The sequence below is a fragment of the Sphaeramia orbicularis genome, chromosome 15 (assembly GCF_902148855.1).
Source record: "Sphaeramia orbicularis chromosome 15, fSphaOr1.1, whole genome shotgun sequence".
NCBI lineage: Eukaryota > Metazoa > Chordata > Actinopteri > Kurtiformes > Apogonidae > Sphaeramia > Sphaeramia orbicularis.
This window is the reverse complement of record NC_043971.1, coordinates 47,232,922-47,501,830: the sequence shown is the minus strand read 5'-3', so window position 1 is coordinate 47,501,830 and position 268,909 is coordinate 47,232,922. Positions and strand designations below refer to the sequence as shown.

Sequence of the window (268,909 nt, the reverse complement as noted above, 5' to 3'; positions counted from 1 at the left end):
AAAGGGTTGATATGGACTCTTCAGACCACATCACCTTTCTCCATTGCTCCCATATTTATGCATATTTATAATTTAGAAAAGCCACTGTGTCTCTGCAAGGGTTATGCAATACTTTACCATAATAAATAAATGAAATATTAATATAATAATGAAATAATTTAATATATAATATAATATAATATAATTTAATATAATATAGTTTTTTTTTTTCTTTTTTTTTTCTTTTTTTTGCCAGGCTGTGTAATTCAACATTCTAATAGTACATATATTTTTATGAAGGATTTTTTTTCTTGTCTTCTAACTACATGAGGAATGTCCACACAATGACTAAAATTAATGTTTGAATTCTGTATTTCCAGAGTCTGAGAAAAATGTCCATCATCACAACACATCTACAGTACCAGTGAGTAGTGTCGTCTGATCTTTTGTTGAGACTTGTGAAAGAATTTGGAGTTTTGTTAAACTGTGGAGATACTCAGAGTTTGTGTGTTTGTGTCTCTCAGGCAAGAGGCCATCCAGAAGAAGTAAGTCCAAACATGAGTATGTGGATTCAGCAGAGGGAGCTGAATGTCTCCACACTCAGCCATAACACACAGTGATTATGCCTCACTTCCTTTTCCAGTGTGGAACACTCGAAAAATCTGCAAGACCAGCTGACACACCTGCTGAAATGAAACGACGCAGAATCAGAGATGTCAGGAGTGGGTGTGTTTTGGTCCGAGCTGAGCTGGAATGGGTACCGCAAATTCTGCTATTATCGATGTGGTACTCAGACAGCACTTTGAACTATGAGCTAAGGAGCCAGACTGTGCATTTCTGCATCTGCATTGGGCTTTTTGTTCGGTTTTGTGACCATTTGCTGGTGTTACATCTGAATGTCTCTACACAGAAATTGAGCTGATGAGAAAAAATTGCAACACAACTTTTATGCCACAGTAATAAATATTCATGTTTCTTACTGTTTGTTATTGGTTTTCTCCAGTAATGTTAAGATCAGAGGTCAGAGCTGCTCCTTCACAAAGAACCATCGTACATTTTTTAAAAATTTATTTACAGAAAACGCTTTGATGTGTCATGTTGTAATAAATTATACTGTAAGTGTCACTCTATGCTTATATTCTATAATGCAGGGGGATATAGCATCAGCATATCTGTAGCATTTGTTTCAGAATGGAATTGGAAAACTTCAACATTTTCTTCACTTTGTCAGTTATTTGCTGATGACTCTTGCTCTTCTGTGCTTTCATTTGGCTTCAGCTGTCATGGCAATACAGCTTTCTATGTTTTGACTGTTTAAGGCACAGGTGTCAAACTCCGGTCCTCGAGGGCCGGTATCCTGCATGTTTTAGATATTTCCCTCTTCCAGCACACCTGGTTCAATTAATGATCAGCTCATCATTATGCTCTGCAGAAGCCTGATAATGATGCAATGGCTGCCAGGTGTGATGGAAGAGGGAAATATCTAAAACATGCAGGATAGCGGCCCTCGAGGACCGGAGTTTGACACCCCTGGTTTAAGGTGTCATTTTCTGAACCTGCCGTCAGTTGTCTAGGTCTTTGAAATTAAGCCAACATTTGCAATGAGTAAGATTAGCTGGTACCATGTTACAATAAGAGTTCCCTTATAAAGGCTCAAATGGATTATTATTAAGACAAATCATTAAGTAATGCCTGTAAAACAAGTTTTCTTACTTAGTTGCTAAATTCAGTTTAACCTATCCCCTTATTTTGTCAAACTCTTAACATCATTAACAAATTTTTTCCATACCTGTTAGTAATGAGAACCTTATTGTAAAGTGTAAAATACAGCATTTATTAATCTAAGGTGCCTGTTAGTGTTGAGTTGTAGAAAAAGCCATGAATCTGTTACTGTTTTCACAACCGCCACAAAAGCAGCAACATCAGACACCATCCATACATGAAACACTCTTCACTCACAATGCATTTTTTGGCATGTGCTGTAATATGCTAACTAATAGCAATTGTGCAAGCAAAACTTTTATCAAAAAACAAATTATTTTATTTTTGTAGGGAGACATATACTGTCCAGGACATAACATGACATTGGAAATTTAGTCATTTACCCAACAACAACGCACACACATAAACATATTTATTTGTTTTGTGTATTTATGTATATTATTACATAATTATTTATTAACCCTCTGGTATCCCCCATAAAGGCCCTTCTTAACCACCAAAAGTGTTTGATCTGCATGATGCTATAGTAATGTAAAAAAAAAAAAAAATTTGTTTGTTTTGAACTTTTTTTTTTTTTTTACACTTTTTTGTATTTTGTCATCTTGAGCTATAAACAAAAATATCTCATACTAATGACATGACAAACTATGTTTTTTGATGCCAAATTTTTTTTTGAATATACTACATAAAAATTGGATTCAGTTTTTTTTTTTTTTTTTGCTGCCTGGCATATGTCAATGATTAACACCAACACTGGTTAATATGCATTATTATTTTTGTGCTTGTTCAGATGTTCTAAAATGTGTCAATGTGCATTTTTTACTCACTTTGGAGAAGAGTGCTAGTGTAGTTATTTTCTATTGTTTACAACGTGATTATTTTAGTGGCTGGGTCATAATTTTAAAGATCATGCGAAAATTAACTTTTGAATTCTGACCTAATACTAATTGTGAAAAATTATAGGCTCTTTTATAACATGTGCAAAGTGTGCATAATATGCTCACCTGGATACCAGAAGATGAATAATAATCAGTTGAAATAGCTTGTCATTTATATGTGGGTGGTTTAAATTCTGAATGGATCATTATAATTTCTAACTAGAAGCACTCGGAGAGCACAGACCTCCACCAAGGCTGATCAGTGCCCCCCCCCCCCCCCCCCCCCCCCGTGGACCCCCCCACGCCAAGGAGGTTATGTTTTTGCCAGGGTTTGTTTGTCTGTCTGTCTGTCTGTCCGTTAGTGTGCAACATAACTCAAAAAGTTATGGACAGATTTTGATGAAATTTTCTGGTCTGCGCCCCCCCCCCCCCGTGGGGCCCCCCCCCCCCCGATCACCACCAAAATTTAATCATTTCTTCCTTATCCCATTTCCAACAAACCCTGAAAATTTCATCAAAATCTGTCCATAACTTTTTGAGTTATGTTGCACACTAACGGACAGACAAACAAACAAACCCTGACAAAAACATAACCTCCTTGGCGGAGGTAATCAATTAGTGAAGACAAATGTACACTTCAACTTGTGGCCTGTTCTTGATGGCAACGTGAATGCAGGCATTGGAATCATCAATTTAGACACATGTCAAGAAGCAGAGAACAGACTTATCAGCAGACTGAAGGTTTAGCAGCTGCCAGACCTTGACACAAGCCCAGAGACTCATATACAATACAACACTAATGTGACGGTACGGTGAGCTATGTGTCATTAAAACTGACTGTCAGCTAGAAACAGAGGGTTCTTATCTGCAAAGATATAAAAATATAAACCACATTTACATATAAAGTATGAATTCAAACCATTGAAAAGACCTTTCAGATCAGCTTTGGAAACAATCGTTTTATGTATGTAGCACATTTACATGATAACTGACAACAAAGAAAAAAGGTCCATGTTCAGGCTACAGTTCAGTTTCAAAACAGTTAAAAATGGAGTTAATCTAACAAGAAAAGACTGTGCTGAACCTTCAGAGCGATTAATCTTTTTTCATTCCTAAGAAACCTATGTGGTTCTTTACATTGAGTTGATTATAGGCGAAAATAAATCAAAATTTATTTCAGCCTGTGGTCAATACAATGCAGTCACTATTTCAGACAGTGCAGAAAGTACTCTGATGCTTGGAAATGTATTTATAGAATTATAAGGCTTATTTTTTGGCACATGGCTGGTATTGAACTGAGACACAAATAGATTATGATCAAGTGAGAAGCATTAGTAAACAAGTCAGTGAATCTAAAGCAGAGAAATAAAACCATATTTTCTGATTGTTTCACAGCATTTATACTCTAGTACACAATGATCACACCTTGACACCGAGGTCAGCTGCCACTAGAGGTAAACCACACTAGTTGTGTGTTCGTATGAAAATTAAAAATTGCTTGAGAAAGTCTGAATCCTCTGCTTTAGGGTTTTAGGTTTTACAGAATTGTGTTGAAAGCCAAACATCAGGTCGATTCTTGGAAGTCCACCTGTAACTCCAAGAGATGGTCCACACGTTTTGTCTTCTAGAGCACAAAACAGACTGTGGTTAAAGATATACTTATTCAACTTTGCAAAGCGGAGGCTCTGAAAACTCAAAATATGTAACGTCATTAAAACATAGACTATTAAACTACTCTCACTTAAAAGCTAATAAAGAATAGACTGAAAATAATAACCATTAATGTAACTCCAAAGCCCAATTAGTTTTCAGTATCAGCAATAGAACACAAAACATTATTATCCTGTAATGGTTCTCACTGACGCTAACAGCTGTCTCATTTCTCAGATTTACTGTCTTTACTTGCTTTTCCCTCTGAAATCTGTGACCCTGAGAGTATCTCCCCCCACAGAGTCACGTTTGACCTCATCTGACCCTGTCTCTTCAACCTTGAGTTAAAATGATATGCTTTTTTATACGACAGTGTCTTGTCTTATCACAGAGCCTTGGTCTGTGGGGGTCCAGGGACGATGGCCCCTCATGTCTCAGACCAAGACAGCACCACTTCAAGACAAAACACTGACATGGTGCTGATCCCAGCATGGATTGCACCTGTTTTATTCCTCACAGCAAATCCATGACCGAAACAATTCACAACAGCACAGCTGCTGTTTCATGGTCATATAATACTTATGCTGCTGAAGTAGCATTTGATCATGTTCATTAAAGATCAAAGGTCCTTTGTAAAACACAGAACCAGAGGAGATTAAACACTGGTAAAACAAGCTGAACAGGCCCAAAACTCCAGTGCCTGTCACATTTGGAGCATCATCTGCTTTATATTCATATGCATCTCACTCAAAGCCACTGAGAAACCCACTGAAAAGGATCCAATCGCATAAGGACAAGAAAATAAACACTATTATGATTTGCCAGTTGGTCTGTTGGTCAGATGAATGTGAACATGCAGACCACAGGGTGATGTTAGCATGTAAATCTTAATTTACTTTTCAATAGCTTTTCTTGCGAGGTTCATGTTATGAGCACCAACATGCTTATACGGCATTCAAAAAAATTATTAGCTGTATTTACTTAATGTTTTGTCAAGTGGTTCCACGAAACTTTAAGTAAATGTTAATTGACAACTTTTTGTTCAATTTACTTAATGAAGTATACTGTAAAAGAATACATTAAGTAACTTCAAGTTAAAAAAGTAACTTAATTTTTATGTATTTAGCCTACATTACACAAATGTGATATGGTTGAGTATAACAGATTAATTCCAACACATAAAAGCACTGCAAAAATATTAAGGGAAAGTAATTTCATGCCATTAAGTTTATTTTAAATAACTGAGCTTAGTTTGTCTAATTTCAAATTCCTAATGATGTTAAGTAGAAAAATAAAAAAATAAAATAAAATTCAGAATTCAACAATTTTAGAGTTCAACTTCAGTGTTTAGAAACATTCAAAAATGTATTGTAAACACAGTCATTAACTACTTAACTAACATAACAATGTAATAGTACTGCTGCTCCAAATGCAACCTGCTAAGCAAAGTAGTACTTAAGGCACCTGTTTTTAATACACTCTGGAGGATAAACAAAAGAAATCAGTGAAATTGTTTATCGCCATCGTGGACATATTGTCATGACGGAGTAAATGACTGGACTCAAATGCTTGGCACTGAAGGGAGTAAAGGTGTTTTATTAACAGCAAAGAATCATGAACATAGGTAACAAAAATCCTGAGGATGGACGATAAGGTCCACAGCATGGCAAGATTAGGCGGATAATGAATCTTCGTGTTATGACAGTGAGGATGGAAATCAGAGTCTGAGGCTATTGAGAAGTGGTAAAAATGGCAGATGCAGCAGAGCAGAATGTTCCAGCACCACACCTGAGCAAAGGAATCACTTAAATAGACTCCTAATGGAGATCTGACTCAGGTATGGTGCTAGCAGGTGAAGACAATTGGTTTGAGGGAGGGGTCTGTGACAACACAGGATAGCACCATGACACATATTAGTTTCAACCACAGTAAGGGCATACATGCTGAGTATTTGCCTTAGCCTTTAACACCATGAGTCTTAAACTTAACTTTTGCGGTTAAACAGAAAAGAAGTTCCAGAGAACAAATGAGCAGCTGTCAAAACCACAGCCTATTAGAACAGTTGAAATAAGTCACACAAAGAATAAACCAACACAGGCAGCCTGCTGGTCACACTGGAGGCACCTGAATACAGACTGATCAGGAGTTCTTGTATAGGGGTGTGTATTGGCAAGAATCTGGCGATCTGATATAAATCATAATACTAGGATCATGATATGATATATCCCGATATATCATGATACTATTAAAAAGAAGATTTTTTGTTTCTTTTTTTAAAATGATTATTTCCTGGAAGAATTGAATTACACCTGAAATATGCACAAATACTAAACACTTTTTTATTTGATCAGAACAGGATCTAACGCTATATCACAAAATGTTCCTGTGTTAAAACTTAAATTATGTTTTACAGACATTACAGTTTAAGATCCTGTTCAAATGTTCATATTCTATATGTTCATAATTAACATCATAACATTATTTTTGTGCAATCCCAACAAAGGAACTAACATCTGCCTCTCTCAGACAGTAAAATGTGCTTTTAGGAAGCCTCAGATAACCATTATTTAATAAAACAGTGTTAAATGATAATAAATATAAACAATAAAGAAAAACAAAAAACTAAAATGAACCTCCGCCATATCTGCATTTGAATAAATACCTAAAAATATTGATACAGTACTTTTTAATATCGATACAGCATTGTGAAATGAAATATTGCAACACTGATATTTTCTAACACCCCTATTCTTGTATTTATTCCAGCAGTTTGTTTTTGAGGACCTGGATTTTGTTTGGCAGGTCCTTTGGATCAAGTTCCATCAGAATCTTTTGCATGAACTCAAAAGTGTACTTCAGGTCCGATGGATAGCTCAAGTTCAAGTCATCGATGATGCCAAAAAAGAGAGCACAGGCATTACCAGCTTCTTGGAGGTCTTGGAACACTGCTACTCCTTCTGCTATGATTCTACCAGAGTTCAAGTTTTGAAATCTGCATGAGATCTAAGGAGGCGTGGAGTCTCCAAAGCGATTCCAAAGGGACAAACCCTTTTTTCTCTAGAGCAGGGATCAGCAACCCTGGTCCTCGAGAGCCACCATCCTGCATGTTTTAGGGTGTATTCACACCTGCCTTGTTTGGTCAGTTTAAAACGGACCAGAGTTCGTTTGCTCCCTTGGTTTGGACCTTTTGGGCTGGTGTGAATAAAAACCACCAAACTCTGTTCCGGACCAAACAAGCGAACCGAGACCTAGTTGAAGAGGTGGTCTCGGTGCGGTTCCATACGAACCCTGGTGCGGTTCGTTTGAGGTGTGAAAGCAGACCGGACCTGATCCGACACAGTTGGGTTTTTTGTACCTAACGAGCTCCTGTCGTGCGTCGAGCATTATGGACAATAGAGTTTTACCAGAGAAGCGCTCAGAGTGAGGATAAGCTACGAAGCTGAAAATTAGCCCTGGTCAAACTTGGAGCTTGGAAGGGACACGCTGCCTTTTAGACATCTGGGCAGATGTGCATATAACACAGCTGCTAGAAAGGACACATAAAAACTCCGACGTTTTCAGCTTGTTCAGCGAGAGAATGATTAGGATGACGGTTAGATTTGTCTATTGTGCTTGAAATAAAAAATAATAAACGACTTCATCAGCCCCAGCAAACTTTGCCTGCGTTGAGGAATTCTGTCCCTGGCTAAACTCAAAGGTGATATAGGATAGATACGCATAGGTAAGCAGTACGGAGCACTAATGCTTTTGGAGAACAGTGTTTTCATATACTAGCAGAATTCACACTTCAGACCTGTTCTGTCTTGCGTGAATCAGACCAACAGTCACAACATGATGTGCACACATGAGCGCTGTCCTCCATAGCCATCTTGCCCTGTGTCTTCGTCATTGAGAAATGAATTCTACAATACTGTAAACCTGACGTTGCATCAAACGCTCTTGCTGCTCAAACACTTGTGCAGACGTCTGCATCTGTAAAAACCACTATGACGATAACAAAAACAGCACGCAAAATGTCCATGATTCTGTCCTTTCACTTTGGACTGAGCGCTTTAATGGACACTGCTCATTTCTGTCCAATGGATGAACGACCTCAGCACATGTGGTTTTGTTTACAGATTTTGGTCCACTTACAAAAATGTACAGTGTGAATACGAACCGCACCAAATTAAAAAAAAAAAAATTGGTCCGGACCAAAGCAAGTGAACTATCGGACTTTCCTGGTGTGAATACACCCTTAGATGTATCCCTCTTCCAACACACCTGATTCAAATGATAAGCATATCACCAAGCTCTGCAGAAGCCTGATAACGACAGTTAGGTGAGCTGGAAGAGGGATACATCTAAAACATGCAGGATAGTGGCTCTCGAGGACCAGGGTTGCTGACCCCTGCTCTAGGGCTATCCATCGTAGGTAGGACAGCTGTGCAAACAAAACTTAGAATCCCCATGTACATTTGACTTTGCAGGTTTTCACCTTCAGACAATGCAAGAGACTTGATTTAATATGAATTAATACTTGACTTTTTCAGTAATTTAAATGTGATACTCCTGATTACAGTCAACAACAGTGACATTTCATTTTTTGTGTGTGTGGTTTGTGCCCTGATAAATCACTGCATCTGAAATATTCTCACACAGGATGTTCTTGTGGTTTGGGCACTTTTCCAGGCTTCAGGAAACACCTAAACAAAAAATATGCAGTTGACTCTAACAATGCATATCAAACAAAGCTCTATTAGTTTGATAGTTATCACAGATGATACTTTTCTGCAATCTAGTGGCCATATATAGAAACTACATGCAGAGATGCATACACTGAGTGGCTAACACTGATGTATTTCATTATTCTAATGTAATAAAATAAATGTAATGATTTCACTGTGCTTTGTTGTTTTACATGATTACTATATTATTTTCAATTCTTGTCTAAATGGTTTCAATGAGTCAATATATTTGTACTGTTAGAGTAGAGCTGTAAATGCAGCCTCAAGGGTGGCACAAGCCAGTGTAATCACTGAGCTGGTCCCAAGCCCAGATAAATGCAGAGGGTTGTGTCAGGAAGTGCATCCAACATAAAACTTTTGCCAAAACCATGCAAATCACAACAAAGAACATCATATCGGAACGGTCGAGGCCCAGTGTAACAGGCCAGAGTATAACCCCAGGCTAGAAAATATCCAGGTCTAAAGTGGTCTAGGCCAGAATATACCCCTCCAGGCCAAAATATGACCCTTCAGGTCAGAATATATCCCCCAAGGCCAGAATATGACCCTTCAGGCCAGAATATACCCCTCCCTTCTCAGAGATAAAGTTATCCACCACATGAACTCTGACTTGACAAAAAACATCAACAGAACTACTTAATGAACATGTAAACACCTTTGATATCTCTTGTGATGGAGTTTGGACAACTGATGCAGGATCAAAGCCACAGCGAATCTGCTGAGTTACAATTGTCATTCACAAAAAAGTCTGTGACTTTTGTGTGACTTTTGTGTGAATGGATTGGTCGACATGTCCCTCAATCAGCAAACAACAGTACATCCACTTTATCTTGGGGTATATTCTGGCCTGGAGGGTCATATTCTGGCCTGGAGGGGTGTACTCTGAGATTTATATTCTGGCCTGGGCTATTTTACATCCCAGGGTATAGTTTGGCCAAGGACAGTTTATTCTCTGGGGTGTACTCCTCCTGGGTCAGACTGTCAACAGTATTTCATTACACTCCCACCTGAGTGCATGACCTTGAAAACAAGCATGATCGTTTTGATCTTAGTTTGTTATATGATGCAGAGATTGGATGACACTTTTAATTTAATGACTTCTATTCTATTCTATTCTATTCTATTCTATTCTATTCTGTGTTGTTATCAGTTTAACTTTGAACATTTAAGATAAGATAAGATAAGATAAGATAAGATAAGATAAGATAAGATAAGATAAGATAAGATAAGATAAGATAAGATAAGCTTTTATTAGTCCAACAAGAGGAAATTCCAATTTATATTTGTAGGGAGGACTTGCTGGTCTTAGAACTTGAAGTTTCAGGATGTTATATCTTTTATTATATAATGCAGTGGTTCTCAAATGGGGGATATACTCGCATACCCCTGGGGGTACGTGAAGGCACTCCAGGGGGTACGTGAGGTTTTAAAATATATTTAAAAAGTAGCATCCATACAAAAATCCTTAAAAAAAAAAATTTAAATTAATTAAATATTTCAGGAAAATATATAAGTTCATAAAATGATTTTTTTTATTCAATAGACTGTTCAGTTTCATCACCCTAAAAACCCAGAGTCTCCCCCATACCAGAATGGTTCGACCCAACCTGTCATATGCCACCTAGCATCACCTGTTTATCACTTGAAAACTCAAACAATGGAGTTGTGGTTAAAGCGTAATTCTTTTGAGAACACAGAGGGACAAGTGGCAAACAAGGCCAAACCAGAGCTGGCAAAATTCCGGCTGTATCTTGAAGATTATTATGTTATGTTATGTTTTTGAGAACAGATCTTTGCTATGATCCCAAGGAGGACACTTTATGTTGATAATTAGGGGCTCAGCCTGAACATCACCATGGCAACGACAGGTTATTAAGGGTCATTGGAGTCACATTACATTGGTGCAGGGGTGGAGGTAGAATTTAAGAAGGGGGGGGGGGGGGGGCAAGCTGTAAATACTGACAGAATGAACGGTAACTCTGTCATTTTTGGTCCAATCAGCACCAAACTTGACCTGGCTGATGTTAGCCAAGCATTGAATGAAATGATACTAAATTAGACTGATACTGCCAACTAGTGGTCCCCTATGGTAACTCTGTCATTTTTTATCCGATCTCCACCAAACTTGACCTGGTTGATGTTAGTCCAGCCTTGAATGAAATGATACTAAATCAGGCTCATACTGCCACCTAGTGTTCCCGCACGGTAACTCAGTCATTTTGGTCTGATCTCCACCAGACTTGACCTGGTTGATGTTACTACTTCCCTGAATGAAATAATACTAAATCTGGCTGAGCATTGCCACCTAGTGGTCCTGCATGGTAACTCGGTCATTTTTTGTCCGATCAGCACCAAACTTGATGTGGTTAATGTTGCTCCCACTCTGAACAAAATGCTGAATCTGGCCCACAGTACCACCTAGTGGTCCCACACGGTAACTCAGTAATTTTTGGTCCGATCAGCACCAAGCTTGACCTGGTTGATGTTGTTCTTGCCTCAAACAAAATGACACAGCGATATTGAATCCGATTCATAGCGCCATCTAGTGGTCCCGGAAATTTTCCTCGGCTGTGTGCCGCTTGGGCCTGGATGTGGATGCGACCTTGCGATCGTGAGCGGGACCTGTTGTCATGAACGACCTCAGAATAGAACCGATGGCGTGCCCCCCCACCCCCCCAAGCCCCTCTCATGATTTCTGCGTGTGGAAATTGTCTAGTTATTTTTATGTGCACAAATCTTTATTTATAATTAAGTTAATTATTTCTTTCTTTTTTTTAGTTATATCTTTTTATTTCCAAATAGTTCAAGAGAGACCACAACAAATGGAGTTCCAAAGTTTAATAAATCAGGCACTGATGGCACAGCACTCTGTTCTAAGTCATTTTTTTTTTAACCAAAAATACTTTTCGCTGGTTAGGGGGTACTTGGCTGAAAAAATATTTCACAGGGGGTACATCACTGAAAAAAGGTTGAGACCACTGATATAATGAACAGTCAAATTAATCGAACATTATTTTCCAATTGCATTATAATGTTTTGTTTTTAATGTGGTTTTGTTTTAATGTGTAAACACTACTGAGAAGTTGTGGTAGTAACCTTTAATCTTTGCTGAAGTTTAATATTTTTTACTGATTAAGGTTTTTCTGGTTGAAGTTATAAAAGTCATTTAAAGTTCTATGATTTACGTCAATTGGCTTTCTCACTTAACCCTCTATGGTACCATGTTGCCCTCTGGCAACAGAGCCTTTTTTGGCCTGTCATATCTCAACAATGCATCCCAGTAAATGATACAATACTTTAAAAAGAGGAAAAACAATAAGGAAACAATAAAAATGGTTTAATTCATCAAATGACCTCCGGGAGGCCAGTTTGAAACCTTTTTTCACATGATTTTTCTAAGGAAACAGCTCTGCTATCTTGCTGCAAAAAATGGCTTTCAAAATGTTTTTCCCTGGCCCTTTTCCACCTGGAAAAAAATATATTCACACTAATAGGTGAGTAAACTTAATGTTTTGATAGTTTCATGCAATTTATTTGCTAATTAAATATTGACAATGTGTTAAAATGCAGCTGTTGCCCCAAGGCAACAACATACCATCATAGTAAATTGCACATGTTGCCTAACCATTATGGAATCATCACAGCAATATTGCGTCAGCATCTGTCTGTCAGGTCAACACTGACCATTGGCCTATTTGGGTGGAGAAAAAAGGGCAAGTGCAAATACCCTTGATGTAAGGGTATAGGGAAAGTGCAGTGCACAAAATGTGTCACCTACCTGTGACAAATGCACTGAGCAGCATCAGCACAAGTGATGGCAACATATGTCAGGAAAGACACAGGGGACTGAGAAAACATGCGCTGAAATGAAGCAGTGATGATCAAACACTGGAATTTGACATTTGTTTCTTATTTTTCAAATGGTTATAATCTTTGTTGAGATAAGTAGTTTAAAGTTAGTTAGACTTAGTTACACTTTACACGTTTATTTAAATGGGTTGTTCCTAAATGATACAATGTTACCTACAGGCAACATTTACCCAAGAAACCTTTTAAGAGTTTATTTTATGTTTTTGAATTTAAAATTCCATGAATTGTGACTTCTGGATGTTATTGAAGATTTTTGCATCTGTTTATTAAATAAACAATGTTCAAACTGGAAAAAAAAACAAAAAAAAAACCATTCTTTTTCACTTTATCCATCATTATATGGTGCAATGTTGCCTACAGGCAACAAACCCCAAAAACTTCCAAAAATAAAAATAAAAAATAAATTTCTTCAGATTATGTTTATTTAGTCAATTTTGAGACAGAAAAACACTCCAAACATTTTTTTTCCCTCACTGGGATCATAATGTGTGTAACCGGTGGTGTCGGACTCTGCGTTGTGTTCTTTTAATGATGACGCACATGCGTCTTTGGAGGCAGTCTCTGTTTATTGTTCTGACAAAAATGATAAAACATAAAGACCTCCAGTCAGCGACCCATGTAAAACACACTCCTCTCTCACAGAAATCCGAAACAAAAGGGCCATACATTAAATCATTAAAACAAAAAACAACATACCTGACAAAAATGATAAAACATAAAGACCCCCGTAAAACACACTCCTGCACAAACCAAATGATAAAGAAATGTGTTTAAGTACATTATAAGCGTCTGATACAGCCTAAACTAGCCGGTTCATGTAAAAAAAATTTAATTAACAGAGGTTAAAATAAAAATTTTCAAGAACTTTACGGCTGCTTAGCTCTCCTACAGAAATCCAAAAAAAAGGGAAGAGGCAAAGGCACTCCGGTCATATTGCGCAGTGTCACACTGTAAATTGTTCGCTGGGGAACAGACCAAAACCAAAAGTTCCACACACTGACCCGAAGGCCCACAATGTCAGGTACCAACCAAAAGAAATTAAAATAAAATGAACAGATTTTGTGTAATTATAACAATACACAATATAATATACATACCCACATTGCTGCTAAATAACTGACCCTGTTACATGTGTACCATAGAAGGTTTTAACTTGGCATCAGGAGTTCAGGACTTAACTTAGCTTCAGGACTGTTTTATGAGCACTGAATGGAGTCTATTTGAAAACCCTGACATTGATCGATACACACAGACTGTGCTCTCCAACATCATATTCTGTGCTGGAAATGTTACTGCCGCAAGATATATCCAGATGTTTCCGAATGAGAAACCCTGGCTGACGAATGAAGTCCAACACCATCAGAGAATGCAACATTGCCTTTAAGTCAGGTGACAGGACACAGTACTGCATGGCCAGAGGGAACCTAAGGAGGGGGATAAGAGCTGCTAAGGAGCTGTACAGGAGGAAAATAAAGGGTCATATCACTGACAACAATTTGTGACAGGTATGGCATGGAATACAGCACATTTCCAACTTTAGGGGGCATAGCACAACATTGGTTCAAGGTTATAAAAGTTTTGGATATTTCATTATAGTTTAGTTTTATTTAGTTTTGACTCTTTATCCTCTAATTCAGTTAGTTTTAATTCATTTTTAGAGCAGGTTTGCTGTTTTTATTAGTTTTCATTTTTTTTCTAAATGCTTAGTTTTTGTTTAGTTTTAGTATTAATTTTAGTTTTGTCATATCTTTAATCTTCTTCTCCGTCGTATTCACATAAATCCCATACAGGACTCCCAACTTTAGTCTCTATGTTTCCAGGTAGAGTGGGGACAAGAAGATGACTCTAAACAACAAGTGATGAGAAGTGACGGACCGTGAAGTACCATATGGTGCCGCTAGGTAAAATTGCTACAGCGAAATAAATCACTTTCATATCAGTCCGACATTGACAAAGATGAAAACAAAGGGAATTTAATCCATAATTTTTATGTTTTCATTAGTTTTGTAAGCACACAATACAGTTTCAGTTAGTTATCGTTTTTTTCTTTTAATTATAGCTTTTATTTATTTCAGTTAATGAAAATGTTTTTTCAATTCTAGTTTTTGTCATTTCATTAGTTTTTGTTAACGTTAATGACCTTGCATCAGTCATCGCAAATGCTCCAATGGCAGAGTATCTAAAGTGTTTCTTTGCCTGTTTTGAGGTGCGCAGGCAAATAATGCTCCCTGCAGCCTACACCAGCACTGCACTCACCCTCCAGCAACTTCATATGAGAGCTGACCTCAGGACTGTAAACCCAAGGAAGGCGGCTGGACCAGACAGACTACCAGGGAAAGGGCTCAGAGGGTTTGCAGATCAGCTATCAGGAATACTGACTAAGATCTTCAACCTCTCTCTGTCCCTTGCCTCCATCCCAAGCCTGCCTAAAATAAACTGTTATAATCCCTGTCCCCAAAACAGCAACCAACACCAGCCTAAACAACTACAGGCCAATTGCTCTGACCTCGTTGATCAATGCTTCCAAAGACTGGTCTCTCAACACATCAAGGCCTGTCTTTCTCCATCACTCAGTCCTCACCAATTTGATTATAGGGCTAACCATTCCACTGAGGATGCCATCGCAATCACACTCCACACTGCTCTGAGCACCTCGAACATCCTGGGAACTATGTTAGAATGCTGTTCATAGATTACAGTTCAGCCTTCAATACTATCATCCCTGACATCCTAATCAATAAACTCTTGGACCTTCTCCCCCCACCCTCACCCCACTCACGCTTGGATTAAGGACTTTCTTATAAACAGACCACAATTCGTGATACTTGGCCCCAGTCTCTCCTCCTCTCTCACCCTCAGCACTGGCTCTCCTCAAGGCTGTGTGCTAAACCTACTCCTATATGCACTTTACACATATGACTGTACCCCATCCCACCCCTCAAACTGCATCATAAAATTTGCAGGTGACACCACTGCTGTCGGGCTCATCTTCGGGGGAAGAAACGAGGTCCAGTGGCTCTCTGTAGGGATGCACCGATACCACTTTTTTCCAGACCGAGTACGAGTACTTACATTTGAGTTCTTGCTGATACCGAGTACCGATATGAGTACTTAATAATCCCATTCCAGTTCTTAGTTCCTTTTGTAAATGTGCTTTATTGTTGTTGTCATTAGTCTGACTGTAGCAAGGTGCTGCTACTGACATTGAATGTGTTGGAATAAGCCTTTCTCAATTAATCCACCAGGGGGCGCCGCTCTGATTTAACCATCCTGGACAAATACCACGAAGAAGAGTAAAGTTTTTTGAGAAGAAGAAAGTCAGTAATAACAAACATGGAGACGGCAAAGGCAACACTAATGTGATACTAATATTGCAGCGTTTTCACTAGTAAGGTTTAAAAGCGAAGCATCAGCAGGTAGGGAAAAGATAAATGAGCGTTAAGTTTCATTTTCACTTCCACTGGCGGAGGTCAGTACCGCTTTGTACCCCTGGCCCAGCCCTGGGTAGTTGTCATAAATCTGTCAGTAGTTTTTCTCTAACTCACACAGTCGCTCTTTGAACAGATCCTCTACCTCCACGGTTCCCAGTGGTATTCTCCATCTGGGTACACATCTAGAAAACCTAGAAAACAGATGGAATGTACATAGAGGATGGACAGAATGCTCCGTCGGTATCTGTCTGTCTTTAACGTTAACTTGCAGTCAGCATTACTTTTATCATCGTTTTATTTTTATTTATTTTGAAAAATCTCCACACTCTTCACACATTCCACACATTATTCCACTGCTGCATACCACAGTGAATGTCACACAGCCGTAAGTGGTATCGGTGCATTTGTATCGGATTACTTTTACGAGTACGAATACGAGTATACACACTGAGTATCGGAGCCCGATACTGGTATCGGATCAGTGCATCCCTAGTTGTCTGTATGGTGTTCAAGCAACAATCTCATATTTATTTAAATTAATTCATATAAACTCAAAATGGATAGTAACTGATTCAAATACATTATTACAAATATTTAATTATTTAACTTGTATTACGGCTGCCACTGCCACAATAACACTAGTAAATTAGGCTACTGCTATTATTATTATTATTATTATTATTATATTTTTATATTATTACAACAATTATTATTTCCCCCCCCTCACTCCCCCCTCTCTCTTTTTCACTTTCATTCACGCTCCCCTCTTCCCATTTTCCCTATCACCCCTAACCAAGCTATATTGGTTATATACTCCTGTGTTGGCTTCGCTACACTGGCTCCCTGTAAAAGTTAGGATAGACTTTAAAATACTCCTCCTCACTTACAAAGCCCTTAATGGCCAGGCACCTACTTTTCTGAAAGAGCTTTTAGTTCCATACAATCCATCTAGAGCACTACGCTCTCAACGTGCAGGCTTACTGGTGGTCCCTAGAATCTCCAAAAGTAGGACGGGGGCCAGAGCCTTCAGTTACCAAGCTCCACGATTGTGGAACCACCTCCCTCCCTCGGTCCAGGAGCTCTATGTTTAAGAGTAGGTTAAAAACATTCCTTTTTGATGAATCTGATAGTTAGGGCAGCTCAGGCTGCTCTTAGTTATGCTGCTGCTGGGAGACTCATCTGGATACACTGATCTCTTCTCTGCTCCTCCTCCTCTCTGACCTCCTCTCAGCTCCTCTTTCTCCCTGACCTTTTCTCTCCTAATTTTCTCTTCTATTTACACCCCAGTGAATTCATGTTACTGACTTGATTTCTTCCCTGGCGTCTCTGTGCTTTTTTGCCTCACAGGTTTTCTCAGGATCATCTCTGGACCTGCTGCTGTGGTCCTGCCTTCATTGTCATCACTCACTTATTCATATAGATATGATAGTGTTTATTATATTGTTCCATAGATGTTCTAGTTCTGTTATCTGTGCATCATCTGCATCAATGTGTCTCCCTCTACTTCCCCCCTTCTCCCTCAATCTCTCTCTATCTCTATCGCTCTCTTTTTTTCTCCTCCTTTACTCTCTCTCTTTAACCCCAACTGGTCAAGGCAGATGGCCATCCTCCAGGAGTCTAGGTCTGCTCCAGGTTTCTGTTGTTAAAGGGAAGTTTTTCCTCGCCACTGTCACCAGTTACAAGTGTTTGTTCCTGGAGGATTCTGTTGGGTTTCTGTAAATTGGCTTAGAGTCTGGTTTTGACCAACTTTATATGTAAAGTGTCATGAGATAACTTTTGTTATGATTTGGCGCTATATAAATAAAATTTGATTTGATTTATTTTGTTTAGTTGCTCTTTACATTTATGATCTTTTTCATTGTAATATGATGTTGTCGTTGTTGTTTGTCAATACTCTGTCATTGTTGTTGTTTGTGGTTTGTTCATTTCAAGGTCAAAGTTACTTTATTTGTACCCGTAGGTAGATTTGTTTTGCAGTCTAGGTGATTGCTTTGGTATTACAACAATACATACGTTGAACATGTAGGACAGGTACTTGATCACGCTTACAGACAGGACAAAAAGACAGGACAAAAAGTGCTCAGTGTTCCACCATTCATCAGTATAGCAGCATGGATAAGTAAAAGAATAAAATAAATAAAAAATAAGGTCAAATAAATAAAAACAAGATGCAATAGAACACAATAAAAACCAGAAGAGATAAAAACAATCCGGGATAAAAACCAGGATAAGAACATAAAATTTAAAAATTAAAAAAAATTGAAGTCACATTAATAATAAATAGAGCAAAGAAATGGAATAAATAACTGAAATAAGTTAGTAAAGTGCAATGTTACTATTTTTTATTGAGCTCAGTGACGGCGACAGGAACAAAGCTGTTTTTATAACACTGTGTCCTACCTTGGGACTAAAAACCTCCGTCCAGAGGAAAGGAGCTGAAATTCACCTCGTAAAGGATGGGAGTCATTATTAAGAATTGATGAAGCCATCCTCTGTACCTGTTTAGTGTACAGGGAGGCGGGACAAGACTGGGACTCACCAATCAGGCCACTGGACCATCTGACTATTTGATTCAATGAGTTTCTCTCTGCAACTGAGGTCTGACCAAACCACGCCACCAGGCAAAAAGATAAAACAGACTCAATAAAGGAACAATAAAACAAAGTTAAAATGGTTTGATCAATGTGGAAGTGTGCCAGTTTCCTAAGGCAGTGGAGGCGCTGATGGCCCTTTTTACACACAGATCTGCAGTTTTCAGTAAAACTCAGTTTTTCATCAATTATCACCCCAAGGTATTTGTATGATTGCACTTGCTCTATAATCTGGCCTTTAATTACAGTGACTCCATGCCTGTCCTGTTGTTTTCTAAAATCAATGATCATATCTTTTGTTTTAGATATGTTCAGGTGAAGGTAGGACTCCTCACACCACTGGACAAAGTCGTTAATGACAGGGCCGTGACGGGTCTCCCCCTCTTTGAGCAGGCTGACAATGACTGAGTCATCAGCATACTTAATGATGGTCCTGTTTTCATATGCACTCTGACACATATTTGTGTAGAGAATGTATAATAGCGGAGACAGGACACAGCCTTGAGGAGAACCAGTGGAGGAGAACACTGGGTTGGACAGAACCCCATTCATCCTCACTCTTTGTGACCTGTCTGTTAAAAAATCTAAAATCCAGCCCATCAGATTTTTCTAAAAGCCTTTTAATTAGAATGTGGGGCTGGATTGTATTAAAAGCGGAGGAGAAGTCTATAAATAAAAGCCTTGCAGATGCCCCTTTACCCTCCACATGTTTAAAAATCATGTTTTAAAGAGTCAGTGTGGTGTCTTCCACTCCTCTGTTGGGCCTGTATGCAAACTGCATTGGATCCAGCTCATGTTCAGTCTCCTTTAAAATCACAGTCTTAACCAGTTTCTCAAAGACTTTCATAACTACTAAGGTGAGCGCAACAGGCCTAAAGTCATTCAAAGTTTTTGGACGGCTGGATTTAGTAACAGGGACCATGACAGCATCCTTCCAGAGAGAGGGCACATGCTGTGTCTGCAAGGACTTATTAAAAATAAACTGAAATACAGGACTGAGTTCATTAGCACAGGATTTAATAAGACGACCACCGATGTTGTCAGGATGTGGCTCTTGTTCATCTTCACGGTACTAAAAGCCTTTCTGACATCGCTCAGTTCAATGGTAAAGTGCTGACTGTCCTTCAGGTCCCGTTCCAGCTCTAAAATGTCCTTACTAAAATCAAAAGAATTAAAACGAACATAAAAACTGTTAAGAGCATTTGCAAAATCTCTGTCTGAATTAAAAACCATCTAAAATGGTCTGCCTGCTGCTCTGGGGATTTTGAAGGCCTGCAATGGTTTTCATACATGTCCACGCAGAACCAAAATTGTTTGCAGCCATCTGTCATGCGTCGACGGTTATGTTGAGTTAGTTTAGGGGTTTTGTTTTGGTCTCTTCCTGTTTTATTTTGGTGATGGTGGTCGCTTTCCTGTTTTTTGTCTGCACGCTGTCAGTCTTTTCTCTGTCTTGCCTAATCCCATCATTGCCTGCACCTTGGTGTTCCTCATGTAATTGCCCACACGTGTTTGTGATCCCTGCCTTCCCTATATATTCTTCCCCTCTCCCTTTGTCTGTTGTCAGTGCATTGTTTCTGTGATCTTGAGAAGACCTACTAACGTTAAGTATCTTGAATCTTGAACCTCATGTTATCTACCTCAGGCTTTTTAGTTTGTATAGAGTACGTTGTACTTTTCTTTTAGTTATTAGGGTATTTAGAGCACGTTGTGCTTTCTCTTTTAGTTTATCCATTTTTGCACTTTGTGAACTTTTCACAATAAATCACAATAAATCCCTTTTGACCGCTGATATAAGTGTCTCGTTGCATTTGGGTCCACACCAAGTGTCGTGCCTTAACACCATCTTATTTTCAAGAGCGGTTTTATAGTGTTGTTTTGCTTTCAAAATCTCAATTTTCAAGTTTTTGGTGGCTGACTGAAGGTCAAAGACAGCTCTTTTTTTGGAAAGCCAATTTCTTGTTCTTCAGACAGGTTTTAACATTTTTTGTGACCCATGGCTTGTTGTTAGAGTACACTTTAACACACTTATGGTGTATAATCATGTCTTTACAGAAAGCAGCATAAGAGCTGGTGACATCCACCAGAGCATCCAGATCACCCCCACAAGACTGAATAAAAACGTCCCAATCTGTACATTTAAAACATTCCTGCAGGGAGAGCACAGATTCCTCTGACCACATCTCAATGTCCTTGGTCCTTATTTTCTCTCGTTTTAAAACGGTCTTATAGGTGGGCAGGAGATGCACACAGTTGTGGTCAGCAGATCCCAAAGGAGGAAGAGGGAGGGATTTATAAGCATCCCTCACCGACCCATAACAAAGGTCCAATATTTGTTTGATTTTCCCTTTGTATATGTGTTGTTGTTGTTTTTCTGTCCACAATGTCTTGTTAACTAATTTAAAAAAAAAAAAACAAAAAAAAAACAATCTGCAACTTAACTGGGGCTGCAGCTGTTGATTCTTTTTGAAGTCGAGTATTCTACCAAAAATTTCAGCGATTATTTGAGTGATCGGCTTTATTTATTTATTGCATTCGTAAACAACTATACTATTGTGTTCATGCACGTGCATGGTGTGTACATTATGACTTTGTGCCTTTATAAATGACCATTAAGCTTTCAAAGTGTACTGTTGTTCAGTCACTCCATTTCATGTGAAGAGTTTTTTTTTTTTTTTTTTTTACAAAAGATCAAAATCCCTCTTATTATTGTGAAACACACGTTGCACAAGCCTGCAGAGAGCCCCATACACACAAATATTATACAACACTGAGGTACAAGAATGGGGGTCATTGACCAGCACTGGAAAGACACATGAACATAAGCAAAAACCTGAAGGTGTTTACAAAGGTTGATCTGAAGAGGGGCAGTTGAGAAAAGATGGACTTTTCTTACTTAGCATCACTCCCCGACACGATGGAGTGAGATTTCAGCACTGCTACGCTCGGTCTAGGGGTTTCCAAGACGCAACATGACATGAGACTCCCCTCCCTCCATGTCCCTTAACAAACAGGGCAAATTATCAAAAATGACCAGCAAAAAAGAAAAATTAAATCAGGTAAGGGAATCAAAATGTTCTACAAAAACAAACGAAGGAAACCAAAATACATCCATCTTACCAAACAAAACTTAAAGAAAAAGATTCCCTCCTTGTATCACTGGTTTTACAAAGGTCTAACAAAAATTACAAAAGGCTGGTCTGCACAGAGGGGGAGATGAAATGAGAGGAGTCTCTTCTGAAGGAATGAAGATCTGGCATTTAAATTTCCCAGTTCTTCTGTGAGGCACCAATCAGAAGTAGCCAGCACACCAATACCACTCCTGCAGCTCATCTTCGATCAGCTGCTATCTGTTGGAGGGAAAAAAAAAAAAAACAGAACACACCCACACATAAGGAAGAGAACAGAAGAACTACAAAAATACAACAGAACAAATGACACAGCCCATTGCAGAATCAAAAAAAAAAAATACTAACCCTTAACACCTCTCACCCCAAGAATTTAACACTCCCCTACTCTGTTAAATTCCTATTCTGTATGGGATGGTGGGTTTAACAATCTAGTTCAACATAGATCTGGTCAACGCATCTGCCATAACATTATCGGCTCCTTTCTTATGACAGATGTGTAAACTAAAGTCTTGAAGAAGTAAAGACCAGCGCATTAGCCTTTGATTTGTATTGCGCATGCGTGACAGGAATACTAAGGGGTTGTGGTCTGTAAATACCTGAACCGGTTGAGAACTAGAACCAAGATATACTTCAAACTGTTGTAATGCAAGTAGTAGTGCCAGGGCCTCTTTTTCGATTGTGCTGTAATTTAATTGATGTTTATTAAATTTCTTTGAGAAATAACAGATAGGATGTTCTACACCGCGGTGATCCTCTTGAAATAGGACAGCACCTGCCCTATGCGCACTGGCGTCCACCTCTAATTTAAAAGGGCGCTCATAGTTTGGAGCCGCCAGTACAGGCGCACTACTTAGTAATGCCTTTGCTGCATCAAACACAGCCTGACAGGCCGGAGACCAGATGAATTTTTTGAGAGGGCTAACAAGACTAGTAAGAGGAGCCACGACGTCGGAGAAATTTCAGCAGAATTCTCTGTAATAGCCACACATTCCAAGGTAGCGACGCAGCACGCGCCTTGACTGAGGAATTGGAAAATCTACCACGGCCTGAACTTTAGCTGCGACAGGACGCACCTGTCCCTGACCCACCTCCTTGCCTAGGTAGGTAACAGTAGCTTTACCGAACTCGCATTTGGTGAGATTTAATGTCAAATTAGCATCACGGAAACAACTTAAAATGATTGACAAAGTTTTCAAATGTTCAGCCCAGGTTTTTGAATAAACCACTACATCATCTAAATACGCCTCGCAACCTTCCACGCCATTCAACACTTTTTTCATTAAGCGTTGGAAAGTTGCGGGTGCATTCCTAAGTCCAAAAGGCATCACAGTATATTACAAAAATTGGTCTGGTGTAACGAAGGCAGATATCTCTGACGCACGTGCTGTTAGTGGCACTTGCCAGTAACCCTTTAGAAGATCTAACTTTGTCACAAATTTAGCAGCTCCTACCCTATCGACACAATCTTCCATTCTTGGAAGTGGATAAGAATCGGGTTTTGTAACCGAATTTACTTTCCTGTAATCATTACAGAATCGAGCAGTGGTGTCCGGTTTTGGAACTAAGACACACGGGGAACTCCATGGACCATTACTTGGAACAGCCAACCCATGCTCCAGTAAATAATTTGTCTCTTGTTGCATAAGTTTTCTTTTAGTTGGGTTTACCCTGTAAGCATGTTGTTTTATTGGACAGTGACCTTCAACATCAATATCATGATATGGCACTGAAGTTTGTTTTGGATGATCGGAAGAGAGCACTAAATTTTCATTGATTAAACAGATGATGTCGTTACGGGTGGGTTCGGAAAGATAGGACAGAAACGAGTTTAAATCATTTAAGATTTCAGAATTCTGTAACCGAATACCCGGTAAAGAACTGTTAGCTCTCAGCCCGTCATCAGACAGCTGGTAAGGGTTAACGCAGGTGACAGTCATGACTGATGCACCTTGAGGTGGTGGTGGAACCACATCTTTTCTGGAGACGTAACGCTTTAACATATTTATGTGACAAACACGGGTTTTTCGTGTTCTATCGAGAGTGCGCACCACATAATCTGTTTCACTAATTTTGCGCTCTATAACATATGGACCTGAAAATTGAGCTTGCAGACTAGACCCAGGAATAGGAAGCAACACCAATACTTTATCACCTGGCTGAAAACTGCACTGTACCGTCTTTTTATCAAAGTTATGTTTCATTTTAGTTTGGGCCTGAGCAAGATTTTGTTTTGCTAGGTCCTGTACATAACGAAGTCACTCACGAAAACCGCTGACATAATCCAGCACATTACGCTCAGCATGAGGTTCTGAAGATAACCATGCGTCACGGAGCAGCCGAAGAGGACCGCGCACGGTGTGGCCAAAGACCAGATCAGCAGGACTAAATCTAAGGGATTCTTGAGGGGATTCCCTAACCACGAGAAGAAGGAGTGGTAGTCCTTCATCCCACTCTCTACCAGATTCAAGGCAAAATTTACGCAGCATTGATTTTAAAGTCTGATGGAACCGTTCGACTGCACCTTGGGGCTCAGGATGGTAAGGGCTAGATGTTACATGCTTAATTTTTAGTTCAGCCAAGACTTGAGAAAAAGTCTTTGACATAAAATTTGTGCCTTGATCAGTTTGAACAATTTTAGGTAGGCCAAAAGTCGAAAAAAACTTAATTAGGGCTTTCACCACTGTTTTGGTTTTTAGAGTGTGAAGGGGAATAGCTTCTGGATAATGAGTGGCTGCACACATTATAGTCAGAAGATACTGCTGTCCAGATTTGGATTTTGGCAGAGGGCCAATGCAGTCCAACAGAATGCGCTCAAATGGCTCCGCCATAACAGGTATTGGCTGTAGAGGAGCTGGAGGTATCGGCTGGTTTGGCTTTCCCACTAATTGACATGCGTGACAGGACCTACAATGTTTTACCACATCGGATTTAAGACCAGGCCAAAAGAAATTACGCAAGATCTTATATGTTTTTTTAACACCCAGATGACCACCAGTAACAGAGTCATGCGCCAATTTCAAAACCTGTGGTCTGTACTCTACCGGCACTACTACTTGAGTCACAACGTTCCACTCAGTGGAATCAGGAGCCCATTTCCTCATCAGAACACCATTTTCAAAGAAAAAACACACAGAGTAAAACTGTTTATCTGTCAAACCTGCCACCAGACGATAGTCTGGTTTTGTCTGTCTTTCATGTTGTCTGTTATTTCCTGTTTTATTTTGTTAAGTTTCCCTCGTGTGTCTTGTCTGGTGTCTTTACTTCCTTTCCCTGATTGTGTCCACCTGCTCCTGATTACCTGACTCCGCCCTAATTTGTTCCTCCTGTGTCTCGTTGTCTTCCCTCCCTTTTGTGTATTTAAGTCCTGTCTTTTCCCCTGGTCAGTCGCCAGTTCGTATTTTCCTCGTGAAGTACTTACCAGCGTTTTGATCCTGTCTGTCTGTCTGCCTACCTGTTTTTTGACCCGGTTTGCCATCTCGTTTTTTTGCCTGTCTGCCTTATCCCTGTCGGTTTTGTCTGCCTCAGTCTGACCTCCTGATTTTTGATCTCCTCGCCTGACTTTATACAGTACATGAGCTAGCCTGATCCCTATGTCCTGTTGCCTGTCTGACTGCTTTCCCGTGTATGACCTGTTTCCGCCACTGACCTCCCTCTGCTTCTCCCTAGTCGGGGTACCGACGCATACTACCGAACCGGACGGAGGGTTCTCATCCCCAGTCCGGAGTCCTAACCAAGAGAAGAACACAGCGTCCATTGTTTTCAAGATTTTGTTCAGTATCATATTCTTTGATCTGTCAGTGTGTTCAGTGGTCAATAAACACTGTGAACTTTTACATCTGTCTCTGGGTTCTGCATGTGGGTTCAGTTATCGTACACAGACCATTACATTATCACCAGAAACAGCAGAAGACCGACACTGCGCTAGGGTTACGTCACTCTGTTGAGCCTTAATTAACATTTCTCTTTCCACTTTGAAATCAATCTCAGATTAAACAGGCAACAAAGTCACATTTTTTTTCACATTTTTCTTTCACAGACACATTATCAGACAGTTTATTCACAACATTAGAAGCCATGAAAGTGTCAGAAAGATCCACAATTTCACCCATTTTGCGGCTCTGAGCATGCGTAATTACGCATGCAGGAAACACAGAAGAAAACGAAGGACAAGGGGCTGAATCGGATGAATTACAAGTGGGTTCATCAACGACCTCCGGCGCGGGAAACACCTGACCACCAGCCAAATCGTTACCGAGAATAAAGGACACACCCTTAACTGGCAATTGAGGACGCACAGCTACACGTATCTGCCCACTGAGAAATGAGGGCTGAAGATGCACCTTATGGAGTGGGGCTTTTACCACGCTCATTTTAATTCCCCAAACCAAGAGATCTGATTTGCATGATGATTCATCTGGAAGTGGTAACACATTATCAAGCATGAAGGAATGATCCGCACCAGTATCTCTGAGAATGGTAACTTTACCAGTATCTCTGAGAATGGGAAGGATAATGATAATTATCAGTGAGAGACACAAACCCTTTGGAAATAAAAGGCTGATAACGCGGATCAACCTCAGTTTCAGAGTCGGACACAGCGCAATTTTCCAATTGGGGTGCGGCTTTAATGAGACCGACGCCCACTCCTATTGCCTCAATTATTAATCTTTCAATTTCATCTGGTCACTTTCCAAAGGCCTGGAAATCTGCTATTATTACCCCTGTCTTTAAATCCGGTGACTTGACTTCTCTGCATAACTATCGACCAATAAGTATTCTTCCGGCCATCTCCAAAATAGCAGAAAAATGGGTGGCAGAGCAGATTGTCCATCACTTAAACAGCAGCTCTCCCTCTCTCCACGCCATGCAGTTTGGTTTCAGATCCAAGCATTCCACTGAAATGGCTACATGCCTTTTCATTGAGAAAATAAAATCTTTTCTCGATAAGGGTGGAGTTGTAGGGGCGGTGTTTTTGGACCTCAGGAAAGCATTCGATACAGTAAATCACTCTGTTCTTCTTACCAAGCTTTCTAAATTTAACTTCTCGCACAACGCTGTGAGCTGGATTGAATCTTATCTGCATGATCTAACACAATCTGTATCAGTTAATAACTACAGATCTGATTCTCTTAGGCTAACCTCTGGAGTTCCTCAGGGATCTATATTAGGCCCCCTTTTATTTAATCTTTATATCAATGACTTGCCTACTGTTTGTCCTGATGCTGAATGCTTAATGTATGCAGACGACACAGTTTTCTTTGTTCCTGGTCGTTCCAAAGACACTGTTGCTGCTATACTCAGTAAAACAATGTCCCGTGTTACAACTTGGCTGCAGGAGTGCTGTCTACAGTTAAACGTTTCTAAAACTGTAGGCATGTATTTCACTAAAATAAATAGAGCATCACCTGACCCCGACATACATGTCAATGGAGGGAAAATACAAATTGTCAGCCAATATAAATATCTTGGGTTAGTAATAGATTCACAGCTTTCCTTTAAAGCCCATATTGCCAAATTGTGTAAAAAAATCAAGTTAAATCTCACAAATTTTCCTGCAATTCAAAATGAAATGTCAGCTGAAGCAGCAAAAATGTACTTACATTCAATGATTTTCAGTCACTTCAACTATTGCCTAACCAGCTGGTCCCAGGCTGGTCAGAGTACAAAACAACCACTGGAAGTTTTGTACAAACAAGTAGTTAAAGTTATGCATAAAAAACCTAGGCACTATCTTCATTGTGCAATTTTTAAAAAATACAGTCTTTTAAACTGGGACAGTCTCTTCACACTTGCAGATTTAAGTCTGGTCTATAAAGTATTGCATGATTTGGCTCCAGATCCTCTGGCAGAGTTCATCAGACGGAGAAACAGCTCTGAGCGTGTCACTCGAGGATCTGTCAGAGGTGACTGTGTCATTCCTCTGCGTAGGAGCACTTTCAGTAAGTCTGCCTGGTCAGTGAGGAGTGCTAGTGAGTGGAACTCAGTACCTGAGGAGGTTAAACTGCTCACAACATACAAGGCCTTCACAAAAAAATTGAAAATGTGGCTTATTAACACCTATAGCTGCCAACACTAAAAGACAAGCCTGTTGTGATGTTTTGATGTTGTGATATGTTGTGATGTTTTATTCTTTTTTAATTGTATAGTAAGTGTTTGAATATGTATCTTATACAGGTATTGTGTGTTTTGTGCTCCTTTAACAGTCTGTTATGTATATGTTATTTGTTACGCTATCAAGTGTCTAACCATGTCTTTCTCCTGTAAATGTTTTTTTACTGCCTTTTTAAAACTTGGCCAGGGGACTACAGATGAAAACTAGCCTTCTGGCTAATTCTGGCTTTTTTTAACCATGTGTAACCATGTGTTTTATGAAATTGCATTGTCCCCTTTCAAATAAACTAAACTAGGTGCATTTTTCGTTTTAGGACCGGACAGACAGCAATTAAATGCCCTGCCTCGCGACAATAAAAACACTCGCAGCTTTCACTGGACGCAACAGATGGACTTTTACGCACTGGTTTTGGAGACCTGATTTTTTTGTCTACCCCATAATTAGCACTGCGAGACCCCGACATAACGAATGCCCCTTTGTGAGTTAGATTATATTCATCTGCCTGAACTGCTGCATTATCCAAACTTGTAACTTTTTGTTCATTTAAATAAACCACAATTCGCTCTGGTAGGCACTTTTTAAATTCTTCAAGCAGGATAAGTTCTCTAAGTTTTTCATAAGTGTCAGCCTTACTCGCCTGACACCATTTATCAACTTGCAAACTTTTCCCTCGGGCAAATTCCACATAAGTCTGGTTGGCAGTTTTGTCACTGTTTCGAAATTTTTGTCTGTATGCCTCAGGCACTAATTCATAAGCTCACAACACAGTACTTTTAACCACATCATAATCTAAACTTTGTTCTACGGACAGACTAGAACACACTTCCTGAGTTTTACCCACAAGCTTACAGTGTAACAGAAGAGACCAAAACTCCTTAGGCCAATTAAGAACGGCCGCGATGCGTTCAAATGCACTAAAATATGAATCAATTTCAGACTCATGAAAGAGTGGAACTAAAGCTATGTGCTTACTTATGTCAAAAGCAGTCAGACTTGGGCTGGGGACAAGTGAGAGAGGGGATGGTGTGGTTGGAGACATTTTTTCTAACTCAAGGTCTCGCACGCGAACGTGCATTGCTTGCAACTCTAGCTCTTTTTGTCGCATCTCCACCTCCTTAATTCGGAGGGTTAAACGGAGGTTCTCCATTGACATACCTGCAGGAGAGACCATTACCGGTTCTCCACTAGAGGCAGCAACCCCTGAAGCCTTCTCCACCGTTTCAGTCTCCTCCTCCTTTTCCTCCTCCTCCTTGGCGGAATCCTCCTCTGGGAAGGACAGCACACCTTTTTCCACCAGCTTGTCACATAGCGCTTTCCGTAGCTCCGCCTTTCGGGCTTGATAGGAGACTTGAATATTATAGCAATTAGCCACAATCAAAAGATCTGCTTTTTTACAAGTGTTAATTTTATCCCAAGCGGGATTGGTCACAAAGTCATCTAATGAGAATTCCATCATTCCCCACACACAAAAGACAAAACTGCCAAGAAGAAAAGAGACGACGAAAACTACTTATCAAAAATCCAAAAATGGAAAAAACAACCGGACGAGCCCCCAGTTCATGTTACGCTCGGTCTAGGGGTTGCCGAGACGCAACATGACATGAGACTCCCCTCCCTCCATGTCCCTTAACAAACAGGGCAAATTATCAAAAATGACCAGCAACCACAGCACTGCAGGATGAGATATTTATTTACAAAAAAAGAAAAATTAAATCAGGTAAGGGAATCAAAATGTTCCACAAAAACAAACGAAGGAAACCAAATACATCCATCTTACCAAACAAAACTTAAAGAAAAAGATTCCCTCCTTGTATCACTGGTTTTACAAAGGTCTAACAAAAAAATTACAAAAGGCTGGTCTGCACAGAGGGGGAGATGAAATGAGAGGAGTCTCTTCTGAAGGAATGAAGATCTGGCCTTTAAATTTCCCAGTTCTTCTGTGAGGCACCAATCAGAAGCAGCCAGCACACCAATACCACTCCTGCAGCTCATCTTCAATCAGCTGCTATCTGTTGGAGGGAAAAAAAAAAACAGAACACACCCACACATAAGGAAGAGAACAGAAGAACTACAAATATACAACAGAACAAATGACACAGCCCATTACAGAATCAAAAAAAAATACTAACCCTTAACAAGCACAGAGGAGGTTCCTACGGGGAATGGATCTCCAGGAACGGGGAGATGCCATGCGCTCGCTTCACCGTGGTGAATGCAGGACCCACCTTATATACTGTGGCTCCGATCAGGAGCCTGGAGGATGTTTTCAACTTCTGTCTCAGTGAGCAGATAGTCCAGATGACTGTGGACTATACCAATCTCTAGGGAAGAAGCGCCATCTGGGACTGGAATGATACTGACCTCACATATGAGCGTGAATTTGGGCCTCCTGCCAGCGGGGGTATACCACCCCCGCAACCAGGAAACCCACTGTATGTGGGACAAACAGATCTACCATGCCCTAAAGTGATTCTAACCTATCAACGCCACAATCCGGTTCAGGGTTGGGGTTAGGCTCAGGACGGTGCAGGTGTGGACAGGGTGACTCCCCGGATATTCAACCTCAGCCATGACACCTGTGTAGACGAATAGCTGGTTCCTCACCGGGGCCTCTGCTCATTCCTCAGATTCACCTGGAGGATCCAGGGGAGGAACATGGCCATATTGGGCACCAAGTACCAGGACCCAGCGGTGAACAACGGTCTAAGACAGAGCTGCTGAATGAAATTAGTAATTAAACAAATACTCAAGGCTAAAAAAATTATTAGACAATTTTTTGTACTCGGATTACTTGAGTACTCATTGCAGCTCTAAACTTAACATATCAAAGACCAAAGAGCTCATAATTGAATTTAGGAGGAACAGCATGCCCTACGCCCCTCTCTACATTAATGGGGACTGTTGTGCCTTCCTTTAAATTCTCGGGTGTGCAGAAGAGCTCTCCTGGTCAACTCACACCACAGCTGTAACCAACAAGGCCCAGCAACGGCTTCATTTCCTGAGGATCCTCAGGATGAATATGCTCAGTCAGAAGCTGCTGGTGTCCTTCTATCAATCAGTAATAGAAAGTGTCCTTACATACTGTGGCATTGTCCCGGATAACCCTGGCTGCTCTGTCCCTGCACAACTACCTGTGAATACAGGCCACAGACACTTACATTCCCCATGCTCTGGTAGACATCCTTGGAAGCTGGCATACTGACACCATCCCTCAGCCAGTGCCTGCTGGCAGAGACCAAAATGCCACCACATCTGCAAAGGAGTAGCTTGACAAACTCAGAGACTACTTTTCCTCCCCACCAGGTTCTGTGACAAGAAAACATGCTCTAATTTATCAGAAAATGTTAATGATCTTATGTGTAAATATGTAACATTAACACACTAGGGCTTTAAACTAAAGTGAGACTAAATGAAAGCATTTCATCAGATAAAAGTAAAAACCACTATGAGATAGATCTAGTAGATATTCTACTCTGATATAGAGGAAGAGAGTAGATTTTTGTGTTTTGTTCTATGCTTCATCGAAATGCAATGTCATTTACAATAACCTCCTAGATAGTTGGGTTAAAATTGGTATTACCGTACTTTCCGGACTATAAGCCAGTACTGTTTTTTTCACGCTTTGAACCGTGCGGCTTATATCACGATGCGGCTCAAGTATAGATTTTTATGGGCTAATGGCCTCCAGGGGGTGCTCAGGCAGGAAGCACAAAAGTGAGACAGATAGCTGGAAGAGGTGGTACTGCAAAGAGAAGTTTGAAGCTTAACTTTTAACAATCATTTTGCATGTCATGCACAAACCCTCATCATGGAAAACACACAAAGAAATGCATATGATGCAGCTTTTAAGTTAAAAGCAATTGATGTGTTTGTAAAGAAGGAAATAGAGCTGCCACACATGAATGCCATTGAGAGCAACAATGAAAGAGAGACTGACAAGGTGTGTGATGGAGCCTTCTGAGGATGTTCAACTCCGACACTGAAGAAGACAACTTCAGTGGTTTCAATGCGCAGAAGGAAGATGAAGATAGCGATCAATGACTTTTCTGGGTTTTTGAACCAGCTGTGTTACTGACGTTTTACTGCCATGTTACAGGCACTGTTTGGAAAAAAGCAGTTAAGGTATGTTCATAAATATTTAAATAATCTTTCTGTTTACCATCTTTCTGTGTAAATATATCATGTTACAATGTGGACACCAGCTGCTTATAGTCAGGTGTGGCTTATATATGTACAAATACTTTTTTCTTTACAATTTGGAGGGTGCGGCTTATTTTCAGGTGGGGCTTATATTCAAGTGCGGATTAAATTCAGGTGTGCTCTATGGTCCGGAAAATACGGTACTTTATTTTGTTAAACCACACATGAATAGTACTCTGAAGCTGCATTACAACAATTTTTTTTTTTTTTGTACAAAGATTCGGCCAGCCAAGAGGTTTAAAGAATGCCAGAGATATTTGGTTGCTTGAAAAGTTTTTTTATTACACATCTTGAACAAAACATTGTAATACTACTTGTTCTACAGTTAAATAAAACAATGTGCAAACAATGCTAATTGCAGCTGTGATACCTATACTTATATCTCAAAATAAAGTGTCAAAGTGGTATATTCTGCTACCTGAACAGCAATTATGATCAAAATTTTGCAATTATGAACATGCAATAAAACATTTTAAGAAGTAGTACCAGTTGCACACAAGGCTGTGGGAAGTAGGGGTGCACAGGGTGCTGCAGCACCCCCCTCTGGATCACAGGACAAAACATTCCAAATGTATAAATTATATAATTAAATAAAGTAATTGATAAATCAATAAAGAGCTATTATCTAATTATTGTTTGTTGCTTAGTATTCTAATGTCAATTTAATTTGGGCTGAGGTTTTTTATTTTAGATGTAAGATTTCCACAACCAGATGAACCCTGGACCCATCAATGCCCGGCAACAACCATATAAAGAGCCAAGGACACAAAATTCACTGGTTGATAAATGCATTTAATGTAGTATTAATGTCTGTGAGAACGTTAATAAGTCGGTCCAGGTGCTCATTGATGCTGCCGATTGCCCTCTCAATGTCCTCTTGTGACTCAGGTGAGCACAGGTAAGGGCACAGCCGAGGACAGGCATCAGCAACTGACTGCTGGCTGATCACTGTGTTCAGACATTATGCTACATTAAGCTTTTTTTTGTTTGTTTTTTTTTGTTTTTTATATTTACAAGTGTTTTAGACTTCCCCGCTGGGACTGCGTGTCACTGTCTTCTGCCTCATTGTCTGTTGGAAAATAATAAATTGAGTAATTAAACATGAGTCAAAGTCTTTGATTTCCTTTTTGATATCCTGGCATGATTACGCATGAACCATTATCTTGTTTGGCTATGATCAGACTATTGTATGACCTGTAGAATGAACAAATGTGTGACTTACTCAAAATATGTATTACCTTGGGGATGATCCGAGTCACCCCTGTGAGAGTAGTGTCACCCACAATAGCGGTGACTCTGTGCTCAAACGAGCTGAGTTCATTCTCTTCTCTCCTTCTGCCTGTTCTGGCCTCTGCTTCACGTCCACCTTGACGTCATCTGATCATGCAGAGTGTGGAATCCCAGAGGGAATCCCACCTGCAGGCCCTGTTTATACTAATTTGCATATTTAAATGGGGACGTGGAGAGGGAGGAGTCTGGTACTTGAACATATCCAGTCAATTCCAAGTTTATTGGGATGTACAAAGGAAATGTACTTGGATTCGGGCATACGCTCAGTTTTGTTCATCTGGATTTTTTTGTGCATACAGAGTTTTCTGGATTTGAGCGTATGCCAGGTTTCAGTATGAAATCCATGCAAGTCTTTGTACATGAGGCCCCTGGTTCCTCAGTATCCATTTCTATCCCAGGGTCACTTCTTTTGTCCCACTTCCACTCGGTCAAGGATGCAACAGGTTCCCATACTGAATTGCGCAAGGACGCTGCACGAATAATTACTTCTCCAACTGTATAGCACAACATAGAGGGTCATATTATTGAATAACCTAAACTAAGTGCTGTGGCCAAACACACACACACACACAGCAGTGTGTGTATGTGTGTCTGTGTTTGCTGGCTGCTAATGTTAGATTACTAACCTGGGAGGTGCAGTTCCGCTACTATATCTTTCCATGCTGTCCTTTGTGTAGTTGTGGTATGAGCTGCAGGAGACACCAAAAAGGCAAAGCTTCTGCCGCCACAACTCTATTAATCTGTCTTGTTTCTCTACATCCTGCATACCGGCACTTTTCTCGACGCATTTTGCCATTGTTTGAGTTCAGCGGCAGTGTCATGTTGATCAGTGCGTCATTTCATACTACATTTCTATTGTTCAGTTAACAGACATAGGTCGCAGCAGCAGTCACACTGTGAGATGATCAGCCCAAGTTTCTGACTGTGAAAATTTTATCGCAGGCTGTCTTTGGTCGCAAGACCATGCCAATGGCTGTCCTTGAACCTGTCTCATAGTGCAACGTAGGACCACCGATTTAGGGCCAAAACCAAAGATATTACCACAATTCTCTCACGATTGCCATCTTTCGTATGAGACGGCCGAAAACCGCACAGTATGTGGGAGCCTTAAGGGAAAATAACAAGAACAAGGATCATCCTTAGCGACTAAAGAGAGCCTTCATTTGCGTGTACTGAATAATAATAATGTTGACAGATCTGACAGGGCCTTCACACCACTCGAGTCAAGCGGTCAAATGGTATATGTTTTTGTTCAAATGCCACTGAGCGGTATGTTTAGGTTGACCTTTAGAGACCTTTACAAGGTGGCACCGTGTCTTCACTGAGGACAAGGTTTCTGTTTTCATTGACAGTGGCTTTTACTTAATTCTGTGTACCAACACAGTCATCAACTCAAACTGAAAACAAACTGGAATTAAACCAGAGATGTTATTTTGTTTTTGTTTTCAGTCTAGTTTGTCTAGACCAAAAACAAAAAAAACAAAAAAAAAAAACCTGACAAGCTGAGTAAGATGACTTATTATCATTTAAAGGAGCCAAAAAAGGTAGAATGAAGAAAAAAAAATTAGTGACATCAAATCTGACTGACAAACTATATAATGGTTAATTGGTCCAATATTATGTATAAACATTTTATCTTTATTTATTCCTAGATTAAGAACAGTTTTATGTTATTCATTGTTCAGTTTACAACACCAACACAAGAACTGTCAGCACATGATGTAAAAAGGAACTAAAAACAGACTGCAATGATTTGTAAATCACATTAACCCATTTTGTCATTTACAATAGAACCTACAAAACACAGCAACCATTAAAATGCATAATTTAAAGAAATGGTGGTGATTTTTGAATTTGATGGCAGTAACTCTTCTCATCTTACCACTGTGTAGCATCTTCTCTCGTTTTAACAACCGTCGTACTAAGAACTGAGGAGATCCGTTGATGGAGTTTTGGGAGAGGAATGTTTTCCCTTTCTTTTCTGACCTAGGATTCTAACTGCTCACCAGTTCCTACATTACATGACAAAGCAAATGTTTTCAGTTGGTTAAAGGTCTGGATGATAGGCAGGTCACTTGTGCACCCAGACTCTTCTACTATGAAGTCCTGCTGGTGTAATAGATGCAGTAAATGGTTTAGCATTGTCCTGCTAAATTAGATTAGATTAGATTAGATTAGATTAGATTAGATTAGATTAGAAAGAACTTCACTGATCCCTTGGGCAGAGCCCACTAGTAATTCAGCTTCCAGTAGCAGCACAACACTGAATATATACATATAAGAAATATTACATGAAAATAGTGATATCAATTACTATAAAAACTGTAATGAAAAAAGGGCACTTGCACATTAGAAAGCACTAATATAAACTGTGACAACCTGGAAGTTGCCCCAAACACACACACACACACCCTGTAACATGCATGTTGGCATCCAGATCCACGCCGGAAATTGTCACCACAGCATCGACACCTGATTCGCCCGAAGTTGGCGGCAGTTTTTAAATACCCCCCCCCCCCCCCCATATCCGCATTCGGAGAGTGCGGCGGTGCGTTCGAGTCGGCACGACACGGAAGCGTCGGAGCAACAGCTCGTTAGTAGAGACAAAAAAGTACGGCAGTTAATCCCGTTTACAACTCTGTTCATCTCCGTCCGTTTTCTCCCTCTGGTGCATCACATCCAATCCATCTCACTGCAGCAAGACAGTCTCCCTCACGTACCAGCAAACCAGCAGCAATAACCCGGAATGGATTACAGACTGACTGGACTGGACTGACTGACGGACTGACTGACTGCGACCATTGGAGTGTGTGAGTAAGTTTTTTCCTGCTTTCTCGTTTTTTTTTAAAAAAGCCTTGACCTGAACTGTGCGCTTGTTTTTTTGTTTTTTTTTTCTTACAAACGAACTGAAATGAACTGAATTATTTTTTTTTCTCTCTTTGGAAAAACTGGAAAACCCGGAATGGAATTTTTTGTTTAAATGGACTGAACTGTTTTTTTTTGTGTTACTTTCTTCTTTCCAAAGACTGTTTAAATTGTGGAAGATTTAAGTTTGAATTTTTGCTTGGTTGGTGGATTTTGTTGAGTTTGGACTTTGGGTTTTCTGTGGGTTGGGTTTTCAACTGTGGGTTTGAATTTGTGTGAATTTTTTTTTATAATCATTGTTTAATACATGATTTTGAATTTTACATGGTTTGAATGTGTGTTCTTTTCTTTGTCATTTAATGTGTGGGGTGTGAGTTTAATTAAAACTCACATCCTTTGTGTGGTTTGAGACTCAAGCTAAAGACTGACTTACACTGACTAACCTAACATCTTATATGTCAGGAGAGAGACCTGGCTGGCACCCCTGAAAAATCAATATAATAAAATAATATAAAATAAATAAATTAAAGCATCAAACTCAAACTGTCACAAAACAGTACATGATAAAGTAGTAATAATACTAAAAAACAAACAATACTAAATAAGTAATTCTGTTATAATATTATAATAATCATTATATAGTTTAATAATCACGGTATAATAATTATAATATAGCAATAATCCTAAAAGCAGTCGTAACAACCATATACAAGTAATATCAGTATGTAAGTAGTAGTAGTAGTAATAATAATAATGAAAAGAAGAAGAGGAAGAAGACGAGGAAAACTAAATTAACAACAAAAAAGCATAGCACACTGGCAACAAGAAATAAATATAGTTAGTTTCTTTATCTTTCCTAATCTGCTTATGAATATTATTTATTTATTTATTTATTTATTGTTAACTATGTGTATTATTTGTGTTTTAGCTGTGTAATCTTGTAACTGTGTTTTGTATTTGCAGCAGTCTATCTTGGCCAGGACCCTCTCATAAAAGAGGTTCTTAAACTCAATGGAATTTTTGGGATATTATTTTATTATTATTATATAATTTGCATTGGGTCAGAATTCAAACATGGTTTATTTTTGCATGATTGTTTTAAATTCTCACCCATCCACTAAAATCAGCAAATTGGATGAAAATGAAAAATTACTACACTACCACCCTTCTCCCAAGTGAGTAAAAAATGTACATTGGCACATTTTTAATCATTTGACCAAGCACAAAAAATAATAATGTATATTAACCAGTGTTGCTGTTGGTCATTTGACATATACCAGGCTGCAAAAAAAAAAGTCCCACATATTTACACAAAATACAGTCCATGAAGGGGGTTAATCCAATATTTTAGTGATAACTTTGTGTTTTTGTATGCTCCTGTTTCATTTTTTGTGATTAATATTTGTCTGTGAGAAAAACCATGATTCTGATTAAAAAGAGCCTGAAAATGTCATGATCAGCACTGACGTTTAAAAAAAATGTGAGTGAGAAATAATATATAATTTTAGTGGCAGGTTTTCACTCACATTTTTTTCACCCATAAGAAACAGAAGTCAGGGTCACTGCTATAATGGGATTTCAGTGCTGTTTTCAAATTTATTACATAAATATTTTCCGGGGGTGACATGTTGGTGCAGCGTTGTCGCCTCACAGCAAGAAGGTCTTGGGTTCAACACCTCGCAGGGTCCTTTTTGTGTGGAGTTTGCATGTTCTCCACATGTTTGCGTGGGTTCTCTCCGGGTACTCCGGCTTCCTCCCACTGTCCAAAGACATGCACTAATACGCTGGTCAAGATAAATTGCCCCATGTTGGGTGAGGGCACTGGTGCGTATCTTTGCAAGGCTCCATCACAGTCTTCTCCATTTTGTATCACTACAGCAACTCTTAATTTTTTCCCTACCAATTGTCAGAACTGTCGTGAGATCCAACTGGCTGGATTTCCAACCATGGGACCCAAGAAGTACGAAGCACATGGCCAAAAATCACCTTGGATAGCACCAGCAACAAGGCTATATTGGCCGCCGTCAACAAGCATGGTGCTGAGCTAGCAAAAGTTTCAAAGCAGATGGATGAGATGCAAAACTCTGTGGATGGTCGCCTGAACATTTGTCTACTCTGCAGAGTGGGTACAGCCAAACCAAACAATGCTTGGAAGGCATGGATGGGGCACTCTCCGAGGCAGACGTCCACATCACAGCACTGAAAGCTATCTGCCGTGAACTACAGGCAGAAAATGGCCACGCAACGCCCACGCAACCTAAATCTGGATTTAGGCTGTGGTTGCGTGGGCATCACACATCCCTACCTATGCCATCACTTTGGACAGTGACAGGCTGGCCTGCACAGCTTTGACGTGCACCTCTTCCAGATTGTAACTATGTGGCACAGCGATGCAGAGACACCCCCTCCTGGTTGGCCAGTTTATGATCATGTGATGCCAGGACAGCAACAAATGTTGTGGAGTTTTGCCGAAAATAGTTTATTTGTTTTCTTTCATTGTTTATTTCACTTTTGTTCTTGTCTGTAAGTTTTTGCTCCTAAAAAACCTGTGTGGTTATGCGCATTAATAAACCTACATAATTTAACAAAATTGTACCTTCATTTGATTAGTATAATCAATAATTATTAGATTTTGGTATTCTGCTGCTGGTTAACCTATTTGCGTTCAGTGGTCGCATGGCCCATCTTCTACATTGCTTCCTTCTCCATCACTTGAGCTTTAATACTTTTAAAAGAACAATGATATCTTTGTTGACTTTGAGCTTGCAAAGACACTGCTCCATGTCGGCTGCTATTGCTGTTCTAACCAGGAAATGCTTACCAGAAGAATATTGAAAACATGGGAACAACTCAACAAGAACAACAGTGAAGTTTCATCTTTAAAACTAGCCAATACCAACACTAGTGCCACCTTCCGAATTGGCAGAGAAACTACAACATTTTCTCAAAACAACACCGCTACAGTACGCTCTCTTCAGATATGGTGTACCTATGTGACGCAGAGCTACATGCGACCATAAATCCAGTTTTAGACCCAAGCCTCTAGACAACATGCATATGCGGATCATCATTGCCAAAGTCCACAACAACTGTGCTATATCCACCATCCTCAGACTTAGCAGACAGCTGGCTCCACTTCACTACCATGGCAGCAAAGTGTCCATATTCCTGCATTACACAGTGGAGGTCTCATCTCAGCAACAGGCCTTCAACAACATCAAGAAGAACCTGACCAAAGCCTGTTGCAATTGTGATCCTTATGGTTTCTAGCCAAACTTCAAGTGGTTCACAACAATGAGGTTATAGTTTACACCAGCAGAAACTGAGAGGTTTGCCAGTTCCCTAATTGACAATGCCTAACTGGTAAATTGTACATTGCTTTAAATCTGAATTTTTTGGTGATGTGGCATTGATTTCTCTTGCATTTTAGTCTCCTAAGGGCCAGGAAATGTCAGCAAATTACAAGCTTTTTCGGTTTTTAATTAAATAAGTGCCTATATTGGAAAAATCATGATGCAAGAGTTTTTTCAGATGCAGTTTTTAACATTTTTATGGAATGTCCTTTGTGGTGGACAGTTTTCTTTTTTTTTTGTATAAAGTTGTGAAACTCTTGTCTACACATGTGGACAGAAAACCCATAGCTGGGTCTAAGGAGGTTAATAATTTAATGTTTAATATATTCTATCTCACCCATATTATAGGGCACCTTGAGGTCAAGTCAAATTGTTGCTTTATATTTGGTTATTATATACAGGGTGTCCCAAAAAAAATGTATACACACTTTAAATAATTGTAAAGTAGGTGTTCATTAAAATTCATGTAATTTTCAAAATGTAATAGAATGTACTAACATAATTTTATTGTTTTGTCACCACCTGTTCTCAAACTGACGTCTGTTCTGGTCCAGATACTGCTGACAACGCGACGCGATGGAATCGCACACATCACAAAACCCTTGGTATTTGTGTGTATTCATGTTCAATGGCTGCTCTCAATCCAGTGACTGTTGTAGGTCTCATAGCATAGAATTTGTTTTTAGGTATCCCCATAGAAAAAAAGTCTAGTGGTGTGAGGTCTGATGAATTTACCAAACAGGTGGATTGGATGGAGGTGTTTCGTTGAATACCCTCCGTGTTCACCAGAGAGATTTGGGCTGCCATGGCATCTGCTGGTGTTGGTCCACTGTGTTTTCTGAAGTCCACAGTCAACACAGCCATCTACCAGGAAATTTTAGAACACTTCATGCTTCCTTCTGCTGACAAGCTTTATGGAGATGCTGATTTCATTTTCCAGCAGGACTTGGCACCTGCCCACACTGTCAAAGGTACCAAAAGCTGGTTCAATGACCATGGTGTTACTGTGCTTGACTGACCAGAAAACTGGCCTAACCTGAACCCCATAGAGAATCTATGGAGTATTGTCAAGAGAAAGATGAGAGACACCAGATCCAACAAATGCAGATGACCTGAAGGACACCATCAGAGCAACCTGGGCTTCCATTCCACCTGAGCAGCGCCACAGGCTGATCACCTCCATGCCCCCCACATTGATGCAGTAATTCATGTAAAAGGAGGCCCAACCAAGTATTGAGTACATAGAAATGAACATACTTTTCAGAAGCCTGATATTTCTGTTTAAAATATCCTTTTTTATTGATTTTATGTAATCTAATTTTCTGAGACACTGAATTTTGGGTTTTTGTTATCTGTAAGCCATAATCATCAAAATTTCAAGAAATAAGGCTTGAAATATTTCACTCTATGTCTAATGAGTCGATATAATATACTCAGTGCCAATGAAAACTCAACACTTGAATGTGTTTTATTGTTCCTGAGCTGCATCAATATGTTTAAGTTTCACCTGTATAAGATAATCCCAGACAATTTCTTAACAGCCTGAGACGGGTTGAGCTATTGTCTTGCTTGAATGAACTTGTCTGCATTCAAGACTTGTTTTTGTCATTGCTCAGCAATGAATTGCTCAACTTAAGGAATTGTGGTCAGTTAAGGAGTGGTCATGTTCTGTATGTGTAAAGGCAAGCTGAAAAGCATGAAAATCATTTGCAATAACTCAGCGATGCCCAGACTGACACATGACCAAAGATGCCATGCTATGGGGCTCCTGGAGGCCGGAATCTCTGCTCAGCAGGTGGCGCGCTGTTTTGGATGCAATGTGTCCACCATAGTCAGGATGCAACAGAGGCATGAAGAAACTGGCTCAACAGCAGACAGACCTCGCCCTGGACGAGCACATGTGACCACGCCACAGCAGGATCGCTACATTGAGCTGCAGCACCTCTGGGACCACTTTGTGACTTTTGGTTTTGGGGGTCCTTGAGTTTCTTTCTTTATCCTTATTTTTTCTTCAAAAAAATTTGGATGTGATTTTTTATTTTTACCGTATAGAAATGGCCTATGATTAATTCCAAAGAGCTTATGGACTAAAAATTCTCATCGATGTAAAAAAATACAAGAACCGTCAAGTGTTGCGTTTTCATTGGCACTGAGTATATATTGGTTTCACTTTCTGAAATGAGTGACAAAAAATATTGAACTTTTTCATAATATTCTTATTTTTTGAGATGTACCTGTATGTGTGTTTACCTTGGCACTGGCAGTGCTTGTGTGTTATTGTTTGTAATTTTCAATGAAAATGTGAATTAATTAATTAAATAAATAGATAAAAATAAATGGCCCATTGCTGTCAGTAAGAGAGTGATTGGTTGTTCGTCTATGTCAGCCCTGTGATAAACTAATGACATGTCTGGGGTAAACCCTGCCTTCGGCCATAGGTAGCTGGGATAGGCTTCAGCACCCTTGTGACCCTCACAAGAATAAAACAGTTCAGAAGATGAATGAATAATATTTTACAGAAAAATCTGTTTATTTCAATTGGTTCCATGTTGTGTGATTGATAACTTTATGTTGTTTATTGGAGAAATTAGACCTCTGCATTTTACTCATTGTAATTCAAACGCAGTACCTAGCATCAGGAGTAGCATCAGGACATAGCACACATCAGAAGCAGTGAGCTACCATTGAAGGTGTCAGGTATGTACCAGATGTGAATTGCAGGGGAAACTGAAGGACCTGGAGGAAAACTGGGTGGTTTGGAAAGAACATTTAGGGTGTATTCACACCTGCCTTGTTTAGTCTGTTTAAAACGGACCAGAGTTCGTTTGCTCCCTTGGTTTGGACCTTTTGGGCTGGTGTGAATAAAAACCACCAAACTCTGTTCCAGACAGTTCGTTTGAGGTGTGAAAGCAGCCCGGACCCGATCCGACACAGTTGGGTTTTTTTGTACCTAACGAGCTCCCGTCGTGTGTCGAGCATTATGGACAACAGAGTTTTACCAGAGACCAGAGAACCACTCAGAGTGAGAATAGGCTACGTAGCTGAAAATGAGCCGTGGTCAAACTTGGAGCTCAGAAGAGACACGCTGCCTTTTAGACATCTGGGCAGATGTCCATATAACACAACTGCTAGAAAGGACACATAAAAACTCCAACATTTTAGCTTGTTCAGCGAGAGAATGATTAGGATGACAGTTAGATTTGTCCGTTGTGCTTGAAAAGAAAAAATAATAAACTACTTCATCACCCCCAGCAAACTTTACCTGCGTTAAGGAATTCTGTCCCTGGCTAAAATGAACGGTGATATAGGATAGATACACATAGGTAAGCTGTACGTAGCACTAATGCTTTTTGATAAGTCTTTCCATTTACTAGCAAAATTCCAACTTCATACCTGTTACATCTTGCGTAAATAAGACCAACAGTCAACATGATGTACTGACATGAGCGCTGTCCTCCGTAGCCGTCTTGCCCTGTGTCTTCGTCATTGAGAAATGAATTCTACAATATTGTAAACCTGACGTTGCATCAAATGCTCTTGCTGCTCAAACACTTGTGCAAACGCCTGCATCCGTAAAAACCGCTATGATGATAACAAAAACAGCACGTAAAATTTCCATGATTCTCTCCTTTCACTTTGGACTTAGCGCTTTAATCGATACTGCTCATTTCTGTCCAATGGATGAACGACCTCAGCACACGTGGTTTTGTTTACAGATTTTGGTCCACTTACAAAAATGTAGTGTGAATGAGAACCACACCAAATTAAAAAAAAAAAATAAAAAATTTGGTCCGGACCAAAGCAAGTGAACTATCGGACTTTCCGGGTGTGAAAACACCATTAAACTCAATACAGAAAGGCTCTGATCCAACTGAAAGTTGAACCTTCTTGCTGTGAGGTGGAAGAGCTAACAATTAGGCCACTGCATTGCCTGGTGATAATAAATCTTTTAGACAAAGAAGTGTGTGATGTACAAGGGCAACATGATGGAGTCTGTGATCCACTCCCTCTGTAGGTTTCAAAAACATATAAAAGCATAAGTCTGAATATTGTATTTCATTTCTGTAAAATTAGATCCCACTAATCCTGAATCTGACTGAATCTTTAACAATTAGGAATTTTAGGGAATTTGTGCTTACCATGACCTTAGACCTTGAGCAGTCAAAATATAATCATATGTATTAAGAACTTTCTCTCTCTCTCTCTCTCCCTCTCTCTCTCTCTCTCTCTCTCACACACACACACTCACACACACACACGCACACACACACACACACACACAAAAGTATTTGTTTTGTCTCTTTAGAAAGAGTATTAGCAACTCCTAGAGGATAATCAGAGTAATTACCAGGATCTGCCAAGTTGTTAATTTCTTGAACGTTCTTAAAAATACACAATATACAAACATAATATTGGTGAACATAAATTCAATTAAGAAACTATTTAATTCTTAGATCACTGATGATGTACTACCAATGAATCCTCATTTAATCCTGTGAGCGAACTAACCATGAGCAGCCCCAGTTCATGATGGTGCACTGCTTAGCTACTCATCATTATCATAAATATTGTTATCTTTGTTCTTTATATTTAATGTTGAAAATGACTTCAATATGAAGCCAATGCATTAGTATTTCAAGGTTGTAATACCACGGACAGACACTGGGATTAGATTCAAAAAGCATTGGCTCTCATGGATTTCTATAGACTTTACTGTAAAAATGCTAAGCTTTTTTACAGGATGCATTTTGTTTTCTGTTTTATTTGGACCCTCTAATACGTGATATGCTTCATCTAAAAATTATTCCTCCATTAGTCAGGTCTCAGGTCAAATAGAAGCCACAGTACTTACGGTTAATAGTTGCTTCTATTGTGTAAGAATCCTTTGTTGTTGTTTGATGAAGTATACTGTTTAACCAGGTAACTAAACTAGCACTTAGCATTACCTCACTTTTGACCTTTTCAATTCAGTTCAATTCAGTTTTATTTGTATAGCCCAATATCACAACAAGGTTATCTCAAAGGGCTTTACAGAGTCAGTTGGATGTAAACAACAGTCAAATAAACAGCAAGAAGATGAGTAGCGTCCTGGGCATCCCCTGTCCTTAGACCCTCCTTCTCGGCAAGGAAAAACTCAAAACCCAGTGGGAAAAGGGAGAAACCTCGGGGAGAACCACAGTGAAGGACAGATCCACTCCCATGGACAGACAGGCTAGAGATGCACCAGGGCTGATGGACGTCCATTTGCAGATGTAGTTCTAGTCTGCAAGGATGCAGTAGGGTGGACACATGGGGGTCCATCCTGCTGGATGAGACAGGCAGGGGCGAGGAGGCCCATCCACAGTGGTGAGGCCGAGGACGTCCATCCAGACAGGTGGGGGAGGGGGACACAGGACAGGGCAGGACACAGATGGGTCAGTGCAGATCCTGTCGTCATTGGCTCCCAAGCGGTTACAACTGAAAAAGTAGCCACTCCCCCGGAGGGGAGTGGGGAAAGGGGACACCGGGTGAATAGCACTGCACAGACTAAGTTGTCTAAATATTAAAAATATAAGTGCAGACAAGAATGGTACGTAGAACCAGAAACAAGAGATAGGACTCAGTGCCTGTACTTCCCCCAGCATTACTGCTCCTAGGGCAGCTAAGACTGAACTGTGGGATCACTCTGGAGCCAGTGTACAGGAGCCCAAAAGGGCTCCTGTACACCTGCCCGTTTTGTCCAAATATGGTCAGTTCTGGCTTCAAAAAGTAAACATAGCAACAGCCAAATCAGCAATTACTGGCGTCAAACTGGTGTTCAGAAACCAATGAGGAAGCCACAGGTGACATGAACGCATGATGCATCTTGTTGTATCTTTTAAGATGTTTATTCTTCATATTAAATCTTGTAGCAACTGGCAAAACGTAATGCCTGCCAGTAATATAACACTGGGTTACAAAAAAATGTTTTTTGCAAGTTATCTAGGTTTTTCTGATGAATTAGGACCATTTTGCACCGCTAAATCCAAAAATGACATCTGTTTTTCTCAATCAGGTCAGGTTTTTTTGTTAATTTGATTTTGAAAAATTTGATCTTCTCACAAAATTGATTACATTTTTGTGACTTTATCAGTTGATTTTTTATATAGTTCTCACCCAAAATAGGTTTTAAGAGAAAAAAAAAAAAAATTTCTAACAGGATTCCTGTTAGGTACAATGGTGTATTCACCGCAGATGTAGCAGAATACGTCAGGCTTATTTTTGCAAGATCTTCTAGTCTAAGCCATTTCATTCACCCGTAAAACCATTAATCATAAATTGGCAAAAGTAAAATCTTCACAACTCATTTATTGCAAGAAATATGAAAGAATTTTGTATCATATGATGTGAAAATGCCCATAAATGTAAGCAAAAATGTTAAAAAGCCAATATGTAGCATAGTTCAGAAAGTTGACCTGATTGAGCAAAATTAATGTGATTTTTGGATTCAGCACACCAAAATTATCCTAAATCAGCTCAAAAAACTTAAACAATAAATTTGTTGTTGACCAGTGTAATAACTGTGGCCATTTTAAAGGCAATAAAGCAAATAACGTAGTAACATTTTACCAATAATGCAATAAATAATTATGTTTTTGGCTTAGCATAAAAACAAATTCCTTTGAAAAGGCAATAATTGCTGCCAGTAACAAAAAGGACTGCATTTCTGGAAATAAACATTTATTTTGTGTGCATTTTTTGAAGTTTGCTCATCAAAAATAGTGGATAATGGATGTCATAGTTGTCACATTCATTCATGAAGGATACATCCCATGAAGCTTTCTCTCTCCTTAATTATGGTTGTAAGAGCCAGTTTAAGCTTTAGCTTATTTGTTTTGCAAAAAAATCTCTATTTAAAATATTGTTTATTTGCTCAGATGTGTAATTTTGTAATTTCATGTATGGAGGAATTTTTTTTTTTTCTTAGATTTAATTCTTAGATCATATACATGATTTTTATCTGATTTGTTTTCAGTCATCTTGTTATGTCTTGTTACATCTTTTTTTGTCTTTTTCATCTTTGTTTATGATTGTTTATGTTGTTTTGTAATAGTATAAGGAGTACAATATAGAGATATTGGTATTAAATTGAACTGTGTAACAGTAATGGATGCCTGAAAACTTTACAAAAGTGCAGTAATGAAGTATTTGTTCTTCATCCTGTCAACCTCAGACCATCAATGTAGGTTAGTTCAGACTGAGTTTGAGACAATAAGAGCTGCAGTTGAATTTTTTTTTTTGTGCAGTGAGGCAGCAGGATGTGCAGTCGGTGTTTTTGTTTAGATAGACATTTTTAGAAGCTCACAGAGACAAAACAATGTGGACAACGTCATTGGATGGCTGTATGGGATGGGTCAGCCCTTGCACACAAACACAACAACCACACAAAAATGCACACGTGATAAAATCCATCATGCTTTCGTAGAACATCAGAATTCCTAACAACTAATGTCACATTTGTAGGAGTAAGTATCAGTGGATATTTGTTAGGAGGAATTATTGTGAATGTTTGCTGGAATTTGCATCAGGAAGACCCACCGAAACAAACACAATTGTGCGCACAACCATGTTGTGATCTATTTCCTGCTTGGTTCTTTTCCACTTTACCTTGTGTGGGCTCTATATTTAGCTCAGGTCAGGGAAACTGAGCGACACAGGCAGGAAAACTAAGTAGGGAAAGAATTGGAGGAAGTCTACGGGCCATTTAGCCAAACAACTGGCACAGTGGGATCAACTGAATGTGTAACAGCACTGTACAAGACAGACAAAGGGTCTCAGAATGAGAGAGGGTCAGCAGACGCTTTAGTCCAGATCGGAGGATTAAAGTGGATCCTGGTTTGGAACTGACAAAAGGTGGATGTGTACTTTTAAAGATGGATCCATGTGTTCTGCTGAGAAATCAGGGATAATTCCTGATCTCTGATGAGGTGAGGAGCCCCTATGGTTTTTTTTAAACATATGTATGAGTTGGAACATAGTTGGACTTGGATCACATGGTGGAGTATTTCAGTCTGTCAATCCTAATGTGGTCCAAAAGCAGTGTCTCCTCTGTGTTAGGGTTTAACTGATTTATCAGTTAAGGTAGAACATAATCATTTGACTTTGCATCTTTTCTGATTCAAGGTGTTCATGTGAATGTCAATGTGCATGATGCGAGATCCACTTTCTGCTGAGTGACCACTTTTTGGCATCAAATTGAGCTCAACTTTAATGAAAAAAGAGTCTACTGGTCACCATGAGAAACATAATTGATTTTTATGTAAATCAGGTAAACTGGATCCATATGTAAAAGTAGAATTTCCTGAGCACATCAAGATTTTGAGTTATACACAAGCTGATATAGACCCATCCACTTCCATATAATACCAGCATTTTAGTTCTCTAAACTCCTAAGTGATCATAATTCAGATGGAGAATTCAATTGAGGGGAATTTGAGGAGAATATCTCAATTCCCCTCAAAGCTCTGCTCTCTACATTTAATTTCATTTGTGCGAGTAGCACAAAAAGCGAAATACGTTTCTTCCATTCACATGTTGATTTTTTTTTAACCCAGTTTGAGTGATATAAGTGATGAGCAGGTGAGCAATTTTATACAGATATTTTTGGAAAGAAAACCAGGTACTGAGCTTCAAATCAAACATGATGGCAGTGGCGAATCCAGAAAAAATGGAAGGGGGGTCTTTGTCTGTCTTGTACAGCGCTGTTACACATTCAGCAGATCCCACTGTGCCAGTTTGCTTGCTTTACACAACATACTATGCATTACGGTCATATTGCATGACACAATATACACTTGTATCTTAACTAGATACATCTGCTGGCAAATTCACTCTTTTTGGAAACTTTTGATTGACATACAACTAAAACTAATAACTAACCTGGAGGCTTAGCATAAATTTTTTCTACCTCGTACTACATCTACTTGTAGTTCATACACAAAAATATGTGTGCATGTAACATGTTTGATGATCTGTCAAGCAGAACACTGTAGCGATTCACAAGATGCTGAAACATGTCTGATAGCCAGTAAATGCCCCAAAATGTATCTACACACACAATCACTAGCTGTGTTCTGTGGCAAATGCCATGCAGTAATATAGTTCCGACTGTATAATAATACATTACATACCTTCTGTGGCTGCCCGTTTGTTATTCTGGCGTGCAGACCCAAATGTTGCTTGGATAGTCAGTTGTCTCTTCATGATTATTAGACTTTAGTGTAGTTCAGATTTAACCCCCTTTACCATATAAGCACTAGTTATAAATGCCCCCCCCCCCCCCCCCCCCCCCCCAAAAAAAAAAAAAAAACAAACAAAAAAACATTGTAGAATTTGTGCAGTTAGTTTAATGTCCCACTCCAGATTTATTGATTATTCTCAGCTTAATGTTAATATTACTTTGACTGAGTCTCTAATGAAATTCATTTTTGACACTGGTTATGTCAGCTTATTAACTCATAAAGACACAAACATCCACCACCAACTAAAACCATTTACTGATATAAGATGTTGATCCTTTAATGCTATCAATTCATGTAAATAATTAGTGTAAATTATTTGTTTGTCATCTTTTCACGGTCATCAGATATCACCCATTTGGATGTTCAGAGGCTCTGTAGTGAATGTGGAAACATCGTCATCTTCTACAACATTGATTCACCAGTAAAACCAATGTAGTTTGATCAATGACAGTGGATGGACATATTTGTTTTTATGTTTAGTCAATGGTATATTTTGCTTTAAAAGTCACATTTTCTTAAATTTTCTCTTTTTTGATATACAAATCTTTGAATTTACTCTGAGCTTTTATGAACATGTACCAGTGACATGTGGTCAGGGGAGGCAGAGCCTCACTTGTCATTATGAAAAGAAAAAAAACAAACAAATAAGGATGAAATAAAATAAATGTTGATATTTGTCTGCTGATCTGTATTATAAACTTATTTTCCATGTGATTCCAATAATTATTTTTCAATTCAAAATTCTGCATTTCCCATTCAAATACAGGGAAGAGACATGTGGTGCAGCGGCAGCGAGCTGAGCCTCACTTTGGGTTGCGTAATCCCTCACAAACTGTGCTGGCATCCCATGAAATTAGAATGTTTTGCTGTCTCTGTATAGTGCCAATGAAATAATTTCAAACACTTTGATCATATGCCCTGACTTTCCATAGTGTGGACAATATATAAAATGTATGTGTGCAACTTGTTCAATCTAGCAGATCAATCACAAAACCGCATAAAAAGGCACTTGATGAGGCACGCAGTACTACTGCCTCATGGCAGAGGGCACTTGTGAGCCCAGAGGTTGTCCTTGCTACTCGTCGGTCAAGTGCAGCAATTTGTTTATTTTTCCTTCTCACCCCACCTTAAAGCTGCGTATGACTTTCATCACTTTTGTGGAGTACACTTTGAAATTGTTCACTGTGAGGGAAGAGATTCTGAGGCGTAATCACAGAAAGGCTCACGGATTTGTGATACTTAGGCTATGACTCGGGTTTTACACATCTGATGAAAAATTGGTGACGAAAGTCATACGCAGCTTAAATCTCAAAATGGAAGATTATCCAACACAATATCCAACACAATTTGATTGAAAATCTAATTTTGACCTTAAATGAAAATGCGCAGCACCAGGGGCGTAGAATTGCGTAGGGATGCTAGGGACACGTCTCTACCAACATACAGCCACTACTGTGTAGTCACAATCAATACAACAGCTGTCCATAGTGTTTAGACAATGATTATGGCACACAAAGGGTTAACAGTCGGTCTCTGCTAGAAGTCCCGCCTCTAACGTAAATATCACTCTCCAACTGGCTCTTTGGTTTTGCTGATGTACATGTGATTGGCTGTCCCAACTGTCACTCAATCTACTTGTAAAAGGAACCTGCTAGTTGGACTAAGTTGTCAATATGTTTGGCATTTGTTCTGCCTGAGTCACGTTAGCTAGATGGATTTGAATATCAGTGGTGTCCTTTACATGTACATTTGTACATGTGTTTGTGTGCTTGAGCGCCCATGCATGTGTGCTTGGTAATTAGGATTTGAAGGATGTCAAAGAAAAGAAAACTACTCAGAAGACACTTCTTTAGGAGTCAATGTGTAAGTTAGCTCAAGGGTATAGAACTGTAGAGGCTTAACAACACAGATCCTGAATAAAAGACAATATTAAACACCAAACAGATACACTTTTTGAAAGTTATTTTACTTATTATTTTCATATATTTCTATGGAAGAGACCAACTGTTTAAAAAACACAAATAAAGAAAATTTGTGGGGAAAGTACAATAAAACCTCAGATTGTAAATGTGATTCTAGATGTGATTTTATCCATATTTTTGGGGAATAAATTACATGTAATAATTGCAAGTAAAAGCCTTTTTTGCTCAAGTAATAACTGTACCATCAAACTCTATGATCATTGTATCCCTAATCTGTTCATATGTCAATCATCAACATATTTATGTCAGGTGACAGACAGTAGAGAGGCAGGAGGAGGTAGAGGAGGAGAGGCTAGAAATTCACAGGTGAGGTTAAATAATAATGGATATGTTAGTCATGAGAATAACTTTGCAGAATGCATTAAATTCTTGTATTGTCTTTATATATTCAGATATGCATTATAAACATGTCAATTATTAATTTTTTTTTTTCTGACTATGATTGTTTGCTCGTTTGATCAGCTTTACATGACGTGAAATTATGATTGCAAATGCAAAAAAACATCAACTTTCGGGAATACTGCCTTTGAGCACTTTTGTGTCCCCACTAATGTCCAAATCAAACCTACTCCCTTTGCGTAGCACGTATGTACAGTATTTGCAAAGAATGCTGATATGAGATTTGAAACTTAACCTATTAACTGTTGCCAGTCAAATCAAGAATAAGATTTTGGGTTCACATATCTATCGATCTGACTCATGAACCTCACTGCATGTCACTGACATCAATATGATCAGCAAATGAAATATAGAAAAATACCTTATTTACACTGAAAAATGCAAAATGCAGAGGATAGTATTATTAGAAATAGTGATGATTCACTTAGGAATGACAAAAAAAAAGGAACAATAAAACAGTTGTGGGTCTTTAAGGCTTAATCAACTCAAAGACCATAATTCTAACATCTGCCTGTAAAAATGGGTTTGGGGTCAATGGGTTTTACCAGTGAATCAATGTTGTAGAAGATCATGGTGTTTTCATATTCACTACAGAGCCTCTGAATGTCATATCTGATGATCATGAAAAGATTACAAACTATATTTTGCACCAATTATTTACATGTATTGAAAGGATTAGTGGATCAACAGGTATTAAACAGTTTACATCAGTCGATGGTTTTGGTCATTGGCAGTTGTTTAGGTCTGTATGAGTTAAACAGAAATTAATGGCTCAATAAATCTGGAAACAAACATCTGAATTAATTTTTTTTTTAGCAATTTTAGATGTGATCTAAATTTTTACTTTCTCTCAAGGTCCGTGATCCTGGTTGAGAAACCTGATATTAAGCATCGGTTACAGTTAGATCCAATATGCACATACTGACAGACTGTATAATGGCCTGTTAGTGTTGATTAATTATCTATAACTATAACTCAGAATTATCATTATGCAGTGCCTACTTTTTTCTTTTGTGACTGCAATGCTCCAGCAGCAGCTCATCAAAAGACAGCGGTAGGGCACCATCCCACCTGTCTCACATGAAGAAGAAGATGATAGGAATCACCTAAAATATTTTTTGAAAAAACGTTCATATTTATCTAAACGAGCAATGCATGATACAGGCTGTGAGTACCATGTATAATCTGCATACAACTAGTAGTTTAAAAAGTTTTTGGTCATTTAGTGAGTAGTGAATTGATGTGTTTCCTGTTTGGTGTGCAAAAATCTGCACCCTCTTGCTATAATAGACTTTCATTTTAAATGGCACTTGTGCAGTAGACTCCACCTCCAATACAAGAGACAGGAGAGGCTTGGGGCACAAACAGTTCCACCCAAGCCCCACCCATAGAAGTAAACGTCACATCCCGAAAGGAATCAAGAGCGTCCTCAGAAATGCAATCAGCACATAGGTCCATTGGTAATACTACTGGGCTATGTAAAAGTGGTAGGATAGTTCAGTGGGTGATACTATGGCTTCGATGTGGGTGACTGGGGTTTGAATCCTGGCATGGGTGGTATCAATGTTGATTTTCTGCTTTTTTCGATGCCATGTGATCTACTTGCACAACCTGCGCCCCTGGTCTAAATGCATAGGCCATATTATCAGTGGAAAAGACACTTGCCAGGGACATGCCTGACTTTAACAATATAGAGTCATTGAAAAATTTGCATGCTTGATGGAAAGACAGGTGCTATAAAAACAAAAACTAAGTGACTGAAAACACATACTGTGTATTTTTATTTTAATTTAAATTAATATTTTAAAATAGTGGTGCATCTATTTTGCTATATCCTAGTGGTGATGACTGACTTGGATCCTTACCCCCACGAAAAAATAATTTCACCAGCTGCCACTGCAATGCACTTATGAAATTTTCAAAGTAAGAAAAAAATCTGACAAATACAGATGATTGTTATCTCTGCCTTTAAAATGAACCTAAATGCTGGACTATGGAACAACATGTGACTACTATTTTGCATAATTCATCTCACTGTCTTGTCTTGAGGCAGTGCTTTAACCCACTGTGATGTTCACAGATCAAGAGTTAGTGGCAACACATTTTTTCCCATAACTGTTTTGTCAGTTGAAGTTGTAGTATATACATTCATAATGCGCAGCATCACCAGCTAAAGGTGCATCAACAACTCTGCATAATTCCGTCATTTCTTTTCATCTAAGCAGCTGCTCAGAATAGAGGGTTGGTAATCAGACTCTGCTCTTGTGAATGTATGAAATAGTTTATCCATTTACATCCATTGCAGTTTGTCCTAAACAGGCTATCGTCAGCACCCGTTTAATGAATATCTCTAGTACTGTACAGGGAGATGATTCTCATGCTCATATATCTGTCATTACAAGGTAAAACCCTCACAGCATTTTAGACTTCAGTCAAACTGCACAGAGTCTGAGTGTCTCCTCCACAATTATTTGGACAGATGGTTTGTGTGTAATAACATTTAATCCACTTCTTCTCAACCTTTTAAAAATAGAAATGATGTTAACAGGATGATGTTTTGAGTGTGGGGTTGTACATCTCGTTCTCAGGTTTTGATGAGCAAATATTTATAGTGTCACAGGGTCACATTTTTGACAGATGAGAAACAAGATAAAAAAAAAAAAAAAAGGAGAAAAAAAAAAGGTTAACATTCAACATGCTCCTTTTTGTAGGAGGATTGTAAATGTAATTTTTTTTAATATTAGGACTTGAATACATGACTTTTTCTCATTGGGTATCCTTTTTGACATTATGCTCATTCTCAAAATATCATAACTTTTTTTTTGTTTGTTTGTTTGTTTTTTTTTTACATGTATTGTATATAGAGGGTATGCACATACATCACTTCCCCCCGGGCCACGCCCCTCTAAGTCAGACTGAGTGGCAAAAACCAACCTGCTCAACATGACGGAGTATAGCAGTAAACACAGCGAGACCGGGAAAATGTGGAATATGAAATTAAATGAAGGACAGTTGGACTCGACATGGATCCGTACGAGCTACCAAAGAACAAGTGGTCCATGAACATTGACATGTGGACAGAAATGGAGTATCCTGACATCCAGGGTATAGGGGATCATCGCTATTTTTACCTGAAACAAATATACATGGTTTCATCATTACTGACAACCAGGGTCCAAAACTAGGGCCCAGAACCAGCTGATCCTAAGTGCATTTACAGTAGACCGTGTACTGACCCCAGTGAATATATGCATGATCTACTGGTACTGAGGAGATTTATGTCTAGTTCAGATCAAGTACTTTATACAGCACAGATGCTACTGCTGTGGACCAGCAGGGGACCACTGGATTCTGGGAAATTAGGAGATGTTTTCCCACCTGTTTTAAATTATGACATTATTCTGGTAATATTATGGCTTTATTGCCAGAATATGACGACTTTAATCTCATTAACGAATGACATTTTTGTTAAATTATGATTTTTTTTTTCATAACTATGACTTTATTCTCATAACATTGTGATTCTTTTTGTATTTGACTTTATTATCATAAAATTACGGGTCTTATATTGATATTTTATGACTTTATTCTCAATGTGACAAGTGTTTATATTTTCCTATGTGGCTCTAATACTCCGTTGTAGCTTTATTCTCCAGTTCCCCCGTATTCGAAAAACTGGGTTAACCTCAGTTTAAGTTAGTTTACTAATCATGTAGGAGCACAAGGTTCATAATCACAAAATGAAGACAAAAACCATGAAAGATCTGATCATGAAACCAAGAGCTTTACTAAGAAGTAATGTTAGCCAAAACAATACATCATTTAAGGTCTGATTTGACCCAAAAATACAGCATAAATTAATGTTAGCTGACACCAAACAGGATCCACAGATCTAGGTTTGGTTTCCTGGATTTGTGGATCCATCTACTTCTCTTTTCTTTGTCTTTCGGTGTCTGTAAAACGATCGTTCTGACTGCTTTTCAAACCTGTTTGTACAATCAATCGCACAGCAGCTCTTTCCCACTTTTTATTAAATATTGTTCTTCAGTTTAGACAGTATTGAAGCCAACGCTGTCACTCGTCTCCCCCTTTCTGCCACTCAGTGGGCGGAACCGCGGTGACTTCCACTAGCGGTGACGTCACGTGCATGCCCTCTATATAGAGTACAGTACAGTAAACTACTCTGAACTAGGGCATTAACTGAAAGTTGGTTTGTTGACATGTCGACGTCTGTGGCACAAGTCAACGTTACTTTGGAAGAGTCGACTAGTCGTGTGTTTTATTCTCTCTCCCTTCCATCAACCGACAGTGCGCGAGCCGTCATTCAGCGCATGTCAATACTCTCATCTTTCTACATGAAAACATGGAGCGCAGGGGGAAGTAGTGATCCGCAGATCAGTGGACCCGGCTCAGGTTGGTGCGGGTCCAAAAAATTTTACTTTATTTGCGGGGCGGGTCAAAAAAATTCCACAAAGTGGCTTAAAAAAAAAAAAAAAACGACCCGCACATCACTAGCGCAAGGCCAAGACTGAAGGAAGACGATAACTTAGAGTAGGATTACTAAACTGACTGTGATCTAGAAAAACTACGGTCTCAGTAATGTTCTGTGAACCATGTACACCACCGATATTGAATAATAATTTAGACAGCCAGTGTGTTTGGATTATTCTGTTCATTTATTTCATGAAGACAATGCGCTCTTTTCTCTAACATGCTGTGCGTCTTTTCTGCCGCTGTGTTAACTTTTTCCCACTTTATGTTGTTCACTTAAATTTTAAAAAAAATTCAAAGTGTTAGCCTATGTTTTGTTTTGGTTAAATGTCTGAGAAGGACTGTTGATGCTTGTGTCTTAGTTTTTTTTATTCTGCTCTTTACTGTACATTGTTAATGTTACAGTAAACGTTTGTACAAGTTGCTCATTGTTGAACGGCTGTGTGTCTGTGTTAATTAAGACTGATTCAGTAAATGATTTAAACATCTTACATTAGCTTCATGTCTTAAGTACCTGCTGTTGTATTTAGTAAATGTTGCTTTTATTGATTTATTATATATTAATTACAGCAATTCAGTCTCACTTTTTGCCCTCAATGAAAATGCAAGTAATAATCGTAAAGAAACCAAACCATAAAAATAGTGTAATAGTTAGAATATATAAATATATTTCTTCATCCTGAAATAAAAACCGTGAGGGAATTAAAAAATACGTGTTTGGTAATAGTGTGCGCAAGGTTGATGCCAACAAATTAAGGCCCATCCCCAAAATACAGATGATAACAATATGGACGCATTTTTCTTCAACACAGTTAAACACAATATTAACACAGGCTTACATATTAATATGGATAACTCTAATACAAAGGTTTTTTTTTTGGTTTTTTTTTGTTTTTTTTAAAGGCCTGATATGTCCTAAAGGCCCCACTCTCTATTAGAGGAAATACTGTATACACCAATTAGCCATAATGTTATGACCTCCAGAAATGACGTACTAATAATATTGATTGTTTGTTTAGTGGGTGGGATATACAGGGTGGGGAAGCAAAATTTACAATGAACATTTAGTTGTTTTTTCTCAGCAGGCACTACATCAGTTGTTTTGAAACCAAACACATATTGATGTCATAATCATACCTAACACTATTATCCATACCTTTTCAGAAACTTTTGCCCATATGAGTAATCAGGAAAGCAAACGTCAAAGAGTGTGTGATTTGCTGAATGCACTTGTCACACCAAAGGAGATTTCAAAAATCATTGGAGTGTCCATAAAGACTGTTTAGAATGGAAAGAAGAGAATGACTATGAGCAAAACTATTACAAGAAAGTCTGGAAGATACTATTAAAGAAGAATGGGAGAAGTTGTCACCCGAATATTTGAAGAACACTTGTGCAAGTTTCAGGAAGCGTGTGAAGGCAGTTATTGAGAAAGAAGGAGGACACATAGAATAAAAACATTTTCTATTATGTAAATTTTCTTGTGGCAAATAAATTCTCATGACTTTCAATAAACTAATTGGTCATACACTGTCTTTCAATCCCTGCCTCAAAATATTGTAAATTTTGCTTCCTCACCCTGTATTAGGCATTAAGTGAACATTCCTCAAAGTTGATGAGTTGGAAGCAGTAAAATAAGTGACGTAAGGATCTGTGTGACTTTGACAAGGGAGAAATTGTGATGGGCAAATGACTGGGTCAAAGCGTCTTGTTGGATCCCGGTCTGCAATGGATAGACCCTTTTAAAGCTGGCCTAAGAATGGAATGACAACTACATCACAAATCCATCATGCATTTGCAAATCCATAGACTCCTCAGGCCAGAACTGTTTTTATTGACAAAACACAACTTTAGAAGAGTAGCAATAATGTTATGTATCCATAAACCAGGGGTAGGCATTTGGTGGGTCATGGGCCCTTTTCCAGTGGTTCCATGTGGCTTTGTCAAAAAAAAACAAAAAATAGAAATCAATACTTTCTTTCTTTCTTTCTTTCTTTCTTGCTTTCTTTCTTTCTTGCTTTCTTTCTTTCTTTCTTTCTTTCTTTCTTTCTTTCTTGCTTTCTTGCTTTCTTGCTTTCTTTCTTTCAGTAACAGTGGTAGTCCCGTCCAGGTAGTCAAATTCACATTTGAAAAGCCAAGTGGCAGCCCACAAGTAATGTTTATGTTGTCATTTTATGTTTTGGTCTGATGCTCCACCCATCACCTATCTCCCAGTCATGAAGTCAGTAGCATTTCAGCATCCAGGTCACTGAGCTGCAGCTTGGAATATTTCTGATCATAAATGTTTAACCTTACTAAACCTAAAAGGCCTCTTATGATTCCTAAATATGTTGTGACAAAGTCAGAAACAAAACACGGATATGTATAGGAGAAGCTTTTGAAAGATGGAGACAGCTGAAAGCAGAGAACAATTTGAAGACCGACTCCGGCTCTCACCGAGCCTGGCTCTCCCATGGCCTGAGTGAGACCAGGGCCTGGTAAGAGCTCGGACGGTATTTATACCGGTGCAGGACTCGTCACATGCCATGGTAGCTCCTTGCAGTAGAGGCTCATGCTGGATCTAGTAAACTCTAGACTGGGGGGAGGCGGAGGGGATCCCAAGCTCTGCAATATTTTGAATGTGACTGCAGTACCAGTTTTGGCCACAAACCTGCATATGACTCCTTTAAGTGAACACGTTGAAACGATTCAGAAATGGAACTGAATTAAGTAACACTTTGCTAATATAACTATTAATTATCCCATAAACTAGTCGGATTCACTCAATAAGTATTAAAGCCAGCAGAAGTGCTGTGTGATGCCCTGTGCAGCTGGTAGTTTCTATGGCAAGATCTCCAATTGTAATGCAAGAGTAATTGCTGTCGACGGACAGACCAAGCTGAGGTAGCGAGTGAGTCAGGCTGAGTTGCTGAATCAATTTGCTACCTCAGCTCGGTCCCTCTGTCAACGACAACTACTCTCACAATACAATATGTGAACCACTAACTCACTGTCTCACTGAATTGCTCAGTGAACCGTTGCCTCGCTGAACTGATTCAGTGAACCACCAACTCACTGACCCGCTGAATCATTCAGTGAACTGCTAACTTTCTGAATCAATTCAGTGAACCACTAACTTTCTGAATCTACTGAACTGCTGAATGAAACTAGATACCCCTACTGTAAGACAGAAGCCATATTAGTCATGAACGAACAGCAAAGCTAATTTAAATTTAATTTAGCTGCAAGACAACACACAAATAAAAGATAGATAGATAGATAGATAGATAGATAGATAGATAGATAGATAGATAGATAGATAGATAGATAGATAGATAGATAGATAGATAGATAGATAGATAGATAGATAGATAGATAGATAAAAATTGATAATTTTATTTTATTATTCTTATTGTAATTACATAAAGTGTTCTTTATGCTGCTTAAAGCATCTTTGTGTTAAGTTATTTTTTCTTTGTGTTTTTTCATTACTGCTTTGTGTACAGTACTACATTGATATAACAGTGGAAAATCTCAATTAAGTTTTAAAATTTGCAAACTAGCTCATAGATGCAAGAAACGGAAAAGAGACTGAATATTTCACTATCGAGTATGAGACCAGCAGGTCAGCAGATAGATCAAACAGTTCACTAAGTTAAGCAACGGCTCTGTAAACCTGATGATGTGAGTTTGAGCCTTGGCTTTGTTGATTTTATTTATTCATTTATTTATTTATTTTTCAATTGGTGAATCAATTGAATTGGTTTGGAATCGATTCGCTGTCAGATGAACCAAAAGAATCGAGTTAGTTAAAACAATTGGACTACCCATCACTAAGTGCCATTAGTAAAAGTACACTACATTTTATTTTATGTTACTGGGGGTATTCATCTGTATACTCTATTGCAAAGAAAGCCTTCACATACCATTTTTGCTGCACAACACAATAATGACAAATGTCACTGTTTTCTTTAGTGTAGTTTGTTAATTTCTTTGTAGTTCTGTAAATGCACCAAAACTTTGATTTAATCTCCATATAATCCATACAAACCAATCCTAAAGAGCTTCTTAAACAGTCACCACTTTGAGGTAAATATATGAGTATATTTGTTGGTTCCAGACAGTTTTTTTTTCTGTTTCTGTCCTATAACAGCTTTTTAGGTAGCAAAGGTTGTCAACCTGTGCCATAGATGCTCAACTGAGCTGAGACCCAGTTATCCTTTCTTAGATCACTTTTGGTAGAGCGAACCCACTGCAAACCAGGAATACCCAAGAAGACCTGCAGTTGGGGAGATTTTCTGACCTAGTCATTTAGAAAACCACTATTTGGCCCATATCAAAGTTGTTCAGTTCCTTTCAGTTGTCCAATTTGCTGCTTTCAACACATAAACTTCATGGACAAAATTTTCACTTGTTTCCTAAAATTTCCCACCACCTGAAAAGTGCCATTGTAATGAAATAATCCACATTATTACCACTTCTGTCAGTGGTCAGAATGTTGAGGCTGATTACTGTATCTATGAATGTGTATATGGTTGTGTATTTTATCACAGTGTGAGTGTAATTAAAGCCTTTCCTATTTTTGTGTTTTACATTTTGCTCAAGGACATCTCAGTGTGCACACCCAAGAATCACAATGTGCTGTGTTTTTCTGTGGGACTTGGAGATGACACATTAGCTGTAGTTCACTGTTTCAGGACTGATTTATCACTGTGCAGCACACAATGTATCACACGCTCATACACTGTCAAAAATAATGACTTCTGCCCACAAGCCTGGTCATACAATGTACACACACAAAAACAACTACATATACAAAGACAAACAGGAGTGAAAAGCCAGCACAGTGGTACAATTCATGGCTGGAATTACTTGCCCTTTTGTTAAATGCTGATTTTTTTTTTTAAATTCACATTTTCAGTCTAATTTTGTTTTCCTATAAATGCTTTTAAATATACATAGTTTACGCATAAGGTATTCAAAGATTCAAATGTTTTTTATTGTCAATTCAGTAGATTCACAGGACATAGAGAATTGAGATACTGTTTCTCTCTCACCTTGTCAAATGGTATGCATGCTATGCAAAAAAAAAAAAAAAAAAAAGCCAGAAGAGGTTTAAAAAAAAAGAATAAGAATAATCATCATCAGCATCATCTTCATTTCCAGACTCAGAAGTCCATTTAAAAACAAGCAACAAATAAAATAAATTAAAACACACACACACACACACACAAACAGGGTATAAACACAGACAAAACATCACCAATATTATAAAAGACAACCGTACCAGTGTCGCCACAAGGATGGTTGGTATCGCACCAAACTATGACTGGGATTTGTCAACAGCATAATGATGGAATTCTGAGAATCCTTCAATCTACAGATAAATTTGTACATTAAGTTTCTCTTAAGAGCCTGAAAAGTGTTAACTCCTGCATTACAAAATAACTCACTTGCACTAGTCCACTGAGGTTTATAAAACAGTATTCTCATGGAATCATTTATATGGAACTTTGAGCTTTTGTATGCTAACCTTTTTAAACCTGGCCCACAAGGGGGCAGTATAAAGAGGGGTACAATATGCTTCGAAGAGATTTTTTTTTTAAACATTTTCTGTACACATTGAGAATTTTCTTGCCAACATGTTATGTTATGGCCTGGGCATATACACTCAACAAAAATATAAATGCACCACTTTTGTTTTTGCTCCCATCTTTTCATGAGCTGAACTCAAAGATCTAAAACTTTTTCTATGTACACAAAAGGCCTATTTCTGTCAAATATTGTTCATAAATTTGTCTAAATCTGTGTTAGTGAGCACTTCTCCTTTGTCCTTTGCTGAGATAATCCATCCACCTCACAGGTGTGGCATATCAAGATGCTGATTAGACAGCAGGATTATTGCACAGGTGTGACTTAGGCTGGCCACAATAAAAGGCCACTCTAAAATGTGCAGTTTTACTGTATTGGGTGGTCCAGGGGGGTCAGAAAACCAGTCAGTATTTGGTGTGACCATCATTTTCCTCGCACAGTCTTCTTCATGAATTTTCTGAAACAGCTTTGGAGATGGCTTATGGTAGAGAAATGAACATTCAATTCACAGGCAAAAGCTCTGGTGGAGATTCCTGAAGTCAGCATGCCAATTGCACATTCCCTCAAAATTTGTGACATCTGTGGTATTGTGCTGTGTGATAAAACTGCACATTTTGGATTGGCCTTTTATTGTGGCCAGCCTAAGGCACACCTGTGCAAAAATCATGCTGTCTAATCAGCATCTTGATATGCCACACCTGTGAGGTAGATGGATTATCTCAGCAAAGAAGAAGTGTTCACTAACACAAATTTAGACAGATTTGTGAACAATATTTGAGAGAAATAAACCTTGTGTGTACACAGAAAAAGTTTTAGATCTTTGAGTTCAGCTCATGACAAATGGGAGCAAAAACAAAAGTGGTGCGTTTATATTTTTGTTGAGTGTAACATCTGACATTGCCTGTACATATCCTCATCACAGGACATTTGATCCATAATAAAGTGACCAAAATACTTTATTTTGGTGCTCACATGCAGCACGTGTCCTGACAGGTAAAAATTAGGAAAGTTTAGGTCCTTGTCCCCTTTAGTGCTGCATATCAATACTGTATTCTTTGTAGCATTGTATCGCACATCATATGTTAGACCATAATCAGAACATATATTCAGCAGCTGCTAAGGGGAAAAAAATGGCCAAATCATCAACATACATGAGGTGATTGATTATACCGTTACCAAACACACCGTTTTGCAACCATTCAGTTGTTTAGATAGATTGACGATGTACGTGTTAAAGCAGTCGTTTACAACCTTTTTTGGCTCGTGACCCCATCTTAACATCACAAATTTCTGGTGACCACAGACATTCAAAATGAAGACTTTTTTGGGGGGGGGCTAAAATTAATTTGTTTCTGATCGTGTAATAGTTTGCTACACTATATTGCAAATAAATGTTAGTTTTAGACAACATCTATATATATAATGTATATAATGACTATATAATGTATATTATTATGGACAGAGGCAGAAAAGCCAGGTGTAGATTACTGCACAAAGTGAAAATTTTATTTTCCTAGGTCAGGATATGTACAGTCAGTCCGGTTTTTATTTACAAGGCTACAAATTAATACTGAACAAAAAATAACTCAAACTATGAATTATGAAAGAGCTGCATCTGAAATCGGCCACAGTGAGCATTTGAAAGATAAACAGTACCACAGTGCTTCAGTTTCAGCTTCACAGTTTGTCATGTCTTATATTGTCTCTCTCAACTCACCATACATTTTTTATTAGTAATTTTTTATTTTTATCAATTACTAGATTTTTCAGGCGACCCCAGTGGAATTCCAGGCAACCCCACATGGGGTCCCGACCCCAAGGTTGAAAAACACTGCGTTAAAGAGTGCAGGAGAAAGCAGCCCCCCCGCCACACACCATGCTCACTCCAAAGGGGAGGACATTTTATCTCCCCATTTGACTCGCATACTCTGGTTTGCATACCAGTACACTAGAAGCCTTAATATATAATTAGGAACCCCCTTTTCACTTAGTTTCATAAACAACTCTCGATGATTGTTTGTAAAAACTGAGGCACTCAGAGTAGGGCTGAAATTAAAAAGCCTTTATTGAAGCATGACCAGACAAATAAAAGAAGTCCGCCCATATGGATCCTCCTATATGGGCAGCCTTCTTTTATCAGCCCTGATGAAGGCCTATAGGCCGCAACGCGTCGGCTCAGTTTTTATTTGTCTGGCCATGCTTCAATAAAGGCTTTTTAATTTCAGCCCTACTCTGAGTGCCTCAGTTTTTACAAACAACTAGTATTTGGATCCCAACACTGATGAGTACCAGAAGCTAGGAAAGAAGACTAATGATACCCACGCAGCACTCCAGGCTTGTGTTTTTTTGATCTAACTCTCGATGATTGACATAATCAAAGGCCTGAGAGCATCAACAAATCCTATTACGACTGAGGGGTTTTTCCTCCTATATACCTCAACAGCCTCTGTCAAGGCATAAATACAAAGATCAGTACCATGCTTAGATTTAAAGCCGAAGTGGTTATCTGTGGCACCAATATATTTAGATATCTGCCCTAAAAGAATACTCTCAAGGACCTTTGACGCCACAATTGCTAAAGCAATAGGACGGTAATTATCTAGGCTCCCAACCTTGCTAGCTTTGTCCTTGATAATAGGCACCAAAGTGACGGACAGCATGGAGTCTGGTAGCAGGCCATAAGACATTAGACTGATAAAACAAATAGCAAGAAGAATAGCAACCTTTGGGGTAGCAAACTTGAGGTGATTTGATCTGAGCCACTTGCCTTATTTTTTGCAAGCTGCAATATTCCTTGATAGACCTTAGTGGCTGTTAAACCCTCAATATCACTACTAGCAAAGTTTCCCAAATTAAATGGGTCCCCCTTCACACAATTACATAAGTCATAGAAATGTTGCCTCCATATCTCAACAATGTTATCTGATCCAGAGACTCCCTCTGTTTTTGGTAGCACAGCTGCTCCCTTATTTAGCGCTCTTATATCTTTCCAAAAATCCATGACTTTGTTGCAGAGCAGTTTTTGAGCCAATGAGTGTGTTCTCATCACCTGCTCATTTTTACACACAACACAGACAGCATATTTAAATGTAGCATTAGTGAGGTTTTTGTGATCCAGTAAAGGTCCCTGTCTGGGTCAGCCGGCCTGATTCCAAGCCTTGAAAGCCTCCTTTACTACTGTATGATGCATAGCCACAGGTTTATTCCAGTCTGGTTTGATGTTGGATGCCTTCTTAGAGCAAGTGAGGTATGGTCTACTGGCCTCAAGCATAGCTCCCGTAATTCCACCATACAAGGAACAGAGGGATTTCCCACGAGATATATCATTGCAGTTCATATTTGAACAATAGCATCTTTGGATAAAAAATAGATCACTCAAGGGAAAATCAGTTTTCCCATAATATGAATACCTGATTTTCACTTTTACACGGTTTAGTAATTTTTCTTTACCCTGAAGATTTTACTCTTGTTTTTTCTGTCGTATGTTAAAGGTGAGTATGTTTAAAGAATATTTTGGTAGAGACAGTGAAACTGAGCTCAACACTAGTTCTGATCTCATACATCTAAGGCTACGTTCAGACTAGGCAAATATGGCCCAAATCAGATTTTTTGCCCATATGTGACCTGTATCCGACCCAGGCCACTTTCATATGTGGTCCTAAATCCGATGTGTATCTGATATTTCACAAAGCGACTTCAGTATGAACGGCCAGGTCACATTTATCCGACCTTTACATCATTGAAATGTGACAAACACCACATTTCTGCATCCCAGGAGGAGGAGTGGCAGGAAAAAACATATTTACTTCTGTAAACACAGTGCATGCCTGCATGGTCATGTATTACATCAGGACCTCTTATGCACATGTGGGTCACTTCAGGGTTACATTTATTCATTCATTCATTTTCTGAACCCACTTTATCCTCACAAGGGTCTCAGGGGTCGCTTAGAGCCTATCCCAGCTACATAGGGGCAAAGGCAGGGTACACCCTGGACAAGTCGCCAGTTCATCACAGGGCTGACATATAGAGACAAACAATCACTGTCATATTCACACCTATGGGCAATTTAGATTTATCAATTAACCTATCAGTGCATGTCTTTGGATGGTGGGAGGAAGCCGGAGTACCCGGAGAGAACCCTCACAGACACGGGGAGAACATGCAAACTCCACACAGAAAGGTCATCCATCAACTGGTGTTGGAATTGAACCCAGGACCTTCTTGCTGTGAGGCACGAGTGCTAATCATTGCACCACTGTGTTGCCTGGAGGGGGGGTTACATTTAGTTCATACTCAAAACAGGTAGAAAATGCATTTAATGTGGAATATGAACAAGCACACAAAAAAATTGGATTTCCCCAGAAATTCAAATTGTGCATTAAGACCTGCTGTTTGAACGTCGCCTAAGATCCTCTGATCACAAGTGCTTCGTGTACTTCTTTCAATTACTAGGAACCTACAGTAAGTGACAGAATTTTAGATAACTTACTGAGCCACTTTCATCTTTGTTTGATGCCCACATTCTGTTCAGCTGTTTCTGAGATATTGCATTTTAATTATAATGGAGATTGACTGACCAACAACTGAAAAATGGGGATTACATATTATCAGCTAATAAAACTTGGATTACGTTTTTCAGTCCCTCAACATTTTCATCCATTCAAATCTAACATAATATAAATAGCTATTTAGAACAACTTGAAAGTTGACCAGCCTTATCATATCAGACTGTAACTCATTTGCAAATCTACTGGGACACGTTTCATGGTTGATTTCACCCACATTAAACACACTGCATTATAACACCCATGATCAGACCTTTCTCTTCCTCCCAATGTTGTGTGATGTATTGGTTTTTTCATCTATTTAACTGACCATTGATTATTTATTGATATATATACCTTTTGGTCCTGGTTATGGAAAAAATACTTAAGAATTTTTATTCATGGAATTCATGGAAATACACTGTTGTCCATAAAGTTGGGATAATGTTGTTTTTTCAGACACATTTCAGAAATATCTATCCAAAAACATCTTAATTTCAGAAGAATGTCTTAAAAAAGATAATCTAATAAATGTCTAAAAACCCCTGTAAAATATGTAATATTTTGATTATATATTTATGTATTTAATCATATGTATATATGTAAAATAATGTATCTTTTTTTTATATATATCTGGCATGTGATGTACCTTCTATTTATTTTACTCAGTGTTAGTATTTGTTTCATGGGAGTCATCATTAATAATTCCTTGCCTCAGGTCTGAGGCAGAAACATGTTGCCTTAACAGCAGCCTTTAAATATTCATAACACGTACTGGAATATGTATACATCCAAGGTTAAAGCATTATGATGAGCTTATATAATGACTGTCTCTTGAGACTCAACATGTTTATCCCAATAGATAGACCGTACATTTGTTATGTTAAAGGGAGTGCACTGTACTTTGTTAAACCTTCTCCCCCAGGGCTTGATGATAATGTGAGTGACTGTTAGTTCTTAATAACAGTACACAACTGTTTCATTAAAGAAAGTCCCTCTACAGGGACTACAGGAAATATTTTGAATGTTGGTAAAAGTTGACAGCAACTGTTGATAATCTAATCTTTTTTTTGAGGAGTACAGTGGTATCTTTTGGTTTGTGTAAAAGCAGTGTTGTCTGCAACCGTACACTCTTTGTTAAGACCATTGACTGCATAAATCTTGATTATCTAGAAGTAGAGGGGAAAATACATACATGTTTTACTTAAGTGAACATAGCACCACAACAGTGTAAAAATGGAACAAAGTTAAAGTTGTGTTTTCAGAAGCCAACCTTAAGTTAAAAAAGTATCACCATTAGAATATGCATATGGGTGCTTCTATGAAATTGGTCCTTAAACACAGGACATGGAGACTAAAAATTCATACCAATGTTATGAAGCAAGTTTGGAAGCACGTAAAAGAGAGATACATATTTTTTTCTATTATTTCACATTATATTTAATACAAAAATCTGCATGTAACATGGTAAAAAGGACACGAAAATTACCCGCAATATCTCTTTATTCTCTCACAGGTACATTTAGGGAAATGAACTAATTATGCAAGGCAGAGTGTTTGACAAAAATGACCACTGCTGCAAAATCATTTGCGATTTATATGCATTTAACTGGGCAGGTTCTGCATGTAATGCAAGTGGACATGATGGGTTACACACAAAACCTAGAATGAGACTGTCGATTCATGAAAAACCTGCATGTCTGGATTAGAAAAACCACTAGGATCATCAAATTTAACACAGTGTCTTTATTTATAGTGCAATATAAGACCATTTCAAGCCATGAGGTTCAGATCAAATGCACTGACACCTACGTAGCTTTTCATGTCCCAGTTTTAGTTCTATTTTTGGCCCCAATATTTTATTAAAAAAATCATTAATTTTGGGATGGCTCATAGCAAGAGTGTATTTTTTTTTTTTTTTGCATTTATCTGAGGTCATCACATTCTGGGGGGAATACATCTACATTTCTCTTTTATTATTGGGTCTAAAAAAAACTGGCAAAGTGCCAGGTACCAAAATGGACCCAGTTTCATAGATGCACCCATATTTACAATGTCAGAAATGAAGGGACACATATTTCCCATATATGTGATTACAGTTACAGATGTTTGCTCTCATGTTTTAACATTACAGCTAGTAATGGTGGGGCTCGCTCAAGTACTGTATATACCGTTGGTAGTTGAACCCATAATGTACATTATCATGTATTAGTTGATTTGTATTTCTCATTTTTTGTATTAACTGGTATACTGGTTTTAATTACCTTTAAGTTGTAGAGGGTTAGGTCATAATATTTCACATAGTGTCACACACAGCAATTTATTTCTGGCAATCAGGGATGTGCAGGTAATGTTTTACAATTTCATTCACAACACTTGCACTCATACTGGTCTTCATCTGCTTGTCTGGGTCCGGGTCGTGGGGGCAGCAGCCGCAGCACAGAAGCCTAGATAGCCCTCTCCCCAGCCACTTCCACCAGCTCTTTCAGGGTAATCCCGAGACCTACCCAGGCCAGCTGAGAGATATAATCCCTCCAGCGTGTCCTGGATCGGCCCCGAGGTCGTCTCCCAGATGGACATGCCCGAAACATCTCCCCAGGGAGGTGTCCGGGAGGCATCCTCACGAGATGCCCGAACCACCTTAACTGGTTCCTCTCAACATCATCAATGATGAAATGTGCTTGTATATATATATATATATATATATATATATATATATATATACACACACACAAACATATATATATATATATATATATATATATATATATATATATATACACACAAACATATATATGTGTGTATATATATATATATATATATATATATATATATATATATATATATACCACCTCGTCTAACTCCTCCAAAGGGATCCTGAGGCATTCCCAGGCCAGCCGAGAGACACAGTCTCTCCAGTGTGACCTACTTCTTCCCCAAGGCCTCCTTCTGGCAGAGGTGTCCAGGAGGCATCTGAAATAGATGCCCGAGCCACATCAGCTGGCCCCTCTCAATGTGCAGAAGCAGCGGCTCTACTCTGAGCTCCTCCCTGGTGACTGAGCTCCTCACCCTATCTCTAAGGGTGTGCCCAGCCACCCTACGGGGGAAACTCAACTGCTTGTATCAAGGATCTTCGCTCATGACCATAGGTAAGAGTAGGAACGTAGATTGAGCAGTAAATCGAGAGCACTGCCTTTTGTCTAGGCTCCTACTTTACTATGACAGACTGATACAATGTCTGCATCACTGCAGACGCTGCACTGATCTGTCTGTCAATCTCATGTTCCATTCTTCCCTCACTCGTGAACAAGGCAAGGCCTCTCCACTGACCTGGAGAGGGCAAGCCAGCTTTTTCCGATCAAGAACCATGGCCTCAGATTTGAAGGTGCTGATCCTCATCCCACTTGCTTTGCACTTGGCTGCAAACCACCCCAGTGGATGCTGAAGGTCCAGGTTTGATGAGGTCAAAAGGACATCATCCACAAAAAGCAGAGATGAAATCCTGTGGTCCCAAACCGGACCCCCTCCAGCCCCTGGCTGGGCCTAGAAATTCTGTCCATAAAAATTATGAACAGAACCTGCTGAAGTCCAAAATGCACCTGGAACAGGTCTAACTTATTGCTGGCAATGCAAACCAAGATCCTACTTTGGTCATACAGGGACCAGACAGCCCTTAGCAGAGGTACTCAGACCCCATACTCCCGCAGCACCCCCCACAAGATACCACAAGGGACACAATCAAACGCCTTCTCCAAACCCACAAAACACATGTGGACTGGTTGGGCGAACTCCCATGAGCCCTCAAGTACTCAGTGGAGAGTGTAGAGCTGGTCCAGTCTTCTGCGACTTGGACGAAAACCGCATTGTTCCTCCTGCATCCGAGGTTCAACTATTGGTCGAATCCTCCTCTTCAGTACCCTGGAACAGACTTTCCCTGGGTCGCTGAGGAATGTGATCCCCCTGTAGTTGGAGCACACTCTCCGGTCACCCTTCTTGAAAAGGGGTCTGGACTGAAAAGGGGGACCACCACCCCAGTCTTCCAGTCCAGAGGCACTGTCCCCGACTGCCACACAGTGTTACAGAGATGTGTCAATCAAGACAGTCCCTGCACATCCTGGAACTTAAGGTACTCAGGGCGAATCTCATCCACCCCTGGTGCCCTGCCACTGTGGAGCTTGGACAAGTCCACCTCTGAAACCTCAGCCTCTGCTTCCTCCACAGAAGATGTGGCGGTGGGATTGAGGAGATCCTTGAAGTATTCCTTCCACCACCCGACAACATCCCCAGTCGAGGTCAGCAGCTCCCCACTTCCACTGTAAACAGTGTTGGTGGTGCACTGCTTTCCCCTCCTGAGGTGCCGGACAGTTTGCCAGAATTTCCTCGACGTCAACTGATTGTCCTCCTCCACGGCCTCCCGGAACTCCTCCCTGACCCAAGTTTTGGCCTCCACAATGCGCTGTAGCATGCCTGGCCTCCCTGTACTCATCAGCTGCTTCAGGAGTCCCACAAGCCAACAAGGCTTGATTGCTGCCGCGACAGGTACCGGAGACCTTGTGACCACAGCTCCGTGCAGCTGCTTCAACAATGGAAGTGGAGAACATGGTACACTTGGACTCAGTGTCCCCAGCCTCCCCCAGGATCTGGGAGAAGCTCTCCCAGAGGTGGGAGTTGAAGACTGTGCTGACATCGGGCTCTGCCAGGCATTCCCAACAGACCCTCACAACACATTTGGGCCTGCTGAGTCTGTCCGGCTTCCTCCTCTGCCAGTGAATCCAAATCACCACCAGGTGGTGATCATTTCATAGCTCTGCCCTGCTCTTCACCTGAGTGTCCGAGACACGTGGCTGTAAGTCTGATGATACGATGACATAGTCAATCATTGACCTCCAGCCGAGGGTATACTGGTGCCACGTGCACTTATGGACATCCCTGTGCTCAAACATGGTTTTTGTTATGGACAAATTGTGAATAACACAGAAGTCCAATAACAGAACACCACTCGGGTCTGGAACAGGTCTAACGGGGAGGCCGTTCATCCCAGTCACCCCCCTCCAGGTCTCACTGTCACTGCCCACATGGGTGTTGAAGTCCCCCAGGAGGACAATGGAGTCCCCAGTCAGAGCACTGACCAGCACCCCTCCCGGGGACTCCAAGAAGGCCGGGTACTCTGCACTGCTGTTCGGTCCATAGGCCAAAACAACAGTGAGGCAACTGTCCCCAACCTGAAGGCGCAAGGACACGAACCTCTCATTCAATGGGGTAAACTCCAACACATGGTGGCTGAGCTGTGGGGCTATGAGCAAGCCCACACCAGCCCGCCGCCTCTAACTACAGGCAACTCCAGAGAAGTGAAGAGTCCAGCCCCTCTTGAGGGGTTGGGTTCCAGAGCCCAACCCGTGCGTGGAGGTGAGCCTGACTATATGTAGTTGGTACCTCTTGACCTCCCTCACAAGCTCTGGGTGATGGGATGAGAACCATTCCAGTTTTTCTCAATTGTTTACACAAAAATACTGGTACTTGACGCACAATGACCACAACATGTAATTCATGCACCAACCCCCTGAATCAATTCTGCTAAACTACAAGCACAATTCCTGCTTTACGCTTTTTTCAAAACACTACACACAGTTATCTGCATTTGGCACAATTTCCATGGAGAAAATATCTCGTTTTCACAAGGAACACACTGTTATTCAACATTCTATAGTAAATTGCCCTACTATGCACATTGACTTATCACATTGGTAAACACCTGTCACACAGTTTTACAATTAGCAATCAGAGCTTTAGCATAAAAGGGCAACAGGTTAGCTCTACTGTTTTGTATGTAGACCACTGTATGTGCAACTTTGTGTTGGTTGGGATGTATACTGTGTACATTGTTTTTGTCTTTTGTTTTTGTGGGAAAAATAAAATATTGCAGAAATTGTTACCATGTATCTGTGTGTTCTGAGTATAAAACCAATATTCTAAAATATTTTACAACACATTTATGTATGTACTGTCTGTAGTAAATGTAACACTGAATAAAAAAGGCCTAAGTCATTATGATGAATGGAGAAGATGTGTTTTCCATTCATCATAGTGTTTTACATTGAGCACATCAGTGTTCAACTGGTTCTTATAAATGTTTATTCATAAGGTTTGTGTGTCATTTGAAAACAAAATACCATTTTGAAAAGAAATAACATTTTTTTAGAATGCAAAGTTTCATTTTGCAGGAGAATTGAGGGGTTTTGCCCATTGTGTGTGTGTGTTTTTTGATTTGTGTGTAGAGTTCTGAGAGTATGAGGCATGCTTTCAGAAAATGTGTGTAAACAATCGAGAAAAACTGTAATTCCTTTAATATCACAATGGATTGCTTCTGTAAAGTCTGCAATGCATTGTGATGTTACATGAATTAGTGGTTCTCATCCCATCTGTAATATAACAGGTTAATTTCTATTGCTATGTGCAAGTTAGAATGGTAACTGGATGTATCAACTAATGGGATGTAAAATGATTTTTCTGTTTTTCTGTTTTAGTCCCTACCCAATCTGGTAATGTTAACTTCTTTCTCTAAACTGTGTCTATGTATGGGTGTGTGTGGAGGGGGTGAGGTCACATGGCAGGACCGCTGCCGCTCCAGGCTGCTGTGTTTACCAACAAGAGGAGGAGGAAGAGGAGGAGGAAGAGGAGGTCATAGCGTAGTATTCTCTCCATGAGAGTCTCTGTGCTTGACAGCAGCAGCAGCAGCCTGCAGGGTCTGGCAGGATCAGCAGCTGTCAGAGTGAGAGTGGTGGATGTTTAGTCTGGATATTTCCTCATGGTGACGCCGCTGTTTGGGGGTAAGATTGTGTTGTGTGTTTGTGCACTTCTTTAGCAGCTACAACAACACGTAAAGGCTGACTATCCTGTTGTAGAGTACTAGATTCATGAAAGAATTGGATTTTAGCCTCTCTTAATCTGCAGTGTCCATTGTTTAAAAGCCATATGCTACCTCAGTGTGTGTGTGTGTGTGTGTGTGTGTGTGTGTGTGTGTGTGTGTGTGTGTGTGTGTGTGTGTGTGAGGGTGTGTGTGTGTGCGTGCGCGTGATAGACTTTTTGTCTGATTGCACACTTGTGAACAGTACTGGACTAAAGCACACATGGACACATCAGCACAACCACAGGCAGACACACAGTGACCCATTGTAGAGGTAGAAAAGCACAAGTCATGCTAAAGGGCACAGCTGACTACAACATGCAGAGATGAGCTGTGAAATCAAAGGGAATAAAGCAAGAATATGTCAATTGACACATTAACATGTTAATATTTGGCAAAGCATGAAAGCAGCATGATGTCCATGCCAACCAAAGTGAAAGGGAACTCTTGAAAATTACAGAATAGCCCGTTTGTTGTGCATGAACCATTTCTGTGTCTGGCTTGAGAGAAGCATAAGACATTGGACATTTGCTATCATTTACTCCAGTTAATGCATTTGTTATATTTTATTGTATAGCTATGTAGCTATGTGTATGTATTTGACTTGCTGCATTTCATCTCAGAGGCCTCTTCAGTTACAGTGAGTGCAGCTGACAATAAGTTAAGGTCAAGACTGAGAATATGGAGTACCCTCCAAGCAATAGGCTTATGTACATTATACTGTATACATGTCAGTGGTGTTGTTGTTCAGCTGTATGTTGTTGCATCAGTGCAAGGCATCTCTCTAGGGTCCACCTGTCGACCCGTCTATACCACAGAGCAGAAATGTCCATAGTGAGCAGTCATAGATGACTTGGATGACCAATTTTAACTTCTATACTACAACTGAGGGAGTGTAAATGTTGTGATGATGTGAAAACATAAAAAAGCATATCTGTAATGATGACGTGAAAACATAAAAAAGCATATCTGTAATGGAAGAGATTTTGCTAAGCTTGTTTGAAGACTCAAATATCCACCACCGACCAAAATCGTCTTCTGATCGAAAATGTTTTATACCTGTTGATTCACTAATCTTATCAATACATAAATACATAAATGATTGGTGTAAAAGGCATTTTGTCATCTTTTCATGGTCATCAGATATGACCCATTTGGACGTTCAGAGGCTCAGTAGTTAACATGGAAACACTGTCATCTTCTACAACATTGATTCACCAGTAAAATCCATGGAGTTGGATCAATGACAGTGGATGGACACACTGGGTTTATGTTCAGTTAATGATGTATTTTGTTGAAAAGCTCACTTTTTCGTCATTTTTGTCTGATTTAAACTAAACCTTTGAATTTACTCTGAGCTTTTATGAACATCTACATGATCAGTTTATTATCTCTAAGAAAATATCTGATTTACTTTGAAAAAAAATGCAAAATGCAGAGGATAATATAATAAATAATAATGAATCACTTGGGATAGACAAAAAAAATCCATTTGAAGTTGTGACAAAAAATAGTTAATAGAATAACTAACATTCTGAGTCTACCTTTTTCTGACACATTCTATGAAGTTTTTACTTTAACTACCCAAAAAGCCATTTAACGACTAGAATGAATAACAAATGAAAATGATCATAATACATTTTTATATTGTGTTATTTATCATTACCACTAGGGATGCACTGATACCACTTTTTTCCAGACCGAGTACAAGTACAAGTACTTACATTTGAGTACTTGCTGATACTTGCTGATATGAGTATTTAATAATACCATTCCAGTTCTTAGTTACTTTTGAAAATGTGTTTTATTGTCATTGTCATTAGTCTGACTGGAACAAAGTGCTGCTACTGACATTTAATGCGCATTTCTCACATTGAATGAGCATTTCTCAAGCAATCCACCCGAGGGCACCACTCTTAATTAACCATACTGGACAAATACCACGAAGAAAAGTAAAGTTTTTTAAGAAGAAGAAGACGAAAGTCAGGAATAATAAACATGGAGACGACAGAAGTAACACTGGATGCTAATGTTGATATTATGTTGATATTGATGAGGGAGGTTGTCATAAATCTGTCAGTAGTTTTTCACTAACGCACACAGTCGCTCTTTGAAAAGATCCGCTACCACCACAGTTCCTGGTGGTATTCTCCGTCTGGGTACGCATCTGCGAGCACCTGGAAAACGGATGCAGAGTACGCAGAGGACGGACAGAACGCTCTGTCCGTATCCGTCTGTGTCTTTAACGTTACTTGCAGTCAGCGATACTTTGGTCACTGTCATCTATTTTGAAAAATCTCCACACTTCTGACATTACTCCTCCGCCGCATACCTGCTGCACTTCACTGCAAGTGTCACGCTGCGGTAAGTGGTATTGGTGCGGTTGTATCAGAGTACTTTTACAAGTACAAGTACACACGCTGAGTATTGGACCCTATACTGGTGTCAGTATCGGTGCATCCCTAATTACCACCATATCTCTTTTTATCTTTTTTGTGTAGGGTTTATTTAATCTATGTTGTTGGGTAAAGCAGATAATTGTTGTGACATTTGGTTAAAATCCATTTGGTCAGACAAAATTTATTTGCAGTTTTGATCATTTGACAGAAATCTGTCCTTGTTCATTGTGGGAGTCGAACAAGTCACCAGTGGTCTGGTTGTTTTCAGTTGCAGTTAGCAAACTGCACACTGTTCAACACAGCACAGATCATGTGAGGTTACGGGTGGTCCTGTGCAGCAGACGACATGACAGGGTGCAAATTAAGAAAGGCAAAAAAGTCACAGTGTGTGAAAGTGAAAACCCTTACAGCCAATCATCATCAAGTCTTCAGTGTGATTGGTTCGCTGACTCAGTCAAACATATCATCAGGACACATCAGCTGTTGTTGTCAGCAAACAGAGAAGAGAAAGACTGACCAGTGTAACAGTAATGTTATGTCATGAACAGAGCTGTGTGCTGGTTTTTGACTTTTTAAAGAAGCTTAATGTTGTTTATGTCAACACTGGTGTGACTGAGTCCATCCAATGTGAAACTACGGTGGCCCAGAGGTGCAACAGGCCAAAAAATTATCCACTAGATGAAAAAAATTATCTACTACAAGAAAAAAAAAGAGAACAGCCTAAAAAAATTATCCACTAGATGAAAAAAATTATCTACTACAAGAAAAAAAAGAGAACAGCCCAAAAAAATTATCCAGTATAAGAAAAAAAAAGAGAACAGCCTAAAAAAATTATCCACTAGATGAAAAAAATTATCTACTACAAGAAAAAAAAGAGAACAGCCCAAAAAAATTATCCACTATAAGAAAAAAAAGAGAACAGCCTAAAAAAATTATCCACTAGATGAAAAAAATTATCTACTACAAGAAAAAAAAGAGAACAGCCTAAAAAAAATTATCCACTAGATGAAAAAAATTACCCACTATAAGAAAAAAAAGATAACAGCCTAAAAAAATTATCCACCAGATGAAAAAAATTATCTACTACAAGAAAAAAAAGAGAACAGCCCCAAAAAATTATCCAGTATAAGAAAAAAAAGAGAACAGCCTAAAAAAATTATCCACTAGATGAAAAAAATTATCTACTACAAGAAAAAAAGAGAACAGCCTAAAAAAATTATCCACTAGATGAAAAAAATTATCTACTACAAGAAAAAAAGAGAACAGCCTAAAAAAATTATCCACTAGATGAAAAAAATTATCTACTTCAAGAAAAAAAGAGAACAGCCTAAAAAAATTACCCACTATAAGAAAAAAAAGAGAACAGCCTAAAAAAATTATCCACCAGATGAAAAAAATTATCTACTACAAGAAAAAAAAGAGAACAGCCCCCAAAAAATTATCCACTGTAAGAAAAAAAAGAGAACAGCCTAAAATAAATTATCCACTAGATGAAAAAAAATCCCCTATAAGAAAAAAAAGAGACCAGCCAAAAAAATTATCCACTATAAGAAAAAAAAAGAGAACAGCCTAAAAAAATTATCCACTAGATGAAAAAAATTATCTACTACAAGAAAAAAAAGAGAACAGCCCAAAAAAATTATCCACTATAAGGAAAAAAAAAAGAGAGAACAGCCTAAAAAAATTATCCACTAGACAAAAAAATTATCTACTGCAAGAAAAAAAGAGAACAGCCCAAAAAAATTATCCACTACAAGAAAAAAAAGAGAACAGCCTAAAAAAATTATCCACTAGATGAAAAAAATTATCTACTACAAGAAAAAAAAGAGAACAGCCTAAAAAAATTATCCACTAGATGAAAAAAATTATCTACTTCAAGAAAAAAAAGAGAACAGCCTAAAAAAATTACCCACTATAAGAAAAAAAAGATAACAGCCTAAAAAAATTATCCACCAGATGAAAAAAATTATCTACTACAAGAAAAAAAAGAGAACAGCCCCAAAAAATTATCCACTATAAGAAAAAAAAAGAGAACAGCCTAAAAAAATTATCCACTAGATGAAAAAAATTATCTACTACAAGGAAAAAAAGAGAACAGCCCCAAAAAATTATCCACTATAAGAAAAAAAAGAGAACAGCCTAAAAAAATTATCCACTAGATGAAAAAAATTATCTACTACAAGAAAAAAAGAGAACAGCCCAAAAAAATTATCCACTAGATGAAAAAAATTATCTACTACAAGAAAAAAAGAGAACAGCCTAAAAAATTATCCACTAGATGAAAAAAATTATCTACTTCAAGAAAAAAAAGAGAACAGCCTAAAAAAATTACCCACTATAAGAAAAAAAAGAGAACAGCCTAAAAAAATTATCCACCAGATGAAAAAAATTATCTACTACAAGAAAAAAAAAGGGAACAGCCCCAAAAAAATTATCCACTGTAAGAAAAAAAAGAGAACAGCCTAAAATAAATTATCCACTAGATGAAAAAAAATCCCCTATAAGAAAAAAAAAGAGACCAGCCAAAAAAATTATCCACTATAAGAAAAAAAAGAGAACAGCCTAAAAAAATTATCCACTAGATGAAAAAAATTATCTACTACAAGAAAAAAAAGAGAACAGCCCAAAAAAATTATCCACTATAAGGAAAAAAAAGAGAGAACAGCCTAAAAAAATTATCCACTAGACAAAAAAATTATCTACTGCAAGAAAAAAAGAGAACAGCCCAAAAAAATTATCCACTATAAGAAAAAAAGAGAACAGCCTAAAAAAATTATCCACTAGATGAAAAAAATTATCTACTACAAGAAAAAAAAAGAGAACAGCCTAAAAAAATTATCCACTAGATGAAAAAAATTATCTACTTCAAGAAAAAAAAGAGAACAGCCTAAAAAAATTACCCACTATAAGAAAAAAAAGATAACAGCCTAAAAAAATTATCCACCAGATGAAAAAAATTATCTACTACAAGAAAAAAAAAGAGAACAGCCCCAAAAAATTATCCACTATAAGAAAAAAAAAGAGAACAGCCTAAAAAAATTATCCACTAGATGAAAAAAATTATCTACTACAAGAAAAAAAGAGAACAGCCTAAAAAAATTATCCACTAGATGAAAAAAATTATCTACTACAAGAAAAAAAGAGAACAGCCTAAAAAAATTATCCACTAGATGAAAAAAAATTATCTACTTCAAGAAAAAAGAGAACAGGCAAAAAAAATTACCCACTATAAGAAAAAAAAGAGAACAGCCTAAAAAAATTATCCACCAGATGAAAAAAATTATCTACTACAAGAAAAAAAAAGAGAACAGCCCCCAAAAAATTATCCACTGTAAGAAAAAAAAGAGAACAGCCTAAAATAAATTATCCACTAGATGAAAAAAAATCCCCTATAAGAAAAAAAAGAGACCAGCCAAAAAAAATTATCCACTATAAGAAAAAAAAAGAGAACAGCCTAAAAAAATTATCCACTAGATGAAAAAAATTATCTACTACAAGAAAAAAAAAGAGAACAGCCCAAAAAAAATTATCCACTGTAAGAAAAAAAAAAAAGAGAACAGCCTAAAATAAATTATCCACTAGATGAAAAAAAAAATCCCCTATAAGAAAAAAAAGAGACCAGCCAAAAAAATTATCCACTAAAAGAAAAAAAAGAGAACAGGCAAAAAAAATTATCTACTAGCCCAAAAAATTATTCACTATAAGAAAAAAAAAGAACAAATGAAAAAATGTATCTACTATGAGAAAAAAAAGAGAGCAGCCCAAAAAAATATCCACTATAAGAAAAAAAAAAACATCATCCACCTTTTCAATTACGGGGGCGCTGTTTACCCGAAAGGTGTCTTGCTTTAAAATTAAGACCACCACAAAAAATAAAAGGATAGGCTGAAAAATTTTAAGGCTTTCGGCTAAAGTGGCTAATGCTAAGGAAGTACCCCACCGGAAGTGGAGGTCGTGCGCTAAAAAATAAAGTTATTTTAAAATATAGATATTTACATTAACATAGTTTGCAAAGCAGTTAAATGATTAAATACGGTTCCAGTGTCTGCTAAAGGTTAGGCATGGGCGTTAAATGGTTAAGGTTAGGGTATGGTTGGGGTTAGTTTTCAGTGGTAAATGGCCCTTGTGTGCACTGTGTGAAGGTTCGTTGCTAAGCTAATGCTAACGCGAAAAGTTGACGGCAACTTTGTGTTATTTTATTTTGAGAGGAGGAGAAGAGGAGCTTCCTGTGGAGCTCCACTATCATGGCATTGCCCATTTGTTTGCAGGTAGACCTCTCCTCCTCAACTCAAACGGAGTGTCTTCACTAACACTAGATCAAGAAGGACATTTTCTGGAGATAAAGATGTGTGCTGTGGTACCGCAGTGCCTCGGCATCTGGCAACGAGCTGAACTGTGGTACCGAGCCATGGTACGCGGTGCCGTGCTGGGGTACCTAGCACCGAGCCGTGGTACCGCGGTACGTCGCGGCACCAGCCGAGGTGCCACGGTACCTCGCGGCACCAGCCGAGGTGCCACGGCACCAGGTGTCGGTGCCGCAATATGCACTCGCTGTCTCTCAACAAATGGGCGATGCCATGATAGTGGAGCTCCACAGGAAGCTCCTCTTCTCCTCCTCTCAAAATAAAATAATTTTAGAACTTCTTGTCGCGAATATTCATCAAAAATGATATTGAATGTCAGGCAGTTGAACAATTCAACACCGTAATCACACAATTGTTTACTCGCACTGGTAGTTCACAAAGTTGCCGTCACCTTTTCGCGTTAGCATTAGCTTAGCAATGAACCTTCACACAGTGCACACAAGGGCCATTTACCACTGAAAACTAACCCCAACCATACCCTAACCCTAACCTTAACCATTTAACGCCCATGCCTAACCTTGAGCAGACACTGGAACCGTATTTAATCATTTAACTGCTTTGCAAACTATATTAATGTAAATATCTATATTTTAAAATAACTTTATTTTTTAGCGCACGACCTCCACTTCCGGTGGGGTACTTCCTTAGCATTAGCCACATTAGCCGAAAGCCTTAAAATTTTTCAGCCTATCCTTTTATTTTTTGTGGTGGCCTTAATTTTAAAGCAAGGCACCTTTCGGGTAAACAGCGCCCCGTAATTGAAAAGGTGGATGATGGTTTTTTTTCTTATAGTGGATATTTTTTGGGCTGCTCTCTTTTTTTTCTCATAGTAGATAATTTTTTTCACCTGTTCTTTTTTTTTTTTCTTATAGTGAATAATGTTTTGGGCTAGTAGATAATTTTTTTTGCCTGTTCTCTTTTTTTTTCTTTTAATGGATAATTTTTTTGGCTGGTCTCTTTTCTTTCTTATAGGGGATTTTTTTTTTTTCATCTAGTGGATAATTTTTTTTAGGTTCTCTTTTTTTTCTTATAGTGGATAATTTTTTTAGGCTGTTCTCTTTTTTTCTTGCAGTAGATAATTTTTTTGTCTAGTGGATAATTTTTTTAGGCTGTTCTCTCTTTTTTTTTCCTTATAGTGGATAATTTTTTTGGGCTGTTTTTCTCTTTTTTTTTTCTTGTAGTAGATAATTTTTTTCATCTCGTGGATAATTTTTTTAGGCTGTTCTCTTTTTTTTTTCTTGTAGTAGATAATTTTTTTCATCTCGTGGATAATTTTTTTAGGCTGTTCTCTTTTTTTTCTTGTAGTAGATAATTTTTTTCATCTAGTGGATAATTTTTTTAGGCTGTTCTCTTTTTTTTTCTTGTAGTAGATAATTTTTTTCGTCTAGTGGATAATTTTTTGGCCTGTTGCACCTCTGGGCCACCGTATGAAACACTAGGGGGTCTTTGAGGTCTTGCCCACACTTATGCAGATACATTTCAAATACTTCAAGATCCAAAGTCGGATCCGTTTATGACAGACAGACAGACAGACAGACAGATAGACAGATAGCTAGCTAGCTAGCTAGCTAGATAGATAGATAGATAGATAGACAGACAGACAGACAGACAGACAGACAGATGGGCAGGCGGAAGGACGGACAGACAGACATGCAGTTTTCTCATGACATCCCTGAATCCAACTGAATGTTGGTGCCAAATTAAAAACACATTTTTCAAGATTTACCTGGAAGACCTTGATCTATGACCTTGGCCATCAAAATCTTTTGAATTCATCCTCTCATGCCACAGCACATTTGTACACTTTGTTCAGATGTGCAGTTTGCATCTTTCTGTCAAACCATTCCTGATATATTGCCTTTTAAATCATAATGAGGACTGACTGATGGGCACATGTTCTTATAGGAATGTCAAGATTTATACCAACGCTGTGGTGTAAGTCTTATAATAGGAGGAAGAAAATACATTTATTGGTGGCTAAAACACATACAATGAATCAAACAAGAAAATTAAAAAAAAAACTCAACCTTAATGGTGCTAGATCTCAAAGGAATTCATTGCAAAACTAGAACTCCCTCCCACCTTCTATCCGACACTGCTCCGACCCCAACACCTTTAAATCCCTTTTAAAAACTCATTTAAGATTGCTTTTAATGTTTAATCTTAGTGTTTAATATTTAACTGTTTTATATTCGTATGCCTGCCTTTTGCACCTGCTTTTAATCTGTTTTTTATATGTCTGGTTTTTGTTTTTATCTGCTGCATGTAAAGTGTCTTAGAGTTCCATGAAAAGCCCTATACAAATAAAATCTATTATTATTATTATTATTATTATTATTATTATTATTATTATTATAGAATGACAGGAAGAGCTACAGTCCACTGTTGGTAAACAATGTGTAAATAATAATCAAATGTATTGTTTCTATTTTTGTGTAGATGATTGGAAACAATTATCATGATTATGAAAAATTATCACAATTATTTCAAATAATTGCAATGATATGAATGGTACAATTATGTACAATTTGAGACAGGACTAGATGCATCTGCCAGTAACACCCATTGCTGATGATGCAAACAAAACTTCCTAAGGGCCCTTTAAATTGAACTGTGGACAATATTGCAAGTGCAAGTATTTGCTGAGTTATTAAAGACAACAATTTATTACTTACATGTCTTTCATTGTTCCCACTCTGCTCAGTCCAATTGCAATTATCTATGAAATGAGACCAGAAAGTTCAATAAGTCTTTTCCCCTAACTCCTTCCAGTCACATGCAAATCAACAATTCTTAATTGAAGGTCCTTGCAAATGTCTTTTTTGTGAGGCACAGTTCACATGATGCTTCTTGTGAACAGCAAACTCAAGACGTTTGAGTGTTTTTTTTATAAGTCAAAGTGACTCCATGTACGACACAAACGTCATTTTGTTGACAAGAAATCAGTTTAGGAAATTCCTGACTCTAATGATCTCTTTTTGGAGTAATTAGAGATTAGATTGGAGTAATATTCACTGACTTTTTCCAGCAGCACTGTGAGTATTTAACAGTAGTGTTCAAAAAGTGACGAAATATTATAATTGTTTGTGTTGTATCGCGTTAAGCACATTGTGTTTGTCTGTACTTGTGACTTCGATGTAGATCAGATCACATTTTATGGTCAATTCATGCAGAAAACTGGGAAATTAACAAAGGTTTCACATACTGTTTCTTACCACTGTAAATTCTTTCAAGACAGCAAGAAGAAAAGTCCAAAAGGAAAACCTCATATGTGTGTGCACATGACACAGTGCAGTGTATTTGCCTGTTTTCCAAGTTGTCATAGATCTTTATTGTTGGAAGCAAGGGAGTAGGTTTGATTTTGACATTGGTGGGGACACAAAAGTGCTAAAAGGCAGTATTCCTGAAAGTTGAGGTTTTTTTTCCCATTTGCAATCATAATTTCACGTCATGTAGAGCTGATCAAATGAGCAAACAATCATAGTCAGAAAAAAAAATTCAGTAATTGACATGTTTATAATGCATATCTGAATATCTAAAGACAATACAAGATTTTAATGCTATGTTGTTCTCATGATTAACATATCCACTATTATTTAACCTCACCCGTGAATTTCCAGCCTCTCCTCTACCTCTTCTTGCCTCTTTACTGTTTGTCACCTGACATAAATATGTTGATGATTGACATATGAACAGATTGGGGATACAAGTGATCATAGACGGTACATAGACGGTACAGTTATTGCCTGAGCAAAAAAGGCTTTTAGTTTCAATTATTACATGTAATTTATTCCCCAAAAATATGGATAAAATCACATCTAGAATCATATTTACAATCTGAGCTTTTATTGTATTTTCCCCACAAATTTTCTTTATTTATGTTTTTTTTTTTTTTTTTTTAAACAATTGCTCTCTTCCATAGAAATACATGAAAATAATAAGTAAAATAACTTTTAAAAAGTGTTTCTGTTTGGCTTTAAATAATTTATTTTATTCAATATCTCTGTTGAGCCTCCACAATTCTATACCCTTGAACTAACTTACACTTTGACTCCTAATGAAGTGTCTTCTGTCCAGTTTTCTTTTCTTTGACATTTCTCAAATCCTATTTACCAACTACACACACGGGTGCACACTTGCACACAAACACATGTACAAATGTACATGTAAATGACACCACTGATATTCAAATCCATCTAGCTGACATGACCCAGGCAGAACAAACGCCAAATATATTGAAAACTTACGTTAGCGGTCCAACTAGCAGGTTCCTTTTACAAGTAGATGGAGTTGTCATTGGCAGGGACGGCCAATCACATGTACGTTAGCAAAACCAAAGAGCCAATCGGAGAGTAGTATTTACGTTAGAGGTGGGACTTCCAGCAGAGACCAACTGTTAACCCTTTGTTTGCCATAATCATTGACTAAACACTACGGACAGCAGTTGAATTGATAGGGACTACACAGTAGTGGCTGGATATTGGTCCCTTGCATCCCTACGCAATTCTACACCCCTGGTTGGACGTGCAATTAATATTTGATTTGTTTCTTACAAACTGAGGATTGAGGATTAAAACAAAACCAGCTCATGAACACTTTGTCAGTAGAGCACAGATATGACCAGGTGCATAGTGGAGCTCATTTGAAGCTCTCTCATTTACTCATCAGATACCTACTGTCAGGGATCAGTGCCTTCATTCATGTGTCTGCACAGACACAGACACACACACAAATTGCTCATGTTGACAAAAACATCATAAAATAATTTAGATGCCAGTGACGCCTTTCCTGCTTCACCAATCTCCCCAAGGTGATAGTAGCTGATTACATATGGAGCCAAGCACCAGCTCTCATTAACTCCTAATTCCCACAATGCACTGCTACTTCTTATTTGGCAACTGGTAAATCGACAAGTTGAAAAGATTATGTGACGTCAGGGTGAACTGAACTGTGAGTTTAGATACTTTATGAATGAGTCAGTGAGTTTGTGGCATGTTTGTGAAACAAGTCTGATATGAAATGTTTGCTGTATATGAAACACTACATTCGTCGTGTATTTTCTGTACAGCTGTTGTTTTGTCTGGATGGATCTCTCATCCTTTAGGCCACTTTATGTTGTCTTTTACTTTCACCTGTTCCAAAAGACTACTGCATTTTGTTTCTATGGTCAGCACGGGTTGTCAGTAGCTGCAATCCACAGGCAATATTTATTCAGCCTGCTAGAATTCATTATGATTAAAGATTCCAACTGAACTGTTAATAATGCAGTGGTTCCCAACATTTTTTGGCTCGTGACCCCATTTTAACATCACAAATATCTGGCGACCCCAGACATTCAAAACAGAGAGGTTTTTTTTTTTTGCTAAACTTAATTTGTTTTTGATCATGTAATAGTTTGCTATACTGTGTTGCAAATAAACATTAATTTTAGATGACATTTAGGGTATATAATGTATATTATTCTGGACGGAGGCAGAAAAGCAAGGTGTAGATTACTGCACAAAGTGAGAATTTTATTTTCCTTGGTCAGGATATGTACAGTCAGTCCAGCTTGTATTTACAAGGCTGACAATCAATACTGAACAAACAATAACTCAAACTATGAATTATGAAAGAGCTGCAGCATCTGAAACTGACCACAATGAACATTTGAAAGATAAACAGTACCACAGTGCTTCAGTGTCATCTTCACAGTTTGTCATGTCTTTTATGTATTATGATATATTTGTTATTGGTAAATTTTTATTTTTAGCAAATACTTAAAGTTTGAAGCAACCCCATTTGAATTCCAGATGACTCCATGTGGGGTCCCAACCCCCAAGGTTGAAAAGCACTGTAATAAAGCAACCCGATATGATTTGCATTTACATGCCCCAAAGCCTTTAATCAGGACACAACTTGCAATTGTGAAGAGTCCAAACTGCCAGAAATGTAACAGAAAAAGAGGTTTTTTGATCTGGTCGATGGTTTGATACCTATTAATACAACTATTACTAGTTGTTTGTTTTGCACAACCTTGATAATTCTGTGTATTCAGCAGTATAATGACTATTTTATAATGAAAGATAAAAGAGATAATGTATTTCAGCATTGTATCCACATCATTTCCCACCATCCAGATCCTGTATATTTTATTACCAAGTTTTGTATATTTAAGTTACGTCAATTTTTGTTTTCAAAGCCTAAAAGGCAAAAATAAATGTATCTTTATTCATGTAACCCTTTGATCAATTCCAATAAATGCCTCTTCATTTTATTATCCTGTACTTGCATAAGTAAACTACTGTTAGCCTACAGTAGTGGCATAAAATGAACAGAATAAGACAATTAAATCATGAATTGCAAATATTTGTTAAGTAGAATTTCACTATTATGTATAACTGAAAATTACTTCTCATCACACTTGTAATCTCATCCCTCTGGTGAGTGAGGCTTTTACATGGTGATTGAAACAAACCATTATAGCATTACACTGGTCTACAAGTAAAATGCCTGCAGGATAAATGTAGTGAAACTTTACTAAGTTTCAGTCACTAATAAAGAAAAATTAAGTTTAAAAAAAATGCTGTTTAGCTATGATGTTTCCAATATACAGTCTTGAATCAAAATGTGAAATTGTGAGAATTAATGAGAGAATGTGTTTTACTCAAAAGGAATATAGTCTCAGAGCTCAGAGCTACTTCAAAAGACTGTCTGCACATTACAATACATTCACTTCACAGGTTCTTTCTAGTGGAAGACTTATAAATCTATTATATAAATGTACATAAACTAATATACGTTTTGTCATGTACACTGAAAACATCAGCTAACCAACACATTTTTTTTCCACTTCATCATATTAAAGTACATAGCATTTAGTGCATTTAATTACTGAGGCAGATAATTTCTTAAAGCAGTGTATGACTTTCCTCACAATTTTTTTTCTCAAATTTGTAAAATCCAAGTGATAGCCTAATTATCACTATTCTATTAGTCTTTCAATGCTTATGCACCTGAATAACTTCCCTCACGGTGAACATCTTGGAAGATGACTCCTTCATAAACACAGTTCGCTTGTTTACATAACACACTGAAACATCACTTGGGCCTTTTTGTAAATTTTGTCACGAAGTGCATTATGGAAATGGGAATTCCACACAGTGACCAAGCGAAAGTGGTTTCTCGCAGATTCGGCAAGCAAACAAGCCAGATAGCTACAACATAATATTATACAGTCCACCAAGGTTGTTGTAAAGAATGAGTGTACTTGGTGGATGGAGGTAGAGGTGACATTTGGGTTCAGTGCTCACAAAGAGACAGCAAAATTCCTGCTGCGTGAAATTCGTATTCCCTCAATGCACTTCATGACAAAATTTCCGAAAAAGCCCAGAGTGACGCATGTACTGTGTTTATGATGGAGAAGCGGCACGCAGCTGGTTGGATCAAACAACCCCTTGAATCTGCAATGAGGATCGAGGAAAACCCCATGTTTCTCTTTGTATGGATACTGTATACTTCCTTACGAGTATCAGGATAAGTTCTGGTCAGTTTTGTTACTGGCTCAGTGGTAGCTAGAGCAGTATGGCAGTACTGCCAGAAATGTTCCAATTAGTCAATTATCACTATAAATGTCAAATCCTTTTTTTTCTTTTTACAATTTGAAAGTTCATTTTAGTCTTGAGTGAAAGATGAAAAAATCTGACCCTTATTTGTGGTTTTAAATTATTTTAAATGAATAAAAGACACAGCGGGACTATGTATGAAAATGACATAAAAGATGAACAGGGATGAAAACAAACCTGTAGTCTCTGAATTTATGATAAAGATTTCCAATCCAATCCAATCCAGTCCAATTCAACTTTATTTGTAAAGCACTTTAAAACAACTGCAGTGGACCAAAGTGCTGTACAGAAAAAAAATTAAAACCAAAATAGAAGTATAAAATACAGAATAGATTTAAAGACATAGAAACTGTACAAAAACAAACAAAAAAAGTGCTATACAGAAGAATAACTAAAACCCTAATAAAAAGAATCAAATACAAGAATAGACTAAAAGCCATACAATAAAAAACAACAATATAAATAAAATAAAATAAATAAATGAATAGAACAGATAAATAAGAACAACAAACCACTACCAAATAAAAAATATAGAATAAAGATAATACCTTCAAACATCTCACATGGTTTCAAAAGCCAAGGAGAAAAAATAGGTTTTAAAGAAGGGATTTAAAAACAGACAGAGAGGAGGCCTATCTGATATGGAGAGGCAGATCGTTCCATAGTTTAGGAGCTGCTGCAGCAAAGGCACAGTCACCCCTGAACTTGTGCGTAGTTTTTGGTACACTCAGGAGCAGTTGGTCAGCTGACCTGAGAGAGCGGGGGGGTATATAAAGCTGCAGCAGCTCAGAGAGGTAGGGTGGGGCATTTAGGGATTTAAAAGTAAATAAAAGAATTTTAAAACGGATCCTAAAATGTATGGGCAGCCAGTGGAGTGAGGCTAAAGTGGGGGAAATGTGCTCTTGTTTACATATGCCAGTTAAAAGACATGCAGCAGCATTTTGCACCATCTGAAGACGGGCAATGGAGGTACCACTAGCCCCCATACAGAGACCATTACAATAATCGAGCCTAGTGTTCACAAAAGCATGAATAACTATTTCAAAGTGCTGCCTAGAAAGAATTGGTTTAATTTTGGCCAGCTGCTTCAGCTGGAAAAAACTGGATTTAACGACTGAACTGATTTGACAGTCAAACTTGAGATCAGCATCCACTTTAATGCCAAGGTTTGTGATGGTTGGCCTAATATACTGGGCTAAGGGACCCAGATTTGCAAGGAGGGGGGGGGGGGGGGGGGCAGTGGTGCCACCAAAAACTATCACCTCTGTCTTTTTCTCATTGAATTTTAAGAAGTCTGTAGCCATCCAGGCCTTTATATTGTCAAGACACCTTAGCAGAGGTTTGACAGCAGATTCATTTTTCTTTTTGAGAGGGACATATTTCTGACTGTCATCTGCATAGCAGTGGAAAGCAATGCCATGCTTCCTAAGTATGGACCCAAGTCGAAGCAGGTAAAGGGAGAAAAAAAGAGGGCCTAAGATTGAGCCCTGTGGGACCCCACATGAGAGGTGGGCAGAGGAGGACACCGAGTCGCCAAGGCTGACACAGAAGGTTTGATCAGCCAAGTAGGACCTGAACCACTCCAGTGCTGCACCCCTGATACCCACCCATTGTTTTAAACGAGAGATTAAAAGTTCATGGTCCACTGTGTCAAAAGCAGCAGTTAGATCAAAAAGCACAAGAACAACACAGTCACCAGAGTCAGTGGCTAAAAAGATGTCATTAAAAACTCTTAAAAGAGTTGATTCAGTGCTGTGGAGGGGTTTAAAACCAGATTGGAAGACCTCGAGAATTTTGTGCTTTTCCAAAAAAAAGTCATTAACTGTGTGCAAACTATTTTCTCAAGGATTTTTGAAATAAAAGGCAGTTTAGAAATAGGTCTGTAATTGGCAGGGACTGCAGTATTTAGTCCTGGTTTTTTAATCAAAGGTTGCACTACTGCATGTTTGAAGTTTTTAGGGACTACATCTGAGGACAAACTGCTATTGATAATACTCAGAATAGAGAACCCTATGGTGGGGAGAACCTCTTTAAATAGTCGAGGAGGGACCACATCATTTGGAGAGCCTGAGGGCTTCACCTGGCCAATTGTCTTCTGTAGCAAAGACAGAGTCACAGGTTCAAGCCTGTCAAAGACAGCAGAGCAGGGCACAGACACTGAAGTGTCATGTGCAGAGGGTGAGATTAAAGCCCTGGTGGATGCAACCTTATCAATGAAAAAATGAAGAAACTGTTCACACATAGCAGGGGAGGACTCCATACAGACAGTCTGTGGGGCATTAAGAACAGTGTCAATGGTCGTAAACAAAACCCGAGGCTTATGACAGTTGGACAGAATAATATCAGAAAAATATTTCCTTTTAGCGTCTTTCACAGTTTTCTGATAATGACGCCAGCAGTTCCTTAAAGTTTGAAATGACACCTGCAGTTTGTCCCTTTTCCACTTCCGCTCAGCTATTCGGCACTCATGTCTGACAGCATGAGTAGTGTCGTTCGGCCAGGGCTCAGATTTAGTCTGCCTGGTTTTTAATGGAGCCACAGTGTCCAAAACAGATCGGCAGGTGGAATGAAACCATGAGCTAAATGCCTCTGTATCTTTGACCATAGACTCAGTGAAACAGTTACAAGTCTGACTGTAAACCTGTGAGAACTGAGCAGCAGTGGAGGGGTTAACAATGCGTCAGCTAAGATTTGTTCAAATAAACTAAATAAAATGCTACCTGGGGAGGGGAGGGGGTGATTTCTGTGAGACAAAGGTCCAACTGCATAAAAGACATTTGTAAAAAGTATAAAAGGGCTTGAATACAGCAGAAAATACACTGGGATGTTAATAACATTATTGACCTTCTGCTATTAAGACGGCTCTTTGTGCAAACAGAACAACTCTGAAGAGTTAGAAACAAGCAAATAGACTTGGTGTGGATGGAAACATCATCAGTGTGAATTCAACAAACACGTGTCCAATGTGCAGACTTCAGAAAAGATGTAGACAAGTGTTGTCCTGTCCTCATGAAAGGGCCTTTTCAATGTCTTACAATCTAAGTCGTAAATGTGTTCTCAGTGTTGCACTGGAAGATGGAGTTAAGAGTTGTATCAAGATGTGGTTTCATATGTGTTAGTTAACATAAATATCTATTTGGTGTTAGGTATTTTTTTTAGTTTTAGATGCGGATTCATGGGATGGAAACATAAAAATGAATAAAATGAAGCATTTAACACGTATGACGATGATGTGTGACTGATCTTCTCATCAGTCTAGTTTCAGAAAAAATTTAATGTGAAGTAACTGGGGAATGTGCTCACATTGTGTTTGACACTATGGCTCTGCAATTTCACGATTTTCAATGTCTTTAAAAAAAATTGAATAAAATAAAATACACTGCCCTCTAAACTATACATCTTGACAAACATTCATTTTAAATGGCCTGAGTGACAGCGTAGTTACTGTATGCAGTGTGTTGTATTATCAGATGTTTGAAGCACTGAAGTCTTGTCTGTCACCACTAAAAGTTATCAGTTGCTCCACTGTAGCCTCCAGCATTCATTAACATATCGCTTTGCTACTGCTGAAGTACTGACAAGAAAGCATCCAGAAAGCACATACCTCAGCCAGTATGTATAATGTTAATATATAATATATTTACACCTTTAAAGGTGCAGGAGGCAAAATCAGGGGCAAAAAACAAGACTTGGAAAATATGTACCTTCCCTCTGCAGTTCTCTCCTCTCAGTTTAAAAGACTAAAAATAAAGATAGATGAAGCTGATGCTTTTACATTCTGCTCAGGAAAAGAAAAGCCACATTTTTAAGTAGAAGCAGAGTCATATCTGAGCAAATCTTTACACTTACATGTAATCACAACACCTATATGTCTGAAGACATGCAAACAGCCAAAGTCGGTGTCAGCAGATACAGACTTTGGCCAAACTAAAGGCCAAATCCACAGAAGTAAGGTAATTGTGGAACTTTTTTGTACTTTGTTGCCAAAAAACTGTTAACACCACAGCTTTTATCAGTCAGAAATGGCTGCAGTTGTGATTTGGTTCATTAAAAATAGAACTGAAGTGAATTACATGGCTGTTTATTCTCGGTGAGGGTGTTCTTCATTTACCTCTTAGATAAACCCTGACTGGTCCAGAACAGTGAACTGGAAGTGTCATCGCATCATGGGATCATCCACACTGGGAAAGGCAGCATCTCTGGATGCTCTCTTACATGAGTGCATCCATGCATTTGGTGAGTTGCACAAAACACATGAGACAGCCACTGATTTTTCTTTTTGTTTTATAACCCTTTTTGGTGAACTTTACAGTCAATGAGGAATGAATTACATTCCATGTATATGAAATTACTTACAGTCATATAATCACAAAGGAACTAAAAGAACAAAAAGAGGCTTTGATGGCTGAGTTATAACAGTTCCGTTTTTCATGGCAAACATCAAATTTCGGCGCCCCGCCCTGAGTGCGTCGAAGGCCACTCACCCAATCTATATGCAACTTTTCATCTACAACCTCTTAAGACTTAACTGACCAAGTTTGAAGTCAACTGAGTTAAATCCCTAGGAGGAGATGGCCAAAAATGGCAGACTTCCTGTTGATCTGACATCATGGACCCAATTTACTTTTTTGTAAACCTCATTGAGACACATACAGTATATGTATGAAATTTGGTGCAGATTGGTGAAAGTGGGAGGGAGCAGCAGGCTTTAGGGGGCACTATTGAGTGACTTTCACTTGTCAATATGCCACGCCCATTTTGTTGTGTTGAAGGTGGGACTCTCCGTCTTCATGTGAAATTTGATGCAGATTGGATGAGGCACAGCTGAGTTATAACAATTTGTCCACTTATGGCAAAACACCAGAACTTGTGGTGCTGCCATGATGACATTGTGCCATGTAAGGTCACCAAGTTTTTCCATATATCTTCATCAACTTATTAAGACTGGTCTAACTGAATTTCAGCTGAATATGTTCAACCTGTTAGGAAGAGTATCTCAAAATGTTAAAAGAGGCAATTTCCTGTTTCCACTAGCGCTATATTGTGTAATTTTGTTCAGGGTGGGACTATTATCAAACACATTAAGTTTGGTGCTGATCGGGCAAAAATGACTGATATAAAACAGTTTTGTTTTTCATTGAGAAACATCAAAGATTGGGCTTGTGTCAATAGTCACAAGCCCAATCTTTCCATAACTTTTCATTTACAACCTGTTAAAACTTAACTGATCAAGTTTGAAGTGAACTGAGTTAAATCCCTAGGAGGAATTCGATCAAATACACTGTGAGGAAATCACCAAAAATGGCTGCAAAATAAAAATGGCAGACTTCCTGTTGGTGTGGTGTCATCTGCCCCACTGAATTTTTTTGTAGATCTCACTGATATATATATATATATATATATATATATATATATATATATATATATATATATATATATATATATATATATATATGTGTGTGTGTGTGTGTACCAAATTTTGTTCCGTTTGGAGCATGTTGCTGGGAGCAGTAGTCTTTAGGGGGTGCTAGAGAGCCATTTTTGAAGGTTTGTTTACGAAATGTGTAGAACATCAAATTCTTTACCACCACTCATGATTTTGCCCCCCCCCCCCCCCCAAAAAAAAAAAGACTTTGCACATGTTCAGGCCTTCAAAAATGCTGAGGAATGTCCAAAATATTAATAAACAAAACAGATAGGACCTTCACAGGCCATTGCATGGACAGCACTCGGGCCCTAACTGAAACTGAAAAAAATCTGCTAGGATTTAAACCACACTAATGCAGTTCTTTTAATATCAATTGATTCTTCCAATCATTGCAGGAGAATGTGATGGTCAACAGTGTTGAATGAATAAGGTCTAATAAGACCAGTATAGAAACAGGTCCTTTGTCTGAAGCAGTTAGAATATCATTGGTACCTTTGACCAATGCTGTTTCTGTACTACGATGTTCCCTAAAACCTGACTGGAAATTCTCAAATACACTGTTGACTTCAACGAAGTCACATAACTTACTGACTACCATTTCCTCCAGAATCTTAGATATGAATGGAAGATTTGATGTATACGTAGCTAAAATTGCAGGGTCAAGGCAGGGCTTTTTAAGAAGTGGTTTGATTACAGCTACTTTAAAGGACCGTGGTGCATAGCCTGTTGATAATGACAGATTAATCCTATCAAGGAGGTGGGTACTAAGTAAAGGTAAAGCATCTTTAATGAGTCTTGTTGGAACTGGGTCTAAGAGACAAGAAGATGTTTTGGTTGAAGAGACTATCGAAGTTAGCTGACTGACCTCTATGGGGAGAAAAGCAGTCCATATAACTGAATGGTTCAATAGTCAACTCTGTGGCTTCATGGTCTAAAGGACTAGAATTTGTGGAGGACAGAAGGCCATTAATTTTATCTCTGATGAGCAAAATCTTATTGAAGAAGTTCATAAAATCATTCCTATGGAGGGTTGCAGGAATACTAGGCTCATATGCACTGTGGTTCTTTGTCAGTCTGGCTACAGCACTGAGGAGACACCTGATTGTTCTTATTTTCCTGTATTAGTGATGAATAATAAGCTGCTCTGGCACAATGGTTGAGCGTTAGCAACTACTGTTGTGCATCAGTATAGTACAGCATTAATCACACACTCTCCCCCAAGTCACGGAATGAGGTCCGGGGGGGTTATATATTGTCCGGCACATGGCCCCCCCACCCCCAATCACAAATGTGTTTTCGGGGGGCAGCAGAGAGGAGCTCACTGTAACTTTCTCACAGCTTTATCTACAGAGCTATATAACCCACCACGTCTTCCTCGTAAAGGTCTGTCGCATTACTTTTAAATTAATTGGGGGGGCATGTCATCTGGCATCGTTCCCGTCCACCTGTTGCAAATATGTATTTGAGGAGCAGCAGGTAGTCAATGATAAGGTGAGGGGGGCTGAGCCTTTGACTCAGCACACCGTCTGCAACTGAATGTGGTCCAAATGACAGCAAAACACAATTCATCAACTATTGTTGTTCAGTTGGATAAATGAAGTGACACAGATTTAATGTAATTCTGTTGGAAAACACAAGTGTCCAGCTACTTGTTTCCCAGGCACCAGAAATCACCTATCCTCTGTAGACCAGACTGTCTCATTGAACATTCCACAGCTGAGCCTCTTCAATGTTCAAGGGCTGGTCTCTGAAGTTGCATGAACTACACTGAATCTGACATGTACTTATTGTCTCTTTGTAGATGACAATGGAGAGCTGCAAGCCAATCTGCTTCCTCGCAGCCTACTGATGATGCATCGCTGGTACATCACTTCGTCAGAGCTGGCAAGAAAACTGCTAACAATATATCCGAATCAGAATACTTAAATAATCCTAGGGGAAATTGTTGTTTCGTGCAAGTATAATAAAAGTAGCAGGAAACAAATTATCAATAATATATATGTATATATAAGGCCACACCTGCGATGTGGGAGATGGCCTTAATTAAGTTTCAGGACCATGGATGAGGTCCAATCACGCGAACATGTTAGAGGATTTATGGCAAATGGGCAACTCAGTCAGACTGTAAAACGTAACATAATACCTAATCGATTAAGATTTCACATCATGTCAAGATAGTTCAGCTAGACTAAGTAAACAGTTTGCTCTGATGTCGGAATTCATGTGACTTTTTTGTCTTTCTTGTTGGCGCATCATCTGCGGCGTTTTGCCCTTCTATTACCCACATCTCTGCGAACTTCTGAGCGCATGTCTGACCCATTAACAGGATGAAGAGACGACTGTTCAGTGTGGACACATTCATTCTGTTGTGCTCATGGATTTAGTTCATGGCACTAAATCCACGTTTGGACTCTGCTACTGACACGAGGAATGTGGAGACGGCAGAAAACAATTTGCGGAGAGTGTCTCCTCAAACTCCATGGCATTTATTTTCTCAAACCTCTTTCAGAAGCAAAGGGATGTCTAATACCTCAGCAGCAAGAGTTTATTGAACTATTGAGTGACATTTGAGAGAGAAAGAGAAACAGAGACAGAAACACAGAGAGAGACACTGATATATACAGAGAGAGCTAGGTAAGGCACACAATGTATATATGTGCATGGGGAAATTTGCAAATTCCAAGACTGCCAACAGTTTGGTTCAGGTGAAAATTAATGTCAGCAATGTAGGCTATACATGTAAGAAAACTCATATCACTCAACAAAACCTGCCTGTTTTTTCAATTGGTTTTTAATCATTGACAGGGTTAATAATAATTATATGTGGAAGACAGTATGAACCTTAACCAGACTTGAGAGAAACTTCCGGACAAAGTTGTGTCAAGGCTTTTTGGGACCTGGAACATCTGCACCACAAACTGGTGCAATATCGAAACCATCTTGTTTTCCATCTACGATGCCGGGATGAAGGAATTGCCCCACGAAGCCTCAACATCAAGAACCCAACTCGGAGAAACAACATGCATCCACAATCATCGTCCTGATTGCCTGTGGTTGTGAATATATATGTCTCTTTGTTTTAAGGACATTCAGTATCACTGTTCTGAGAAGTTGGTAGCAGTTTTTGAAGACATTGCAGGACTTATTCTATCTCTCGCTCAGTATAAACATTTTCAGCTTAGCCACAAGTACAATAATAAAAGCCCTTTAACATTAAAGGTGCTGTACAGACTTTCTGTGTGATCTTGAAAAAGTCTAATTTTTAGATATATGCCTGATCATAGTCCGCAATTAAAAATGAGATTATCAGCACCAAAATAGATTATTTCCAAATACTGTTTCCAGCTTCCCTGGTTGGGTCAGATAAGACTGGACTGATTTATGGCAGACTTCCGTCACTATGATAACACCATAGCGACTGGTAGTGGTTAGCAGTGAGCAGTAAGCTGAACGAGTGAGGAGTATGATCTGTCCTTTTTCCTAAAGAAAGGGATTTATTGGATTTGTGTTGCTGTAATGGTGGACACTGGAACTGGAGCTGGACTGGCAGAAAGAAAAAGAAAGTTAAACGGGAGAGTGATAGAGCACAGACTAAAACACTGGTAAACCTCTGCATTACTTTGAACTGATGGAGAGAACTAAGGGAGTTAAAAGGAATGAAAACAGACCCAGAGTTGACCCTCTTTCTTCTAGACAGGTATGGAATGCTTCTTTTTGTCATACATATGCATTGGAACATTGTATTTTACTATAGTGGCTGTTGGTAGCTCAGTCAAACACTTAGTAAATGCTTCTGTGTTAGCCGCATGGCTAGCTCTGTGATGTGGGTAATCTGTTTTATTTGGAGCATTGTTTCAGTCACAAACTAAGGGCTTTGTAAGGTGAGACTGAAATGGTTCTGTATGGAGTTTAATGTTCATATCGGGGCCTGAATACTAAACTGCCCTTCAGGAACAAGACAATTATTATAAAAGTAGAATACTGTGAATGCAGAAGGCTGAAGCAGCGAGCACTGAACTGCTAATGCAGAATGAAAATGTTGAATGACAAGTAATTTCTGAAAATGCTTGAATACTTTGCAGAAAAGCTAGTGCAAATGTATATTGTTGGGACATGTCTTAGAGCACCGTTCTGTGAGTAGCACTCGGAGCTCTGGAGTAAAAGAGAGACAGAAGCAAGAGTCGGAAATCCAAAGTTAGGTTTCATTTTCGTTTTCACCCGGTTACTAAACTACACTACAGATGGACTTTGTTAAGTTTGCTTGTTGTCTCATTTCAAATGTCAATTTGCGTCCTGCAAGTTGCTGTCTTGAAAAAAGAAATGCAGTTTTGTAAAGAGGATTCACTCTTAATTCATTAGCTTCAAAACAAATGCATGCCTTGGCCAGAGTTATGCCCTTATGACAGTAGTTGCTAGTGCTCATGGGAAGCGGAGTCTTTGTCCCTTAAAAACACCACCGATTCCGGCCGAAGGTGTCGCTGCAATCCATTTCAAATGAATTCTCTGTACAGGACCTTTAAGATAAGAATTTCTGTTGAACCAGTTCCTTTGGCTCAGCTTAGTAACGGAAGCTGATGTTGCATTTATTATATATTCCTTTCCCAGTTCAGCCAAATTCAACAACATTTATGCCACAACTAATACTTATGACAAGATAAGACTTTAATAATCTCACTATGGGGAAATTTGCTAGTTAACAGCATATCCTTGCATATCACTTAAATGTTTTATGTGGAGGAACATTACATTAATTAGGATTAATGTAATGTTCCTCCTCAGGCATTGTTGGTCATATTGCCAAAGGAATTACTCTCAGCATCCCTTGAGGCATTAACACAGATCAGTTTCCTATTCAATATCATTCTCTTTTTGGAGATCTTGAACTCATCTCGATCTTGAGTGTATTTTAACTCTTGGACAAAGAGAACTTGTGATTTTATTTCATGAACATGATTAGGCTACTTTCATTTGGGGGAAAAAAAGTCTTCCTACATTTATTGGCCTGTTCTTGAGTCATCAATTCCACTGGTGACCTCACAGGCAATAGGGTTCATGTTGCCCCTCATTCCAAATCAACTGCAATACCCTGGCTGTGTATCTAGTCTGGTCTTAGCCTTAGTCTCACCTTCAGTCCCTGCATTGGTCTTGGTCTTGACCACTCTCAGTCTTGGTCTTGTCACATTGGTCTTGCCTATGGCTTGGTTTAAGCCATCTTGACTACAACACTACAGTGTCTTAACTGTGCTAAAAATAGTTGTTCATATCAAACAAAGTCGACTTCTAGGAAAGAAGAGATGACAGAAAACACTCCAGCAGCTCAAGTGTCTCGTCTGTTCAGCAGCAGCTGTTCATGAAATGGAGAGGATGGCCTGGTTTGTCACACACAGACTGTGGAAAACTGGGCCTCTGTCATTGTTACAAGTTACTTAATCTATCACATTGCAAATATTAAGAATAATGTGTCTTATACAGTGCAAATCTTTGTCAGTGTGTTAAAAAAGAGAAGTCCTTAACCAAACCCCACGTACCGCGGCTGCAGTGGTGACAGCTGTCAGCGGACCAGACTGAAGATCTGTTATTTAATGAGGTAAGCCATCCATCCAACATGTAAAGTATATTACGTCAGGTTTCTCAGACATAGACCACATTTTACAATACATCCAACATCTTAGGGTCCAAGCGCCTAATGTTTTATTTTCATCATTTGTTGAATGTTATTATCTTTTTTCTTTTAAATGTTGATTGACATTTACATACACACTATGCCACCATTATACAGTATGTCACTAATTTTTTTGAAGATGTTATAGAAACAATGTATTCAATATGAATATTCTAAAAGAGGCCTTTTTACCTCCGCCAGGAGGTATTGTGATCACTTTGCTTTGTGTGTTTGTTTGTTTGCGTGTTTGTTTGTTTGTTTGTTAGCAACTCTACGGGAAAATTACAACCATCTGTACCAAATTTTACCCACAGATAGGCCTAGGCCCTGGACGAACCCATACAATTTTTGGCCAAGTAGGCCAAAGTTCAAGGTCACAGCAAGGTCACAAAATCTCAAATTTTCCTATATCTCATCATTTTCGAAAATTCATAAAAAATTCAAAACGACTCTGATTAGCCTCCAATTTGATACACCCATAGCTTACAACAATATCTTGTATCAGGCTCAAAATTGTCCACATCCACTGTGGAATGTAGACTCTGTGGACATTTCAATTTAACATTGTAAATCCCATTTACGACACATTTTTTATTGTAACTCAACAAATATGGATTGGAATTTAATATAATTTGGCACACACATGACTGGCACCAAGCTTCAACTTTTTCTGCTGTACAGAACTACCTTGAAACTGTTTAATTTAAAAAGAAATAGTCGATCCACACATACACACTGTTTGGGGTGCTTGGCGGAAATTTGTGTTCTCTGAACACTTGTTCCAAATGGAACATTGTCCAATTCGGGTTTCAGGGAATAATATCCCATATGTACACAGCACAATGGAAATAGGTATCTTGTTTGTAAGTAGGGAAAGTAGGGACAAAACTCTTTTTTCTGGTAGAGCAGGATGCAAGGAACTTTAGGAACTTCAATGCAACCCAACAGTGTTGTGTGTACAATAACCAGGTTTACATTATTAAAACTAGAAGCATTGTACCCGTGGTGCCATTGTATGATAGCGCCCTCCCATGGTGCAACAGCAGCATTGTACCCGTACGCCCTCCTGTGTTGCAACATCGCTCTCACATTGATTGGACACAGAACGTGCATTATAGTAGGATACACTGTAGTCTAGTTTATGTTAGACTTTTACTAGTAACACAAATCATTTCTTGTTTGTGTCACAGTTTAGATAGTAAACATTATATAACCTATGTATCATATCTTGTATTGCCATTTCTGTTAAGGGTATCACAATATTTTTTTAGCTATATCATCCATCCTTGATAACAATGTTGACTGCCACCATGAACAGCAGATCAAGTCAAAGTGGTTGCATGTGACAACCTCTGAATCGTCAGTTAAAGCTGCAATTTAGGTATTAGCTTCACTGGGCAAAAAAAATACATAAATATTAGGCCTGTAACGGTACACGTACCAAACCAAACCATTTTGGCACACACCTGTTCGGTTTGGTACACAGCTGTACCGAAACGGCACAGTATGTTGAGAAAAAGAAAAAGGAACGTCGATCGATGCGGAACTTTAAATCCGCGCAAGTTCCACATGGACATATTGAAGGACGCACATATTGACCTGAAATATGAAATAGCAGCTGATATAAGGTTTAAAAAAAACAACAAATATGATGTCAACCTCGAAGGAAGAGATTGAAGACCCTCCGCCATCATTACAGTCCAGTTTGGGATCACATCAGGTCCCGGTGAAAGACAACAACGAGGAAAGAGATGTTAATAAGACAGACGCTATTTGCCTCCTATGAACTACGGTAGTTCTAAAACACACTAGCTCTGTCTGTCTGTCTGTCTGTCTGTCTCTCTCTCTCTCTCTCTCTCTCACGCACACTGTATAATAGAGGAATAGAACCCAGAGTTGAACATTGAAAGGATGTAAAGTTTCACTTTCGTTTCACGCCAGCGTTAGTTATGGACCGCAAACCCCCCCCCCCCCCCCCAGCTCCGACCAAAACAAACAAACAAACAAACAAATCGCACCCTGCACGCATGCACACACACACACACACACAAGTACACAAAGTGGCCTGAACAGTTTGTTCTCTGTCCTAAACTAAATAATTTGGTTCATTTTGTTGTCAGTGTTGCTCTTCAGTTTGTTAAAAGAGAATACGAGTTTGTCCTCTTGTTAATGTTGCACTTCATATGGAATTTTTTTGTTGTTATTTTTCAGCAGAATGTGAACTGACAGAACTGTGATTAGATTTTTGTTGTTTGTTCAAAACTACCTGTCAGGCAAAAGTGCACTACTAATGTTTAAAATACATTTAGTAATATTAATAATTTATTTTCTATTTGATTTAAAGCAGCAGAATTATATTATTCCTGTTTTTCTATATTCTATTGTGTCAAAAAATTGGGGGGAAAATGTTCAAAAATTCATAAATGTATTAAAGACATTTTGAGGGGTTTTCTTTCTTCCCGTACCAAACCGAAAAAAAATGAACCATAGCTTTCAAAACCGAAAACGTACCAAACCGAAAATTATGTGTACCGTTATAGGCCTAATAAATACCTTTCAGCATACTGTAAATTAAGCGGTCTCCATATTTTCAGATTATAGAAAATCTACATTGATAATTCACTTCAACTTCATATATCAGCACCAAATTAGAACATTAGAACATTTATGCCCCAGTAAAAGCTACCATATACTGTAAGGAATGTAATGGGTAGCCCGTTTTTCAAGTGTTTATTAACAAAAACATTACCAAAGAGTAACGTGAAAATTATTGACTTGCCTTTGAAGGCCCATACATGGACCCTTTAACTCCTGAGTCGGTCACATTCACTGCTCCATGTTTTGCCCCCATTACACAGGTGGCACATTCAGATGTCTGTGGAAAGTACAAAGTCTATTCTCTCAGCGCGCTTTGAAATTTTTTCCTGTTGAGCAAACGGTTGAATTTTTATGAATATCTGAAATACATCATGATTCAGACATGCATGAAGCCCAGTGTTTCAAAAGATTTAGGATAAAACAATCCAAGTCCACAGTCACAGGTTCATTATGTGTGGAGCATCTGATGCCAGAATGTAAAGTACCTCTTTGTACATTTAGGTACTGGATAATGACATTCCCTGCTGAGTTCAACCTGGATTTGGGTCTAATCCAGATAACAGAGGAGTTCCAAGATGTTGCCGCCCAGCTTGGTTGTGAGGAGCAATTCAAACTGATTGACATCTCCACCATGTAAGACATCATCCCTGTGAATGTACAGTACATTGTCATAGCAGAGACAGGACCAGCAATTACATTAAGAAATTGACTTTTCTGAAAGTTTCTTAAAAAGAGCCAATGTAAATCTTTGAATTTAATTCAATTTAATTTGATTTTTACAGTTGCTGTTTTTAATCACATAATCCACGGTGCCGAAGATGTGTCATACATACATTTACCGTGAAAATCTATAGAGGGTATGCACATACGTCACTTCCCCCCGGGCCACACCCCTCTAAGTCAGACTGAGTGGCAAAAACCAACCTGCTCAACGTGATGGAGTATAGCAGTAAACACAGTGAGACCAGGAAAATGTGAAATATGAAATTAAGTGAAGGGCAATTGGACTCGACATGGATCCATACGAGCTACCAAAGAACAAGCGGTCCATGAACATTGACGTGTGACCCGAAATCACGTATCCTGACATCCAGGGTGTAGGGGATCATTGCTATTTTTACCTGAAACAAATATACATGGTTTCATCATTACTGACAACCAGGGGCTAAAACTAGGCAGAGAACCAACTGATCCAAAGTCCATTTACAGTAGACCGTGTGCTGACCCCAGTGAATATATGCATGATCTACTGGTACTGAGGATATTTACATCTAGTTAATATCAAATACTTTATACAACACAGATACTACTGCTGTGGACAAGCAGGGTACCACTGTATTCTTGTAAATTATGATATTTTTCCCACATGTTTTTAGAGTACAACATTATTCTTGTAATATTATGGCTTTAATCTCATTAACGAATGACATTTTCATTAAATTATGAGGGTATTTTTTATAAATACAACTTTATTCTCATAAAATTCTGATTATTTTTGTATTCGACTTTATTATCATAAAATTGCAGGTTGTATATTGATATTTTACGACTTAGTGACAAGTGTTTTTATTTTCTTATGTGGCCCTAATACGCTGTCGTAGCTTTATGCTCCAGTACCCCCATATTTGAAAAACTAGGTTAGCCTCAGTTTAAGTTAGTTTACTAATCATGTAGGAGCACAAGGTTCATAATCACAAAATGAAGACAAAAACCATGAAAGATCTGATCATGAAACCAAGAGCTTTACTAAGAAGTAACATTAGCCAAAACAATACATAATTTAAGGTATGATTTTACCCAAAAATGCAGCATAAATTAATGTTACCTGACATGAAACAGGATCCACAAATCTAGGTCTGGTTCCCTGGATTTGTGGATCCGTCTACATCTCTTTTCTTTGGCTTTCTTTGCCTGTAAAATGATAGCTCTGACTGCTTTTCAAACCTGTTCAGACATCAATCACACCACAGCTCTTCCCCATTTTTTATTAAATATTGTTCTTAAGTTTAGATGGTAGTGAAGCCAACGCTGCTACTCATCTCCCTCTTTCTGCCACTCAGTGGGTGTAACGGCAATGCCTTCCGCTAGCGGTGACGTCACGTGCATACCCTCTATTGCTTACCATCCAGACACCTATGTCACCTTAAATCTCACAAGTTTGTATAACAAACTGTAAAGTACACAGTGGGTACCTTGCCTAGCATAATATTTGAAAACAGGTGAAAACAAGCCAGATATACAGTTAGGTCCATTGGGACATCAACACAGTTCTAATCTTTTTGGCTCCAAACACCACCACAATGGATATGAAATGAAACAAACAAAATGTGCTTTGACTGCAGACTTTCAGCTTTAATTTGACAGTATTTGCATCCGAATCATGTGAACGGTGTATGAATTACAACAGTTTGTATATGTGCCTCCCACTTTTTAAGGGACCAAAGGTAATGGGACAATTGGCTGCTCAGCTGTTCCATGGCCAGGTGTGTGTTATTCCCTCATTATCCCATTTACAAGGAGCAGAGAAAAGGTCTAGAGTTGATTTCAAGTGTGCTGTTTACATTTGGAATCTGTTCCTGTCAACTCTCAATATAAGATACAAAGAGCTGTCACTATCAGTGAAGCAAGCCATCATTAGGCTGAAAAATCTGAACAAACCCATCAGAGAGATAGCAAAAACATTAGGTGTGGCCAAATCAACTGTTTGGAACATTCCTAAAAAGAAAGAACGCACCGGTGAACTCAGCAGCACCAAAAGCCAGAAGTCCACATAAAACAACTGTGGTGGATGACCGAAGAATTCATTCCATGGTGAAGAAAAACCCCTTCACAACAGTTAGCCAGATCATAAACACTGTCCAGGAGGTAGGTGTATGAGTGTCAAAGGCAACAATCAAGAGAAGACTTTACCAGAGGGAATACAGAGACTTCACCACAACATGTAAACCATTGGTGAGCCTGAAAAACAGGAAAATCAGAGTAGAGTTTGACAAACAACATCTAAAAAAGCCTTTACAGTTCTAGAACAACATCCTATGGACAGATGAGACAAAGGTCAGCTTGTACCAGGGTGATGGGAAGAGAAGAGTATGGAGAAGGAAAGGAACTGCTATGATCCAACATACCAGCTCATCAGTAAAGTATGGTAGTGGTCATGTCATGGCGTGGGCATGTATGGCTGCCAATGGAACTGGTTCCCTTGTATTCATTACCTCCGCCAAGGAGGTTATGTTTTTGCCAGGGTTTGTTTGTTTGTTTGTCTGTCTGTCTGTCTGTTTGTTTGTTTGTCTGTCCGTTAGTGTGCAACATAACTCAAAAAGTTGTGGACAGATTTGGATGAAATTTTCAAGGTTTGTTGGAAATGGGATAAGGAAGAAATTATTAAATTTTGGTGGTGATCGGGGGTGGGGGGGCCCACGGGGGGGGCCACTGATCGTTAGTGTGCAACATAACTCAAAAAGTTATGGACAGATTTGGATGAAATTTCCAGGGTTTGTTGGAAATGGGATGAGGAAGAAATTATTAAATTTTGGTGGTGATCGGGGGTGGGGGGGCCCACGGGGGGGGCCACTGATCAGCCTTGGCAGAGGTCTGCGCTCTCCGAGTGCTTCTAGTTGATGATGTGACTGCTGACAAAAGCAGCGGGATGAATTCTGAAGTGTTTCAGGCAATATTATCTACTGATATTCAGCCAAATGCTTCAGAACTTATTGGGCGGCGCTTCACAGTACAGATGGAGAATGACCCAAAGTATACTGCGAAAGCAACCAAAGAGTTTTTAGGGCAAAGAAGTGGAATGTTATGCAATGGCCAAGTCAGTCACCTGATCTGAATCCAATTGAGCGTGCATTTCACTTGCTGAAGACAAAACTGAAGGGGAAATGCCCCAAGAACAAGCAGAAAATGAAGACAGTCGCGGTAGAGGCCTGGCAGAGCATCACCAGGAATGAAACCCAGTGTCTGGTCATGTCTGTGCCTTCCAGACTTCAAGCTGTAATTGACTGGAAAGGATTTGCAACAAAGTATTAAAATGTAACAGTTTTATTTATGATTGTTAATTTGTCCCATTACTTTTGGTCCTTTAAAAAATGGGAGGCACATATACAAACTGTTGTAATTCCTACACCGTTCACCTGATTTGGAAGGAAATACCCTAAAATTAAAGCTGAAAGTCTGCAGCTGAAGCACATCTTTTCATTTCATTTCAAATCCATTCTGGTGGTGTTTAGAGCCAAAAAGGTGAGAATTTGGTCAATGTCCCAATAGTTATGGACCTGACTATATGTCAACGTACAACTAATCTTGGTATGTACTGATCCCTAATGGTATAAATTGTTCTCTCGCTGTCTGTAGTCCATCGTATGACTGGATGCGTAAACTGACCCAGAGGAAAAAGCAGGCCAAGAAGGGAAAGGCTTCTCTGCTTTTTGATCACCTGGAGCCCATGGAGCTCGCAGAGCATCTCACATTCCTGGAGTTCAAGTCCATTCGCAGAATATCTGTACGTTCAAATCATATCGCACTTCTCTGGTCCCAGTTTTTTAATGACTAAACTCCACCCAACTTCATTTGTCTAAGAACCCTATTACATTTGCTGATTTATTCTTATATTCCAGTGGTGAAAGGTAAAGAAGATTTACTCAAATACTAACGTTTTTTGTACTGTTCTGAAATAGTTTTACTTACATCTGCTGCTCTTTTCTGCTGATCCACTACATTTGGAAGGCAAATATAGCACTTGTTACTTCACTACTGGCAAGTTCTTTGGTATTTTTTGTGTTTTCTGCCCGAACCTGAAAGGGCTAAGAAGACTAGAGATGACACTGAACGACTTGGATCCAGTTAGTGACTGTTATTTACACTATATCTGTCATTTAGGATCACTTACAGGTTGATAACCTTGAGTAAAAGAAACAGATAAAACAGGTTCATAAATACTGTCAAACAAACAAAAGCATCATAACTTACATACAAATTAAAATATTAATTTCTTCTACATTCAGTTAAACAAATTAATTCAATCACTTAATGTTCGAACACAAATTAATACTGAAATGCATATTTGTCTACACTCCATTGAACTGAGAAGTCTCTGCCCAACACCACTGTAAAATTGGCAAGAGATTCACACTTTGCAGCTCAATAGATCATCGGTCAATAATCACTGACAAATGATGGCTCTATGTGGCTTTGGTAACAGAGAAGCTACTACAACCCTGTTTTCATCCAAATAAACTTGCTTATCAGAAAATTTCTGCATATTTAAAATTCAATAACTTTGCTTCTACTCAGTGAAATGGTATCAGACTTATCTAACACACCCATGAACACACTACACCGCTCAAATTGGGCAAATATTATACACAGATTAGCTGAAATATAATATGAGGTGCATCTCTGTATTTAAATGGGCCTATATAGTGTGTCACCCCCCCACTACTCAAAAGCATAACTGACACAACAATACATACAGTAGTGCAGCAACGGTTGTGTGTGGTTTATTTTGAGATTTACCATGCTCACTGCTGTTTGTCCCGTAGAAGAACATGACAGCGCTTGGTTCGTTTGGACTATTCAGGCTTACATGAACCACGTGATCACCGGAGTGGCAACATCAAAGCATGTCATAACTCTTTCTCTGGTGATGTTACGTCTGACACTCAATCCTTGAAGCCTGTATCGAGCATAGGAGGCGTGTCTCAATTTGACACATTCATGGGGCCTCATCACACCATCACTACTTCCAGGCAACAGAAGTAAGTTGACTAAAATGACTTAAAGGCTATTTTTAACATGAAATGAAATACTTTTCCTCCATGAGTACTTCATGAATGTGGTATATTTGGAAGTAGTACTTCACAGACTACTATCTCAAAAACTATGTACTACTTTTACTGTGTACTTTAGGTTTAATCATACTCCTAAATCCCTTCCAGGCTACAAGTGCTTTCGTCTGAGAGTTGAAGATTAACTTCAATGATGAATAAAATAAGTTTTTCCAATAAGTACCTTATAAATCTGGTATATTTGGTATTAGTACTTCATATATTATTAGCACAAACACTATGAACTACTTTTACTCTGTACTTTTAGAGTAATCATACTCCAAAATTACCTTCCAAAGTAAGTTGGCTAAAAAAGTTTTCAGGCAACTTTTAACTTTCTCGTTGAGAAAAAATCTTTTTCCTCAGTAAGTACTTCATGAATCTGGTATATTTGGAAGTAATGCTTCACTGACTTCTTGTCCAAACATTATGATGTACTTCTATTGTATACTTTTGGAATATTCATACTCCAGAATCCCTTCCAGAGAACATCTTTGCTGATAACCTCACCTGAAGCAATAACATAGCAACCATAATAAAGAAGGCCCACCAACACCTGCTTCCTGAGGAAACTGAAGCGTGATGGCCTTGGCGCCTCAGCCCTTACATCCTTCCATTGGTGTGTGGTGGAGAGTGTGTTCAATCCTTGCATCCATGCATGTTATGGCAACTGCTCTGCTGCAGACAGCCAGGCACTGCAGTAGGTGGTGTCTGCACAGAAGATCATTGACAGCAGCCTACACACTATCAGTGACGTCTGCACCAGTGGGTGCAGGAATAAGGCCCCCTGCAGTAAAAAGGACCCCACCCCACCCACCGCAAATTAATACTTTGCCCTCCTCCCCTCAGGTAGGAGGTTGCGCAGCATCAAGTCCAGAACCACCAGGCTAAAGAATCTCAATCTCTTCTTAATCTTAAGAATCTCAGAAGAAGATGTGACACTGTTTTCCATTGTCCCAATGAACTGCTGCTCACACAGACTTTTCCCATCAACATCTGCTGCTTATTTTTTTTATGCTGCTACCTGTATAATGCTGCAACTGTAAAAATCATGCATGTGCAATTGAGGGCATTTGACAAAGTGTCTCCCTTCACCCATATTTAACCTTCTCATGTTTATTGATATAAATTTGACTATTATAGTATATTTATTCTGTACTGAGTCAGGGCTTTTATTAATTTTTATTTTGTAATTATTATTATTTTTGCATTTTCTATTATTAGTCTTGGAAAACATTACTTGAGTACTGAACTTTGAACCTTTTCATGCATTACATGTTTTGGAATGACAATCAAACTTCCAGTTTGCCTGAAAATAAAGCTTTTTAACTTTGAAGTAAGACAATATCCATTTCCTTTAATTAGTTCGCAGGTCACATTGTATCTGTTAAATGAAATAAGAGTTGACAAACCTAAATGTTTTGATTAATCAGTTGAACAGTATACCAATTTAGTAAATTTGAGAAACAAGCTATTGAATATTAATTTTTAAAAATAGTCTTACATTTTCTTGACTAGAGGAGCCAACCGATAAGAGCATTAGCTTCATGCTTCAGATATGCACAGAATTGTCAATATCCGTATTCCCCTATAGACCCTTTTACTATTAATCAATGATGACGTAGATGACATGTGTGCGCATTCTGGTGACAGAAAGATGGCAGAGTATAATGGTCTGTTAAGCTACACGAGGGGATTAACAATGAGAGATAGGGAAAACTATGTGATTAAGTTAACTTTGGGGGTATATACATGGGGGTGCATTCTGTAACTGCTGTAACTACTGTAACTGCCGTAACTATGGTAACTGGAAACTAAAAAGTGAAACTTAACACACTTTGAACTTCTGACTGCCGACTTCTATGCCTCTGTTGTATGCCGGAGCTTACGTAAAATTTTCACAATTTCTAACCTATATCCACTGGGCCGCCTCCGGTGCTCTTTGGCCCCCCTGGGAATGCTGGGCCCCATGAATTTGTCGTGTTTACCCCCCCTTTACCCCAGTGGGTAACAGCTAACCCCCACAAACATGCGGGGATGGGAGAAAAAAAAAAAAAAAAAAAAAGGCACGGGAAACAAAATGCAGGCGGATAGTGGGCAAGAAAGTAAAAAAAAGAAAAGAAGATTCATGGATGAAAATAATTTGCAGGACATTTATTGATGATGATCATCTAATTTCACTGTGGTTGAGCCACAACCAGTTTGTTTTTAATTGTGAAATGAGTTTCACCTCTATTTATGTCCAGCCACAGATGACATTAAGGAGCACATATTAGAGATTTATTGATGGCATGTGTTTTAGCCAAAAATAAAGCCCTTAAAAGTGAGAAACTGTGTAGACAATGTGTTTAATCAGGGGTCAGGTAGGGTTGCGGATCTAATGCACGCGATAGCGGGTCGGGTTGTCATACTCAGCTTTGCGGATACGGGCAGGTGCAGGTTTGGAAAAGTGGACCTGTGCAAGACTCTGTTTTGTATTTTAAAGGCAGAAATCCTTCCAAGTCAAAGACAAGGCCATAAGACGACAGTAGTGAAGAAACCAGAGCTCTACATCCTAATAGCAAATTGTACCTGCATAACAGGGTGAGTATTATAACCCTCGGCCACTGGCTGCAGGGTATTGTCATCAGCTGGTTGTTCATCTGTCCAAAAACTTTGCCATGCACTGATAATTCAGGCCACTTGGGGCAGGCTTCCAAAAAGTTGGCCAGAGTCGGCTGTATGCACTCTGCAGATATATCTGCGAATACTCGGACCGCACTCAATGCAGACCCAAATTGGACATGACAGTGCACAACATGGTTAAGAAAAAAAGAGGGATGAATGAAAATGCCTCTGTAAACCATCATTTGCAATCATTTGGAAAAACAAACAGTTGAGTCTCAACTTCCTGTCCAGCTTCACTGCGGCTTGACAGTGGAGACACAATAGAGCAGAGGAACAGGTGAGAAAAATGTAACTAAACAAGAATAACTTTAATGACTATTTTGCTCAAGCCTGTGAAAATGACCTCAATGTTAATACGAATGTTAATAATGCAATGTTAAAGTCTGGCTGGATTTTGGCGACAAATTGCCAACAAAAAAATACAATAAAATAAAATAAATAAATAGATGAATAAAAATATCTGTACAGTAAACTTGAAATGCACTTTATACACTTCCTTGACATGCTTTCTGTAAAATAAATCATAATCAAGCCTCAATATGACAAATCTTTATTACACTTATCCCACTTTGTGGAGTCTGTCATTCACATTTATTACTTATTCACTATTAAAAGACATGACACCAACTCATATGATCTCTTAAATATGCTAAGTACCTAAACAGTTTAAATTATTTCTCGTTGTATTTATAGTTCTCTTAGACTTATTTCTCTTATACCTATGGTTCATTTACATTAATTCTTTATTACTGTATGTTTTAGATAAGCCTTGGATTCATTTATACATGTATTGCACAAACCAATTCCAGCATTAATTCACAGTCTCAAACATTTTACATATTGCAAATCAACATATTAGTGACAGTCCATATTTTCAAGATTTTTGTATGTCAGGCTGAGGGTTTTCAAGTGCAAGCACATTATGTTTTTCTCTTACTTTATCCTGTCGCTTTTCTATGTTACTCTGAGTTTGCCAGTATGTGAACAGTGGGGTAGGGCCGGAATAGCAGGTGTCATATGTGAAGTGTCAGATCTTCATTTTTTTGTATCGGTGTTTAAAACTCAGTAGTCTTGTCTTTCTCACTTAAAATGAATAGGATAGCACAAATGTTTTGTTGCCAGAATGTGCACACAGCTTTTCATGATGTTAACAGTAAAAGGGTCTATTGATTTTTCAGTAATTCAAATAAATTAACATATATTGGTGTAATTTTACTGTTTTTTGTTTACAACCATTATTGTCAGCATACCTGCAGATCTACAAAAGTGACATAGTGTCAGGAAATTTCCTGAATACAAGTTATACACATTTTATATGTGATAATACTGATAGGCTATGTGTAACCACAGTTATTTTTATCCATATTTTAGCCTCTCTTTTTTAAAATTTCTGATAAGATGAACTCAATTATAACTACACTGTTTATAGAATAAACATTCACCCAATTAGTAGTCGGAGGCCCAGATCCTGGGGGCTGAGCACATAGCACAGTAGTTCTCCATGTCAAACACTAAAATAACAACATATTCAGTCAACTGTCAATTAGCAGTAGTTGTGCAGTCAAATTCTATGTGGCTGCATGTACATGTGTCTAAATGGATATTTTATAATAAATAGGATCCACAACTCTTGTTGATTCCAAAAAACACAGGATAAGGTGTTGATACCCTTTGTGCGAGCACATACAAGAGTTCATTGGTGAACATCAGAAAATTGAACCCAAGCCCGGTGGCTTGCGTCCAGCCCAGGCTCAACCCAGGGAACAGAACGTCCCCCGAGGGCAAGCGGGGGGGCCGCATCATCAGTAGTGTTCCTCCGGATCATTGGGTGTTTCGGCCATTCACACTATGCACCCTCACCGGAGGCAGCCAGCTACAGGGTGATCAGCCCCCAGCTTGCGTCCCACGCCTATGCCCAGCAGGACGCTCCAACCCCCGAGCCAGGCCCGAGCCAACCACACCCCAACCCTGACCTACTACTTGGGGGCCCAAGTAGTGTCATTTCTCTTTTTCCAGAGCCACTGGCTGCTTCTTTCTGCTGCCTCAGATGCAGCTTTAATGGCTCTGTGCAGGCCCTGGCCCCTTACTCCCAGGTCTCTAAGGAGTTTGGTGGTAGATGTTGACACACACCCTCTACATCCAACCTCCACTGGGTGAACTTCCGTGTTCCAGCCGTGATGTTTTACTTCAGTGGCTAGATCAGCATAGTGCAGGTGTTTCTTTTCATATGCCTCATCCACAGAATCCTCCCAGGGTACAGTGAGTTCGACAATGTAGACCTTCTTTATGGAGGGGGACCAGGAGCACTAGGTCAGGTCTTACGGTAGTGATGGCAATCTCTGGAGGAAACACCAGTTGCTGGCCAATATCCACCAGCATCTTCCAGTCACGCGCTAAGTGCAGCTGGCCTCTCTCTGTCTGTGTGGAGATGCTCCTTGTTGGTTTAGCTCCTTCACAGACAAAGGCAGCTGACCATGGGGGATCGGACGCTGGCAGTGGCAGGGAGTTGATGGCAGCTCATTTAGCTTCCAGGGTGGCTGCAAGGCTCTTTAGGACTCAGTTGTGGCGCCAAGTGTACCATCTTTGGGTAAGACTGGCCTTGCACCCTGTTAGAATGTGCTGGAGGGAGGCTGGTGTGCAGCAGAGGGTACAAGCTGGGTTCTCCCCAAACCACCGATGGAGGTTGGTTGGAGTTGAAAGGATATCGTATGTAGCCCTGATGGTAAAGCTCAGGCTTTGCACTTCCCTGGCCCACACATCTCTCCAGCTGAGCTTCCTCCTCTCCACATTGTCCCTGTTTACCAAGGGAGACCGCCTTGGCCCACCTTGCAGCCTCCTCCTGATGCCATATTTCTTCAACCACCATCTTCCTCCGTATTGGTGCAGTCGTCTTGTTCCATGCTGGGCAGCTAGTTTTTAGGCCAAGGCCTCCTCTTCCATGCTGAACATTCCCCACAATGTCAGCATATGTGAGAGCTCTTCCACTGCTGCAGCTGGTGTCCATTTGCACCCAATTACCAAGGTTGGTGCGTTGTTTCTCACCACCTTGTCTTGGGATTCATTCAGCGTCATGTGGAGACGTGTTTTAGCATACTTGAATTCCTCCGTGAGACTGGGGATGGGCAGTTTGAGGACACCATCTCCATAGAAGCCTATGTTGGTAAGGCATCGCAGAAGTCCAAGCCACTTTTTGATGTATGCTGTGACTCCTTCCAGCTTCTCTACTGTTGAGATGGGGACCTCATACACCGCAAGGGGCCACAACATCCGGGGTAGGAGACCAAATTGAAGGCACCAGATCTTTAGTTTTCCAGGCAGCTGGGTGTTATCGATGGGCCGGAGGCTAGCACTCATGTCCTTGCGCAGCTGTTTTACCTGATACCTGTCCTTTAGGCTTGCGTCATAGTACCCTCCAATGCTCTTGATTGGCTGTTCGGATACTGTGAGGATTGGATCATCTCCGATGAAGAACTTCACGTCAGCAACCGCTCCTTTCACTACTGAGATGCTACGTGACTTGGATGGTTTGATCTTCATGCGGGCCCACCTGATGTTGTCCTCCAGCTTCCTGAGCAACCTCCTGGTACATGGGATGATGGTGGTCAGGGTGGTGATGTCATCCATTTAGGCTCTGAGGGGAGGAAGGCGCAGACAAGAGCCGACTCGCTGTCCACCCACAATCCATTTTGAGGCTCAAATGATGATCTCCATTGCCATGGTGAATGCCAGGGGAGAAACGGTGCATCCGGCCATGATGCCTCCAAGTGCTGCCAAGAGGTGGTGAACTCAGGGGTTGAAAAACAAAACTGCAAGTCTTGAAAGTAGGCTTTAACCAGGGCTGTGATGGTGTTAGGGATATGGAGGAACCTAATAGCAGTCCAGATAAGCTTATGGGGCACAGAGCCAAAAGCGTTGGCAAGGTCCAGGAAGATGACATGAAGGTCCTTTTTTTCCCGCTTTGCCACTTGGATCTGGTGCCAGATCATACTAGAGTGTTCCAGGCAACCAACAGAGCCTGATACCCCCACCTTCTGTACGACTGTATCGATGTAATCATTTCTTCGCAGGTACTCAGCCATCCTCTGTGCAACAATGCTGAAAAACATTTTACCCTCTACATTAAGTAGTGAAATTGGGCGGAACTGGCTGATGTTCTTTGCATCTTTCTCCTTTGGGATCAGGTCCCCACCTGCCCTATGCCACACTTCGGGTATAATCCTTTTCTGCCATACTGTCCTCATTAGCCTCCAAAGAAACCTCAAGACTCCTGGTGCATTCTTGTATACTGTATACTGGATTCCATTTGGTCCTGGGGCTGATGCTGTTCTTGCCTGATGGACCGTGCTTTCCACCTCTTTCCAGGTCGGGGGTCCAATGTCATTGGTGTTCTGGAGGGGCGAATGGAGGGACGTCCAAAGGGATGGCCAGATGCTCGAAGAACCTTGGATCACAGTGCATTGTTCCCAGGTCATCTATTGTTGTTTGTAGAGCACCCCTTTCCTCCTTGGTGAATAGACTTTTAAGGAATTTGAAGGGATCTTTGTAGAACTGTGTTCTTGTATGCTCTTTTTTCCTCCTTCATTTCCTTAAATTCTCTGCTCTACGGAGGGATGCCAGACGGATTTTAATGTCAGCTTGGAGCGTGTTTATGCCCTCCTTTTCCACTCCAGAGGCTGTCTTCCACCATTTCCTGAGCTGTCTCCTTTCTTAGACGAGGCGCTTAATCTCCTGCTGTCTCCTGGAAACTGGTGGGATTGGAGCCTCTTTAGCAACTTTCCTCTTTTTAACTCCGAACCTTTCTGCCCCATACTGGTAAATGATGTCTCCCATTTTCTCCAACTTCTTTTCCACTGTACTTCGAAGTTGCTGAAGGGTCAAGGTCAGGTCTGAATTCACTGTTTCCCACAACTTCTTGTCAGAGGCACCGGACCACTTCACACGCAGTCTGTGCCCTAGGAGTCTCCTTTCGATTGCAGGTCTCGGGAGTTGAATGGATTCCGCCACTGGTGTTTCTTCCAACACTGATTCTATGCTCGAGTTTTCGTCCATGACATTGGTGCTGATGCACTGCAAGCTATGGTTTATGTCCGGTTGCTGTGCTTCACTCGACTGATTTGATCCCTTTTTTAGAAAGTGGTCAATGCAAGACCTCTGTCTCTCTTCACTCAGGCACCTTTTCTTTCCCTGGTGAATTCTCAACCCACGGTGCAACGTAATCTTCCTCCATCCACAGGCACATATCTGTAGTGCTGCTGTTGTGGCAGCCACTTTGACAATTTACAGAGTTCTTAAAGACTAATCTGCCAAGTAATCATGACTGATTCAGTGCTTGCTGCTGAGAGTCTTCCAGTGCATCATTGAAACTGTTTACTTATTTTTGTTTAGGTTAGGTAAATTAATTATGTCTTCATTTGCTTGCTTGACTAAAGTCTGTAACCTGTTTTTGATTAAGTGTGACAAAGAAGACTATGCACATAATGTTAGCCGTGCAGCAAATAAGCAGACATGCTTAGACAATAAGTTATTTTCAAAATATTACTAGAAAATGAAGATCTGTATGCAACACACAAAAATGTGCAGTGCTATGTCTAGTTCCCTGTATGTCATACTCATTTTTATAGTGATTTGGGGTCAAATTCATAAAGAATCCTCATACTAAGAGTAGCTCTGTGGAAAATGTTAGATCTTAACTATCAGGATGTGAATAAACTACTGTGCAGGTAGGTATGTTTTAAACTTTTTGTACTTTTTAAGGCTCACACTTATTCAACAAAGGTATTCATTTGTTATTTCAGCGGGTGGACCCACCACTCACCGAGGGAACCATAGGGGCTGGGTGCATTGTGGATTGGGTGGCAGTTGACGGCAGGGGGCTCGACGACCTGAACCCCGGACACAGAGTCTGGCTCTTGGGACATGGAATGTCACTTTGCTGGGGGGGAAGGAGCCGGAGCTTGTGAGGGAAGGTTGAGAGATACCGTCTAGATATAGTTGGGCTCGTCTCCACACACAGCTTGGGCTCTAGAACCCAACCCCTCAAGAGGGGCTGGACTCTCCACTTCTCTGGCATTGCCAGCAGTGAGAGGCAGCGGGCTGGTGTGGGCTTTCTCATAGCCCCACAGCTCAGCTGCCATGTATTGGAGTTCACCCCGGTGAACGAGAGGGTCGTGTCCCTGCGCCTTCAGGTCGGGGACAGGTGCCTCACTCTTGTTTCGGCCTGTGGGCCGAACAGTAGTGCAGAGTACCCGGCCTTCTTGGAGTCCCTGGGAGGGGTGCTGGATGGTGCTCTGACTGGGGACTCCATTGTTCTCCTGGGTGACTTCAACACTCACGTGGGCAATGACAGTGAGACCTGGAGGGGGGTGATGGGGAAGAATGGCCTCCCCGATCTGAACCCAAGTGGTGTTTTGTTATTGGACTTCTGTGCTAGCTACAGTTTGTCCATAACAAACACCATGTTCGAACACAGGGATGTCCATAAGTGCACAAGACACCAGGACACCCTAGGCCGGAGGTCAATGATCAACTTCATTGTCATGTCATCAGACCTCCGGCCGTGTGCTTTGGACACTTGGGTGAAGAGAGGGGCAGAGCTGTCAACCGATCACCACCCAGTGGTGAGTTGGATCCACTGGCGAAGGAGGAAGCCGGACAGACTCAGCAGGCCCAAATGTGTTGTGAGGGTCTGTTGGGAACATCTGGCAGAGCCCGATGTCAACACGGTCTTCAACTCCCACCTCCGGGAGAGCTTCTCCCAGATCCCGAGGGAGGCTGGGGACATTGAGTCCAAGTGGACCATGTTCTCCACCTCCATTGTCGAAGCGGCTGCTCGGAGCTGTGGCCGCAGAGTATCTGGTGTCTGTCGCGGCAGCAATCCCCAAACCCAGTGGTGGACCCCGGAAGTAAGGGATACCGTCAAGCTGAAGAAGGAGTCTTATCGACCCTTGTCATGGGACTCCCAAGGCAGCTGATGGGTACCAGAAGGCCAAGCGTGCAGCAGCACACGAGCAGTTGTGGAGGCAAAAATTCGGGTCTAGGTGGAGTTTGGGGAGGCCATGGAGGAGGACTATTGGTCGACCTCAAAGAAATTCTAACAAACCATTTGGCGCCTCAGGAGGAGAAAGCGGCTCCCCACCAACACCGTTTACAGTGGAAGTGGGGAGTTGCTGACCTCGACTGGGGATGTTGTCGGACGGTGGAAGTAATACTTTGAGGATCTCCTCAATCCCACTGCCACATCTTCCATGGAGGAGGCAGAGGCTGAGGTCTCAGAGATGCACTCGACCATCACCCAAGCTGAAGTCACCAAGGTGGTTGGCAAGCTCCTCGGTGGCAGAGCACTGAGGGTGGATGAGATTCGCCCTGAGTACCTTAAGTCTCTGGATGTGCAGGGACTGTCTTGGTTGACACGTCTCTGTAACATCACATGGCAGTCGGGGACAGTGCCTCTGGATTGGCAGACCGGGGTGGTGGTCCCCCTTTTTAAGAAGGGGGACCGGAGGATGTGCTCCAACCATTGGGGGATCACACCCTCAGCCTCAGGGAAAGTCTGTTCCAGGATACTGGAGAGGAGGATTCGACTGATAGTTGAACCTCGGATCCAGGAGGAACAATGCGGTTTTCCTCCTGGTCGCGGAACACTGGACAAGCTCTATACCCTCCATCGGGTGCTCGAGGGTTCATGGGAGTTTGCCCAGCCAGTCCACATGTGTTTTGTAAATTTGGAGAAGGCGTTCGACCATGTTCCTCGTGGTATCTTGTGGGGAGTGCTTCGGGAGTATGGGGTTCGGGGCCCTCTGTTAAGGGCAGTCCGGTCCTTGTATGACCGAAGAAGGAGCCTGGTTCGCATTGCTGGCAGTAAGTCAGACCTGTTCCAGGTGCATGTTGGACTCAGGCAGGGTTGCCCTTTGTCACCAGTTCTGTTCATAATTTTTATGGACAGAATTTCTAGGCGCAGCCAGGGGCCGGAGGGGGTCCAGTTTGGGGACTACAGGATTTCATCTCTGCTTTTTGTGGATGATTTTGTCCTGTTGGCCTCATCGAACCTGAACCTTCAGCGTGCGCTGGGGCAGTTTTCAGCCGAGTGTGAAGCGAGTGGGAACAGGATCAGCACCTCCAAATCCGAGGCCATGGTTCTCGACCGGAAAAAGGTAGTTTGGTCGGTGGGGAGCCCTTGCCCCAAGTGGAGGAGTTCAAGTATCTTGGGGTCTTGTTCATGAGTGAGGGAAGGATGGAGCGTGAGATTGACAGACAGATCGATGCAGCATCTGCAGCAATGCAGTCATTGTATTGGTCTGTCGTGGTGAAGACGGAGCTGAGCCGAGAGGAGAAGCTCTCTATTTACCGGTCAATCTACGTTCCTACCCTCACCTATGTGCCTTGGGTCGTGACCGAAAGGACAAGATCCCGGATACTAGCGGCCGAAATGAGCTTCCTCTGTAGGGTGGCTGGGTGCACCCTTAGGGATAGGGTGAGGAGCTCAGTCACCAGGGAGGAGCTCGGATTAGAGCCGCTATTCCTCCACATTGAGAGGGGCCAACTGAGGTGGCTCAGACATCTGTTCTGGATGCCTCCTGGACACCTCCATGGGGAGGTGTTCCGAGCATGTCCCACAGGGAGGAGACCTCAGAGAAGACCTAGGACATGCTGGAGAGACTATGTCTCTTGGCTGGCCTGGGAACGCCTCGGGGTCCCCCCAGAAGAGGTGGAGGAGGTGTCTGAGGAGAGGGAAGTCTGGGCGGCCCTGCTTAGACTGTTGCCCCTGCGACCCGGCCAGATAAAGCGGCAGATAATGGATGGAATGGATGGATAGTTATTTCAATAGTTCTTTTCTGTGATCCTGCAAGTCTGCTGTCATCTTGTGATCTCACAAACCCTTACCTAATTATCCTACTTAACCTGCTTATTTGAAAAATAAATTTTATTCCACACTGAATTTAGTCTTTAACACTATTTCAGATGAAAAAACACTTTTGTAGCCTGGAAGGGATTTTGGAGTATGATTACTCCAAAAGTACACAGTAAAGGTAGTTCATAGTGTTTGTGCCAATAATATATGAAGTACTAATACCACATATAGCAGATTCATGAGGTACCTATTGGAAAAATTAGTTTTATTCAGCATTGAATTTAGTCTTAAACTCTGTTTCAGACAAAAGCACTTGTGGCCTGGAAGCGATTTTGGTGTATGATTACTCCAAAACTGCACAGTAAAAGTAGTTCATAGAGTTTATGCTAATAAAATTTGAAGTACTAATACCAAATATATCCGATTCATGTGGTACTCAATGGAAAAATACATTTTATTCAACATTGAATTTAGTTTTAAACTCTATTTCAGACAAAAGCACTTGTAGCCTTGAGGGGATTTTGGAGTATGATTACTCCAGAAGTACACCATAAAAGTAGTTCATAGTGTTTGTGCTAATAAATATGAAGTACTGATACCAAATAAACCAGATTCAAGAGGTACTTATTGGAAAAAAATAAATATTTTATTTAACACTGAATTTAGTCTTCAATACTATTTCAGATGAAAAAAAAACACACTTTCGTAGCCTGGAAGAGATTTTAAAATATAATTACTTCAAAAGTACACAGTAAAAGTATTTCATAGTGTTTGTGATAATAATGTATGAAGTACTAATACCAAATATACCAGATTCATGAGGTACTTCTGGAGGAAAAAGATTTTATTTCATGTTATAAATAGTCTTAAAGTAATTTTAGCCAGCTTCTGTTGCCTGGAAGTAGTAATGGTGTGAAGAGGCCTCATGAATATGTTGCATTTGGATGCTCCCCCTTTGCTTGATAAAGGCTTCAGGGCTTGAGTGTCAGACGTAACATCACCACCTGGAAAGGACAGTCATTCCTTTCAGCTTGGCTCGTTTACTGTAATTATTGATAAATAACGCAAGTGAAAAACACTCACGGCTGGCTTGACCATGCACAGGAGAATCACAGCTGGCTTGACCCCAGTAACTTAACCACAGTCTGTTACTAGCACGTGGAGCTCTGAGCACTTCAGATATTACATGAAATTAAGCACTTAAATGAAGACAAAAGGAAACAACAAAAACAGACAAAATGCCACCAAAGAAACAACCAATGGAAGATGAAATGGAGAGAATAAAAAAATATCTTAACTTTATGTGGGAACAGATTAACAAAGTAGTCCAACAGCAAACTATGCTGGTCAACTTGGTGAAGGAAGTGGCTGAATTAAAAAATACTACAAAGAAAAGGACACCATAATTGGTGGACTGGAGCGCAAAATTGATGAATTGGTATAGATCTGTGTCTATGTATACACAGATGGAGGATTTAATTGTGAGTGGACTTTAAACAAGGCATCGTAGCTATGTTAAGAGGTACAGCCACAGGTGCAACAACAGAGAGTGGTGATGATGTGCCAGTGGCGGAGCTACAAACTTTGGAGAGGCAAATGATTGGCCACCAACGTAACCGACCACTTCTTGCTGAGGGACTTACTTCCCTACCTGACCTCCACGCCCAGGGACAGCCGGTCCTTGTCCACGGAGGAGCTGAGGGTCCTCCTCTGCCTGCCAGCTCCTTTGGCTGCCTTCCCCATGGAGGCTTGGGTCAGGAGAAGAGTTTCCCTGCCAGTCTCCTCTTGCCCAGACCCCTTTGCTGTCCTTTGCACTCAGACCCCCACCGGACTGCACCTGGAGATGCAGCTTCCCAGATGGATGGACCCCAGTTTGATGGTCAGGGTAGGCATCCAAATGCCACCCGGATCTGTGTGAGCTATCACCCTGGCATGTCCTTTGGCCAGGCTGGGGACAAAACCCTGTTGATCTCCTTCTCCCCAGGAGCCTGAGCGGGGAGCACGGCCAGGAGCTCAGCGGTGACTGGCCACTGCTATCTGGGGGCTGCGTGCTGCATGTGGCCGCCGTCCGGGCTCCAAATACTGCCATCTGATCCATGTGGAGGTAAGGGGGCCGGCGACACCCATGGGCTCCAGGGGAGAAGCAAAAGCCCTTAGCACTTACTTCTCCTACCTCTCCTCTGTTTTGATTGGTTGCTTGATTTTGCCAATCACAACAGTTTCTGCCCTCAGAACATCTTTTGGTAAGCAGAAGTCCCATCTGCTTCTGAGTTGGACTATTTACAGACAAACGTTTGTTACCTGGTGGATGATGCCCGTGACACATGGATTGCGCATCAAGATCAGGTGAAACACACATACTGTAAAGTATTAACTGTTAACTTTTCTGACATGAGACGCTACGGATTATAGAAATTACTCATTTGGAATGACAATTAGTCACATATACATTTTTTCAACATTTTAGATAAAAGTTGTGATTACTTTACAGAGGAACAGTTCAAAGAGAATACTGATATCAATGGACATCTTTCAGGTATATATGTAAATAGTAGGAGTCTTGGGAAAACAGAGAAAAAAAATTAAGAATGATTGCAGGTTCAGATAATGAATGAATGAATGAATGAGTGAATGAGTGAATGAATGAATCAATGAATGAGTGAATGAGTGAATTTGAAGCCAAGATAGTTGGGGGTCTTCTGATGAGTGAGATAAGCAATCATCTTCCTGTTTTCCTCAATCTTTTTACAGGGTGGGGAAGCAAAATTTACAATGAACATATAGTTGTTTTTTCTCAGCAGGCACTACGTCAATTGTTTTGAAACCAAACATATATTGATGTCATAATCATACCTAACACTATTATCCATACCTTTTCAGAAACTTTTGCCCATATGAGTAATCAGGAAAGCAAACGTTAAAGAGTGTGTGATTTGCTGAATGCACTCGTCACACCAAAGGAGATTTCAAAAATAGTTGGAGTGTCCATAAAGACTGTTTATAATGTAAAGAAGAGAATGACTATGAGCAAAACTATTACGAGAAAGTCTGGAAGATAATATTAAAGAAGAATGGGAGAAGTTGTCACCCAAATATTTGAGGAACACTTGCGCAAGTTTCAGGAAGCGTGTGAAGGCAGTTATTGAGAAAGAAGGAGGACACATAGAATAAAAACATTTTCTATTATGTAAATTTTCTTGTGGCAAATAAATTCTCATGACTTTCAATAAACTAATTGGTCATACACTGTCTTTCAATCCCTGCCTCAAAATATTGTAAATTTTTCTTCCCCACCCTGTACATCCACAAGATTCTGTATCACCCAACCTGCAAGTTTGCTTCTCTCCAGGAGAGGTAGTTTAGGTTTGATACCTGACTCTTGTCCTTTACATGGGTTCACCTGGGTTTTCTCCAAAATCTGTTTGGCCTGAGCTCTTGTAAGCGCACCTGAGAATGCCTTCCTTTGGAGCTTGTTCACACATTCTCTAGCCTCTGCTGCAACTTCTTGAGCAGATTGTTTTGGCAACTCCTCTACTGGCAACTTCAAGTGAACCCCCACCTTGGGTCCATTCTGCCACATATAGTCTTTCTTTAAGTCATCAGGGGTCTCAAACTGCTCTCCCTTCTTTTGAAAATCTTTACATGTTCTCATTTTTTTTGTCCTCTTGGAAAAATTCATTGTTGCCATGACACAGAACTCATCTGCCACATGGTAATCGATCCCCAAGGCTTTGCTGGTTTCATCCCTCATCTGGTTTGGAAGGATGAAAGTTTGGCCCTGGTTAACATCTTTTTCCATTTCTGGGGGGTCCAGGTTGTCCTTTTGCCTCCCACTTTGAATTGATCAGAAAGAGAGCCCTCCAGCTGTTCTGTTGTTTGAGAGTGAGGCAGGGTCCTGAGTCCATGGATACTTGGTGGAATTGGGGTGTGATTGTCCTTTTTTACATACACTACAAACAAAAAGTTAAGGATATTTTTAATTTTTGGGCTTTTTTTTTCAGTTGGGATTCTTGCACAGCGCTTTTTACTGTTTTATGAGTGAATTGAATTGAAACACATTTTTTTAATGACTAGACATAGTTTAATTTACAAATGGACCCACAACACAAAAGATTTTTTTGTGAAACATAAAACATCCACATGGGAAAAGTCACATAATACAGGTTCCATCCTAATCCAGTCCATTTCAGTACCTCATGTTACCTCTGGCCTGGATACAAGCCAGACACCTCCTTGGCACTTCATTGGAAAATCAACCGATCAATGGCCGCCTGGTCCAATCTTTGCCACTTTGTAAGGGCATCTCTAAGCTGCTGGGTGTTGGATGGAGGCTGTTGATGATGTTCCTCAGCTCTCCAAAGCTGGTCCCATAGATGCTCAATAGGACTGAGATCCAGTGAAAAAGCTGGCTAGTCCAATTGACGATACCTCTGTGTCCAGGCATTCTTGCACCAGCCTTGCATGATGAATTGGTGCGTTGTCATCCATATACAGAAAATCAGGATCCACAGCACCAGCATAGGCATGGACAGTGGGGATGATAATGTCATCCCGGTATATTCTGGAGTTAACTGCCCCCTGCTGGAACACATGAAGGTCTATGCGACCCCTGACACTGATCCCTGCCGACACCATAACAGAGGGACCACCGAAACGGTCGTGCTTAATAATGGCACACTCAGCAAAACGTTCCCCACAGGCCCTCCACACTCTTTGGCGTCTATCATTAGTGGAAACACAAAATCTGGACTCATCAGAGAAGAGTACACATGACAAGGCCTCAATGTTCCAGTCCACATGTGCATGGCAAAAGGGGATCAGTTGAGGGGCAACAGCTGGGCGTCTTGCATTCAGGCCGTCAGCATGCAGGCTGTTCCTTATAGTCTGGACACTAACACGAACACCAGTGGCATTCTGGAGACTGTTTCGCAGTCAAGTCTAAGCGGTTTCGTTGAGCAGAGATCCCTAAATACTGATCCTGACGAGCAGTTAGAGCACGGGGACGTCCTGAACATGGTCTGTCATGATACAGGCTGGTCAGCTGATAGTGTTCCCACATACAGGACACCACACTCTGGCTTACAGAAAACCATCTGGCCACCTCAACCTGCCGTACACCATCTTCAAGGAGCTGAATTGCACATCCGTGGCTTCCAAATGACATCGCACAGATCCACAATTGTGACAAAACATAAAAAAAACTAGAAAAGCACTCGAGAGCGCAGACCTCCACCAAGGCAGATCAGCCCCCCCAATCACCACCAAAATTTAATCATTTGTTCCTTGTGCCAGTATCATTTCCTGAAATTTTCATCCAAATCCGTCCATAACTTTTTGAGTTATCTTGCACACAGATAGACAGACAGACAAACCAACGCCAGCAAAAACATAACCTCCTTGGCGGAGGTAACAACAAGCAAAGCAAAGAACATCTTCATTTTGGCTTCTGTTGACTTGAATAACGTAAAAATTGGACCAGAAGAACAAGCACCTCAAGTGTACAGTTGTGAGTATTACCATAATGCTCAACTTGGCTGTGTTCATTAAAGCAGAACCATGCTGAACTCAATACAATAGGAAACAAACAAATGGGAGGACCAGGGAAATGCTAATAAACTGGACAGATTCCCAGACAAATTCCTTGTACATGGCAGCAGATGCTCTCATAGATCAGTCAAAGTGTGTCCGTGTGCAAATTTTTTTATTTCTTCAAACAAACTTGAGTGTGCGCCTCCCACTGTTTTCACCAGAGGACTCTCCCACAAGACAAGGACTCCAATGACTCTGACTCTGTGGAGCCAGTCTCCTTTCTCTGTGGCTAATAAGGAGCTCAGCCTCTTTTGGTCTCTTCAATTCTTCCAGATTCACCTCTGGCAACAATTTGTAACATTTTTCTGCTTTAATGGTTGTGTGCACTTTGGCAATCTCTTCTAGCCGACAGCAGATGAGCTCATCATGGGCCTTCTTTGTTTTTTCCGGTGTCTTGACTTTGACTTTAGGAAGGTATCATTTTGCATTTACTTTCAACGTCATTGCACTGACACCATGCACAACAAGTGTAATGTTTTCACTCTTCTATCTGAGCCTTCTAGCTTCCTTATGTGTTGTGTAATTAGTGTCAAGAGCAAGAGTATCCCAATCTTCTGGCCTGCATTTACAGTTACCCCCAGCAACATCATGGTGACTAGCAGCTCTTTTGGGCTGTCTCTTCTAAGCAATTTTGAATGGTAGATTCCGGTTGCTTTTCCAGCCTTGCCTGTGTTGTTAGTAAAAGTTCTTTTACACCTATCTGTCAAATCAGGAGAAAGCTTGGACAAGAACTTTTCTTGCTCTTCTGTGAGTTTGCTGATTTTCTTCTTTTCTTCGTCACAATCTTCCCATGAGGTCCTTCTGAATTAATTTTTTGGACAGAGGAAGTAGTGGTGGTCTTCCCTGCAGTTCTTTTTTTCTACAAAGGTATGCATCTCTGCAGTAATCATCATTCTTATGGCAACCCAGGCAAATTTGACAAGCTCCCATCCTCCTTAGAGCAGCCCCTTTTTGCTGCAGCTTCAGTTTTCTGAAGTCTCTGCAAAGGTAAGTTTTATTATGATGTCGATCATCACCACACACAACACAAGCGCTATTAGGATCATCTCTTCTGACACTTCTTGTGGAGGCATATTTGTTCTCATACTTCTCTCAAAGTTTGGCTTATCTAGAATCTTCAGCTGCTCAAGCTTTTCAAGGATATTTTCTTGGTTTTTCAGGAATGTCAGGAGTCTGTTAAAGTGAGTGTCTGTTGTCACATTATTTCCAGGTTCAACCAAGATGATGAGCCTGTCACATTTAATGAAATCTGGTTGCTCGTTCTCTGTATATAGATTTGTTGATGAGCACCAGATTTTCCTAATTCTGTTAGGTCTGACAAGGCTTTTTCTATGGACTGGATAAATTCAATCACTTTCTTTTGATTGTTTCCTTTCACAGATGGAAGTTTGTCCAGTTCTGCTAGTATTTCTACAATGATGGTGGACTTATTTCCATGCCTGTTCTCCATGGCTGAATATGCCCTCTGCTGTGTTGTAGGTTGATCGCCTTAGGCCCTTGGAATTTTTCCATCCACACTGTCCAGCAGTTGCAGCTTTTTTGCTTTGGCTGATATGGATAGCTCCCCCTGCCTATGCAGACTCTCCCAGTCCTTTCTCCATCTGTGACATTCTCTTTTGCATCCAATGAAGACAGGGAGGCTAGTTGCTTTGATTCTGACTGATGCTGGTATTTGAACAGCTCTGTTTAATGAAGCTTCTGCAGCTAGTGTTTCTTCTGCAGCTCCACATGCAGTAACAAATCAAGCTCTCCTTTTCTCCAGCCTGTTACTTGTGGCTTTAAGTCCTTTATTCTGCTCTCCAGGGGCCTCATGTATAAAGCGTGCGTACGCACAAAAACCTGGCGTACGCCCTTTTCCACGCTCACGTTCAGATGTATAAAGAGTGAAATGACCGTGGAAATGTGCGGTCCTTCACGCCAACTCCATAGCTGGCGTACACACATTTCTAGTGCTTTGGAACCTTTGGCGACACTTAGAGGTGACACTGAGAAACTGTTAATAATGCGACAAAGGTCATTCCTCCGATTGATGTGCACATTGGAGATACACAGATGAACAATGAACACACAGACATGTCATCCTACTGTCAGAGCAGCACATCCACCACCACCACCAGAACCAGAACCAGACCGACCCTGGACCCATCAAAGCCAATCCTGCCTGGGAGGACATTAAGCAACAACCATAAAAAGAGACAAGGACACAAAATTCATTGATTGATAAATATAGTGTTCATGTCTGTGAGAACATTTATTAGTTGGTCCAGTCGCTCATTGACTCCGCCGATTGTCCTCTCGATGTCCTAATGTGACTCGGGTCAGTACAGACCCATGTCAGTCGGACGGGCATCAGCAGTGGGCTGTGGCGGACCGGTGGACCGGCTAACACTGGGGAGTCAACAGAAGCCTCTGTGAATGGAGGATGATACTGCGTCTGACTATCTACTGTCTCATTGTTGGAAAATAATAATTTGAGTGATTAAACAGGAGTCAAAGTCATTGATTTCCTCTTTGATATCCTGACATAATTACGCATGAACCTTTATCTTGTTTGGCTGTGATCAGACTATTGTATGACCCGTAGAATGAACTAATGTGTGACTTACACAAATTCTAAATATATATTTATCTTGGGGGTGATCCGCATCAGCCCTGTAAGAAAAGTGTCACAATATCGGCGACTCTTTCCTCAAACAGTCTCAGTTCGTCTCTTTTCTCCTTCCGCCTGTTTTGGCCTCCGCTTCGCGTCCACCTTGACGTCATCGTCTGATCACACAGACAGGGGAATCCCAGAGGGAATCCCACCTGCAGACCCCGTTTATGCTGATTTGCATATTTAAATGTGGGCGTGGAGAGGGAGGAGTCAGGTACTCCAACATATGCACTCAATTCCACGCTGATTGGGATGAATATAGGAAGTGTACTTGGATTCGGGCGTACGCACAGTTTTATACATCTGGATTTTTTTGTGCATTCGGACTTTTCTGGATTTGGGCGTACACCAGTTTCAGTATGAAATCCACGCAAGTCTTTATACATGAGGCCCCTGGTCCTTCCTCACATTTACCAGTAACCACCGCTCCCAGACACCCATGATTCTGGTTACTTCATCAAACCGCTTCTCCATAAGCTTTAGATGGACTTCATAGCCTTCAAGGTTTGTGCCATTTACAGGTACGCCTCCAGCATAGTCACAGCTGCTTTCTGCCTCCAGGATTGCTGACATCAACTCCTCTTCTCTATACCTCACCAAAGGGAGGTTACACTAAATACTACCACATAATTTTTATGATGCTGGCCAGCCTAATTTTGGGAATTCTATTCATAATCCTGAGCAAACTTATTCATCATGGAGGAAAAATGCGTTGTTGGATTGATCTTAAAGAATGAATGTCACAGAAAGACATTATCAAGACAAACAGGCTTTCTGAAAATTGGGGATTCTGGGACATCTTAGCTACATTTATGTCACTGACCCTGGTGAAATTGGGTCAACTGACCAGCTCCATCCAATTTCCGAGAACTCTCTACTACAGGCATCAACCTGAGCCAGTTCTGGGAAATCTATGATTATTCTATCTGAACCATCATGCAGTTCCACACCCTAGTTCAAATATCTCAAGTATTATCATAACTTGTGCAATAATCAATGCTATTATACTGTTAAAAATGCCATTTACACCTACGTTTGTATACAATTTGAAGAAAATATAGCCATGCAGTAAAAACAAAATATTAAAAATAGAACCAGTTCTATTCCAAAGCTAAAATTTTGTGCACAACATCTTGAAACATATATGAAGACATGGTAAAAATTTCAAAATTTTCATTAACTGGCCACATGGTAATTTGGGTGCTCAAATAAAGAGTATTTTTGTGAAAAATTGAAATGACCCATTTTATTCATTGCCTCACTGCAACTCTTTTCATTGAAATGTAGTCTTTTTGCAGTATATTGTTGCATCTTGACCATAACAATCCATGCAAAAAAAAAAAATCTGTCTCTACCTTCATCCATTATGGCACAGTGCAACCCTGAAGAGAGAGGACATTTTGAAGAATTGGCCTTTTCGCCTGATTTCAAGGCCTCATGGACCAAACATGAAGGCACCTATAATTATTTTGATGCAAAATATGGTCTTTTCAGCCCAGACAGTAAGTTTCAGCAGTGTGTTTTGAATACCTAAGGAGATATAGCTCCTCAAAGTTGGCCGAAAAGCAAATTTGCAAAATAAAATTTTAAAAAAAAAAAACAAAAAAAAAAAACATGAATTTTCAAAGGGCTGTATCTCCTAAGCTAATACAGATATGACATTAAAATTTTGGATGTGTTCGTTTATCTGGTAGGTGAACAAGTGTGAATTTTTTCAGAATTTTCTGAGGGGGTCATGTGGGGACCATTGGTTGAATTGCCATGGAATGACCCAGAACTGTTTTACACAGCTTTGATTGATTGATTGATTGATTGATTGATTGATTGTTTATTATGAATATTAATATTTAAAGCTAATACAAGAAAAACCAATGTAAAAAAGAAAACGTATTCGAAAAGGAGCAAAATGTAGGTCAGCTTATTTACTCCCGCCCCCTTACCCTATCTTTTTACTGACCATACATTCCCATGTCAGCTCCCATAAGTAAGTTTGCAAGCTTACTTACAATTTATTTTAATATGTATAAGATTTCTCAATTGAGAAATTTTATACATATTAAAATAAATTAACTAAGCCTGCAAAAAACATAACTACGAAAGTGTATTGCATTCACACGAAAAAAAAAAAAATCAGCTCCATTTTTCCGAATTAATTAATTAATTATCTTGTAATTACGAGAAATGGTTTTATGAAAAAATAACTGACTGATTTTCTCAGTCAGCGGGCCAGTAGTGCCTGATACAGGCAGGAGCTCCTTCTACCTGTACGCTGTGCTGCCGACAACCCTTTGGGGGAGCGTGAAGTTTGTTCCATTCTTGTAATGGGTTCTGTTGATTGGTTGATATCCATTTGTTCTTTGATGCTTTTTGTAGGTATTAACCTTTTGGAGTCTGAGTGTATTTTGGCCGTTTTTTTTTTTTTATTCTTTTGATTTTGCCTTCATATCTCTCATCAAAGAAGTTTATCTTGCCTAATTTGGTATCATTTTTTCAGCACAATCTCACCTGTGTGACTGTACAGTTGTTTTTTTCATTTGACATGTTATATTAACACATTAAACCTAAAATCACAATCCGTGTAGGAATTTATTATTATTATTATTATTATTATTATTATTATTATTGTTGTTGTTGTTTTTTTTACTGTTTTTCACCCAAAATATGTTGAACAAACCATTTTCATAACTTAGAATGAACATTTAAATATAAAAGTTCAAAATAATTTGTAGTTCAGCAAATAACAAAATTATATAATAATATTTAAATAAAAATGCATGCAAAACTTCAGGCAGATTTTTTTTTTTTTTCTTTAAGAAAACTATATACAGCTATTACAACTATATACAATTAATCAGGTGTAATGAAATGTCATACAGATCAGTCATGCCACTCCTAAAACATTTCCTGTCCAAAACAACACAGCGGTTTACATCACACGCCTCCCACTTCCATGCTGGGTCAGTCCTGTTGTTGTTCACCTCTAGGCAGCATCTGTACTTCAGTCTGCCTTTGGCCTTCTGGTTTATGTCTGGACCAGAGGAAATGGGCACAGGACCATGATCTCTTCTCCCACTCTGAGGAACACCAGCCTTGCCCACACAACAAAGCTTATGCAACAGCTCCACCATGGAGTCTGAGAGCCATGGGCTGTATCTGCCTGGTTCTGCTGATCAAGCAGTGATGATGAAGGCATTTATGATGATAACTGTCCAGAACGAGCAGCAACAGTCTTGTACAAGCGAGCAGATCCTATTTATGGAGTAAGACTGGATCAGGTGGTCTGACAGTTGTACCAATGAAGATCTGGACCAGTCCATGCTATACGTCCACTCCACTCCCTCCCTTCCCTCCCTGCAGATAGTCGGGTTGTACCCTGTATGTGTGTAGGTGGCTCTTCTAAAGGGTGTATTCACACCTGCCTTGTTTGGTTTGTTTAAAATGAACCAGAGTTTATTTGCTCCCTTGGTTCGGACCTTTTGGGCTGGTGTGACTAAAAACCACCAAGCTTTGTTCTAGACCAAACAAGCGAACCGAGACTCAGCTGAAGAGGTGGTCTTGGCATGGTACCATATGAACCCTGGTGCGGTTCGTTTGAGGTGTGAAAGCAGCCCATACCTAATCCGACACAGTTGGTTTTATGTACCTAACAAGCTCCCGTCGTGTGTCGAGCATTATGGGAAACAGAGGTTTACCAGAGACCAGAGAACCCCTCAGAGTGAGGATACATAGACTACCTAGCTAGAAATGAGCCGTGATCAAACTTGGAGCTTGGAAGATACACGCTGCCTTTTGGACATCTGGGCAGATGTCCATATAACACAACTGCTAGAAAGGACACATTAAAAACTCCAACATTTTCAACTTGTTCAGTGAGAGAATGATTAGGATGATGGTTAGATTTGTCTGTTGTGCTTGAAAAGAAAAATAATAAATGACTTCATCACCCCCAGCAAACTTTACCTGCGTTAAGTAATTCTGTACCTGGCCAAACTTAACGGTGATGTAGGATAGATACACATAGGTAAGCAGTACGTAGCACTAATCCTTTTTGATAACAGTCTTTTGATATACTAGCATAATTCCAACTTCATACCTGTTACGTCTTGTGTGAAGAAGAGCAACAGTCACAATGTGTGCACGAGTGCTGTCTTCCTCTTGCCCTGTGGACGAGTGCTGTCCTCCTCTTGCCCTGTGTCTTCGTCATTGAGAAATTAATTCTACAATATTGCAAACCTGACGTTGCATCAAACGCTCTTGCTGCTCAAACATTTGTGCAAACGTCTGCATCTGTAATAAATCGCTATGACGATTACAAAAACAACATGCAAAATGTTCACGATTGTCTCCTTTCACTTTGGACTTAGCGCTTTAATCGACACTGCTCATTTCTGTCCAATGGATGAACAACCTCAGCACACATGGTTTTGTTTACAGAGTTTGGTCCATTTATAAAAATGTACAATGTGACAGCGAACCGCACCAAAATGTAAAAAAATAATAATTTGGTCCAGCCCAAAGTAAGTGAACTATTGGACTTTCCTGGTGTGAATATACCCTCAAACTACAGAGGGATTCCCCATTTCGTTGTCGGAGCACTCACTGTCTGATTCCAATTTGAGCTCTGCATCTTCAATGCACTCCAATGTGCTCAAACAGCATAGCAAAACAAAACCCAACTACACCATAGACTCACACTGCACTTTACACTAATTACACACTCAAAAATGCTAAATATGCACAAATCTCTGAATTCTTGAAGTTCTGTAATTCTATTGCCGTCTCTTTTCCATCACTGTTACTTCTGCAACTTTCGTGGTCGCGCAGCAACTCCATTATAGACATCACACAGTTATTTATACTTCATCAGTGTTGCTCAGATCCCTACTCTTGCTCATTTTGTTGCTTCAAACACATAAACTATGTGTTTGCACATAAAATGTTCACTTGCTGCTTAGTATTGCTGTGCCGAATTCTACTCCCTGCCGAAAACTGCTCCCCCTTCCTGAGTCAGCCATGAAGAGGACAATGTGCACCGAATTCATCCTGTCACAACTTTTTCTCCTTTCTGACTGTAGGGTATGAAATTAACTGTGAATTATTCAACCTCTTGACATCATCATACCTGTGTAGCAATTAAGTAATTAATAATATTGTAAGATATTGCAGTTATGTTTTTTGTCTGTTTGATATTAAAGAATGTACAAACTGTAAGGTATATAAAACTTTCTAAAGTTAAATCTTAGATACACAACACACAAAATATATAATGATATAAACAGATACTGGTGAAAATACATCACCAGCGCCTGGGGATGTAGTTTCCGGCAGGGAGCAGAATTCGGCATCAGATATTGCCAGAAACTGCATCCCCCATCGGAATTAGCTTGTAAAGCTAAAGGGGTGAAATGACTTTAGCAGCTGACATTTGGAGCTATTCTGGTGTGACAGGATGAATTTGGTGCACTTTGTTCTCTTAATGGTTGACTTAGGAAGGGGGAGCTGTTTTCGGCAGCTGCTGGCAATGCAGTTTTCAGCAGGGAGTAGAATTTGGCACAAGTATGCCTCACCCACTGACAGGTCCCATTGTAATCAGATAATAAATATAAATGCCACTTTTATTCAGTTTAAATATGATTAACTAGATCCTAAGATGCAGAAACCTAAGATAAGAACTCAGAGGTAGGTTACACCCTTTTATCGACTTCTGCGCAAAAAGGAAAAAAAAAAAAAAAAACTCTTCAGGGTAAAAAACAGAACTTGAAGAGCACAAACTTCAGAAAAAAAAAAAAAAAAAAACTAGAAAGGTCTTCAGGGTTGAGGCTCCGGACTCTGGTCAGGTAGTGGAGATGGCTGGATCAGCAAAGGCACGGGACAGGACGGGTTGGCTACACGGTCAGACTGAGGTTCAGGATCTGAGAAGAACGGAGACAGAGGTTAGCATACCAGTTTGTTTGTTAAAAGTGTGGGAGATTTTTGTGACCAATTTTTCATCAAATCTGTAAAACCTCAGTCATAGCCTAAGTATCACAAATCTGTAAGTCTTTCTGTGATTACTCACCTGAATCTCTTGCATTACAGTGAACAATTTCTTAGTGCCATTCACCATAAACAAACCATGTGTTTACAAACAGAGCCGGGAGGTAACTCGGGTATCTTCGGAATTTTGTCGCAACGTGTATTGTGGGAAACGTCGGTTTGCTCTGCTGTCTGGCAGCGGCAGCTGCTACAGACACGAGGCGGAAATGGCCGGAGCTCCCTTCCCCCTATGCATATTCCTCCAGCCGTTTCCATGTTTCAGCCGTTTCCATGTCATGTTTTTTTCATCCATATAATATCATATGCTCGCGCCACCGCCTTCACTTCCCACAATGCACATCACAACAAAATTCCGAAGATGCCTGAGTGACCTCCTGACTCTGTTTGTAAACATATGGTCTGTTTATAGTGGATAGCACTGAGAAATTGTTCACTGTAATGCAAGAGATTCAGGTGAGTAATCACAGACAGACTTACAGATTCGTGATACTTAGGCTATGACTGAGGATTTACAGATTTGATGAAAAATTGGTCACAAAAATCTCCCACACCTTTTACAAAAGGCTTGAAGTCGGACGATTGATATCGCCGAGGTTGCTGAAACGATCTGAAGAAGCATGTAGGTTAGAGGTGCAGATAAACCATCCCTTCTGATTGCATGATGACGAGCAGCTGAGACAATTACTTGCCAGCCACACCTTGACCAGTTCCACCCTGAAACAAACAAACACACACACACACACACACACACACACACACACAGATTCTAACAACTTTGCCTGTCAATGGTCAGAATGTTATGCTGTATGCTCATTAAATGCACACTAGTAACAATTAGGTTGCATACCCCACCCAATCAAGGAAATTGATTTGCTCAAGCATGCTGAAACACTGGAGTTGTTAGGGTAAGGCAAATTCTTACTTGCAGACATGGAAGATTCACATGGGATTAAGATCACAGATGACCCATGTAATTAATACAAATTACCCAACATCCACAGGTATTACCAGTCTTGTGCAAATAGGGTTTTTGTAGCCTTTTAAGGGTTGAAATTGTAGAGTGAGAATGCAAGGTCTTATTTACGGAATATAGAGCCAATGAAATGTAGCTCTGATTAGGGCAGTGGTTCCCAACCATTTTTGGCTCGTGACCCCATTTTAACATCACAAATTTATGGCGACCCCAGACATTCAAAACACAGACTTTTTTTTTTTTTTTTTGCTAAAATTAATTTGTTTTTGATCATGTAATAGATACCTGTACTATGTTGCAAATAAATGTTAATTTTAGATGACATTTAGTCTATATAATGTATATTATTATGGATGGATGCAGAAAAGCCAGGTGTAGATTACTGCACAAAGTGAGAATTTTATTTTCCTTGGTCAGGATATGTACAGTCAGTCCAGCTTGTATTTACAAGGCTGACAATTAATACTGAACAAACAATAACTCAAACTATGAATTATGAAAGAGCTGCAGCATCTGAAACTGGCCACAATGAGCATTTTGACAGGTAAACAGTACCACAGTGCTTCAGTTTCAGCTTCAGAGTTTGTCATGTCTTTTATGGATAGGGATTGTCTCTCTCAACTCACCATATATTTTTATTAAGTTTTTATTTTTTAATTTTTTTTAAATGAAGTACTAGAAATTCCAGATGACCCCATTCGAATTCCAGGTGACCCTACGTGGGGTCCCGACCCCAAGGTTGAAAAACACTGGATTAGGGGGAACAGTCTGTAATATTTATAAACCTGTTTCTTGAATATCTGCTGTGAAGTTTTTCACCTGCTGCTGGGCTCTGATATGAAGCCTCTGTGTGTGTGTGTGTGTGTGTGTGTGTGTGTGTGTGTGTGTGTGTGTGTGTGTGTGTGTGTGTGTGTGTGTGTGCGTGTGTGTGTAGGTGTGTGTGTGTGTTGTTTGTTTTTCTTTCATTGACCTGGGGCCTGTTTCACAAAACTAGGATAAGGGATTAAGCTGGGATATGTTGGCTATCCTGGCTCAACTTATCCATGATCTGGTTTCACAAAAGCAGGATAGGGTAAAGCAGGATATGTTTTGATATAAGTTACCATGGAGATTTAGTCTGTGGAGCTAGCCTGGTCCCGACCAGGCTAAGTTCCAGGATTTATTTTATCTCATCCCTCATCTCAGTCAACAGTCACCACGAATGGAAACCAATAGTTCTTCCACTGCCCATTAAACAATGGAATCACAGTAACTAGACCCACTGTCAGTATTTAAACATTTGTGATTATTAATTTCAATAATTTTACATAAATGATGATTTTAGATGATTTTGCAATCATTAGATCAGTTCAGTTCGATTGTGTTTATTCAGACATTTCAAACATTAGACATTTCTGCAGATACAATTTTTAAAAACTAAAGAGTCTGTAAAGGAATAGGCTGAAGCCTAAGATCATTCTGCTGACACCCCCCCCCCCCCCCCCCATTCATATCACCAAACAAAATTAAATAAAATAGATACCAATCCCTTTAGCTTAGTAACAATAGAAACAACAAAAAACTAAACAATTCAATAGTTTGAGTGGAAGAATGAACATTCACATTTTTCATATATTTTCATGACATTTAAACATAGTTTTAAACATAAATAGTGTTGTACAGTCTTTGAACTCAGGATTGAACTTGTTCCAAACATTTTCTCCAACACACAGACTAAATGTCTTCATATTTGTTCTAACAGAAGGTTTATTGAACACATGACTTCCTCTGAAATTAGAAAGAATTTCCCATATTTTAATCAAGCTCTGAATATGAACAGGCAACCGATTTTTTAAATTTTCAACATGAATTGTTTTGTTTTAAAGTAGACTAAGTTACCGAACTTTAAAACTTTTAGTTTGATCCTAAACTGATGTGTGTGTTCCCTATAGGACACTTTATTTATCAGTGGTATTGGCCTTTTCTGAATAATGTTGATTGGATTTGTATTAGTTCTGTCAGTATTCACCCACACCTCCATGCACTACAACATCTTCAGTTCTTTTGTATAGTTATTCCAAGAAATTTGATTACATTGACCCTTTCAGTCTCTGTATTATTTATACTTAGGTAACTGACAGTTTCCCATAGACTATGTATGTCATATAAATATAAATGCACAAAGAGTAACATGATGTTCCTTTATTGAATAAGGATCAATCAAAGCATGTAAAACCATCAGCTCCTTTAAAACTGAAGTCACACAGTGGCTGTACAAGATAGAAAGAACAGAACCAAAGCATATGATAGAAGAGAAGAATAAATACACATTTAAAGGTAGAATACAGCCAACATGTCTGTACACTGAAAGAAATACACATGTCTGTACACTGAAAGAAATGCAAGACAAATCCATACGTAACAAATGAACAGACAAATGAATGGATGCAGTAGCCTCCCTGCAACACAGTACAAACAGTAAACACACAGTATAAATACAGTATACACACTGTATATCCACAGTATGTAACACAAACATCAAAACAGGCCAAATCAATTTAAACTGAACAAAAAAAAAAAAAAAAAATTCCTCTGCCCCTGCAGGACATATTTACGTTAAATCATGCACGTGAACTAAAATAATTGAACACATATTGGTCCCTGGCCAGCTGCCCACTGCGGTCATCAGGGAAGATGGCAAGATTGTCCCAGTCTATGTGTGATGCACTTTTTTGGGGGGGGGGGGGGGGGGGGGCTCCCTCCCTCCCTCTCCTCCCTCAGGCCACATTGTGGAGGACAGTACAGGCCACAGTGATGTCACATGACCTCAAAGGGCTGACCCTTAAGTGGTGCAGACAGTGAAAGCGTTCCTTCAGGAGGTCAAAGGTCATTTGGATCCTGGTCCTTGTCCTGGTATGGACATGACTGTAGGACTGCTGTGGTTCCTGGGGGTCTGTGTATGGTGTCAGGAGAAAAGGATGGTAGGTAGACCCCCTGTCCCCAGGTAGACCCCCTGTCCCCATGAAACACACCAGACAATTCACCTGTCAACACAAAACCTCAGCATCACAACCTCATAAACACAGTGACATTCTGGACACAGATATGATGTAAAACGTGGTTGTTAATAGAGGCTGTGTGGCTCACCTTGTGATCGGCGCTGACAGATTCCAGAGGTCCGATAGACTCAGGAGTCATGGACTGAGCCAGAACCAGACCACTGAGACACAACACTGATGAGACAGTCAGCATGGACCATCTGAAATGATCAGATGAAGAATATTAAACCAAACACTGAACAGTGTTCATTAACCCATAAAAGCCCAGAACTACTTTAATGTCAGTTCACAAATGAATTTTCTCTATATCTAACCTTTCTTAAAGCTATACCTACCGATGTGGCGTTTCTCACAGCACTTAGTAAAAGTTTGAACATGAACAACCCGCCTCCCTCCAAAGCCCCGCCCGCTCATCCCAAGTCGTCAGAAATGGACGCATGGTCAGAGCCCCGTACGGCACTATGTGACGCAGGGGGTACCCCTTCTTCCGCGTCGGATTTCGACGCGGAGGGCAGCCTGATAGAACTGCATGTAAATCCCTCAGTGTCATTGAGCTCTGACGCTCCCCTTCTCTTACCTGATACGCGTGATGGAAGCGGAGGTGGAAGTGGAGGTTCGGTCCACTTCAGCGTGTCCGTGGACCCCTCCCTCAGTAATCAGATCCATCATCCACCTGCCGCGGCCCCTGTTCCATCAGTAGACCCTGAATGTAAGGGTCTGGTCTGTGCAGTACTGGGCCAGTGTCTTCAGCTGATGAGGTGCCCAGCACGCGCACTGTGAACGCGCGGCCTCCGCGAATTTTCCGTGGACATTTGAGGTTTCATAGTCTATACATTTATCATCCTACATAATCCTACATTGTGTGACACTAAGTACATGTACCTGAATCAGTACTGCGGTCATAAAAGCTGAGCTTTATGCAGACCTGTTTAGTCCAGTACACCAGACTTCCGGACTTTTATCTCCATCCTTCATTCATCAGACTCCTGTTTGTTCCCCTTAGTTGTTGTTTCTGTTCATAAATCCGTTTTTTCCCTTCCACATTTGCATTTGAGTTTTATCCAAACACATCCTAGACAGTAGACTGTGGTCAGTGACAGGAGGAGCAGCATGACTGAAGCGTCAGATTCAGAGGGACACATATCAGATGCGGAGCGCGATAATGGATCGGATGCTGGACAGCCGTAATGGATGATTGTCAGGAGGCTCAGCCAGGTTCGACCAATTATTTTATTCGGACCGACTAAAATGATTGGTCAGACTTTTATCAGAACTATATGAGAATTAAACATTTTTGTGTTTCAAAACCTGGTGGATTTCTTTTATATTTTAGTTTGACACACGCTTATTAGGAGCATTTTAAAATGACAAAAGAAAAGTGTAAAAATGCCACATCATACAGTATAGCTTTAAGTGATTTATCTCCATTTGTTATAATATTATCTTCTGTAGTTTGTATTTTATCAGTCTACATCAGATATTTTCCTATATTTAATTCACTGATCATGTAGATGTTCATTAAAGCTCAGATTAAAGTTGATGGTTCTTCTATCAGAAACAGATCAAACTGAATAAACAGTGTCTTTTTCAGTCCAATCTGTCATTAACTGAACATAAACCCAGTGTGTCCATCCACTGTCATTGATCCAACTGGTTTTACTGGTGAATCAGTGTTGTAGAAGATTACGGTGTTTCCACGTTCACTACGGAGCCTCTGAACGTCCAAATAGGTCATCTCTGATGACCATGAAAAGATGAAGAACTGCATTTTACACCAGTTATTGACATGGATTAATAGGATTAGTGGATCAACAGGGATTAAACAGTTTAGATCAGTAGTGATTGATGTTTGGGTCTTTATGGGTTAATTAACAATATCATAAAGTTATGAATCATGATAAGATAAAACAAGATAAGATAAGTTTATTTATCCCAAAGGTAAATTCACTGAAGTCAGTGAGCTCATCTATTTATCAGAGTTATTCAGTCTGATGCAGTTACATTTACACAGTTTCCCTCACATCTACAGTCAGTTTAACTTACAATTTCACAACTCCGTTTTCACAGATGTTCATTAACTATTTGGGTTATATTTGTGATGGTTTCAGTGGAACAGTCAGTGTGTGTTTGTGCACTACTTACTCATTCAGGCTGTCCTTCGCCACGCTGTCTCTGGTTGTTTTTGTAACTGTGGTGGTGTTGTCTTTCTTTTTCATTCACTCCTTTACTTCCTCGTTAGCCAAAATGAGGAGTTTTGCGTCCGACGGGGTAAAGTTCGCTGCTCTAGTTGCCATGGTGAATCTGTGAATCTGTGATCGATCTCGGGGTCTATTGAGGAAGCCGGGTGCGCGCACTTATCCAGGATGAGTTACACATAGCTTGATGAATCCGTGTCCGTTCATCCTGGCTTGGTCTTTGTGAAACCGATTAAGCCTGGACTCCCATGTTTTGGATTCGTTGAGCGCGGCTTAGTCAGTCATCCTGGAGGACGGAATCCTAGTTTCGTGAAACAGGCCCCAGGGGCCTGTTTCATGAAACTAGGATAAGGGATTAAGCCGGGATAATGTTGGCTATCCTGGCTCAATTTATCCATGATCTGGTTTCACAAAAGCAGGATAGGGGAAAGCAGGATATGTTTTGATATAAGTTACCATGGAGATTTAGTCTGTGGTGCTAGCCTGGTCCAGACCAGGCTAAGTTCCAGGATTTATTTTATCTCATCCCTCATCTCAGTCAACAGTCACCACGAATGGAAACCAACAGTTATTCCATTGCCCATTAAACAATGGAATCACAGTAACTAGACCCACTGTCAGTATTTAAACATTTGCAATTATTGATTTCAATAATTTTACATAAATGATCATTTTAGATGATTTTGCAATCATTAGATCAGTTCAGTTCAATTGTGTTTATTCAGACATTTCAAACATTAGACATTTCTGCAGATATAATGTTTAAAAACTAAAGAGTCTGTAAAGGAATAGGCTGAAGCCTAAGATCATTCTGCTGACCCCCCCATTCATATCACCAAACAAAATGAAGTAAAATAGATACCAATGCCTTTAGCTTAGTAACAATAGAAACAACAAAAAACTAAACAATTCAATAGTTTGAGTGGAAAAATGGACATTCACATTATTCATCTATTTTCATGACATTTAAACATAGTTTTAAACATAAATAGCGTTGTACAGTCTTTGAACTCAGGATTGAACTTGTTCCAAACGTTTCCTCCAACACACAGACTAAATGTCTTCATATTTGTTCTAACAGAAGGTTTATTGAACACGACTTCCTCTGAAATTAGAAAGAATTTCCCATATTTTAATCAAGCTCTGAATATGAACAGGCAACCGATTTTTACATTTTCAACATGAATTGTTTTCTTTTAAAGTAGACTAAGTTACCGAACTTTAAAACTTTTAGTCTGATCATAAACTGATGTGTGTGTTCCCTATAGGACACTTTATTGATCAGTGGTATTGGCCTTTTCTGAATAATGTTGATTGGATTTGTATTAGTTCTGTCAGTATTCACCCACACCTCCATGCACTACAACATCTTCAGTTCTTTTGTATAGTTATTCCAAGGAATCTGACTACATTGGCCCTTTCAGTCTCTGTATTATTTATACTTAGGTAACTGACAGTTTCCCATAGACTATGTATGTCATATAAATATAAATACACAAAGAGTAACATGATGTTCCTTTATTGAATAAGGATCAATCAAAGCAAGTAAAACCATCAGCTCCTTTAAAACTGAAGTCACACAGTCACTGTACAAGATAGAAAGAACAGAGCCAAAACATGATAGAAGAGAAGAATAAATACACATTTCAAGGTAGAATACAGCCCACATGTCTGTACACTGAAAGAAATGCAGGACAAATCCATACGTAACAAATGAACAGACAAATGAATGGATGCAGTAGCCTCCCTGCAACACAGTACACACAGCAAACACACAGTATAAATACAGTATACACACAGTATATACACAGTATGTAACACAAACATCAAAACAGGCCAAATCAATTTAAACTGAATGATAAAAAAAAAAAAAAAAAAAAAAAAATTCCTCTGCCCCTGCAGGTCATATTTACCTTAAATTATGCACGTGAACTAAAATAATTGAACACATATTGGTCCCTGGCCAGCTGATCACTGCGGTCATCAGGGGAGATGGCAGGATTGTCCCAGTCCATGTGTGATGCACTTTTTGAGGGGGAGGGCTCCCTCCCTCCCTCTCCTTCCTCAGGCCACAGTGATGTCACATGACCTCAAAGGGCTAACCCTTAGGTGGTGAAGACAGTGAAAGCGTGCCTTCAGGAGGTCAAAGGTCCTTTGGATCCTGGTCCTTGTCCTGGCATGGGCATGACTATAGGTCTGCTGTGGTTCCTGGGGGTCTGTGGATGGTGTCAGGAGAAAAGGATGGTAGGTAGACCCCCTGTCCCCCAGAAACACACAAGACAATTCACTTGTCAACACAAAACCTCAGCATCACAACCGCATAAATACAGTGACATTCTGGACACAGATATGATGTAAAAAGTGGTTGTTAATAGAGGCTGTGTGGTTCACCTTGTGATCGGCGCTGACAGATTCCAGAGGTCTGATAGACTCAGGAGTCATGGACCGAGCCAGAACCAGAACCAGACCACTGAGACACAGCACTGATGAGACAGTCAGCATGGACCATCTGAAATGATAAGATGAAGAATATTAAACCAAACAATGAACATCACAAACAATGAACAGTGTACCCATATAGGCCCAGCACTACTTTAATGAGTTCACAAATGAATTTTCTCTATATCTAACCTTTCTTAAGTGATTTATCTCCATTTGTTATAATATTATCTTCTGTAGTTTGTATTTTATCAGTATAAATCAGATATTTTCCTATATTTAATTCACTGATCATGTAGATGTTCATTAAAGCTCAGATTAAAGTTGATGGTTCTTCTATCAGAAACAGATCAAACTGAATAAACAGTGTCTTTTTCAGTCCAATCTGTCATTAACTGAACATAAACCCAGTGTGTCCATCCACTGTCATTGATCCAACTCCATGGGTTTTACTGGTGAATCAATGTTGTAGAAGATGACAGTGTTTCCACATTCACTACGGAGCCTCTGAACGTTCAAATGGGTCATATCTGATGACCATGAGAAGATGATGAACTGTATTTTACACCAATTATTGACATGGATTAATAGGATTAGTGGATCAACAGGGATTACACAGTTTAGATCAGTGGTGATTGATGTTTGGGTCTTTATGGGTTAATTAACAATATCAAAGTCATGAATCATCCATCCATCCATTCTCTTCCGCTTATTCGGGGCCGGGTCGCGGGGGTAACAGTCTAAGCAGGGATGCCCAGACTTCTCTCTCCCCAGACACCTCCTCCAGCTCTTCCGGGGGGATCCCGAGGCGTTCCCAGGCCAGCCGAGAGACATAGTCTCTCCAGCGTCATGAATCATGATAAGATAAAACAAGATAAGATAAGATAAAACAAGATAAGATAAGATAAAACAAAACAAGACAAGACAACTTTATTTATCCCAAAGGTAAATTCAATGAAGTCAGTGAGCTCATCTATTTATCAGAGTTATTCAGTCTGATGCAGTTACATTTACACAATTTCACTCACATCTACAGTTAGTTTAACTTAGAATTTCACAACTCCGTTTTCACAGATGTTCATTAACTCTTTGGGTTATAATTGTGATGGTTTCAGCGGAGTGGTCAGTGTGTGTTTGTGCACTACTTACTCATTCAGGTGGTCTGTAGTCATTTACCGCTGTCTCTGGTTGTTTTTGTTACTGTGGTGGTGTTGTATTTCTTTTTCATTCGCTCCTTTACTTCCTCGTTAGCCAAAATGAGGAGTTTTGCGTCCGACGGGGTAAAGTCCACTGCTCTAGTTGTCATGGTGAATCTGTGATCGATGTCGGGGGCTATTTGAGGAAGCCGGGTGCGCGCACTTATCCAGGATGAGTTCCACCTGCCTTGATGAATCCGTGTCCGTTCATCCTGGCTTGGTCTTTGTGAAACCGATTTAGCCTGGACTCCCATGTTTTGGATTTGTTGAACGCGGCTTAGTCAGTCATCCTGGATGACGGAATCCTAGTTTCGTGAAACAGGCCCCAGATGTTTAATTGTAAAGTCACAGCTCAGAGTTTGTCTTCACAGTACTATTGGAATCCAGATCAAGAATATTATCTGTTACAATTTGTGTGTATTTTTGGAAAGACAACCAGTTTCAGTTCCCAGTATTACTCACATCACCTCCACGATCTGAACCTTACTTTGAATTTGTGTCACTGTGAACAGTTAATCCACTCAGAATATTTCCTCTCACTAAAAAAAATAACCTTTTTGGTGTGAGTTTCCCTGAAAGAACTGTGGTGAGCTAAAAATCTAAATTTTAATAAAAACTTTTTATGTCTGTTTTCTAAACAATTGTTAATTAAATAGTACATCCTAGGCAAAGACAAATGCCTAATCATTGTTACAACTGACAAAAAATGTGTTTTTTTTCCCACACCTTTTTTTTTTTTTTTTTTTTTTTTTTTTTTTTACATGTAAGCATGTTTGCTTTATTGCTTTCTGAATGCCTGCAATGTGTTTCCATTTTGTCTCCAGTTCACTGATTACCAGAGCTATGTCACCCATGGTTACCTGCTGGACAACCCAACTCTGGAGCGCTCCATTGCTCTGTTTAATGGAGTCTCGCAGTGGGTCCAGCTCATGGTGCTCAGCAAGCTAACACCTCAGACACGAGCTGAGGTCATCACCAAATACATTCATGTGGCTCAGGTAGGACTGGACAGTTGACAGTTAATGTTTCCACAAGATAAGTTAATATTAATATTAATGTGAGTTTTTATTCAGCAAAACAAAATGATGAAAAGACATAAGATCTGCTTTGATTTTGTTGAAGATTTAGTTATTTTCAGTCTTTTTCAAAGTTAGAATAGCTTTAATAGTCTTTTATATTAGTCATTATATCAATATGGCATGAGGTTCACTTGGATTTTCACAACAGCACAAAATGTCTGAATATTTTCACTTGTACTACAGTAAACAAGTTGAATCCCTTTGTCCCTTTGTGTATATATATTTTATTTTGCAAAAAAAAAAACAAAAAAACACAGACATCTGAAAACTCTGGCCTTGTGTTCAAGTACCATTACATAGACTCTAACCCAGCGTAGCAACCTACACATGCATTTAGTATGGTGGCCACTGTTTACTGGCCATCATACTAATGGATTTTTTTTCATCAAGAGAGATAAAATGATTTAATGTAACAATGTAGTTTTTATTGATTGTAATTTATGCGCAGTTATACAGTTATCTGTCGCAATGTTAACCTCTGAGTTTTTTTCTGATCTTTCCTTTTTAATATAAAATTTTTCTTTAGTTAAAGACATGAGAGTCTACTTACTGCATCAGTTAGAGTTAAATAACCTGTTACAGCTGAAACATTATTAACCACTGCAGCACTTACCATGGAAGGATCTGAACTATCTGCTTAGTTAAATCCAGGCAGTTACTTTTTTTGTCCAGGCTGTTTATTTAACTCTAAGTAAGCAGCGTCTCATTTCTCTAACATCAAAAAGATTGCACAATGTCAGGATTGATCAGGGTCATCAGGCTTGTGACAGAATGGTTCAGGGAGAATGAGACATAATTTTTACACACAAATTAGCCACCATAAAGTCCAGACTCTAATTTTGGATGTGATGAAGACTTGATGCAGCGGCCTGATTCTCCATCATTAATAATCAAAAGTTAATACAAGCAATGAACTTCAGTGAGCAGGAAGAGTAGTTTTAATGTAAGAATGACTGTTTACAGGGTTTTTTACAAGATTATATTTTAAAATATCTCTGAGGGGGTTTGTATGTTTATCTAAGGTGCAGTTGTTGTCAAAGATCACACTAAGATAGTAAAAAAAAGGATGTTAGATATAAGGATAGGGGGTGCTTGCACTATCTTGACCAATAATCAGGATTTCTATCTTGCCAGCATTTACCATACTTTCCGGACTATAAGCCGCTACTTTTTTCTCATTTTGAACCCTGTGGCTTATACAACGATGCAGCTCGAGTATAGATTTTTACGGGCTAACAGCCTCCAGGGGGCGCTCTAGCAGGAAGTGCAAAAGCGAGACAGACAGGTGGAAGAGGTGATGAAGAGGAGAAGTTTGAAGATGAACTGAATGATCATTTTGCGTGTCATGCACAAACCCTCATCATGAAGAACACACAAAGAAATGCATATGATGCAGCTTCTAAGTTAAAAGCAATCAATGTGTCTGTCCAAGAAGGAAATAGAGCTGCTGCACGGAAGTGCCATTGAAAGCAACAATGAAAGAGAGACTGAGAAGGTGTGTGATGGAGCCTTTCTGAGGCTGTTCATCCCCGACACTGAAGATGACGACTGCAGTGGTTTCAATGAGGAGAAGGAAGATGAAGATAGCGATCAATGACTTTTCTGGGTTTTTTAACCCGCCTGTTACTGCTGTTTTACTGTCATGTTACAGGCACTGTTTGGAAAAAAGCAGTGAAGGTATGGAAATAAATATTTAAATAATCTGTCTTTTTGCCATTTTTCTGTGTAAATATCTCATGTCACAACGTGGACACCTGCGGCTTATCGTCACGTGCGGCTTAAAGTCAGCTGTGGCTTATTGTCAGATGTGTCTTATATTCAGGTGCGGCTTATAGCCCAGAAAGTACGGTAAATGCAGAGATTGTTTGGATGTCATGGAGGCAGTTAGTATGGTTTGCAGTATTTTGGTTATTTCCAGGTAACAACTTTGATATCTCATCTGCATAAAGATGGAAGCAGATGTCATGTTTATGTATAATGTTATTCAGAGAGAAATCATATAATTGGAGAAAAGGATTGGTCCAAACACTGAGCCCTGGGAAATTCCAGAGTAGAAGTCCTTTGTGGCTTACCTGCAATCTGCTTCATTAAAGTATCTTTCATTTCAGAAGGACCTAAACCAGGGGCGATCAACCTGTGGCTCCCAGGCCACATTTGGTACTTAGGTCCTTTACAAGTGGCTCAACCAATTTTTCTTTCTTTCTTTCTTTCTTTTTTTCTTTTTTTTTTTTTTTCTTTTTTTTAATACACATTTTGCTATTGTTGTTGCAGCCATAAAGTCATTCTGCTGTTATGCAGTCATAAAAAATGTAGATTACACTCCAAATGAATCAAAATAGAAGTAGTAGAGGTACTTGTAAAAGCTGAATACTTTTTTTTGCTTTTTGACACTGAATTCTGTATTCTTCCTTGTAAAGAAAGCCTTCACATGCCAGTCAGTTTTTGCTGTGCAACACAACAATGACAAAGGTCACTATATTCTTTAGTGCAGTTTCTTTGTTGTTTCTTTGTTGTTCTGTAAATGCACCAAAACTTTGATTTATTCTCGACATATTCTATATCAACTAATCCTAAAGATTCTTTTACACGTCACCACTTTGAGGTAAAATATATAAGAATATCTTTTGGCTCCAGACAGTTTTTGTTTTTCTATTTCTGGCCTAAAATGGCTCTTTAAATAGTAAAGTTTGCCGACCCATTATCTAAACCATTTTTAGTGCAGTACCACAGATACCCACCCATGTTGGAAGACAGTTCAGGAAGATTTCATATTAACTGGCCTTGAACACTTAATTCAAGAAGAAAAATAGTTGAATTATGACCCACATCAAGAGATAGCAACAGCTATCTCTCTCTCTAACGGCTATTGTACAAAAGAATGAGTGATGAATGATCTGCAGGGAGACCAGAAATCGGTCTAAAATTGTCATTGTCCATGATTAAAACATACCGATGCCTGTTGATAAGGTCATTTTAAAAAAAAAAAAAATTTTCTACTGTGTTTATTATGAGTTTTGTTGAACCACATTTCGATGCCGGAACCTGACATGGGGGCAGGGGTGAAGGGGAGAGAGCAGGAGAGAAGAAGGTGGCGAAGACCCTCACAAGGAAGTATCAACAATACAAACAGTAACAACCATGGTGATAATTATAATGGTAATAATAACTACAACCAGAACTGAGTAAACTGGGCAGAAGAGAGAGAAAAAAAAACAAAACAAACAAAACTCCAAAAAAAAAAAAAAAATACAATAAAATACCTATTAAATGATGAATATAAGAAAAGAAAGCATGAACAAAATATCGTATACCACGTTCACACAAATAATACCTGTAACAAATAATACCAGTAACAAATCCACACAACATCAGTTGTTCACATTAATCTGCTGTGACAGAGTGAACCAGGCAAAGAGAATGAGGTGAGGAACACAGACAAGCTACTGCAACCACACTCCCTCCAAGGATCAGGGACCAACAAAGAGGCCCCCACCAGAGGCCCCACAGCAGCCGAGCACAGCCCCCAGGGGGCCAGGGACACCAGCTGCCACCCCCCGCTGGGGACTGGCCACCCAGGGGCAAGCGAGGCGCCGGTCCCCAAGCCCCTCAAGCCCCACGAGCCCAGGAGCCACCCAAGCACACGGGGCGGCTAAGCCGCCCCAGACAGACACCCGCTGCAGGCCAGTGCGCACCCCAATGCTACGGCCAAGCGCCCCGGGGGCCTGAAGGCCCACCCCCCTGTTCCTACCTCCCGTCCCACCAAGCCCAACCCCCAAACCCCACACACCCTCCAGTCCCCCACTCACCCACGCAAGCATATGCACACACACCCACTGACACCCAGACACACACACCACCCATCCCACATGTTCGACCACTCACACACACACACACATGCGCAAACACCCCCACCCATGCCCATACACCCACCTACCCACATGCACGTCCACACACACCTACATGTACACACATGTACCCACACCCATCAACAGCCCTTCCCACCCACCTGCACACACATCTGCACACACCAGACATGCATATTCGGAGCGCTGCCACCACCCCTGGCAGCAAGCAGCACCTCTGCGAGTCCCCCCAAGGCGTGGCACCTGGGCACAGCCCCAGCACCAACCGGGGCCCAGAGCAGCAACACCAGCCGCCAGGAACCCCATTGCGGTGCACCACCAGAAACCGCCACACGCCCAGTGCCCACACACACACATCTTTCCCGGTCCTAACACGTCCTGCGGCGGGCAAGAGGGTGGCCAGCCCAGCCCCCCCCAGCAATGCAGCCAGGTAAGTTCCAAGCCAATGGCCCAACCCCCCTCCCCCCGGGCCCCCCACCCCAGACGGCATCCAGGAAACAGGGGTGTGGAAAGACCCCCCCACCTCCCCACCTATCAGTGTTTTGAAGTGTGAGGTGTGTATGCAAGCAGTTAAAATTGAGGAGCAGAAACTGCGCACCACTGAGGGCGACGCCACACGGGCAGCCTCACCCATCTGCACGGCACCGCTCACCAGGTGCCACACAGCCCGCCCCCCAAAAGTGAATGTGTGGTGTTAGTGTTTCTGTGTGTTGTGTTGTGGGTGGGTGTAATTAAAATTGAGGAGTTAGCCGCCCCAGGGCACCACAGAGGGGGGCCGTTTTAGTGACCCCCACTGCCATACCCCCTCGGGACGTGCACCCTCCCCAAGACCCTACATGCTTTGTGTGAGGGGGGTGGGGAGGCGAGGGGTTGGGGGATGGTATGACTGGGAGGAAGTTTCCTCCCAGAAGACGAGCCACTTGACATTCTACACCCCCATTCCCTTGTACCCGTCCCCACGCAGGGACCGCCAAGGAGCAGGGCAGTCCAGAGACCCCGGGCACCCAGCGATCGCAGCCAGAAGGCCACTGCCCCCCAGAGGCCACTACCACACTCAATCATCCTATGTGGTCGAGGGGGCATGGACCCAGAACCAGGCACCCCAAAGCCCCTCAAACAGGCGCGGGGACCCACCACACTTCATACCTCCCCAGTCTTACATGCACTAGGGATGCAGTGATCACCGGCGCAGTACCACCCCAAAGCACGAGACCCAGCGACCAGCACCCCCGCCCCAGGTCCCAATTGCCACCACAGCCGCACCCCACCACCGCACCCCGAGAGAACCCCCGGCGACACCCCCCACCTCCCGCAGGGGCAGCAACCCCCCAGGGACACCTGCACAGTCCCCCTCCCCCACTGCCACCACCACACACACACATATACCACAGTCCTCTCTCATTCACCAAACATACATGTACATCCACACCCAAACACATGCTCTATCAGCCCCCCCCACAGCCCAGACACCCTGGTGCGTGCCGGGCACCCCCCTCCCAGGAGGGGCAGCACCCAGACCCCAGGACCCAGGAACCCCACCCCCGACTAGCCCAGCCACCCGACCCGGGGGCCGCCGGCCACCAACCTAGGCCCAACCCAGAGCCCCCCGCCCCACCACCACAGGGCAACCCTGGCAGCGGGTCCACCCCCGCCCCACCAGGGACAAACACAGAGCCGCCCCCAGAGCAGGGCAGTCCAGACCGCCATCCCAAGAGACCACTAGTGACCCGTAGCCCTGCGGCACCTCCCACCGGCCTCCTAACACTCAGAGTGATGTGATAGAGCTAATCACAGGAGTCCAGAGAGAATGAGACTAGTCCAATTGATTGTTTGAAGAGGCAGACATTGTCTCAGTACTGATGTGATCTAATAGAAGGTTTCTAAACTGGTTAATGCTCAGATTGGCTTTTGTTTTCCAATTCACAAGGATAGTTTTCTTTGTGATGCATAAAGCAGTGAGGACCATGTGTGAGGTGTTAGTGTCCATGTTGGTGTGGCCCAGGTCACCTAGTAAACAGTGTGGGGTGGGCTGGAATATTATATCTGAGCCATGTTGACAGGTCCTCACATACCTGCAGCCAAAACCTCTGGACAGGTGCACATTGCCACAAGGCATGTATGTAGTTATCAACAGATAAGGTAATTTTTTTTAATCAGCTGCCATTTAAACTTATGCAAGACTGAACTATGTTGATGAATGTCTCATGCTGTCTCCCATCAGAAACTCCTTCAGCTGCAGAACTTCAACACTCTGATGGCCGTGGTGGGGGGCTTAAGCCACAGCTCCATTTCTCGACTGAAGGAGACTCACTCTTATCTGAATCCAGAGGTTGTGAAGGTACATCTGTCTCAGCCTGTAAACAGTTACACTGTGTGAACAATTATTAGGCAAGTAGTATTTGAGGATGCCTCAGTTAATTGAAAACATTATTAAACCTCCAACTCAAGGGAGTAGGTTTGATTCTGACATTGGTGGGGACACAAAAGTGCTCCAAGGCAGCACTTCTGAAAGTTGATGTTTTTTTGCATTTGCAGTCATAATTACATATCATGTAGTGCTGATCAAACAAGCAAACAATCACAATCAGAAAAAAAAATTCAGTAATTGACATGTTTATAATGTATATCTCAATATCTAAAGACAATACAAGAATTTAATGCATCCTGTGATGTTATTCTCATGACTAACATATCCATTATTATTTAACCTTGCCTGTGAATTTTCAGCCTCTCCTCCTCTACCTCCTCCTGCTGTCTGTCACCTGACATATATATGTTGATGCATGACATATGAACAGATTAGAGATACAATCTTCATGGAGTTTGATGGTATAGTTATTGCTTGAGCAAAAAAAAGGCTTTTACTTTCAATTATTATTATTGTAATTTATTCCCCAAAAATATGGATAAAATCACATCTATAATCACATCTGAGGTTTTATTGTATTTTCCCCACAAATTTTATTTGTGTTTTTTAAACAGTTGCTCTCTTCCATAGAAATACATGAAAATAATAAGTAAAAATAACTTTAAAAAAGTGTATCTGTTTGTTAAATATGGTCTTTAATTAAATATCTGTATTGTTGAGCCTCTACAGTTCTATACCCTTTGACACCCTTACACTTTGACTGCTAAAGAAGTGTCTTCTGACTAGTTTTCTTTTCTTTGACATCCTTCAAATCCTAATTACTGAGCACACACGCATGTGCGCGTGCAAACAGATGCATGTACAAATGTACATGTAAATGGCACCACTGATATTCAAATCCATCTAGCTGACGTGACTCAGGCAGAACAAATGGAAACATACTGGCAACTTACGCTAGCAGGTTCCTTTTACAAGTAGATGGAGTGACAGCGGGGACAGCCAATCACATGTACGTTAGCAAAACCAAAGAGCCAATCGGAGAGTGATATTTACATTGGAGGCGGGACTTCTACCAGAGACCGACTGTTAACCCTTTGTGTGCTATGATCATTGACTAAACACTACGGATAGCAGTTGTATTGATAGGGACTACACAGTAGTGGCCGGATATTGGTAGGGACGTGTCCCTACCCAATTCTATGCCCCTGCTCCAATCTGAATATTTAAGAAAGCAAAAGTGAGGTTTTGGCTTAATTAGGAGAATATCTATGTGTGTACAGTTATTGGGTAAGTATTAATGTGCAGAATTATTATGGAATTAAATGAGAAATGAAAATTTTCCTATCTCACTTTCACTCGCTTTCAATGTTAAAATGAGGATTTTAAACAAACAACTCAGAATTAACATTTCTTTAAATGTTAAATGTCATTCTTTAAATGTCTTCTTTAAAAAATTTGGGACCAATATAGCCACCCTTTTTTCAATAACAGTTGTAAGGCTTCTGTTCTTGGATTCAGTCAGTTTCTTGATCTGTTGACGATCAACTTTTTGTGCAGCAGCGACCACAGCTTCCTAGACACTTCAGATAATTCTTGGCCCAGTCTTGATGTTTCAACTTATATGTCTCAGGTGGTGACTTGTTTTAATGGTTGATCATTTCTCTGCTTCAGATATGGAGTGAAATGACAGAGCTGGTTTCTTCCAATAACAACTACTCCTGCTACCGCAAGGCCTTCAATGAGTTCCAGGGCTTCAAAATCCCCATTCTGGGTGTGCACCTCAAGGACCTGATTGCTGTGCATGTGGTGTTTCCTGACTGGGTCGAGGACAGTGACAAAGTAAACCTGGTAAAGATGCATCAGCTCTACATGACCTTCAATGAACTGGTGTCTCTGCAAAGTGCAGTTGCTCAAGTGGAGCCCAACATGGACCTCATCTACCTGTTGACGGTGAGGAAATGCCACACTGTTGCACAACCTAGTCTCCAGGACAAAAAAGAAAGTTTCTGCTGTTAACATTTCTGAACCAAAACTGTTTTGAATGTCAATTGATAAAAACACCAACAAACCAATGTACATCTATTCCCTTACCTAAAGATGGGAGTTGAGATATGATTTCCAGTCTCTAGTGTCAAAATCCAGGATTTTATATATCTAACATCCACCCCAAACACTTCCTTCTTACAGCTTATAGGACACTTATCTATGGTGTCCCCATATTAATTTAGATTAGATTAGATTAGATTAGATTTAATTTATTGGTCCCCGTGGTTTCCAGTCATTTCAAGTGGTAATCTTTTATTATTATTATTATTATTATTATTATTATTATTATTATTATTATTATTATTATTAAGCATAATAATCTTATTAATAATTATAGTATATAGTATGTTGCCAAGGAAGAATAAGAGCGCTTAATAAATATGGTCTACTCTTATTCAGTGAAACACAAAACTACCCACTAATTCGCTATCTAACATCCACCCCAAACACCTCCTACTACTATTACTAATATGCAGATTTTCACTTACAGTATCAGCTCAACTTGTTTCAACTCTGCACAAGTTTTTGAGAGAAGGAACAACCATACACAATCAGACACTATTTCTAGTATCACCTTTGCTGGGGTTCCAATCGAACCAAATCAATATTAAATGTAATGTAAAACCAAGCAGATCACAGACTGACTGACCCAGAACCATCACCGCTTCAGTATGTACTGTATCATCACGTCACAACATAGGATGCCAAGCTAAAGCGTTGAAAAAAATAAAATAAAGACAAAAAGGGATGAATCACAGATTTAAAGTCTGAACATTTACATTCTTGCCTGAAAAATCTGTGAACTTTTTAATTTGGAAATTATAATTTACAGTTTTAAGGTTTGTCCTCTGTCATTGTTAGCAGTTGGACTTGCGGTGACATCTCAAAAGTTTACACTGCGTCAGTTTAGCATACCTGCACTAGAGACAAAACTAAGCCACATCCAGGTGAGCTGAGCTGCTGCTATCAGTGGAAAAGCAGAATGGTGAAAACTTCAATGACATATATTACATTGAATTGTACATATCTGTGGTTTTTCAGAGACACAAAGTAACAATGGTTTCGATTCAAGGTATTAAGTGCATATCTTTAGGGGTGTTAGGAATGTTTTTACCTTCTTCCTGCTTCCACTATTTATAACAGTGGTTCTTAACCTGGGTTCGATCGAACCCTAGGGGTTCGGTGAGTCAGTCTCAGGGGTTCGGCGGAGGTCAGGACACACACTCAACTCATTAGTCGGGTGTGTGTGTCGGGCTAGGTCCGTGTATGTAAACAAATGGCTTAGGAGACTCTTTCTCTGATTGACATCCAATATACGCGGTGTATTGTTGTTGCTTATAGCACTACAACACAAAGGAACAGACTTTGCTGTGAAAATGACATGAGAGTAGCACTTGCCAAGGTGAAGCCACGCATTTCTGAACTGGTCTCTCAAAGGCAACAGCAGAAGTCACACTGATTTGCAGTAAATATTCATTATTAATGTAGCCTGATGGAAATTAGGTGATGGGTGTGTGTTAAAATGTTAAAAATGATAAATAGCATAAATACAATAAGTTCATTATTGGAATACATAAGGTTAAAAATTAAAACCATTTCAGTGTGGTAGTATTAAAAAAGGTCATGTCTTTGTGAAAAGGTATGTAATTTGTTGTGAGTTCATGCACTGTATTGGTTTTGTTCTTTGAACACAGGGATGTTAATGCAGGGTTCATTTTGTGCACCAGTAAAACATATGCCTGTGTCTTGAATTTGAAAAAAATCATATTGTATTTTTTAATAAAGAAGGGTTCGGTGAATGCGCATATGAAACTGGTGGGGTTCAGTACCTCCAACAAGGTTAAGAACCACTGATTTATAAGAACTTAGGCAGACTGTAACAGTGACATGAATCTGAGCAGGGAAACAAACCCTGCATAGAAAAAAAAAAAAAAAAAAAAAAAACTCTTATAATGCTCATTTTGTAGTGATTCAATCCGTTTATTCTTATACTATTGATGTGCATTTTTTTTTTACAAAGCCTAAAAAGGAAAGAGAAATGTAATCGTTTTATATAAGATTAAATGAGGTGTACTTTATTGAAGTGATGACAGTTTGATAGTGATGCTTCGATACATGCTTCAAACCCTGAACATAGAATTACCACTCCAAAGTCTGCTTTGGCATGAAAAGAAAGCAAACTCATGCTATTTATGTATTCATGTATGTATGTATGTATGTATGTATGTATGTATGTATGTATGTATTTATTTATTTATTTACTCCATTATTCAAAATATTCAAAATTCAAAATACGTCAACATCAATTTAACTTTTTAAAGTTCAGGACTGTCCATCCATCCACACACACATCCATCATTAACATGATTTCACTAAACAAAAAATACTGTAGTCCATTTATACCAGTAGCCCTCCATAGTTTACCCAAGCTGAACAGTCAAGTTGTGTCTCCTCCAGTGTCTGCAGCCAAACTGAAGCAGTGTGTCCGCACAAACTGCAGCAGGTGTCTTCAATTCAGCTCATCAGAATAGAATAGAATAGAATAGAATAGAATAGAATAGCCTTTGTTGTCATTGTGTGTACAATGAAATTAGTGCTACCCCAGTCAGTGCAACAATATTAACAAAAGACCAGTGCTACAGCAATAAGAATAGAGTGCATATAAAATTGCAGAAACTAAAAAAAATAAGATAAGAAAATAGAATATACATTGCAAATTACATTGCACATGCAAACTTCTAGATTATGCAAGCAAATTAGTACATGCAAATTGGGACCTTAGTAGATCTGGGTGTGTTACTGTGATGTTGGAAATCAATGCTGCTCTAGTCAGAGGATTTGTTTTTACATACAGCAGAAACACTTCAGTACCTTTTTTGTCTGCTTTTAGAAACAGCAGGTTTGGAATTGGTCACTTGTTCAATTCAGTTTTAAATTAATTTGATGCTCAATCTTTCAGCTTTCTTTAGACCTTTATTACACAGAGGATGAGATTTATGAACTGTCACTGCTAAGAGAACCACGTAACCCAAAGTCCCAGGTGAGTGTCTCATTTCATCAGACATGATTTGTAGGTGATGAATTTCTCTTGCTAAACATTCTTCTGCTCTTTTAAACAATTGTAGGTCTATTCTAAGTTACAAAACTTTTGTGTTACAATAACACTCAGTAATGTTTTATGTCCTTTTACAGCTGTTTGCAATATTTTTGAAAATAAACTTCAAGAAAATTAAAGAAGCTTTGGACTTTTTTTTCTAAAGTAAGAAATAATTTGTCAAGCAAAAGTTTCAATTGGAAAAATATTTCCTTAATAACGAAATATAGGTGACTTTTTCTTTAAAAGATATTCCAGCTAATATTGAGAAAACATTTAAACAGTGACTTCTTTTTAAAAAAAAAATTGGTTTACAGAGCATTTAATCAACATATCATTTAAAAAAGAAAAAAGAAAGAAAAAATAAATAATCATATATATATATATATATATATATATATATATATATATACACATACATACAGGTGCAGCTCAAAAAATTTGATTATCATGAAAAAGTTCAATATTTTTTGTCACTCATTTCAGAAAGTGAAACCCATACATGATATGACTCATTAGACATAGAGTGAAATATTTCAAGCCTTATTTCTTGAAATTTTGATGCTTATGGCTTACAGATTATGAAAACCCAAAATTCTGTGTCTCAGAAAATTAGAATATTGCATAAAATCAATTTAAAAAAGATATTTTAAACATAAATGTCAGGCTTCTGAAAAAGTATGTTCATTTCTATGTACTCAAGACTTGGTTGGTTCTACTTTTACATGAATTACTGCATCAATGTGTCATGTCATGGAAGTGATCAGCCTGTGGTACTGCTCAGGTGGAATGGAAGCCCAGGTTGGTTTGATAGTGTCTTTCAGGTCATCTGCACACAGTGGAAAGTTTTTCAGATTAAAGTCCATTTTGTATGTCATTTGGAAATCAAGGTCCCAGAGTCAGGAGGAAGAGTGGAGAGGCACAGAATTCACATTGCTTGAAGTCCAGTGTGAAGTTTCCACAGTCAGTGGTGATTTGGGCTGCCATGGCATCTGCTGGTGTTGGTCCACTGTGTTTTCTGAAGTCCACAGTCAACACCCCCATCTACCAGGACATTTTAGAGCACTTCATGCTTCCTTCTGCTGACAAGCTTCATGGAGATGCTGATTTCATTTTCCAGCAGGACTTGGCACCTGCCCACACTGTCAAAGGTACCAAAAGCTGGTTCAATGACCATAGTGTTACTGTGACTGATTGGCCAGTAAACTCACCTGACTTGAGCCCCATCTACAACAACCTAGGGTGTATTGTCAAGAGGAAGATGAGAGACACCAGATCCAACAATGCAGATGACCTGAAGGACACTATCAAACCAACCTAGGGCTTCCATTCCACCTGAGCAGTGCCACAGGCTGATCACCTCCATGCCACGCCACACTGACGCAGTAATTCATGTGAAAGGAGAACCAACCAAGTATTGAGTACATAGAAATGAACATACTTTTCAGAAGCCTGACATTTCTGTTTAAAATATTCATTTTTTATTGATTTTATGCAATATTCTAATTTTCTGAGACACAGAATTTTGGGTTTTCATTATCTGTAAGCCATAATCAGCAAAATTTCCAGAAATAAGGCTTGAAATATTTCACTCTATGTCTAATGAGTCTATATAATATTTGGGTTTCACTTTCTGAAATGAGTGACAAAAAATATTTAACATGTTCATGATATTCAAATTTTTTGAGCTGCACCTATATATATATATAATATATATACCTAATACATATATATATATATATATATATATATATATATATATATATATATATATATATATATATATGTATGTATATGTATGTATGTATGTATGTGTATGTATGTATGTATGTTATATATATATATATATAATATATATATATATATTATATATATATATATATATATATATATATATATATATATATATATATATGTATATTAGGGATGCACCAATCCTATACCAGTATCGGGCATCGGCTCCAATACTCAGTGTGTGTACTTGTACTCATACTCATAAAAGTAATCTGATACAACTGCACTGATACCACTTACAGCTGTGTGACATTCACAGTTCAGTGCAGCAGGTACGCAGCGGTGGAATAATGTGTGGAAAGTATGAAGAGTGTGGAGATTTTTCAAAATAAATGACGGTGATAAAAGTAACGCTGACTGCAAGTAATGTTAAAGACACAGACAGATACGGACGGAGCGTTCTGTCCGTCCTCTGCGTACATTCCATCCGTTTGTACCCAGATGGAGAATACCACCAGGAACCGTTGGAGATAGCAGATCTTTTCAAAGAGCGACTGTGTGAGTTAGTGAAAAAGTACTGATACATTTATGACAACTACCCAGGGCTGGGCCAGTTTCCATCTTACTTGTAACACTATGGAGGTACGGAGCGGCGCGGACCGTGCCACCAGCAGAAGTGAAAATAAAACTTATCGCTCATTCATCTTTTCCCTACCTGCTGAAGCTTCGGTAGCTTACTAGCGAAAACGCTGCAATATTAGTATCACATTAGTGTTGCCTCTGTTGTCTCCATGTTTGTTATTACTGACTTTCTTCTTCTCAAAAAACTTTACTCTTCGTGGTATTTGTCCAGTATGGTTAACTAAGAGCGGTGCCCCCAAGTGGATCAATTGAGAAACGCTCATTCCAACATAATAAATGCCAGTAGCAGCACCTTGTTCCAGTCAGACTAATGACAACGATAATAAAGCACATTTACAAAAAGAACTAAGAACTGGAACGGGATTATTAAGTACTCGTATCGGTACTCGGTATCAGCAAGTACTCAAATGTAAGTACTTGTACTTGCGCTCAGTGTGGAAAAAAGTGGTATCATGCATCCCTAATACATATATGTGATTTTACATTAAATGACTGTTTCTGTTGCTATGATAATAAGGAGAACCTCCTTAATGTTGGCCTTGATTCTAGCTTTAAGGTACGTTATGGTCTAGATTTTTTTTCTTGTTTTAAGAAACCTAACCCTAGTCTTCTGTCTTTGGTTATTACAAGTCAGTTTGTTTTTTTGTAAGTGAATCTGGCTTCTTTCTAGTTTGTGTGTTCAGTATACTCATGGACTAACTGATTGTTTCCTCTGTATGTGTCTTCTGGTAAAGCCTACCTCTCCAGCAACTCCCAATAAGCCTTTGGCTCCTCTTGACTGGGCTTCCGGGGTCACCACCAAACCAGACCCCTCTGTGGTCAACAAACACATCAGGAAAGTAGTGGATGTAAGTGGACTCCCTCTCAAATGAACCCTCAGAGACACAAACTTCCACTGTCGACCAAAAGCATCTCCTGGTCTAAGATGTTTAATACCTGTTGATCCACTGATTGTACATGTAAATTATTGGTGTAAAATTCATTTTGTCATCTTTTCATGGTCATCAGATATGACTCATTTGGACAGTCAGAGGCTCTGTAGCAAACATGGAAACAGCATCATCTTCTACAACATTTAAATGACGGTGGTTATAGACACTTGGTTTATGTTAAGTTGATGACAGATTTTCACTGAAAAAGCCACATTTTCTTCTGTTTTGTCTGTTTTTTTTATATAATCCCCCTCAAGTTTGTTCTGAGCTTTAATGAACATCTACGTGTTCAGTGAATTAAATATAGGAAAATATATGATTTACATTGAAAGAAATATAAAATACAGAGAATAATTTTATAATAATTGGTGATAAATCACTTTAGAAAGGTTGAATAGAGAGAAAAATTCATTTGGGAACTGACACAAAAGTAGCACTGGATCTTTATGGGTTGATGGGTATAGGAAGACTTGAAGAGGTGTGAAGAAGGCTACATGTGTGAAATATTAATGGGGTAATGACATGTCTTATGTCTTAACTATGTCCTTTTGTGCAGTCTGTCTTCAGGAATTATGACCATGACCATGATGGTTATATTTCTCAGGAGGACTTTGAGAGCATTGCTGCCAATTTTCCTTTCCTGGACTCTTTCTGTGTTCTGGACAAAGATCAGTGAGTGTAGAATTCTGAAAGTTCTCTACACCAACACACTCAATTAATTGTAACCTAATGTTACCTAATCTAATGTAATGTCATGATTTTATGATAATGATCATTTACTTTATATTTGTTTTTGATGTTCAGCTGTAATGTCAGAATGTTCGGATACAGTATGTGGGTTGTGGCAAAATGGGCCCAGTATTTACTGGGTATGTACAGTGGATAACATGGTTTCAAGAACTGGAATCACATTCACTTCTGCCATTGGAATGAATGGGACCAGATCTCCTAAAGTGGACAGTTAATGAACTGTCTTTAATTCGCCTCATTTTTTACTTCCTCCATCTTCAGTTTCTTTTGCTTTTCTTTTATTTGTTGGTGATAATACCCCCACTTTCCCCTCTGTAACTCATCCAAAAGTCTCAACCATCCAAAGTTTTGCAGTGTTTTCCCACTATAAATTAACCACTTTTTGTCATGACAGAGATGGACTGATCAGTAAAGATGAAATGATAGCATACTTCCTCAGAGCTAACCCTCTGCTCCAGTGTAAAATGGGTCCTGGTTTCATCCACAACTTCCAGGAGATGACCTACCTGAGGCCCACCTTCTGTGAACACTGTGCTGGATTTGTGAGTATCTCATGTTTCTCTGTGCTATGAATTTACAGAAAATGTAATTAAACTTGTGAGCCACTTAGCTTGTCCAGTTCAAACATCAAGGTGTAAATGTTAAGCATTAATGATCCTTGTAGAAGCCAGTAATGTAATAACAACCCATAACGGGCCATTTTTAAAATGTAATAGGCCAATAACGTAATGACTGGCCAATAACATAATAAAAATCCTGAACCACTAACGTAATAATTTTTGGCCAATAACGTAATAACTTATTATGTTACCGGTTGGTTATACATTATTGGCCTGGTAAAAAAAAAATTATTTGCAAATGTAATAACTGAGCCAATAATGTAATAATATATTAAAATCACTGTATTTAAGTTTCATTTATTAGATATAACTGTGATAAAATCTCTCTCTCTCTCTCTCTCTCTCTCTCTCTCTCTCTCTCTCTTCTCTCTCTCTCTCTCTCTCTCTCTCTCTCTCTCTCTCTCTCTCTCTCTCTCTCTCTCTCTCCTCTCTCTCTATCTCTCTCTCTCTCTCACTCTCTCTCTCTCTCTCCATGTATTTGTCTGTTTAACTTGATGGTTAAATGATCTCTAGTCCTGTCTTCTGCTCCTTAGCCTCTCAAACTATCTCCAAACAAACAACCATTAAATGGTTGACAAGAAAATTCCAATTCTTTAAAAGTGGACAAAAAAAAAAAAAATTCAAATACTAATTTCCATGTAATAGGGTGAGGAGCTCGGAGTAGAGCCGCTGCTCCTCCGCATAGAGAGGGGCCAGCTGAGGTGGCTCGGGCATCTGTTTCGGATGTCTCCTGGACGCCTCCCTGGGAGGTGTTCCGGGCATGTCCCACCAGGAGGAGACCTCGGGGAAGACCCAGGACATGTTGGAGAGACTATGTCTCTCGACTGGCCTGGGAATGCCTTGGGGTCCCCCCGGAAGAGCTGGAGGAGGTGTCTGGGGAGAGGGAAGTCTGAGCGTCACTGCTTAGACTGTTACCCCCGCGACCCGGCCCCAGAAGAAGCGGAAGATAATGAATGAATGAATAATTTCCATGTATGAGGTTCAATTTGTATCATATTTGATACATTGCGTCTCAATGCTCAAATATTATTATTTTTGAACAAACAAAAACATAATAGATCACAAAAACATCTAACAAATCTGTAATTCCAAACATACATAAGAACATTTTCCAGTGCTACTACCTTGCAGCAATCCATACGTTTACATGACAACTTTTATTCCTGGTTTAATATGATTAAAGGTTAGATCCTATTTAAGATGCCCATGTAAACACCTTATTCCAGTTGAAAAAGAAAAGTTTGGATTAAATTTAAACCTGATTAAAATCACTGATTTAATCCCCTTTTAATTCCGATCTAAATTATTCCTCGGACATTTCGGACATCTTTATTCTGTTTGGACTTTATTCCTGCCATTCTGCGCATGCTTCTTGTCTTGTCCTGTCGTGATGACGCACTCATTCTGCGCTCGCGGAAGAATATGCAATGCAGTCTAGTCAACCCAAACCGTTCCAGTGGGCTATTCTGATGGGATCTACCAGCCTCTAAAACCCTGAAGGAATAGTTCACCACTTGTTTTTTTATTGATTCGTTTGTCATGCACTAATGAGTTCGATAATTGGGCAAATCAGTTTGCACTGCAGTACACCGATTGCCTTGTTCTCGCAGCCCTTCCGTTAGCTTAGCTTAGCCTAGTTTAGCATAATCGCTTCATTCCTATGGTCAGATGTAGCCAGGCTTTTATAGGTGATTTGTAGTATTTTATGAGTGATTTTGTGAAATTCAGTTCTCCCTAATCATTACTTTTGTCCGGTGGGGTCAAACTGATCACAAATTGAGGCTCAAATCATGGCGATGTGACTTACTGCAGTAATAAAATCTGGGCAAATAAAAACTAATGCAAAGCTAAAACAGTAAAACAAAGCTAATTTAGCGCATGCATCCCTTCCAACAAAACAATTTTCCAACTTCCGTCAACACAACAAACCCAAGATTGCATGAGTGCAGTAAGTCACAGATCTAAAGAAATAATTAGGGAGACTTGGATTTCAGAAAATCACTTACAAAAGACAACAAATCACCTTTAAAAAACTGGCTGCGTGTGACCATGGAAATGCAGTGACTATGCTAAGCTAAGCTAACAGAAGGACTGTGAGAAGAAGGCAACGTGAGCACTGCAGCACAAACCCTTTGGCTCACTTATCTACCTCATTAATACCTCATGTAAACCTTTTTTTGGGGGGTTTAGCATTTCCATGTAAACAGAAGAGAAAATACTTTAGTTCCATATTAATTTCTTCTGGAAAAATAAATCGGATTTAAGAAACATCATGTAACCATACCCAATGAGAAATCCACCAGTGGAACTGGCAGTGGAAGTCTGGAAGACATAGCATTTCAGTTATCTTTACTAATTTTGTGGTTCTCAAACCTTTTATTTTGCATGGTGGGAGGCCTAAAAAAAGTTCCTGTCCTTGTTCAGATTGAGATGCACTCGGCATTTCTTACAGTGCACATGTGAGCTTATAATCATATCATTACAATCATAGCATAATCATTTTCAACGCTTTTTCAACACTGTATTTTTTTGCCATCTAAAAACACACATGCACACACAAAAACAGGTTGTGTGTTTTTTCTCTAAATTGGTCAGTTTTTAGTGAAAATCAGTAAGCAATAGGAAGTTACTAGCGATGGTACCATGGGAACACCCAGCTAATCATCAATCATCATGATACAGCAAGTTGAATATGGGTGCTTCTCTGAAACTGGTCCTAAAAGCAGGACAGAAGGGCAGGAATTTTAATTCAAAACATATGTAGAATAATGTTATGAAGCAAGTTTGGAAGAACTTTGGGTCTGTTTTAAAAAGAAATATTTACTGAGGTAAAGTAAATTATTTTTTAGATAAAATACATTTTTGTTTGACGCGTGCATACAAAAATCCATGCCACTCAGTAAAAAAGACACGAAAATTACGTGTTACTATTTTTTGGATATCTTTATATTTTCTTACATGTACATTTTGAGAATCGAAGTAAATAGCCAAGGCAGAGTGTTTCATAAAAATGACCACTGTTGCAAAATCACTCATGATTTACATGTGTAAGGGCAGGTTCCGCATGTAACACGAATGGGCACGATGGGCTCCTCAAGAAACCTGGAATTAGACTGAGATTCATGAAAACCTGCATGTCTGGATTAGAAAAACCACTAGGATCAACACATTTAACACAGTGTCTTTATTTCTAGTCTATATAAGACCATTTACACACATGTTTTCAGATCAAAAATGACACCTCCCAATTTGGGTCCTGATATTTTATTAAATATTCATTAACTTGGGGATTTTTTGCATTTATCTGAGGTCATCATCAGGTCCATCTTGGGGGAAATATGTTTACATTTCAGTTTTATTATTAGGTCTAAAAAGCTGGAAAAGTGCCAGATCCCAAAATAAACCCAGTTTCATGGAAGCACCCATATCTACATTTTTTGCACAAAATGTAGCCAAATACCAAATTACGCAATTTAAACATTTATATAGTTCACTGGAAAAATAAAAAAGACTGTATGTTGCTTGATGATATAATGCCACATGTCATAACGTTCTATAATCATACCGTTCAAGGAATATATGACAGTATGACACAATAACTCTATTCAACCCATACAGACCCAAACCACCACAGTCCAAAATCATCTACTGCTCTAAAATGTTTAATAACTTCTTAACCACTAATCCAATCAATACATGCAAATAATTGGTGTAAAATGCAATTTGTCATGTTTTCATGGTCAAAGTAGAGCTTCCAGCCTGGCTTGGTTCCAAGTTCTGTGAACGAAAATGGTTGTCGGAACTGGATCCGCGCCCCGGGTCGCAGCGGCTCACTGCGCGGCTTTGCAAGCCACAGAAGCCGGCGTTCGGACCCCGTAGGACGGCTTCCTCCACGGCATGCAGCGATGTGGGAGTTGGAGTTAACATTAAGGAAGTCATAAATGACATTCACCAGCATTACAGAAAATGTAAACAGCAGAGGAGTGCAAATGTGTATAACTTTTTGGCTCAGACCTGAAGGAGAGCATTATTTGGAACTAGATCCGAGGTCCTTGGTCTCTCGGTTCACCCAGTTTTAGAGCACCTCCCAGGCCCACAGAAGCCGGACTTGGAGGGCCTGATGCGGGCAAAGCAGGGCTTGGAGGTCGGTGCACGGCTCAGTTCTGGGTTCGGTAAACGAAACTAGTTAAATGATCCTTAAACGGAGCTGGTTCCGAATAAACAGATCCAAGAAAGCTTATTCATAACCAGCACAAACTGGACTTCCGAGGTCCGTTTAATTTATACGTAGCCGGTAGCTGATGAAAAGCCTGGAGCTTGGAGGTTTGTACTGCGGCGTGGTGTACCGGGTCACAGCGGCTTAGTGCACCAGTCTGCAAGCTGGTGCTAGAAGCCTGGAGCCCGCTTTGTGCAGGGCACAACGGGCCATGTGGAAGTTGGGGTTGGCGTTAATGAAGTAAAATAAAATGACATTCGCCAGCATTAAAGAAAATATAAACAGCAGAAGAGAGCAAATGTGTATTAATTTATGGGTCGGACCTGATGGAGAGCATTATTCAGAACGAGATCCGAGGTCCATGGAGGACCGGCTTGTTCTCGCGATTCACTGCGCGTTAGAGCAGCTCCAAGCCCCGCAGGAGCCGGGCTTGGAGGACGCTAAGCGGTGCATGGAGGTCGGAGCACAGCTTACTTCCATGACACTTAAACGGGACTGGACCCTTAAACGGAACTGGGTGCGAGTTCCGAAAACCGAACTGCTCCGTTTACAGAACCAACTTCACGCTCCCATATTTTGATGCCTTGTAAATGAAAAGACAGTATTAGGTTAGATTTTTTTTTTTTTTTATTAAAAATTGAAACAAAACAAAGGTGCCTTGAGATTGAAAGGGAAATAAACATGTCTGAAAGGTTCAAGCTTTTGGACGTGGTCCAGCTAGTCCAGGACAGCTGGTCTGGAAATCTATGGTCCTGGTCCCTTTTTCGCTTTCCTACAGGAAAAGTAATAAAAATGCTAAAATGAATAACAGAACACATGACGACAGATTCCTACCAGTGTGATGTGACATGTGACATGTCTGACCTGGGCTGTTGTAAACAGCAGTAGACAATGGATGAAGACACAAATGAGCCACAGGTTCAGAAAAAGAGGTGAGTCCATCCGGTCCATTTCAGGTGGAAATCACAAACATACAGAATAAATCAGTGTTCAGCTCACGGCGACAACACAAATACATCCAGTTCTCTGATTTAGTTTTAGTGTCAGACTGTTGACCAGTTAGCGTTGGGTTAACTGGACTTCACTTTGGACTGAACAGCTGATGCTGCTGACTACTGTTACAACATGGAACCAACTAAACAGTGAATATTTCTGTGATATACATACCATTGGTTTGTTCGACATTCAGATCCACTGCGACCGTTGTGGTCCTTTAGTTTCTTTTAATCCTACATAAATTTCTTCTTTCCTCGTATTTCTTAAGGCTTGTGTCTTATATTTGGCTCCGACAGCTTTTACTCGCTCATTTCGTGTCGGCGATTCAAAGTCCGTCTGAATTTCCTCATCGTCCGTCCACTTGTCGTAGCTTCTCTTTTGGTCCATTTTTCAAATTATCAAAATACAAAGCTTGTGGAAATTAAATGAGTTAAATATTGGCGGTGAACAGAATGCGGAAATGCTGCAAGTCTAGTCCACCACTCAGCCTTCTCCAGCACACAGCTCCGCCCCTTAAAGTTCCTGGTAATCTGGAAGGTACTACCTTTCTACCAGGAACTTCTTCAGGGTAAATTCAGGGCCGGGGGAGGGTCAGTTACCAGGGTAATTTTTGGTGGAAATGCACCAGGAACTTTGAAAGTTCAGGGTAATACAGAAAGTTCCTGCAAAAGTTCCTGCAGTGGAAAAGGGCCTATGGTTATACAAAAATACAGATTATGAAATATTATGTAATTTCACAATGAATCAACCTAGTAACTCTTCCTGTTGATGTCTGAGTAAAAAAAATATGTTTTCTGACCTTAAACTTTCCAAAATTAGCAAAGTTCTTCTTGAAAAACCACCTGTCATCAGGGGGTATAAACATTTTTAAAGGTTTGTCCCATATTTGATCTATTCAATTTATCCACTCAGTTCCACAAACCAGAAGTCATCAGCTAAAACACACACACAGATACAGATGCACACACACTCACAGACACTCATACACACGCATACACACACATACATACACACACAGGCATACACACACATACACTTTTCTTTAAAAATGTTTATACCCCCTGATATTATCAAACTGTAATAGTTAATAATGCTAATAACTAGCCAACTGTTAGCTAGGTATAGTCAGTTAACTTTGAATACACTCAATAATGTTATATCCTCTTGCACTAAATATATAAGATTGTATATGCAAAAATTTAAACAGAATGAACTGTTCACCAAAGAAAATTGATCACTGATTACCTTTCAACATGTGTGCTAGGAAAGAAGAAAGGAAGTTTGGACAACTGAAGAAATTCAATGTCACACCATTGCCATCTACTGGTCAATTATGGGAAATCAAAAAATCCTTAACTGGAAAAAAAAGTACTATCTTCAAGAGTGAGTTACATGTCATACATGTCAGACATTTCACATCATACCATTGTCTATATCTGTAAATGTGTGCTTCCATTTCGTCTGGAGATAGCTTGAAAGGCTAAGGAGCAGCAGACAGGACTAGAGATCATTTTAACCATCAAGTTAAATAGACAAATACAGAGAGAGAGAGAGATTTTATCACAGTTATATCCAATAAATGAAACTTAAATGCAGTGATACTGATATATTATTACGTTATTGGCTCAGTTATTACATTTGCAAAGAATTTTTTTTTACCAGGCCAATAATGTAATAACTTATCACAGTTATATCTAATAAATGAAACTTAAATACAGTGATATTAATATATTATTATGTTATTGGCCACTTATTACGTTATTGGCCTATTAAATTTTAAAAATGGCAAGTTTATGGGTCGTTATGACGTTATTGGCTTCTACAATCCTTCCTTTAGGTTTGACTTATTTAGAACAAACAGTGTTATTGTGATGCATTGTCTTAGTTGATTTTGTTTTGGGAGCATGATTTTCTCACTTTTTCATTTCCTCACATTTCCTGGCATTCATGTAGCTCTGGGGAATCATCAAACAGGGCTACAAGTGCAAAGGTAAACTCTTACTGGATTCCAAAAGTAAATTGTATCATTATATTTTTATCATGGAGTTGTCTTATATCATTATACACTGTTTACTTACTGTTGTATTTTTTAGTATGTCTAAATGCCATGTGTATTTTAACAATTTTTTTTTTTACCTGCTATGTCTGATGTGTATTGTATTGCGACACTCATCTTTCACACGTCTATTTTTAAGTATTTAAAATTTATATTTCATAATTGAATGCTTGTAGGCTTTAGAAAAACAACCAATAAATATCTGTATTGTGTTTTAACAAAACTAAATGCTAATTAGAGAAAAAGCCTGTCCATGTCCATTTATTTCATCCATGGCCTAGTGTTATGTGTGGATATTAAAAATCTCTCTCTCTCTCTATCTATCTATCTATCTATCTATCTATCTATCTATCTATCTATCTATCTATCTATCTATCTATCTATCTATATCTATATCTATATCTATATACACACACACACATATATATATATATATATATATATATATATATATATATATAGAGAGAGAGAGAGAGAGGAGAGGAGAGAGAGAGAGAGGAGAGAGAGAGAGAGAATTATGAGTTTTTGAACATTTTTCCCCCAGTTTTTGGAGACAATAGAATATAGAAAAACAGGTGTAATATAATTCTGCTGCTAGAAATTAAACAGAAAATAAAATAAATAAAATATTACTAAATGTATTTTAAACATTAGTACTGCACTTTTCCCAGAAAGGTAGTTTTGAACAAACAACAAAAATCAAATCACAGTTCTGTCAGTTCACATTCTGCATTAAAATAACAAAAAAAATTCCACATGAAGTGCAACATTAACAAGAGGGCAAATGCATGTTCTCTTTCAACAAACTGAAGAGCAACAGTGACAACAAAATTAACCAATTTATTTATTTTAGGACAGCTAAACTGTTTAGGATACCTTGTGTATTTGTGTGTGTGTGTGTGTGTGTGTGGGTGTGTGTGTGTGTGTGTGTGTGTGTGCAATTTGTCAAAAACACAGAAGGGGGGGGGGGGGGGGGGGGACAGTTATGTACATGGGGGTGTGGTCCATAACTAATGCTGGCGTGAAACGAAAGTGAAACTTTACATACTTTCAATGTTCAAATCCCGGGTTCTATTCTTCTATTATACTTCCATTATACATTACATCCCAAAATAGACTGTTCTCTTCTGTTCTCTGAATCACGTTTTCCTGTTGCAGACTGTGGGGTAAACTGTCACAAACAGTGTCGAGAGCTGCTGGTTCTGGCCTGCAGGAAGCTGATCCGATCTAGATCTCTGAGCAGTGTCTCCCCTGCGAGACTGACTCATAGCTCACTACCCAACAGCCCCACTCTGCCCACATGTAAAGGTACTTACAGTCAAACTTAAACACATGAAATGGCCAATTTCAGCAACTGGAACTGGAATAAAATTATTAATATGTGTGCTGTTTTGCTTTTTATATATGGGGCATTGACATGAAGTGAAAGTTTCACCACCTCCCAGTAACACACTTAAGGATGTGTTATTGTTTTAAATAATTGTTCATGTTTCCTCCTCCAGATGAGGACGAGGTGTTTGAGTTCCCCTCGGTGATATCAGCCAGTCCGGTTCTGAACTCACAGTCCATTACCCTGATGACCAGGTCAGCTCAAAGGATCTCCGTCCGCCTGCAGAGGGCCACCACCAGTCAGGCCACGCAGACCGAGCCCATGTGGCCTGAACACAGCTGGGGGACCACAGACGGGGGCTCTCACACTTTCCCCAAAATGAAGTACAGGACTCACAGGAAGGCCTCAAAAAGTAAAGGATTTGCCTGCTGGGAAAACCAGTGGCAGCAGGGAGTTTCCATGCGATGCAGCATGGACTCCCAGGAAAGGTCAGAGGTCACAGGAGAACTAATACAGAACAGGTTCACACACAGAGGGAAGGTAAGACGCTGACTACATTCAACATAATACTTTTACAATGTGGAGTATTTCAACAGCAGTATGAGTTATACTTTGTTGTATATTACTGACATACTTACACTACCGGTCAAAAGTTTTAGAACACCCCAATTTTTCCAGTTTTGTATTGAAATTGAAGCAGTTCAAGTCCAATGAACAGCTTGAAATGGTACAAAGGTAAGCAGTGAACTGCCAGAGGTAAAACAAACAAAAAAAAAAGTTAGGGTAAACAAAACTGAAAAATAATGTATATTTTAGAATTATACAAAAAAGCGAACAAGAAATGGGTTAACAACTTAAAGCAGTTCTGCAGCAATTGAGGTTGATCAAGCCTCGAAAGTTGGTGCTACCAATTCCTACAGATGTCCCAACGTTTCTTAATTACTTCCAACCCCCTCTGTCTGCATAAAAGTAGTGTTGGAACACACTTTGGTACCATACTGTTGTGAGCATTATTTGAACAGTATTGTACTGCAGAAGTAGTGTGTTACTATAAGAATGGCAAGGAAAAGGCAATTAACGATAGAAGAGAGACAGACCATCACAACACTTAAAAATGTAGGTCTTTCCTACATAGAAATTGCCAAGAAAGTCAAGATGTCAGTAAGTACAGTTTCCCTCACCATCAGTGGGTCATGATGGGTCGAGTTGCAGCAAGAAAGCCATTGCTCAGACTTCAGAATAAGAAAGAGGCTTCCCTGGGCCATGAAACACCACCAGTGGACTACTAAAGACTGGAAGAAGGTGTTATGGACATTAAACCTGCAACTCAAAGTCTTCTCTTCACAGTTGAAACTGAGACTTGCTTACTATGACCACTATTTAGCTGTGCTTGAAGCTGTTATCACCTATCACACAAGCTGTTGACTCTCAGTAACTTGTCTCCCGAGTCTGTTGTGGATTTGGCTCTGCCAGACCTCTTCCTGTCAGCATTTCCCCCAGTTTCTGAGTGCCTTTGGATGAAGAAAACTGGACTTACTGACACCTTAAATTTCTTGGCAATTTCTCTGTAGGAAAGACCTACATTTTCAAGTGTTCTGATGGTCTGTCTCTCTTCTATCAGTAATTGCCTTTTCCTCGCCATTTTTATAGTAACACACTACTTCCTGCAATACAATACTGTTCAAATAATGCTCACAATGGTACAACCTTTGTACCATTTCAAGCTGTTCATTGTTCTATATGTAAAGTGTCATGAGATAACTTTTGTTATGATTTGGTGCTGTATAAATAAAAGTTGATTTGAAATTTGATTTGATTGGACTTGAACTGTTTGAATTTCAATACAAACTGGAAAATTGGGGTGTTCTAAAACTTTTGACCGGTAGTGTATATTAGTTATTACTTACTTACATAGTATTTTTATGATTAATATTACTGTCATCACTTGGTTATAATTATTATTCTTAGTTCTGTTATTATTAAATGATATATACATATTGTGCAGTTTATAATATTATGAAGTAATTACTTATTTATTATTACTAGTACTTTATTATTTATTTCTACTTGTACTTTCTAATGTAGAATTGCCTGTTTTGTAGTTATTGTTATTACTATATTCAGGCAGTATTTCTTATACAGGGGTTGGACAAAATAATGGAAACACCTTCACCTCAAGATGATAATGCCCCAATCCATACAGCTAGAATTGTTAAAGAATGGCATGAGGAACATTCTAATGAAGTTGAGCATCTCGTATGGCCGGCACAGTCCCCAGACCTCAACATTATTGAGCATTTATGGTCAGTTTTAGAGATTCAAGTAAGACGTCGATTTCCACCGCCATCGTCTCTAAAAGAGTTGGAGGGTATTCTAACTGAAGAATGGCTTAAAATTCTTTTGGAAACAATTCACAAGTTGTATGAATCAATACCTCGGAGAATTGAGGCTGTAATTGCCGCAGAAGGCGGACCTACACCATATTAAATTATATTTTGTTGATTTTTTAAGGTGTTTCCATTATTTTGTCCAACCCCTATATGTATACACACTCCTGATCAAAATCTTAGGACCAGTTGAAAAATTGCAAGAATTTACATTTTGCACTGTTGGATTTTAAGAAGGTTCTAAGTAGAGTTTCAAAATGCAAAAAGAAGAAATGGGAGTGAGAAAAAAGAAATTTTGAGTAAGCAATTTATTGAAAACAACAATTAAACTGAAATAGACTGTTTATCAGCTGATCAAAAGTTTAAGACCACAGCCTTTAAAAGTCAAAATCTGTGCAAAAATGTGGATTCAATGTCATTTTCCGCCAGGAATTCACACTGTCATGACCTCCTGATGGCAAAGGCTAAAAAGCCTCCTCTCTTTGAATGTGGTCGGATTGTTGAGCTGCATAAGCAAGGCCTCTGGCAATGTACCATCGCTGCTGAGGTCGGACACAGTAAGACAGTCATTTTGAATTTCTCCAAAGATCCTGAGGGTCATGGAACAAAAAAGTCAAGTGGTAGACCCACAAAGATTTCACCGGCGCTGAGCCAGAGGATCTGATTGGCTGTCTGTCAAGGCACATCCTCGATCCAAATTAAGGCAGTTACTGGTGCCGACTGCAGCCCAATAACCATCAGACGGCATCTGCCAGAGAAGGACTTTAAGAACAAAAAACATGTTCTAAGGCCTCGTCTCCTTCAACGCCACAAAATTGCCCATTTGGGCTTTGCAAGAGAGCACCAAACATGGGATATTGAAAGGTGGAAGTTTTATTCTCTGATGAGAAAACGTTTAACCTTTATGGTCCTGATGGCTTCCAATGTTACTGGCATGACAAGGAGATCCCACTGGAGATGTTTTCTAGGGGGCATAGTGGAGGGGGTGCCATCATGATCTGAGGTGCTTTTTCCTTCAGTGGAACAATGGAGCTTCAGGTTGTGCTGGGGCATCAAGCAGCGGCTGGCTATGTGAAGATGTTGCAGGGGGCATCCCTTATGACTGAGGGTCCTGGTCTGTGGTATTGACTGGGTTAAAAACAAGGACAATGTTGCAGTCACAATGCCTGCCTGACAAAGGACTTCTTCCAGAGGAATAACATCACTATTTTTGGACCAGCCTGTGTGTTCCCTTGATCTAAATCCAACTGAGAATATTTGGGGATGGATAGCAAGGGAAGTTAACAAAATGGACATCAGTTCCAGACAGTGGATTCAAAATGACTGTCTTACTGCGTCCCACCTCAGCAGTGATGGCGCGTTGCCAGAGGCCTTGTTTATGCAGCTCAACAATCTGACCATGTTTAAAAACAGAAAGCTTTTTGCATCAGGAGGTCATGACAGTATAAATACCTGACAGAAAATGGCATTGAATCCACATTTTTGCTCAGATTTTAGCTTTTACAGGCTGTAGTCTTAAACTTTTGATTGGCTGATAAACAGCCTACTTCAGTTTAATTGTTGTTTTCAATAATACATTTTTAATAATAATAACTGTCAATTTTTTTTTCCTGTCTCTCTCCCATTTCTTCTATATCCATTTTGTAACTCTACTTAGAACCTTTTTAAGATCCATCAGTGGAAAATATAAATTCTTGCAATTTTTCAAACTGGTCTTAAAGATTTTGATTAGGAGTGTATTTGTTGTTGTGCCGCCACTGGAACTTTATTTCCCAGAGGGCTCTGCACAAGGGATCAGTAAAATTCTGTCTAATCTAATCTAATCTAATCTAATCCATAAATTCAATCTTAAACATGTACAACTGTTTTTCAAACCTGGCCTCTCTTCTCCACTCTGAAAATGGGGGAGAGAAAACCAGTGGTGGAGTGAGCTGTAGTGTAGCAAGAATAAAATACATTATGTATTATATTGTAAAGAAAAAAATAAATTAAAAATTATTATTATTATTATTATTATTATTATTATTATTAATAATAATAATAATAATAATAATAATAATAATAATAATAATAATAATAATAACAATAACAACAACAACACATAAACATACCCATACCTTCACAAGACTCTGTAGGTAAAATGCAGCCAAAGTACAAGCCTTGTTATTTGTACTATGTGTTATCAACAGATCTATCAGAGGCAATAAGCTTAAAGGTCTGTGTGAATGCATGTGCTCTGTGCCCAGAGTTTTGTCTCTCACACAGAAGTATGCAGTATGTGAGAAGAACAGAAAGAAGCGAGAGCTATGTAACCGGAGTTGCTTTGTTTTCATATCAGTGGGACTACACATGCATGTCACACGTGTCATGGTCTTATTGGCTGGTGATTAAAAATTACTGCATGATGCTCGATGCTCAGGAATGTCCTGATCACAGCCAAACACAAGGAAAATATCCAGATTTGTTCTACATATCATTAGCACTTGTGTCTCTGCTGGCTTTGAGACTTTATGAGTGATTCCGACTAGATTATGGGATAATAGTCACTTAAGTGCAAAGTGCTCCTGAATCAATTCAGCTGCAATTGCGAATTGGTGAGAATGGTTGTATTGAGGAAATTGTGGACCCTGGTATGAAACAGATTATATGCTGGACTCTCTTTCAGAGCAGCTGACTTCTTCCTGGAGGTTCGGAACGGTCTGGGAGTCAAAGGAAGCTCCTCTCTCTGGGGGAAGTACTGGGCTGTCTGAGGTCAAACATGACTGACCTGGAGTCATCAAACCACTTGTAGACCTGAACAAGGGCCGATCCACATGCAAATGGATACAGTGAACTGTAGTTAAAGGTCAAAGTTAGGACACCAGTGGAGTCAGACCCACCCATCCTGTGAGGCCTCGACAGATGGGATCATGTACATTACTAAGACCAGACTCGGGGTTGGGTTCACTCCAGGATGTACAGCATTAAGACATATCCAGTGTAGCTAGTTACTTGGAAACTCCAGCTTGGGTTCAGGACTGCTTTGGTAAAAGGCTGGAAGAGAAAATGTCTGTTGATTGATGCTGAAAACGGAAAAATAAGCGATGTGAGAGGAAGTGTAGATATGTATGTGTGATGCTGCAATACAGTGGGACATTAAGGCTCAGCTGAGTAAAAACAAGATCATGTGTAAATCTTCACTCGGTGTCACTAATCTGTTGACAAACCATTTGTAACTGACAAAGTTGGAGTATTATTTACAGATGTGAACTTCAGTGATCAGTCATCCATAGGCTAAATCATTGATGTCAAAATCATTTTAGTTCAGGTTCCACATTCAGCCTAATTTGATCTCAAGCAGGCCGGACGAGTAAAATAATTACATAATAACCTAGAAATAATGACAACTACAATTTTTTTCTTTTTTTTTTCTTAGTGATATTTAAAGCTATACATACTGATGTGGCATTTCTCACAGCACTTAGTAAAAGCCCTCCTCCCTCCAAAGCCCCACCCCCTTCCTCCTGCCTGAGCTCTGACGCTCTCCTCCTCTCACCTGATGTGAGCAGTGGAAGCGGAGGTGGAGGCAAAGGTCCGGTCCGCTTTGGCATGTCAACGGACCCCTCGCTCAGCAATCAGATACATCATCCACCTGCTGCTGCTCCTGTTTCATCAGTGGACCCTGTATTTAAGGGTCTGGTTTGTGCAGCGCTGGGTCAGTGTCTTCACTGCACACTTGGGAGATGAGGTGCCCATATGATGGCACTGTGAACGCGTGGCCTCCGCAAATTTTCTGTGGACATTTGAGGTTTCATAATCCATACGTTTATCATCCTGCAGCATCCTACATTGTGTGACACCAAGTACATGTACCTGTATGAGTCCCGCGGTCATAAAAGCTGACCTTTGTGCAGACCTGTCTGTGGAGTGCAGTACACCTGACTCCTGGACTTCATCTCCATCCTTCATTCATCGGACTCCTGTTTGGTCCCCTTAGTTTTTGTTTCTGTTAATAAATCCGTTTTTTCCCTTCATGTGCATTTGAGTTCTATCCATACACATCCTTAGACAGGAGACTGTGGTCAGTGACAGGAGAAGCAGCGCGGGTGACGCGTCAAATTCAGAGATGTACATATCAGATGCGGGGACGGCGATAATGGATGATTGACAGGAGGCTCAGCCAGGTTCGGCCAATTATTTCATTCGGACTGAATAAAATGATTGGTCAGAATTTTATCAGAAATATGAACAATATATGAGAATTAAACATTTTTGAGTTTCAATACCTGGTGGATTTCTTTTCCATTTTAGTTTGACACACACTTATTAGGAGCATTTTAAGATAACAAAAGAAAAGTGTAAAAATGCCACATTATACGGTATAGCTGGACAGAAAAACAACAACACATACACAAAGGGAAAATCAAACAAATAAACCAAAAACAACATTGCCAAAGTAATGACAAACAACATCATATTACAATGAAAAAGATCATAAATGTAAAGAGCAACTATACAATATAGATTGGTTAGGGGCAATAGGGAAAAGGGGAAGAGGGGAGTGTGAATGAAAGTGAGAAAGACAGAGGGGGGAGTGAGGGGGGAAAATAATAATTGTTGTAATAAATAATACAAAAATATATGATAATAATAATAATAATAATAATAATAATAATAATAATAATGATACCAATAGCCTAAAGTATTATAGAGGGTATGCACATACATCACTTCCCCCCTGGGCCACACCCCTCTAAGTCAGACTGAGTGGCAAAAATCAACCTGTTCAATATATTATAGAGTATAGCAGTAAACACAGCAAGACCGGGAAAATGTGAAATATGAAATTAAATTAAGGACAATTGGACTTGACATGGATCCGTACAAGCTACCGAAGAACAAGTGGTCCATGAACATTGACATGTGGCCCGAAATCGCGTATCCTGACATCCAGGGTGTAGGGTAGTGGTTCTTAACCTGGGTTCGATCGAACCCTAGGGGTTCGGTGAGTCAGTCTCAGGGGTTCGGCAGAGGTCAAGACACACACTCGACTCATTAGTCGGCTGTGTGTGTCGGGCTAGGTCCGTGTATGTAAACAAACCCTTCGGAGACTCTTTCTCTGATTGACATCCAATATATGCGGTGTATTGTTGCTTATAGCACTACAACACATCCGGAAGTGTTTATAATCTCTTCCACTCGTCTGATGATGAATTATTTGGGTATTTTCCACATCGTTGTTATGACTTTTGCTACTTCCTGTTAACCACGGAGGCAGCCATGTGTAGCGTTTGTTTACATTTTTCGGTCACCGCACTGGTCAGTTACAATCATGTGACAACCGACGCACCGTCGCGGATGGAAAAATCGTATTACGCTAAAGCCGAGCTAGTGCCGTAATAAAACAATGATCACAAAAATACTGAAGGAGTGTAACGAGAACTTTTTTTTTGATACACTACATGCAATTATCTTTTTTTTTATGTCAAAATTGCGTGGTTCGGAAAGTTCGGCGCAAGATGAAACGAAAACCGGGTTGACGTGACGGCCTACACATACATATACACAACAGCAGAAGTCCCACTGATTTGCAGTAAATATTCATTATTATTGTAGCCTGATGGAAATTAGGTGATGGGTGTGTGTTAAAATGTTAAAAATGATAAATAGCATAAATACAATAAGTTCATTATTGGAGTACATAAGGTTAAAAATTAAAACCATTTCAGTGTGGTTGTATTAAAAAGGTCAAGTCTTTGTGAAAAGGTATGTAATTTGTTGTAAATTCATGCATTGTGTTGGTTTTGTTCTTTAAGCACAGTGATGTTAATGCACGGTTCATTTTGTGCACCAGTAAAACATATGCCTGTCTTGAATTTGAAAAAAATCATATTGTATTTTTTAATAAAGAAGGGTTCAGTGAATGCGCATATGAAACTGGTGGGGTTCAGTACCGCCAACAAGGTTAAGAACCACTGGTGTAGGGGATCATTGCTATTTTTACCTGAAACAAATATATATGGTTTCATCATTACTGACAACCAGGGTCCAAAACTAGGCAGAGAACCAACTGATCTAAAATGCATTTACAGTAGACCGTGTACTGACCCCAGTGAATATATGCATAATCTACTGGTGCTGAGGATATTTACGTCTAGTTAATATCAAGTACTTTATACAACACAGATACTACTGCTTTGTACGAGCAGGGTACGACTTTATTCTTGTAAATTACGTAAACTAAAATCAGGATCAAGGATCAAATCATTTCTACAATATATGCACTTTCCTATTAAAGTATGGTTGACCTTGCACTTGGGTCTTTTTTTTTTTTGTCTTTGTAGACAAATCATGCTACCACATTGGATGTTTATCACAAAAACTGCAGTAAAAATGGAGTCAAACGGATGTATGCGGTCAATCCAGTAAATTTCAGTATTCAGGATTTTAGTAGAAATCCAATTCTGGTTCCACTGGAGTTACATCAAATGACAGTGTATTATCTATAGTTGATGGTGATCAACATGCAGTAAAACACCTTCAAAACTCAGCTTTTCCCACCAATGTTCCCCTAGAATCTAGGGGAACATTGACAATAATAATGAATATTTACTGCAAATCAGTGGGACTTCTGCTGTTGTGTATATGTATGTGTAGGCCGTCACGTCAACCCGGTTTTCGTTTCATCTTGCGCCGAACTTTCCGAACCACGCAATTTTGACATAAAAAAAAAGATAATTGCATATCAAAAAAAAAGTTCTCGTTACACTCCTTCAGTATTTTTGTGATCATTGTTTTATTACGGCACTAGCTCGGCTTTAGCGTAATACGATTTTTCCATCCGCGACGGTGCGTCGGTTGTCACATGATTGTAACTGACCAGTGCGGTGACCGAAAAATGTAAACAAACGCTACACATGGCTGCCTCCGTGGTTAACAGGAAGTAGCAAAAGTCATAACAGCGATGTGGAAAATACCCAAATAATTCATCATCAGACGAGTGGAAGAGATTATAAACACTTCCGGATGTGTTGTAGTGCTATAAGTAACAATACACCGCATATATTGGATGTCAATCAGAGAAAGAGTCTCCGAAGGGTTTGTTTACATACACGGACCTAGCCCGACACACACAGCCGACTAATGAGTCGAGTGTGTGTCTTGACCTCCGCCGAACCCCTGAGACTGACTCACCGAACCCCTAGGGTTCGATCGAACCCAGGTTAAGAACCACTGCCCTAGATTATTAAAAACGATTTTATTTCAAAATCAATATCATTTACTCAGTCATGCAACTTTCCTTCTCCTTCAGAGCTACAGAGACTTCTGTTCTCTAAATGTTTTGGCATGAAATTTTTACTACATTAGATTCTGTCAAATATATTGTTGAATACAAATCCCATTTCAGAAAAGGTCGTCACTGAACTCATGACCTCTTCCAACACAGTCAAGGACAAGTGGTTATTAAAAGGAAATAAGAGGTATTGTGTCTAGATGCTTCACCTGCAACAATTAAGGTGAAATGGAATTCAACTGACTGCAATCTATGACACTTGTCAAATAGTAAACCACAGTTCAAATGTGTATGAAAATAAGACTTAAAATAAGACAACTTGCATCTACATCTATATTTTTTTGTAGTTGGTTTATTCAGCTCAGGTATTTATTCATCAAGTGCTCTTTTTACTTTGACTTGGATTAGTTAAACTGGAATCTGATTTCTATTTAAGTCAGTTTGTTTCCATTTGTGGTGATACCAACAAATTGGTTACCAGTAATAGTTCTTACATTGGTGTTTTAGATTGCCCCCTCCCCATGTGTTGCCATTTTCCATAAGTCACACTAAAGAACAAACATTTTATATGTTAAGATTTTTGTGGTGACTAAATTACATATACGCAAAAAATTATTAGTCAATGACCAAATTTTTGGCTATGACCTTCATGCCTCCTGAAGGTAAAAAAAAAACCCAAAACAACTAAATGTTGCATTTAAGACAAGAGAAGCAAGACTGTGCAGGATTTAACGTTCTCCAGACCTGTTTACCATATCTGGTTGTGCAGTTTTTTGTTTTTTTTAAACAAGACAACTCACAGATTCGCTTTAGTATTATGATAACTTTATAAAAATTAACAAAGCATTTGTAATAAAATACCCTGCTGGGCAACAACAGTGTTTTGACATTACAGTATAATAAAGACGTCAAACTAACATCAACATTTTAAAAGTATTTCTTAACTAGGGTAAATATGGCCTGAATTTCACCTCAATCATTGTCATTTCATTGAAACAAGAATACAAAAACATTAGCATGTAGTGGTAGTAGAAAGTCTACAAAAAGGGAAAAAAGAAGTACCATACTTTGTTTTAACAGTGCAACTGCTAGCATAACTGCATGTTCATTGTCTCCAAGTATGGCCAAAAAAAATCGGAATGCTGTCATGCAATTTGAGCAAATAGTATCTTGGACTGCTTGGACAAAATAAAATACATGTCTGCCTTGGCTTTTACAAGATACAACCTGATGCCTTAATGTGGCCATTGTAGTGTTCATGAGGAGGGAAGAGTCAACTTAATCTGAATCAGCAGGTTATGGATGTGTTTGCAGTCATAGGAAATGACAAACAGTTTAGAACAGACCAATTTAAAGTTCCAGTGGGGGATGTTGAGTGCCTAATTCACAGTAAACAAGATAAACAAGATCGTCAAGGAGACACTAAGGCTGGGAAATATTTCAAAGTGAAGTGACCGCATTTCCACTGGAGGTCTTCTAATGTAAACATTCTCTGTTAATGTGTCCACAGTCATTACCAACACATGGCGCTCTAGTTTATTTAAAATGACTATTTCTTCAAAAACAACATTTGCAAGTGTGCATTATTTGTTATGTTTGATGTTTCATATATGCAGCGAATTGATTTAAAAATGAAAGTTAATTTTGTATCATATTTGAAGTTCATTTAGACAGAAAAAAAAAAAAATTATGAAACAAAGATGTAATTTTGCATTAATATTGCCCAGCCCTTGTGACACTTGGCTCAAACTAGTATATTGGTCTGAACTCTACACTCAGCATTTGGACTTCTGAACTCCCCTACTGTACTAGAACAAAACAACCCAGCTGGGATCAGGCTTTGGATGCTAACATATGTCAAAACATGTCACATTTTAACTTGCCAGAAATATATCTGTTAACACACTTCGTAATGTTATTTAAATGTGAAATCTCCAAGATGTTATTTGCATCAACAGTGTTCCATATATGAACAAACACAGACTCTTTAGCTCCAAACAAGGATCAAAAAGACAAAAACAGAGCTTAAGCATCATGGGAAATTTTATATATTAAAAAAAAAAAAAGGCAACAAAAAACAGGACTCATCTTTAGGCCTGGCAGCAGTGTGTTATGAACTGCTAAAACGACTGCACTGAAAGGTAAACCAAAGTCTACACAAGCAATCACTCAGTGGATCTGGAGATGTTTTCTTTTGGTTTTCCACTCAATGTTTACGACAGTCCAACATTCACGCAACTGGACAGGTGTCAGATATTTACTCTGGGCGTACTTTGGTGCATCTACAGCATGTCATCGTCATCTCCTCCTCCATACATGTCGGCCAGTTTCTTGAAACGCGGCCCCCATTCATTGAGGCAGTCGTAGTCCTGGTCTCCGCTGCTTGACGAGTTCAAGGAAGAAAGACTTCCTGCATCCGAGCCACCACCTTCATAGTCGAAAACCAGCAGCGAGTCGTAAGGGGGCGCCGTGGGGTCATTGTCTGCAGCCTTCAGGTTCTGAGATTAAAACACAGCACACAGTCTTTACTGCACAATGGGAAAGGGAAAAATTAATAACACACAACATCTAAGCCTTACACCATAAAACTTGATTTGCATTATGCAGGGGGAGAACAGAACAAGTGAAAACGTAGGCTTACTAAAACCCTGCCCTACCACACAACATTTTGCCTCTACTGTTCACCGATACCCTGCCTACCCAGGGATTCATTTACAATTTGAAATTAAAGATAACTGTGCAACTAAATAAGTACATTTTAAACTAAATAACTGTCCTATTTGGGTTATTCAGCCAAACCAAGACAACCATTATTCTGCCCAAGTCTTAAATCTGATAACAACTTGTCAAATCAGGTGAATGTTCTTCAAGAAATTGGTTAGATAAATTTTCTGAATTAAAATAAAAAAAAAAAAAATCCAAAACCCGAAATTCAGCCATTAAACTTCTCCAAGTGGCAAAGAAAATGTGTGCCGAATTTGAAAAGAGTCAAGTGAACAGCCCAAAAATCTCAGACAGAAAGATGGATTAACTCCTGGTATTACTATACAATAATAATAATAATAATAACAACAATAACAATAATAATAATAATAATAACAATAATAAAAACACAATAACACAAGAATTTCACAGCCTGCGTTAAGTTTTACACATCAGAGCTGTTAGTATGAAAAGAGGATGTTGGACTTTCTCACCAAAAAAAAAATCTAACATTGGTCAATATGTAACTAAATGAAGTCGTCAAAGGGATGTTGAAGAATTAAGGATGGGATAAAAGAAAGGTGGAAGATCTGGAAGGTCCATTATCTCCTCCTCAGCCTGTATGGTCAGAGCATCTAAACACCTTCCAAATATTGAATTAGACCAGTATTTAAGTTGAATCTGATCATAATAAAGAAAAATCCTCTTATTTGCGTTCTGTTATAAACACTCTAGTATACAATAAATCATAACCATGCTTGGACATGTTCTACAAACCACATACAATAAAAATGGATTGGATTTATATGGTACTTTTCTATTTTATGTACTCAAAGAGCTTACACTGAATCCATTATGAATTCACACTCACAATCACACACTGATGATGGTAAAACTACATCTGTAGCCAGAGCTGCCCTGGGGCAGACTGACAGAAACGTGGCTGCCCATCTGCATCAACACCCCTCCGAACACCACCAGGCATTCATACACCGGTGAGAGTGACACTGGAGGGTGGGTGTGTGAAGTGTCTTGCTCAAGAACACAACGGCACATGACTGGTGGACAGAGCAGGATTTGAACTGCTAACCAGCTCTACTGCTTGAGCCACAGTAGCTCCCTATATACAGGCTGTAAATGCCTATTACATAATTAAGTAAGACCTGATTACATTCTGTCATGTTAATGCATCTGGCGTTGCATGTGCATTTACTTGCACAACAGTGTTCTGTTTGTGTCTTATATGTACTGTCTGTCATATTGCAATTCTACTATTATTTAAATATCAGGGTTCCTACAAGTTAAATTTAAGACTTTTCAAGACTATTTTGATAATTCATGTTAATGCTCATTTCACATCCATGAAGGCAAAAATTTGTGATTCCTTGAATTTAGAAAAACTTATGTGTTGTTGTTTTTCTGTCCACAATATCTTGTTAACTATCACTAATAAAAAAAGGAAAAAAAAAGAAAAAAAAGAAAAACTTATTCTTAACATCAGCAGAGATTGAATAATTCATACATACCATACACACAACTAAATGTTCTGCGATATTTCTCACCATGGGCTACAAAGTTTGTTTGTAAGTTCCTATTTTCAATATAAATTGTTGGGTTGGAACGGAGTAGCATGGCATTACTACTTATCTTGGATACTTAACAGACACATTTAAACACAACACAGCCAAGAAGTTTATGGCAACATAACTTAAAACCTACTGTATCAAATTTAATACATTTTAAAGACTTTAAGGTATTAAATGCAGATTTGTAAACTCAAGATTTTTAAGACTTTTTAAAACACTGTGGGAACCCTGAAATATGTATATAGTCTATAGAGTTTTTGTTACTTACTGCTATTATTAGTTTTTTTTATATCGTTTGTCTTTCTGTATGGAGTGGCATTGCCCATTTTCCATTACTGTTAGGAGCTGTGGAGCAGAGTCCTTATTACACACCTGATGATACAAAACCACAGGCATGATTGTATGCAGTGTTTTGCATTTTTATGTATGCACATATTTTTTTTTGCTCTTTATTCTGTTGCTACCTTGACCCGTGATTTTCTCCGTTGTGGGACCACAGTCATCTAATCTAAGTGTGACTCACATCATCGATGAAGTTGCCGATCTCTTCAGGGTTGGCAGGTCGAGGCCGGTAATGAGGAGCTGGCATGAAGTTTGGAATCACATCATTTCTAAACACATCTGGCTTGTTGTCCAGTCCACGATGGAGGACACTCAGATCGTAGTCCTAATGAGGAGACATGCAGAAGGTTTATACAGACAGAAAGAAACATGTTCAAAGAGTAATTTTTCCTCTTTTTTTCTTCAATTCTCTTTATTGGTATTTTCTATGGTTCACATATTTATTCACATAGCAATTCACCATTTTTATCCATTCATCTGAAAATTATAATTGAATCTCAGAGCGATACGTCTGTGACTCAGACAATACAAACAAGGATGATTGGTCCTCCCTCAGCAATACCAAAGATGTAATTTTTCCAATACAAAATTAAGAACTAAACTCCCTTGAACAGGAATGCTGGGGTGCACATTTGTGATGTTAAAAAATAATAAAAACGATACAAATGTGTTTAAAAGGAAAAGAGGGGTCTTAGATGGTTGAACTGGTGTGACATACCTAATCTATCTTTCCAATCTTTTCAAAAACAAACTTTGTTGTAGTCTTGCAAAAGTAATTCTTTCTATCTTAAAAATGTCATAAATTATGTCAATCCACTCCTCCACTGTAGGTCTTTCTACTTTTAGCCACTTCCTTGTTATGGCTTTCCTACAAGCAGCATTTAAAATCTGAAATAAATATTTGTCATTAGAGAAGATATTTTCTGATGGTAGAATCCTTAAGTATAATGACACAAACTCAAAAGGAATGTTTGTCTGGAATACATTTTGCAAAATTGTATAGACCTCCTGCCAGAAAGGGAACAATATGGAACAAGACCAGAATATGTGAAAATGATTTGCCTATCCATCCACACTGCCTCCAGCATGTAGCTGAACTGGTATAGTATCTTTTCTGAACTGGAGTGATGAAAAGTCTAGTAAGGTTTTTCCAGCAAAACTCTCTTATTGTTGAATTTTAAGTTTTCAATTGTATCTCACATAAATGTTCCCAATCTTCTTCATTTAGGACTAGATTTCCTTCCCTCTCCCATTTCTGTTTTACATGCAGTGAGATACCTTTCATTTGTTGTAAACCCCTATAGAGGCTTGAGATGTTTTTCTTGATCTGAGCCTGGAGCGTATGAATCCATGAATACTTATAATAAGAGATAAGATATAAAATAATAAGAGATAAGATATAAAAATATTATTCGGTCGCGTGACCTCAAATTCCCGTCTGATTGGTCTCAAAAGGGGGACACAGAAAGAACGTCATCGAAATGTGAGAAAGAAATGGGGGTGGATGGTTTGTTTGTACACAAATGTGGCGTGTTCTCCAAAGCCGATCTGATCGGCCCGTGGCACTTTAAAGGTCGTATTCGTAAAGCCGATTTAATTGGCCCATGGCACTGAAAGAGTTAAACATAAATTCGGCCCTCCGTTCCTTTTTAAGAAAATGGTCAGTGACCTTATCGTACCAAGTAGGCGTCTTTTCTAGGGACTGGACCAGTGTCCTCTGAATGTCCAGCAGAGCTGGGCTGCTCAGATTGCCTTGGCCCATTGTGTTGTGGGTGTAAGACTTCAGCCTTTTTAAACTAGAGATGCTCCTTTCACTCCGACCTAGCCAACAGTTTGATTGATTTAACTGTCTACAAAACGATATTAAACTCGAACAAGAAATGATTAAATTATGTAACCGAAACAAGAAAACGCTGAAATTATGTTAAATTGAAACAAGGAAGTCCAATGAGTGTGTTTTATTTACAGCGCAAGAAATGAACGAGTAATTTCGTAGTGGTTTCTCTCTTAATTTCACAGCAGAATGTGCGACGGTATTAAACTGAACTGTGTCAGTGAAGGAGTAGATCTGAAAACAGCTGTCAATCAAACGGGATTCAGCCTTTTGACTGATCCTCCAATCAGCACGTGAGATTCTGGCGTCCAGCCTGGCCGAGCTCCGCCCACAGCTCCATTCACCCCCAGAGACGCCCGGCGTCCGGGGGCGGGACAACATCGTGGCATTTATCCAATTACCGTCCAGTTTTGACGCAATGGAAAAAAACTGTTCCACTCAGTCCCATTGAAGCCCATAGACGCCCGCAGTCTATGGACAAATGCACTGAGCAGAGATCGAATGAGAAAACAGTGCAACGAGAATGTATGAGAAGTGAACAACATCGCGTCCGTTGATTTGTGATAAAGCTGATTCTGAACGAACCCATCTTGGAGATGAACTTGTTCTAACACATTTGTAGTCAATAAAATGTCAACACAGCCGTACATATTTAACCATTTAATTTTCATAATTTTAGGGGAAGCCGGGCTTCCCTTGCAGTCTATGAGAAATCGCCACAGATTGACCCTTTACACAAAAACGTACAATATGCTGATAATCCACGAATTTTCCAACCCTTAAATCTTGCATCTGAATTTTTAGGTATGAAATCTGGATCGAATGCACACCATCTCAAAACTTTTATTGCCGCTTTCAAATGATCCTTAGCCATTACCCTCTTCCACAGCTTGAGTGGTGAATCAATCCAGGGATTTCTCACATTAATTAACTAACTCATTAAACTGTTATCCCCTATTGCTGCTTGAATTGGGAACTCTGCTGTTACAGCCTCTTCTAACTCCCTCCATCTAGCACTATATTCTGGATTGCACCAACACACCAGCTGTCTCAGTTGAGCAGCAATATAATAGTCTTTCAAAACACAGGAGCACAACACCCCCTTTATTTTTTGCTAATTGTAAGTCTTGGTATTTCATTGTTGGTCGACACTCCTGCCAAATGTCCCTGGCGATGAGTTTGTCCCACTCCTGGAACTGTTGATCGGGTATATCTAGTGGAAGGGATTGAAAGAGATACAATAATCTCTGCAACATAACCATTAAACAGAATCTATATGAGATCCAAAATTAAGAAATGGTATTAAATCCCATCTCCTTAGATCTTCCCAAATTTTATTGTTCAGGGGGAGAACATTAAGTGAAAACAGTTTTGACAAGTCTGTTGGTATATTCACCCCCAAATACCTCATGGACTCAGCTTCCCAACTAAAACTATACATTTTCTTCACATCTTCTGAGGGACAGTAATTAAAACTGAGAATTTTTGTTTTTGAAACATTAAACTTATAGTCAGAGAAGGATCCATATTGTTCCAAAAGTGAAAACAACTGTAAAAGAGATTGTTCTGAACTGGATAACTGTATCAATATATCATCCGCAAAGAGGGAAATCTTTTGTTCTCCTCCTGTCATGCATACTCCTTTAATGTGTTTATTCTGTATAATCCACTGACTCAGGGGCCCAATAAAAATTGCAAATAAAAGGAGCCTAATTGGACAGCTCTGCCTTATTCCATGTTCTAGTGAGAAGGGATTTGAGGCTACTCCATTAATCTTAATTCTAGCCCTCGGATTATCATATAGAGCTCGTATTGTCTTAATAAAGGAATTGTGAAAACCAAATTCTTCTAGGACTCTAAACAAAAATGACCAATTTACATAATCAAATGTCTTTTCTGCATCTAGGCCCACTAACACTGCTTTGAAATCCTGTTCAGTAATATGACTTATTACATCTAAGGTCTGTCTGATATTGTCTTGGGTTTGTCTCTGATGAATAAAACCCTTAGGATCAAAGCTAATTATCTGTGGTAACAGTTCTATCCGTTTGGCAAGAATATGTGTTAAGATCTTATAACCCTGATGAAGTATTCAGATTTATCCTTCCCCTCCTTTGGAGTAAGTGATACTACTGCTTCCCTCCAGGAGGGGGATAGTATATTCTTAAAGGACCCAATTAAAGGTGGACTGAAACACAGGGATCAGTGAATCCCCCATCACCCTATAACACTCTGAAGGAAACCCATCTGGGCCAGGGGCCTTACCTGATTTAAGATTGACTATGGCTGCTCTAATTTCTGTCTATTTTACTTCTATTGCGAGTTGGTTACTCTGCTTATCCGTCAATTTAGGAAGATGAATTTTCTCAAATTCTTCCATTTTTACTCCATCAACATGAGTTTGAGAGTATAGTCTTCGAAAATATATTTCAAAGCTATTTTGTATATCTTACAATTTACAGTGTATTAAATTAGTCATCAGGTTTTTAATTTTATGAATTGAGTTCTCTGCCTGTTTTTTCAGCCTATAAGCTAACATTTTACTGGCTTTCCCTCCTTCATAATATTACTGTTTTGAAAATATTAACTTTTTTGTACATCTCTTGTATAGATCTCATCTATTTCATTTATTTTCTTCTTAAAGCTGCGGGAGATTTCAGTCACCAGTTTTTCATCAAATCTGTAAAAGATAGATTTGATGAAACATAGCCTAAGTATCATGAATCCGTAAGTCTTTCTGTGATTACTCACCTGAATGTTGTCCCTCACAGTGAACAATTTTGAAGTGTCATCCATCATAAACAAACCATTTGTTTACAGAGCCAGGAGGTCCCTTGGGCATCTTTGGAATTTTGTCACAATGTGCATTGTGGGAAGCGGAGGTTTCGCACAGCTGCCTGGCAGCGGCAGTGCAGCCATATGATATTATATGGATGAACAAACATGACACGGAAACGGCTGGAACGCGGAAATGGCTGGAGCTACGCTTCTCTCCAGCCGTTTCCATGTCGTGTTAGTTGCAGCTGCCGCTGCCAGGCGGAAGTCCACTTCCCGTTTCAGCTGTTTCTGTGTCGTGTTTATTGCTTCGTGTAATATCATATGGTTGCACTGCTGCTGCCAGGCGGCTGCGTGAACCTCTGCTTCCCACAATGCACATCGCGACAAAATTCCAAAGATGCCTGAGTGACCTTCCGGCTGTTTGTAAACAAATTATTTGTTTATGGTGGATGGCACTTCGAAATTGCTCACCGAGGGAAGAGATTCAGGTGAGTAATCACAGAAACACTTATGGATTCGTGATACTTAGGCTATGACTGCAGTTTTACAGATTTGATGAAAAATTGCTTACGAATTTCTCCCGCACCTTTAAGTACTTCTTTAATTTTCTTGTCATATGAGTCTTTATGTTTTTGTTCAAACTGCTTCAATTCTGCTTGCAGCTGGTCTAGCTCTTTTAGCCTAGCTCTCTAAGTGGGAACTGTATCCAATTATCTTACCCCATAGCACTGCTTTACATGCATCCCACAATATCAGAGGTGTAACTTCACCATTGTCATTTTGTTCCAGAAACTCACTCATATCCTTCTTAATTTGGTCCTTCATATGACTGTTTAATCTCAATAAGGTGGTTCTCTGGTATTGTTCGAGATTTAGTTTTAAATACAGAGGAATATGGTCTGAAAAGTCCATAATCCCTATGCTGGAGCCACCGACCCTGTGTAAAACCAAAGTTTAGAAAGTAGTCGATCCTCGAATATAACAAATATGGATTCAAAAAATATGTATAGTCTCTCTTTAAAGAATTTAATTCCTTCCAGATATCTACTAACCCAAAATCCTTCATTGCTACATTAACCTTTTTGTTCAAGTGACCTTTGCTGAGCTACATGTATTTTTGAGGAGTCAAGTTTAGGGCTTAATCTCACATTAAAATCTCCCTCACAAATTAAAAAGCCTTGAGATTCTGCCATTATCAAAGTTACCAATGAACCATTTAAGGTCCCTCTCAAGGACACGTACCTTCCTTCTGTGTCCTTTTCAAACAGAGTCTGAAAACAAATTTGACTGAAAATTAATATTGACACTCCTCTCCTATGGCCAGTGGTGGGATGATGAGAACTGGTACTTAAAGCCCATTTTTTTTAAATTAGCATACTCTGTATCTGAAAGATGTGTTTCTTGCAAAAATGCCACCTCAACTTTGTCTCTCTTCAGTTTGGTCAAAATCTTACTTCTTTTGATCGGATTGACTAGACCACTCACGTTATAAGTTGCTATGTTAACTGTTTGCATTTAGTGTCCAGTATTGAAAAGAAAACAGGAAACCCCTCTTGTACCCACACAAATATTAACCATTAAATGTATCACAGACAGCACCCCAAAAGCTGCACAAAACAAAGGCAAAACATGCCCCTTTATAAGGGAGACCACAATTAACACAATAACACCTGAAAAAAATGTTTCCAATATTGAGGTCTTCATCTCGACCCTTTATAAGCCCTGATAAGAGGGCCTTGAGGGAAATCTTCCCTCACCTACTGGTGTGTGAGGGCCCTCAGTCATTTGTACTTTTTCCTTTTATCCTCATTTAAGAACATGTGATAACTTTAAGTCAACGTATGAAGAGAAGCTCTCTGTCTAGGACTTCTGACCGCTTACCTGATCGTCCTCTCCACCTCCCTCTTCATCATAGTAATAGATATTGTCTCGGACGTCGTCATCTTGCAGCAGCGGTTCCTTCTTCTCTACTCCTCGACGTCTTGCGAACAACAGCAGCAGCAACACAAGCACTGGGCACACACATTAACACATGACATTTATATTAAACCTGGATATTTTCTTGCAAAGCTGTCAAGCCAAGGGGTAAAGAGGTGCCTAAAGTTATTTCCATGCACACATTTAGAGATCATGAAACAATCAACACAGTTTATTTTGACTTAAAATCTAGCCAATTTCTAATAAGGTAATGTAAACCTCGAAACTATAAATCGCTCTGTCCCAGTACAAATCAAAGTGGAAAGGGAAGCAGATTTATGTAATATGAAAATTAATCCAAAATGATTTTACCTGAATTATTATTTTTAACTTCTTTAACTCTGAGTCTTTACTACAATTGTACATTATTGCATCCTGGACATGTGCATCAAATGGTAAGTCAACATCAGACTCACTGAGAAGCAGCAGGATGCCTCCGAGAATTCCAAGGATAATTGGCAGTGGGACTCCAGCTTCACGGTATGCATTGCACTGTGCTTCTTTCCCCGTGCAGTCACACACTTCAGCCTGGATGGTGCTGTCCTGCTCCATACCCTGGTTATCTCCAACTTTCAGGATCACTGTATACATTCCATGGTCTAGCTGTTTGGCTAAATTCAGGATGATGCCAGTCTCTGGAATACAGGAGATCATGTTACAATAATAAATACCTTTAGTATTTGCTTCAAGTTGTAGGACCCAAAAGTGTTGGGAAAATGCCTGATTTTCAACATGCACACATTCCTTCTGTACCTCTATTCTCAGCCCTAATCTAGAGGCTAAATCTACGACGGATGACCTGACCCGTTCACACCACTGAAGATGAAGCCACTTTTCAAAGCTTCTGTGTTGAGCCACGGCAGAAAACAGTGGTCAATAGCAACTGTGTTTCCATAAAATATTAAGGAAATTTGAGAAAAGTTTCTGGGCCATGAGTGACCAGCAGGTGGTGTTGTAGGCTACATTACACATGTTTAGCCTCATAGCATAACTGTCAGTTTTTTCCAGATCATATCCAATGATGGAAAATTAGTCAGCAGTGTTAGGAGAGTGAAGTTATACAGACAACACTATTTGGCCAATAAATATGACCTCAGCCATTATGCTATGAGGGTAACATAATGTTCCAGATTGATGAGGGTTGTTTGGGCACGTATACAGCACATGTAGAATATGCATCTAAGATGAAGTTTTTAAAACAGGTTGAAACACAGCCTCCTGTTTGCAGTCAGCTGATGTAAAGGAAAATCTGCTACAGTATAGAGAAGACTCAAAGGAATTTCACATTTCTGATCAGAAATGGGACTTTAATGTGACATGCCTACTTTATCACTAGAAAGAAAGAAAGAAAGAAAGAAAGAAAGAAATGATATGAGCAAACATCACAATGACTTTTTCCAGGTGTAAATTAGAAGAAAGAGGACGGCCGAGTTGCCACCAGTGGAAATGTTTGAGGAAACACAATCATTAAATCATCATTACTTCCGCCAAGGAGGTTGTTTTCACTGGGGCTTATCTGTTTATTTGTTAGCAAGATAACTCAAAAACCTATGGACGGATTTGAATGAAATTTTGATACTGGCACAAGGAATAAATGATTAAATTTTGATGGTGATCTGGGAGTGGGGGGTGGGGTTTCTTTGATTATCTTTTAGCAAGATAACTCAAAAAGTTAAGGATGGATTTGGATGAATTTTTAAGGAAATGTTGATACTGGCACAAGAAACCAATGATTAAATTCTCAATACCCAAAAATCTAATTTATCATATTTTGTAACAAAAATAAGTAGTATAACAATGAAACTAAAGAAATATTTACAGATAACTTTGAAATAACTCAGGTTTCTTACATTAAATTTTTAGGTGTTATTGTAGATGAAAAATTGAGTTGGAAATCCCATATTGATCTTGTCTGTAAAAAAATCATGAAGTCAATTGGCATTTTGAGCAAAGTCCATTTGTTTATGAATCATTCCCGTTTCTTGACTTTTTATTATTGCTTAATTTATCCTTACATTATTTATTGCAATACTGTTTGGGCGGCAACCTGTCCCACTTATCTCAATAAGATTCTCCTAATTCGAAAGAAATTTTTAAGAATGATCAGCTTTTCTAGGAGTCTTGACTCATCTGCTCCTCTTTTCAAAAAATTCAAACTTCTCTCAGTTATTGATATGAATGTTTACCAGACCTGTGTCTTCATGTACAAATATGTTCACTTAACTCATATTCTTCCCAAAATTTTCCATAATTTCTTTATGTTGTCCTCTGTTATTCACAATTATCCTACACGATATTCAAGCAAATTTTATCTTCCGTACTGCCAAACTTCTGTCTGTCAGTATTCTCTAAAATATCGTGGACCAAATCTGTGAAATAATCTCCGACCTGAACTTCAATCAACATCTTTATCATTGTTTAAAAAGCATCTGAAAAGAACTCTAATTCATGGAAAAGTAAGGCTGTTATACCATTTGATTTGTATTTGATGATTTGTAATGTGATATGCATTTTTATTGTTTTTACTTTAGTTTATAATTTCAGTTACATTGTATTTTTAATTCGTTTTTTTCCTGTGAATTGTTCATTTCCAGGGAGGTATTCATACAAGTCTTTTTTGGCTTCTAACCTCTCCTGCACAATGATGTTACTTGTTTAAATGTTTTTTTTTATTATGTCTTGCTGTTTTATGATGTGCAAATAAATAAATAAAAATAAATAAAATACGTTTTGGTGGTGATGGGGGGTATTTGTCTTTTAGCAAGATAACTCAAAAAGTTAAGGACGGATTTGGATGAAATTTTTAAGGACATATTGATACTGGCACAAAGAACAAATGATTAAATTTTGGTGGTGATGGGGGGGTGGATTTTTTGTTTGACTGTCTTGGCAAGATAACTCAAAAAGTTCTTGACGGATTTGGATACAATTGAAAGGGAGGGGGTGTTTCAGGAAATGTTGATACTGGCACAAGGAACAAGTGATTAAATTTTGGCAGTGATCGGGGGAGGACAGATTTTTTTTGTCTGTTAGCAAGATAATTCAAAAAGTCATTGGAGGATTTTGATGAAATTTTCAGGAAATGTTGATACCGGCACAAGGAACAAATCATTAAATTTTGGTGGTGATCGGGGGGGTGGGGGGTGGGGTCACTGGTGGAGGTCTGCGCTCTCCGAGTGCTTTTCTAGTTATCAATATGATACCCACTGGTGCCATTCATCCTAGCAGTCCAGTTGGACTTCGTTGGTCCACTTAATGAGACTCTGTAAGGAGCAGCGTTGCCCTCGCCATCTTTATCCGTTACTGTCAGCAGCTGAGGAGCGGAGTCCTTATTACACACCTGACAATACAAAACCACAGGCATGACTGTATGCTCATCATATTATAGCACATCACAACAAGAGACAGCTTGGGATAGTCTTAAACTCCTCAAAATAGGGGTTCGAACATATTCCCTCATGTGATTTAAAAGCAACTTCTACATTTGGGAAAGTACACAAACCTTAATAGAACGTTCTTCAATTGTGGGAGCATTGTCATTAACATCCTGAAGAACGATCTGCAGGGTTCCAGTTCCTGTGGCTGGGACGTCATCTGTGGAAACATTCACTGAATATTCAATCAAAATAAGACAAATTTTCAGTGAGAACTTTCTTCCATTTTACACATTGAATAGAAAAGAAACCAAGGTTTGTGAGTGAAATGTTCTCAAAATGTGACAGTATCACCTTTAACACATTATAGACTTCAAAGCATCAGCTAGCTTTGTCAGACAACTACCATAATCAACTGTAAAAGTCAAATGACAAGAGATGGGATCTGGGTTTTCTTCTTGTTTCTGATTCACATTTAACCTACCATCATCATATGCCCCAATGAGTGCTGTGTAAATGTCGTCCTTGACCAAATAATGCTCTCTGTCCATCATCGTCTTTACTGTAATCACACCTGTGTCTTTGGCCACATTCAACCAGCCTGCTGGGTCTCTCAATATTTTATACCTGGAGGACAAAAATAAGCAAATAGAGGCACAGTTTACTACAGACAAGGGGTAGTACTTTATGCTTTTCTCCTAATTTGACAGATGGATGATGATTCTTTAAAACCTGGGGGACTGTACAAGAGTTAAAATTTGATTTTCCAGACTGTTAAAAAAAAGGGAGTTACAGACTCCTACAGACAAGGGTTAGTACTAAAATGTGGTGCTAATATTCCATTAGTTCCCATTTCACCTGAAAGGTTGAGAAAGAGAATCTACAGGTCTCAAGTTGAGTAAAGTTTTTAATAATGAAAAGTTAAAAAGTTATGGTCAACAGAAAAGTGGTGGTTTCACTAAATGCAGGGACATGAACTCATTTTTAGTTTTATTGTTACATTGAATGAGTAGTTGTCGATATTCCCGGAAATGTCAAAGTCTTTAATTTGACCTTTAAACATACATTTTAGCATGGAGCCCAACTTGGATTTTAGTTTTATTTCCTTACAAGATTTAAACAATCACTCTCTAGAACAGTAGTTCCCAACCTTTTTTGGCTCGTGATCCCATCTTAACATCACAAATTTCTCACGACCCCAGACATTCACAACGGAGACATTTTTTTGTTAAAATTAATTTGTTTTTGATCATGTAATACTTTGCTATACTATGTTGCAAATAAACATTAATTTTAGACGACATTTAGTCTATGTAATGTATATCATTATGGACAGAGGCAGAAAAGCCAGGTGTAGATAACTGCACAAAGGGAGAATTTTATTTTCCTTGGCCAGGATATGTACAGTCAGTCCAGCTTGTATTTACAAGGCTGACAATTAATACTGAACAAACAATAACTCAAACTATGAATTATGAAAGAGCTGCAGCATCTTAAACTGACCACAATGAACATTTGAAAGATAAACAGCAACACAGTGCTTCAGTTTCAGCTTCACAGTTTGTCATGTCTTATGGATTGGGATTGTCTCTGTCAACTCACCATATATTTTTTATTATTAAGTTTTTATTTTTGTTTTTATCAACTACGAGAAATTTCAGGTGACCCCATTTGAATTCCAGGCGACCCCATGTGGGGTCCTGACCCCAGCAATATAATTGTTAGGAGGCACAATTTGACCAAGGAAACTTTTGGCAAAGGCTCACTTCACAGCCCGATGTCGAAGTTATCTGGAGCTTTAATGAAAGTATTCTATAGAGCATTCGCGGATTTTTTTCTAGTGTGTATTTGTCCAGATTGTCTTGTTACCCTTTTCAGTCCCTTTGGATGAACAAGCATAAGTTTTACAGGTGCCCTGCCACATGTATTTCATCACTTTTGCGGTAGTTCTACCATGGACTCAAAAACATGTTTTGTGGAAAAAATGCCTTGGTTACCAAGTTTCAAGCCATTCTAATGTGGTATAGAAAGTAGGGATGTCCCGATCCAATCTAAAAATCGGTATTGGCTGCCGATCTGGCATTTTTTTAGAAGATCGGATCAGATTTAGCCACAAGATCAGATCAGGGGCAAATGTCCTCCCCCTCAAATTAAAGTTTCTGGAGGTAGGGAAAAGCAGCACAACAGCGGAAGGCTTAGAGGACTTAGAAAAGCGTCTATAAGTTTCACTTTGACTCTGCGCTTGTACTCATTATGAGGTCTGGTTGTGATGCGCATGTTGGGTTTGTTTTCAACCCCGCGGGGCATTTGTTTTTGACCTGACCCAACCTGCCCCGCAAATAAACTGACATTCTTTTGATACACTCTGATTGGATAACGGCTACCCAATGAGAGCCTGGCTTTTCAGCCCTGTGCAACAAGTAGAAGAACAGGCGTAAACCGAAAGTGAAATGCAATATGCTTTGAACAGCCGACTCCCAGCTTCTATGCCTCTCTTGTACGGCGGACCTTATACTGAATTTTCACAACTTCTGTATCCACTGGGCCCCCTCTACTGCTCTATGGGCCCCCCAGGCATGAGGGCCCCATGAATTTGTCCTATTTAACCTGCCTTAGTTATGAAGGCTATGAATTTGTCCTATTTACCCCCCCCCTCCTTTATGGACCTCCAGGTTGCTATATATACGAAAACTGTCACTGAGCTACACAAATTCTGTGGGCGTGGTCTCACCCAGGCGAGCTCATGAATAGTAATGAGCTCAGGCATTAACACGTCACAATGACCAGCTTTTCTAATTGACCTGATTTCTCTGCTTATTTCGTTTCAGTGGCAGTAGCGGACAGACGAGGTAGCAGTTCATTTTCAAATCACAATATAACACAAACATCTATGGACCTAACATATTTCAAAAAATATAAGTAAAAAAGTTTGTGTGGCAGGGCACCTTTAAGTAAATGAGTGCATTTTTCATCAATGTAAAATTGTATTACCTTATTACCTCAAAGTAAAATTAATCACAAAAAAGGCACATTTAAACTTACATGACTTTCTGGTTGAGCGCAGTATCTGGGTCGTGAGCAGTGTACCGCACCACTTCACTATCAGCATCAAGGTTCTCTGGTTTTGCCACCTGCTTCACTTCAGGGTCAAAGATTGGAGCTTCGTTAACATCTTCCACGTTCACCACCACTGTGGCTGTGGCAGTAGGCAGGTTGGTGGCGAAAGGAACCTCATTCTCCACTGCAACCAGAAGAGTGTGTTTTCTGCTCATTTCAAAGTCCAGACCCTGTTTGGATACAAAAATCAAACAGCAACACAATGTATTACAGGAAGCGTGTCAACTTGACTATTGAAACAGGTCTGGTAACGGTCATTTTTATTTCAGGTGACAAAATTTAATCACAGTTTTCAAATCAAAAATGAAGAATGATCACATTCACAATGATATTTTGTTATTATTCTAAGTTGCATCCAAAAGGCAGATTTTCTGCTAAAGTCATGTGTGACATGTTGATGTTGTTCCAGTTTTAGCAGGATTATTGAGCCTGCCCTCTGTCCCCAGAATCAGAACCAAGCAGGGAGAAGCAGCTTTTAGTTTTTATGCTCCACACCTCTGGAACAAACTCTTAGAAAACTGCAGGTCTGCTGAAACTCTCAGTTCTTTTAAATTAGGATTAAAGACTCATTTGCTTACAGCTGCCTTTGATTAGAGTAGTTTTTTCAGTTCTAACATCTGCACTGACAATTTTAACTTGACTGATTTAACATTAAATTTTTAATTTTAGTCAAGACTACTTCTGTTGTTTTAACTGTCTCTTATTCCTGATTTAATTTCCTTCTTTATTTTTTATCTTTTCTGCACTCTCCTCTTGTTTAAGATTGTATTCTCTATGATTTTAATGTAATGTTATGCCTTTATAAAGCACTTTGAATTGCCTTGTGTATGAATGGTGTTATATAAATAAATCTGCCTTGCCTAATAAGGAATATGAAGCTCATCCTCACGTGAAATAAGGGTAAAATAACAATATCTTGCAAATATAATTGTAATGCAGCACAAACTTAAAAAGAAATGTAGTAAAATACAAATAAAAAAACAGGTTTGCTTTGCTTTTCCTCCACCATTAATGATGGTTTATGATGGACGAGCAAAATGGAACTTCGTACACAATTTTCATACTTCATTCCGCTTTCAAAACTTTCTTCACAACACCTGAAAACCTCACTAAACAGGGTTATACAAGTTTCCAAAAGTTAAATTTAAGACTTTTTAAGACTTTACGGAAGTGCATTGCATTCACATGAAAAAATAAAAATCGGCTGTTTTTCTGAATTAACAAGAAAATTATCTTGTAAAAACAGAGCCGATTTAATTTTTTCACAAAACCGTTTCTCGTAATTATGAGATAATTATCTCATTAATTCAGAAAAACAGTCGATTTTTATTTATTCATATTCTGTATGATCATAGTGTGTTTGTTCTGTGAAATGTAACACTTTTTAATATGAAAACTGAATTTCCTACATTTACTGTCAACAGTGCTCATATTTGTACGGCAGCATATTGCATTCACATGGAAAAACAAAAATCAGCTCAGTTTTTCTGAATTAACGGGATAATGATATTGTAAAACAGAGCCGATTTTTTTTTTTTTCCATGTGAATGTAATACGCTTCCGTACCTTTTTAAGACTACTTATGACAGAATTTAATGCCCATTTCAGAGCAACAATGGCAAAAATTTGTGACTTTTGCAAAATGTTCTGTGATCATTTCTCACCAGGGTTGCAAAGTCAGCGACAACTGTTTCTAATTTCAATAAAAATTGTCAGGTTGGAACTGAGTAGGACTAATGTTACCTTCTTTGTAGCTTGGATATTTCCCAGATGCATTTAAACAAAATACAGCAAACAAGTTTAGGCCAACATAACCTAAGACCTACCATATCAAATCATTTTAAGGCATTGAACGCAGATTTGTAAATTCAAGACTTTTAAGACTTTTTAAGACCCCATGGGAAGCCTGCTAAAGAAAGGATAAGAAGTCAATTCCTCAAAATCATAAAAGAAAACTACTTTCATACTTCTGAAATAAACAAAACTGCAAACACAAATTAAAGCTTCAAAAGCGAAACTCTGGTAATTTTTTAGATAAAATTCACAAAATGTTGTACATTATATTTTTTAACTTGGTTGATTATAAAACAAACTGCGGCGGCAACAGCCAGACTTTACCTTGGCAGTGGTAATGATTCCTTCCTGTTTGTTCAGTCCCGTTTTTACGGTGAAGAGACCTCCAGGATCTCCGTCAACTATTGTAAATTTGGCGTTCCAAGCACGAGTATGTGCATCATCTTCATCAGTCACAGTCATCTTGGTGACAAAAGCGTCCACTTTGTTTTCTGGGACTGCTGCCTCAAACTACAAGAATGGGGCAAAACACAAAATGTAGCAAGCAGCAAACAAAAACAGCACAAACAATGAAAAAATATATTGTGATAAAAGGACATATCTAGGTACTTTGCTAGGTTAAAAAATGGCAACCTTCATTTCCCATTTATGTCACGTCAAGAATAAATGTATATAAAATTGAACACTTTTTCGACAATCAGCTGATCATTACATTATACAAACCCATCTATTCCTGCTGTCAGCGTCGTTCTACTTACATTGGTCTGAGTGTAGACTGGAGCATTGTCATTGCTATCTGTGATGGTAAGAATGACTTGTGTTCTTCCCTGTAACCCCAGTCCCTTATAGTCTGCTGCAGTTACATCCAAAGTGTATTTTGAGAATTTCTGTGGAAGGGGGGTTAAAATACAAAACAGGTTATCCAGAAAGGAGTTCCTTGGCTGAAGTTAATTTGTATTTTTTTCCAACGACCGAGGCCATTATTTAGCTGCAGAGGTACCAGGGCTGTCATTACCAACAGTTTAGTCCAATTTGTGCAGTTTCATGTTCTTTGTAAATCAGACCAAGTGTTGTAGTCTGATGCCTTGTGAAAGTAAGACACTCAGAATCAGCTTTATTGGCCAAGTATGTGAACACATACAAGGAATTTGGCTTTGGTTTTTCTTTGCTCACGATGTACAATTTCAACATAAACCCAAACTTAAGCATAGACCTAATATAAACAAACATTTGACTGGAGACAAGAATAAAAATGTGTTGAGATTTACACACTGCAAAAAATCAAAATCTTACCAAGTACATTTTTCTGATTTCTAGTCAAAATACCTCATCACACTTAAAATAAGACACAAGTTTTCAGTGAGATAAAAAGAACTCATTTTTAGACAACAGATCTTGAAAGTCTTATTTCAAGAAATTTTACCAAGATAATCTTCACTTGTTGCATTAACAGTTTTGTTTTTTTTTTGCTTAATTCAAGATTTTTTTTGCTTTGTTCAAGATTTAGATTTGTTTCAGTGCAGTGGATTTATATTGTAATATGTACAGAGTACAAATTACAGTTTTATACAGTGAGTGGGTGTGTACAGGGATTTGATCTATTAAAAATGTATGTTTATGTATATATTACATTATTATTCTTACCTCTCTGTCTAGCCCTTGTGCATTGACTCTGATGACTCCATTGACTGGGTTGATTTCAAACATTGTTGCAGAAGGCTTTTTTGGTTCCTGGTTCGTAATACTGTACCGGATATCTGAATTGTCATTGTCTGGCTCATCTGCATCTGTGGCCACAACCTTAAGGATTTCAAACCCTGAAAGGTGAAAAAAAAAAAAAAAAAATTAAGCCATAACTTGCGTTCATGATATAAAACTGATAATCTAATTTCAAGCAGTAAATAACTTATGATTCGCAAATTTAGATGACATTTATGTACAGTAGATATTTGTAATTTAGCAAAAAGATGCATGTCACAAGAATATTTAACATTCATTCGACCAGGTAAGCTAGTTGAGAACCGATTCTCATTTTCAATAAGGACCTGGCCAAGAAGCAGCACACAAACAGAATAAACAATAACTGAATATGAATAATGAAGGAGTTTTGTGAATGATCTGAACACATGGACTGCAGGTCAGTAGATGTCTGTTAAGGAATGAAGCTCTCTCACATTACACAAAGTTATATTTAAGACATCTCAAAGATGAGGCGGGTGGCCTAAAGAAGTATCACGGATGTATGAACCTCCTTTCATGGCAACCAGCCAAGAAGGCATTTTTGTAGATGTGCAAATAACATTATGTTAGCTAATGCTGTTTATATTCATTTGTTTTGTTCTAACAGTACAAAAAGACAGTTGTATTCTGTATGCTGGGGGTTTCATCCATTAACTTTCATTTGTTTCTGCTGTTTTTACCCCTCAGCCAACTTCTGGCTGAAGGGGTATTGTAATCGTGTTGTCTGTCCATTCAACGACATATTCGCATCATCTGAAGAATGCATTGAGATATCGGCACCAAATGTATACTGTGGATGTACCTTGGCATGGAGCAGAAGCCTACTGAAAATCAGTGATGTTGAACCTACTTTTTCAAGGTCAAATGGCCTTGTGCAGTTATAATATCCGAGTACTTTCAAATATAAATATGTATGTAATAAGTTTTACAATGTAATTTAAATTATAGGGCAGTAACTTTCAACAGAATCTTACACTATATTTAGCCGAGGTGTATTAAAAGTGTGCAGCCCTTCTCTCGATTCATCACAAGCCCAGTAGGTAACCCGCTGATCTGCGTCACTACTACAGGCATATCACAATAAATCATAAGGTGGCAATAATACTCCATGTGACGCACACACAGCAGCTCTATGGCTAGGGTCAGCTTCATGCAGTGAAAGTACTTTTATACCGCTCGTATATTTCAATGTGCATGAGGATAATGTACAAAAACAAACACCCTGTTGTCTTAATTATTTGCACCACACCAACTGCCGTAAAGCTTTCCATCCATTCCATCCTCCTGTATCCACGCCCAATGCCAATTATTTTTCAGTCCGTTGTCAGCCTACAGGACGTCTTCATCGGTCTTCATCTGCTTGCCTTCCATCTCTACGAGCGTCACCACGTACAGCTGGCTACTCAAAAGTTGTTGGCTCTGAACCAGTTTGTCTCCACAAGACCCGCCCCCTCTCTACTACTGATTGGCTAGTAGCTGTAATTGAACTCCTTTGGAGCGAAAGCCATTGGTTGAGAGTGAGAGGTTTATCAAAGCCCAGGTCAGAGCCCTTGATATTGTACTGGCTCTGATCTTTTTGCACGCATGATATATATCCTGCATCCCCCCCTTGCTGATCGCAGCACATCCGGCATGGTGCTGGAATCCTATCACCCCTGCACACTACACGAGAGTGTGCCACTGTTCACCTAAAATAAAGACTGTATACTAGTTGGATTCTTCCACTCTTAACATCAAGACAGCCTTAAATTGATGACCTTACCAACAGGTGATGACTCTGCAACTTCTCCCAGGTAGGTTTTTTCATTAAATATTGGGTTGTTGTCATTCTGGTCAATTACAATAACTTTAATGTCCATTGGATTCTCTGCAGTTCCTCCATCTGCAACAGCATGTGCTTGAAACTGAAAAAACAAAAAAAAAAAAAAACCCTCACACCTTTAGCATTGCAAAAGCTGTATTGAGCCCATCAAAATACAAAAATCCCAGAGCTAACAGTCAGTATCATTTTCTGTACATCACATGCTCCTGTTAATGTTCCCTCTAAACACAAAGGGGATACAAATATAATGGATAAACTCTAGTGGACATCTAATGGCATTCTCCTAATAGAAACATTTATTGTTTTGAGGTGAAGGTGTGGAGTTCATTGTACATTCATTGTTCATTGTATATATTGCCAAATACATGTTTCAGTTCAAAACTGCACATAGACCTCGAGTTGAACCTCCAGTTGAACTCGAGTGCAAGTGAGGTGAACCAAAACTTGTGTGTCAACAGATAGTGTGATCTAGTTAGTGTTAAAAATGGGAGACATGAATAAAGACAAAAAACAGTACTTTACAAACTGGCATCAAAGCCAAGGTATCAATATCAAAATTGCTTTGAATGATACCCAAGCCTAGCGTTAATTTTTGGTTTGTTTGTTAAGGTCCATCCACATATTAACTAAGTAAACAAAACCAAACACTTGATTAGAGCGGTCTATATATTAATAGTCCATCCAGCCATCCATGTATGCCAACACAGCAGATCCAAGAGAAAAGGAATAATGATTTATGTTTTCCTGACAACTCTTCCTCACCCAGAAAAGAGTGTAAAATATGCATGTGTAAAAAACATGCTTACGGTGTAGTTGGATTGCTTCTCTCTGTCTAGTGGCTGTGTGACCAACAGCCATCCGGTGTTCATCTCCATGCGGAATAAATTAACAGGATCCAGATCAGCTCCATGACCAGTAATGCTGTAATGGATCACTTTCTCTTTATCTTCACTAGACCGGATCTAGACAAAACACAAGTTAGTATTACTATCATAACAGAAAACTCAAAAGCTAATTTTATTGAGAAAAAGATGCAAGCTATCAGTAAGACTATAAAACACAACTACCATGTTCCCTACGATATCTAAAAGGAAACCTTTTCAAATAAGCATGCAAAAACTAAGGGAGTAATGTATGAAAAATTCACAATTCAGTTTGGCATTTGGTTTTAGAAAAAAAATGTGTGCTCTACCAAAAATATTACTCCATTAAAAACAGAGGTTCTTAAAAGAACAGAGATTCTCACCTGAACTACTCTCTGAGGGAAAGGTCCTCTTTCATTCTCTGAAACTTTGATGTCAGGAATAATCCATTCCCTTTTCCTCCTTTTCAACCCTTGAGTAGCTTTGGGGAAAAACAGCACATGACTCTGCAAATAGTCAAATGCATGATTAGAACAATCCCACTAGAAGAAAAACCTAAATATCATTAAGAAAATACATCTTATACAATGACAGTTATTAGACCTATGTAACACAGTAGTTAAATTTATAATAGTTGTATACCAGCTATACGTCAAAAATATAGCTGAAATCCCATCAGGGGTTTCAGAGGGGTTTGGTTTAAAATTGAGTACAGGAATTAGCTGTATTTAAGCAACTGACAACAAGGTCATTAGAATGTTTAGGAAAAAAATGTTTTAAATTGTTCCAGAACTAATACCAGAGATAATCAACATTGTTATTATTTACTTTATTCATTTGAAATTTTTATTACAGCTGGCTATGAATACTTTATCATTCATCAATTACATGGCTTGAGCAACATTCAAAAACTTATGAAGGGCCATCTAGGACAAACTTCATGTTACTCTCACTCACACACACTACTGAAATATCCACAAACGCATTTGCACATACTACTATAAACACCTCTCACACAGAAAGAGAAACCTTGCACATATACACTCCTGAAATTGCACATGCATACATGTGAAAGCACACACACACACCAATGAAAGCACAACAGAGGCGCAGAAGCTGGGAGTTGGATGTTCAAAGCATGTTGTTTCACTTTCGGTTAACACCAGTTTTGGTGAACCTGCAGCCATAAATTCAGAGATACACACGCATCTCGGGGGGTTGTAAGAACAGAGGGAGGGACTTCTCCATAAGTCTCTCTCTCTCTCTCTCCCCTGGTGTTTTCACAACTTATGAGTTACGGAAAATTGAAGCTTGACAAAAATAGTGATTTGATTTAAATCATGATACATATCCATAACGTCTGATATGAAAAAATTATCATGATATGTATACATGTACATGTAGTTTCAGAAGAGTGTGTGTGTGTGTGTGTGTGTGTGAGGGTACCGTGAATTTTGTCCTAGACGGCCCCTCATAAAAACTAGTCTTAGTCAATGCTGCCAAATGGTAAGGAAGTGTGTATCATTGTATGAAGGTAGATTTGTTTCTTTATTATTCAATTTTTTATTTCTTTTTTAAAAAGTTGCTTTAACCCAAAAAATATATATATTTTTAATCAAACAAAAACTTCACTTCTAATTATACATCTATGGAAGTGTTTCTTGTTCATAAGTACTTTCCCCAGTGTTAGAAAGCCCACACTGTTTATGTATTGTTCCTGTGCTTATTTAGTTGAATTGAAAGTTCTATAGTATGGTTTTCTGTAAGTTTTCTTATGTCCCACGCCCCTTAAACGCACCATTGCCATAACGGCGCCACTGAATGCTAATACGTTACACAACTGAAAACCGCTAATTTTCCTCTGAGACAGTAACTGTTTATGTTCAGTCGTTTTCCTCATCATTTGCCTGTACCACCCTGGTTTTGTTGCTGTGTGTATATGCCAAAAGGTGAGATTAATGACGTGTTGTCTGGATTGAATGTACTGTTGAACTGTTGGTTGGTGTGTAGTTTAGCCGTGTATGGGCTAATACTGCCTTATGCTAGAGTGTTGATGAACCTAGTGAGTTGGGTCATACTGTTTGTGCGCTTCATGAGGTGTATGCAGGGTGATTTTGTTTCTGCTGTATGTACAAGATGATATGATTGAGTGTTGAGTGCAGTACTTTATAACTTCAGTTAGGCCATTGTATTTCTGTATGATGTGCAGTGTTCACTATACTCATATTACTTCATGTTGTTGTTACAGACCACAGCAAATAAATCAAACATTAACTGGACATCTGTATCCGTGCTCTTCAACTGGAACACCACCCCCACTCCTGGAGACAACAAACCTTCTCTCCTTTTTACCCAGGTTTTCAAGGCCAATTAATCCAAATGCAAGACAGTTACATTATCAGGCACAGGGGTTCAGTTGCCCTTACTTTCATGTCCACTTCTCTTTTATTCCTCTTCAAGCCTTCCTCTGAGTTTTGGCCATGGACAGCAGGTGCAGGGGCAGTGGTTCCACCCTGGAAAAACATGGTGAAATTTGTTTAGTAAGGAATGAAGTCTCTAAACTGCAGAAATGTTGATACATTTTACAGCCACATGAGGGCAGTGTTTAAGCAAAAGTTGTCTTGCACATTCAAAACCTCTTTCCAATCACACTGCCCCTTACAGTTAAACACAAAATATTGTGGGACATCCTCGTACATCCTCTACCTGCTCATTACTGGGATGCAAATGATGATTGTGTTCATTATGGGGATTTTGATGATCCTGATCATTTTCCCTGTGGTGGTGCCTGTGGTGTTCCCGATGGTGACCCCCATGGTGCTGTGCATGGTGATCTGCATGATGGTCCCCATGATGTTGTGATTGTTTGTCTCCTTGGTGCCGCTCATCTCGGCTCCCATGATGGTGCCCCTCTCCATTGTAATGCCCTTGGTTGACCACCCTGGCAGAAACTGTGAATTTGTGGGTTTTTGAATCCCAGGTGTGGACGTTCAGGTCCCGCTGACCATCATGTAGAGCAAACGGCAAATTTACCTGGAAAACCAGACCAACAGAACATAACATAACATAACTGTGTGCCAAGAAACAGCAGCACTGGACTAAAATTTTGCATATTTATGTTTGCTCTGTTAACTCCAAAGGCAGCATGCAGGGGACATGAGGGGATTTTTCATCAAGCAAAATATCCCTTCACTCTGAATACAGGATAGGATTTATTTTTTCCTGTGTGCAAGACTGTAATTAAAAAGTGAAGTTGGTATGACTGAATTAAAATAAAAAGGGAGAAAATCTCATTTCATTACTACACTACTGCATTGACTATTTCTTAACTAGAGATGCAAAGGAAAAAAGTTTATTGGAGCTGCATTATACCTTGTATACATCTTATTAGAAAATATGACATTATCAAGTGAAATAAGATATTGATCACTCTACATTTTTATCTGCTGCAGCCTTCACATTTCCAGCTCAGACTTAAATGGTACTTGGTCTACTCTACCCTATTAAAATTAAGGTAATGAGTCACCAGGGTACTTTTTCAGCACCACAGTGTCATGTCTGAAATGGACTCCTGCAGACACCTTAAATTAAAACATAACATGACGTGCCATGCACCTTTAATACCCCCCGGCCAAATGTAGCGAATACGTCATTGAAAAGACATGTCGCCATTTGACCTTGAAAATGTCGGTCAAGATGACCCATTTTCAACAGAGGGTATGCACATACGTCACTTCCCCCCCAGGCCACGCCCCTCTAATGCCGTGTTTCCACTCCATGGAACCGGCTCGATTCAGCTAGGGTACCAGGTCCTATTCCTAGAGACTGTTTCTATTACAGATACTACCAATTTTATAGTACCTGGACATCATAGCGAAGCGGCGCGTTACTTCCGTGTCGTCTGCTCAGAGAGTTGCTGATAAAGTTACTTGTTGTGTGTTGCTCCGTCAAGCTCAAGCTGAATTTTTACATTTGAATCTCCTGGACAAACCATGGTGTAGTTTTGCGGGCTGTCATCATGTGGATTAACCTACAGCTACATTCACTGTAAACTTCCGCATCTGTTTTTTGTAAAACGGCGGGTGACAGCGACAACTCTCCGGCCAATCAGTGGTCTGCAGTGTTTACATGTCAAGTTATAGTATCTGGTCCCCAGTCTTGGAACCTCGGCAGAGGAGATACTAAAGAAGTAGTACTGGGTACCAGATTCCAGGTCCTTTTTACCTCCGCCAAGGAGGTTGTGTTTTTGCTGGCGTTGGCTTGTCTGTTTGTCTGTCTGTGTGCAAGGTAACTCAAAAAGTCATGGATGGATTTGGATGAAAATTTCAGGAAATGTGGATACTGGCACAAGGAACAAATTATTAAATTTTGGTGGTGATCGGGGGGGGGGGGCTCCCACGTGGGGCCCATTGATCTGCCTTGGCTGAGATCTGCGCTCTCTGAGTGCTTCTAATTTGTAATGGAAACGCAAAAAGGCCGAGTCAAGCCGGTACCACATAGCGGAAACACAGCATTTAGGCCGTAAGGTGAACGCCGTATCGTTTCATCCTGTTCCGACATATGGGGCACTACAATCTTTTTACTCAGTTACAAAGATATATTGTTCCTGAGCTAAACGTCAAAAGTTCTCCATTTGCAATCCTGCAGTTTTTTTAAAATCAGTGTTTTAAGTCGGTACTACTTAACTTTATTCGTGCAATGCTATTGTTATCATGCGTGCTGCGGTTTGAGTCACGTGTAACCTGCTGGTCCAATCAGAAAGCGCAAAACATCCAAGATAGCTGCGACCAGGAAGCAAGCTTCCTGTAGTTCGGAGGAGGAAAATACAACGAAAAGTTTTAAAAAGCCAGCAAATATATAGAATATGCACCTCATATCCGTACAACAAGAAAAAATACAGGATTTTTCGGCCAAATGATGGGAAACGTTAAGAAACTGTGTCGAACGATGGCTTTATTTGAGTGGTGAGAGCAGGACTATAACTGAAACTTATAAACACTATCACTACTAACTTTGACAATGTTCCAGAAGATGCTGGGTTTCATGCAACATGCTACAGACGATTCATTGATACAAAAAAAAAGCGATTGAATTCCGTGGAGAAACATAAAAGAGAGAATTCAGAAGTCAATGAATCAAAGGGAGGTGAGTCTGTGCAAACAGGTGATGAACACCGGCAGCACCGCAGGATCAACAAGGGAAACTCCGAGGAAGAAATGACAGTCCAGGATGGGTCTACCTACTGTTTCATCTGGTCCTGTTCTGCCTGCCTTATGCATGATATGTGTTTAAAAAAAACAAAAAAAAAACTGGATAAATACATCACTGTGTCTGGCAAACGCACAAAGGATCATCTTTCACTGGTACAGACGTTATCAGCAGGTGTGTAAAAAAAAAAAAAAAAATCTGTCTCTCACTCACACACAAACACTGTATACAAGTGTGTAAGTTTATTCTATTCTCTACTACTACCACTGCTATTACTACTATTACTACTACTACTATTACTACTATTACTACTGCTACTATTATTACTGCTACTGCTATTACTACTACTACTGCTACTATTACTACTGCTACTGCTATTACTACTACTACTACTACTACTGCTACTGCTATTACTGCTACTATTATTACTGCTACTGCCATTACTACTACTACTACTGCTACTACTATTACTGATCATAACTCATTCTCTCTCTCACACACAATACTGCTTGCTTCCAGCTCAACATGACGGAGCATAGCAGTAAACACAGCGAGACGGGGAAAATGTGAAATATGAAATTAAACTAAAGACAATTGGACTCAACATGGATCCACACAAGCTACCAAAGACCAAGTGGTCCACGAACATTGACATGGGTCAAGTCACGCGCCTGTTGACTTTGAATCAAAAAATTAGAATTGAGATAATGATTTCAAACTTTTTGTAGTTCAATAGTATAACATCTTAAGTTTCTAAATCCATTAAAATTTTTGCCAAAAAAGGATTTTCAAGAAAATTATGGAACTTTTTATACAAACTAAATTTAGTCCCTCAGAAAGTTCTCTAAGAATGAATAATAACACAACTTATCACTGCTATAATTTGAAATCTCAATCATATATTTCAGTTTTCAATATAGTTTTATGACCTTTTATGCATCCTTTTATCATTATAAAAATCATTTTATCTGAAAAATTGGAGTGAATTGCTTTTTTAAGCATTTTAATATCAGATGGTGCCAGTTATGTGGGGAATTTCACTTTTCTCAAAAAACATGTTTTTTTTTAAATTACTCATTAATCAAATGAGCTAAACCAATGGAAATTTCTGAAAGAAAGTATTTAACCCTCTGCTTAAGCATGGCTTCACTGGAATTTAAGATTACTTTGTCACTAATCTAAAAAAAAAAAAAAAAAGATATTTTTTTTTCCCTACATAACCAAAAATAGGTCTCGACATGAAGTAGCTAGCTTGTGAAGAATTTTTTTCTTTCACTTTCTATGGATTCAACTTTTCAAATCAATAATTATGATATTCTATTGTCTACATATGGATTTGGTATACATGAATATTACATTCTCTAGAAAATATTTCCTCTTAATTGAGATCAAAAGGTAGTTATCACAGGTTATTGATGGGACTCAACTTGAGCAGTCTGTCAGCTGGTATGAATGGGGTCGCAGCAATGGAGCCACAGCTAAGTTCCTCAAGAGTGGAACAGTCTCAGAGCTTCTCTCAGCTTTAGCATCCCTTACTTCAAGACCCACAGCTTCATCAAGAACAAGCAAGCAGCCTATTTCAAGGAGAAGCAGTCCATCCAGGATCCTAGCCGCTGCACCATCCAGATTGACTTCAGTGAGAATGCCAGCATTCTGTCACAGGATGAGGTCCAAAGTGGTCATTGGTGCCATGGCCAGGCAGCCCTCTGCACTGCAGTTATCTGGACCTCAGAGGGGACAGAGTCCTATGGCATCATCTCTGACTACCTAGACCATGACCAGTATGCTCCAGCTGTGTTTGTGGATCACCTTGTGGAGTCTGCCCAGTCCCAGGCATCAGTCCCCATTGAGGAGAGTGAGATCTTCAGTGATGGAGCTACCATGCACTTAAAGCAGAAGAACATGATGCTCTACATGACTTCTCTTCTACAGAGTAGGGGCATCAAAGTCACTTGGAACTTCTTTGTGACTTCACACGGGAAAGGAGCTGTTGACGGTGTTGGTGGTACTGTGAAGCGTCTGGTGTTCAATGCCATCAAGTCCCGTAAGCATCACATGACAACTCCCGCTGAGTATGCCAAGTGTGCCATAGAGGACAACAAGAAGATCAACATCAAGTTCATCTAAGCAGAGGTCATCCAACAGATGATTCAAACTCTCAACATCATCTGGGGATCTGTCCTGTCCATTCCTGGAATCCAGTCTGTTCACAGCATGAGGACACAGTCCTTTGATCAGGTTTCTGTATCCCGCTATTCTGAGCAACCTGGATGCACCCACAACCTCCTTCCACAGCCTGAGCCTGTACCTGTAGCAGCTTGTAAGTGGTATATAGTTGTGAAGCCTGACTAAGTGGTGTACAGCACAAGTCATCAACTTAGAGGAAGGTGCCAACATTATGCTGTGATCGGTGCTGAATATACAGACTTTACTGAGCATTAAATGTGCATTAAATGTGCTTAATGAATCACTTTCTACAGCTAATATGTGTCCTTTGTATATCTAGTCATAAATATGTATAAAAATGTATAAATTTGTTACCCGTTTTTTCTTTCCCTACATAACCGAAATTCCTAATTCCCTACATAACCATTCCATTCTTTAAAACGCTTACCAAAAGTCATAGTTATATTTAAAAAATAAAAAATGCGTCCATAGTTTATCAAAATAGACACCTTAAAGAACATCTCAGCAAATTTTCATAGTTGGGAGACACTTGCACACTCAATAGTGACAAAACAGAAATGCTCCTCATTGGCACAAAATCCACTCCAAAACCAACACCTTTTCCCTCACTATCAACAGCTCCTCAGTCTCCCCCTCCCCTCAGGATAAGAGTCTGGGTGTCATCCTCGATGGCCTACTATCTTTCAAATCCCACATCAATAACGTCACCCGGTCTGCATATTTCCACCTGCGCAACATCAACTGTCTCCGCCCCCCCCTCACCGCCCATACCACCTCTATTCTTTTACACAGTCTCATAACCTCCCGCCTTGACTACTGTAACTCCCTCCTATTCGGTCTCCCCCAAAAGTCCCTCCATAAGCTGCAACTGGTCCACAACTCTGCCACCCGCATTATCACCAAAACCCCCTCCTACCACCACATCACCCCTGTCCTCCAGGAACTACACTGGCTCCCAATCAGAGAATTGAATTCAAACTCCTCCTGTACACATTTAAATCCATCCACAATCTCACTCCTCAGTACCTGTCAGACCTCCTCCATGTCACTACTCCAGTCCGTTCCCTCAGGTCCTCCTCCTCTATCCACCTCACCGTGCCCCCTGTCCACCTCAGCACCATGGGAGGCCGAGCCTTCAGCCGCTCTGCTCCTCAGTTCTGGAACTCCCTCCCACCATCCATCCGCAACCGTGATTCTCTCCCCACATTCAAATCCAGACTCAAAACTTACCTTTTCAGAATAGCCTACCCCCCATAAGCTCTACTCTCCAATCTACAACTTCATTTCTATATATAGTAATTATTTACGTATTGTTTATTTCTTTGTATTTTATGGATTGTTTGTTTCATCTTGTTGTACAGTGTCCTTGGGTGTCTTGAAAGGCGCTTACAAATAAAATGTATTATTATTATTATTATTATTATTATTATTATTATTATTGTTATCATTATTACTACTCGCAACCGCACTTTTAAAACGTTTAGAAAAAAAGGAAAATTTAGATGTTAATTTTTGTTCCCTACATAACCATGCAGTTTTTCAAATTTTTATGGCAAAAGATGGCACTATTGCTTTTGTTTCTTTTTATGAGTTTCAAGTACTAGTTAATACCTTTAAAATGATGTATTATTCAGGTCTCTAGCTTAAATACTTTTTGAATTTGCGTATAAAATGTAGTCGGGCACTCCCTACATAACCGCGTGACTTGACCCACATGTGACCAGAAATCGCATATCCTGACATCCAGGGTGTAGGGGATCATCGCTATTTTTACCTGAAACAAGTATACATGGTTTCATCATGACTGACAACCAAGGTCCAAACTTAGGCAGAGAACCAACTGATCCAAAGTGCATTTACAGTAGACAGTGTACTGACCCCAGTGAATATATGCATGATCTACTGGTACTGAGGATATTTACATCTAGTTAATATCAAGGACTTCATACAACACAGATACTACTGCTTTGTATGTGCAGGGTACAACTTTATTCTTGTAAATTATGATATTTTTCCCACCTGTTTTCACATTACAACATTATTCTTGCAATATTATGGCTTTATTGTCGGAATATGATGACTTTAATCTCATAAATGAATGACATTTTTGCTAAATTATGAGGTTTTTTTTTGTAGAACTACGACTTTATTCTCATAACATTGTAATTCTTTTTGTATTTGACTTTATTATCATAAAATTACGGGTTTTATATTGATATTTTATGACTTTATTCTCATGGTGACAAGCATTTTTATTTTCTTATGTGGCCCTAATACACCGTCGTAGCTTTATTCTCCAGTACCCCCGTATTTGAAAAACCAGGTTAGCCTTAGTTTAAGTTAGTTTACAAATCATGGAAGAGCACAAGGGTCATAATCACAAAATGAAGACAAAAACCATGTAAGATCTGATCATGAAACCAAGAGCTTTACTAAGAAGTAAAGTTAGCCAAAACAATACGTAATTTAAGGTATGATTTTATCCAAAAATACAGCATAAATTAATGTTACCTGACACGAATCGGGATCCACAAATCTAGGTTTGGTTTCCTGGATTTGTGGATCCATCTACTTCTCTTTTCTTTGGCTTTCAGTGCTTGTAAAACGATAGCTTCGACTGCTTTTCAAACCTGTTCATACAATCAATGGCACAACGGCTCTTCCCCTTTTTTTTTTTTTTAATTAAATATTGTTCTGAAGTTTAGACAGTATTGAAGCCAAAGCTGCCTCTCATCTCCCTCTTTCTGCCACTCAGTGGGCATAACCGTGGTGACTTACGTTAACGGTGACGTCACGTGCATACCCTCTATATGCTTCCATGCCAAGATGCCTCCACAGTATAAATTTGGTGCAGATATCACATCATTGAATGGACAGACAGACAGATGACAAAATGATTACAATACCCCTCAGTCCAGAGTTGGCCGAGGGGTCAAAAAAACTCAAAAGAAAACAGTGAAAATATACTTACCGTTAGAGTGCCATCTGTCTGTACTGTGATACGGTTGTTGTCAGTGCTGAAGAGAAATCTTTGGCGCTCTGTGCAGTCAGTGAAGTCCACTATGATTCAAGGAAGAAATAAGTATCCATTAAAAAACAAAAATTACACAAAACAAAAATGCATGCCTTGACAAAACAATACGACAGGTTAAAACTGTAAAACCGTTTTCTGTGCTTAACAGAGAAAACAACAAATTTAAGACCTATGAATGGTTGGTGACAGTTCTTGCAGGAGAAGACATAATGTACATTACAATCAGTGAAGCAATTTGTCAACTACATTTTATAGCGCTAGAAAAAAGCCACTTGTCTTTTTGACTCAATCAAGATTAAAAAAAAATGAATAAATAAATAATACCAATTTTGAATGTTGTAATGACCCTCAGTCACTCCTTTTGACAAGGGCTGCTCTGCACCTATACCCAGTTACTCCCTGCTCCCCTACCAGTACCCCCCTCACCACACCTCATCTGTGTTTCTATCTGCCCAATAGGGCTGCACGATTAATCGATTTTAAATCGAAATCGGATTTTTTAAGTAGGACGGTCCTACTTAATTTTATTCACGCAATGCTATTGTTATCATGCGTGCTGCGGTTTGAGTCACGTGTAACCTGCTGGTCCAATCAGATAGCGCAAAACATCCAAGATACCTACCTCCTCCGACTAGGAAGCGAGCTTCCTGTAGTTCGGAGGAGGAAAATACAACGAAAAGTTTTAAAAAGCCAGCAAAAACACGGAATATGCACCTCATATCCGTAAAAAAAGAAAAAAATACAGGATTTTTCGGCCAAACGATGGGAAACGCTAAGAAACTGTGTTGAACAATGGTTTTATTTGAGTGGTGAGAGCAGGACTATAACTGAAACTTATAAACACTATCACTACTGAATTTGACAACGTTCCAGAAGATGCTGGGTTTCATGCAACATGCTACAGACGATTTATTGATAAAAAAGCGATTGGATTCCGCGGGGAAACATACAAGAGAGAATCCAGATGTCAATGAATCACAGGGAGGTGAGTCTGTGCAAACAGGTGATGCCGGCAGCACCGCAGGATCAACAAGTGAAACTCCGAGGAAGAAATGACGGTCCAGAATGGGTCTACCTACTGTTTCATCTGGTCCTGTTCTGCCTGCCTTATGCACAATAAGGAAAAAAAGTGGATAAATACATCACCGTGTCTGGCAAATGCACAAAGGATCATCTTTCACTGGTACAGACGTTATCAGCAGGTGTGTAAAAAAAAAAAAAAATCTGTCTCTCACTCTCACACACGAACACTGCATATAAGTGTGTAAGTTTATTCTATTCTCTACTACTACTCCTGCTATTACTACTATTATTACTGCTATTACTACTATTATTACTACTACTACTACTACTACTATTACTACTATTATTACTACTACTATTACTACTACTGCTATTACTGCTATTATTACTACTACTGCTACTATTATTACTGCTACTGCTATTACTACTACTGCTAGTGCTATTACTACTACTGCTATTACATCTATTACTACTACTGCTACTACTATTACTGATCATAACTCATTCTCTCTCACACACAATGCTGCTTGCAGCTTTGTGAAACTAGGTGTGTGTGTGTGTTTCAGAAATGAGCTGCCTTCAATGTCAGCTACAGGATCTTCTCTTCTGTGAGCAGATCATCAGGCAAAGAATTATTATTGTTGTGAACCACCACCACCAAACATTCATACACCAGAGTGAGTGGCACTGGGTGAAGTGTCTTGCTCAAGAACACAATGGACTGACTAGGACAGAGTGGGATTTGAACCGCCAACCCTTCGGTTATTGGACGACCTGCTCTACCATCTGAGCCATGGCCACCCAGTCTTGCTGACAATGTCTCATTATTGCTCCTTGGTAGTTTGCCCTGTCCATGCCTCCAACATGTGATGCTCTACACCAACACTGCAAAAGGGCAAACTGCCAAACAGCAATAATGAGAAATTGTCTGAAAGGTATTATGTGTCCACCCTCACCCACTGGTAGTGGATGACACATTGAGGATGGGGAGTTAACAGTGACCTGGATGACTAAAAATCCTGCTCCTCAAAGTGTTTTGTAGTTCGTCCACTGCACTTGGAAACAAGGCAAATGTGATACAGACAGGTGTTCCTGTATGTCAGCAAGACTGTCTTGCACTGATTTGTGTAGGTGGCAGCACTGTGTGAATGTTCAGAAGGAAACAGAAGATACAGCTACATGGGATGATGTTTCTGACAGTGATGGTGATGATTAGACATGTTATAGAACCATGAAATATCCTCTAAAAAAACATCCATTGAACAAAAACAAAAGTTTACAGTGTACTGTGTAAAAAAACAGACCAAGATCTATTAAAAAACATGTATTGTTACATGACAAATGCATCATTGTTAAAAGAAGAAAAGAAACCCTGCAACTGTCAACACTGTGTCAAGCATTGCTGTTACATTGATGTATGTGTTTGTGTGTGGCAAAATTCACCGTGTGTGGCAAAATTCACCGTGTGCAATACGTGAAATCAGTAGAAGCTTTTTCCCACAAATTTCCAAGATTTCATGGTCTAAATTCACATTGCATGGTAATAATTCATCAAGACTTGTCTAAAATGTTAATATGTATAAATATCCATTTGTGAGAGTTTTTGTATAGCTAAAATGAATGTTGATAAATAAAACAAGTGAATCTAGCGTCACAGAATTTTCATTTTTTAATTTTATATTCATATAGATTTATGGCTTGTGACAAAAAACTGCAGGATATATTGCGGAGAACTTTTAACCCAAAGTCCATGAGGGTACAGTCTAAACAAAAATGCATTTAAAAAGTAGTGCCCAGACACGGGAACGAAAATCATTTTCTAGCCACTTTTCATGGTTCACCTTATGGCCTATTATGTTCCAATATTAAATTGCTGTAGCCAATTGTCTTCCTGCATTTACATGCTTAACACTCTGAAACCACCCAATGTACCCACCAACTTTCTTGTTAAACTACTGTCACACAAAGCAAACAGACAGCAGTAAGAACAGCTTTGGCATGTTCAATTTATTATTAAAGTGGAACAAGATCAGGGGTCACGTTAACCAAAAATATTCTGTCATTGACAGATTTTTTTTAACTCTTTAAGTGCCAGACAGTCAAGGGGCAAAGACGCCTTAAAAGTGCCACAGACTTTGGCTGTTCTGCAGGACTTCACGTCGGTCTGGAAACTGATCAGATACTAGAAAAAGTGAAAACACCATGTTCGAGTTCAGTTTTCGGAGTTCTGTTGGTTCACATAGCAACATTACAACAACTCTTAACACTGAAATCTATTTTAATAACATATTCACATTCAAATTTGAACAAGCATAATTCAACAATGACTTGAAAACAAATCTTATCAATACTTTTTCAACATACATGTATGTACACCCGCAAATGTTGTATGCTCAAAAAAGGTTACTGCGTATGTCGACATTCCTATAACAGGATCACAACACATCAGGTTAGAAAATGTAAAAACAAATTAAAAATCACAATAAATAATAATAAGTATAAAAATAGCAAAAACACAATGCATATCAACAACAAATTTCAATAATGAAATACATGAAAAATACTTGAACATGCCGTAGCTATAGAAAGAAATATTGCACAAAATGAAATATGTCACAAATATCTGAGCATCACAAATTGTATATTTTGGAACCCTAAGCAATAACATGATAATACTGGCAACAAAGTATGGCAATTTATATAAAATAGTGTACATGTGTAGCAATTTACATGATTAGTATGAAACTGTGCCTTCGTGATCAGTATTTATACACTGCCTGTAACAGGTAGTCAGATAAACAGTTCAAACTCTCAAACACTTACGATCAATAAAGCAACAAACTTACAAAATTCTTATGCAAACATGATCTGACTCACACCACAAAAAGCAAACATTTATACATCTTTCACATTATTAGGAATGACATTTTATCATGATTTACTTTCAAAAACATAAACATTTGTATCACACCCAAAGTATATGACCTAAATGTAACACACATATCATAAAGTTGCCAACGTATGTAATAGCCGGGATATTATTATCACAAAACAATTACTGTGAAATGTATGATGAAAAAAACAGTAACAGTAACAGTAACTTCATAAACAATCAGGAACCATCAGTCCTCATGATGTTAAAAAATTGATCAGTTATGTGTATGCCGCTTCTCACAAGACACATGCACTCCACGTTCACACACAACACAAACAGTCCTTGATCTCTTGCGTCCATTTCCGTTCTTATGCGAGCACACAACACATTCCTTTTCCTTTCTGTCTGGAAGAAGTCTCACCCCAGCTTGAACATTCTCAGCTGCTCTCCCATCTCGCAGAGGTTCAGCATTCTCATGGACAACCTGTGCACGAAGATGATCATCTGCCAAAGCTTCTATCACGGAGGAGTTGAACCTACGTCGGCTAAGCGGATTCGGATCGTCAGTGTTCTGGATGTAGATTTGATATGCCTTCAAAAGCATGCGGCTGAGAATGTTGAATGTGGCCTTCTTCCAGACCTTGACAGTTTTACGTTCATCATGATGAACATACAGTTGCTGGTCATGCACATCAACGCCACACATATGTGGATTATAAATATCGGCAATGACCATAGGTTTGTTGTTGACATTACGAGCCTCAGCACAGGTGGACAAAACACGCACAACTTTGCTAGCTTTTTCACGAAAAGCTACCAGGAGGGACTGTCCATTACGCCAGTAGGTACTTCTGCCAACAGGAGGCTTGGCAACTTTAGCAACAGCTGGTATGTCCCTATTCTTCCTGATGGTTCCAGTCAAATATGTGCCGAAAGCAAAGAGCGCTGGCAAGGCGATGAGAACAAAAGAAACTATCAACAACAACATGGTAGGATCTGTTCAACAAGTTGGAAACACGTAACAATCGAACAACAACATCATACCCCTGACCTTCAGGTGGAGCAGGATCATATCTACGACCACAATAAACAAAAAACTGCATGCAGTATTTCGAGGCAGATTCCACCAACAGCCAAAGTTTCACTCCAAATCTCGCATGGCGTTTGTTAGGCATAAACTGACGGTAACAAAATCTACCGCGACTACCTATCATGCTCTCATCAATGGCTAAGTATTCTCTGGGCAGGTAATGTTCCTTGAACTTTCTGTTTGCAAAAGAAACAAGATATTGGTATTTGGCAATGGGATTGTAATTTGGATGACCACGAGGATAAATGTTGCGGTTGTCCTCTACATGAAAGAATTTCAACAGAAGCTGGAAACGATTGCGACGGAACACACAACGAAAAAAAGTTTGTTGAATTGAGGCTTCTGTAGACCAATACATAAATATGGATGGCAATTGTACAATGCCCATGTTGAGGATCAATGCAATGAAACCCTTCATCTCGGTGACTGTAGTTGGAATCCATTGATGAGCACGGGATCGGGGACGCAGATTGTGGGATGCCGGGTACCGTTCGGTGTAGCGGTTGGTCTGGTCAACAAAACGTTGCAGAAGATCCAGTGTACAAAACATCATGAAGTACACAATAGGACTAGAATCCCTAGGAGGAGGATTGACTGGACCAGGATGCTCAGTAAACACATATGGGTGATGTGGAGGGTCCTGCTCTGGTACTTCGATTGTTTCCCATTCCCCAGCATCTTCCTTAGAACTGCTACCAGAACTGCAATTAGGGAATGAATGCTAAATAAGTTCAAATTTACAGTGAGAATATTGGTGCCAAAAAAAAAAAAAAAAAAAAAAAAAAAAAAAAAGCGCAAATATGTAAGTCTGTAAATTTGTTGGAAAGACCTTCATAAACTTGTATCATTTGTTGTAAATTATGTTGTCAGCTGGTTTGTAATAAGTGTACATCATGTAGCATGGGGCTTGGAATGACTGTTGATCGATTGTGGCATAACCAAATGTCATTTTTCGTTTCAACTGTCAAAGTTGTCAGTGGGCGGTAGTAGACAAGAATCTATCTATTTACCTATCACATGCAACATATTTTCATTGAAATTCCATATCAAGACATATTTACCTGCTGTTGGAACTGGAATCATCGCTATCATAGTCTGAAGACTGGGAATCAAAGTCTGAATCGTCATCAGAACTCATTTTCTAGCAGATGGGACTGTTTTGACAGATCGCTGTGTTTACGATATTACTACAAAATGGCCATCTAATTTGCATATGATTTCATTCATAAATTCATACATACAATTTCCCAAGCAGACAACGAAATGCGAGCTCTTCCTTAGTCAAAAACCGCTCGGTAACATCCGACCGATTGCTACTTACATTCAAAACGCACCGGACGCAGCCGATTCATTATTGATCGTTATTTGCATAATTTATTCGGTCGCGTGACCTCAAATTCCCGTCTGCTTGGTCTCAAAAGGGGGACACAGACAGAACGTCATCGAAATGTGAGAAAGAAATGGGGGTGGATGGTTTGTTTGTACACAAATGTGGCGTGCTCTCCAAAGCCGATCTGATCGGCCCGTGGCACTTTACAGGTTGTTTTCGTAAGGCCGATTTAATCGGCCCATGGCACTGAAAGTGTTAAAGATGATGGCAAATTCTGAAGGCTGTCTGTCATTTTGACAGACTAAAATACTGAAGGTAATCTACCAAAGAAAGTTTTCACACAACACTGAACAGAGCCAGCTCACAGGATCGCTGGTCTGTCTGTCTCCTAACAAGGCACCAAACAGTCCATTATACCATCCTACCTGTATATAACCCTACAGCACCACTGTTCACAACTACACTGAATACAACACTGGTACTTCTGTCAAAAGACTCACCGTTAGGTCACCTGTAGTAGACCCCCAGTCCAGTTGATGGTGAGTGTGCATATCAGTCAGTCATTGTTAAGTCTTTATACGATTCTTTTTTCTTTTGTTCAGACAAGTAGGGCTGCTCGATTATAGAAAAAAAAATAATCACGATTATTTTAGCAATAATTGAAATCACGATTATTAAAAACGATTATTTGTTAACCTTAAAGTTGTTTATTTTTTTCTTGCAAAACAATGTAAAATATACTCTTTAAACATAAATAAAGCTTTTAAACACTAAAACAAAGTATGTTCACTTTTGTACGAAACAAGAAAATCTTTGAATGCAAATCAGTATACTGTAAATTCAAGTCTGTTTCCTTTTGTAAACAAATAGTGCACTGGCATTAAACTGCTCTAGACCTGCCATAGAACTGGAGCAATAAAAAAAAAAACCCACGTAAAGTGCAAATTATACATTCAAGTATGTTCAGTGTAGTATGAAACAGTAAACTCAGTGGTGTGCCGTGAGGTTTCAGTTCAGGCCTTCTGTATACATCAGCCATCTATAGAATACACGTTAGGGTTATACGGGTTAGGTTAATACAGGAGTTGCAGCATAAAGAGATTCGGAGACTGAAGATTGCATTGCGGACGAAGTTGTAGACGGAGTTGTTTTTATGCGTTTCAGTTTGAGTTTCAGCGTTTCAGTTCAACTTCAGATGGTTAAAAAGGTTTGTTGTGTTAGCGGTCGGTGCGGACACAACTACGAAACACTTTTTGCACGTGATGTGTTTTTGCTCTTCGTCTTCTTCATCAAACCCAAAGTGATTCCATACAATTGAATTGGACTTGCCTTTTTTGTTTACCAAGGACTTCTGCTGGGATTCTCCTGCCGTTTTTCCAGACCGCTGGTACAACTGTCCTCTTGGGGTGGACCTGCTGGCTAGCAGGCAGCAGTAGCTTAGAGGGGGGCGGGGCAGAGCAGCTCATAGGAGCTTGTGTGCGCGTGAATTAAAACAACTCCAAATTAATAATCGTTTTTTCTCGATTATATAATTTTTTAATCGTTCCATGTAATAATCGAAATCGTAATTGAATTTCGATTAATTGCACAGCCCTACAGACAAGGTATAGTTTTTAGATGTTACCTGCTTGACAGTTTCGACTGACTCCAGTCTTCCTCAGAAGCATCATCTGACCTTTCTGCTCCTTTGGAGTGTTTTGTATACAACTGTGAGTGAACTGCGCACCTCTGCTCCTTCCCTGCTTGGTGGTATGATCCTTGTTTATCCTCACAGGATTGGTTGTAGAGTATGCATGTGACACTGCATGCATGGACCACTCATTTCGCGGATAACGTGACATCATTCTGTCTTGCAAAAGTAAATTAACAGTTTGCTAACAGGAGCTGGCACACATCATTCACTTTGAAGTATGAGCTCTATGTACCGTCTTGTTCGCAAACGACACATCACCAATACCGAAAATGAAACTCAACACACTTGGAATGTCCGACCAGGCTTCTGTGCGGCATCGCTGCAGAATGGGTTCTGCTTTTGGCCACCCTGCTTCCCGAGTGTTTGCGTTCTTCACATAGGCTACATGCATTTGTTCGGTACACCTCTGTATTGTATAGAAGGCCCCAAACTGAAACAGTTCAATACATGATCATACATATGTTAAACTCATGTTAGCAAAAAAACCATCACTGTACTGTGCAAACACAAAAACCCTAATCCTGATCAAAAATATACTTAGTGCCATTAAAAACACAGGGGGTCAGAATAATATGCATATTTGGAGATATACTAAATTAATTGGTTTGGGGTTACCTTCATATTAAAGAGGGAAGCATTGGCCATTAGAGAATGAATTGTGGACAAATTGTGATCAACTTAACACGTTTATTCAGTGCACTGAATACAGGTACTCAGAAATTGAAAGTGTCATCATTCAGTATCAGGTGTGTCCACTTCTGGCTTCCAAACAAGCAGTGCAGCGACGATGCATGGAACTAAGTCTCATGATCCTGTCCTGAGGGATCCAATTACTCAGACGACTTATTGTACTGCGATGACAACGAACACAGCAAGCGACTTCACCATGGTTCAGACCTGCATGTAACATGCTAATGGCACATTCTCTCAGTTGCATGGTAAGTAGTGGCATTTTGAGCTGGCAAAAACATTTTGGCATTTTCTTTGCTGCCTTTTTATCGGCTATTGACCACACCTAAAGTTACCAGTACAGCATGACATTGTACAAGAGACTGAATGTCTGACATTAAAAGATTAGTCCAAACGCTGACGTAGTGCACGTTGGAATTGAAAAAAAAAACAGCTGTTAACTGTGTTACTCACCTCGTGAGCAACATATACAAAATACACACCTGAGCAAATCATTTTCTGGAAATTACACCACATGTTTGGACCATGCGTTTTTAATGGTGCTAAATATATAAAGTGCATTCTTTGTAGTATTCCTGCTGCAGATGCAACATCGAATTTCTAAACAACTGCTTTCCAAGTATGACGCACAATAAAAGCTGCCCATCAGGGTCGTGAGAGAACAAATAAAACAAACCATGTTGTGTAACATACTTGTGACTAAGGTGAAGTCCCCTGGTAAAGCCAGCACCGTGTTCTTACCTTCTTTTTGTGTTGACCTAGTTCTGTTATCTACTCAATTAGCCTACATATAAAGAATAATTGTCTACATGACAAGTAATAAACAGGCTGGTTGAATGTAAACTTAACATCTTATTAATACTGGAAAAGTTAGAGCAAATAGAGAGGCAGTGAGGCCTCAAGCAATATGAATATCATTATGACAGGTTTTCCCTGTAATCTCACTCACTGTGAATGACCACCACAACAACAACAAAATGCACTCAGCAGATGCATGTTATTTTCAAACGGTAAAACAACTGATTGGATGTGTCTGGGTGAAGTACCGGCTCCCCAGCTGCCTACACACCCAGGAAATGACTTGTGACAGACACAACATAGTGGTTAACTCATCCAGCAGCATTAAGCTGACTAATGCCATCAGAGCACAATCAGAGGGATGAGATCTCTTAAATGGTGTACTATGTGGTAAAAGTGACTGGGAAGTTAAACACTTAAATAATAAGATAAACTGATTTAATTAGCAATGTTTTGAGTCTGTTCAGGCCACTAAATTAACAAAACAATCTACAGTATGCGCCATTTCTGCCACAAAATATCTAAAAACTTCCAAGTCTACATAAAAATATTTTGCTCAGGTTAGGGCTGCACGATTTTGGCAAAAAAAAAATCCCGATTTTTTCCTCTAAAAACTCGATTTTCGATTTTGATTTTTGGGTAAAACTACAAAAGACAACAGAAGTCAGCATGTCGTTTTCGTGAGCAGCCCACAATGCAAGGCACTGCTCTGACCTCAAATCTGTGATGGTATCACGTGATGAACCCCCAGAAGTTTATTTTTTCTTAATTAAATCTTTATTGAATGAAGTAGAGTATACAAACAATGTATGCAACAAGAAAATAACATAAGTTTGCCAGGGGGAATACACTATAATACAATGTCCAAATCAGAGCAAATACTTATGTTTTTTATAGCCTTTTTGTTTCCAGATTTATCTAACAGCTTTAAATAAAGTTCAACATCTGTCAAAAAATAAATAATATTTGTTTTTGTGTTACAGAACTTACATTTGTGAATGAAAAATTTAGCAAGTAAGAGGACTAAATTAATTATTTAATTTTTTTATATATATATATATGTGTGTGTGTGTGTGTTGTTGTTGTTTTTTTTTTAATTTTATTATTTTATTTTTTTTCCTGGGTATCTGGGCCCACAGAAGTGATACCAATGTAAGTCAGTGACAGGCATCAGTCGTGCGTGCGTGCGTGCGTGCGTGGACCAGGTTAATATGAGTGATCCACATGCGGTTCTGTTTAAACTGAGGGATCCGTGCGTGGAATAGACTGACCCAGGACACACTGGAGGGATTCTATCCTGGAGCGGGTGGATGTGTGTGGGCACAGGGCTGTCTGGGCTCCTCTGCTGAGGCTGATGACCCCGAGACCCGGACCTGGATCGGAAGAAGACAGGACGGTACGGATCCGGGACAACGGAAGATGAGTGATCCGCATGCAGTTCTATTTCAGTTGCGGGATCCGTGCGTGAAGCCACGGCTTACATTGCTATAAGTACTGCGGGCTCATGAACACATTTAAAGTCCGGTCATTACACGGAGTTCTGTGACAGACCGCTGTCACTGATAGGAGGAGGAGCCTACGGGAGCCCGCAAGCGCACGGCCCGCAGGCACGAGAGAGATGAAATCGATTTTACGATTTCCCTTTTTTAAAAATCGTCCTAATTAAAAAATCCGATTTCGATTTAAAATCGATTAATCGTGCAGCCCTAGCTCAGGTGTTTACATCCATCACATCACGTCCTGTAAATGTACAAAACATATTGTGCAATAACCAAAGGATTCATCGCTGAATCAGAAAATGCTTCTTAAAATAAATTAATTGCTCAATGACCCATCTATTGAAACATTTCTTTCTGACACATCTTCCATCCAGCCAACAACCCTTCATATCAGTATCACAGCACATGAAGCCTCAGTTCCTTAAACCTTAAAGACACAAACATTCACCATCAACCAGAAGCATCTCCTGATTTAAAATATTCAATAACTGCTGAATCTCTGATCCTATTAAGACATGTAAATAATTAGTGTAAAATACAGTTTGTTATCTTTTCATGGTCTATGACCCATTTGGACGTTCAGAGGCTCCATTGTGAACCTGGAAACAGTCATTTTTTACAACATTGATTCACCAGTAAAACCCATGGAGTTTGACAAATGACAGTAGATGGAGACGCTTGCTTATGTTCAGTTATTGATATCTTTGCTGAAAAGTCACTTCTTGTTCAGTTTTGTCTGTTTTGTGATACAATGACCCTAAACTTTACTGTCTTTATGAACATCTTACATAATCAATAAAATACATGATTTTCACTAAAAAATGCAAAATGCGGAGGATATTAGAATAACTGGTGATAAATTACTTAAGACAGGTTAAATAGAGAGAAAAATTTATTTGGGAACTGCCACAAAAGCAGTACTGGGTCTTTATGGGTTAAAAGTCAGACCCTCTATGTAAACACCTGATATCATCCAAAGGGGCACAAAACCATGAAACAGGTCAACATCTGACTGTAAGCCAGGCTTAGACTTTTTCAATGTTTGATGTTCTGAGCAATTATTATTAGCTTTCAAGCACAACTGGGCCAAAAATTCTGTTCTAAAGTATAAAAACAACAAGTGAAAAAGCAAGCAGACCTTACTAGTATTACCACCTGCTCGTGGCTCACACATAAATTTTTGTCTGCTCCTCACTTGGCAGAGCGCAGAGACGGAACTGACCTTCTGTCATGTAAATAAGATAGCATAAGGCCTAGTTTACCTAGTTTAATGAAAGGAGAAGAGATGAAAGGAGAAGATTTAGACTTGTTCTATATGAAGGGTATCTGTAAAAAACTTCTGTTGAGATCTGGTGCTATATAAAAAATAAAATTTAATAAAAAGGATCCACCAGATTGTTTACATTATTCAAAATTGTGTTGAAAATTATACCTATTTATCTTCGATGCTTCAGAGCTGCTGTTTAACCTTTAAGCTCACTTTCACTGAAGAAATTGGTTTTTCAGTCTAAAAGACAATAATTTGATTTTGAAACTCATCAAGCTACACAAGTCTAACTAAAACCGAGTTTGTGACAATGCAACTTTGAGCTAATAAGGCCCTTAACTATTCATCAAGCAAAAACCACGTAGTGCCAATCAGAATTAGTTACTCTACATTAGTTCTTGAAAAATAAAAATCCAGTAAACTAATACATCTACAACTGTAGCAATCATCTACTTCACTTATTCAAGAACATCTGATAAACAAGGCCTGCCGAACAGGCTTGGGGACATTTTTTTTGTTTTGTTTTACCCTACAGGTTTAGAGCTTTACATGAGGTGCAGAGTGAGTGCGAGCTGAAACCTGACTTTGTTTAGGCTACAAGTATGAACAGTGTGAACAGAAAGCCATCTGAGCCACAAACACTCAAACAAAAAAACCCCATACTTCCTTTTTGATGATGAAACCCATATTTCTATAAGTTCTGTGCTTTCAAAAATCTTTTTATTAATAGTTATTAATAGACTTCATAATATCACAAACTCCATAGTACACGTTAGAAATGGACACCACTTGGTGAATGAGGGGGAATGTAGAATCTGTCTTACCTTTGCCAAGTCTCATGCCCCGATGAAGATGCTTTTTGTACACTTTGAAAATGTACACATCTGATGTAAATCCAGGTACACATGATGACTCCTCAGAGGACACTACAGTTAAAGTCTAGGGGAATAAAAAGATGGTAATAGATCCTTCAAATGTGAGAAAACTCAAGACTTAAAGAACACTCAAATATTCACATCTGAGAAGCTGCTCATTTATTTACAGTTTATCAAAGGTGATATAACTTGCATTACTGACCTATATTTCAACCTGCCCAATAAATCAATCGTGATTTATAATTAATTCACTATTGATTTAAGCTCCAGGGTTCTGTAGAATTTTATCTACTTGAATTATGGTGCTACAATGTGTTGCTACAACACTGCAAAGTATTTAATTCTGCAAGAACTTGAACTATTTGTGCTATACCAGAGTACTTCCATTTTCCGCAACTTCATACTTTGATGCTACGACATCCCAGAGGCAAATATTGTATTTGTCATACTAGTCCCATTTGTCCAACAGGTTTAATTAAATTTTCAGATCAAAGATTTTCCTCTGAAAAAAATGAAGAATGTGCTGTTCATTTAAGGGTTGAATTTTTAATTATCCTCCTTAAGCTAAATAAGTATGCACTGAGATAAAGCTGAAGAGAAGCCTACTTTTAAGCTCAGGAATAGCTGATTACTTTTTGAAAGACTTGAAAGAGTACTGTGCATAGTGGGAGTGCACCGATACAGGTAGCCCATGGTTCGGTCCGTACGTTGGTTTTTGGGCCACGGTTTCGGTACATGTTTTGTGCATAAAGAGAACTGGGATTTTTTTTCTCCCAAAATTATTTTTATTTTGCTTATCAGCAAAAACAGAATTTTACAGTAAGAACAAATTATATCAGTTTACTGAATAACACTTTTTGTACAGAACAACAGAACCCTTTCTTAGTCCTTGACTACTTGTATACAGTTGAATATAACAGGCACTTGCACACATTGGGCCCAAAGGGTGCTTTTTTTTAAAATAAATAAGTTCCCGTTCTGCATAGGGATGTAAAAGAAAACAGCAGTATAAAAATGCCACAGTTATCTACCTTACACATTTCCTTGTAATAGGGTGTCATGGTATTGTATGTGTGTCAGAGTCCTGCACTGGGTGAGGTACCCGCAGGGACTTAAAAGTGAGTTACTGTGTAGACAATGTGTTTAATCACGGGTTGGGTGGCGGGTGTAATGTACGTGTGTATGGGCAGGTGGCGGTTTTGGAAAAGTAGCGGACCCGTGCAGGACTTTGATGCGTGTTGAGTCTAAAGCCACTTCTCTGTCCGCTGTCTCTCACAGAGGGGCTGTGTGCCCATATGCATGTCGAGAGAGAAAGACAGAGGGAGAGAGAAATCAATTGCAAAAAACCAAAAACCTGTGGTCCATAAGGGCAGATTGTCCCATGCAGGGCAGACCGAATGGTACACAGTTTTCCCCGAGTACCATTGCATCCATAGTGCATGGTACTGATTACATCATATTTTTGTGTTAAAATGATCAAATAACCAAGTTAGAATTACAAATATTGTGGTGTAAAAAGTACAAATTTGCTGCTACAATGCAAAGGACTAAAACTATAAAGCTGCAAAATACAGAAATATTCAAATTACATACCAATAGATTAGAACACTTAAAACATTTTTCTGAGCACATGAAAAGCTGACTTTTCTAGAGATACATGGATGTCACAGGACAGCAATTAGGATCGATGGTGGATTTTTTCCAAGAGAAAAGAAAATGGGCTACAGATACAGAAAAGATCTATCATGTCACTGACTGGCAACGCTAAATGTTCTTTGAAAGCCAGCAACCTCTTAGCCAGAAAAAATGGACTTTTGTGACTGTCGTTATTGCTCATTTGCCACAGATTTGAATAACAACTTCTGGTTCTGCCATGCAAAAATGAAGACTGTTGAATTGTCAAATTCATCAGCAGATTATAAAGTATTATTTTCATTTAGACTTCATTTAAAATTTTATTTACAGTGTATTTATTTTGAAACGTTTGTTATTTTGAATGTATTTTATTACCACATAATTTTATTTATCAAAATTTCTCTTCAGTTTTTTGAGAGCATCTAAATATTTTGGGATTTCTGATTTTGTGTTAATAAGATTAACTTTAGCCTTTATATTTGGTCTTGTAGCAACTTGATTTGTACAAATAATTGCTAACCTGTTTGGTGTCTTGTTGTATGCGCAGGTTTACATAGGCTACATGATCAGTACATCTTTGAGATGATCACAGTGTATCATGTCATTTATTTCACAAGGATTTACCTTGTTAAAATAAGTGGACTTTATGTAGTTACTGAATACAAATCAAACTAAGACTTAGATCAATTAAAATGAAAGTGTTAATATCTGAATGGGCCCCAGGCCACTTTGTACTGGGAAAATTGGGCCCAGAAGTCAAAAAGGTTGTCTGTCTAAAGCCCTTGCTTTAGACAGAATGTAGATCTATGACACTTAACTTGTTTTTACAAGGTTTGGTCCTAAGGAGAAAATACATTTCTTTTTTGAATCTTAAGAGAGACATTGCATTAGAAATACAATACACACGAATGCAATCACAAAATGAATCAAAGAACATCATATAGTATTGTTAAACACTACCGAGACCCACTGAACTCCTTTTCATTTTGATAATGATATTCTGTCTGCAATAAAGTTTTCAATGCAGAACTATTTTCAGTACTTATCTAAAGCAAGACAATGGCGGTCTGTTACTGATAATACAAACTATAGTTGTACAAGACGGAGGAAAACAATGTCCATCGATTACAGGTATTAAATCGAAACCGCGGAGATCCAGTCGAAACCCACTTAATCGGAATTTAACCTGCCGAGACGTGACGTCATCAACGAAAAAAGGGCGAGGTCAGAGCGGATCAGACTTCTCAGAGGAAAAAAAAAAAGAGACTGGCTTTTACGAAAATGGTGATTTAAAGCTTTATTTGTTTGTTTGTTTGTTTGTTTGTTTGTTTGTTTATGCCAACCTCAGCTTTTCCCGCTGTTGAAAATAGAAAAGGTACCATTAAACCTCGAAATTTGGGGGGAAACTCATTAAAACCAAACACCAAACATTCTCTTGTCAAGTGGCATAGCTGTGTTTAAATGAATAATTTTCTGTCCTGAAATACACACTAAAACTATGTTCTAGACAGCATATTTACAGAAGTTATTGATATATGTGCGCGCGGACATAAGTTCCACAGGAAGACGACGGAAGTAAAGGCGTTTACAGTCAACTTACGACAGGATGAAATCTTACCTGAAAAACGACGACCAAAGTGGCTAGAACCACGAAACGGGCGGTCCCCATCTGTTTGTTAAGTCCTCTTTCGATAATCCTCAAAATGAAAGTGTCAGATGAACCAGAAATACAGTCTTAATGCGGTTTATATCGTCGTGTTCGTCTCCTCTCCTCTCTCTCTTTTGGTAAACTGCCTTCAGCTGAACAAGTCGCAGCAGGTACTTTCAGCGTAATGACGTCAGTTCCCAGGTGCGCGAGTTCTGTGTTCCTGATATGGGCATGAGGCCTCGACACACCTGAGGAGACACAGAGCACAGGTTCGTCTCGTCTGTCCGTTGATTAAAATACAGCAGAAAATGAGTGATTCATTGACAGCGGTCGGCGTAACAGTCAGCTGGATGTGAGCGCGTGTGCAGTTTTCTCATTTCCTGTTACTGACAATCATTCCCCACCCACCCTTTAGCTCTACATTTAATCAGTGATGTATGGAAGTATGGAAAGAGTATCAGTAAAACGCACTTAAAGCAGTGTTTTTCAACCTTGGGGTCGGGACCCCACGTGGGGTCGCCTGAAATTTCTAGTAATTGATAAAAATAAAATAAAAACGTACTAATAAAAAATATATGGTGAGTTGAGAGAGACAATCACAATACATAAAAGACATAACAAACTCTGAAGCTGAACCTGAAACACTGTGGTACTGTTTCTTTCAAATGTTAATTGTGGCTGGTTTAAGATGCTGCAGCGCTTTCATAATTCATAGTGTGAGTTATTGTTTTTTCAGTATTAATTTGCAGCCTTTGGACTGACTGTACAAAATTCTTCCTTTGTGCAGTAATCTACACCTGGCTTTTCTGCCTCCGTCCACAATAATATGCATTATATAGTCTTAATGTAAAATAAAATTAATGTTTATTTGCAACATAGTATAGCAAACCATTAATTTGTGATGTTAAAATGGGGTCGCGAGCCAAAAAAGGTTGGGAACCACTGACTTAAAGCAAGAAAAGTCACAGTAGTCATTGTGTCATTTGATGTTTTTAGTTCATTTTACTGCTGCATTCTTGTACATGATGAATAGAATAGAATAGAATAGAATAGAATAGAATAGAATAGAATAGAATAGGTCTTTATTGTCACGACTACAATTTTGAAAAGAAAGACTATATAAAAGTATCACACAAAATTCTACTGAAAATATATACTGAAAAACATTGACAACACACAAAACTAAAGAAATACTAAAATATACAAAAGACCAACTCTATACCACAGACAGAAGCAGGGCCGGACTGAGACTCATTTTCAGCCCTGGAGTTTCATACCTCAGACTGGCCCACTTTAGATCACGACCAATTATTATTAAAATCATATAATTCTAACCTTACATGTCATCTTCATCTGTGTCATTTGTGCCTAGTGGTTCAGGGTTGTGCTGCTGAGCTGCTCCTCTGTCATCAGTAGACTCTGCTCTCCCTTTCACACTTCCTCCAGTTTCTCTAGACTCTCCTGCACTTGTATCACAATAAAAAATAATATCTACAGACATTTGGACTTACTGAACCAATTCAGATATTTACATTGGCAAAATATGCAGGCTTATTTAATATTACTTTATGCCATTGCCTTTCAGTTGTGGGCTTTGTGTATTTACTGTCTCACTTTTAATAATAAAAAATAAAATAGGTCAGGACTATCGTTTGGGTCTAGAAAGTGGTTTTACTGGAAGTAATGCAACGACAGATTACAGCAGGTCACGGTGCGTCTGCAAAAAAGAGGACCAAAAAAAAAAAAAACCTTGCTACTAGAGGGGGTGGGGCCCAGGAACAGCGGCTGCAGTTCAACCCAGTGCTATGAGTGAACCCCCCTAAATAAATAAATAAATAAAAAATATTAAATATATATTTAAAGTGAACTCCAGCTCTTGCAGCCTAAATATTATACCGGCCCACCGGGAATTGTCCCGGTCCTCCCGATTAGCCAGTCCAGGCCTGGATAGAAGAAATAAATACAACGTATAAAGGATATGTACAGGTAATATAGGGTATGTACAAGGTGAAATTAAAGACAAGGTGCACAAGATGAGTATTGTACTGAGGGAGGTATTGCATTGTTCATTGGACTGAGGCTGGTGGTTATTCAGTCAGTGGGGGGGGGGGGGGGGGGGGGGGCATTTAACTGTTTGTGGAAGAAGGTAATACTTTTAATTAGTAAGTAATACATAGTAATATATCGTATTATTATTGCTCCCCATCCTGTTTCTCTGTCTTGGTTGCAAACTGCACTAAATAGTGCCTCTGGTCTGACTATCTCATGTGCTTTTATTGTGTGTTTTTTATTGTATAGGCTAGCTATTTATTTTTCTGGCTATGTCTTTTTTATTCATGTATTATGGCTATTTCACTTTTTATGTATGTATGTATGTATATATGTATATATGTATGTATGTATGTATGTATGTACGTATTTATTTATTTATTTATTATTCTTATTCTCTATATTTAACTCTTACATCTCATTTGTATGTATGTCTGTATGTATGTCTGCAAGCTATGGAGTTTACAGAATTTCCTATCTATCTATCTATCTATCTATCTATCTATCTATCTATCTATCTATCTATCTATCTATCTATCTATCTATCTATCTATCTATCTATCTATCTATCTATCTATCTATCTGTCTGTCTATCTATCTATCTATCTATCTATCTATCTATCTATCTATCTGCTGCTGTAATATATCTCTAAGAAGTCAACTTTTCATCATCTGTGATAAACTTACACACTTGTGCTGTGGCCTATTTGTACTTTATTTTAGCATTTCGGTTTTCTGCAGCATTGTCCTTTCTTTTAACATCTCAGACTCACATATTGCATGTTGCCATCTTTAGGTACTTTTTATTTTTCTATATGTCATCCTCCTGGTAGCATACAGTATTCATGAATGATTTCAGTGATTTAACAGTGTTAGAGCCATAATGCAAATTAGTGTGAAATAACTGAAATTTGTAAGGTACAATGTTTAAGTTGAATGTTCAAAAGAAATAACTGTTGCCTAATTTGTAGTGTTAATTTTGTTTAATATGCTTGGTTATGAACATCTGCATTGTATTACTTGTTAAAACAGTAAGCTGCATCAGCCAGTAGCGGGTCAGAGCGCAACAGTCTTTGACCGTGACTACATGGTTTGACTAATCCATAATGGATAAAAGATTCTTTATTTTTGTAATGTTTTTGTTGTAATGTGAATCATTTTTCTTGAGTAAATAGTTCAAACTTTCAAAGAAGTCTCGCGTCAATGACTCTAGCTCAAGATCTGGACACAAAACGGAGTTTTAAGAAACTGCACCTATAAACAAGTTATCAGATTAAAATGTAAATGATAACATGTTACACATGTAACACTTAATTCCAATCTGATCCCAAGAAAATGAATAGAGATAACTGCATATTTTTTAAAGTATATGTCTATATTTTCCAAGTATATTTTTTCCAATAATTTTTTATGTGATGTTTCTGTGATTGCTTATTCCACCTCTGTGCAACAAAAATAGACCGATTCAGAGTCGCTATAATAGTTTTTCATAGAGCACCAAAGTCGTTCTCCTTCCAGTGTGGATCTGACCTTCAGAACAAATACGGATGTCAGTTCGGTTCCGGTCCATGTCCCAGTTTGAGCCAAAGTCTGGTTCTAGTCCGTGTCCCAGTTCAAGCCACACTCAAAAAACTGAAACGTTGACTTTAATTAAATTCATTTTGTCAACAGGTTCCACGTAAATGTATTATGTTAGTTGAAAGCAAAATGTTAAGTTCATCTAACTTAATTTTAGATGAACTTAACATTTTTGCTTTCAACTAACATAATACATTTACGTGGAACCTGTTGACAAAATAAATTTAATTAAAGTCAACGTTTCAGTTTTTTGAGTGCAGACTCTGGTTCCACTCCCTGTCCAAGATCAAGCCAGAGTCCGGTTCCAGTTTCCATGGTGATTTGATTTCCTCAAACCAAGCCCTTTCCAAGATATCATTTCTGTCAATATTACTTTTTTGTCTTTTAGACAAATGAGTGAATTGACTTGTAAAATGATCTTTTATGTTGAAAAACATCCTATGCGTAAATGGTTCCACAATTCAAACAGGATAAAAAAATGATTTGTCATGTACAATTTTTTTTCCCCAAATGAGGTCATGACGCATCATGATGTTTCCAATATAGGCACTTATTTAATAAAAACAAAAAAGCATGTACTTTGCTGACATGTCCTGGGTCTTAGGAGGTTAAATCAATAAACAGACAATCAAAGATGAAAAAAGGAAACTGTCATTATGAGATTTCAATTCCTCATTGTCCATGAATATTTAGATGACAGTCATGAAATAATTAAAGACATCAACTTTACTCAAGACTAACATTGTAACAAGCTGAGAAAAACACATCATTGCCCACCACAAATTTACTACAGTTGCAGTGGAAACACTGGAATTAGATGTGCACACAGTGCATTTGAATCCCTACAAGCAAGTTACTGCAAAATGTAGTCAAACTGCTTGTAGTTCACTGATCATATGCGTTGAATTAGTGTGAAAACAACCTCAAAGTATTTAAGTCATGAGTGTGGAACCAGTCTAAAACCCCCCCCTAAAGCTCAGGGAAGTTTCAGGTTCCCTATTTTCAACAAATGCAGACAAAACAGAGGGCTACAGAGATTTCAGGCTACATTTAAAGTCATGCTGTATTTGCACAGCACACACCTGAGTCCCATTGTTAAGCACTGGGACACTCCCCAGAAGGACGACGTGCAAAGACTTGCCTTGAAAACAGAGCTGTCAGGATATTCAAATGTGGAATGCATTACACAACATGGCAAATTTCTGGCCAGTTGTTGAACTCAAACCTTCATGAAGTATTTTCTTCAAGTGCTCTTTGAGGCCATTCTCAGTAGTGAGAAACAATAAATAATTAATGCCAAAGAACACAGTATTTCCATCATACATCACTGTCTGGACATCAGTTGTTTGAAATACTTGTAGGTTAATAGCATGCACTGTGATTTGAATTGCAGACAAATGACTGCCCAGCTACTGTAATACCTCACCACGTAGAAGGGTTTAACTTACAGCCTTGATATCATTTTTCTATCCTTTGCTTGCAGTGTTTTGACAATGGCAGGTCTTCAAATTTCAAGTTTGTCAAAGACATTAAGATTGTCAAACTAACTGAATTTAGATGGAGGAAGTGATTCATGTGTGATAAAGGTACTAATTACACTTCCATCTGTCAAATAGAAAAATGGCCAATTATAGCTTACTGCCCCTCTAATGTGATGCTACCCAATTAGCCAATGAGCCAGTGTCAAAAACCGTACAGTATTCCCACCTGAAAACAAATTTGTGACCAGGGGAGTCTTGCATGGGATCTTTATGTGGGGGTACTGCCCCCACTGAGAAACACTGTAATTGTCCAACCACTTGCATTTTGGCATGGGGGGAATCTGCTGTGTCTCCTTTGTACTAATAGCCAGTGAGTCTGTGATTTTTCATCATTTTTTTCCCTCCTGTCCAGTGCTGGTGCATCCCCTGGGATCTCTGCCACCCCCCCAGGTTAGGAACCACTGATCTAGAGCACTACACTCTCAACATGCAGGCTCACTGGTGGTTCCTAGAATCACCAAAAGTAGGATGGGAGCCTGAGCCTTCAGCTACAAAGCTCCTCTATTGTGGAACCACCTCCCTACCTCGGTCTGGGAGGCAGACACCCTCTCTATGTTTAAGAATAGGCTTAAAACTTTCCATTTTGATGAAGCTTAGGGCGGCTCAGGCTGCTGGTAGTTATGCTGCTATAAGCTTAGCTGCTGGAAGACTCATTATGATACACTGAGCTCTTATCTGCTCCTCCTTCTCCTCTCTGACCTCCTCTCTCCTCCTGTTCTCCTCAACTCACACAAACATATGTTGCTGACTTGACTTTTTCCCCGGAGTCTCTGTGCTTTATCGCCTCACAGGTTTTACCTGGATCATCTGTGACCTGCTGCTGTATCCATATAGTTGTGATTGTTTATTATATAGTTACATAGATGGTAGAGGTTTCTATTATTGCTACCAACGGCTGCAGTGGTGGTACAGGGTGTCCCAAAAATTTTTACATAATTTCATCACCTAATAATTTGTTTAAAATTTGTTTGCTCTTTTTGCTCAAAAAAGTGGAATCATTTTTATTGCTCTGCTTTCAGGAATTGATATGCCTTTTACTGCAACAGAAAAGGCGTTCTGTGTATTGAAGTACTCCCAAACTCAGTCAAATGTGAATGCACAACATGAAATTGTTAGAAAATTTCATTAACAAGAGCCAACAGGAAGGCAGATTTGGACATGACATAAGAAGTTTCAAGAGGAAGGCTGTTTGTGTTAGAAAGGAACTCCACTACCAACTTGATTTGTCCCACGTCACAAGCGACGCACACATTGGACATTTGTAATAACTTTGGAACATTATAAAATTAACATACCCCAGAATTTTTTGTTTGAAATTTGAAGAATTAAATATTTCATGTCCAAAAATATTAGGTATCATTTCTCCAGACCATGTAGCCACTCCAATATAGACATCTCAAATGATGATTTTTTGGGACACCCTGTATATCCACTGTTAGTACTCATATTTGGAGTAGTAGTATTACCAGTTATGGTCATTTCTTCTAGCTATTGGTAGTTATACTAGCAACAGCAGTTCAAGTTTTTAACAGTTGTAGTTCAATTTGCTGTGCATCCATGAGTCTCAACCCTATTTCCCCCCTCCCCCAATCTCTCTCTCTCTCTCTCTCTCTCTCCCCTCTCTCTCTCTCTCTCTCTCTTTCTCTTCCTTTAACCCTCTCTCTTTAATTCCAACTGGTCAAGGCAGACAATCATTCTCCAAGAGCCAGGGTCTGCTCGAGGTTTCTGCCTGTTAAAAGGAAGTTTTTCCTCGTCACTGTCACCAAGTGTTTGCTCCTGGAGGATTCTGTTGGGTGTCTGTACATTGGCTTAAGAGTCTAGTTTAAGTCATCTCTAAATGTAAAGTGTCATGAGATAACCTTTGTTATGATGTGACACTATAAAAATACATTTGAAATTTAAATCAATAAACGGACACTCAAAGATGAAAAAAGGAAACTGCCATTATGAGATTTCAGTTCCTCATTGTCCATGACTATTTAGATGACAGCCTGCCCTTTGGTCACACACTGAGTCAACACCTACATTTTAGTCTTCTTGAACTATTACCATTGTCCCCTCTGTTGTCTTTCTTACTGTGTGCTCTTTTCTGCCTCTCTGCTTTTAAGTGTCATATACTGTTTACCATGGCTGCACAGCGTCTAGGCATTTATTTTCACTATTAATTAACCAGTTTGAGTTCATCTCGAGTCTGGAAGCTTGTTAAACATTCCAGTATGATAGTGGGAGCACACAGTGTGTATTTGTGTGTGAAAAAGCGAGATAGAGAGAATATTTCACTGGAAGAAATTCCACTGATAAGAAATGTGGTCAGAACAAACTTTGTCTCCCACCTAAGACACAGAAACAAAGCCAAGGCCAGTTAGTTACTTCTTCAGCTTTAACAAATGAGACACATTGTGGGAAGATACAACACAGTTTGGCCACATGTCATCAGTGAATCACTAAAGCTGATATAGTAAAGATGCATTTATAAATGTCAGTTTTATTGGGTCAAACTAATGGAACTGGCCATTATTCAGTTAAGTTTATGGGATGACTATAATAACAAGAGATGGTACTTTGAATTAATTGGAGAAGGAGCAATATTTCCTTAAATTTCATATCAATATTTTTATAGTTATTTCCACTTATCATAGCTGTATCACTAAATGATTTTTAACACTCATTTTGCTTTTAAGAACGAAGTAATGACAATTACATGCACATGGAAGTCAGAATATTTTTTGGGACTCTGTTGATTGATTGATTGATTGATTGATTGAGTGATTGATTGATTGACTGTATGAAGACTACTTATCAGATGCTTTGTGTGTTCTAAGGTTTGATATCTTTTCCCAAAATAAAAATTAAACTGACATAATGTATTGAAGTGTCATCCGACAGACAATTTATATGGATATATGGCAATCACAGTAAAGATTCTGACATGAAGTTTAGCAAGTAACTAAAAAATAAAAAAACAAGTAACTAGAACTTAAACATTCGTCAGTACTCCCTGAAGAAGGCACATGTTGACAAGCATTGGTGTGTTTTTAACATGAATTAATCTTCAGGCCCACATGAAATAAAGGCTTTTTAAATTTTCAAACCAAGTGAGTGCCTGGATTTTTGTCTACTTCCAATGCTTCATGCCCTCTCCATGAGCACCTTTGGTTTGTTGAATACCAGTAGCTCCCAGTGAAATTGTTTTTTTTTGTCTTTTTGGATTCCTCAGTTCTCATTTAGTTATTCCTTTACTTAGGATGAAGTACAGTATATGCAGCTGAACATGAATATAATCAGTCCACTTCCACCTCACAAAATGCTGTCAACCAGACAGTTAATACAGGCACTGGACAGATAAGGAAATGCTCTACCCTGAGCACATGTGAGATGTAAAGTGAACAGCATATCACTTTTTTTGTGTGTGTTCTGGTAGAGATACTACACAACATTGGTAGTGTACATGTATAATAGAAGTCGGCAATGACATCACAGCTGTGGGCGGGGAAACCCGAGGGGGAAAACAATCCTTTTCCCCATTCGCTATAATGTAAAAATAGGACTAATGGCCCTGTAGCTTACCGGCCAAATTAAAAGCTTTGGGAAATGTATCCAGATGCCATTTATTATCACCCATTTATGTGTATTTATGACGTTAAAGAAATAGCCCACGTTTTGGTCATATTCCAATCAGATCTGTAAAAAATTCAAATTCTAAGTTGATATCATTGATACTTACTGATTTATTGTATCAATCCACTTCCTATCTGTTATAATGGGAAAATTTTTCAAAGTCGCACCAAATCCAGAATCAGATGCGGATGGAAATAATTTCAATACCTTGTGTTGACATCATAATAAAGAAGCTGTATACCAAGTTTGAAGTCAGTCAGAACTGTAGTTTCGGAGAAAAAGATGATTGAAATTTTTTCCCATAAGAGCCCATGTTAAATTGTCTGTAAGTTCCCGGATCCAGAAGAAGATCCTGATCAGCATGTAGCCATTATGTTTTGGTCATCTCCCCATCAGGGCTGTACTGTAGAAATTTCAACTTGATATCATTTATATTTACTGAGTTATTGCATCGATCCACTTCCTTTCTCTTATAATGGGGAAATTTTTCAAAGTCGCACCAAATCCAGAATCAGATCTGGATCCAAATAATTTCACCAACTTTTGTTGACATCATTATAAAGAAGCTGTATACCAAGTTTGAAGTCAATCGGAATTGTAGTTGAGAAGAAGACCATTGAAATTTTTGTAACGGATGACAGATGACAGACGCCGACGACAGACGCCGACGACAGACGCCGACGACAGACGCTGACGACAGACGCCGACAACAGATGACGACGACAGACGATGATGACAGACGATGGCAGATGACGACGACGACGGACACCACATGACCACGATAGCGTACAGCCTGTCGGCCAGTAAGCTAAAAACACAGAATTTCAACTTGTTTTGCTAACACTAACAAGTTGTCATGACATACTTTGAGTCACTATTTCATTCTGACAAGGATCGATATATTAAAAAATTAAATACACTGGGGCTGGATTGTTGTCCATACGTTTTAAAAGACTGGATGAATGATCCAACTCAGTGGCCTGAAGTGTCATTTCTAGACATCTTCAGCTACTTAATCGAGTCACCTGCTAAATGACCATATCACTTTTGCTATAGATTTGACGAATTAAACTTAACATAATTTCAGTACCTGACATTAAATACACAAATTAATGTTAATTAATGTTGTTGTTGGTCCAATATGATGTGAGATTCTTTTAGCTTTGCACAGAAATAGACAATAGAAATGTCCTTCGGAGGGCTGTGTTGTATTTTATGCTTGGAGTACATTTCAGAGCTAGCACTTTTTTTTTTTAAACATATACTCAGTAAAGAACTTTAATCAGTACTTCTACTTTTACCAGACTTTTGTACGCAAGTATCTGTACTTCTGCTTAGGTACTGAATGTGTACCTTTGTAAGTGTTGAGAGGAAATCTACACAAATTACAAATGTAGTACAAAGTTCACTAGCGTTTAAACAATTAACCTAATATTCTTGATACCCCTGACATAGTTTATGATTGTTTGGGAATAGATAACGTTACATTAAACTGACCTGAAATGAAGTGCTGACTGCAGACATGCATGTTTTGTTGTTGGGTCCCATAATCTGCCAAACTTGTCCTCTCTTCTGATAGCTTGAAGCCATTTTGTCCTCCTTTGTGGTTTTGTTTTATTATTTGGTAAACTTTAAACTTTAATTGGTGATTATTTAGTTTATTTGTGGTGCAAAAGGGCACACAGCAACTCTTTGGCATTATGGCTAATGGCAGAGACCGGATTGTTTTCCCCCTTGGCTCTAACCGGATGTGACATTTGTGGATATTCCCGTTGTTGCCGACTATACCTATAGCATTTGGTGAAGCAGAACCAGAAGGTTTTTATTTGTTTTAAACCATTGGCAATGTTTGTTTGGACTCTAATACTCTGCTGGGAAAAAAGGAAAATGATTATGGGAGGCGTTTATCATGCATCATTTATATCTTAAAATGTTTATTCAGTGTCATAATAAATATCACAACATTTATTTCTGTCTCGAGTTACATTAATATTTTGCCAAGATCTTGTATTGATAATGGGAGTAAGACTGCTTCTTTTCCAGCACATCTCATAAATTCTTAATGGGTTCAGTTTTGGACTCTGTTGGCCAATTCATATGTGAACATGACATCACGTGCTTCCTGAACCACTCTTTCAAAATTGAGCACTCATTGAGTCTTTACAGTCTACAGTCTTTACTTTGTAAAGTGTTCCACAAACAATCTGTATGCTTTCCATCAAACTGATGGTTGTTTAAGAAATGAGAAGCTACTCATTGCATCAGTTAGGGCTAAAGAATGTGTTGCAGATGAAACTACTGTAATTATCCAATGGAGGGATAAGAAAAAGTTTTGCCACTTAAATTCAGGTGGGGAATTGGGTCATGCACTGTATTTTTGCCTAATAACCGTGTAAATTATTAATCTAGACAGTTTTTTTGTGGTTGAAATCTATTTTTCTTTTCACATTCATGGCCATTAGATGATTTAAGCAGTGTCCAGGATGGACACAAAACGTGGTAGATGAAACTACCTTGCACAAGTCAAAAATATTATATTCTGAGCTTTGCGGTATGTATCAGATCACTTTATTTAGGATCAGTTCAGTGGAACTCTAATCATGAATATTATCTATAATAAAAGGCCAATGGAATTACATTTCACTGATTTTATTCTCTCGTTTTGGGACACAACCTCGTTTACCTTTCACATGATAACTTTAGACCATTTACTGGCTCAGTGACTTTTGTTGACAACTAAACGCCATGAAGAGAAACGGAAACCACATGGGTGAATGGTCAAAACACAACACCTTCTGGGATTCTCTGATACAGCTCGGAGGTCCCAAGTACACGCTCATCACATGTAAAATCAGAGGACCAGGGTGGAGCACATTCTTAGACATTTAGACACTGGAATAAAAAAGTGTTTGTTAAATATAAATAAAAACACCTATCTGTGTGGAACAGGATGTGAGTATTGGTTCTTGAACTTCCTTAATGCGATGTCTTTCAATGCTGTGAATTGCCAAACGGGGATGGAAGGACTCTGCTATTGACTTCCAACATTCCTGACAATCAGTTTCTATTCTCTTGAGGGCAGAAAATGTCTGTTCAACCAGCTAGCTAGCTTTGGGGTTGGCCGACCTCTCCCCATGACGGCTGGCTTTTTGTTCATCTTGAAAATGGATTTTTAAGTATGTCCGAGATGAAAACATTTTCCTCTCCTCCACCAGCCATTGTGGGCATAAAAAAATTCAATCTCAAATATTAATAGTTCAGTTAAATTCAATCAAAATTAGCTTTTCTGGCATGAATTAAAAATAATATTGTCAAAGCTACATCAAATAAGTTTTGCTCTTACCATCCAGTCAGAGGAAAGATAAATGCTGATGACATTGAGGGCCAGCTGTGAGGTTAAATTGAAATCTGATTGGTTAAAGAAACAGTCCCAATGCTATACAGTTTAAGTTGCATGCGCCTTCACTAGTCATTCTGAAGGCCCAGGGCAGGTTACATTTACCCTAGCAACACATAGAGACAGAAATGTGATTGGACCAAATATATTGCATCCACATTCACATACTGGAAACAGTGCAGCCAAGAGAAATGCTAAGAAATGAAGACAACAGTCAATTAGGAATAAATAAATACAATTTTATGGAACAAATATTAGAATTTAGGTTGTAAATGTAGGTCAGTGTTTCTGATGAGGTTTACTGACGGCCCACCACTGGGACCAAATTTGCACCCTCTATGTTAAGTCTGAATCCAAGCTAACAAAGTATCCTGTTGAAATTAAAGTAAAATTACTGTCTTTGTCAAAGGAATCTGGAGAATAGTATGACAGCTTAATTTCCCTGCCAGAAACAGGAGGGAACAAAAGGTTTAAAGTTTTTTTTTAAGCAGAGAACATTAATTTTCAATCAAAATGTCTCAGTAGTATTACCTCCATACCTACTTCCTGATTGCATTTCTGAAGAAGGTCTTGACTCTTTTCGAGATGTGACGTTTACCCATGTGAGTGGTGCTTGGGTGCAAATTTCTACCCCGAGGCTCTCCTATATCTTGTATTGGAGGAGGGCCTACTATGCCTGTGCCATTTATAACCAGAGTGTATTATGGTAAACCTAGAGCCTCGGATGCAGAGTTTTGCACCCCAATCAGGAAACACGTCACTTGACTGCTCACTGAACAATCAAAAACATTTTTTAACTACACTTGAATGCAGATTATACATGGTGCTCACAAGCTGTATCATGTATATCTTGTTTATTTAAATATTCATTATTTTGTAAAATTATTTTAGGTGATTCCTATTGTCGTTTTCTTCGTGTGGGACGGGTAGGGCAGTGCCCTAGTGCCCTCTATTGACAAGCCACCACTGCCCATTCATATCATTTACTTTTCAACTTACAAATATGTTGAAGTGTGTTGTACCTCCTTAATTTGTTATCTATATCTTTTTAATATTCCATTGCTTTTGTGGAGTCATTTATATAAAAATCCAATGTGCTTTAAGACACAAGCACTCATTAAACTGGGTAATAACGTGATGTAGCTAGTATTTACCAGTGTTTTCCAAACCTGTTTTGGGGGGACTTATTTTATTAACAATAACAAAGCATTGTGATCCAATTCACAACCTAATTCGTAAAATGAATTTATTCATAAACAAATTTTGATGACCACTTTCACCACCACTTAAATGGAAAAAATAGACCTTTAGACATTTATCAACATATACATTGTTTGATAAATAAGTATGTTGTTTATGTGTGTTATTGAAAACATACACATGTTGAAAAATGTAAATTACTGAAATGAAAATAAATGTTTGTTTTTCTTCTGTCATCTATGCCTTTTATTCGAGAGTGAATGTTTGTGTACAGTTATCAAAAGCATTCCTCTTTTTGTGGCAACTTCCAAATGAATTTTGTCCTCTACATTTAGTCTTTGTGGTAAGTGATCTTTAAATGATTTATTATCTATTATTATAATACTAACCACTGCATTTTACATTTTTCAGTTAAAAAAAAATCTACATTTAATTTACTGATCATGTACATGTTCATAAAGGCTTTTCATACAAAAACTTAAAAAACTGAAAAACTGACTTTTCAGCAAAACATCATTAACTTAACATAACATGAGTTTTACTGGTGAATCAATGTTGTAAAAGATGACATGTTCCCTACGAAACCAGGGGATTTAAAAATGAGCACGGACAATGTACAGGAAACAAACATATCAGCGTGACCAGAAAGATGCCGAACTGGGGAGATGCCGATACTCGCGAGTTGTTGTCACTTTGGGCGGAGGACTCTATCCATGCTCACATTTGTGGAACGGTGAAAGACGGGCTAACTCTGGAGAGGTTAGCAACACCGCTAATTTATTTTATGGATTCATTAGAAGTTAATGTCAAAGATATTGTTAACCTTATTATTATTTTGGGTAAATATTATATTCATACTTTTAAGTGGAAAAACACAAACCCCTCCTTTAACTTGTTTTATGTGATTTTATTAAGTATTACAAATCTCGTCAGTATGTTGTAAATATGTCAAAAAAAGCCAGAAAACTTTATTTTAGTTATCTAAGTCCTTGCTCTTTTAACTGTATCTTGCCTTAGTCCTTTCTGCGTTGTTGTCCAGTAAGATTTATTTATTTATTTTTCTTTCTGTTTCAGTATTTTCATTATATTTCAAATGTCTTAATTTTTTTATTTATTTTGTTTCAGATAGTTGTAATAGTTGTGTTTAACCATTCCACCATGTCTCCAAATGTATTTCTATATTTCTCTTCTGTAATATTTTTCCCATTCTTGTTATGTAAATTTGGTTTGTGCCAATAAAAAAGAAAAAAAAAGTTAGCAACACCTCTATGCTCAGGGTATTTCCGACGCAGAAGTGATACGTCACACTATACACTGTGCTGAGTCACTGCCCCTTTGATTTCTTTAATGCAGGTCCGCTGTGTAAAATTCCAGCCTGTCCCATCTCTGTTACTCCATTGGCATGGCTGTGTAAATCGGTCAATGGTGGAAAAAAGGTGGGATCACCAAGATTGCCTTTTTTCCAGGATCTCTGTGTAAAAGTGGCTCTTGTCTGGATCAACCAGTCTGCCTTATCACACCCTACAGGGAGCCTGTAAATGCATGCAGGGACGTTTCAACTATCATCATTCCAAAGGGCACAGCATCATAGAAAGAGCTTTTGGGATGATGAAAACCAGATGGAGATCTATACTTTTCAAAGCAGTGGAAGTAGACCCACATTTACACCTCTGGTCATTGCATGATGTACTTTTTTACACAGTGTGTGTATGGACAATGGAGACATGTTGGAGCCTGATGCAGATGTTTTACAGGACATTCTTCCTCCCCAGCCTATGTGGGGGCCTTAGTATAAAGTGAACAGTCTGAAAATGCTACAAGGGATTGACTGGCTACCTTGGTCTCTGGCCTTGTGTAAGGCCCATAGTTAGGCTACCTGTGATCCATGTGATCAAACTTTGTATAGTTCTATATTGCTGTGATTAACATTTGCCACGCTACAATTTTTTAAATGTACACAGATGGTGCATACAGATAATTCATGTATGTGTATATTACTTTTTTTTAACCTCATGTAAAGCATGTTGCTTTTTTTCTAATAAACCTTTTGTAATAAAATGTTTCTCTGGTGTTGTTTCTCTCACTATTTTATACGTAAAATTACGGAGCCCAGGAAGGGACATCCAAAAAATAAAAATTATTGCGTTATAACACAAAAATATTATGTTATAAGGCAAAAACGTTTGCCTTATAATGCAATCATATTAGCTGTCTCTTGCTTGAGGTCCGTACATAACACGTTGGTGTCCAGTTCGGGTCCGACCAAGTCAGGTCTGACATGCCCCCCTGTCCTGTATAGTATGACCTTAACTCTTTAATTATTAGTCCGATCGGAAAAATTCCAACGGTTCCTGAATGGAAATCATAAGCACCCAGCTTCACAGTTGTGGGCAGCTTCATGGATACAGGTGGATGTATGCCAAGTGTAAATGGTCTACGCATGAGAAAGGAGGATGTGCGCATTATATTAAAACCCTGTATACTCATGAGCCTAAAATGGTCCACCTGGACTTATTTTCTTATTTTGACCATAAAAAAGTCAGAAAATATGCTTTGAGTCCTTTTGCCCATTTTTGCAGAGCACTTTGAACGTTTGATATAGCAGCAGGCATTTATAATTCACTGCTTGTGTTAATACTGTAACAACAGTTGAAAATGAAGAAAAACACTAAAACAGAATTTGTTTTTTTTGTTTGTTTGTTTTGTTTTAGCAGAGAAAAACACTGAAATTACACATGGATACAAAACTTGAATGTTAAATATGAACTCTGAAAAGTATAAAAAAGTATTTACAGCAAAATGTGTGAGTATTTGCCTTTTATTGTGCAAAAACAGGGTAAAAGTGCAAACTCTACAGGTGTTTTTCCCCACACAGGGCATTTGTACCTTCTGTGGCTGCAGAGTGCCTACATGTTCATGGTTCTGTCACAAACAGTTCTGTCAGTTCACAGGTCTCACACATCCTAGGCAGTGCTCCTATGGCAGAGTTTGCACATGGAAAATAATCTCTTGACATCAAAAGTCAGTCCTCCTGTGAACATGTTGAATGTCTGTGGTATTTGGACTGATCATCATCAGGCTCTGCCTCCGTCCTGCATCTGTGATGTGGAGCGTCTACAGTATCTGCTTGCATCACCAGCGCCTTGCACATCATCACAGCTTCTCCCTCTTCATCCTTGAATGTAACTTCCGGTGGACACATGGCAAAATAACACACACACAGAATAATCTATTACACAAACAAGGCAAGGTAAAATTGCACTATTGAGGAAAAAAGTCACCGAACATCAGCGCATGCGCTCTTATTTCGTAGAGCGTCATGCGAACTTTTACGCACAGAAAGTACAAAATACTACAGACTTACACATGGTTCACAGTTTTTTCCATAAAACCACCATGCAGTATAAGCGCCAATCTATACATACACTAAAGTAAAACAAGTAAAAACTACATAGAGAAAAGCAGAGAGCGCTTCAGTCATGTAGAAAGTCCACTAGGAAATGGAACTGGGTGAACTTTACCTTTCTTCTTCAGATGTCGCTCCATAAGTCGCTCCTTCGGTCACAAGTCTATGCGTAAACCTCCAGGGTGGTCTTGTAATTTGCGATGACCATCTTACCTTCATTTTCCAACACTAGATCTAATTTATCCACTCCATTATGTGCTCCGTTTCTCCGCTCTGTCGTTTTGTCTTGGGACAATGTTAATCATCTCACCATCTATTAGAAAATATTACATTTTATGGCAATCACAACAAGCAGAAATATCACAGAAACAGTATAAAAACATTATACCTTTTTATACTATATAAACAGTATAAAACCACTCAGAGATAGATAGATAGATAGATAGATAGATAGATAGATAGATAGATAGATAGATAGATAGATAGATAGATAGATAGATAGATAGATAGATAGATAGACTTTATTGATCCCAAACTGGGAAATTGTAGTGCAACAGCAGCATGACAGACTGCAAAAAGAAAATAAAACATTAACACAGAATATAAGAGCAAACACACTATATATAATAAATTAGAAGTGCAAAAAAACAAAATGGTGGAAAAACAGTAAGGTGCAACAATAAATTGTAATGTGCAGGGCCAGATTAACACTTCATTGTACCCTGGGCAACAATATTCAAGGGCCCCATCATCACAACCCCAGGATCCCTATAATCTGGCAAAATACAGAATAAGTTCCAGGAATATATGTAAACATACCCCATACTTCAATATCTAACTATTATCAATTGCATTTTGATGTACAAATGTGTAAATGCTCGTAGAACTATAAGTGCACCACTATAGCCTCTTGTCAAGGCCACTCACTTGCATATGATGATATGAAAACAAAACACATCATCATCAGTATAATCTAAAATTGATCCATTACATTAGAAAGAGAGGGAAGTGTCCTCCATTTTCACAAAAAATAAATAAACCATTTCCAAAGTATCCAGTATTTATTTAAGAACACTTTTTGCCAACACAAATGTATTGAATCGTCAGAAAAAGCCCACAGACAAAACACAAACATAATCTGATAGAATCAGATATGAATTTTAAACAGAAATCCCCTTGTCACCTCAGAATTCAACTAGAGAGTTAAAGTAAGTGCAATGTAAACATCTTGAAATCTGCTTTTTCTCAACAATAAACATATCTCAACATTTTCATGGAGCCACCACAAGGAAAAAATAAATATAATGCAGTATAATCTGCTAAAATAAACATTTTGGTCCCAGTTTAAGTTTTAAACAGAAAACACATCACAATTCAAGGCATGTCAAGGCAAGGGTTAAACATTTTAATACTAAATACTACATACACTAAATACTATAAACCAGTGCCGGCTGCTCGTCTTTCAGACAGGGGAAGCTCACTGTCGGCTTACATTAAAAAAAAAAAAAAAAAGAAGAAGAATTAAGAAAATGCTCAGTAACCTTATCGTACCAAGTAGGCGTCTTTTTCAGGGACTGGACCAGTGTCCTCTCAATATCCAGTAGACCTAGGCTGCTTAGATTGCCTTGGCTCATTGTGTTGTGGGTGTCAGACTTCAGCCTTTTTAAACTACAGATGCTCCTTTCACTCCGACCTAGCCGACAGTTTGACTGATTTAACTATCTACAAAACGATATTAAACTCGAACAAAAAATGATTAAATTATGGAACTGAAACAAGAAAACGTGAAAATTATGTTAAATTGAAACAAGGAAGTACAATGAGTGTGTTTTATTTACAGTGCAAAAAAATGAACGAGTAATTTCGTGGTACTTTCTCTCTTGATTTCACAGCAGAATGCGCGATGTTACTAAACTGAACTGTGTCAGTGAAGGAGTAGATCTGAAAACAGCTGTCAATCAAACGGGATTCAGCCTTTCGACCGATCCTCCAATCAGCACGTGGGATTCTGGCATAGCCCGTTCGAGCTCCGCCCACAGCTCCATTCACCCGCAGAGACACCCGGTGTCCGGGGGCGGGACAACATCGTGGCATTTATCCAATTACTGTCCAGTTTTGACGCAATGAAAAAAAACTGTTCCATTCAGTCCCATTGAAGCCCAGAGACGGACACAGTCTACGGACAAATGCACTGAGCAGAGATGGAGGAGAAAACAGCGGAACGGGAATGTATGAGAAGTGAACAACATCGAGTCCGTTGATTTGTGATAAAGCTGATTTGAACGAACTCATCTTTGAGATGAACGTGTTCGAACACATTTGTAGTCAATAAAATGTCAACACAACCGTACATATTTAACCATTTAATTTTCATAATTTTAGGGGAAGCCGGGCTTCCCTTGCAGTCTATGAGAAATCGCCACTACTATAAACATCTGGAAAACCGTCAATTTCTCTCAAAGAAATACTTATCTGACCAATACTAAACTTCCCACTTAGCTGCTTCTCCATGTTTGCAATGTTTTGATTCGCGTATGTCGCGTAGTTCTTGACGTCTCACATCCCGCTCAGTGCACGCACGTTGATTTGCGTCACCGCTGATTCGCTTTTTGGACTGACCAATGAGGAGAGGGTCTCAGCTCACGGTCACAGACAACAGGAGCAGGGTTTCTGTGCAGTGCAATGGCCCCAGGCAGCGGACAGTATCATTTATAAGCAAAAGATAACCAGATATTTTCGTTATGCCCGAGCTACCCAGGGCCCTTCAGAGGTCGCGGGCCCCTGGGCAATTGCCCAGTTGCCCATATGGTTAATCCGGGCTTGGTAATGTGCAATGACAATGAAAACAATATAAAACTAAAACAGTATAGAACCACTCAGTATAAACAGTATACAACTACTCTGTATAAAACTGCTCTGTATAAAGCTTCTCAATGTTAACAAAACACAAAAATCAACCTGAGTTAAACATTGCACGACAATGTAAAAAAAACACAAAACATGCAAACAAACCTGAGTTTGCGCCACACAATCAGGCAGTTGCATCTTATCTACCATGCGCTCAAACAGGGACCAGAAGCACGTCGTCTCCTCCTCACTCTCCCTGTGTCACTGCTGCTCCTTCTCACTCTTCTCCCTGAGATAGTCCACAATATGTTTTGTCTTCCTCTTCTTCTTTTGGGGTGAAGGTGTTGGGGTATCCCTCAAAGAGGCTGAGGTAGTTGGATGGAATGTGGCTGAGGTGGAGGTGCTGGGCTCTGCATCATCAGTCACTGTGGGCTCAACTATGTCCTGAAAGCCAACATAACAAATAAGGAATACAATGTAAGATACTAGGTTGTCAATTACAACATCAAATTGAATAACCATGTATGCCTTCTCATATAAAAAGATCACTAATCTAAATTCCACAGCTCATATTCTTTTGTTGTTTTTTTTAATTTACTACTGCATTAGTACATGTGATTGTGGGTCATCTTAAAACCCTACTGTGGGGTCAGCATTAGACCCAAAGGATGAGACCACAACAGGAGGGTTGACTGCAGGCCTGGCACCCAACACCTCGTGCATGTCATCAAAAAAACTGCCAGGTGGCAGCTGTTACCTCGCCACTATCTGTTCTAGAGCCGGTTTTTGGCATTTTCAGGTCCTGTAGCAATCACACAATCACACACATACATTGTAATAATCATACAGGGTGGGGAAGCAAAATTTACAATGAACATTTAGGGGTTTTTTTTCAGCAGGCACTACGTCAATTGTTTTGAAACCAAACATATATTAATGTCATAATCATACCTAACACTATTAGCCATACCTTTTCAGAAACTTTTGCCCATATGAGTAATCAGGAAAGCAAACATCAAAGAGTGTGTGATTTACTGAATGCACTCGTCACGCCAAAGGAGATTTCAGAAATAGTTGGAGTGTCCATAAAGACTGTTTATAATGTAAAGAAGAGAATGACTATGAGCAAAACTATTACGAGAAAGTCTGGAAGTGGAGGAAGCAACAAAAAAACTTACCAAAGCTTTTATTAAAGCTCTCAAATCCAAAATCCTAAAGGATCCAACCAAATCCATGAGAAAAATGGCAATTGAACTTGAGGTAGACAACAAGACCGTTAGAAATGCAGTAAAATATGATTTGAAGTTAAAATCTTACACAAGAACACCAAAACACTTGTTGACAACAGCAACAAATCCAACTTTAGCAATTTTTGGGAATCATGTTTATGGCCGCCTTCTAGCCCAGATCTAAACCCTCTGGATTATGCTATTTGGGGCGTTTTAGAACATGCTACCAATAGAACATCACACAGCAATGTCGACTTTCTTAAAGATACTATTAAAGAAGAATGGGAGAAGTTGTCACCCGAATATTTGAAGAACACTTGCGCAAGTTTCAGGAAGCGTGTGAAGGCAGTTATTGAGAAAGAAGGAGGACACATAGAATAAAAACATTTTCTATTATGTAAATTTTCTTGTGGCAAATAAATTCTCATGACTTTCAATAAACTAATTGGTCATACACTGTCTTTCAGTCCCTGCCTCAAAATATTGTAAATTTTGCATCCCCACCCTGTATACTGTAATAATCATACACATACACTGTAATAATCATACACATACACTGGAATAATCGCACACATACACTGGAATAATCATACACATACACTGTAATAATCCCACACATATATTGTAATAATACACATACACTGTAATAATCATACACATACACTGTTATAATCACACACATTGTAATAATCATACATGTATACTGTAATAATCATACACATACACTGTAATATTCACACACATACACTGTAATAATCACACATACTGTAATAATCACACACATACACTGTAATAATCATACACATACACTGTAATATTCACACCCATACATTGTAATAATCATACACATACACTGTAATAATCACACACATACATTGGAATAATCACACACATACACTGTAATATTCACACATACACTGTAAAAATCACCCACATACACTGTAATAACTTCATAAATCATTAAAACATGGCAGGTTTAAAAAAAAAAAGAAGCTTTCTTAAGATGGAAAGACTTTAAGATTACATGGTTACATTAACTGTTATGTATGTTGTTAAGTTAAAAAAGTTTAAAGCTAATTCATTTAAATATCTTGGACTTTTTTTTTTTTTTTTCCAAATCCTCCCACTTTTTGGAAGCTTGCTGGGGGGTCACTTTCCCTTCCAGTCCAAGGTCTTTGATCAGTGTCCTGTACCAAAACTAAAGGATGAGTAACAATATTAAAATAATGAATACACAAGAACAACATGAATGTTTGTATGCGGTCAAGCAAATTTAAAACCAATTACTCACTCCCAATGTGATTTTGCTGCATTTTTAGATTTTTGTAATCTCTGGTCATTATTGTGGGCGACATGGTGGTGCAGTGGTTAGCACTCATGCCTCACAGCAAGAAGGTCCTGGGTTCGATTCCAACACCAGTTGACGGGGGGTGGGACCTTTCTGTGTGGAGTTTGCATGTTCTCCCCGTGTCTGCGTGGGTTCTCTCCGGGTACTCCGGCTTCCTCCCACAATCCAAAAAACATGCACTAATAGGTTAATCGGTTAATCTAAATTGCCCATAGGTGTGAATGTGAGAGTGATTGTTTGTCTCTATATGTTCAGCCCTGCCGAACTGGCGACTTGTCCAGGGTGTACCCCGCCTTCGCCCCTATGTAGCTGGGATAGGCTCCAAGCGACCCCCGTGACCCTAGTGAGGATAAAGCGGGTTCAGAAAATGAATGAGTGAATGAATGGTCATTATTGTAGCATCATGATGGTGCAGTGAGTGAACAGAGTCAAAAACAGAATTGTAAATTATATTATCCTTCTCTTCCTGTCAAACCAAAACCTTCAGACCTCCGGCGTGAACACGTCGCTCCACAGCCTGTTCCTGCTTCGAACTCCGTCAGAAGACTTCATCCATTCTCCGTCAAGGCCTCTCCAGCCCTGCAGCCTCACCGTTGGTGTGTCGCTCCAGCTGCTACATGCTCCTTCTCCAAAGTCACATCCTGCATCACCGCGACAACTTGTAAGAAAACTTACTCCTGATTTATGAGTTGGTGTTATCCACAATTTAAGTAGGTTTACCTCAACTTAACCTCACTAACGTTATAATATCTTTAATATAGCCACCTGCCGATCTAGTCTACTTTTCTCCTATCCATAATCTCCTGTTCCCTTTCATCGTCTTTATCTTTTGTCTTTGTGTTATTTGTATGTCTTATTTAGTTAATTCTTTATATGTGTACAAATCCGCTGCCACAGTTATTCTTGCGTACTGTCTATTTTCACACTCGGGTTCCCTGTACAGTCAACGTTCCACCAGCTTTGCAAGGTTTCCAAATTATTAGTTTGGGTTAATTTAAGATTTAATAGTTAGATGTGGGCATCTTCAACTATAAATCTGTAATTAAATTAATCTATAAACCAACGCTCCTTTCTTAAGTAATTTGGTCTTCCTATTATTGCTACATTATCATCTCTGAATTTGATGAGCTCCGTTGTTTGTTCCTGAGTCCCTGCATTAATAACACACAGCAATGTCAATGAAACTTGTTCAGAGAAACCCTGTTGCTTTCAACTGATATAAACTGTAGAGTGACAAAGCCAGATTATTAAGCAACAGTCATGTCAAATTTGTGACGGGTATAACAGGATATGTGAATCATGCTGACAATGATTTTTGATGCCATTTTTTATGCGCCTTAACATTATGGGGGAAATGCAACATGTATACGATAAATATGTTATTTTACACTAACATGAACGGCTTACATGAACAGACACACATCCATGACTTGGGCATTTTTTGCTACGTTTGTCATAAACAAGCAATCTGTAATACACTGAAATAGCGTTAAATGGACTATAAAATGGTTAAGTTATTTATAAAGAAAATACTTGCGCACATTTATGGGTTTCTTTAGTCGCACTGCTGCACTTTTTGGCTGTGTTTATATCCATCTTGCCAAAGATTCAAACAGAATTATGGGAAATTTCTCCTACCTCTCTGTTTGTAGTGAGGTCCTGAAAAATCTCCATTTTGAGGGCTATACAGCCCTCCCCCTTAGCCCTTCCTCTCAGATTAATTGGGAATTGGAACAACTCTACCCCAGAGCCCTAAAAAGAGAGTCATGGCACACTTTGATGTGTCCGGTGATCACGTGGTTCATGTAAGCCTGAAAAGGTCCAAACGAACTAAGCGCTCCCATGTTATTTAATGGGAGAAACAGCAGTGAGCATGGCAAATCGGAAAATAAACCACACATAACCATTGTGTCACTGCCATATGTACTGTTTTGTGTGTTGTACTTCTAAGTGGAGGGGTTGACCACTGAAAAAACTGCATTTATTACTTTAAAAACTTAAATTTTGGGGGGAGAGGTTGGTGTTAGCTTGGGTAGGCTACGTACATTAGTGGTGCTAACTTTACAAGTTCATTCATTCTGTAATTGTACTGTACTCGTAAGGAGATGGACAATTTATCATTTTTAAGTTTTACTATTGCAGGACTGTGGTACAAGCAGAAAACAGTGGTTTGCTGTGAACTCTGTGTGTCTGCCAAGCTCTGCTCTGATAACACACATCATACAACATTAACCAGCGGAGAGCATAGCGGCTAACTTAGCATGTTAGCATCAGCACAGACACTAAACTCATTAAAAACTCAACATTAGCAAACTCAAACTCAACAGAATCTTTACAGGATGAGTCAGATCTTGTAAGTGAATATTATTTAGCTCTGCTTAATATTAGCTGTAATGATTACCCAAGCATAATTTAAAAGTTAGCTTTGCTAAATAAAAAGGAACAGCTTACGTTAGCGTAGTTCTCTTGCTCACGTAGCACATGTAGATAATTTGGTCACCTTAGCTAACGCGGTTAAAACTAACATCAACACAATATGAACGGTCACGAAAGTTATACTGTATCATGTACATGAGAGTTAAACTATCTCACAGACCCATACGTTATCACAAAGTTTAAACAGAAAGCTAGTAACTTACGTTTTATGCTCACAGAGTCCAGCTGAGCCACACCTCCATAACAGACTGAACTTGTTACAACACGACACTTGGTGTGGACCCAAATGCAACGAGACACTTTGTCAGTGGTCAAAAAAAAGTTTTATTTAACAAAAGTTCACAAGGTACAAAAATGGATAACAAAAAGAGAAAGCACAACGTGTTCTAGAAAAAACCTAATAACTAAAAGAGAAGTACAACTTACTCTGTACGAACTAATAAGCCTGATATAGATAACATGAGGGTCAAGATTCAAGATACTTAACATTAGTTGGGCTTCTCAAGATCACAGAAACGACGCAATGACAAGAGACAAAGGGAGTGAGGAGAAATATATAGGGAAGGCAGGGATCACAAACAGGTGTGGGCAATAACAAGAGGGACACCAGGTGCAAGCAATGATGGGATTAGGAAAGACAGAGACAAGACTGACAGAGTGCAGACAAAACAGAAAGGCGACCACCATCACCAAAATAAAAAAGGAAGAAACAAAACAAAATACCTAAACGAAATCAACACACATGACGACGCATGACAGAACTCTTCTTCTCCTTTGTTTAATTCGGCGGAGCCCCAACCGTCAGTGATCGTGGGCTATTCTGTCCAAATGTGCATGTGTCAATTCAAACACGAACTACAATTTCTGAGTAAAAGTTACTTAGTATTTTCAGGTTTATGTGGAGTGAGAATAAAACTGTAAATACTATTAGTAATTCAATAATAAAACTTTCACCCCTATGTAGCTGGGATAGGCTCCAAACGACCCCCGTGACCCTAGTGAGGATAAAGCGATTTCAGAAATGAATAATAAAACTTACTCTTCCATCACAGCTCATTAAATACATGAATAAAATATAAAGTTTTACATAAGAAATTCATGTTATCTCTGAATCATGATATTACAGTTTAGAAATTACAGAATTAATTTCATATATTTTACTGCACCGAAAAATCATTTTTGTCAGTGTATATGTCAGTGTGGATTGTTTGTTTGAGAAAGAATTAAATAGCAAAGGTATGTAAGATGGCTGTCGTCCCAGAATTCCTCTTTTTGTCTTCAGAAGTGTGTGGGGTGAGCGGAAGTGGGGGGCACCAAATCCGTATCCTAGGGTTCCAAAATAGCTAGAGCCGGCCTTGCACACAAGGAAGGAAATCACTCACCAAGCTCACATTGTAACATGACACTGCTCAGCACCTCCTCCCAATCTGTCTCCTTGTTTTTCCCACAGTGACCCTTTCCACATCACAAAGTGGTGTCCACTGTAAACTGATCAATCCTTCTTCTGCCTCCATATCTCCATCTGTCTGTAGAAAGATGGATGATGAATGGGGAGGAGGAGTAAGAGATAACATCACTTAATTGCTTTGTGACAAAAAAGGCCCCTTTCATACACACATTTGGGCCAAAGCTCTGACAGGGTTAAATTTCGTGCAGTAAAAAACATTGAACTCAATGGAATGTTGCCTAAAAACCAAAAATAAAAGTTTCCAACTTCACATTTGTCTTTCTGTCTTTTTTGATTCTTGTTTTTAAATATCTGCATTACATTAATATATTGGGTCTTAGCAAATGGGCAGTATATGGCAAAGTCGTACAACCCTTTTATTTTTTGTGGCAAAGAAGAATATTTTAATCACGCAATTTTAAAGGTTTTTATAGTTTATACTTTAATATTCAAGAGTCCATTGTGTAAGATTTAGGATGATTTACATGGATCTAACTACAGAATTATTAATAATTGTGTCATTAGTGTCTACTCATGCAAAAGTAGCAACTGTATTTTTGTTATTTTAGAATGAGTATATCTACAATGGGAGCAGGTCACTGTTTACAAAGTCTGTCATCTTGCATTGCCATGTTTCTAACCCAGCTCAGAACCAACTTCCTCTTCTTCATTTAAGCAGCAATTTGTGGTCGTAACAGAAAACAAAACACTGTGTAATGGACGGACTGGAGGCTTTAAGTGCTAACATCACAATAGAGATGCTAATATAAAAATGGTTAACATGGACAATGTTAACACCAAAGCTTTACATGTGTCACATCTGCCACCAGACATTAGTCTGGTTTTGTCTGTCTTGTGTGTTTTGTCAGTCATTTCCTGTTTTATTTTGTTAAGTTCTCCTCGTGTGTCATGTCTGGTGTCTTTGCTTCCTTTCCCTAATCATTTCCACCTGTGTGTGATTACCTGTCCCCGCCCTGATTTGTTCCACCTGTGTCTCATTGTCTTCCCTCCCTCTTGTGTATTTAAGCCCTGTGTTTTCCCCTGTCCTGTGTTAGTTCGTATTGCCTCGTGTGTTACTTACCAGCATTTTTGGATCCTGTTTGTCTGTCTGCCTGTTTTTGACCCAGATTGTTTTTTCAAGACATCTGCCTTTTGCCCAACCCCTGTCTGTGGCTCTGCAACCATTGATTCTACGTGTGTTTGACCTTTCTGCCTGTTTTGCTAGTACGTGAGCTAGTCTATCCCCCATGTACTGTTGCCTATCCATTTGCCTTACCGTGTATGACCTGGTCTGTTGACTGACATCCCTCTGCTTTCCCCTAGTCGGATACCCGACGTGTTGTTTTTGGTTCGGGCTGTGAGGGTCTGTCTCTGGTCCACTTCACAAACCCTGTGAAGATCCCTGAACTCTGTGACCTCAAGAATCTGTATACAATCACTATCCAAGACTTGTCTGTTAAACCTGTGTTTAATAAACACTGTAAACTTTTACGTCTGCTTCCGGGTCTTGCATTTGGGTTCAGTCACCGTACTCATTACAACATGTTAGTCTAATATTTATTAAGTAGCACTATTCACAAAGTACATCTGGCTAATGAGAATGTCATTAACTTTTCAGATATTTGACCTTAACCTCTACCATCTGTTAGTCTAAAGGATTATAAAAACTGACTGAGGATTGCACCAAATGCACCTTGATTAGATTCAAGGAGTGTGGGGCCTTGGTGGAGGAATGTTCTGGGCAGCACAGTGGTTAGCACTAACAAGAAGACTCTGGGTTTGATAGGACAAGGTGAGTTGGACCAGAGCCTTTCTGTGTGGAGTTTGCAAGTTTTGCCATTCCATTTTCTGTTCAAATCTATTCAAAACATATATGCTAGGTTAATTTTCCTGTCAGTGGCCTTGTCCAAGGTGGTTTGGATCTGGAATTGATCTTCAGGTGCCCTCAGTAGGATAAATGCATAGGCTGAATCTCCTCATTGGGACAGAACCTTTATGTAAAGGTTTAATAAAGTGCGTCTTGAGTACTAAACAAATTCACATCTGCTGATGAGGGTAGTTGATAATTCAGTGGGTCACAAAAGCCATAATTTGTCCTGACAAAAGAAATTAATGTCCATTAATTTTTTGAAATGCCTAAATGTTCCCGCTGAAAAGTTGATTTCGTGTCCTCACATTTTTGTTATTTTCTTAAAAGAAAAACTGTTTTAACAGTCCATTGTATAAGACTGAAGGGAGTTTAGGAGGACCTACGAGGGCTGTTCAATAAGTTCATGGCCTCACCCAGAACAGAACAACACAGACTGATAATTTATATTTTATTTTTCAACATAATCTCCATTTACAACAATGCACTTGGTCCATCGATGTTCAAGCATCACTATCCCATCACGAAAGAATGTAACATCCTGTATTATAACAACCAGTATTTCTGGGTGAGGCCATGAACTTATTGAACAGCCCTCGTAATTTCAGAAATGAAATACAATATTCACAATCATGTTTTTGTTTTTTGTATAATTATCAGAAAATTATAGCATTTGTTTGTTTGGTTTTTTGGAGGCTGTTCTCACTCCCAAATTGTCACATTCTTAAGTTTGATCATGTGCCCTTGGAATCAGCAGTCCTGTAATGTATGTGGGAAAACTGACCAGTAATGTTAGAGAAATGAGGAGTCATAATAAGACATCAGATGAAGAAATTTGAAGTAGAAGGTATAAGAATAAAACATAGATACACAAGAACAATACAGGGAAGTAAACATTAAAACACTAACCGTCTGACACAAAGTGTCAAACCCTAACCCTCCTTCCTGTGGACTGTGCATTATCTTTCTCCAGATGTTTCATCGTGTTTATCTTTCTGTTAATAAAACACTTTATTCCCCTTCTGCACCATGCATTTGAGTCCAGCCATTCACTCTGTCTTGACAGTTTGTATTCAACCCCTTCTAAGAACACCACAAGTGCCGCATGAATGATGCACAACTGCCAATAGAAACACCGTACGTTCACCTTAAGAACGCTGTGGGAATCTCTGTCTAAATGCCAGTTCACGTGTCTGTCATAAGGGATCCCTAATAACAATATAATGTGTTCTTGTGATCTACTTGCGGCCAGCGCAGGAACATGTGGGTCCTGGAAAGGCCTACTGATCCACAAACATCGTGCGTTGTTCTTAGGTTCTTTCTACGGCATTTGTTAGTGTGCCCTGCAAAAGGGGGTTTCGTGCTGCGTTCGTGGAAAATCTTGGACAGGATCACTCACCTGGCTGTGAACTTGGGAATGTGCCACAAATACTCCATTCTTATAAGTCTTCCTTGAGAAGGTCTAATGAAATGGTCCATAAATCATTTGCACGGTGTTCATAGCCGTTTGTAACAGCATTTGTGATTGAGGTTTTACCACATCCCTCACCCCTACCCTGACTGAGTTGTTTTTTTATTTGTAAACCAAACCAAACAGTAGCCATTCTCTAGACATTTTCTACACTAACCCATGCGTTGAAATGTGATGTCTGGGCCAAGTGCCAATATGTGATGACCTAGGAGTGAGAATGTCTTGGTTTTTGCTACCTTATAATGAGAGTTTTACAGTATTTCTACATTGCTCCACTGTACAGTTACGGTTCAACCTTCTTCATCTTAAAATTAATATTCATTAAGTGTGTTTTATGTACATTATGGAGTTGATAGTCGGTTTGCTTTGGTGTTAGAGCAGTTACCATGAACTGTACAATGATCCATGTAATGAGATGTTATATGGTGTTGATCTTATTTCCCTCAGTGGTTTAAAAAAATGCATAACTTCCCATATCTTTGTGCTTCCGTATAAAACATTAACTCCTCTGGCTGAGGTCAGTCATCAGGAGTAAACACTGTCCTGCTTTGTCTGCTTTATTACCCAGCAGATTGTCAAGGCCACTACGGCTGCTGCTGGAGGGACATCAGGTTGATTATTAACCATCAGGTCAATGTTTAGAGGATCTATCATCTGCTCACAGCAAGGAAACCCAGAAAGTAGGGAATTTTTACTAACAGGATCCAAACTTTTAATAGACTTTGAAAAGACCCTTGTTGTTGCCACCTTTCATTTAGTCACTTATGATCTTTTCTCCTTACACAATAAAACACATTAACAGTGGATGTTGCCTGCTACAAAGTGGAGAGGAAGAGGAAGATGTATGTTCTGAACTACTATAGAAATATGGTGGACTTAGTTCTCATTAAAATTTTGCATTTAGGTACACCTAAATACTCCTTGAACACCAGAACATTAGACCCTAAGTTACATATTTAGAAGTCTATTGTGTATTTGAATTTCCAGTTACTTAGTGGATGTTCTCAGTTCTCAGTTCCTGTTCTGTGATTTGTCAACATAGTGCTTCCAGTAAATGCTCCTGCGGGGGAGACATACAGTACATACACTCCCTCCTCAGTGTCCCTCTCTGCTTCTACTGGTGTGTTGTTTATCTGTTGGTCTACAGCTGACTGCAGCATAAAAGCACTCCCATCATCAGTAAGACTGGACTTCCTGTTAAAAGCCCATCAGCAGGCCATTCATAAGCTTTTAGTTCCCATCAAGTCTTTATTGCAATGCAGCCTTCCCTGCTGATTACTGGTCACAAGTTAGAAACTGCTCTTTTGTAGTCACATGTTCAAAATGGGTGTACTTGCAGACAATGTTTGAAAAGTAGCATCATCTCCTTTTACTCATAATTGCAAATTTCATTTACTACCTACCCGCTGAACCAATCGGATGGCATTGTGTGTAGGAGTAGTTAAACCTCAAAGAAGTAATGCATCCAGGAGAGCTCGAGCCACCACTGATGGCTGAACATTACCACCTCAAACCCAACTAAGGCTTGCAATACCACTTTAATCAGCAGCTACTCACTTAATGCTGCACTTGTATCTGTTATGGTAAACATATAGGCTGTAATACATTGAGATAATGTCCTGCATCATGACTGGCTTGTGTATATATATATATATATATATATATATATATATATATATATATAACTTTGAGCCTAACCACCTAGATATTCTCACCTGAAAAAACTTTGTCACACTGAGCTTTACTTCAAAAATTAATGTTCACATCATGAAATTGGGTGGGTCCAGATTGAACAGAGTAAAGCTGAACGTTTATCTTTAACACTGTCCTTTATTAACATCAAATCTGTTAAAAGTGCTAAAATTGAAAATTAATGGATAAAACATACTCTTAGGGTTTGGACGATAGTTAGAAGAAAATTTGGGGGCCCACTATTTGTGTCGAGGGCCATGCCACTGGTGGGTAACATTGAATGTCCTCCCTCAGTGTGGGATAGGGGGTTTAGAAGGTGGGTTGATAAAGGTCTAAGCACACTTAACTCACCATTTAATGGAACAAAGTCATTTACCCAGCTTCAGGAGCAATATCAACTTCCAGCAAATGACCTGTATAAATATTTTCAAATAAGACACTATATTACAAATCATAAATAAAGGGAGTTGCCTAGCAAAAACCCAAATAATACAGAAGAATATTTTAACAATATGGTGGAAAAACACCTCCCAATTGAAAAAACATCTTTCTCATATGTACATATATATATATATATATATATATATATATATATATATATATATATATATATATATATATATATATATATATATATATAAGACTTACAAATGATACCCTGCATGATACTGCATGAAATAATACTGCAAACATTAAAGGAAAATGGGAATTGGAATCAAATACTATAATTACAGATAATGTATGGGAAGAGATGTGTACAGACTGTCATCAAGGACTTTATAGTCAGTTATGGAAAAAATTTTAAATGGAAATCAAAAATAAGGTGTTTTAATACACCTCTTATAATTTCAAGATATGTGAAAGAACCTAATGTGGAACTGTGCTGGAGAAATTGTGGAAACATTGGAGATTATTTACATATCTTTTGGGACTGCCCAGTAATCCGAGGATTCTGGAAGAGTCAAGGAGGAAACAGACAAAATCTTACAAGTGAACTCCCCATTAGACCCACTGATATGCCTACTGGGAGCTATACCTAAGGGGACATTTACTTCAGATCAAAGACACATGTTACGGATACTTTTATTGATCACTAAGAAAATGAAAACTGTCAACTGGAAGGATCCAAAACCACTGACTATAACTGAGTGGGTACAGAGACTGAAAAGGTCTACAGTACACTATGGAGTGAATGACCACAAGTCTGCAACTAAAGATGGACACTTTTGAACAAAGATGAAACTGTATTACTCGGCATTTGGGTGACTGATGAAGGAATGGGAGCTATTGTAAGATTGTTATGTCTCTCTATGACTGATATTGTACTGTTGTAATTTTCTTTAGTAAAAACAAATATTTATTTTTCATGTGATTTCCCTTTACGATATTCATATTGTATTCCATTTACGTGTGCTTTAATTCTTAAGGTTCTATTTCAGAGAATGTTCTGTTTTGTGGAAAAACGAAAATGTAAAAATATCTAAACAAAAAGTTCAAAATAAATAAATAAATAAATAAATAAATAAATAAATAAAATGATAGTAATATTCACTTTTAACCCATAAAGATCCAGTGCTACTTTTGTGGCGGTTCCTAAAGAAATTTTCCTTTTTTGAAACCTTTCTTAATTGACAATTTATAATATTTTCCTCTATATCATGGAAACTGGATAAATTAGGAGACAATTTCTCACATCGACAATGCAACAGCTTGTCATTTATTGAGCCACATCTCAAAACACAAACAGGCTAAAAACATACATGACGCAGCCCATCAACAACAACCACAATGCACTACTCTTAAAGGGACAGCGTCCCTATCACATAGGATGAGATCACATAGATTGCCCCCACTCGGGATCACAGTGCAACACACCATACCAGACATATCTGCAAACACAACACTGTATGGTGAATTATGTTCATAGAGTTCACTACACACTTCCCCCCAGAATTCACCATAACACACAATAAGAACATCAGCAAGGGGGTGGATGAATAACCCGTCTGCAATGACTCTTGAGAAGCGGTGTGGGAGCGGAGGCCCTCAGAGGTGCTGTATCAGATGCACAGTCAGTGGAGGGGTGGGTGTGGGGTAAAGAAACCCCCGGCGACCTCCTAGGGGACCCAAACCAGGGTGGAGGATGTCCCTGTCGAGGAAGTTGGGCCAGCCCATGAGTCTGGCCAAATCCAGGTGAGCTGGTTTGAGGCGGTCTACAGAAATCCGCTCTGCTTTACCACCAATGTCAACAACAAAGTGCTTGTCCCCTGTCTCCATGACACAGAAAGGGCCATCATAGGGAAGCTGTAGTGGCCCCCGGTGTGCGTCATGGTGAACAAAAATGTAACCTGTCGACTGCAGACAGGGGGAGGCGTAAAACTGTGGAAGGCCATGTTGGGACGTAGTAATGGGTGCAAAAAGCCTGGCCTTGTCCTGAAGCTCAGTCTGTTGGCGTGCCGCAGACCAGGGGGCAGTGGTGTCAGGAACAAAATCTCCCACCACCTGCAGCAGCTGGCCATAGACCAGTTCTGCTGACAAGGACTGGAGGTCCTCCTTAGGGGCAGTCCTAAGGCCAAGCATGATCCACGGGAGCTTATCTACCCAGCCACTGTCCTTGAGGTTTGCCCGAAGAGAGGCTTTCATAACACGATGAATATGCTCACACAGTCCATTACTTTGGGGGTGATAAGCGGTGGTGTGGTGGTGCGGTGGTGCAGTGATGCGGTGGAGCTTGACCCCCAGGCCATGCGCAGTAGTGTTCCAGCGCTCCTAGGGAAACTGTGAGCCCCGGTCTAAAGAGAGGTCAGATGGGGTGCCAAACTGGGCAACCCATGTTCCAATAAGACTTCAGACTCTTGAGTCAATTTACAGACACCAACAGAATCCTGCAGGAGCAAATGCTTGGTGCTAGTGGAAGGAAAATCTACCTTTAACAGGCAGAAACCAGGAGCAGATCCCAACTCTGAAGGATGGACTTCTGACTTGACCAGTTGATGTTTTTATTGGTTATCTTGCATGATATATGCCGCAGTGACGACTGAATTTGAAGATTCAGTCATGCATAAATTTGCCAGGATGGATGTTAATTTTATGTCTGAAGTCCAACTGAAACAAAAGCTTTAACCACCTGTTTGGTTTGGTTTTGTCACAAACTCAACCAGTTTGTGACAAAACCAAACCTGTGGTTCACACTGCATGAAAAGTGGGGTTTTCGTCAGTTAACGTCACTGTAAATTGCTTTGGAACTTCAAATTAACACCTACTAGGGGGAATTTGAAGTCAGCACAGAAAATTCTCTCTAACTGCCTGGAATTGCTGTGAATTCCCAACCTCTGGTTAGAGAGGCTTGGCAATAACCCCTCCCCAGCCCCTTGGGTATGTGAGGTTTTCGTCTGTAAATGGTCCTGCTGTGAGGTATACAAATGCAAATGGAGTCGTACATGACACAGCAGTTTACATTGGAGGTGAGACAACAACTCATTGACTTGAATACCAGGGAGACACTGCTGGATGACCGACGAGACTGTGGCTGTGGCCAAGAACCAAAAAAAAAGGCTTGTGCATAATCCAAAAATTGTGGTAAGTGCATATTCAATTAATTATTACATGTGTGCTATTTGGGTGGGAATTTTATCTTTGTGTGACTTTTTTAGTAAAATGCACAGTGTATGATAGTGTGGTTTTACTTGTGGAACTGATTAAAGTCATGAATCTGTCACATTGACCTGCTTGAACGTGGAGGTGTTTGTTCCCCAAAGTGACTGATTTTTTGTCTTGTATTTTTTTTAGGAAGGTGTGCGCCATCTGCAAAACAGTGAAGGAAACAACAGACGGTATGAACCAGGGCAACGGTAAGATTTTAAAGAGCCTGGATCCATTCTGCTCTATGGAAGTAAATGTTTGCTTTTTCTGAACTATTTGTATTTTGTTTTCACAGACTGAGCTCACCACACAATGAAGCCGTGACTTCTCATTTCATGGCAGCTCCAGCTGCAAGTCCAGGCTTGAATGGAGTAGAAAGTGGAGTCCTGTTGATTAAGTAACTTTAATAGTTTTTTGTGTTTTGCTTCTCTATTGTTCTAATCCAGGGGTCAGCAACCCTGGTCCTAGAGAGCCACTATCCTGCATGTTTTAGATGTATCCCTCTTCCAACACACCTTATTCAAATGATAAGCCTATCATCAAGCTCTGCAGAAGCCCGGTAACAACCATCAGGTGTGTTGGAAGAAGGAAACATCTAAAACATGCAGGATAGTGGCTCTCTAGGACCAGGGTTGCTGACCCCTGTTCTAATCCTATGCATCTTTTTTTTTACTCTTCCTAACTTGTATATTTTAATTCCAGTGGCCTGTAAGACATAATGAAACAGTCCGATGGAACTACATATACAGCCAACCAGATCAAACAGTCCAGGCAGAAGCCATGAAAATTTCAGCCCACAGCAGAGAATAAAAATGGTAAGATGAATCTGAAGAATCTGTATTTAATCTGAGTCTGTCACAAACACCACACTCTTCTGTTACCTCACAGTGCAGCACTGCAGCACTTCTGTCTTTACAGCAGCTGGAGGCAAAAGAGGGCTGAACTGGACAACAAGGAGGAGATTTTTGGAGGGGGGTCACAATTGATATGACGCCCAATGAAGAAGATGGCACTGCTGATGGGACATCTGGGTTGACTGTAAGGCCTCCATCCTTCCAGAGTCTGGAGCTCTAACCTTTGTGCTGCACTCCAACAGACACTACAGAAGAACCAGCATATGTTCTACCCACCACAGAAGACTGGACTGGACCACCCTCAGAGAAGATGGCACCAACACTTATCTGATGTGATGTCTTTAGGTCAAAGACAAAACTTATTTAATAAGTTGTATAAATTACTTTCATAGGTTACAACAAATTAATAATAGATAAATAAATAAGTTAAAATCTGTTAAAATGCAGTTGGCGTAAGACTTGAAAGGAGTGAGATGTCACCTCCTTAAGGATCTTTGTGTTCGCTGTGTGCCAAGGTTGTATACAAAGTGAGCTCTTTCACTAGAGATGATCTTTGACGTATATTCCATTCGCTGTTTTTGTGATGCAGATAGTACGGACCCAGAACCCAAATGCAGAACTAGGAGGCGGATGTAAAAGTTTACAGAGTTTATTATGTTCAGGTAGTACAACGATAAAGGTTGTGATAATGAACAGGATCTTGAGGACAGCAACCAAGGAAGTCCTCGAGGGATTCGTCCTCCGGGCGAGGGACACGAACCCACGGTTAGGCTCCGGGTTTTGAGTCGGCACCCCGACTAGGGAGAAGCAGAGGGAGGTCAGTGACGGAAACAGGTCATACACGGGAGAGCAAACAGACAGGCAACAGGACATAAGGGAAAAGCTAGCTCACGTACCAAAAAACCAGGCGAAGACGTCAAAAACCAGGAAGGCAGATGGAGGCAGACAAAACCGACAGGGAGCAGGCAAAAACAGGCAAAACAGGATGACAAAACGGGTCGAAGCACAGGTAAGCAAACGAACAGACAGGATCAAAACACTGGTAAGTAAACTGCGAGAGATTACGAACTGGCGTCTGACCAGGGGAAAGGACAGGGTTTAAATACACAAAAGGGAGGGAAGACAATGAGACACAGGTGGAACACATCAGGGCGGAGTCAGGTAATCAGGGAAAAGGTGAACACGAACCAGGGAGGGAAGTAAAGACAACAGACAAGACACATGAGGAAAATTTAACAAAATAAAACAGGAAGTGACAGACAAACATAAAAGACAGACAAAACCAGACTAACGTCTGGTGACAGACATCAGTTTTCTCTGCAGTTAAAGTTCAGAGAAACTCATGTACGCTAAGTGTGCTCTACTACTGTGTGCCTTGGAAAATTTTCTTCTTTGTAAGTGTATATATCCGAAAACAATATTAAGTTCGAGATGTTGGTAAATTGAAACTGTTTGTGAACATGTAATGAAGCTAACGTTTATGCTATTCAAGCCAGCGATGTGAGTGCATTACATGTGCAGCATAATTAATAATAACTGTCTGTTAGTAATTTAAGTTGGATGTATTTTGTATGTTGCAGTTACAAAAACGTCAAAGAAAACGTCAAGTAAAGGAGAAACTCCAACTCAGAAAAGAAAGCCTTGTTTGGACTCTATTTTTGTTAGCTGGCTATCTAGCTGCACAGTCACATGTTGTGAGGACAGCACATCTGACTTTGACTGACTTTTTAAATTCTAAGTTAGTTTTAATTTGAAAATGTTGTAATTTTTATTTATTATAAAAGTTTGTTTTAATTTGAAAATGTTGGCACTGTTTTCTTAAATATGTAAGTGTGCTTTTTGCATTCTGCATTTTATTAAAGCTTGTCTTTTTTTTTTTAACATGATCTTGGCAGTCGTGTTCTTTCTTAATTGAGATTGGTGGTGATGTTTTCAGTATGCGAATTATTACCATGCAACAATAAATAAATAAATACCTGAATAATAATACATTAATAATAATAATAATAATAATAATAATAATAATAATAATAATAATAATATTTTTAATGGGTGGGACATATTATAATGCTGCACAGATGACCAATCACATGTGAGCTGTCCTTTGAAATGTCTGTGGTAACATCCAATGGGTTGCTATAAAAAGAAAAAAAGAAAGACATCCAATGGGTGTCTCTGTGGCCAGACATGGCAGGCACCAGTGACATTCAAATGTAAATTAGGGCCATTCACACCTCTGTGAGGTGTTAACCCCTGCACCCCCCACCCCCCGTTGGCTCCGTTTGTGGCAGTTTCCGGCAAAGCTGAACCTGTCTGTAAACTCACAATAATTACCGGGAATCTTTGAAGTTGGCGGGCATTTATGGAATCGATAATCTGGTTTTTCATGCAGTGTCAGTTGAGGGTACATATGAAGAACTATCTCGTAATATTATATAAGATACAGTCAAGGGAGTAGCTTTGATTCTGACATTGGTGGTGACACAAAAGTGCTCCAAGGCAGCACTCCTGAAAGTTGATGTTTTTTTTTGCATTTGTGATCATAATTTCACGTCATGTAGAGCTGATCAAACAAGCAAACAATCATAGTCAGTCAGTTCTAGCCATTTTGGCACCCTAGGCAAGATATGAATATGGTGCCCCCCCCCCCCTTAAAAAATACACACATGCACACAAACACACACACACACACATAGATATGGGGGCACGAAGAGGAGATACATGAAGCATGAGATGAGATGCACAAAGTAGCCAGCAGTAAACCACATAGAAGTATATATGAACCAGCCAACTAGCAGTAAACCACATACAAACATAAATGAATTTGACAGAAACATTTATAAACCAGCCAACTAGCAGTAAACCACATAAAAACATATGTAAACCAGCCAACCAGCAGTAAACCATGTAGAAACATATAGAAACCACATAGAAACATATGTAAACCAGCCAACCAGCAGTAAACCATATAGAAACATATAGAAACTACTTATAAACATATATAACCCAGTTCAGCAGCAGTAAACTACACACCTTAGCAGATATCTTATATCTTAATCATCTACAGTTCCATTATTAGCCAACTTTGCTTCATTTCAGTTCAGCTAGCTGTTGCTAGCAACAAAAAACTTTTTTTTAATATTATAAAAGGTTACATACCTCTATAATTGGATTACTTTTCTGCCTCCTCTTCTCTCCTCTTCTAAACTGTGCAGCTAAGGCCTTGGAAGGCCTTTTTATGGTGATAAATTCTCCAACCTTTACCTGGATGCTAGTTCAACACCAGTCTGACTGTCATTCAGCTCCACTCTGTCTCTGTCACTCACACACACACACACACACACACACACACACACACACACACACACACACACACACACACACACACACAGAGTTGGCACCAGTCTGGGAGAGCTCACCTGAGAAATTACAGGGGGATTGTTGTTGTTTTTTTTTTCCTCTCATTTCTTTATTTTTAAGACAATTAATGAGAAATTATCATGTTATCAGTTATCACCCCATGCCACTAACCGGTCCTGCATGCACAGACACGCATATGCAGCCACGCATGCAGGCAAACAGACACATGTACAAATGTAAATGACACCTCTGATATTCAAATCTGTCTAGCTGACGTGACCCAGGCAGAACAAATGCAAACATGCTGACAACTTACGTTAAGCGGTTGGAGATACGACTGCCTCCTGTCCGGTCCAACTTTTTTTTTTCTCTCCAGTCCAACTAGCGGATAACTGTAGCGTTTACAAGTAGATGGAGTAACAGCGGGGACGGCCAATCACACGTGCGATAGCAAAACCGCAGAGCCAATCGGAGAGTGATAATTAGATTAGAGGCGAGACTTCTAGCAGAGACTGACTATTAACCCTTTGTGTGCCATAATCATTGACTAAACACTACGGACAGCGGTTGGATTGGTAGGGACAACACAGTAGTGGCTGGATATTGCTAGGGATGTGTCCCTAGTGTCCCTACGCAATTCTACGCCCCTGGATACAGTATATATTAATATAATACCAGAAGTGGGTGGAAACAAGGGGGAGACACATGGTTGCACAGCAAACTGCACTACAACTGTTGAAAAAACTACAACAGCTGGCACTAGTATAATTATCAATAGCTAAAACAAATGTCCACTACTCCAAATTCAAGCATTGACAGTGGATTTACTACTACTGCAGTTGTTAGTACAAATAATAGAAACCTCTACCATCTACAGTATATAACCATATAATAAACACTATCACAAGTATATGGGTAAATTAATGCTGATGATGAAAGCAGATGAGAGGCAGGACCACAGCAGCAGGTCCAGAGATGATCCAGGGAAAACCGGTGATGCAATAAAGCACAGAGACTCCAGGGAAGAAGTCAAGTCAGAAATATGTATTTGCTGGGACATGAACAGAGGAGAGAGGAGGTCAGAAAAGAGGAGGGGCAGAGGGGAGGTCAGACAGGAGGATCAGAGCTTGACAGCTGAAGGCTCTAGCTCCCGTCCTACTTTTGGAAATTCATGGAACCACCAGTAAGCCTACATGTTGAGAGCGTATGCTCTAGATTGATTGTATGGGACTAATTTTTCCACTACGTGGTACCAGCTCAACTCGACCTTTTTGCGTTTCCATTACGTAAAAGAA

At 39.1% G+C, this 268,909-nt stretch overlaps 3 protein-coding genes and 1 long non-coding RNA gene across 6 annotated transcripts in view; 2 read left to right on the top strand and 2 right to left on the bottom strand.

Moving 5' to 3' along the window:
• borcs7 (BLOC-1 related complex subunit 7) overlaps positions 1-1,037 on the top strand; it is a 7,439-nt gene extending 6,402 nt beyond the window's left edge. Inside the window, exons 3-5 of the mRNA XM_030156625.1 lie at positions 360-403; positions 504-524; positions 623-1,037. Coding sequence (XP_030012485.1) covers positions 360-403; positions 504-524; positions 623-674 — 117 coding nt within the window. The 3' untranslated portion in view covers positions 675-1,037. The remainder of the gene's footprint in view (positions 1-359; positions 404-503; positions 525-622) is intronic.
• A 46,567-nt stretch (positions 1,038-47,604) lies between these two features.
• Positions 47,605-173,952, top strand: rasgrp3 (RAS guanyl releasing protein 3 (calcium and DAG-regulated)). 3 transcript variants are annotated; one of them, XM_030156888.1, is made up of 18 exons: positions 72,776-72,873; positions 87,119-87,238; positions 91,436-91,553; positions 94,547-94,649; positions 98,270-98,332; positions 101,507-101,638; positions 105,359-105,506; positions 143,289-143,462; positions 149,628-149,744; positions 151,446-151,724; positions 154,780-154,860; positions 158,025-158,138; positions 158,779-158,894; positions 159,367-159,514; positions 166,758-166,794; positions 168,019-168,168; positions 168,363-168,730; positions 173,243-173,952. In XM_030156888.1, the coding sequence occupies exons 3-18, from the start codon at positions 91,484-91,486 to the stop codon at positions 173,249-173,251; spliced, it is 2,109 nt and encodes a 702-aa protein (XP_030012748.1). In that variant the 5' UTR covers positions 72,776-72,873; positions 87,119-87,238; positions 91,436-91,483; the 3' UTR covers positions 173,252-173,952. The 3 variants fall into 3 exon arrangements, with proteins under 3 accessions (XP_030012747.1, XP_030012746.1, XP_030012748.1); XM_030156887.1 differs by lacking the exons at positions 72,776-72,873; positions 87,119-87,238 and adding an exon at positions 47,605-47,742; XM_030156886.1 differs by lacking the exon at positions 87,119-87,238 and having other exon boundaries at positions 72,751-72,873.
• LOC115434764 (uncharacterized) lies at positions 82,789-97,103 on the bottom strand. The gene is made up of 3 exons (XR_003937591.1): positions 97,091-97,103; positions 94,530-94,536; positions 82,789-82,930 (listed from the first exon to the last, which is right to left on the bottom strand). It is a non-coding gene; the product is annotated as an uncharacterized LOC115434764 (long non-coding RNA).
• A 4,706-nt stretch (positions 173,953-178,658) lies between the features above and the next one.
• On the bottom strand, positions 178,659-228,782 carry LOC115434759 (B-cadherin-like). The gene is made up of 19 exons (XM_030156877.1): positions 228,603-228,782; positions 225,299-225,413; positions 212,147-212,235; positions 204,487-204,813; positions 204,207-204,293; positions 202,164-202,286; positions 201,724-201,879; positions 200,858-200,999; positions 199,000-199,172; positions 198,114-198,242; positions 197,680-197,865; positions 195,487-195,731; positions 192,929-193,071; positions 192,573-192,664; positions 192,278-192,410; positions 189,487-189,705; positions 188,975-189,105; positions 182,663-182,806; positions 178,659-180,348 (listed from the first exon to the last, which is right to left on the bottom strand). The coding sequence occupies exons 1-19, from the start codon at positions 228,651-228,653 to the stop codon at positions 180,133-180,135; spliced, it is 2,901 nt and encodes a 966-aa protein (XP_030012737.1). The 5' UTR covers positions 228,654-228,782; the 3' UTR covers positions 178,659-180,132.
• Positions 228,783-268,909: the final 40,127 nt, after the last annotated feature.

Coding starts and splice junctions, on each gene's coding strand:
- rasgrp3 (XM_030156887.1), top strand. CDS start 91,484: ATGGGATCATCCACACTGGGAAAGGCAGCATCTCTGGATGCTCTCTTA. Junction 94,650..98,269: donor GCAAGAAAACTGCTAACAAT/ATATCCGAATCA, acceptor ACCAAACCCCAC/GTACCGCGGCTGCAGTGGTG. Junction 151,725..154,779: donor ACCTCATCTACCTGTTGACG/GTGAGGAAATGC, acceptor TCAATCTTTCAG/CTTTCTTTAGACCTTTATTA.
- LOC115434759 (XM_030156877.1), bottom strand. CDS start 228,653: ATGGGGACCGCCCGTTTCGTGGTTCTAGCCACTTTGGTCGTCGTTTTT. Junction 212,236..225,298: donor GGGCATGAGACTTGGCAAAG/GTAAGACAGATT, acceptor CTTGAATCATAG/TGGACTTCACTGACTGCACA. Junction 204,814..212,146: donor AGACAGATGGCACTCTAACG/GTAAGTATATTT, acceptor CTGGTTTTCCAG/GTAAATTTGCCGTTTGCTCT.